Source organism: Pipistrellus hanaki, assembly GCF_964339955.1.
Source record: "Pipistrellus hanaki genome assembly, chromosome: 4".
NCBI classification, from domain to species: Eukaryota; Metazoa; Chordata; class Mammalia; order Chiroptera; family Vespertilionidae; genus Pipistrellus; species Pipistrellus hanaki.
The window spans coordinates 21,158,880-21,391,662 of NC_140506.1; the positions used below are offsets into that span (position 1 = coordinate 21,158,880).

The 232,783-nt window shown below is 39.4% G+C and overlaps 1 protein-coding gene across 2 annotated transcripts; it reads left to right on the forward strand.

The window, feature by feature from the left end:
* Positions 1–53,893: 53,893 nt before the first annotated feature.
* On the forward strand, positions 53,894–190,406 carry CDH6 (cadherin 6; the record flags this gene model as incomplete). Of its 2 annotated transcripts, none has more annotated exons than XM_084882594.1 (12): positions 53,894–54,136; positions 135,327–135,683; positions 158,066–158,360; positions 161,633–161,752; positions 163,738–163,905; positions 166,085–166,272; positions 168,106–168,359; positions 173,361–173,497; positions 176,134–176,255; positions 177,294–177,411; positions 177,544–177,795; positions 184,111–190,406. In XM_084882594.1, the coding sequence occupies 11 exons, from the start codon at positions 135,456–135,458 to the stop codon at positions 184,611–184,613; spliced, it is 2,385 nt and encodes a 794-aa protein (XP_084738720.1). In that variant the 3' UTR covers positions 184,614–190,406. The 2 variants fall into 2 exon arrangements, with proteins under 2 accessions (XP_084738720.1, XP_084738719.1); XM_084882593.1 differs by lacking the exon at positions 53,894–54,136 and adding an exon at positions 54,270–54,389.
* Positions 190,407–232,783: the final 42,377 nt, after the last annotated feature.

Consider the following 232,783-nt stretch of genomic DNA (forward strand, 5'->3'; position numbering starts at 1 on the left):
TCTCTCTGTCTCTCCCCCCCGCCCCCCACCCCTCTTCCACTCTCTTTAAAAATTAATGGGAAAAATATCCTCGGGTAAGAATTTTTTTTTAAGTTCAATAATAAAAATGTAATACTTTTGCTTAGAAATTGATACAATTTCTAAATTTTGTTAGAACTCATGTCAAAGCATCAAGTTTAATAGATGGCTATGACACAAGTGCTAATTATATTCCCATAAAACAGGGTCAGAGAGAGAACTCTCCATGAGAATATTCCCTTGATGCCTGTATCTCTTCAGTGTCCAAAAATATTATTAGAAGGTGGTTGATATTCATTTAGGTTTGTCAACTTTCTTGTCTGCATGAATTTATAGAATTATCTTTAGAAAGGAAAAGAAGATGGAAGAGAAAGAGAAGAGATCATTATGAAGAAAGCAAATTGCCCATAAACCTCTTCCACTCACATGCCCTAATCACCAATGTAAACACTAATGACTGCTTTATCCGGAGATGCTGGGACTTTTTTTTTTCTCTTTTCTGTTTCCATCATCTACATTCTATTTTTCTTTTGTTTTAAATATATTTTATTGATTTTTCACAGAGAGGAAGAGAGAGATAGAGAGTTAGAAACATCGATGAGAGAGAATCATCGATCAGCTGCCTCTTGCACACCCCCTTCTGGGGATGTGCCCGCAACCAAGGTACATGCCCTTGCCTGGAATCGAACCCGGGACCTTTCAGTCCGCAGGCCGACGCTCTATCCACTGAGCCAAACCGGTCCCCGCTCACATTCTATTTTTCTTAGCTGTGTTGTTGTTTAGTCTAAAATGTAAACTCTTGCCGAGGTCGGTTTGGCTCAGTGGTAGAGCGTCGGTCTGCGGACTGAAGGGTCCCAGGTTCGATTCCGGTCAAGGGCATGTACATCAGTTGCGGGCACATCCCCGGTAGGGGGTGTGCAAGAGGCAGCTGGTCGATGTTTCTCTCTCATCGACGTTTCTAGCTCTCTATCTCTCTCCCTTCCTCTCTGTAAGAAATCAATAAAATATATTTAAAAAAAAAAAATTTAAAAAAATAAAAAAAATAAAAAATAAAATAAAAAAAAATAAAATGTAAACTCTTAGACTCTACACCTTCCTGAGCATAGCATTTCATCCTGTTTTTTTTTTTGTTTTGTTTTGTTTTGTTTTAATTTCTGGTATTTAGAATAAAAGTAAATACCCAAAGAGGCTTAGGAAGTGATTTCTTAAATATCCTTACTGATTTGGTTAAACAAAAACTAAATGAGAGGATGTATAATTGGCATTGAGTTTTAGACTTTCAAACTCAATCACTTTTTTAAAAGTCTTTTCAATAAACGGTGCTGGGAAAATTGGACAGGTTCACGCAAAAAATAAAATAAATAAATAAAATGATCACCAACTTATACCTTACACAACAATAAACTTAAAATGAATAAAAGACTTACATATAAGTCATGAAACTATAAAAATCCTAGAAGAAAACATAGGCAGCAAAATCTCAGACATCTCTCATACCAATATGTTTGCTGATACATCTCCTAGGAGAAGGGAAACTAAGGAGAAAATAAACAAACAGAACTACATCAAAATAACAAGCTTTTGCTCAGCAAAAGAAACCATCAACACAATGGAAAAGAAGCCTACTGAATGGGAGAATGTATTTGCCAATGATACATCTGATAAGGGGTGAATTTCCGAAATATATAAGGAACTCATACAACTTAACAAAAGACAAGCAATCTGATTAAAAAATGACCAAAGGTCTATGGCCATACCACCCTGAACGCGCCCGATCTCGTCTGATTTAAAAATGACCAAAGGACCTAAATAGACACTTCTCCAAAGCAGACATCCAGAAGGCCAAGAGATGCATGGAGGAATGCTCAAAGTCACTAATCATCAGAGAGATGCAAGTTAAAATGATAAAGAGGTATCACCTCACATCTGTCAAAATGACTATCATCAACAAATCAACAAAGACAAGTGCTGGTGAGGATGTGAAGAAAAGAGAACCCTAGTACATTGCTGGTGGCAATGCAGACTGGTGCAGCCACTATGGAAAAACAGTATGGAGTTTCCTCAAAAAATTAAAAATGGAACTCCCATTTGACCCAGTGATCCTACTTCTAGGAATATACCCTAAGAAATCTGAAGCACCAATCAGAAAGAATGTATGCACCCCTATGTTCATAGCAGCATAATGTACAAAACTAAGATCTAGAAACAGCCCAAATGCCCATCAGATGAATGGGGAAAAAAAGGTTATGGCACATTTATCTGTCTCTCAGGTTTAGAATTTTACAATATTACTCCACCATGGAATACTACACAGCTGTGAAAAAGAAGGATTGCTTACCCTTTGAAACAGCATGGAAGGACCTGGAGAGTATTACGTTAAGCAATATAAGCGAATCAAAAATAAATATCACTTGATCCCATCCATATGTGGAATCTAATGAACAAAATAAACTGAAAAACAAAATAGATCCAGAAACACAGAAGCATAGAACAGACTGTCAAATCTCAGAAGGAAGGTGGGGATCGGTGGGTAGGTGGGAAGATTAAAAAGGGAACTTATATACATACTAGAGGCACAGTGCGTGAAATCCATGCACCTGTGGGGCCCCTCCCCTCTGCCCCCCAATATTCATGTATTTTTGTACATGTGTATGTATGCATATTTTGTTGTGGGTTGGTTTTTTTAAAATCTTCACTTGAGGACATTTTTCTTTGATTTTTAGAGTAGAAGGGAAAGTGAGAGACAGAGAGAGAACTATGGATGTGGGAAAGACACATCAATTGGTTGCCTCCTGCACATGTCCTGACTGGATCCAGCAGAAACAGCACCGCTGACAGGGCCAACTGCTGGCAGCCTGCTGGGGCTCAAGCGTTGAGCACATGACGATTTTCTGTTTCTGCCTCTACTTCTTCTAGAGGTCCCACTTGCAGGAGCTGCTGAAGTAGTGACCACTTTCTGTCTTGATCTTCATCTTGTCCTGCTGTCCTGACTGTCCCAGAAACCGCTTCTTCTCCTGGTCCCACTTGAGCTGCTGCTGGCCCCTGGTCAGGTTCTGGGCCTCATCCCCCATCAGGTCCAGGACAGCACCAGCCACCTATTGCTCAAAGGCACCCTTGTCCCCACCAACACTCAGGCCCCATTCACTGTGTAAGTCCTTGGGCCAATAGAGGACATAGAAACCCTGGTCCAGGGGCCGAACTTCCTCCTTCCACCTCTTGGCTCCTTGCTCAGGAGACTAGAGGCCCTGTGGTATCTGGCCAAAACCAACTCTCTGACATCCCCCAAGGGGTACCAGATTGCAAGAGGGAGCAAGCCAGGCCAAGGGACCCCACTGGTATATGATAGAGACCAGGGAGGGACCATGAGAGGGCTTCAGGGTGTGACTGGCACATCTCACTCAGTCGTGATCAGCCAGATCTCAGCAGCAAGCTCAGCTACCAGTCAGCATATTTCACTTTTATTAGATGAATGGCCAACCAGATGACTGGGCACTTAGAATATTAAGCTTTTATTATATAGATTATATAGATAGGATATTCATAACCCATGGACACAGACAATAGTGTGGTGAAGACCTGGGAGGAGCGGGTGCAGGGTGTCAATGGGGAAAATGGGGGGAGGGGGTAACATCTATAATATTTTCAACAGTAAAGATAAATTTTAAAATTAAAAAAGGAATAAAATGAACATGAAGTAGAGTAACATAAAAAGTAACATAGAATAACATGAAGATCAGCAGAAGCTATTGTTCAGATATTTTTTCTAGAAGATAAAATTTGCTTTTCTAGCTTCCCTTCCATTGTCTTAACAAAATAACAATATGATTTAAGAACACATTCTCTGCAACTCAATTGTAGAAATTTCTGTTTTCATAAATCTGATGTTAGAGCAGCCCAAGTTTACACTGAGGTCAGAGCTATCTTTAGTTTAATTTCCCAACATTTAAGTGGGAAATGCTACTTCAGTCAAATGCACTAATTTGGTTTCTGCTATACAGTCCTTTTTTTTTTCATAACTAGTAATATTTTTTAAATAAAAGAGGCAGAACCAAGGGAAATAATGAAAATCTCTCTTCCATGGTGATGCCCTCTGGTTAACTTGACTGAAAAGAAACTTGGAGCTGTCGGGAGGTACTACACTGTCCTCCAGTTTCCAGGGAATGGTAAGCAACCTTTCTCATATCTTTTTTCTGACTAAAATGCCTTCTGATTCTATTTAGGAGTTCGTCTAATTTATTTTTTCCAGATTTGCAAGACTTGCTCTAAGTCATTTCCTATTTCCTCTCTTGCTGTGAGCAGAGACACATCGTTGTAGAAACCTGTTGGTCCCAGGGATCATTTCCTTAGACAAAGAATGCACAGGTCCAGCTCTGTGCAGCCCAGCGGATAGCTGCTCCTACCAGGAACAAGCCTTAGTAGAGTGAGAATAAACAAACAGGGGAGGTAATTCACTAACAAAGGAGAACACCTCCCAAGCTTCAAAGTCGCTAAAAAACAGATGCAGCATTAATGAGACAGTCCTATTAGAAACTTTTTAAAAATACTTTTGGATGACACTTTATAAAATAGAAGCCCAGTCTAGCTCTCTATGTCTAATGTTTAAATATCTTTATTGTTGAAAAAAAAGGTCTGTAATTGATGAAGAAAATAATGTAGAATATATCCATTTCTTAACTTTACTACTCATTATATCTCCATTACATTTGGCATATTGGTCACTTTAATGCTAAAGTTTTGCTCATAAGAAAGTGTACACCCACATTCCATCTTTGTAAATAAATACTAAATAAAAATCATTTTATTTTGGCTTGTATTTCCCAAACCACTTAATGAAATCTACCTACAACCCAGGATTATGCTAGTCCCTTACCAAAAACACTCTGTTGTAGCCATAAGTGTTATGGTTTCCAATTTTCTTTTCTTTTTTAATTTTTGAAATCTCTCATTGAATTGACACCAATGGGAGGAAAAAGAATATATCAAGCAATTATTAAACACACTTAAAATGGTGTGATTTTTGTTGCATTGTTATAAAAATATTTAATGTGCACTCAGTTCAGAAATGTAAAACTATACTGAGGTGGACAACAGTAGGTTTACAGTAGTTCATATGGAAAATAATACAATAATAAATAACACAAGAATAAACTCTGTGTTTCCCGTACTCACAACTGTAAACCTACTTTTGCCCCACCCTGTATATATTTTCAAAAGAAATCAAAAGAGCACAGATGGGAGGGAAGGTGTCTCTCAGGTTTAGTATTTTATAGTATCATTCCACCACAAACAACAGAAGCAATAGACATTGATCATCTTAAACTTCATACATACAAATAAAGCAAACCATTAACCCACTGATTTTCATGCACCACAAGAATTTTTAAAACATGCAATACTTATTTATTCAGGAGCACTGACCTCTTTTCCCTTAGCTTGTCAAAAAAAAATAAATAAATAAGTAAATACAACAGCCAACATAATAGCTGTCCCGTGTGAATAAATCAAAATTATACCTAATTTTTTATCCAACCAGCAAATATTTTTTGGTGTGCCATGAATTTTAGTTTATGTGCATGAGATTTTAAAAAGATTGAAAATCACTATAATTAACCTAATATAAATATATATCTCACTATCTCGCATGAAATAAGGTATGTATTGGCCTGAAACAGCTCAGCGCTATATATACTTTCTGAAGAAACATACAAATGGGACAATGAGGTAGCTTGTAACTTCCAAAACTTCTCCCTTAATATTCCCTCATCCATCCACCCAATTAAAATAATTTTTAAAAAAAACACCACAGAAACATAAAAGTAAAAGTTGTTTATTTTGCAAACAAAGCTTCAGGATGTAGCCCCTCCCTCTCCTTTCCAATTGTGTTTCCAGTTAACACAGTGGTGACCACCGTGACTGGCTTTAGGGTCATTCACAAAGATCCCAATTCTCCTTCCAGCCCTGTGGGAGGGATGTACTTCCTGCCCACCTGGCTGAAGTCTGTCAAGTCATCTGACTTGCTTTGGCCAATGAAAGGTGAGCAGACAGAAAATATGTCATTTCTCAAGAGGAGTTTTAGGATCTGCCTTCTCTTTCCCCTGTGAAAGTCATTTCCAGATGGAGTCACTCCTGAGCACCACTGTGAAGAGTGTTCCCTCTGTCAATCCACAGCGAACATGTAGCCTGAGGGAGAAACCAACTTGTGTGGTATTAATCCATTGAGATTTTAGGATTTTTTTTTTAATTCAACCTAACTTAGTGTCCTCTAACAAACCATTTCACTGAGGAACATTGGAGGAGACAGCAAAGTGAGCCAACATAATAGCAGGTGCATTCAAAAAAAAAGTAAAACAAGTGCCCCAACAAATCTACAAAAGGCCACTAGTTCTTCCATTTTAAAATCCAAGCCCTGTGTATTTTAAAAGATGCATAGCCTTCTATTAAAAACAATAGCTATTTTTTAAATTATATGAAGTTTTCAAGTCATAGGGGTTTAAAATAGTAGTTAATAGTAATCGTAATGACAGTTATATTTACATAGTACCCTGAACAGTTTAAATTCATGTTTCATGTTAATTTCATTATGATTGAAGGAGGTCTGGTTCGAAGCTCCTCAGTTTTATTGTGCATGTTTTCTAGAAGAAATGGCAATGCCTATGTCAACACTGATCAAAATGCACTTTGAAAAGTAGCAAAGTAAAAATATTAGACTTAAATGCTTAATAGAAAATTAAGCATTTAAGTCTAATATTGTATCTAATATGTGTATCAAAGAGAAAAATGGTTTTATTCTAGGTGCTCAAATTGCATTATCTGTAAGGTAAACACACACACACACACACACACACACACACACACACACACACCAGCTATGTGTTAGACTACTTGTCAGAATCCTAGCGATGTCTCAGAGAAATCATATGGAAGTTAAGGAGCATTGGCTCAAGAGCTCATTGTACACTCACAGAAGATGACAGCATTGCAAGTCCTGCTGAATGGTGTGGCCTCCTACGAAAGTAAAATCACAAAGAAAATCACCAAAAGCTGTCTCCTAGGAACCACTAGATATGACAGTGTCATGAAGTGACACTGAGCATTCTACAAAGCTGGACAAAGGACACTTCTCAGATGGCCTGGGCAATGTAATTAAGGGAGGAATATGTGAAGTAGAGGAAATACTAGGACTCAGAGGCATCCGATACCATTTAAAAATTCAATAGAGGAAAGAATCATATATTCTTTTGGAAAATAATAGCCCTATATAAATGTGTGTGTGCATGTGCTCTACACAACACTAGATCATTATTTAACAAGTATTTATCGAGGGCTTATTATGTAAAAGTTCTCAGCATGGACAATACAGAGATGTTTGAAAACCACCTGTGTTCTCCCAAACTTTACAACCTATTGCACACCAAGAATTCTAAGTCTCAGTGGCACAGGGAATCTCCACTAGAGCAGTTTGCACCAAGCCCACGCTTTGATTATTGTAAAGACTTAGTACTTAGCTGAGCAAATAAACAATGGCTGAGAATGAATCCCCTAAGTTTATTTTTTATACACAAACTTCTATTTTGGAAAACTTGCCATTCCTCATTTGGGATATTCACAAAGCACCTGCATTATAGTTCCCTCTACCCAACAGCATGATGAATTTGTTACAGATATATTGTGACAATTTTATAATAATCATGGTACTGCAATGTCAAGCAATAATCATAGACACAACCAACAGTGTGGTAATTACCAGAGGGAAGGGGGAATGAGGAGAAGTATTGTAGAAGAGGAGAGAGGGGATAAATGGGTATGGAAGGAGACTTGACTTGAAGTGATAAACACATAATACAATATATAGATTATGTATTATGGAATTGCACACTTGAAACCTATAATATTTTATTAACCAATGTTATCCCAATAAATTCAATTTAAAAAATATATATCATGGGCACAATTGGTAAAATCTGAATACAACCTGTGCATTGGATTTGTATTAATTGTATTTATATTAATTTAGATATTTTAAAAACTAATATATATATATATATATGATAATCCCATCTATGATAAACATTAAAATTTTCTATATTAGTGTATAAAGTGCAACTATATTCCAAATTCCACACCCTTCAGTACTATTGCACATTTATATACAGATAAATTAAAAAATAATTATGATGCTTCCTTTATATTATCAGTTCTCATTTCAGTTGGAAATTTTTGGAATTTGAGGTCTTATCAAATCTCCATGAGAAAGAAAAATGTCCATGGTAGAGGACAATGAAGTTTAGAATATTGGAACATGTTAAATCCTTTTCTCTATGTAGTATCAATATTCTGTGCATTGTCATTTCTAGTTCTATGGCATGTGAACAATTTTAATTATCCTGTGATAAGACTATTATGGTATTGTGCTGTACAACATCCAAAACATTAATGCTAATATGTGGTCACAGGCAAACCTTTACATGCTGTGCATTTGCATTATATGCTATCCTGTTTCCCCGAAAATAAGACAGTGTCTTATATTAATTTTTGCTCCCAAAGATGCGCTAGGTCTTATTTTCAGGGGATGTCTTATTTTTCCATGAAGAAGAATACGGTACTCATTTATTGTTGAATGAAAATAAAGGGAATTTATTACCTGTATATGATACGGTAGTACGGTAGTTGTCAACACAAACCAGACAAACTGTGAATCCTACAGTATCAAGAATTTACTCATTTACTCAATGACAATCATGTCATCATCTTCTGGAACATCATCATAACAATCCAATTCCTGAATTTCTTGGTGAATTTCTTGTGACTCCATTTCTTTCAGAATCAGTGGACCAAATCTCTCATGTTTAGCCTAGGGGGGCCTTATTTTCGGGGGGTGGCGGGATGCCTTATATTTCACTCAGAAGGAAACCTGTGAGTAGGTGTTATTTTCGGAGGATGTCTTATTTTTGGGGAAACACGGTAGTTAACATAACTGATAGGCACACACTTGGAAAACCCAATGCTATAACCCTTTAAAGTAAACTGACCATTGAAATTCTTCACCTTTCAGCAGGTTCATGAAAACCTTTCAGATAATACTATCAGGTAGAAAGATGATCAATAAAATTAGAAATTACAAATCCTTTTAGAATATTTTCCAAGTGTTGATATTAAAAAGAGACATACTGTAAGCATGTATTCAACTTGATTGTTCCTATTGTTGACTAGTCTGCATATGGTTTCGGCTGACTGTCCCATTACTAGATACGATATGTTTCATGTCATCTTTATCAAAGTAAGTGCTAATTGCTGTGACAGATAAGTCCCAACTTTTCTGTTTATACAAAGTTTATTATGCAGCAGACTCATCCATGTGCTCTTGGTTGGGCAGCCTTCCACATGGTCAGTCAGGGCCCATGCTTCTTCCATCTTCTTTTAAAGCTCTGCCCTCTTCTAGGTCCTGGGAGTCCCTGTCATTCAGCCCACTTGTTTCTTAACCACATCGGTCTGAAAGCCATTTCTTCATATTTCATCTGTGAGAGCTAGTCACACAGCCCTGCCTCAAGGGGAAAGGAGCTGGGAAATGCAGTCGCTGGCTGGGCCACCACTCCCCAGCATCATCTCTACACTCAATGGGGCCATGGATGGTTCAGGTGTTTCTGCCAAACAGGCCATTTGCATTTCTTCTCAATGTCCTTTCCCTTTAAAGACCTAAAATTAGTTAGAGGGGAAGTCAAATCATTGCACACTTCCATATGCAAGGAATAATTTTTGTGATAGAATAGAAACATCGCTTTTACATCTTCCATAATACTACAGTAGACTTCTATTGAATTTGGATGCATATATCAAATAGTGCTAATAATAATAATTTAAAATTTGGATGAGAAAAAAATCAGCATATACAAAGAATATTCAGTCTTACATATTCCAGTCATCACTTATCCTGGAAGTTGCACGTTTAGGATGAGATATAACCCCCCATTTTCTAAATAGAAAACACAGAAATGTAAGTACTGCTGGGAGAGTCTTTAATGCATCAGGGCCTCAATTAGCATTTTGTAGGCTGAGGTCCAGTAATGATAATGACTTTGATTGCTTGCCTTTTTTTCAGACCTTACCAAATTGCTGAGATTTACACTGATACACCCAGACTTCACTGATCCAAACACTATCAGTTGCTCGAATATGACTTCAAGCGGTGAAATCTAAATCTCACCTTTTCCCCACTCCTAGAGAAATTATGAGTCGAGTAAGTGCTTATAACTTTGATTTCAAATAAATGAGTACGAAAACATAAAAAGGTTTGTGTGACTTATAAAAAATTACCTTGAAATTATCCTAAACATATTTTAAGTAAAGAAAAAAAGAGGATCCCATATAAGATGAGGCAGTAAACTCACAGAGGCATCGTAGTAAGAGTATTATAATATGCAATTGGGCTCAAAAGAAATTACTCCGAACTTCAGCAATGAGAATCAGGAGAAGAAAAAATGCAAAAACATTGATGACCAGACTTCCATGATTAATAAAAAATGTTCTTACTCCTGAAAGACAATTAACTGATACAGTACTAATTTCTTTAAAAACATGGTAACGGTGCAATGAAATAAGGGGATGTCTTTAATTAGTATTTTCAATTGACAGCTGGTATGTGACATTAGGTAGGGATTCTAGGCCAACTCTAGGAATACTGAGGGGCAGGCAACATAAAATGAAAGGAATATGAAACAAAGCATTTTTCATTCTAGCATGGAGATTTATCTACAGTTCTGATGGGACTAAGATTCACCAGAAAACAGGGGTCAATGTTAAACTATAATTGTGCCTCCTTCACAATGCCTAGAGATTATTTCTTGGCTTACTTAGAAAATCTGGAAAAAGGGTTTTCTATAGAAGAATGAAATTCTTCCTCCCTGGCCAGCTCTTTTCAGAGGGGCCACCCCAAGAACAAATCTCATGTCGTTCCTGGCTAGAGTGCGCAGAACATGCATTGAATGGGATGAATTATTTCAGCTTTAACATGGCATGAATTGAATGTCAAGATAACCTCTCTTTCACTGCACAGTTTGGCATGCATTTGTTTTTAATTTAAAATGAGTTAAAATTAATTTTGTCTTAAAATTTTCATGCCCACTTTCTGGTATGATTGCATACCAGAGGGTGATGAAACTGGAGTTGGGAATCACAGCTCTAGCCTTTAGAGAGAAAGAGGCAATCTCCATAACTTCAAAGTCATTTCACTAGTGGGTATATATGGTCTGAATTTTCAAATCTAGGGAGCTGACCATATGCTCCCTCTCCTGTGAAAGCACCAGTGGCAAATTGCCACATCTGACAGACACAGGAAGAATTGGAGATGTGTAGTAACAAGGAATTATAAATATGAATATAAGGGTACTCCATTATGCATATTACTTAATATAAATGTATGGCCTCTGTGTTAATTGCAAACCTCTCCCTCTAAAGTTAGAGTGTCCTAAAAGTTATGCTGTGTCCTATCCTAGAGTTACCAATAGGGCAGCCAGAAGCTGAGTGCAATCAGGAGGAAATAACTGAGAAAGAAAAATGCATTGCAAAATAGGTACTAGAATCTACTGGAAAGAGTTGCTCCACAATACAGTAGCATTACCTGTGATTTTCATTTTGTGGATTGTTAATAGAACATCAGGTTCCAGTGGTAGCAATATTCACTGGGGACCCAATTCATTCCCTAGGTTCAAATTAACAGCACAGTCTTACAGATTTCTAGAGAAAGATATATAACGCTGTCAAAATCACAGCATATTGTTAAATCATGTGTTAAAATAAGATCCAGAAGTCACAGTAAAATTTTTTTAAACTGTAATTGTGTTATGGAAATATTTCTAAAAAACACACATTGTTTTCCAAAACAAAATATGCTCTCTATTTACCATTTTTTATTAAGTCATTTTATAAGCATTTTTGCATGGGATTCATGGAATTCAAGCAACTTTCACACCTGACATGAAAGCTCATGGCATCCCTGGGAATTCAGGAAGATAAAATTATATTCTTTTTATTCTTTTACTGTAGTGGGTTATCCAAAGGCACAAGCAGAAAAGTGGCAGGCCTAGGTATCAAATCTCTAACAACCAATTCTGTCATAGAATAGGGCTTTCAAGCATACATGTGCTCTAATGCATACTTTCACCTTTCAACATGTCTAAAATATGCTTGGCCCAGGCAAACAGAACCCTAATTCATTCTTACATTTGCAAGATAATAAGCCTAAAATGAATTAAAAGGCGTATCATGCCATGGCCTTGGGAAATAACATCCTCTCTCGTTGCCATTACAGAGGCAAAATCATCTCAAAGTAAGCTAGACGGTTAAAAGGGAATAGGAAATAAAAAGGATGTGGCCAAGCAATGCTGGTGGCAGCCTTCTGAAAGGGAACATCAGCTGGATCAAATAACAGAGCTTTCTTAGTTGACTCTAGAAAGCACAAACTACAAAAAACAAAATTGTGTACACACCATTATGATTATGCTAAATCTAAATACACATTCACACATGTTTAGTGTTAGAAGGTGTAATGGTGAGCCTCTCACAGGTAGACCGGATTAACACCAAAACCAAGTGTCTCTGAAGTCAGTGTAGACTGTCATTCCCATGGCCTAGGTTGTGATGAGCTGTAAGCTCGCATCTCTCCATGGCTGGCATGGACCTGAAATCTCCTCCAGGAAAGCCATTTCTAAGGATTCAGACTCAAATGCAAAGACACAACAGGGAGGAATGATTTTTATTTTGATTTACCCAATAATACAATAGTTTGTCAAGATATCTGGTAAAGAATCTGGCATTGTGAAAAGCACTGAAGGGGAAAGAGCAAGGAAAGGCCCAAAGAAATGTACAGTACCCACAAGGGTGAGCCCTGCCATCAGGAATCTCAGAAAACTGTTGTATTTGGTTGAAAGATTACATTAAAAAAAGAGAAAAATATTAATTGACCATACCTTTGCTACACCCACAGCCAATCAGAGTATGCAAATTAACCCAACAAAGATGGCGGTTAATTTGATTACCAGTACACTAAGGGAGGGAGAAGTGAAGACTGAAGACAGCATAGAAGGAAGAGGGAGGAAAAGTGGAAGGCAAGGCAGCTGCCAAAGGGAAAGCACAGGCAGGGCGGGGCGGTTGGCAGAGGCAGCGCCACACACAGCCATGGCTGCTGCTTGCAGGAAATCTTCCTGCAATGGGCCCCTAGTCACTTTATAAAGCCAGGAGAGCAACCTGCTAGGTGGTGTAATAATGAATTCTAAAGATCTCAAAGGGCTACAAGGCATCATGTTCCGTAGTTGGTCTAGCCATATGCAATTGGTTACCTGTCTAAAATCTTTCAGAGTTCCTCCTTCCCCTGCACACTCCCTTGGCAAAGCCATTACATCTCTGGAGCCACCAAACTTCATCCCCTATCTTTCTCCTCTGCACCGTTCCCCTTCTCTACACACATACAGCCTTCATTCTTGCATTATAGGGCATACCATATTTTCTTATCTCTGGAAACTTTCACCCATAGTGCCTTCAGCCTGGAATTCATGTGAAAATAAAATAATTTTAAAAAGCACATGATAATGATAATTCATTCATTATAATTGATTCTGATATAGAGAACACTATAGAGAAGAAAAGTAGATATAAAATGATCTGGCTTTATTTTTGACACTGAATTTGTGCACAATCATTTAACTAGATTGCTCATTAGCCCATTTTCAAAGTATAGAACAGAGTTCATGAACTGTAACCAATCATTGAAATAAAATCATCAGGTGAAGGTGTAAGACGCATTACTGATAGTTGCAACATTTGAAAAATACATGTAAAGTACTGTGTCTCTTATTGGACCTACTTTTTAAAGTATCAATGGATTCTTCTATGAAATAAAATATTTTCCCTCTTCACAGTAAATGGAACTGCTAATATGTATGAGAATTCGAAGCTTCTTACAATTTTTGTTATGAGAGCCACTGAGGAGAGTTAGCTAGTGGATGACCTTCACCCATTGGAGATTGAATATCTCTGCTTTTCAAGTGATTTCTGTATCTACAGACACCATTCGAGTTGAAATTAATAGCCCGAACGTAGGCATGATTTAATCAAAAGTCCTTGGTGCCTAGCCCAGTATTTCAACTTAAGAATTGAAATCCAGTTTCTACATTTAAAAAATCAAATCCATTCTCTACAGAAATTTTTTTTTATATAAAACATCTTGGCACCTGCAATGCTGAAAATAAAGCCAGCCCTATTTAAGAGAAAGTAACAGCAAATCGGGGATTTGTGTGATGGCAGTAAAATGCAGTTAAGTATGGTTATGCCAGGTTTTAGTCTAGAGACTGGTTTTTTATAGCACATTATAAACTCCTGAAACAAGAGGTTATTAGAGGACCAGTTCCCTAACTGTGTGGTTCTAGCAAGCTCTGCTCTGCTGCACGCTTTATTCTCCTGCTGAGAGCTCTGTCTTCTGAGGTGCACAGCCCATCCATCAGCCCCTTTCGGCTGTTACGGCCCTCCATTTATTCCAATGTTCACCTCACCTTATTCCCTTGCCTCTGGCCCATGGACCTCAGAGATCTACGGTTCTCTTTGGCCTCTTAACAGGCATAATGGATCACCAGCTGAACCATCATCACACGGCCCTTCTTGCTAGAGAATTATTTCTCTCCTGCTTTAAATGTTCTTCCTTTCGCTCGGCAGATCCCTTTGCTGCTGTTCTTGCTGTGTAGTTGCCTATATGCAAAGTGCTCCAACTTGATAAAAAAAAAAAAAAAAAAAATGCTGACTCGCCTTTTGAAACTGTCTCTTGAGCTTTGGCCCTTTGATCTTTTCCAGCAGGGAGCAGATACATATATCCTCCAATGCGAACATACATGCTCAAGAAAATTAAGTCTCTATTATTTGTGCTCCTAAGAGATTATTATTAGATTACTAGAGGCCCAATACACAAAATTCATGCAAGGGGCTCTGCCCTCGTAGCTCCGGCTTCATCCGGAAGGACATCTGGAAGGTTGTTCGGCTGTCCAGTCTAATTAGCATATTATGCTTTTATTATTATAGATTTAGAAACTGATCCCTATTTATCTTACTACTAGGGTCCTCTCATGTTGAAAGTGCTTTCCTAAATACAGTATTTTGTTTCAGAAAACAATAAAGCTACTAAATTTTATTAATAAATAGAGAAAATAAAAGGTAGTGAAGTTCTCAAAAAGAGGTAATCCTAAACCCTTGAGATCATTAATAATGTTGCTGTATTAATGTCCATATCTGTTCACATTATTTCATTAGTTAGTGATGATCTGGCTGGTCTAATACCTCCTATAAGAACTAATATATGTGTTAGTGGAACCATCAATGGGTTGCTGGCTCTGGAATCTGAATTCTAGTCTCTGATCCATTTTGATTAACTGAAGGGCTTTGGGCAAGTGACCAAAATTCTTTAAGCCTGTTTCCATAGCTGTCTTAATTGTGGGTTGGAGTAGATCACTGTGATGCATTCTAAGTCTAGTACTCAGAGAGGATCTTGAACCCAGCTCCTCCTTTTTTCATTGCCTAACACTCTGTCCTTTCTTTCCCATAATGAGAGAAAGAGAGAGGGAGGGAGGGAGGGAGGGAGGGAGGGAGAGGGGGAGGGAGAGGGGGAGGGAGAGGGGGGGGAGGGAGGGGGGGAGGGAGGGAGGGAGAGAGAGGATATCCCTGCTCTTTCCTTTATATCTCGCACTTTTTTTATGCCTTCCTTCTGTCGATTCCCCTCCTCATTGAGTCAGTTACAGAACAGCCACCCAATTCTCAGATTTGAGGTCCTGTTGGTTCTCTGTCCCAAGTGAAGGTCTATTTGGTATTAAAATTAACCTTGCCTACAGAGTGGCCCCTGAGAATTAAGAAAGATCTCATGACAGAATAAAGATCCCAAGAATACCTTGACTATTCCTCAGTCTTGTCCCAATCCAGTATTATAAATTGGGATAATAAATAAAAGAATATTTAACCAATTCTTATTGCAAACATGGGAACAGTGTAATTAATCTCCAGGGGGAAATGGGTGTTTAAGAAAACAGCTTGGGAAATTTTTTGGATATGAAAGATTAGCTCCTCTCACCCCCATATTGAAAAGCTATTTTAAGTTTCTGCCCCTGAATGAGAAGGGGGTAATGGTCCCAGAATTTAAGGAAGAGGAAATATATAAAGCAGCTAGAATGGGGAGGGGGAGGATTTCTAAATTCCAATCAATTTTAAGAAATATTTAGACTTCATGCCGAATGCATCATATTGATTCATTTCTTCACCACCCCATCTTATCCTGCCCTTTTCTAAAGCTGCTGCCCAAAGCAGGCTTGTGTCGGTGATACTTTAGGCAGGAAAAGAGGGGTGGTGTCCAGCCGGTATGGAGTGAAATGGCAGGAAAGCACAGCCTCAGGAGATCAACAGTGACATTGGGAGTCAGGCTGCAGTGTTCGCCAGTGCAGGAGAGGTGTGAGCTCCCCCAGCTTTGGGGTACAGACACCCTGACCACATCTAAACATATTGGGGCCGAGACCGGTTTGGCTCAGTGGATAGAGCGTCAGCCTGAGGACTGAAAGGTCCCGGGTTTGATTCTGGTTAAGGGCATGTGCCTTGGTTGCGGGCACATCCCCAGTGGGGGTGTGCAAGAGGCAGCTGATCAATGTCTCTCTCTCTCCTCGATGTTTCTAACTCTCTATCCCTCTCTCTTCCTCTCTGTAAAAAAATCAATAAAATATATTTAAAAAATAAAAAATAAACATATTGGGAAGCTTCAAGGTCCCTATCAGTGTACAGCATGGAAGCTGTAATCACTTTATTTGTATTTTAAAGGCACATAGTGTGAAGAATGACAGGCCTTCATGATGAGATTTACTGATCCATCCTGATCACACTTCAGAAACCCTCTCAAGTGTCTTTCCCCAATGCCTTATTTTCTTCTATTTCGACCAAATATTATTCCCCTGACCCCCTCAAAAGTCAATATATTCCCTGAGTAAAAGAGTGCAATAGATCAAGAGAAGTTCTAGCCTCTTGCTAGCTCATGTCCCTCTGCCTCTGGGGGTCTTTGGTCATTTTCCTTGCACCGCAGCACTGCTACAGGAGAGAGGGGTGGGGAGAAGGCAAGTGAAAGCCACAGTCTTCTAGACCAGCTATGAAGAGGACTGGGGCCAGCTCTGGGTAAAAGGTAGGAGTTAGATGCAGGTAACAGTAATAAATTCTCTCCCTCAACACCCTCTGGAGACAACATATTAGATCACATCACTCTTTATCTCCTCCATTTTTCTCCCTTCCTTGCCTTTTTTTTAGCTTTATATTACTCTTGTTCACACATACACACAAAATTATATTAAAAATACAAAATAAGAACATAAAAATTAGTCTTTTATGTTGTTTAATATTATATACCTTTATACCTTTTTTCATTCTTTTCAAAATAGAAAAAAACTTTTTGTTTTTTTTATTATGTTTATCCATGCTAGAGGCCCAGTGCATGAATTTGTGCACAGGTGGGGTCCAGCCAGCCCATCTGATCAAGGCTAATCTGACGGGCTGGCTGCAGGGAGGGGGCCCAGGCAGTTGGTGGGCCGGCCCTACCCCTGGTCAAACTCCCAGTAGAGGGGACAATTTACATATTACCCTTTTATTATATAGGATTAGGAAATATAAAAGTGGATAAAGGAAAATGCAAGGTCTGCTACTAGTCAGAAAAAAAAATCATTATCTATATTTTAGAGCATAATTTTCCCAGGGTTTTTGCTTTCTTTTTAAGTACAATTCTCATTTTTTTCTTCTAAATATTGGATATACTAATTCATAGTATTTCATCCATTTTTTTCATCTAAAAATATAACATGCAACTCTTTTAATATCAATAAATAGATATCTACCTTCTCATGACTAAACAATATTCTACTTTATAAATGGACATGAACCATTTAGCTATCCTAAGTTTATGAATAATTAATAGTACTTTTCCTAATTTTTTCATTAAAAATAACACTGCAATATTCATCCCTGTGTGATTTATATGTCTGTTAAACTACTTCACATTGAAAAATTACTATAAGAGAAATTTTATGTCAAAGAGCATTTTAAAGAGTTTTGGTATATAAAACCAAGTAACTCTCCAGCAAAATTAATCTTATTTTGACCCAGACCAGAACAGTATAAAATCACACACACACACACACACACACACACACACACACACGTCTAGTTTGGACATCCTAAATTGCTTTAATTTTTGCTAATTTTGTTGCAATGTAAACTTACTTGAATACTACTTTACATGAGATTAAACATCCTTTCATATGTTAATCAGCCATTATCATGTCTTCTGTGAATTTTTTCCTTACAAAGACTGGTAACCCTTTTAATTCATTTTTTATAAGTGCCTTTCCTTGTGATTATTTGTCTATATTGCTATTGCCATGGAGAAGTTTTTACTTTTTATATACTACAATCTAGCAACATTTTTTTCTTCCTGCCTCTATTACTTAGAAATGCTTTACACAGATTAATATTATAAAAATATTCACCTACACATTTTGTGTATTTTTTCATTTTTATATTAAATAATTTAATGCCTTTGGAATTCATTAATGTTAACATGTAATTTTTTTTTTAAAAAACCAAATGGCCAGCAGGTTGTCCAAAAATACTTTTCATCTACCCTTTTTCCACTGTATTGAAATTCCACTTTTATCACATACTAGAGTATTATACTTATGTCTATCTACTTCTGGAACATCTTGTCTATTGTGCTCATCTGTATATCCTCATACCTACAGCACACTATTTCAATGACTGTAGCATTTTATTATATTTTAATACTCAGAAAGCATATCTCCTCTCACTATTCTCTTTTCTCTTTCTTTTTTTGATGTTTTTCTCACGTTTCTTTATCCAAGTTAACTTTAGAATCATTTGCACTTTCGAAAAAATATCCATGCTATCTTAAAAAGAAAAAAAATCACTAAAGTGGAAGTCAGATTGAATTGTCTAAAAGAGTGGAGAAAAAATTTGACATAGTAGAAAGAGCCAAAACTACACTTGATATATGATTCCCAACTAAAGCTGCAAATTTGGCAGGTTTTTTAGCCTCTCTGAACCTCAGCTCTTCATCTGTAAAATGGAGCAAATAAAACCTACTTGTAATAAACATCTGCCATGCTATTTGGCCATCCTTCACGGGAACTCCGTTCCTAAATCTGGAGACAACCTTCGCCTAAAAATTCTAGTGAGAGGCACTGCCCCTCTACTGAAAGCTAGGAATGTCAGGTACTTGCTCCGTCTGCCACCTCTTAGGAAGCAAAGCTCAGTTAGGAAGCCTCCATTCAGCCAGTGACAGGCAGACACCCCAGGTTTGTATTAGCAGCTGATAAAACAAACAAAAAATGGTCTACGAGGAAGAATTTCTATCTGCACAGGTAACTTCAGCAGTTTCTGGAAGAGCAGCAAAAGTACCATCTCTGATAGAAATTCAGGGTGAAGAGCAGTGGTTTTCCAGGTAGCCCAGTGACTGTAGAAGGCCCTCACTATCATTCCCTGCTTACGCCAGCCAAAGTTGGTTTCTGTTGTTTGCAAGTGAAAATCTTGCCTTGTACTCCCCACCCTGGGCTGTTTAAGCAATCAAGTGAGATGAAGCACACAGTCTCAGCATTCTCAGTACATTCCCTTTCTTTTTACCCCCTGACCTACCCCCTGATCTGTATACCAAAATGTTGACCCATAATGAACTGCATCAACAAGCACCCTTCTCCCTTGGTTCCGATTGAGTTCAGCCAGTAGAAAGCCCAGTGTGAGGTGTGACAGAGGAAGGAGAGTTGGGGGAAAAGTGCTTTTTCCCCCAACTCTTTCCCTAAGGCTTACTGTTCGCTGATGGTATCCCTCCACTGAGTTAGAACTCCCACAACCAGTCCTCTCTCTCTCTGAGTTCCATGTGCCCCTCAGGCCTAAGAGTCATGAAGACTTCCAATAATAATTTTACTAGCCCTGAGGTAACTCATAATACCGTACGGTTTTTCTACACAATACCTACTCATTTTAATTGTTCTGTTATCCTTCCGAAATTTCATAATTTTTGTATGTTTCTGATTCTTGTTTGTTGCCAATATGCAAGCTAAAATACCTAGTACAGTGCCTCCAGAAATTTTCCAGGAGTAAAAATATCAAATGGATTTCTTTATTCATGTTACATCGATGTGGCAATGCAAGAGAGGCAAGGATGGGATGAGTTGATTTTATGGACTTCTGCAGCACTCTGGTGTTTTTACACAAAGGTTAATGCCACTTAAGACTCAGAAGGGAAAATGTAGAAGTATGTCACTCAAATAGAAATTTGCTCAGTTCATTATCCTCAATAGACAAAAGTGATCAAGTTTCTCAAATATTTTATTATTCCCATTTAGGCCCATTGTATTATAGGTGTCAGAGTGCATGCACATGCATAGGAATACCAACACCACCACCTTTCTCATGGCAGCCAGTTCCATGCTCCTCAAATTTAATGGGTATCCATCCTACTGATCAAGAACCTCCCCTCCCCACTTCCACTGTGTCATGTATGATTTTTAAGTGGACCACAGCTCTTTTATCCAACTGTGTGCAAATTTTTGCAGACTCATTGGGCCAACAAAACCTTGCCTTCAACCAGTCTCTCCACACCCACATAATAAATTATAGTAGAGGCTACTCAGCTGTCCAGATTTTTGTTCGATATATGAGTGTAAAGTGCAATTAGCCATTGAAATAAAATTGGTAATGAATTCTAATTACTTTATCCTATGGGTATAGGTGTCATGTATTCCAAGGCTTTCCTCATTACTTTGAGAAATTGAGCAGTGACGCTATAGCGATCTACAAAAATTCTGCAAAGTACTTAAAACATCAGGCATTAGCTAGAGCTCTGTATAATTGGATCTGCTCTGCACCCCTTGCATGCAAGTTTTCTTGAGGCAGAGCCCTGAGTGCATAAAGAAAGGAGAATGGAGAAGGAAGAGTGGCTTCAATCTGCTTTGCTGTCATTTGGATCTTTCAAGCTCTGAATTCTTTTGGCAGCTCTGATATAACAGAAGAGCTTTTCCTTCAGTGACTATATAATCCCCGTTTGGAATGTTTTTCTCACACATATGTGTGAATGTTTCCAATGGCTACTTCTCCTAAAATTAATTCTCACCCTCAATAATGCTTTATGAAAGTTTACTGAAATGCTGATAGTAAACACTGGGAACTGTAAAATAGATGTCTTTGCCACAAAGAAACGTGCTTTCTCTGTGTTCTCAAATGTTTAAGACTAAAATAAAAAGAGTTTCATTAGATTCTGAATGTTGAAAAACTGAAAATGCCATTCCTTATCATTTATCATATTATGTGCAATTATCAATAATTCCTACATATTGCCACAACAAAAGCAAAATGAAATCACTTTTTAAGGCAGAAAAATAAAATTTTTTATCCTCACCTGAGGATATGCTTCCACTGATTTGAAAGAGAGGGGAAAGGAGAAAAAAGAGAGAGAGAGAGAAGAGAGAAGCATAGATCTGCCATCTCCTACATGTGCCACAACCAGAGATAGATCCTGCAACGCAGGTATAGACCCAGATATGTGCTCTGACCAGGTATCAAAACTGCAACCTTTGGGTGTATAAGACAATGCTCCAATCCACTGAGCCACCCAGCTGGGACAAGAGAATTTTTTATACAGGAGGATGCTGGTTGTTGTGAATACAGGAAAACAGAAAGCAGGTTCTACACCTGAAGTAAAGCTAGATTCTGGTTTCAGCTCTGCCACTACTGGACCTGGCAAACCATTGGACTTCTTTTTATCTCTGTTATCTGGAAGCTGAGATTAGCCTAAATTACCTCCAGGAGCCCGCCCAGCACCAATTTTTTATAACTTCCCATCAAACCCAATAAATTTCACCAGTGGGATATCAAACTAAATCCAATCTAACCTCTCCCATTCTTTAGTAGTACGAATATTTTTAGACTCACTTTATTTGAACAGTTACTTCATTATTTTTTTTTTTAGATAATATGATAACTCTTTAAATCTGAAAGACCGAGACAGAAATCAAAGTTGGCATCAAGTAAGATGTGTTTTGCTTTTATGCCAGAGTGTCTGTCACAGCACAGGCAGCAGACACTTCTGAGTAGGTAGCAGTGCCCCTGTGACATGTGGCCTCCAGCAAGATTGGGCTGGAAAAAGAAATGTCCACATTTTCTTAAATCTCATTCTAATGATAAGATGCGGGGTCTTGCCATCTTTCTTCAGTGCTGCAAAGTTCATGCAGATCCTCACAAAAGGGCTGAGGCAGGGGGCAGGAAGCCAGCGCCCTGGTCAGAGTCCTGTCTCCCACTATTTGACTCTGGAATGCTCCAGGCTGTTGGTAAGAGACTGTGGAGAAGATAATGTGTGCTGTGCCTGCAGCCAGGACAACTAGCCACTTGCTCAGGTCTTTAGGATCGCCGGATGATGAACAGCGCAATGTGGAGCCCTAGTCTGCTTTATTCTAGTCCATTTACTTCTGATGAGCTCAGGAGCCAGTGGGTTGAATACATGAAGGTCAGCCAGCACCATCACAGGGTGAGAGAGGAAAGAGAGCTGAACTTTGAGCTCTCAGCACTGGGTAATGGAAAGAATAAAACCAGAAAAGATTGGTAATCATTTGCAATGAGTGACCTTCCACTACAAACCAATACATACATATTTCCATTTATTTCATTTTCAACTACTAGTATTGATAGAATGCCTTGAATGAAGCTATCAATTCATTAATCTGCTTTCTTAGGAACTGAAACATGCACAGGGGAAGGTTAATCTCTCACTCGTGCTCTCTCTTGCGCGCTCTCTCTCCTTGAAAACAGAAAACAGAACTTGCAGGAGCAGCGGTGGAAAGGCAAGAAAAATCTACTCCAGAATAAATTGGTTGTGCAGAAACATTTGTAATTAAGCATGATAAGCAATTACAGAAATACCTGGGGTAGTTCAGTGACTCGCTCTCCCACATCAGAGGTCCCCTAATCAATTTGAGAGAAAAAAAAAAAAGACGCTGCTGTAGAAAATACGCAAGATCACAGCACTTGCTAATGAGTCTCAAAAATGGATTTCACCGCATGAAAATGTTCATTGTCAGGAGAAAGACTGTTTGCAGAATCGTGCAGGTCATTTTCATTTGCATTTGATTCAAGAAAAGTCCTTTGTTCTTTTCTGTCTACTCCTATCCTTTACAACCCTACTATTTTTTTTTTTCTGGTGATTTGGTATTTTTGTATCAGTGTGTTGTACCAAGCCCTAAAAATAGACCAAGATAAATCATGTTGTGTTGAAGTAGCTGGTATCCACCTCCATTATTACTTAATTTCACAGGATTGGAATGGGGTCCCTTGAATTTAAACTCGCAGATGCATGATGTAGAGGGAACTGTGTGACACAACGTCAGTTGTGGAAGCAACACGAGAGCCCCACAGTGAGCCGCCCCTTCTCTACAGCCACCCTTTCCTCAGAGATCAAACTGCAGTGGGCAGGCATTTTGAGGGTCGCCATCAAAAATATGGATAGACCTTTAAAAACATGTGATAGCTTATCACAAGCCTTCTGAGTTCCAGCCCTTTCACAGGAAATATATTTGAGAAGAGGCCCATAGTTAAAGGAGACAACATGACATTTCTGGTTTCTTAAAGGTAACATTACTTAAGATACCTGCAGGTTTCATCATTATCCAATCCTGTGTGACCCATTCATAAATCTCTTAATAAGTTGGGGTTTAAATATTCTTTCCCAGATCATACTACAAAGGCCTTGCTAAGTCTCTCATCTCTCATCTTTCTCTTTTGTCCTGTCCTATTCTACTGTCAGATTCTCCGTTACCCCAACTTTCCTCTCCCTCTATTCCCTGCCTGCTTCCTTCATTCTTTCCTCTTAGCTGTTCTAGCTCTCTGTGTGTATTTGAAAAGCCTGCACCACAGACTGTGTTTTATCTATCAAGTCTCCCTCAGGACCATAAGAAGCAGAGACACATGCTCCAGTGTATGCACAGCTTGGCCATTTCACAGTGCTCTTAACCAGGTCCTCTTCCTGTCCCTCACCTCTTTTAGAAAAACACTGCACACTTGCAAATAAATATTATACAGAGAGAGGTACAAAGTTAAATAATTGACTGTCCAACATTTGCTTTAATTCTAGAATACAATACGTTTTTATCCCAAACTATTATCACAATTCTTGCTGATCTTTTTTTAACTTGACAAAGTAATCGAAGTGTTCCAGGTTAGTAAGGAAACTATTCTTCAGATCTATTGCTACCTCAAACTACAGACAGTAAAAACTTCAAACATGCTGATCAAGTTGTTTCCCCAGTAAATGTAAGAATTTCTTGCTCCTAAAGTTGACAAGTACTTAAAACTTTAGGGAAAAGAAGCTATTGTATTCTCATAACAAAATAACCTGTAAACTACCAACATTCTTAGAAGGAATTAAAGATGAACATGATAAATGTTCAGCTAAAACTAGAAACCTAAATAGAATTACATGAGTAACTCCCTTTTCTTGCCTTTTGTGTCTTTCTTGGAATCTCTTTTTAAGGCCTTGCCTTAGGCTAATTTGTCTGGAGCAAAGTTCACATAGGACGTGCACAAAAGAACAAAGGATGTGATCACCAAACAGGAAGCTTCTGAACACATTCCCTATGTCCATTCAATCCAAAGGCTCTGGAATGTCTAAGGCAAGCTGTGACTCTTACTTCCTGCAGAGTGCATTCAGGAGAAAAACAAGAGAAGGTGAGCCTTGTTGCCAGCAGTGAAGCAGTAACTCAGACTTGAAAGCTAGCAAGTGAAGCATGCCATTGAGTTACCAGGGATTCAGACAAGCTTATTACCCGTGCCATTCCTAGCCCAGTCACTGCCATCACAGCAGCTCCTCTTGTCTCCTGTTCCCCTTATAAAACTGGTTGGCTGAACTTCTCCAAACACAAGCACACCCGCACTTAACAAGAATATCAGAGCCCCTTTCCTACTTTTGCCCAAACTCACTACAAAATATATGAACAAAGTTTGAGAAAAACTCTGCTGATTTTTTTTAAGTAGTGAACTCTTTTTCTTTAGTTTCATCAAGTTGTCATTCATCTCAGGCAGGCACTTTGAAATTTAGTCGGATGTTCTTTATTTTAATGAACTAATTTGATAAGCATCGTTAAGACCAAAAAAATTAATATAATTGAATCAAATACTTCTCTAGATAGCTATTATTGTTACATAGTTTAATGCAATGAGGAGAAAAAAAGAACATGGGAAATATATATTAATCTCCTAGACTTCTATTGAACTTTTCAGAAATAATATGCAATTATACATTTTTTAAAGAAGTACGTAATATTTGTCCTCAAGCCTATTGTTCCCTCTTCATATAACGAATCAATAATCATTGCTTTTTCATCAGATTCTGTATATTTTACATAATTCACGGTTAATTTGAGTAGTATTATCCTAGTCCATGTTTCATCACTGAGCTCTAGTTAGGAAACATTATTTGAGAGCCTTCTATAATGTCAGGTACCCTCCTAAGTCCTAGGAATACAAAAGTAATGGTCAAAATTCCTTGCTTTAAAGAACTCATGTAGGAAAGAGAGAAACTATTCAAAATGACCTATAAAAATGTATATATTAGAGTTAATACAAAACAAAAAACAATTACTTACAGATAATGATCAGGACAAAGGAATAATGGGAATTCTATAGACACTAAAGGCTTGGTGCATGAATTCATGCACATTGCAAGGAAATTAAACTAGAAGAAATATTTTAGAGGCCAGGGAAGGACTGAGGAGCTTCTCCAGGGCGTGTCCAGCCTGTCTCACCCAATCCCAATTAGCCAGACCCCAGGAGCAAGCTAACCTACAGGTCAGAGTGTCTGCCTCCTGGTGGTCAGTGCACATCATAGTAACTTGTTGAATCCTTGGGAGTTCGAACAGGAGACCAGCAGTTCAATTGCTTGCTAGGACATGTGCTGACCACCAGGGGGCAAAACAGAACATGGTGAGCTACCAGCGGCAGCAGCAGCACATGGGTGGCGAGGGAAGGAGGAGGCAGAGAGGTGGGGAACCTGATTGGCCCTGATTGCTTCCCAGGCATAGGGACCCTACCCATGCATGAATTTCGTGTACCAGGCCTCTAGTATATAAATATTTTGAAACTTCAGAACTCCTCCCTGACCATTCCTGGGAGGCATGACACATCATCCTTTCCCCAAATAGTGATCCCAGGTAATCTGGTTACATATTCTCTGGGTTATGGCCCATGGAAAATGTTAGCTAGGAATTCAATTTGATTTTAGTTCAGCTGCCTGGATTATTTTGTTAGAGAGATTTGGACTTAGAATAATAACCACTGTGGTCAAATACCTTAGAACATATGATAACGATTCTCATGAGGGCCCCTACAATGGCTCAGTTGGCCAACGTTAGGACATTTCAGGGCTCTGTAAGTTCTATAATGGTGTCCCTCTTACACCTCATATTTGTGCATAAAAGGTCTGAGAGTAAGTAGGATATTACTATGGAAAAGTGAAGTTATAACTAGTTCATGAAAACATAATTTTGTGACAGTAGAGGAAGAGCAATTCAGATACCTGGAAAGGGAACATCTTATACCCTGAAATGTTCAGAGGAAAGAGAAGAGTATCATACTTGGAACTTTCCTCATTAAAGAAATGCTAGGTGGCTATGACTACAATGTTCCCAGCATTCCCATCACTGAAAAGTTTATCAGAAACAGCAATATTCCCCCAGCTTCTGAATCTGCCATGCAAAACACCTGCTAAAATCTCCAGCTATCTTCCCTGCTCCCCTTCCCAGATTGAAGTCTTTCCATGAGCAGAAAAGCTCACCTGGTTAGTGGTGTTGATAAACAGGAAAATGAATTGTTCATCTTCTGAAATCAAGAACTAGACTCAGTTATTGAAAGTGACCTGGGAACCCTAAGGCTTAGCAGCCAGCCAGAAGACCAAACTGCAAACCCTGCCAACTTGTTCTCTGTGACAATGTAAATCTCATTTGAGAGGGGCCAACGTGTAGAAATGGCACTTTTTTTTCCAAAGGCACTATGCACGCCCCCAAAACTGTGCTGCTTGCGGGGAAGCCAGACATTCATTTGCCTCACACCCTGAAACACCCTGACTTGCATCTTAAGAGTATGTATAAGATACCTGCAAATATTAGGAAAATACCACCAGTAAATTCTGTAGCCAAACATTACTGTGAAGATCTTCCCATAATGAGAAGAACCTTAGTTAATCAGGGAGCTTTCTAAAGGAATAATTTACTTGTCATTGATGTGTGGGTAGTTACCACTATTTAATTTAATTACAAAATTTGTCCTGAGTATAGTGATCAATGACACCACCCAGGAATGCATTCAGGTTAGTCTCAACTCACTGGCCAGGGTTGATACAAATAACAAACTATCTGTAACCATCCTTCTTGGGGGCCAAGGCAGAATCTCTGCAATCCCTAATTCATCCTGCTGTGTCTGGATTAATGCTTATAGGCAAAATAAAAGCCAATGCAAGCACACAAAAAGCCACTTACCTTTTTAAAGTAGACCCATATGGTTTATGGAATGTGTTTACCCACAATAACCTTTATCTTGGGAATTGTAAGTTTCCATTTCAAACTGTAATTTTGTAAATATCCTATCTAATAAAAGAGTATTATGCAAATTGACCGTCACTCCAACACACAAGGTAGCCACACCCATGTGGTCAAAGATAGCTGTTCCCATGTGGACACAAGATGGCTACCACCAGATGGCCAGCAGGATAGGGAAGTTGTCGGCGATCAGGTAAGCAGGGAAGGGCAGTTGGGAAGAACCAGGCCTGCAAGGGAGGGTAGTTGGGGGTGATCAGACCTGCAAAGAAGGTCATTTAGGGGTGACCGGGCTGGCAGAGGAGGGCAGCTGGGGGTGACCAGACCTGCAGAGGTGGGCAGTTGGGGGTGACCAGGCCTGCAGGGGAGGGCAGTTGCGGGGGTGGGGGAGGACCAGACTGGCAGTGAAGGGCAGTTTGGGGCATTCAGACTGGCAGGGAAGGGCATTTAGGTGTCAATTAGGTTGTCAGGGGAGTGGTTAGGGCGTGATCAGGCTGGCAGGCAGAAGTAGTTAGAGGCAATCTAACTACTGGGAGCCAGCAGTCCTGTATTGTGAGAGGGATGTCTGACTGGGCCTAACCAGGCAGTCGGACATCCCTCAAGGGGTCCCAGATTGGAGAGAGTGCAGGCTGGGCTGAGGGACACAGACACACACACACACACACACACACACACACGCACACACGCACACACACACCATGCACAAATTTCATGCACTGGGCTCTAGTATGTATATATTATTGACTTTTTTATTGACAATATTTTATTGACTTTTAGATATAAAGGAAGGGAGAGGGAGAAAGAAAGAAACATCGATGTGAGTTCAAAACATCAATTGGCTGCCTCCTGTACACTCCTTACTGGGGATCAGGCATGTGCTGTGACTGGAATTGAACCAGCAACCTTTGGTGCCCAGGACAACATCCAACCAACAGAGTCACACCAGCCAGTGCCAAACTCTAATTTTGAAGAGAGATTTTTTTTAAATTAATAGACTTTATTTTTTTAAAAGCAGTTCTAGATTTACAGAAAAACTGAGTAGAAAAACAAAGAATTCCCATATACCTACCTCTTCATCCCACTCTCCCCAACACACACACACACAGTTTTTCCTATATTCCATCTGTATTGTATTCATGTGGAACATTCCTTGCAATCCATGAACCTACATTGACACGTCATTATCACCCAAAGTCCGTAGTTTACATTGGGGTTCACTCTTTATGTTGTACATGGGCTTTGCCAAATATATGATATCATGTATCCACCATTACAGAGTAGTTTCACTGCCCTGAAAATCTCCTATGTTCCATCTATTTCATACCTCCTCTCTAATTCACCCTTAACCCTGGAAACCACTGATCTTTTTCTGTCTCTATGCCTTTCATAATGTCAAATAGAATCATAGAGTGCACAGCCTTTCAGGCAGGCTTCTTTCACTTAGCAATATGCATTTAAGTATCTTAAATTCCAGGTCTTTCCATGGCTTAATAGGTTATTTTTTTTTATCCCCGAATAATATTTTATTGCATCGGTATACACTGGTTTGCTTACCCATTCACCTATTAAAGAATATCTTAGCTACTTACAAGTTTTGGCTATTATGAATAAAAGCACAGAGCAGAGAATTTTTTTAAAAAAAATCTATTTCATCTCTCCCTTTCTGAGGATCCTAATTTTTTAGAAAGCCAACCTAATGGAAAGTGCTCTGGAATTGTACTTTTCCCCTTCTATTTTAAACCACATCAGGGGAAAAATAGCAACTTATAACAGTGACCTTACTTGCACAGAATACAAAAATGTATTTTTATCTTGAACTGATTCTTACTAACTTGAGTGTCTTAAACTCAATTATTTCTAACTAAATTTTATTAGATTGCCTGAGAAATTTATATTTCCTTTTTTCTCAATAAATTTATAATGATGTCCTATAAACTGGGGGGGAAATCTGTGTCATATCACATATACTTGTGCAATGGTTCTGTTTGCAAAGGGGAAAGGTATTTTTATTTATAAATCTAACTATTTGTAAAAATAAAAAATAATAATAAAACAAAAGCCTGGGGCAGGGGGTGGATGCAGGCTAGAAGGGGCCAATGGGGAAAAAAACAGGGATATCTGTAATACTTTCGACAATAAAAAATTTAAAGGAAATTATAATAACATCATTCTATGCATTTAAATAAAAACCATTTCATCTCTGAAAAAAATTTTCTCAAACATACTTGAATTCTCACACTCAAATTGCCACTCTTCCACATATTAATGACATGTATGTCAAAAACTGGAATTCCAGCTAACAATTATACATTAATGAATTTCATTTGTAACCTATTGACAGACTCAAGTCATTATTTGTTCAAGAAAGTGCAAACTAAGGCCTCGTTATCCATTATTGAGAGCTGCCAATAAGATAACATTACTTTATCTTTTAAGTCTTATATTGATTTTTTTAACCCAATGTCAGTTCCATTGAAAATATATGTTCTAAGTTAAACAGGCAGATCATAGATCATTTCCTGCCCAATAAACATGCAACCGGACAAGAGAAGCCCAGTTCCTGAGCACGCGGGGGAATGTGGGTAGTGCATGCTTTTGCTCCTTGCCTAACCACACCAGGTACACAGCAGCTCTTGACCATGGCTATGTTCCTTCTCTGAGCACCTGAGTCATCTAAGCTTGCTCACCGCTGAACAAACCCCAGGGAGCAGGCCCTGCAGGCCCCTTGGCATTGTGGCCATCACCCTTAAGCCCTGCACAGTGAGTGATTTACCAGTAGTTAAGCTTCTATTTGTCAACAGGCTGCTCTGCACAGACATCCCCTCAACCCGGACCTAAATGCTTCCACAAACTTTATGATATCACAAGTGCTTTTCACTGAAAATAATGTCTGCATCATTTCATTACTAAAACGCATTATAAATTACTTTTATTTCGGGTCCACTCAGAAGTATCAGTTCAATGTGTTCCAACAGTTTGGTGCCTTGCTCTCCCATCCTGATATTTAGCCAGAAAAGCTGTTCTGCTTCCAAAGCTGACATCAAGGACCTTCCTGCCTCGAATTTGAATCACCACCACTGAATCTCATGAATTTATCCCCAAAGTGCTTTTACAATTGCTAACTTTTATTCCTATGGATAAAATAGTTATACAAATATCCGCTTTTAAGTCAGTGTCTTTTGAAATCTGCCTTGGTTTTGACTTAACTTTTGTTAGCTTTTTATATGCTTTTATCTCCCCTCTCCCTCTCTCTCTCTCCTTTTAATCCTCAACCAAGGATATAATTTTATTGATTTTGAGAGAGAGGGGAAGGGTGAGGGAAAGAGAAAGATGTGAGAGAGAAACGTGGAGAGATTGTCTCTTGTATGCACCCTGACCAGCGATCAAACCTACAATTTAGGATTGTGCTCTGACAGGGAATCGAACTGCAACCTTTTTGCTGTACCGGGCAATGCTCCAACCAACTAAGCCACCCTACCAGGGCTCCTTTCTCTCTTTTTTAGCAGGAAGATCAAGAATATAATGAACATGAAGATCATTTTTCCTGCCACTTCCCCTTGAGCAAGAGTGAGCTCTTTCAAGACAGGTCCTGCCACCAGGTGGGAACTCTCTTTACCAGCCTCCACCCTTTCATGTGTAAAGGGAGTTGTACAGACTGTAAAGAGGTCAGAGGTAAATGTCTTATTTTACTTTATGAAAGCCAAGAGGTGCTACAGAACTAAAATATTAGAGAATCTTTAGTAACAGATTAGCAAGTCAAAGCAGCTTTTCAGGGAAATTGATCTCCATAATTCCTTCTCACTAGCTTAGTATTGAGCAAATGCCATAATCACTCCCCATCGCTGATCCCTTAAATTAAGATTTTACCTATGAAAAAGAAAAGTCTTTCTTAGAAGAAATGAGAACAGAAAGCCATGGTATAAACAGAAGAATAGTTCTCATACAATCTGGTAATAAAATATCTCCCATATGGGAAATATCAACTTGATATCATAGCTATAAATTAGGATACTGGTCATGGTAAAAAATAATATCAAAATATAAATATCTAGTTTGATGTGTGCTGAGTAAAAACAAATACAAATATGTTGCAAAAGCCAGTAACAAACTATTATATTAAAGATAGAAAAAGGAGAATGAATGAGAAAAAGTGATTTTTCAAGCAATTCAGTACATTAGAAAGTAATTCTCACTTCAAGAAATCAGAAGGTGCATTTCCATGCTTTATTACAAAAACACTAGAGGCCTGGTGCATGAAATTCGTGCACTGGAGGTACACTCAGCCCAGCCTGCGCCCCTCTCACAGTCCAGGAACCCTTGGGCAATGCCCAAATAATAATCAGACATCCTTAGCTCTGCTGAGGAGGTGGGAGAAGTTCCCTCCATTGCCGCTGTGTTCGCAAGCCAAGAGCCCGGCTTCTGGTTGAGCAGCGCTCCCCCTGTGGGAGCGCACTGACCACCAGGGGGCAGCTCCTGCACCGCTGGTGGCCAGTGTGTCTCACAGCAATCAGTTGTTTCACAGTTCAGTCAATTGCATATTAGTCTTTTATTATATAGGATGAGTATAGAAACAAGTTTTTCATTTTAGTCTTTTGGAAATTTTGCCACACTTCTTTATTTGAGGGGATGACAGATTCCCTCCTTGATTCAAATGCCAATTTGACAACATGAACTACTGAAGCTATTTGCAGAAAAAAGTGCAAAAACAACTAAAAAGAGCAAGATGCTTCCATTTTAACAATATTCACGTTACTAAAGCACTGATTTTAAAACCCAAAGGTTTTTTAAATTAGCTTTCCAACTAATAATCATTTTGCAAAATTGACACTTACTGAGAGTTTTATATTACTAGAGGCCCAGTGCACAAAATTTGTGCATGGCAGGGGTGGGGGGTGTACCTCAGCCCAGCCTGTACCCTCTTCAATCTGGTACTCACCTGCCTGCCTGCCTGATCACACTCAACTGCCCTCCCCCTGCCAGCCTGATCGCCCCCTAACTGCTTGCTTCCCTGCCAGCCTGATCACCCATAACCATCTCTGCCTTGGCCCCTGCCACCATGGCTTAATCAGGAAGGAAGTCAGACTTCCAGAAGATGTCTGGTCAATCTGGTCTAATCAGCATATTATCCTTTTATTAATATAGATGGTTATTATGCATTCATTTAAAAATGAACCAATCAAAGGACTTGTATGCATGCATATGAGCATAACCAATGGACACAGACAGGGGGAAGGGTGGTCGGGGAGAGGTCAATGGGGGGGGGGGGGGGGAGGAGACTTACTAATACTTTAAACAATAAAGAATTTAAATTTTATTTTAAAAAAAGAAAGTAACCAACAGCAAATGACTGAAATTAAGCATCAGTGACAGGAAGGCAAACATTCTCCCAACAGGCACTGAATGGTCACTTTCCTTTTATCTATATCCAGAATGTGGCACCCTCAAACCCGGAGTGGTGCTTTGTACACCGTCAATGGCCTACTTAGCCAGGTCTAATTGCTCCTTTGGTGAACAGATTAATGATAATTCCTGCTTTGGCCTTAATATTAAAAAAGGGGGGAGGGGAAGGAGCTGACAAGTACTGTATATGCCTGGTGTGACTATGCAGGCAAAAACCTATCAAACTGAAAAGCCCAAAATTTCAAGTCCAGATGATTATTCATATTCACATCCTTTCAACCAAAAGTTTTACCAAAGTATAAGTTCTACCTTAGCTTCTCCAATCCCACTCTCCTTTGCAACTATAGCTACTTTCCAATAACTGGGGACACATACTTCTAAATATTTCTGAAGATATACAGAAATGTTCACAGGCACACACAGATTAAAGAACTGTCATTATACTACACATTATTTTCACTAAACAATATAGAAAAAACATTTTTCATGCTAGTGTGCATAAGTCTACCCCATTTTTTTCAATGGTTATACAGAATCCATTGTATAGGTGTGATATGATTTATTTTACCATTATATATATATATATATATATATATATATATATATATATATATATTAACAGAGAGAATGGGAGAAGGATAGAGAGAGAAACATCAATCAGCTGCCTCCTACACACGCCCTACTGGGGATGTGCCTCCAACCAAGGTACATGCCCTTCAGTCCGAAGGCCGATGCTCTATCCACTGAGCCAAACAGGTTAGGGCTACCATTTTCTTATTAATGGACATTTGTGTTTATGATTCGCACAAACATATGCTATTACTATACGTGAGGTTCCTTAGAGTGATATTTCTAAATTATAGGAACTGTGCATTTAAATATTTAACATTTATTACCAAACTAATCTCCAAAGGTTTTACAAATTCACTTCAATGCAGAAGAGAATGAAAGGTCAATTTCATGCCTCAGCATATCATGATACAGAATGTTTTCAATTTTCTTTATACTGTCCCACTCTAATAGCCAGAAAAGGTATGCTGTTTTAATTTTAATTTCTTAGTTAGTACTTAAGCTGAACAACTTTTTATTTATCTGTTCTTTCCAACTCTTCATCTCTGAAGTAACTGTTCATATCATTTGCCCATTTTTCTAAGTGATTAATATTTTTTCTCACTGTTTTGGAAAAACTCTTTAAATATTAGGAATATTAGTCAACTACACCGGTTACATGTGGCACAACAATTTTCACATTAGCTGTTTGTATTTCTACTTTGGGTTGTCTGCCCTTTATAGAATTTGGATCGTTATGCTCTCTGATCTGGCCGTGGCGCTTTCTCTATGGGTTCTGGTCTCTGTATTTTGGTTAAGAAATCCACTCCAACCAAGAACATTTTCTTTACAAACACTTTTGTAATTTTTATAGTTACACTTCTGATCCATCTGCAGTTTATCTTTTGTGTATGGTGTGACAGGGAACCCAATTTTGGTTTTCTTTTGAAGGCTCAAATTATCCAAACATCTCATAGATTTGAAATACCATAATTATCAAATGCTAACTTCCCATATGTGGGGATGTCTGTATGTGGCCACAGCCCAGTTGGGTTCCATTGATCTGGCTGTCTATTTAACTTCCAGTCTCACATTATTTTATTGCACTAACTCTTTTATCTCTTTAAATATTATTGTGTGTACCTCATTATTATTAACTCTCTTGGAATTTTTCCCTGTGGACTTTATACCAATTGTGTGGATGCTGATTGGGATTGACTTCTATTTTTTCAATCCCTTTAGTAGAGAATAACATCTTCACATTATTAATTCTTCCCATCCAGGGAAAATTCTTCTGGACTTCATTTTATGTAGGACAAAAAGTTTAAAAATATTCTAATGGGTCCTGAAGGACAAGCATTGATGAGAATACATTTTAAATCAACTCTAACACAGTGGGATGTAATTATAAAGAAACTATGGAGCTAATTCCACAAATCTTTTAAATCTGGGCTTTCGTCTAAATGAGCAGAAGCATTTGTCATTTTTAAAGATTACTTTCTCTCTTAACACTGCTTCTGCTTTTGTCCCTCCTCCCCTCGGGGTGAAGGTGTTGACTAGATTTGGCACGTATAAAGATTTTTGTCACAGACATAATCAAGAGAATTGAAGACGTGTCATTTAAGATAGGCTCAGTTTAACTAAGGTTGCAACAATGAATGGTTTCCTCCTCTCTGCCTAGCATATGGGATGACCTGGTGCAATGAGCTCAATAAATGAGCGATGGTGTGAAAAGACAGAGCATTCCGTCACCCTTCTTTATGACCTCTTTAACTCTGTTTCAGAAACTATCAACCAGGGAGACAATTAGTACCGGTTACATTCTAGTCTTCTGACATGGACAGCCATTCACTGGGAAAGAGACCAATTCATTTCATCCAGGTCGCTGAACAATTGCTGGATCATAAAGACTTTTAGTCACTGCCAAAGTGAACTACATTTGAACCACCAGGCCCAGTTGTGTGAGTCCATCTATCATTGCCATGCCAACTGGTCACCCATACAGACATTGCATTAAGTGCAACGGCCTCCAACATGATTTATAAGTTTTCCTCTAAATAAAAGTCTATGTCTTAGATATGAAAAAAGTTACAGGAAAGGGATGTGTAGGTATTTTTTATGTCTCCTTCCTTCTCATTCCAATTTGTCTGACTGAATGCATCATTATTTACTGTATGCAGTTATAAAAGCTGAAATTGCAAACAATCCTTACTTCTCTTCTATCTCAGTTTCTCTTGGACCTTATGCTGCTTACTTCACATAAATAGGACATTAAAAAAAATAAAAGATTCAGAGTTTAAAAGCCTATCATGACCATCTTACAAAAGACAGAGGGTTGTAATATATAAAGGTTCAAGTTAACACAAGTTTTTATTAATGGTGTTTAGTCTCTTCTTCAGAACTAGGTAAGAGTTCAGTGAGGTAGTTAGTTGTCCATCCAGTAGTTGTAATAATATAATAGAAGCCTGAAGAGTGTCAAACACTGTTTGCTGCTGACAAGAGCATGTGTTTGGCATACTGGCTGTGCTTCATCAGAGATGAATGGGGTAAATTTTCTGAGCCATTTCTGAGGACTATCTACCAGTGTTTCATCTTCCTGGGCATTGGGTCTTACTACCAAACAACACTAATAAAGATAAGCCAGTCCTCTAGGTAAAAAAAAAAATAGATTGTTTTGTGGGGCATTTTTTTGTAGCCAGAGTTAATCTTTAATATTGGACAGAGAGCAAGTTCTAAAGTGAAGAGTTAATATTATATATCTTCATCTTCATTCACACAGATTAATATTTTTAAAGTCTGAATTAATTTCACTGTCTGGTAAAATTAAAAGAGATTGTTCCATTTAATACAAGTTCTAAATGAAATTATAATTGGTAGTCTTTTGGTATCCCTAGGGGATGCTGTAATAGAAATGGCCAAATGATCTGAATATACCATCCAAAGCAGCCTAGTGGATGCACGAGAAAATCAGAACTGGTGGAGCCTGTGATGGGAAGGGGAAGGAGGACCTCAGCTTCCCCACCCGGGAGCATTCAGACCAAATCCAGAGTGCAGTCTGCCTGAGCACCAGAAACTGATGGCATTTTTCTCATTTCGGTCATAGACTTCTAACAAATCACCCACTTGAAAGTGTATGTAGAGTCCCTAGCTAGTTTGGCTCAGTTAATAGAGCATTGGCCTGTGGGCTTAAGGGTTCTGGGTTCAATTTCAGCCAAGGGCACATGCCCGGGTTTGGGCTTGATCCCAAATGCAGGAGGCAGCCAATCAATAATTCTCTCTTATCATTGGTGTTTCTATCTCTTTTTCCTTCTCTCTTCCTTTCTGAAGTCAATAAAAGAAGTATTTTTTTAAGTATATGTAGAACCATATTTATTATTTTCTTAGTTCATCTCAAAGGAGTATTCTGAGATGAATGAAACAAAGCAATTAATCTTCCAAGAGGTAAAAAATAATCTGCCAGTGACAAGAAAGCCTAAATTTGAGGAAGAATCATGAAAATCCAATTATGCCATGCCATATTTTATAGTCCAGTTCAAAGAAAAAATTGATAGTTACTTTGTACAAAAAAAATATTTGTAAAGACTACATTCTAGGGAGCAGCTATAGGGTCAAGCCTTGGACTGACCTATGGCAGGGCCACAAACAAGTCCCAGCTTAGAGGGCATAGCTCTGCTAGCACAATTAAACTTGACCTTATAGTCCTCCTTTGTTTCTAGGTAGCTAATGGGCTGTGGGAGATGCATCAAATGCTGCCAAAACAAGGCTTGAGTAACAAAGTAGATTTGAAGCTCTCAAGAACATTGTAAACATATTGACCACTCCCCTTGTTTTGCTTTGTGTGCTCTGACTATAAAATAAAGCTTTGGCTTACAGGCTGGGTCTCTCTCTGTGTCCTCATCCAAGAACAAGTGATCCACCTAGCCCCAACTATATTCTTTCATCCATCTTCTTTAATCCATCACTACCCCTCCTCAGGTTCACCCTTGGCTGTGCTGGACACAGTTCATAAACAAATAATATGACCACATATAAACCTGAGGTTTTCAAGATTTTAAAGTGATGTTCCATGTTGCTTCTATGAAAGCACTTAGCAAGTTACCCGAGAGAAAGCCTTTGGGTACAGGTCAGGAACACTGCACGGGGAGCAAAAAGTAGTCTTTAGTGACCATTGCTCAGTATAAGCAACAGCATCAACTGAAAATAGCAAAGAATTTATACACTAAAATACAAAGCTATGAATATAGGAGCATAATTTTATTTATGGGAAGCATATTCCGACATTTATTGTTTTTACTCTCGCTCCACAGGATATACTACTTGGGCTTGTGTTCCTGTTCCAGGAGAGAGAGATGATGCCGCTCCCATTTTAATTTTCATCTTCCACATGTGAGAATAAATGCATGGAGAAAGGAAATGAACTTAGATGTGTTACATGATTGAAAATTATGATTTGAAAATGTATGTGAAAGAACATACATGTACAATTAAGTTTAATTAACTGTCATTGATCACTTTTAATGGCTTAGACACCTCCCGCAGATAACCTCAAATGTGTGTTATGTGTTTTTTGTTTTGTTTTGTTTTGTTTTGTTTTTTAAAAAAAAGGAGGTTTAAAAAATTACAACTAAATCAAGGTGTTAAAAATAGCACTTAAGAATTCAGGTGCAACAATGTTTTGTAATGGCAGACAAATTACAAAAGCATGTGGAAAACAGGGTCTTTTCATTATTCAGGCAGAAACAAGCGAGGGTCATCAGTCACCCACAACACTACAAACATAGCCAGTGCCCTGCACTAGGTGTTGTGCTACCAGGACGGTGAATTAAGACTAGCCAGAAAAGAAGGGCTGCACCATCAGAACACAGATGAAGAAGGGGTTGAAAGGTGTTTTTTTTATTTGTTTGTTTTTTACACACAGTAATTGCATTGATATCCAGCAGTACAATATTCAAAAGCACACTAATGCCCCAGCCACCATGGCTCAGTGGTTGAGTATTGACCTGTGATCTAAGAGGTTGAGGTTCGATTCCCAGTCAGGGTATATGCCTGGATTGTGGGGCTCAGTCCCCAGTGTGGGGCATGCAGGAGGAAGCCAAACAATGATTCTCTCTCATCATTTATGTGTCTATCTTTCTTTCCCTCTCCCTTCCTCTATGAAATCAATAAAAGCGTATATTTTTAAAAAGCACACTATTTCACAATTAGATCGTAGTAAGTTCACTGAGGGTGGGAAAATGTCTAATAAGCCCATTATTCTCAGCACAGTTCTAGATACATTCAAGAAAGGCTAGTTTATTGAGCACTGATATGAGAAACTGGGAGAGCCAGTTTTACTTGCATAATTGATGTTCAAGATGCTTTAAGATTTAAGAAGGTAACCAACAGGACTTTGAGACACTCCAGTTATAGGGAATAGTTTATCTAGAAGGGGTAATACACTCTCTCCAGCAATGAACACCATCTCTAAGGACACAGAGTGAACAAGAAGAGAACAAGAGATGAGATACTTTTTTCTTTCAAGCACTTACCATCAAAGGGCGACAAATCCTTGCTTTAGGGCCAGTTGGTATACCCAATGGATGCCTAGATTTTGGGTCATAAATGTCCCATTCTTATCTGGTAATCATTCAGCATTCTGTCTTCCTTGGCCTAGTCGGGAACTGCAAATTCAAGCTGAGAATCCACACTGCACCACAGAGAAATACTGCTATTGTTACAGGGCTACATTGCTGCCTGTCCTGTTAGCTAAGTCCTTCCTGGCTCAGCAACATTCGGTTACACTTTACGCCTCTATAGGGAGAGGATCATGCCAGAAACCACCAGTCAGGGTGTTTTTAGACAGCTAACATTTACTGAGTGCTCATTATGTGCCTGTGACTTTTCTAAGCTCTTTTTATAGACTGAGTCATGTCAACCCTATTGGATGGATACTGCAATTATGTCCAGTTCAAGGTAAAGAAACTGAAGCAAAGAGACATTAAGAATCTGCTTAAAGTCACACATCTATTAGGGAGAGCTGCTAGGATTTAGATCCAGGGTTCTATACGGTAACAGTAATCAGAGGTCCTTGCTACCACTTCATTTTTGCTGAGGACTCACCTTCCCCTCTTATCTGATGGAATATCTGGAATGCTTGCTAATCCACTGTTCCCTTCACGCCTACATCACAGTATTGGGAGTCCCAAGGACTACACTCCTGCACTTCGCTATCTTAAGTTCTTCCTTCTCCCTTCACCCCATACTTTGTGTGGCCTCCTAATATCTGTCATATTTCTACCCTGTGGATTCCTCCTGTTTGATCCTCAAAATTTTCCTCAAGAGTGTTTTCATGGTAGGAGCAAAAAAGAAGACAGAGATAAAGAAGGCACTGAATTGATGCCAAAAATGCAGTAAGATATGATCCGATTAGGTGAGCACAATATTCAGAAATCTCTCAACTGCCTACACCAAGGGTAAGTGGCTACACGCCAATACATTTCCAAGAGCCAATGGCAAAAGAATACTAATGTCACATAAGAGAGTGAATATAAAGTTAGAAACAAGAATTTTTAAAAACAGAAACACCTTAAAAGCAATTCTGTGTGATTGCTGAGGGTTAGCTCTTCTGTTTTTCATGTTTGCAAGGATATGTCCCTGATATAATGAATATTGCCCCCAAAAATCACTTTGAAAATTTCTGAAACTGCTTTCCAGACCCATTCATAAAGAGTGTGAAAAATTTACTGTCCACTGCTGTCAGTGTCAATGACAACCAAAGGATGATAAATTCATTTTAACAACCTTGCCAGCTGCAAGTGGGCATGGGATGCCAAGGAGGAACAGTGCTCAGGCCAGATGCGGCAGGGAATGTTAACATTTCTCTGGGCTTCTTTCCCCCTCCTATTCCTGGCTGATACGCTGTCAGATATAAACATAGAAGTCCCGCATTGTTTATTTCCACATTTCTCATCCAAAATGTTCATCTTTGCCTAGTTACCATCAATTCCACAGTGAGCATAGGTGGCTCCATAAAACATAAAGGCAGTAATAGGGGAGAAGGTTGAAGTTGCTGTAGGGTTTGATGTCATTTCTTTACTCAGTAGGAAACTAGTCTTATGATTGTCAGGTGTGTTTTCATTATTTCCGTTGGTAAGGAAATAAGAGGTTGTGAGAGAGGTTATCTGTGAATGACCAGTTCCAAAATTGGCTCCATATTTTTCTCTTCTGTTTCACTCAAAAGTAAGTGGTGAGGCCACATAATAATTTATTGCTCAAGTCAGAGCACATCTGCCAGTAAAATAAGGCACTAATAATAATAAATATACAGTGCAACATGCATACCCTGGGACTATTCCAAGTAAACTAGAATGGATGATTACCCTGAAACTAAACAATCCTCCTACAGAATGTTTTTCTACATGGAACTGATGTTGGTAGAGCCTACCATAGGTGCTCTTTGTAAACAAGGCGGGCCATGTGGCCAATAGTTCACATGATTTCCACACCAGCCACAGCATCTCTTTCACCCCTTCTGCAGTATCCATTTCTTGTTTCTCTCTTGTTATTACTAACCAGAAGCCTGGTTGTGCATGTCCATATATATTAGCTGGAACTGCATATATTTCTCATTTCTCTAGCAATTGTATGCAAATTGTCAATAATTTTTAGTGCTCCTTGCATATAAGTGTCCTTTAATTGAAAGGTTTATTTTGCAATTGTAGTATCAGCAAGCTTGTCATTTAGTGCAAAAGAGTGACTGATCAATTCCTCAGCTAGAGCTAGTGCCATGGGAGGAAGTTTCCAGTGCATCAAGGTTGGAAGATTTCTATTCCAAGGGAAGGTGAAAATGAAAGTTGTGCAACTGCTCTATAGAATTGAAGGAAGCTGAGTTTGCCTCCAAAATCTTTTCCTCGGTATCCAAGATAGTTTTAGCTCAAGAAATGAATCAGTACTCATCCTGCATAAAATCCTCACAGTACTTAACTGCCAGAGTAGTCCAATAATGTAATGCCCATGTATTACCAAGGTACAGTTTCTTTCCCTATAGGCATTTTAATTTTAACAGGAGGACTGTGAAAATGAAAATGGCTTCAAGGCCTAAAGGCATGAATCTCCAGGTGAATAATTTCAGATATTTGACCCACACCAGTATTCCTTGTATAACTACCCAGGGAGAGATAGAGTGTTTGATTTAATATGACCCAACTCAAATACAAAGACACCTAATGAACTTCATCATTGGAAACCTACTATTCCACATAAATGAATTTTACAAATTATCAAAGCACACTTATTCATATGCTAAACTTCACCATTAACTCATTCATCAGCTTCTTACAGAAGTCATTACTAGCTTTCTAAGGAAAAGTGACTATAATTTAACTTTTCTTGAACTTCAGAGTCACCTTTGCAAGAATTCATCATTGTGTTTCTGCTATAATAACCCTCAATATCTTTTTTGTGGTGGTTGTTGTTCTCTTTTCACACAAGGGCAACTGTCACTTCCACTGTCATTAAACTTCCATCTAATACCATGTCACCTCCTGTCCTTCTAATTTATTGCTGAAAAACTGCTAAGTGGTCAAAAACTAGATGTCGAATATAATTAAGGATGGTTTGTGTAAGGAACAGTCACTTGGATACTGAATAAGACTTTACTTTTCTTATTTTGCATTTGGAAATAAATTATCAACAGTTCAAAATAGACCTAAGTGGAATAAGACTATTTATTGTCCCTTACTCAGTCTTCTTTCCAATGCTTTCTATGAAAAGATAGGATTTTCTACTACTCTTATTCATTAGCCATTTCCTATCTTTTGATGATTTTAGGTCTCTTTTATTAGTTTAAAAAAATTAGTTGAGGGTGTGTTTTTTTCTTTTATTTATACATTATGTTTTAAGACTTCACAGGAATAAACAAAACAAAAAAACTAAAAACCAAGCAGTTTGAAAATCCATTTCCACATCTGATCTATTAAAAAAAATCTATACACAAGGACCCCACGTCTGCCTATGCTGGGCTTTGAGACTGAGAAATGAACAGGAAGTACACACTGCTGCCAAGTGTTCCATTTCACTCTCGTGTCCCAAATTTTAAAATTCTTATGCTTGAGGCAAAGTCATGTTAAATTCCCTAGTGCCCTAATAGCAGGCATTCCTGAGTTACCTTTGTGAGTTATCCTGAAAATAGCATTACAGAGGTCTAGAACAGTGATCACAATAAAACGATGATTGGCACTCTGTGGCTGAATTACACAGATCACAGGACAGTCATTCCATCAGCATGAAGTGGACTGTCACCATCCTCTCTCCCAACGAGCACAACCAGAATGTCATCAGCAAAACAAAACAGCACAGGAGTAATTACCTGACTGGTTCCAACAGAAATAAACTTCTTTTGTTTTGGCTACATTATTCGTGGAATCCAGGCAGAAGTGCCTCTGCTACCTGGATTACCTAAACTATTACCGCCAGTATCCATTTCCTTCCGAATCCTGTCAAAGAATATCCCCTCTTGAAATTTATAAACAATAGTATCTCTAAGCAAATTACAGGATGACATTTAAATCCAGCTGTTGATCCCTCTGAGGTAAAATTCATAGCATTTTATTCTACAGTGAGCTATGCAGAGGAAGGAAATGGCTGAGCATGATGTTAAAATCCCAAGCACAAATTTGCTATAGAATTAATATCACAATTTGTCACTGATAATGAAAGCATATAAAGCAGGTCTTGACAACATGTTATTTCTGTTGCAGATCATTCTTTATAAAATCTAAGCAAGGTTTTCCTTTGCAACTGTGGAAATGACTTTTTCCCCCCTAAATGTACAAAGCAAAATAATATTAATATTGTGGTGAGTAGCCATCTGCTTCATGAGAATTCTGTGCAATCATTAGTCTAAACTGATGGCATCATGGCAAGCTGCCACGTCCCAAGAGGCCCGCCTATAACAACCAGCAACATCTTTGCATCAGTCTCAGCTCCAAGAGGGCGAACCGCAAACCAGGAAATCTGCTCTCTGGGAAGGTCCAGATCATTAAGCTCTGCTTTTGGATATTGAACCCCAAAATATTATCCCACCTCCGTCTATATTCAGAGGCATGCATCAGAAGAGCAATCAAATGGAGCCACCAGGCAGCAAGGAATAAACAGGAGGCATTTGGGTCGAATGCCAGGTCCAGCAGAGCAACCAGCAACCTGTGTTCCACTCAACAACAGTGGTTTCCACTACAAAGTCAGGGGCGGATCAAGCTGTGAGGAGTTCAACCTATCACAAAATCTCACTGAAGCTACTGTAACTTTTTAGTAAAACGCCAAAGAGACAGCAACATGCAGAGGGTTTCAAAGGAAGTGTAAACTAAGTAATGTTTCACACACGGTTTCCACCATAAAAATTTGCACCAGAAAAATATGAGTTTAAATGTTTCATCCCATAGGCTATGTACTCTCTTGCCATTTTTAATAGCCTGTTCTAATGATTTTCATTTAGAAATGCAAAAGGCTGCTGTGTTTTTTAATGTTTAATCAATCTTCAAGAACTCTGCATGTTTGTAATCAGGGGCCATATGAATGCTAGTGGAATAAGAGATGTGCCCAAAAATGATTTAGGAAGACTCGGCGTAACTAGTACTACTTTCTTCTGGGACCATAATCATTTTCTTTTGGGGGTAGCCTCAATGCTCCAAGCCAAGGGTGGAAAAAGGAAGGAAGAGACAGGAAGTAATGAGGGGGTCAAACTGGAATGCCACAGTTAAATGTAGTCTTGCAATACCTGCACAGAAAATTCAAGTTCCCCAATCGCTTTCCCTCACTCAGTGGCAAGTCCTGAGTGCAGGAGCAGGGAGTGAAGTGTTATGGGAGTGAGGTCTGCCTACACACATGCATGAGAGAAGTCACGCTTCAAGAATATATTCATTTTCGGTACAAAAATGTTGTTTCAAGTAAGTTTTGACAACATGTAGATGAAGACTGAATACATTTGTAAATAAGTACACAAATAAAAATAACAAGTGAAACTACCATCTTTAAGCACACAATATAATTTTCATGCAGTTATCCAACACCCTCATGGACAAACTGTCACCGATAAAATATACCAAATATATATCTATACAGGAGTATATAATTTTATACTACTTATTAGTCTAATTTTATGTGTATCCTCAGTTATTTAAAGTGAGAAGCTCTTTGAAGGACCATCAATTTATTTGTGAACTGCAATATAATTGTATCACATTTCCTTCCCTTTTCCAGTGGCATCTCAAGAGGATGAGGGGGCTGAGGAGAGGAGGTCTTTGTTCTTTCTTCTTTCACTCTAAACAAAGATATTAAGTATTAAATCTAAATATTTTTAGTACTTAATATCTGGGAGGGGTGGAACATTAATAGACTGAGTATTATTATCAGCAGAGAGTGCTTGCATTTCAACCCCCATGTTCACTGCTTAGGACCAAACACTGGGACAGCTGCCCCAATTTGTTATATTAATATGACCTGCCTTATTCTTCACAAAAATGATCTTACTTTTTAAAATAAACAGACCAGCCGTAGCTGGTTTAGGTCAGTGAATAGAGTGTCAGCCTGAGGACTGAAGGGTCCCAGGTTTGATTCCAGTCAAGGGCATGTACCTTGGTTGCAGGCACATCCCCAGTGAGGGGTATGCAGGATGCAGCAGGTCGATGTTCCTAACTCTCTATCCCTCTCTCTTTCTCTCAGTAAAAAATCAATAAAATATATTTAAAAATAATAAAATAAACAGACCAGCATAAACCTTACCCACATCTTCGATAGCATATACTTCCTCGTATCCACAGAAAGCCAAAAGCTTCCTGTCTCATCAGCTGCAACTTGGGTCATATCTATATCTAAGAATAGAAAGTGTCATCACAAATATTGCAAACAAATCTGATACCTTGAACCTCATTAAGTATATTGAGTTCAAGTCATACTTAAGATTTGGGTTCCTATTCAACCGTTTGCTGGCTGTGTGACTTCAGATAAATTATTCCATCTCTTTGTGGTACATGTTCCTCAACTGCAATATGAGATTAATATTGACCTTGGAAAGTTGTCGTGAGGAGTCAAACAAGGCCATTATAAAGCACTGACTGTAATGCCCACCACAATATAGGCATCTGATAAGTGGTATGATTGTTGATGTTTAAAAATGGGAAGTTTCAAGCTTTCTGAGAGTTTTACAGTCTGATTTTTAAGTTAGAAACAACTACAGTAGACTATACTATCAGCATTTAAAAACCAACAGCTCATTTTAGGAATTATAAATCTTCATTTGATCCCCAGATTCTAGTTCTAATCCTTGAAGATAACCTCTTGTTTCTAAATGCATTTTGAAGTCAAACTGTAGATTCTTGTCCAGGATTCAACCTTTCTGAGTTTTCCTGCCCAGAAAACACGAAGGCTAATAATATATACATCCTCTACTGAAGAGAATTGTAATAAGCACACAAAATAGTAACACAAAGCATTTTATAATCTAGAAGGGCCATATAACCCAGGCTATCACCCATGTGGACATGTGCCACTCTGGTGTATGTGAGTGCCTGGGTTCAAAGCTCCACTCTGCTACAGGCCAGCAGAGTGACAGGCCAGATAATGAAAGTCTCTAAATCTCCATTTACTCACGGGCATGATAGAGCAACTACTTCACAGAGTTGTTGAAAGAATCAAAAAAGTATAAACAAAATTTTTAACATATTGCCCAATACATAATAAGTGTTCAATAAATGTTAGCTTTTAAAATTGCTTTTAAAGATTAGCATGTAGTATGGACCTTTTTCAGTTACAAAACAGTGAGTTCCCTTTCAGCTTTGCAATTAAACATTTCTTATTGTGTTGCTCTAGTTTCTGGAAATATTGACTAATTATTATCAACCTTTAGACTATCATTGAAATTTTTCAAAATATCCTTTAAATGTATTTATCTGCCTTCTTAAAATATCATGGCTTGTAATACTTTTCAAAAAGTCTTGTATCTGTGATTTTTAATGAGCTTAGTGAATTCTACATGGTAATGTTCATGGAGATACATACTTACACTTATAAAGACTTTAGTGGACATAGAAATAGTAATAATCGTTTTCCTCAAATTCTCAAATTTTACGAAGAAGTACAATTTCACTTCATAGTTTAATACTAATTAATAAAAAAGAATTTTAAGATATCCAGTGTCTCAAGAAAAATGGGTTATCCCTGTGGCTGTTCTTTAAAACCATATTCCAAATTAGAAATGGAAAGAAAGGCCTTGCCTCTGTCCCCCTAGTGGCCACAAACAAAATAGCGCTGTAAAGAAGAGGCCAGAATAATTACTGGAGTGGAAAACTATTTCAACACCTTCACTTTATAGATAAACTAAGGCCAAGGAGCAAAAGACTAGTCAAGACTTCACAATTTTTCAATAAACCACCAGTGTATAAAAATATTTTTTATATTTTGAATATTAGGATGTTTGGAAAATTATCTCCAAAATGTACTTAACTAAAGTACTTTTGACAATTCCTTATCAATTAACATTCAACAGCTTCTACTTTGCAGTTTTCATTTTTCTTCTGAGAGAGATAATAAATATAGATTCCCAGGGGCAAAGGGAAGACTTCAGCTGTGACCAAGAATTCTTCTGTGTCCTCTATGAAGTATTCTCTTTGACGAATAAGACTGTCCCTGAGGGTTGTTAAGTTCACCAAGATAACTCCCCTCAAAAAGACCAGTAAGAAGTGTTTTACATATGGCCAAGGGCCACAGTGAATAAGAAATAGAGGTCAGGAAATAAGCATTTTCTCCACTTTGGGATACCTACAGAGAGGGAAAGAGTGGAAGTCGGCCTGGGTTGGGGACACAAATGGCAGGAAGTAAAACTAAATTTTCTAGATTTGAGATGTAAATTACCTTTTTTTCAGTAAGCTTTCTGCTGGCCCCAAAATTTAACAAAAGCACATAAGGTTTTGTTTGGACACAAATGCAGTACAGAGTCGGAACTGTTCTCCAGCCACCTTGAGGCAAATGATAAAGATAGTAATGTAACACCGAAAGCACATTTATTTTAAAGTCAGAAATTCTGGACAATGGCAGGTTTTGACTTTCACATCACCACATCTAGATTCCACAGTAAATTCCGCAAATCTGTAAGCCTCTATGTAGTGATTAAGAGTATAGGAACTGGCTTCCAAGTGTGTGTTTGAATCTAAGCCTAGAAATGGAGAACTTTTTTCTGCCAAGGGCCATTTGTATATTTATATTGTCATTCGTGGGCCATACAAAATTATCAATTTAAAAATTAGCCTGCTATATTTGGCCAAACAATTAATTAACTCATCCCTAATGCCTTGTCAGGGCCAGACCAAATGACTTCATGGGCCTTATATGGCCCAAGGGCCAAACAGTAGCCACCCCTGACTCAGCTCTTATTCCTAGTAATGTGTAACCTAGAAAAAATTACTTTACCCCCCATTCCTCAGTTTCCTAGCACATCAGCTGTTAGATGGATTAAATGAAATGATACATGTAAAGAACATTGTATACAGTTAATAAATATTAGTTACAGCTCTTTTCAAAATATTGTTGTCTGCCCATTTTCTGTGAGCCTCAGAGAAAACAAGGATAAATAGTAAATGAAAGGAGCTTCAGAATGGGAAATGAGAGATATGAATAGTCCATATGAATTTGGCCTCTGATGTGATGTGTGACTTTAGAAAAAGCATTCAACCTGTGTGATCCTTTTTTCCTGATCTATAAAAATAACAAGATTGGATCAAAATTCAAGAATCTCAAGTATGACAAAGATGTGAAAGATCATTCAATCCCAAACCTTATGCTTGAGTTCATTTATAATAAGTGTTTGTCAGTCTGTGATAGAATGACTTCAGGAAATCTTCTCTATCCTAAGGCTGACAGTACCTTTCATCTTGAACAGCACTAATAGCTTGAAAATTCTCCCATATGGTGAGACGAAATCTACCATCTGCATGTAATCAAATCTAAGAAGCCAATGGTAGTAAGTTCACTTACTACCATTACTTTGTGTCACCAAGAAAGAAGAGGCACTGTCCATTATAACATGACATGACATGGTGCTTTCTCATCATGTCAAATGTAAGAGGCATCAAAATTTCAGAGACGTTAAAATTTGAAAATATGGGTATCTCAGAATCAAAGAAATGTAGTATCATCCAGTTGCTTCACCAGCTGATACTAACTGGAGCTTCTATCATATTAAAAGCCAGTCTAATTTTCTTCCATAGACAGTTCCTCAAGTATTTGAAGAGTGTTTATGGCCAAATTGAACCTTCCTTTTTCCAGTCTTATTGATTTTAGTTCATAAGCAGAATCTTACATATATGAACAAGCTCTCGTTTCTATCTACTGAATCCATTTATAGGTTGTCTGAATCTCTATTTATACAAATAAGTACCAAGCACTTTTTTAAGCACCAGGAGACAAAATGATGATCAAAACAGATCAATGCTTCCCTCTGGATACAAGTGTAGGATTTCCTGTTTATTCTGATCTATTTCCATTTACTATGGTTTAAATATAGACCAGTTATTTCAAAGAATATATTCATATAATAGAGGCCTGGTGCACAAAATTTGTGCACTGAGGGGAGCCCTTCAGCCTAGCCTGCATCCTCTCCAATCTGGAACCCCTTGAGCCTAAACTAGCAGTTGGACATCCTTCTCACAATCCAGGACCATTGACTCCTGACTACTTACTTGCCTGCCTGCCTGATTGCCCCTAACTGCCCCCCTCATGCTGCCTGGTCACCCCCAATTCCCCACCCCCACTGGGCTAGTTGGTCCCAACTGCCCCCCCCGCCCCCCCCCCCCCGCCAGCCTGGTTGCCCCTAACTGCTCCCCACCCCTGCCAGTCTAGTCGCCCCCAACTGCTCCCTTGCTGGCCTGCTGCTCGGTCATTTGATCACCCCTCACAAACTCCCCTGCCAGCCTGGTGGCCCTATGGGGCCTGTTCAGTCATTCGTTCAGTTTGATGGTTGCTTAGGCTTTTATATATATATATAGATTTCATATCCTCCCAATAAGCTGTTTCTTCTAAACAAGGATATGCCTCTTCAGCAGCATAGTGCAGCCCACCATACATGAATTATACTCATCTGAGCGGGCAAATTTAGATTCCATAACAATGAATAAAATGTGAACAGAATTCAATAAAAAAAAAAAAAAATGAAGTTGCCCCACCTACCCTGAAATGTCCAGAGTACTAAAATGTCCTGTGTAGGGCAATAACATTTTGCTGCTGTGCACTTCTGTCATTTGGAAATCTCCTGGCTATTGCAATCTACCTATAGTGATGAGTCAAATAGAATAATCAGGAGAGAAATGTCTTAATGCATCCTGGGATCCAACCCATTTTTAAATACTGTATTGGAAACTCTCCCAAGATTAGAAAACCTGGATGAGTACATGAAGGTTGTGTGAATGTATTTTAGCTTGTATTGAGATGTCTATGGCTCTCACAAAAGGGGAATTCCATCGAGGTTTCCTGTCTCCTTTGTTTCAGTTCAATAATATCCAGAGTGCTTAAACCTCTTTCCCCCCCCTTAAACACTGTATGTGTGCTTAAACCTCACCCCCACCCTGCTTAAACACTGTGTGTGTTTGTGTGTGTGTGTGTGGAACAGAGGTAGGGAATAGACATGGCTTTCTCAATGAAATATGTCCACTTGTGCACATGCCTGATGATTAAATAATAAGCATTGTAATGTCTGTGCTTTCTCAGGCAGCAAAACATTTAGGGTAAATTTCAGGTAGAAGTTTTGGACTGGCTGAATCAAAACCATCTATCCCAAGATTCTTAATTAGGCATGTGGTTTTGAAAGTGAACTTTTTTTTCTTCTAATCAGGAATACTAGTTGATGATCATGAAAATGTTTTTTATCAGATAATCATTGCATGCAGATGTGTATTATGGAAAAGAAAGTCCATAAGACTTTCCAAAAGAGGACTTGCAATTATTTATTTATATGCATCCCCATTATAAGGATAAGATAGCCTCTTAATCATCTGAAGAGAGATTTAGTGGAAGTTGAGAAATTTCTCATCAAAATTAATATCCCTAATAATGGTCTTTGAAGAAGTGGGGTTTTTTTTTTAACATTGAAACTTTGCAAGCTGTAAAAGGAGGAAAATACAAGTATATTTTACTGAATCATATAAAATAATGAAGTGGCCTAAAAACTGGTGAGATGCTACCCAATTATTAAACAAAAGAGGATATGGAGAATGGCACACCCTTTGAAATGTCTTCTCAGGTCACAAGGACACTCCCTAGCTCCAGCTCCTCATTTTGGTCCTAGCGGATCCAGCCAGTAGGTAACCTTGCTGCCTCCTCCTGCCCCAGCCCCAGTTAACCAGTCTAGAGGAACATCTGACTAACCAGAGCTACTTTCCAAGAAACTGGCAATGTAGCAGAAAGAGAAACTCCCTCCCTTTGCCATGGGTAAACTCTGAACTGTGGGTAGTACTCTTCTGCCCTGTGGACTGAAGGACAGAGAAAGCAGACAAAACAGGAGCAGAAGCCCAGTCAAGAGAAGAAAGGAGCGCTACAGCCAGAGTGCTGGTGGAGTCTGGGTGTCTGCTCCAAGGCCTTTTGGGGCCCTGCAGAATTCCCTGCCGGTTTGTGAGAAGACACTGCACGATGACAGCAAGGACCCCTTATTTGCTTAACTATTTCTAATTAGCTTCTGGTACTTGCCAGCATGTTGGGGTGTGCCAAAGAATGAACTGGAGCAGTACTTATGTGATGCCAGGTAATCAGTTAACCTTAGTCAATGCTCAGTAGTTAGTTATTTCTAAAATGAGAATAATTCTGGATATTTATATCCATCGTGTAAATAAAAATTAATCATTGTTGTGTAAATGTATCTAAAAATCCTCAAAAATCACACAAAACGTGTTTAATTTAGTATGAATGTGCTATCCTTAAAAAAAGAAAAATTTATAAGAAAGACAATACTTTAAGTGCTATCCTTTATGTAATTTAATGCTGCCATTTGAACTGTCCAGAAGCAGTTTGTTTATCCACTCTTAAAGAAAAATAGTTGTTTTAATCACTTTTGATATGTGACTTAATGGGGTTTGAACAATAGTATATTGCAAACAATTAGAGATTTCCTTTTGAGGTACTAACTGGTTCGGTGGGTAGAATATCAATTTTACCATTACACCACTTTTACCCTAAAAATCAGTCCATCTTGCCTATCTTTCGGAGGTCTTACAATGTGACATTTAATTGGCACACTTATAATTATATATCTACACATACACACCTGCACACCGTTTATCAACAACACTTCTGCATCTTCTGCTTACCAGGTTTCTTGTGTTGAACATTACTTAACCTATTCCACCTCATCAATATGCATCCTCTTTTTTTAAAAAATATATTTTATTGATTTTTTTACAGAGAGGAAGAGAGAGGGATAGAGAGTTAGAAACATCGATGTGAGAGAAACATTGACCGGCTGCCTCCTGCACACCCCCTTCTGGGATGTGCCCGCAACCAAGGTACATGCCCTTGACCGGAATTGAACCCGGGACCCTTCAGTCCGCAGATCGAAGCTCTATCCACTGAGCCAAACCCGTTTTCTTTCGGGGTGTCCTCTGTCTTAATGGGGGGAAATCACACCACTTGTTGAAAGATGACTCAGATAAAAGTCTATGAAAGTCCTTTGTAAGTAGTAAAGGATTATGCAGAGTTAAGGAGCCAGTATTCCCAATTAAGTTATAAGAAATTCATAATCTGAGGAATGGGCCATGAATGAAAGGCGGCTTGCTTCTGCCCATTCTGTCTCCACGAGAGTTGAAAGAGCTGCCTGAAAAAGTGATCAGCCTCCTTTCATACGTTGGTGGCAATTCTTCATTAGGGGAAGATCTTTTCAAGAAAGAAACTCAAAGTCTTTCTGTCTTCCATGTGCGTAACATCTGTGCTAAGCCATTCCATGCACACTTCTTTGAAGCACTGACTGCCTAGAGGAAAGACTTTGATTTGGGCTTTATTTAAATGCCTGGACTTCTATTGGAGAAACAAAAGAGTTCCTAGTAAAGGCTCAGCTGGGAAAGAGACCAAACTCCAACCCATTTAACTACTCAGAGGCCAAAGGAGCCTGGGTGTTTTTTTGTTTTTTTGTTTTTTTGTCTTAGAGCACCATGCCCTGGAAAGCCCCCGTGAACTCAGAGCACACACGAACAGCTGGTTTGGGAGGCTGCTGACCCCGGGTGCAATCACTGTGGTAATTAGATTTAATTTTCCTAATCCAACAGTGCCTGGCTCCATCGTGTCTACATCTCCTGTGCAGAAAACCATTACCCTCGTTTAATAATAATACTTTGACATGATTAAGATTTTTGCAGCTGAGCTCCCCAATATTAGAAATCACTTTGGAGGGGTGAGGGGAGGCTGTAAATACAGCTATTCAAACGATGGGCCCCCAAAGAGTTTAATCTGGAGGTTATCCTATGCGGGAACTTGCCCGAAAGATCCTAAACCCATTCAGCAGACTTTGACTATCATTCCCCGCCCCTCTTCTGCAAGTCTTGTGTAGTAGCCTTGTATTAGGCGCTCCCTTAGAAAGATGGAACTGGCCCTAAGTCGTGGTGAGCCTGAAGGGTTTGGGTTTCACGTGTTTCTGCAAACCCAGGGAAGCATGGCTTCACGCTTCTGCATCCCGGCGTTTACTCGCTCTGAAAGCGGAGCAGAGATCAGAGGACTCTGCAGAAACCTGTCCTCCTTGCAGGAGAGAAGGAAAGACTCCTCCGATCTGTATCCGCTTGCGTCTTGGGAGGAGGCGGGGGGTAGAGGGGGTGCCTGTTTATGTTGTCAAGGAAAGCCATCAGTGCCCTTCTCTGGGGAGACGGGTCGGTTTTGTCATGTGTGCATGTTCCGCGTGTTGTAAGGCGAAGCTGGCCCGCTGATAGCGGAGGAGGAGGCATCGGGTCCCTTGGAACTGTAACTGCTCACTCGGTAAAATAGGAACAGCAGACCCTCGCTGCTCTGAGCACAGGGCGCCTTCTGATAGTAGGAAGGAGGGAACAGACAGAGTCACAGAAGTTCTAAGTATGCCTTAACCCCACCCCCACCCCCAACTCCCCTACCCCCACCCCCCACCCCTCAGCACCAAAAGAAAAATAAGAAAAAGACAGGAAAGCCTGGGCTGATGGAGTGTTCCAGGCAGCGAATTGCTCAGGACTTCAAACACAGGGAGTCATTCTGTCAAGGGGAGGGGGCGGGCGGGGGCAGGCGCTGGGCCTCTCTCACAAAGTCCTCCTCTCTTTGCTCCCTCCCACTTCATTCACTTGCAAATCAGTGTGTGCCCACAAGAGCCAGCTCTCCCGAGCCGAGCCGAGCAGAAACCCTAACCTTCCCATCCCGGGAGCTGGGAGCTGCAGTTTCAGCAGCGGCGGCGTTGAGCGCCGCAGAGAGCCGGGAGCACAGAGCGGGGAGCGCAGCGGTGGCGGAGGCACGAGCAGCCGGGGCGGGTCGCGGGGTCTCCGGGCGCTGCGAGGCGAGCAGAGGTGGGTTCGATCTCTGTTTGGTGATGATGGTGGTGGCCGTGCATGCCTTTTCTGTTTCTCCATCCTACAGCTTTGGTGGAAGCCAATCAGAGAGAGCCCTCTCGGTGGGAGCCGCGCGCCGGAGTTGGGAGGGATGCTCAGCCTGGCAGCCCGGGGCGGGGTGGGCACGCGGGTCCGGCGGGCGCTGCTGCCGCTGCTGCCCACGGCCAGCGCCGCTTCCCGGGGAGCCTGGGCGCTGCTCCTACGCCTCCTGGTAAGACGGATCGGCTCGCTCGGGGCTGGATGGGGGGCTAGGGAAGAACCCGCTGCCCTTCTCTCCGGGGCAGAGGCTTGCAGGGGGAGCGCCGGCATTTTGCAAAGTTGGCTGGTCCATCACCAAGGGCGCCGGTGCGTGTAGGACCCGCAGGGCCGATTGGGGCTTTGGTTTATTTCCACCTGCCCACACCACAGGGGTCCATGCAGGGGCTGCTTTTGGCGGAGTTACGTTTCCTGGCTCTGGAGGAAAGCAGGAAATCGGGTGGCTTGAAAACTCCTGGATGCTCCCCATAAGGGAAAACTTAAGCGAAAGAGATGGTCTGGCCCAGGGAAGGAGCTGAGGAAAACGGTTCGCGTGCTCGTTAGGACAGAAATGCTTAGATGGCAAGAAAAGTCCAACATTGGACTCCGAAAATGGAGCCCCCTGACTGTCCAGGGAAAAGTCATGCGTGAACGCAGCTCGCCCGGAGCTCTGGCCGGCGAGGCACACATCAGGGTGAACGCCTCCCCGGGCTGGTAGGAGAGCATTCTGGAGCGCTGCCCGGGGCCGGGTGTCCAGGCGGGAGAGGGGAGCCTCGGTGTGCTATGCTGCGCTTGCTGACCCGGGAGCGGAGTAACGGGGGAGCCGTTGCAATGTGCACTGCAGCAGTCGCAGAGCTGAGATCACTTCTGTAGTTATCCTTCTGCCAAGAGTTGCGGGAGATGTTAAGATGGGAGATGCTGGCGAGGTCAGCGCGGTGCTGAGAAGTGGTGTCACTGCTGCAATAAAATCCATATTTTATGGGGAGTCATATGCAGGTCTCCGTGAGCACAAGGGGCTGCTCACCTGAGTTAACTACCGAGAACAGTGGAGAGCCTAGAAGTTTAATGGTCTGGAAGAGCCACACGTTTTTTTTTCTCTCTCTCCCTTTTTTTTTTTTTTTTTTTTTGTAAAGACATTTTAATTAGGATATTCACACTAAAGAGGTGCATTGGTCCAATGGCTTGTCCAATCTCCACTTTCACTTACTGAAGCGCCTCATGTGGGGAAGAAGAGGTTTTTCCCTCGGGAACGCTGCTCTGGGTGGCTGGTCTGGAGGGATGCACATGCAAAATGTGCGCTTTGGGAGTGTCCCTTGTCCAGGAGGCGCAGACTCCTCCCTGTGCGGGGACCTACCCAGTCCATGCACAACTCTTCTGGGCATGGATGACAAATGTGCTTATACACACGGTGGGTGAGGGTTGCTTATTTCCTTTCTTCTCTCGCTGACGCCTTTACCTGAAAACCTTTAGGATTCTACTTCAGGAAAAATAAATCTCTTCCAGGTTAGCTTGAGATCCTCCTTTGTGTAATGGCACTTGCAGGGCTCTGAATCTGCTATTTTGGGGAGCCGGAAAACAAGTTGTGTGGAGGAAGGGGATGTGACCCGGCAGATGTCTTCATTGTGTCATAAGGAAGAGGGCAAAGTGTATGCCCGAGGCCAGATCTTCAAGGCAGAGCTCCAAAGCTTAAAAGAAGCCCCAGGATGTATTGGCGAATACAGTCACCCAGGGTTGCATCTCACCCACTTTTGCTCCTTGGTGTGTTCTAATTAAGTATGAATTTGGGGGGAAACAAAAGGCAGATCTTTTTCTACAGATTCTGCTGGTTCATGGCATACTTTTGAAGCAGAGGAAGTACAATTTCTTCAGGGGGAAAAAAAAACCATGAGAAGCAGCAGCACATTTTTGAAGGAAAATGACAATGGTTTAGTTATACTGTAGTTGCCTACAATTATCTCCACTGCCATTATAAGTAAGTGACAGACTGGTGTCTCTATAGGGACTTTTAGTCCCTTTACTCCCTGGCTTTTACATCAATTTATTGCAATTACATTTCTTAATGCCAACTCCGCAAAGATATTATATAGAAACAAAATCATTTTCTACCAAGTTGCCTATGATCAGAAAACATGTACTTTACCTCCTCCACCCACCACTTCCATCAGCTTTGCAAGTGAAAACTTGCTCTGAGGCGCTCTTCCTTCTTATGGGGGGAAAAAAAAAAACAAAAAAAAAACTATCTTGCAAAATACCGCTCTGAGATACTTGAAACTGCTAAAATTTCTAGAAAGCACAACTACAGTTCCAGGGTATCAAAAGACACTTTTTCTTTCTTTTTTTAAAGACACTTTCTTATTGCAAATGCATCATAAGTTAGAACAAGTTCTGATTATCAATTTAGAGCTAATTGAGTGGTTGCCCCCCATAAGGATTCTTTTAAAAAGAGGTCAATTATGACAGGCATTCTGAATAAAACTATGTATCTTCCTAAAGAAGTGAAACTGAGACGTGTGATCCCCTCTTCTGGCCCTTACTTGCTTTGCAGTCAGGAATGCCAACTTCCCAAGGCAACTTCCTCTTGAAGGACAGAAACTTTTTTCAGTTGGAAGGGACATCTAGTGGGTCACTCCATGCATCTAACTCTCTCTGAGGTTCAGTTGCATCATTGATTTTGTTATCTAAGATAATAATCATGTAACAGGTTTTTTCTTCATAGACAAAACAGTATTCTCCAAATGCTATTTTGACATTCAAGCCAGGTCAAAAATCATTACCATTGATATCTGTTGCATAGTTCCTTTAGTTTAAGGAATCCAAGAGTATTTGCACCAATTTTGGGGTATCCAGGTTTTTGGTAACTTTTCTATGATTCCAAATAAAAGCAAGGAATTCATCACCAGCAATATAAAATTTCCTGACCTTGTCGAAACTGTCCTTCCTCTATTCAAATTTACCCCATAATAATAATGGTGCTATAGCTATAACTCCTAAAGTTGCACCTGAAGAACCCCCCACCGCTTAAGAAATATTTTAAGAAAAACAACTCATTAACCTTTCAAAGATCCATGAACAAAAACAAGTTAGATAAAGCTAGAGGTTTCTAATTTAAAGGAGCCCCAATTCAAATAAGCATATATTGGAAGTCCAAAAGATGTTTGAGATAGACATGTCACCCTTATTTTGGAAGGTGATTTTATTTCTCTCTCTGTTGTATCACAACACATTGTAGGTAGCCTACTTCTTTAAAAACTCTAACTTGAAGTAAGATAGTTCCATGGGAGTGAATCAGCCTCTTCTGCTGACAGTCTGCAAGTTTCAACTCCCAATTTAAAAATCTGTTCTAAAGTTTGAAATGTGTTCCAAATGAGATAACATCCGCAGAAGCCAGTCGCCTTCTGCTGCTTGCTTAGTCATGGCAGCCCATTCTTTGGGGTCAATCAGAATTAGGGTCTCACGTATAAAAATAACCAGAGGCGCCTCAGTCAGAATTGCATTTTTAATAGCGTTTCAGCCTAGCTAGTGTCTACAGAGCTCATCTGATTTGCTTGACAAAAAGGTGAAAATGTAGAAAATCAAACCTTCTCTAGTTTAAATTCTTTTTTCCAAATAATGATTCTAAATAAAAAGACTCAAGAACATCATGCTAATAGGGAAATTGCTGAACAAAAGAAAAAAACACACACCGAGCATCCAGTTGCCACACTGTTCCAAGAGATGAAATATAAAAATATAAGGCTTGGGTTGATTTTTTTTTCTCTTCATTCTTTTATTTTCTTTTTTTCCCTCTGTTGGGATTTTTATTCCATTTTGAAGACAGATGAGAGGTTGAGGCACTTTCCTGGATCTGAACAGTAATATTTTTGTTCGAGCTTTCCACTTATAAAGATTAACTGGCCTACATTTTTTAAAGTTCCTATTCCTAGGAATGCTCCCTTTTTCAAAGCAGTCATATGAGAAACTTCAGGTTCTCCCTAATTAACTCTAGAGCCAAATGTATAGAGTCTTTGTAACCTCATCATTCACAAAGTAAGAAGATAAGGTAAGAGGGGACAAGTACAAATAACCCTTCGAAAAGGTGGTGCACCTTCATTTACTACAAAAGTAAAATGGAGTACAAGCCCTTTAAGCCAAAATGGTTGGGTCAGAGGGGACCCGATACAGCCAGTACTCTGAACGAGACTGAACTATCCAGGAAATTTTAACTCTTCCAACAAAGAGAACTTACTGGACAATGAACGCTCTGAGCATGCATACATGAGTGTAGAGTAGACACATATGCAGAGGATACCATGTCCTCCATCCCAACAGATGATTAGAAATTATTTTACCTTGTTTCATCTGTTTAATATCTTTACACTAACGGTGTTGAGTGCTCATTCCCTCTATTAATTAGATCAACTTGTTGAGATTTCTAAGAGGAAGCATTTAATTAAAGCTAGGATATTACTATTAAACTTGATGTGCAAATGGGCAGCATGAGTCCCAAGCTTCTCCTGCAATATGAGTGTTCTCTTGTAGACGAGAACAAGTTATGGGGGTGAGGAATATAAAGCTAGCCACCACAGAGCAGCATATGATTGATCTTCATATTTTATCACTTGAGAGAGCACTGTGATTTTCTCTTTCTACAATTTTCCAAATTGGTAGATCACCCAAAATATATACAGGAGACCTCATAAGTCATAGGAACAGAAATCAGCAAGAAAAAATTAAATTGAGGTGTCCAGGTGAGCAAAATGAAAAGAGATAAGGAGGTGAATTTTTACATATGAGGGAAACATAGGGATAGAAGTAGAATAAAAACTGCCATTTTTGTAACGGTTGAATTTTCTACTTTATAAATACTACTACCACTAAAGACAACTTTAGAAACATAGTTACATCATTAACATATACATAAACATGTTACCACATGTTTATAAACATTCTACCACAGAATGAAAATTTGAAAATTATCCTTTAAAAAAATGGCCATCTAAAGTAAATGATCCTGCATGAATCATAAAATAACTAGAGGAGTGTGTTTTTTAAAAAGTGGTCTGAACTCTCATGAGAATAAAAGAAAGAGATTTTCTTAGTGCTTCAAAGAAAATGAACTCTCTCCCTTCCATTACCTTTACTGTCTGCAAACTAAATGGATATACTATGTGTCCTCTGGACGCCTACAACCCAAAGTATACAATAGCGATACAGACCAAATATGTCACCCATTTGAATCCTATGTGTATATCATGAGAAAAGAATGAACTAGCAAGACAGCCCAACCCACCTGATAATAAAAAAGTGACCGTGGGCTCAAATTTTCTATATATCCCCAAAATAATGATCACAATTACAAAGTACACACTAATAAGTTAACCTTTACTGCGCTTTTCAATATGTCACATACTAAGTATTTTATGTACATTCTGTATGGTAACAATTATTCAATAGGTCAAAGGAAAATGTTATACTCTTATCCTTTTTTAGCTCTTTTTAGTTTGAATTTCCAATGATTTTCTGTTTAAGCCAAGCACTTAATGAATTTGCTGTTAAATACCACTTGTGGTATCTTAGAAGCAAAAGTGTGACTCTGAGAAATACAGAGCAGCTGAGGGCATGGGAATTATTCAATTATTTTGATCAGAGCAATGCAAAATGTTTGTAGGTTAGTCATTTTTTGTAAACCATTTACAAGTATGCATTAGAGTTTATAACTGTAGTAAACAGGATTGTGTGGGCCATTTGAGCATAATAATTGGACTTTTATAAGAGAATAAATTATCTTCTCTTGCCTTCAAAGAGAGCCTCACATTTGAGGGGGAACTTCACAAAGGTGGCTAAAGTGACAGCTATTCATTTCATTGACCAGGGCATCCCAACCTCACAGCACCCTCTGAGGGCATCTGTGCTTTCTCAGTGCATGGCATATTTACTATGTACACAGCATTGGGCACTGAGGGTTGAGTTTAGTAAGACTGTATCTATTTCATTCTTATCTGATGGGTAAAAATAATTTTCTTCTTTCATAACCACAATTGTGTTATTTCATTACCATTGCAGTTCAGTATTTAATCTGAATTATTTCTTTACCAAGTAAAATTTCACCAAAAATATTAAAGGAAGGAACAAAAGAGGGAGGCAGGGGTAAGTGAGGGAAGGAAGGAAGACATCTCTTAATATATGTAGTTGACACTGATGAGCCATTTTTATTGGACTATATTCTTTCTACTGCTACCATTCAACAAGTCATATAGTTAATCTATCCTTCAAGGAAGGGTTAGAACATTAGAATCATAATGAATTATGCTTAGAGATGAAAGGAGCTTAGAGATGACTTCACCCAATACCCGTCCTGTACATTTGAGACAACTGATGACCAGAGAGATGAAGTGGCTTGTCCATGGATATACTAAATACATTTTTTTTTTTATCTCTACCTCTCTTATGTAAGTTAACTTCCAGTTGTTGAGTGTTATTGCTTTTTACCATCTCCACTTAAGTCTGACATTAAAAATTAACAAGGAAATTTAAATTCACAGTATTGTTATTTATAAATATGTCATGAAGGAGTACATGTGGAAACTTATGGAGAAAATAAACATTCAGACTTCTTTAGGAATTCCATGTGTTTATACCATTTTGTAAAGCTCCTGTTGCAAAGAAGAATTAAAATTGTCCCTTGAGCCGAGACCGGTTTGGCTCAATGGATAGAGCGTCTGCTTGGGGACTGAAGGGACCCTGGTTCGATTCCGGTCAAGGGCATGTACCTTGGTTGCGGGCATATCCCCAGTAGGGGGTGTGCAAGAGGCAGCTGATTGATGACTCTCTCTCATCGATGTTTCTAGCTCTCTATCTCTCTCCCTTCCTCTCTGTACAAAATCAATAAAATATATTTTTTTAAAATGTCCCTTGAAATTTTGACCAGTATTAGGAGGACACATGATCAATTTAGATTTCTATTTTATTTATAATGGCCTGATGGCAGATTTGAGTGAGTTTTAACTGAACTAGTGATTCCTCAGACTAGCCAAACTCTTGTGTCCATCTTGAGGGGGAAAAATTTTTTTTATTAGTGAGTGGTCACACATGGAAAATGAGAACCTATTCAATGTTTCATAAATCTAAATTTATTCAATTTAAAAGACTCAAACAGTGTCCTTCCTACTTCTTTGGAGTTAAAATGTCTATTCTTTCACGAAAGGATGTGTATAGATTATTTTGGTGTTTTTCCTTAATAAAACTGAAACCTGGCAAGCAACCCAAAGTCAACCTCCCCCTTAAAAAAAAAGCTATTAAATTTCCATGAAACCCAAAAGTCTGAGGTCCATTGGGTTAGATAATGAATAACTTCAAGATGAAAAATTATTTACCTGGTTCTTTTCCTGTTTATTTGGATGAAAAGTAAAGAGGAATAATGATATTAAAATTGCCAAAATAACAAACTAAAGTCATTCAATCAAAAGGTATCTTTGGATCCCTCAATTAAACCTTATAGATATGAATACTAATACAATTTTGCCTTTACTGAAGGTCCTGTAAGAATATGCTTTGCCAATCTCATGGCCAGAATGTGTCATAAACAATGAATTTGCCCAGTTGGTTGTGAATTAGGTTATTCAAGGAAAATAAAAACTGTGTAAATTTATGCATATCTAATTTGACAGGTTAAAGTAAACTCAGCTTAACCATATCCATTGTAAAAGGGTGGGTTTGTTTGTTTTTTTTTTATATATAAAGTGAACTTTATATAACTGTGGACAAAATTTCTAAGGTGTTGATTTACATTTTAAGTTATGCATTTTTTTCAAAAACCAATTGCCTTCTAGCATATTGTATAGATTTCAGTCATGAAAATGAGCTTGTCATATTTTTAGCTACAAAGCTTAAACCTCCTTTGCAGGATTGGAAAAAAAAAAAAGTTTCATTAGTCTGCTATCATCCATTTTATAAATATAAAATGTATGAAACTGCCCAATTTCACATTCAAATAAAATATTCTAAGCTCTTCTTAGCAACAGGTTTTAATTTAACACAGATTAAAATGATGTGGTCAGACTAAGTAATCACCAATGCAAAATGATAAAACCCACCCAGTTTGTTATATCACTGCACAATTCTAAATTGAACCAAGTCAAGCTATTGTATCTCCCAGCAATTACTCTCAAATTAAAGTACTTATTTAAAACTATCTAGTTGGGATTTTGTCAGTGTTTCCTAAAGAATTAATTCTATGAAGGAGGCCTTATATAAAACATCAGTGCCACAGTTTCACTCCTTTTCTGACTCAAATCTCCCTTTTTACAAAAAAAAAAAAAAAAAAAAAAATAGATGTTGGGGGCAGATGTCAATTAGGACAGCAGAGTGAAGGGGTCACTTACTGATTAGTGTCATCAAGAGTATGTAATCCCACACCTCCAGATCCAGAAAGTACCAGCTCTGCAATAATTTTTGCATGCAATGTACATTTACCTGCAGGTAAACTGCCTTTGAAATAAGTGCAGACATGCCAAACATAGATGCTATATTTTTTTAAATGTTCTCATGATACTTCTTTTTCTTTTTTAGATTTGGTTTTAATTTCTCAGATACAATGTTATACAATATCTTTCCAAATAGTACCAGGGTTTGTTTGTTTGTTTGTTTTTTCTTTAAAATCCACCTCCCTCCCGCCCGCCACTCTTGAATTTAAATGTGTATGTGCTTTGTGTTCTAAAAAGTATTAAAGTGATGACTACAATACAGGAAGGGGCACTGCAAAATACCTAGAGATCATGTGAATAACCACTTTCTCGAAGAGAATGCTAAATAGGACAGTTAATGTATTTAAAATATGAAGTTGAAAGCAACCTAAGAGTGAAATGCTCTCAAGCGACTAAGTTTAATGTGATGTAATGAAAGATTTTATGTAGTGGACAGAGAGCAGAGAAACGGCTGAAACCTTATGCTGGATTAATTGGGCACTGTAGAATAAGAAGTTTGCTTTGCACCCTGGGCATTCTGAACATAATCCGAGCACATGGTTGCTTCCCAATTTGTCACTGAATTAAAATGAGTTATTAAATGGCTTGTTTTTTCTTTCTTTTTTTTCTCCTTATGACAATCTTTCCATCATGGCTGGTTAGAGAAACCAGTCACAGAAAATGAGAGCCAACCCTGCCCTGCTTTGTAACTAAGAAAGAATGAGCTATTCTTCACGATGCTATGAAGAAAGACTTTAAAGCAAGGAGGGAAATTTGGGCTCAATTCAAAGAAGCAACCCCCAGGCTCCAACTGCTCAATAGATGTTGTGCTAGCTGAACACTTTTCAATTTAGTTCTTACCTCATTGACAAATGTTCCTAAAAATGATGCAAAGATTACTGGAAAATTCCTTATTTTACTCCCTGCCCAGCAAAAGCCCACCTGACATAAGATGCCTTGTGATGTAGGTAAATCCAGGTTGGGGAGAAAATGGCTTGAAAACATCACTTCTCCATCTCAAGATCAGAGTTTTTAGGTAAAGGCATCACTAGCAAATGTAAGCACATAGTGAGGGCTCAATAAATGCAAATGTTCTCTTCAATATTTTTTTCAATTATTTCTTTTTCAAGTTCATTCATACCAGGGAAAAAATATAACTTTTCTATCCCATATTAATAATTTTTAATAATTCTGACTCCCTTAAAAGGAGCCAATTTCAGAGGAAACCTTATCAATGGCGTCCTGAGAGCTATAGGGATAAGCCTGTAAATAGAGCTGCCCAGTTTTCAAAATCCGGCCACCAGACCTCCTCTTCCTCTAGGCAGACTTTTTATTAAACTTGGTATTAAGCAATGTTGCCTGGGGCCTGATTAACAATTTATGCCTTCCTAAGTAGATTAACAGGTCTGTCATTTTGATTTTTTAATTCTTAATTTGTGCTTGGCAACAGGATGTGCCTCTGAGTTTACTTTCACTATATTTTTCAGAATTCATATACTGTTCTGAGATTGTTTTCTTTTACAGCTTTAGTGACCTTGTATATTACTATAAATTTTCTATAATAAATAAAGCAATTGCTGTTTTGCTAAGTGAGTTTTTCAGCCTCTCACTCAAATAATCTTATGTTGTTTTTTAAAGATATTTTGAACCTGTTACTTGAGCAAAAATAAGAAAGATTATTGGGAAAACTGAGTTGGGTAATAATAAAAGCTAACAATTAGAGAGTACTTACAATATTTCAGCATAATTTTCATTGCTTTACATGAACTTAATGTTTACAACAGTGCTCTGAAGTACTGTCTATCTTCCCACTTTTAAAAGCAAAACAAGGGTCAGTACAGTTAAGCAACTTGCCCAAGATCACATAGCTAGTACTTGTTAGTCTTGGCAGACTTGATAGCCCATGCTCTTAACTATTAAACTCCCATGTCTTTTATGCTTATTATTATTTCTGTATGTGTATGTATGTATATCTATACTCAGATAGACAGATTCAAATGTCAAATCAAAGAATATCAACAATGTAGGAACATATACAAACACAACAATCTAATTAAAATATAATTAGAAAGAAAAGAAAAAAATACATTTTTTTTTCATCCCTCAATAGATTTATCAGTATGGTCACATAATAATAGATCAATTACTGATAGCTCAAAGCAGCACATATTGCCTCACAAAAGTCTTTCAGCTTTAGGTCTGGATCTTTGCCTTAATCTGAGTCAGTCTTGCAATCACTTATTGTTGATCCCAAAAGGAACCTGGCAGGAGAAAGTCTGAAGTTCAGATTCATCATTCATTAATTTATTCATTTCTATAATATTTATTGAGGGCCTCCTGTGCCCAGTGCTGGATAGACAGTGGTTGACATGACAAACATATACTTACAATTTGGGAAAAATAGTTAGATTTTTCTTTCTGCTTCATAGAAGATAAATCCCAAGTAGACTAGAGATTTATGAATACAAAATTAGACTGTAACTTTACCAGTTGACAATTGGATATTTGCTAGTTGACAATTAGAAAAATATATGTTTACAATCTTTGCAATAGTAATGGACTTCCTAAGCACAAAGCCAGAACTAAGAAACAAAGTGAAGGAAGGCATCATTAGGCTCTATTAATAATGGACTAACAATATTAACTTTGTACATAATACTAGAGGCCCAGTGCACGAATTCATGCACCAATGGGGTCCCTCAGCCTGGCCTCCGGGATTGGGCCAAAACCGCCTCTTCAATGTCCCAGATTGCGAGAGGGTGCAGGCCAGGCCGAGGGACCCCACTGGTGCAAGATCGAGGCCAGGGAGGGACGCAGGAGGTTGGTCAGCTGGGGAGGGACTGCGGAAGGGCTCCAGGGTGTGTCCTGCCCATCTCACTCAGTCCCGATCAGCCTCACCCCAACAGCAAGCTCACCTACCAGTCAGAGCGTCTTTCCCCTGGTGGTCAGTGCATGCCATAGCCAGCAGTTGAGTGACCTTCACATATCATTAGCACATTACACTTTGATTGGTTGAACAGCTGGCCAGATGACTGGACACTTAGCATATTAGGCTTTTATTACATGGGATTAGGACATTCAGAGTTTATTAGATTTGGTCTTATCTCTATACTTACATCTTCCAGAAATATAGTAATTAGCCTTTTATTTCAAGTTACATTGTGATTTGTAGGGTCTCTATTCATTGTCAGGTTTGGATTTTGACCTCCTGCCCACCTTAAAAAGAATTACCATATCCTCTTTACTACCAAAAGCTTATTAAGAATTTTACTTTTTTATAATATTCCCCAAGATATTTCCATAGTGTTTTGTTTACTAATCACTACAATTTCCCCCAATGAGTTTGCCACACAGCTTTACATATACTGGCCAGTAGAGCTACATTTCAGTAAGAAAACTTTTTATACAAGAAGACTAGCTGAAATTTAGGATTTAGGCAACAGGATTTCAATTCAATAACAATTTAATAAATACTTTTGTACAAGGTATTGTGTTGAGTGCCATGGATGCCACCATGCTTTGACACCAGATTGGTTATGATATGTAATTAATATTAAATGTGACTGTTAGGAACTGCCAACTTAGAAATTTATTCAATGAATAAATAGATTTATGACAGGATTGAGTCTTTTAGTCATGAAATAGATTAGGACCTACCATTGCTATATTGACACTGAAGCTTGGTACTAATATTCACCCGTCCAGGTTGTTTACTGGATCCTATAGAATTTTTAGGAAAGAGGTCAAGAATCCATTTATCCATGACGCTTTCCCTCACCTCCAATTACCTTCCCTGCAAGACTACATAATAGACTTTACTTAGCCTCAATGAAGCTGTAAATACATCTTTTCAAAAGTCTCTATGTTAGTGTCTAGGCCTCACCTATCACATTGGAAGCATCTAAAGAACAAAGCCTCTGGGTCTTATTTTTACAGCTAAGACACAGCACTGTTTTAACAAATGGCAGAAATACATTAGATGTTTATTGAAAAACCAGTGGAGAATGCTCATTTTGAAATTCTGGACTGCATTTATATGCTTCTACATTATTCATGTGGGATGTTAATTATCTTGTAATTTGATTTCCTTTGGACACATTGTGGAAATACACTTTAAGAAAGTTGGTGCCAGCATCCTAGACTGTCAAGACCACAAATTTATACCCTACAGAACAGTGATATTCCCAGGATGCTCTTGGTGACTTTGACCAAATATCTGAAATAGGATTGCATACCTTGTAAGTGGTGGGTCTCCTAGGGGCTTAATCACAAGGAACAACAACAGCCTGTAATTATTGGAATCAATAGTCTAGGTCAGTGATCGGCAAACTCATTAGTCAACAGAGCGGCAAACAGCGGCTTGTAAGCCGCAGTTTGCCAACCACTGTCCTAAGGCCATAATTGAATTTTTTATTTGGGATAATTTCTAATCTGAAAGTTGACATTTGTTTGGTCACTCTACTCCATAGCATAGAATTGTTTGCAGTTTTTATTTATATGTTAATGTTGCAAAGTGAGGCTGAATATTTTGTTTTCTTTGGAGTAAACTAGTATGATAAACTTTCCGTTATCTTTTTATTTATTATCCACCCATAGTGCTGCATCAAGGTGAATCTACAAAATAATCTACAGAGCACTCTTAAGTACGTGTTTTGTGAACAAATCATTTTCCTCTTAAATTTCTACCCTGAAAATGTTTCTTGAGGTTCTACAGGAAGTCTAACACCAGATTCTAAATACCTTGTTATAACCTTGAACATGACTATAGAAAATAGATTGAATTAAATTCAACTGATTATGTAGTCCTATTTCATTCCTTAAGTGGCAGTCAATACATGTAATAGGGTCCTCATGAATTCTGTTTGGCAATGAAATATGCAGTTCAGCTCAGCCCTGAGTATGCCAAATGTTTTGTAAGGTTGGGAAATGAAGTGGTGAGATTTAGGTGATGTTCTTTATATTTCCTGAAGTCAAAGGCACATAGATAATTTTTGACTTACTAATCAATCAATATTAGTTTATTTTACATAAGCACACTTCCTAGCCTAAAATAAGTATCATGATATATTCTGGAAATTTTCTCTATTGCATCTCAACACTATGGAAAACTGTAACTCTCGTGGAAAAGGAGTAGAAACTATGAATTCTGAAATATTAGAAGTGTGATTCCCAACCTCTGCACCACTTGTTTTCCCGCCCCTGTGCCATTCCTTTGAGTTTGATTAACACTTTCAATCAGTAACATTTCACATTAACACAAGTAATCTAACTGAATAGGGGCAGTCCTCCCCCACACTTCACATCCCCAACTTCAGAATAATAAGTAGAGAATTAAAGGATTTTCAGAAGTGATTAAGCTGGTAGGGTTAAAGAGAAGCCAATAAGTAAGCCTATTACCAGAAGGAAGATGATCAGAAAAAAAGAGAGGGGAAAAAAAACAAGCTACAGTAATTCATGGTCAGCATCCTGAAGATCTAATTTCTTCTTACTCGTTCTTGCTTAGTGTTTTCAGCCTGTGTATTAGGAATACTTTGAGCTATGGGTAAGAGAAAAATCCCATTTCCAACTGGATGGAGGGATAAATAAAATATATTTTACAGAAAAGAGAGCCCATAGTGAAACAGGCTCCTGGTGACCCACAGATGAGTGGTGTGATCAAAAACTTAGGTAGGATCTTTCAGTTTCTCCATCAGGCCACCTTCAGCATCAAAGCTGTTCAACCCCTGTTCCTCCTCAGACTTTAAGATGGTTACCAGTGGCAAGTGGGACTACCGTGTTTCCCTGAAAATAAGACATCCTCCAAAAATAAGACCTAGCGCATGGAAAAATAAGACATCCCCTAAAAATAAGATCTAGCGCATCTTTGGGAGCAAAAATTAATATAAGACACTGTCTTATTTTCGGGGAAACAGGGTATGTACTTCCTTATTCTTTAAGCAGGAAGAGAGAGATAACCACTCTCACAATCAAGGATGAAGGGTAGTTAGTGCCCATCAAACCCACTGAACCCACTCAAGTCATAGGAATGTTGTTAATACATCACTAATTGCTGCAAAATTCCATGTGCTCATCAGCTTTTTTAAACTAAAGGTTCATCCTTGGGGTCAGCTTCCCTTGGTGTGTGTTGGGGGGGAGGGGGGGGGCGTGGAGAGGAGAAGGAGGCGAGGGGAGAGGAGAGGAAGTTACCTGAACAAAACCACGATTCTATTAGGAAGAAAAAAGGTGAGAAAGGGATGCTGAGTAACCAACTAACACCATTTACTAATTTAGTCTCTTAATATCAGCATTGCTCCAAGAGAAAATCTAAGTATCCTGTAAGTGAGAGATTCAAATAGGATTCAGTTTAATAATCAATCTATGGTAGGGGTGTCGAACTCAATCAGAGAAGGGACCAAAATCTAAAATCCAGCCTAAATCGCGGGCCGAATGGTTTACTGAACAGTCATAAACTGACAATGTCATAAACTGACAGCGGAGTGCAGTGATGACAGCGCGGTGCGGGCCACATTGCAAGGCCTGGCGGGCTGGATTTGGCCCGCGGGCCTTGTGTTTGACACATGTGATCTATGGCTTTAGAGATAATAGATAACAAGACAAAAGTTCAACCTATTCGGTCAAGTGAGGTTACCTGCCAAATGGCAACTGGAGCGATACCAAACCATCTGAAGGACCTGTTTGTATCTCTTCTTTTACTCTGTGCATGAAGTGGGTTTCGGGTGTATTTGTTTTGGGAATAGACTGACTAGAAATACATCACTGTCCAAAAAGGAAAACTTTGTTTTTTCATCTGGGGATGTGAAACTTAACTAGCTGGAAGGAAAGTATAATTTCATTTTGTTCTCATGGTCTCATTTCGGAAATAACCTTAAAAAGAGTCAAAGGACACCATACCGAATGAGCACTTTCCTCGATCTCCAGCCTTGGCTTGGGTTTTAACTTGCCTCGCATGTTCTGAAGTGTTTCCTTAAGCACCATTTTTGCCTTTAGCACTGTCCTAACCACTGGAGCTTTAAGAAAGCTTTAAGAAGGGTTTAAAAATAGCATCATAAACAATTTTCTTTTCTCCTTATTACTAAAAATACCTCAAGTTCTTCTTTAAGAATAGTTTTGTTTTTCTTTTCTTTTAGGTTTTATTCGAAAGGCAAATAAGCTGAAATGCAGATGCTTATCTAAATCCAAGACAAAACAGTAGGAGAAATAATTATAAAACAGGACACTGCCGCCACTGTTATCTGGGTAGTTTGGGGGCAAAGTGAGGTAATAGGGTTGCTTTTCTTACAAATGCATTTATGTGGATGTGATGTACGCCATACAAGATATTCCCGAGACGTCCTGCAATGGAGTCTAAAAGCTTACATTTTTGTCCTAATCTTATTTGTGTTCCCTTAGAGCTGACCTTGCCACAGTGTGCATTCACCTTCCTACAAATGTTTAGCTATGACCAAAAAAAAAAAGAAGTCTTTTTTTTTTTTTCTTTTCTTTTTCTTTTTTTTTGCCTATCAATTTAGGGGCAGAATTAAGGAGCCATGGCCATAAAGGCTTCACATTTAGTTAGATGAGTTATATGTGAAACTTTGAATAAAAGGGTCATCCCTTTTATCCTTGAGTTCTTACACTGTCCTACTTTTGCATGACAATGAGAGTCGCAGGTTGACTGTGTAGATACAATGACTTCCCAGTTGGACAGATGACCCGGTTGGACATTTCTCTCAGTGCCGTTCCCTCCTATGAAACGAGGCTAATGGTAGTTTCAACTTCATAAAGGTGTTCTGGGGAGTGACTAAGAGATTGCTGAAAAGAACTTGAGCAGAGTGCTGAGCACGTAGGGAGCACCCCCAAAATGTCAGGTGTTTCTGTTTGCTGCTGCTGTTGTTACTATTATTTCTTACAAATTTTAAATCAACTGGAGGGTCTTGGGTATTTTTGAACAAGCTGCAAGCTTTTTCTTTTTTTAATTTCACTAAGTGAAATGAAGCACCGCGTTGTTTTTTTATGTCACAAGTGTGATGTGGCACTGGGGGCACTATGCCCATACTACTTCTCACTCAAACATGTTTTGGCTGACACAGTGAATGTGGCAAATGTGGCTGAAACTGAGAATTTCCTCAGAGCCTCTCCAGCGCTGCTCCCCAGAAAAATCTGCAACCCGAGCTGGTCCCCTCAGTTGGGCTTGCAAAGGTGTGAACTAACTGCAGCCAAAATGAAGGCAAAATGGTGGATGCGAATTCTGTTCATCACTCTGTCAGGGCCTGTGATATTATGCTAAGCTGTTGGCCAGCCTGCCCTCCATCCCAGGGAAGTGACTGGGGAGAAGCAAGAGATCACAACTGTCGCACCTGAAACAATCCTGGCACTCCTATGAGAATACCCACCCACCCCTACCACCCCCAGCTCCACTGCCAAAAACACCTCAAATCAAAGGGAACCAGGTTCCAGTGCCAGATCACCATCAAGAGGGTCCTGAACCCATCCCTTCCAGCACACCAATCCACAGCTGCCTGTGGAACAACTTCCTCTGAAGACACACCTTTTAAGGCTCAGCAACTCCTCTAAGAGCCTGTGGGAGCGGATAGGAGAGGCTGGGGCACAGTCCTGCCAGGAACCCCACTCCCTGTGCAGTGACCCAAAGCCACGGGGGGACTCAGAACCCCAAGCTTCTCCCTGAGCAGCACAGTTTGAAAGGTTCAACCCCACGTGGGGCCCGCATCTGAGAGGGGAGCAAGCCACACCTGTAGCTCTGAGAACCAACCTGCGCTTCCCAGGAGGCCTGGCTACAGCGAACCCGAAAAGGGCTGGGGGTGCATTCAGACTCACCATCTGGGGACCAGTCAGGGCATCTCGGTGTGCTTGGCTTGGAGGTTCATCTGCTTGGCTTGGAGGTTCATCTGCTTGGCTTGGAGGTTCATCTGCTTGGTTTGGAGGTTCAGCCCGAGGGGCAAGCATTGACTTGACACCCGTGTGGGGCTCTGCAGACACAATCCAACCGGTGTGCGCATTTCTAAGGCCCTCTCCCTGCTGCTCTATGGCTGGGCGTCCCCGGGCTGCCCTCTCCAGGGCATCGCCCTTGGGAGCTCTTGCAGCCCTAGAGTCCAGTTCTCCTGGCTGTCGCTTAGAGGATCCCCTGGACCGCCCAGCTCTGGTGGTCAGGGTTCCGGTCCTGGATCTCAGGGCCCTGAGAGTTTTGGGCAGGTGCCTCCTCCCCGGCACTGCACAGCCCGCTGACACGCAGTCTTCCTGGAAAGAGCCTAGTTTGCTGAGCCTGAGAGATGGGCTTCGGGTTGCACAGAGGCCTTGGGGCCTAGGACGAGCTCTCTCGGGGGGCACAGGCCCTGCTGGGCATTTCGGTGCCCCGAGCCCGCCTGCAGTCACGTGGGATCCCCCAGCCGCGTTCTTACAATCACCTGCAGCCCAGCGTTTGGCCTCCTCATCACCTGCACCTGCTCTGGCTCACGTGGCATTGGTCCATGGAGATTGTTTTGGGCTAATCAGAGTGAAGGATTGTATATATTTGTATGAGCCTTTTTCATATAAAGATATTTTTTATGTTTGTAAGTATACTTATAGAACTTTAAAAACTTGCCAAATTAGTTGCTTCGAGTCATACTGATAATAGCTAAATCTATTCAGGGGAAAAAATGTATTTCTTAAGGACTTCTAGAAAAATGTTCATTTCAAACTCCAATTCCTTTTCATAATTTTTGCAGAGTTCATAGGATCGATATAAGACATTTAGGAATAATAATTACCATTCAGTTAATGACATCTGGGGGAAGTAGAATGAAAAGAAGTTCAATAAGAAAAGGAATGGCATACAATTTTTGACTATTAAAATGATCTTGTTCGCATATATTTATATGAGACATTTTGGCTTCTGAACGGCTATTATATTAAGATTCTATGGGGGGGGGGGGCAGAATGTGTCAACATCAAAAACATTCAAACCTGTGAAGAATTTTTGTGAGTTTATTTGAGTCAAACTGTCAACAATTGGATTGAAATAATGCTCCAGAGAATGGCAGTTTTGCACCTTCTTTTATACATTACAATCAAAGCAGGAGGCATAAGGGGGTTACATGAAACTCGCTGATGATAAATTAGGGAGGCAGGAGAAAGCAAAGCAGGGACTGGATAAAAAGTAAAATGATAGACACGTGCTTCTTTTACACAGGTGGGTCTAGGATCGGTGACAGTCAACAATTAACTCAATAACAAAGAGGGGATTTGTAGTCTGCAGAACGGTGCCTGTGCTCTGAGGGATACGGAAGAAGGAAAATTACTTTGACATTCCAAGGATATGTTATTGTGGATGCAAAAAGACAACAGACAGGCTCAATAAGGATAAAGATTGACCTTTGTTGGGGGAGATGCCTGCCTACGACATGACTACCCACCACAAACTGCTTTTAGTTAAAAGTTTTAATTTCAGACCACTCATCAGATCATTAATTTTATTTCAGGTCTTTGTAAGACCGCCACTTAGGCCTTCCCTGAGCTTGTCAGGATTGCATGTGGCCCTTTATCATCCACAATTTTAAAGTGATTGGTAATTTCTTTTAATCTTAATATTTATGTTTATACTATTGGCCAGAAATTATATTGTCAACAACTTAAATGTTGAGCAAAATATTTTAGCATTAACTTGATGTGAAGAAATGCATAGATTTTCATTGATGTGCAAACAAAAAGTTGAGGTCCACTGTGGTACACCTTGGAAGACTAATGTGCACATATTCCACCACTCATATTGGTACAAATTTATCCGGCGTGCTTTCTCTCTGATGCTCTGGTTCATCCCTAAACTCATCAGTTAGAGCACTTCTATAGCCAGCATTAGATATCCCAGAAATCCGGTCCAAATAGCTCTGAGCCAGCCCAGACTAATTCCTTTGCACAGTCATTCCCCTGACATGAGTGGAGAAAGCATCAAACCTACAGGTCCCTCCTGGCAGGCTTCCAGTCTTAAAGTCTATTGAAAACAATATATTGATCAAAACTAACACACATAAACACACAGTTAGATGAGTTTAATTCTCTCCATTTCTCTAACTCTATAATGACATTATTTTACTAATAGTACACTCAATTTACATTACTAAACACAACACTTAACACCCTAGTTTCCATTTACAAACTCAGGTGAAAGTGATTTTACATGTTTTTCCTAAAAACAACCAACGGCTACATGTTGTGTATTAGTATTAGAGGGGCTGTATCACATACTGCTCACGCACCATTTCTGATCTCCTTGGCTTCTTCACCTGTCTCTCATTCCAGCCGCTGCTATGGCAACCAGCTCTGCACAGGTCCAGACCCACTTCTTGCAGGTGCAACCTGACAGTCCTGTGCCATGTACACCTTGTCTTCTGCTCTGGCACTTTTCTGTTGATGCCACAGAGTGAGACACCACAGGAACCTGTTTCATGCTAAACCATAGACAAGCCAGAAGTGCAGGCTCTTTGCCCAGGAAGAGAACCTCTGATGAATGGTGGTGGGAGCTCATGGGTAAATGGTTCTCCCTTTCATCCCCAGGAGACATGGTCCTGAAATGCATGTCATAGGGTCTCTAGGGCCATGGAGTTGTGGCTAACTTGATAACACTTTTGTGATTTGGTTCTTCTTCTCTCTGGCTTTGTTGCCCAAAATACTGCTCTCTGGAAAAACACCCCTGAAGAAAGTAGTTGCATATTTTAAAAGTTGGGGGGAATGAGTGACAATTCTGGAAATCAAGACTGCCAGCTGATTAAAGCTGTTTTTCTAGCTCACCTCTGTGCCTCTAAACATCTCCCATTGCTATTCCCTACTCCTGTTCTTCTGATATTCATTCATTCATTCTTATTTATTTTCAACGATTATTGATTGCTTGCCTACTGTGGGCTAATTACAGCAGATATAACAATGAATAGCATTCCTGTTCCGTTCCATGAGCATTTTATATCTCCAAGCAAATTCTCAAAAAGAACTGGTGGGGGACACTTGGGATGCATTTTCTTCAACTCTAAAAACACAGATGCAAGCTGCTTTGCAGGCTGGGTAATGAGTGATGGGAAAGCACATTAGAATCCATATGATGAAAGTACATAATGAAGGCTGTAATATGCCGATTGGAAAATCTCCCCAGCAGTATATGCCACCAACATTCAGAGGTGGGGTGTGTGCATTTTAGTGCAAGGATGGAAGCGTTAAAATTAAAGCTACATCTCAGGACCTCACACAAGTAAACTAGCTGCTTGTGTCTCCATCCTGCCGGAAAACAGAGGCTGCTCAGCTCTTGGGTGAAGGGGTCTGGAGAGAAGATGGTGGGATGGTGGGTGACGGGAAACAGCAGACTGTGAAGTGAAAGAAGCCCAGCCTGGGCAGTAAACTGCTCCTTAAAAAGGTTTACATGAAACGTGATTGTGTGTCTTTTTAACTGCCTCTAAAAGTCCTTTTTTAAAGCGTTTACAGAAGCCGTTTCCTCTTTTCCTGATGCACTGTCAGTTAGCAGGTGTCTCTGGGAAAGGGGGCTTTTTCTCCAATGCTCTTAAATAATGTCGGTTTAAAATTACTTTTAAAGCTACCTGCAGAGTTGCACCTTGCCCCCTCCCGCCTGCCCTCCCCAGGAAGATTCTTTTTCCGGCCATAACTGATCTGCCAATTACTTCCTTCAGAAACCTCCCTTGTTCTCTGACACCTGTGCTGACATAACATCTCATGCTGGCAAGCAACTGCCAATTCTCATTGGAAAATGATTGCTAAACGTTTCAGCACCAGCTCAGAGGAAGAGTCCCTTGCTCTGCCCACGGGCATTAGAGAAATTGCCATTGTTCCATATACTGTGAGTGCAAGCCCTCCTCTGTACTCTCTACCTCTGTGCCTTCCTGGGTTCTGGCACAGCAGGATTGGAGACAGTCTATTTTCAAAGGACCATGGTTTACCTGACGGTGTCTTGACGATTAGAAAGGTACACAGAAGCACACACACACACACACACACACACACACCTGGACAGCAGGCAGGGAAAAAGCCAAATGCACTGGGCAATGCTGATGATTTTGAAAAGAGGTCATGGGGACATGTCAGACAACTAAACCATTCTTGTTTTTAACTTTTTTGAGGATTACATTTTCAGGCTGTTTTCATACAGCCTACAGAAAACAAAATATAATCCCCATATTTTTAAAGGGCATTAATTACGCTTAGTTCTGACACCCAAGAGTAATGGTCCCTGACCTGAGCCCTGACCTCCAACTGGGGATTTCGGAGGAGGCTAATGGTTGTGGCACAATCAGATCTGTGTCACATATTGAATGTAGGTCAAAGGATGACTGCTCTCTGCAGATCACAGAAATATCCTTTCTAAGACACCAATTCATATTAGCATAGGCCCGTCTGCCCAGGAACAGAAAGAAACTGCTGTGTCTAAAAGAAATCACATTTTAAAGCCAAAGTAAACAGTGGAATTCATTTCTGTAAGCCTTTATTTACTGATTGCAGATAAATATCTACCTGCAATTAATGGAAAATGTCCTAATAAAGTTTTGGTCACTCAGATGAACTGCCAATTTTGTGTGGGTTTTTTGTTTGTTTGTTTGTTTGTTTTAAAAGACCTGCCTACTTTTAATCATTTTATACTATCACTCTCCTCTTGCTACTTCCAAAATGCCTAACTTCAAAAAGTTTGAAATATTGATGTAAAAAGCATTACAATTCATGTTAACTCATTCATGAAATCCAATAGAAATGGATCAAGTCACACACATGAATGATTAAACTTGATTGTTTTTTATCTAGTTTCTACAATTGAAATTATAGTCCTGCTGCTGAGAACATGTCTCAGCCAATTTTGGATAAATTGGCAAAAATGAGAACTGGAAATTCTTTTCCACCATAATTCTCTCTGAATATTCTCTTGAATGATGTCTATCATTAAGTTTAATAGATTTTAACTATAATTAGAAGGAAAGTACTTTAGCAAGTTCTAATCAACTAGTCAGTGATGCTTTATATGATAGTTTATTTTTTACTGAAAATATTTAATGACTTTCTAAACCCTTTAAATACAGCATCACATAGAATTAGATACTACATTTATTAAGCTATAATAAACTGCTGTGCATGTGAATAATATTCAACCCATGCTTCATTATACTATGGCTCCTATACTGGATCCCTGAAATAATTTAAAACATTTAATTTTGTTAGTAAAAACATGCCTTTAGGAATGCAGTGAAAGTGGTGTTTGGGGGAAACTATCAACATTTAGGTAATAGAAAATATAAAACTAAACAGCCTGGGGCCAATTCCATTCTATCATGTAAAATAATGCTGATTGGAGCAAATCAATGCTTTGAAGATGCAGCCAATAGGATATAACGCTGCTAAACTTCGGTCGATTGCAAATCCTATTTATAGTGTGCAGAAGACTCATTACTCATTCCATAACAGTGATTTTTTTTGGGGGGGGGGATCGGTTACTTTATTTATTTTTTATTTGTATTTTTGTTTGTTTTGTTTAAAGTATTACCTAATATGCATGCAGACAAGTCCTTTGGTTGATCTCTAACACCCTCCTCCCCTGCCTTCTCTCAAAGGTTGGACAGTCTATTCAGTGCTACCTTGTCTCTGGATCTATTTTTATTCATCAGTTCATATTGATCATTATATCCCACATATGAGTGAGATCATGTGATATTTATCTTTCTCTGACTGACTTATTTCACTTAGCATAATGCTCTCCAGTTCTATCCCTGCTGTTGCAAATCATAAATGTTCCTTCTTTTTTATAGCAGCATAGCATTTCATTGTGTAGGTGTACCACCATTTTTTAAGCCACTCATTTGCTGATGGGCACTTAGGCTGTTTACAAATCTTAGCTATTGTAAGTTGTGCTGCATATGTCCTTTCTGATTTCTTGGGATATATTCCTAGAAGTGGGATCACTGGGTCAAATGGGAGTTCCTTTTTTAACTATTTGAGGAAACTCCATACTGTCTTCCACAGTGGCTGCACCAGCAGTACATAAGAGTTCCTTTTTCTCCACATCCTCGCCAGCACTTGTCGTTTGTTGATTTGTTGATGATAGCCACTCTGATAGGTAGGAGATGGTACCTCATTGTTGTTTTGATTTGCATCTCTCAAATGATTAGTGACTTTGAGCATGTTTTCATATGTCTCTCAGCCTTCTGTATGTCCTCTTTCGGAAAGTGTCTATTTAGGTCTTGTGCCCTTTTTTTTTATTATTATTAGATTGTTTATCTTCCTTTTGTTGTTTTCAGTTCCCTGTAAATATTGGAGATAAACCCTTATCTGAAACAGCATTGGCAAATATGTTTTCCCATTCAGTGGCCTTTTTTATTGTTTCTTTTTTTTTTTTTATGGTTTCTTTTGCTGTGCATAAGCTTTTTATTTTGATGTAGTCCCATTCGTTTATTTTCTCCTTAGTTTCCATTGCCCTAGCAAATGTGTTGGTAAAGATATTGCTATGACATATGTCTGATATATTTCTGCCTATGGAGTCTTCTAAGATTTTTATGGTTTTTATTTTATTTGGGTTTTCTGTTTGTTTGTTTGTTTGTTTATATATTTAAGTCCTTTAATCATTTTGAGATTGTTTTTGTGTATGGTGTAAATTGGTGATTTAGTTACATTTTTTTTTGCATGTATCTGACCAAATTTCCTAGCACCATTTATTGAAGAGTCTGTCTTGACTCCATTGTATGCTCTTGCCTCCTTTGTCAACTATTAATTGAGCAAAATAGCTTGGATCTATTTCTGAGTTCTCTATTCTGTTCCCTTGGTATATATGTCTATTCTTGTGCAAGTACCAAGAAGTTTTGAGATCTGTGGCTTTGTAATATAGTTTGATATATGGTATTGTGATTCCCTCCAACTTGGTTCTTCTTTCTCAGGATTGCCTTGGCTATTCAATGTCTTTTTTTTATTCTAGATGAATTTTTTGAAAGTTTGTTCTAGGTCTGTGAAATGTGCCATTGGTATTTTAATGGGGATTGCATTGAATCTATAAATTGCTTTGGGTAGTATGGACATTTTAATGATGTTGATTCTACCAATCCATGAACCTGGTATGTTCTTCCATTTGTTTATGTTTTCCTCTATCTCTTTTTTCAATGTCCTATAGTTTTCTGAGTACAGGTCTTTTACCTCCTTAGTAAAGTTTGTTTCTAGGTATCTTAATTTTTTTAGTGTAATAATAAATGGGATTTTTTTTAGTTTCTCTTTCTGTGAATTCATTATTGGTGTATAAAAAAAATCCATAGATCTCTGGGGTGTTACTTTTGCATCTTGCTACATTGCCAAATTCATTTATTAAGTCTAGTAGTTTTTTGATAGAGTCTTTGGGGTTTTCTATATACAGTATCATGTCATCTGTGAATAACGACAGTTTTACTTCTTCTTTTTCAATTTAGATACCTTTTATTTCTTCTTCTTGTCTAATTGCTATGGCTAGCACTTCCAGTACTATATCAAACAGGAGTGATGAAAGTGGGTATCCCTGTCTTGTTCCTGTTCTTAGGGGAAATGGATTTAGTTTTTGTCCATTGAGTATGATGTTGGCTGTAGGTTTGTTCCACAACAGTGCTTTTAATGTTCCCATGTCTGAACTAAAGAGCACTGCCACCTATCAGCAGATTTAGTGTGATGATTAAGCTTAGGAGTCAGAGCCTTTCCTGGATTCTCACCAGTCATGTGCCCTTGAGTAAATCACTCAGCCACAGTCACTTTCCCTCAGGGTTCTCTGTCTGTAAATTACCAGGAAGATTAAATGAGAAACAGAGCTATCACACAATTCTTGGTTCACAGTAGGTACTCAATAAATCTTGGCCATTTTAGTTAGTAATATTATTTTATTAATAATAATTTTATTAGTGATTATTGTATGCAAGTAAAATTGTGACTCCTGAATCCTCCCAGTCTCCCCACCGCCACCCACCTAACACACACACACACACACACACACAGGCACACATACACGGAAACTAGCCAGCTCCTTTCATAAAATCAAACCTGGATCATCCAATTTGACAATAGAAAAAGAAAAAGAAGCTCCACGTGGGAATCAGGAAACAGATTAGCTAAAACCTGTTTTCCTCACAATGACTGTACAACAAAACAGTTACAAAGCAAGAGGAAGGCTTTCTGACTTTTTTCAAAATCTGGGCTATCTATACCAGAAGAGTAAAGGCTTCTCCCATGTTTACAAGTTCTACCAGGTATTCTACTCTATTATTTAAATCATTCATTTATGCCAGAATTATATACACTTTTAGAAGTTACATCTGGCATGTTTTTCAAAGCCCTGGGGTTTTTTTAAAAAAATAAATAAAATTAAAGGAGCCCATTACTGGGCTTACAAAGTTTATTTGCAATCTAATGTTAATTTTGTTGATTTGGTTGCACAAAACCAGTCCAGTAAATCTCTTGGGGGGGCGGGGGGGAATAAGTTGTTACTCTAATACAGAAGTCTATGGCTCAGGCCAAATCCAGCCACTGCCTGTTTTGTTACGACCTGCAAGCTAAGAACAGTTTTCTCATTTTTAAATAGTTGAAAAAAAAAGTCAGGAAAATTGTGGTATTTTATGACAATTACATAAAATTCAAATTTAGTGCCCATAAATAAAATTTTATTGGAACAAGTCATTTGTGTATTATCTATGGCTGTTTTCACAGTGTAATAACAGAGTTATATAGTTGCAGCAGAGACCATGTATGGCCTATGAAGCCTAAAATCTTTACTATCTAGCTCTTCAGGGAAAAAGTCTGCCAACTCTTGCTCTAATATAGCGAGTCCTGCTACAAAAAAAATTCAAAACAAAATTGTACAAGCACATCCAACTTAGCAACAGGCTAGATACCAAAAATCCAGTGGTCCATGTACACCAAATATAATAAGTGACACTTTGATTCCTAGGCTAACCCACAAAAGCCAATTAACTTTTCACTTATTTTTAACTACTAGTGGCCCAGTGCATGAAATTCATGCATGGGGGTGGGGGGTGTCCCTTAGCCTGGTCCGCACTCTCTCCAATAATGGGGGGGGGGGGGGGTGTCCCTCAGCCTGGCCTGCACCCTCTCCAAAATGGGATGTCAGACTGCCTAAACTGGCAGTAGGACATCCCATTTAAAATCTGGGATCACTGGCTCCTAATTGCTCACCTGCCTGCCTGCCTGGTCACCTCTAACCACTCTGCCTGCCAGCCTGCTTGCTCCTAACTACCCCCCCTTCTGGCCTGCTCACCCCCAACTGTCCTTCCCCCTGGCCGGATTGTCCCCAACTGCCCTCCCCTCCTGGCCTAATCATCCCTAACTGCCTCTGCCATGGCTTTGTCCAGAAGGACATCCAGAAGGTCTCCTGGTCTAATTAGCATATTACCCTTTTATTAGTATAGATAGTACTATGAGCCTGAGTTACGACATGTGGAAATATATGGCCATAACTGCAGAGAAGAAGAGGAAAAGATTTCCATTACCCTTTCCTGATTAAAGACTGCAGCTAGAGGCCTATAGCCCTTCTGCTGGGTGCTCTCAGGCTCTTGAGTTCAGACAGTCCTTCTATTAGGCATTTTTATATTTCTCACACTACTCAGCCAAGGGCACTTATAAGTGCACACTATATACTTGTTAAATGAGATTAGAACAATTTATTCTATCTTGTGTATGTTAAATTGTCAAGATGGCCTAATTTTCCCATATAGTCTCTGTCTCTTACTATTTGACAATTTTCATAAATTTGTATCCTTTATTTTTGAAAAAGGAAAGGTCATTTCAACTTTAAAACCTACACCATCTTTTTTAACTTTAATTGCAAACCACAGTAAGACATATATTTTACATTGCAACCAAAAAGACACATTCATGTTTAATGAAGAAAGTTTACCAAAAATAATAATAATAATAATAATAATAATAATAATCTTTCTACATGCAAAGCTATCCACCTACTATATTGTATTCCATTTAATTATTTTTAAATTCTTGTCAGACTTACTAAATTAGTTTCATGACCAACCAATTGTCACAATCCAGTTTGAAAATCTGCATCTAAAGTATTTCAAAATAAATAGCTGGATACTCACAAGTGAACTGAGGGAATCAGTTCTTTCAGGACTATTGAGCACCTCATAAATGCCTGGCCCAGACACCATGCCAGTTACTGGGATGTGATGATCAACAAGACATTCTCCTTAACCCCAAAGAGCTGATTAGGTGGGAAGGTAACAAGTAAAGAGTAGGGGATGTGGAAGTTGGATGCTCCTCAGTTGGCCAGGGTTTGCGCAAGCATGGAGTTCCCAGCAGAAAGTAAAAAATACCTGACTCCCAGGTCCAGCATTACCGGTACCTCTATTTGGTTACTAGTTTAATTAGCTTTGTATATAAGACATGGCTTCCTTTTCTTCTACTTAGATAGATCTAATATCTAAAATAAATTTAAGCCACTTTTTGAGAGTACAAAAACCTTTAAGAGCCAAAACCGGTTTGTCTCAGTGGATAGAGAGTCAGCCTGCGGACTGAAAGGTCCCAGGTTCAATTCCGGTCAAGGGCATGTACCTTGGTTGTGGGCACATCCCCAGAAGGGGTTGTGCAGGAGGCAGCTGATCAATGTTTCTCTCTCATTGATGTTTCTAACTCTCTATCCCTCTCCCTTCCTCTCTGTAAAAAATCAATAAAATATATTAAAATAAAACCTTTAAGATATGTTTAGCTTAAATAAAGTTATAAATTGGGTATAAATATAGGTGATGCTGAAATTAGGCATTTAGAAGTTTGTTTGCATAAGTAGAGAAGGCATTTGTTTTTTCCACTGATACAGAAGTCTTAAATTTTATTTTAATTCATTTTCATAACAAAATTATTCAATAATATTATTATAATACATTTGAAATTGCAGAGCATTTATAATCCTGGAAATACTTACTTGAAATATACTTGCAATACCTTTTTGTAACCATCACTATTCTAAGCTTAATTATAATATATTATCCAATGATGCAGTTAAACATTTTATAAGCAAGCAGGTACATTCACACAACAAAAGAACACAATACCCAATTGTTGTATTTAAAATTGTAGCTGCAAGAAAACTGTGCCTGAAAGAGGTTTATCTCACGTCTTAAAGATTTATAGTTAATTAAAGTAAAACATAAGTAGGTAATTCCAAACGCACTGCAATTTCATCCATTTAACAAAGAACCTATTTTACAGGTGTACATGAGAAAGCACAGGGTTTCTAGTTTTAAAGAAATTACACCCACTTCCATTTACTCTGACAGAAAATTCCTACATAAGTGCCTCCCACTCCTCCCTATTTTGCTCCAGGTTTGGGGGAGCAGTAGACCCCTGGGTGTGAGCCCAACACTCAGTACACTGGTGCCCAGTCATTTCTGCTTCCCCGTGTATCCAGAATCCTTCTGCTTTCCTCTTTCCGTTTTCAGAACCCTACATCCAAACCACCATTTCCTTTTGTCCAAACTACCACAGAAACTGCCCTAATTTCTCTCTCCTGCTTCTATGAATTTCAGCCTTTACACAGTTTTCTGTAAAATTCAAATCAGAAGGTGTTTTTCATGCTGCTTAAAAAGTTTCATTGCTTCCCTTCGCTCTTACTGTCCTTGTTTTCTACCACCCTTTTCTGGTACACTGTGCTTCAGTCACATTTCACTTTTTTGTTTACCAAATGTGATGGTTAATTTTACATGTCAACTTGGCTGGGCCACAGTGCCCACAATGTCACTCTGGATGTTTTTATGGAGGCAATTTTTGTGTGAAATTAACTTCTAAATTGGTGGACTTTGAGTAAACAGATTACTCCATAATGTGGGTGGGCCTTATCCAATCAGTTGAAGGCCCTAAGAAAACAAAGACTAGCACTCCCTCCTCCTCTAGCTTCAAGCAAGAAGAAATTCAGGTAGCATGTGGTTTTTGTTGTTTTTTTAACTTGAACTGCAACCCTTTCATAAGTCTTCAGCCTACAAGTCTATCCCATCACATTTTGACTCACCAAGCTTTCACTATTACACAAGCCAATTCCTTTATATAAAGACAGACAGATAGATGATAGATAGATAGATGATAGATAGATAGATAGATGATAGATAAAATTAGATGTCCTCTTGTGTTTATTCCACCAGACTTACCAAACCTTTTCTCACTATTACATTTTCAACACCAAAACCCTAGAACATCCTTTCTCACTAGACCACTTTAACTCTTGATGCTCTCTATTTTTTAAAATCTCTTCCCAGATTCAATATACTATATAACTGCACTCATGTCTCAGCTCAATGTAGCTTATCACTACATGTCTTATCACTCATGTCTCAGCTCAATGTTGCTCACCCAGATACTCCAACATATCGCCTCATTTCATTTATCTCACCATCCTGAAATGATCTTGACTCGCTTGTTTGCTTGTATATTGGTGTTTCCCCTGATTGATTCCAAGTTCCATGAGGGAAAACACTTGTTGGATCTTGTTCCCTGCTAGGTCCCTAGCACCTAGAACAATGCCTGGGGACACAGTAAGCATTCAGTAAGTATTGAGTAAATTAATGAACAAATCAATAAAGAAAATATTTTTGTTAAAGTTCAAATTGCTTCCTAAGCACTGTTTATCAAGATTCAGAATATAATTGTTAGGTCTGATCAAATAATTGAATTGATATCCCTCCCCTGGGAATTGAACTTTAGACCACTTCAGACATTTCCTTTTACTTAGACCACATTCCACTTGCTAAAACCATTATCTCTCCTCTCTGGACTTGCCCAGAATCCAACCTGCACAGAGAATTCTCCATTCAGAAAAAAAGCCTACCTAGAGTCCTTTAAAATCTCTGACTCCCCATCCCTGGTGCTGAAGCCATTTTGAGCCTCAGCCCATCCAGTATCCAGATGACCTAATGAATGTATAATCCCTTACCACTTTGGCCTGGTGCATTCCACCTTCACAATTCTAACAATAATAAAATAGGCAGCCAGTTAAACATCTCATTAAAAGTTACAGTTGCCTGATGACTTTCTACACACAAATTGTAGTATATAACTCTTAAATATGAAAACTATATACATGCTAAAAATGTCCTAAATCCATCTCTCTTTTATCCCTTAGTTTTATATAGTAAAGCTGATTAAGTCGGAGCAAGAATATTATTCCTATATTAGAGGCCTGGTGCACAAATTTGTACACCAGTAGGGTCCCTCAACCTGGCCTGCAGGATTGGGCCAAAACTGGCTCTCTGACATCCCCCAAGGGGACCCAAATGGCGAAGGGTTGCAGGCCAGACTGAGGGACCCCACCAGTGCACAATCAGGACACGGGGGGTTGGCCAGCTGGGGAGGGACATCAGGAGGGCTCCAGGGCATGTCTGGCCCATCTCACTCAGCCCCTACTGGCAGGACCCCAGCAGCAAGCTCACCTACTGGACATATCATCTTCCCCCTGGTGGTCAGTGCACATCATAACGAGAAGTTGAGTGGTCTTAGCATATCATTAGCATATTATGCTTTGATTGCTTGAACGTCCAACCAGACGGCCGGACACTTAGCATATTGGGCTTCAATTTTTTAAGACTGTAACCTTCACAATCACAATTAAAAGCAATTCTTTATATTTCCTATGGCAAATCATCCCTATCAGAGAGCACCAAAAGATCTTGTCATGGAATGGACCTAGCATTAAGGTTCTACTTACTAACTAGTTTCTTTCTTTTCTTTTTTTTAATTAATGAGACAATTTGTACATATTGCCAAAATCAATGCAAAAACTGATATTTTTAATGTGAGAACTCAGGAAGCAGGACCAACTCCAACAGATATGCTAAATGCATTTAAAAGTGTTTTGAATATTTTAACTTCATAAACACATTCCATCACAAGCCATGGATCTCATATTATCTCATAATGTTAATGTAGTTGAATAAAGTGAGGGTGATCAAATTCTCCATTCATTTATTCTCTGACCTGTTCATTCATTTCATTATGAAGCATTGCTAAACACCGGGCAGTGAGCTAGATGATAAGAAAAACATTGGTGAATAAAGGAGACATAGCCTCTACCATTGAGAAAGTTACAAGAAAAGAAGGAAAACAAGTTAGGCAAATAAATAATTTCATAAACAGATATATCATTTAAAAACTATAATATGTGCTACCGAGGAGACTGACCTGATGGAATGATAAAGAATAACTAGGGGAGCTGAAACCGGTTTGGCTCAGTGGATAGAGCATTGGCCTGCGGTCTGAGAGGTCCTGGGTTCAATTCCGGTCAAGGGCATGTACCTTGGTTGCAGGCACATTCACAGTAGGGGGGGGTGCAGAAGGTGGCTGATCGGTGTTTCTCTCTCATCGATGTTTCTAACTCTCTCTCCCTCTCCCTTCCTCTCTGTGAAAAATCAATAAAATATATATTTTTTAAAATAATAACTGGGGAATCATGCACTCTGATGAGGAAGTCATGACAGGCTCTTTGAAGCAGTGATAATTTATCTCGCAACTGAAGGATGAAAAGGAAGAAGACTAAAGAAAAACTGGGAGTGTGCAATGAAGGTGAATAGAGACTGCCTGGAAGGGGGCATTATGAATTAGGACTGAGGGAGGAACATGCTTGATCCAGTTTAAGAACTAAAGGGATCTTTTTCTATGGGTATTATCCTTAAAATTTTCTGGATGTTTTCTTTCCTTTGTGGATTTTTTCTAGTCTTTGGCTAGGATCTTATGCTGTCTTGCCTGAAATCTCACCCTGTTCTGAACTCGGGTATGTGAGGGGAAGACATTTCAATGGAAACCATGTAGTTTGACATGCAAATTGAATCTCCTGAACAGGATTTAATTTAATAGATGTCCCGGTTGTTCATTATGCAAGCACAGTCTGGCAGCACATTGACAAAGTCCTTTGTCAACTGCAGCAACTCAGTTTGTCCCAGTCACTCTTCACTCACCAGTCCAGCACTCCAGCTCACTGCCAGAACCCTTTAGAAAGTTAACACTTCTGATTGGGTGGATCAAATCAATAGTTTTTCTCCTTACATACCAATAGAGTTGACTATGTAAGCCAAAATCAGAAACCTATTATTGCTCTTGCATTTAGTCCACATATATGTAGGTCATCTGAAACCAACTTTCATTCTATTCTGAAAGAATAAATCCATAAGATATAAGTAATAGAATCTTAGAATTATGTGGGACAGTCCTCTGATTTTTGGAAAATTAATCTCATTGATGAAGACTTTACCTTTTTAAATATATTTTTATTGGACTTTACTAAATATTTTATGAATCACACCTGATAGATGGCCATCACCAAAAATCTATGACTCATGGAAGGAATTGGAAGGTATCAGAAAACCCAACTTAGTGTAATGATAGAACTTGATGATGTGTGTCATCTTGCAGTTGACCTCTTTTAATTCTCATTTGTTCATTTGTAAAGTAGAATAAATGTCATTCCTCTTATGAAAAGTGTGAGTTAACAGATTTCAATAGGAATGTTGTTTGTTAGAGATATTGGGGGAAGATTGTTAAGTAAAGGCCCAGTGATGTGGCAGGAAAAGCATGGGTTGTAGACTATCATACAAGAAATTATTAAACTACCAGCTTGACCATTACTATTGATAGTTATGAGTCCTTGAGACAGATAGTTCTCAAGTTCTTTACATTTCAGTCCTTTAAGATATAAAAATAGGGATCAGAAGTGCTGTATTTGTTGTGTGGGTTATATGAGAAACCATATGCATAACCACTGGAGGTGCTCACTCTCAAAAAGTAAGCTTCAGTAAGTAAGTTTGCCTTTCTTTAATGCTTTTCTCATTGCATTTTTAAGAATAAGTAAGACTTCCCAAACCAGATTTTCTATAAAATTCCTTACAAGAGAAATAAATTGTAAAATGTCCCCAATAACACTTTGCATAGAAATATTTACTACTTCTCGGGATGTTTTAATATTTGAAATATATAGCTTTTAACATAAGATATATAATGACCAAACTCTGACATCATTCAGAACATTCTTTAAAACCAATTTTTCCTTACTCTGAGGATATAATTCTGCCATCTTGTAAAAATGATTCATATAGATGTAAAAGTTAGCCCTGCACATAAATCAGAGCAAATTAGATATAAAAATGCTAAGTCCTTTTTTATTTGTTATACATATTAAACTTCGTGCTTTTTATTTTGCCTGAGATAATGCTACAAAAAGTTTTTTAATTTAACAAATTCCAAAAGAGTACATTAAATTGGGCTTAAGATGAAAGTGTTTTCTTTCAATGACTCAGATATCAGTACAATAAGAATCATCTCTTGGGTGCCAAGTTCAATGTTAATCCTTTAGTATACTTTATTTCACTTAATCCTCTCAATACTTTTGAGATATAAACATATACATGTTTAGATTCATTGTACAATTGAGAAAATTAAGATTCAAAGAAGAAATTTATTTAAGGTGGCACAATTAGTTAATGACAGGTTTATAACCTAAATCAAAGTCTAGCTAATTCCACATATCCTCCATTCATTAATCGCACATAGCAAAAATAAAATTAAGTCAATCTAATATATATTTAGGTCATGTTCTGTTTTTAGTATTTTATGCATTATTCTGATTAATGCCGTGATCATTAGATATTTGAGATACTATATTATCTTTCAAATGATGATGAAGTCTTTTTTTCTTATACAACACCTTCATTTCTCTCTCTTTCTCTCTCTCTCTCTCTCTCTCTCTCTCTCTCTCTCTCTCTCTCTCTCTCTCTCTCTGTCTCTCTCTCACACCTATTTTTAGCAATCTCTTCACTTCTTCAATCTATACAGTGTCTTGCAGTACCTGAAAAAAATATCCCCTGTTTTCTTTCCCAATTGACTTTTCTGCAAGCTCATTGATACCACCTTTATCTTTTGAGTAGTGGAGATTTGTTTAAAAGCCCATTGGAAATGAAGCAGATTTTAGTATGCAGTGTCACAGTGGGAGGATAAAGATGGCTCTTCAGACTTCCTTGATATAGTTTTATCTTCCTTTCTTGAGCTGCTTTGCTCATATTGCTCCAACTTAGTATTTATTTCTCCTTGAAGAATTTGTTGTCCCCAAAATTAATTATTTCTCTGCTAATAAAATTAGGATTTCTGGAAAACAGGAGCCTTGTAACATTATCCCTCCTTTCCCTGAATCCTAATTGTGCTTTCTAATGTGGAACTTAGGAGTTATATAAATCTAGTATTTTGTTTAAATAGTTTAATGAGATTCTTATTTTTTTCTCTCTTTTGTAATTTTTTGTAAAATGTGCAGCTCTCAGTGTTTAATTCTTAAAAGACTAATTTGTATATTATAGAATGATTTGTCTTTTGTTAAGTTCCATTAACAATACATTTCAGTTTGGGTAGTATATGTTGCATTGGATGAAACACATATTTAACTGTGTGCAATATAACTACTAATGAATGAATGAGTCAAAAAAGAAAAGGATGGATATTTAGTTGAGTCTTTCATTTAGAAGGCTGAAGTTTGAAATACCATAAAGGAGTTAAAAAGTTTTCCAAAATGCTTATTTTTAATGCTATACTCTATTGAGAAATAGAGCAGTGCTGCATAGAGATCTATCAATGATGATGATGATGGTGGTGGTGGTTGTGACAGTAGTATTAATTGCAGTGATAAATAATAATGAAAGATGGTTACCAACTTGTATTAACTGCTCCTGTGGGCCCAAATCATGACATTATCTCACTCATTTAATCCTCACAAGGACCTGTTAGATATGTATGATTATTATCCCCATTTCATAAATGAGAGAACTTAAATTTTGCAAGGTTAAGTAAAATATTTAAAGTCCCATGAATAGCTAGAGGTAGGATGAAACACCAAGTTTCCAGAGACAAGCTTTTAACTCACTAACTAGTGTTTTTAGTTTTTACTAATATAACAAGTAATCTCACAATATGTTTCAGTCTAGTTCTCTTTATTGTTTAGCTCATAATTTTAAGGCAGTGGTTCTCAACTGGGGTGATTTTGCCCCCAGGGAATATTTGGCAATGTCTGGAGGCATAATTGTGTTTCATTCATTTCCCTTACACACCCTATGCGCAGGAGCACCATTTCTCTCCACTAATACTAGCAGAGAACATTTTAACAGCTGATTGCCATGTCACTAATCTTGGACTGACTTGTTTGGTGTGCGCAACAGGAAATATTTCACTTTCGGAGAACAAGAAAAGTAGGTTTATTTGCGTTATGCTTATTAATTTGTGCAGTTACTCAGTGTCTGGTAAGATAATGTTCAAAAAACATATTTTTATTAAAAGGTTCTATTATTTCATGTTAGTGTCTGCTCCCGATGCAAGAGACCAGGAGGTAAAGAGGTTGGGACTAGGCAGTGGGGCGAGGACGGGTCAGGCCTGAAAGGCAGGCCTAGCCGTGACCATGAATCGCTCTGAGCTTTCTGAGTGCACATGCTGAGATATCGGTTTGGAACTGATATAGTTATGTAGGCAGAGGAAGGTTTGGGACCCAAACAAAGAAATGAGATGATGTAAAAAAATAAATAAAAAATAAATAAAAAGAAAAAGAATGACTCATTTATTCCAGCCCTTTGTATTCAGCATGTCTCTATCGAAATAAACCTGCGTTTCTATGAAAATTGAAAATTTGTTTTTTTGCGGTCCACATAAACTTAAACCTTGTTTATTTGGCCCGTGTTAGCCTTTCCATTTGACTTGCTTCCTCCACAATAAAGAATTGTCTGGCCCAGAAGTCAATAGTGTTGAGGCTGTGAGACCCTGTTTTAAGGAGCTATCTGTCCGGTGAATGATTTTCTGGTAATCATGTCTTTATATGGTTTGATTTCTGTTCTAGCTGCTCTGTTTTAATGCATAAATGGCTTTGGGCCTTGCGTTTATAAAAGAGACTGCATAAAATAAACACAGAAGGCTTACATCATCCCTTAGCGTCGTGGAAGATCTAACTACTGTATCCTTTGGGCTTGATGATATTATTTCTACTAGAAACACAATGTGAGAGCCCATTCTAGACATTCACTATACCGGTTGTGCTACATGTTCAGATGTTCATGATAATACTGATTTTTATTCATATTGTGCATAAGGAACCTGAATTGTACATATGTTAACAACTTTTCTAAATTTACATAACTCATAAGTAGATAGACCAAGATTCACATCCCAAATACTGACTCTATTCACCATACTCCAGATAAAATTAGCAGGAGAGATATCAAGTCATGAGTTCTGCCCTAACTTTTTACTATACTAAGATGAGGTTTTGCCCTAACCGGTTTGGCTCAGTTGATAGAGCGTTGGCCTGCAGACTCAAAGTGTCCCAGGTTCAATTCTGGTCAAGGGCATATACCTTGGTTGTGGGCACATCCCTAGTAGGGGGTGTGCAGGAGGCAGCTGATCTATGTTTCTCTCTCATCGATGTTTCTAACTTTCTATCCCTCTCCCTTCTTCTCTGTAAAAAATCAATAAAAAATATTTAAAAAATAAAGTGGGGGTTTTTCCTCCAATAAAGTTTAATGCTGTTCAACTTCAATATAATTGATTAACCCCATTGGATATGAGAGTTTGATGGAGGAAATGTTCTAGTTTGGTGTTATGCTTATTAATTTGTGCAGTTACTCAGTGTCTGGTAAGTTAATGTTCAAAACACACACACAAAAAAAATTCTGCTATCTCATAAACAGGGTATAAAATAGAGTATTTAGGATGGATTATAAGTGGTCATTTCTTATAAACAGCCACAGAGAGGTTGTGCAACTTGACTGTGCTCACACAGCAAATTAGGGAAGTCTGTGATCAGAACCCATTTTCCAAATTCTAGTCCCTTTCTGCTCCTTCCCACATAGTTTCCATCTCCTGGACCTGCTCCTCCCTGCAGGATGGCTGATGGTAGGAAAACTGTCGCTTCATCCTCCTCTGGAACTGGTGAAACCCTTTCACAAACTAGGGACACAAACTTAGTATTGTCTTTGTTTTCAGAAATTGTGTAGGACTGCAAATATGTATTAGAAAATTAGTCCTTTGAAGAAGAAAGATGAGAATATGGAAATCCCACAATCCTCATTTTATTATGCAGTCAAATCACTTCGTGAAACTAATTAAGGGGTTTGCAGTATTTTATGCTCCTTAGAATCAAATGTGAAGAAATATGATCTCATGATTTTCATAAGAAAATGGTGAGACTGTTCCAATCACATAATCCCAAAGCCTGAAAATTACTCCTCCCTGGAAACCACACTCCTTTCTCTTAAGCACAGCATGTTACCAGCAGACATGTTTCCCTTAAAACAGGACTCCTCAAACTCCCAAGCTCACGGACTCTCCATTTAGGTCACATGCTAACTGAGAGAGCAGGGAGGTTTCTTCTCACCCTTTGAGCAAGAGATGAGAGGTAGGGGTAGCCTCCACCCGTCAAATCATATTTCCAAACCCCCTCATGCTCTAAACTCCCGAGGGAATATGAAAGATAATTGATTGGGGTTTGTGAAGAAAATATTTGAGCTTCTATAAAATTATTTTTGTCACATATACTTATAATTCATATTTGTGTTTGTTCAATACCAAATACTTTATGTTAATACAGATATAATTAACAAATAAATACACCTGTTAGGGGTTATATGCTTTGCAGTTTGGGGAGGTCACTGTTCTATATGTTCTGGAACAGAACCATTTTCTGGCTTTTTCCCAAGGACCTGGGACATCCACCTGCTCCCTCCCTGACAGTACATCAGAGCCCAGCACCCTAGTCACTTCCTCGCCTCCTACTAACCCTCACAGGCCAAGGCTTCATCCTGAACTGACATCTCCATGGCCTTCAACCCCAACTCCATTTTTCTAAAGAGGCAACTATAGATCCCATCCCAGCCACAAGATGTCAGTGTGCTTCTCAGACAGTCCCCGATGTCAACTGCCAGGCATCCAGGATCTACCCAACTCCTAAATTAAGGAATTCTCACTGAGCCACCCAACATCTGGACAAGCAAAGCTTGAGAGTCCCAGAAAAGATCCTGGGTAAGCTGCCTATTGCCTCTGAAACAAATTATCATGAAGTCGTAGCTCAAAACAATACAATTGTTTGCATTACAATTTCCTAGGTCAGAAATCTCCTAGGGCTAAAGTCATTGTGTCAGCCGGCAGTGTTCCTTTTAAAGACTCTAGGGGAGGATCCATTTCCTTTTCTTTTGCAGCTTCTAAAGGTCACCTGCATCCCTTGGTTCATGGCCTCTCTCTCTCTCTATCTTGGAAGCCAGCAGTATAGTACCTTCATATCTCTTTCTCTTGGACTTGTGCTTACATAGGACCTTCTTCTCTGATGCTCCATCCTCCCTCCTATAAGGATACTTGTGATGACATTTAAATCCACTCAGATAATCTCTCTATCTCAAGACCCTTAACTTAATCACATCTGCAAATTCCCTCTGCCATTTAAGGTAACATATTCACAGGTTCTGAAGATTGGAACATGGACATCTTTAAGGGACCATTACTTTGCTCACCACAAATCCCCCATGCCAGCCTCAGGAGCCAAATCATCTAAAGAAGCTGCATTCACCTTGATTCCAAACTGGGAGGGCTGGAAAAACATATAATCCCAGGGTTAGATACACCTACTTTTCCATCCCAGGTTTGCCAATAACAAAGCTCTGTGATCTTAGGTATGTTATTTAATTCCTTCATGTTTCCTTGCCTGTAACATGTAGAAAAATCATAGCTCATGTACGTACTTAGTATACTAACAGACCTTTAGTAGGTGTTCAATTAAGGTTAGTTTTTTGTTATTCTGATGTCATAGCTCCATCTCATGTAACTAGCAATTGTATGGCATTTCCAAGGTTATCAATTTGCCCTAACCATGACATCTTCTTAATCAACACCCATCTCCAAAAATTGTTATGAGACTTAACTCAGTGATAAAGGAAAAAGGGGCAAAGTAAGTATTTTATTTTTTATTTTTTATTTTTTTTACTCCAAGTCCTGCGGTCTTCTGTTCTATATAACAGACAACTTGTTCACCATACTAGTTAGAAATGAAATGTTTGGCCCAACTAGATTGGTGTATAGGAAATGAGGCATATTGCTCATTATAATTGAGAAGTTTGCAGAAAAGCAAAACAGATGAGGAACTAGAGTCTCAGGAAAATATTTTCTCTCGGAGCTGTTGGGCATTTGTAGCAAGTTGTTACAGCAACTCGGCTCTTCTGGCTCGCTGGCTGGTGCCAATTTGGAAGCTTTTATAGGTCTCTAGTTCCCCTGATATTATCGGCTAAACCTGTAAGTGTGGTTAATTTTTTATGTAGAAAGAATTATAACTCTGAAAATATGTGTGAGAATTAAAGAAAGCCCAGAGTCTGCCTAAAGATTTCTTAGGGGAAAGAATCAACCAAGAGAAAGAGAAATCCAATTGCCTACAATCATAGCAACTGAATAAATATTTCACTTAGTATTAGGGAAACTAAAAAGTGTCTATTTTTTTGTTGTTGTTCCCAACTGGGATTATTACAATGCAGTGAAACTGGCCTGATATTTTTTGCCCTTGGTGACATCAGAGGCTTTGCTATCCATTCTCATGGCTGGTGATTAACAGGCCCTTCGCTTAAATGCTGGTATGACAATTATGACTGAGTAGTGCTATCTGCTTCATAATTAAATTCTATCCTCCACAGCCTTTGAACGCTGTATTTGAGTTTAATTGCCAATGCTATCTCTACCACCACTGTGTCTTGTCGCCACAACAAAGTCAGGATAACAAAGATCCCACTCATTGCAGGATACCCAATTGGAAAGAATTTGCTTTCTCTTTTGCACAGAAAGCCCTGAAGTCCCAACGTAGAAGCAGCAGTTAAGAAGCTCGGGGCCTGTGTATTCCTCCCAGTGCTCATTCAGGGTATTGTTTAGGTCTACATTGCAAATTAAAAGATCAGCTCAATATACAGGGAGAGAAAGTCCTCTCTGCCCCTTAGGTAACTGCTCCGAAAAGACACAGAGAACGCACGAAGGGGTGATGGACGTTGTATAAACAGACAGTGGGCAGGCTTGTCTGCGTAGCCGTCACAGACAGAGAAAAATCTCAAAAACCCTGGCTTAGTTTCACTCCCTGCCAGAGAAGCAGTCTCCCTGCGTCTGTATTTAATTTTGTACGATAAACATCATTAAAATAAACTTCCAATTATTTTTATGAGGGAATACAGAAGCATCCGGTTTCCTCAACAGGCATATTGCCTTGTTTCATCATTAAGAAATCAACAGAAGGTGTTTCAGACCTTGAGGTAATGTACTTATGAAAAACAAGAGCAGACACTTATAGGCAAAGCAAAAGAAACAAATGCTTCACGAAAAATGGAAATGATAAAGAAAATTATTTTAAAAACCGTCTGCAGCATAATCTTGATCCTTTTCTCACACAGCACAAATCCATTCAGTTTAGTCAAAATGAAGATAACACTGAAGGGAAATTTGAGCGGCATACAAAGTAGCTTAAAAATATAGTACGCCATCCAGGTTAAAAGATTGTGTTAATTAACAAACAATTGTAGGAAATTTCATGAAATGGAAATGAAAAGATTGGCATGAATCTTTGTATAAAATGCTTAAAGCCATGTTAAGGCAATCCAACTTTAAAATTTAATATCTAAGCATATAAAGAATATGCTGGAAACATGATATGCTCTTTTTAATTGACTTCCACTCACACGATTATATTTTAATTATAGTTTTCATTTGTTAAAAGTATATTCTAAGACAACATATTCCTTTTCTTCTGGGTAGCAGTCTCCATTCCCTCATTTTCATCTTTACATGACTCCACCTATTGTGACTTAAGGGCCAATGTGCAAACTCTTTTTAACAGTTCACTCATGATGCAATGACAATTAAAATATGTACATGAAATTAGTATTTGAAGCAAATCATTGAGTCTTCATTAGGCTTTGAGAAGTTCTTACCTATTCCATATCCTTAGTGGATGGCTGTTCATTTGGGCCAGAATTTCCATGCATCATATTTAAAGCACCCCCAGTTCATTTTGAAATTGTGTGTATGCTTCCTTTGTAACGGAACTACCAACATAGAGAGACAGAGGACACTATGATGTCCAGTTGTAGACCTCTTCCCTGAGAGGGAAATATTCATGTCACAAGCGGTAGCAGTAAGCCGACCATGATTTAATTTCTTTTTAAATCACCCTGATTTGTTTCTCTTGTTCTACCGAGATCCATATGTATCTCCACATCCGTGGCCGCTATGTCAAAGGACTAGTTCGCACTCTACGACTGACTAAGACATTACCATTTAGCTTCCACTTCTGGCCTCACCCTACTTTGTTGCCAACTCTTTAATTAGAAATGGTTAATTTGACTTCTTGTCTTAAGGCAAGGAGAAAACGAGTCTTAAACAGTATTAAGCTCCCATAAATATTTCACTTTATGCTAATTCCTATGCTTCCAGCTGAGCGGTTTGAACTTCTAAAAAAAAAAAGTGTTTCTGTTCCTCTCAATTAAATACATAACTGGAAACAGTAAAATTATCATTTTTACCACCCAGCACATTTTTTCAAACTTAAACTCTGGACATTTAAAATTTTCCTTCCATGATGTATGTATCCCAAGCCCCGTGTGGTGGGCCCCCTGTCCCAGGGCCAAGAAGACTGAGATGGGGGCTCCCTCATGTGGACACATGTTTAATGTGCCCTTAACCTCTAGAAACGTTTCTGGCTGCACCTTCTACCCAGGACAGAAACACTGAATTGTCCCAATCGAGAAGCAGAAGAGGTTTCCTCTTCAAGCTTGAAATACTCCAAAAATAAATGAAAACTTAAACGAGTTTTTCAAGTCAATGAATATGAGTGGCCAGTGAAGAAATAGCAAGTCAAATTGAGAATGTCAATTGGAGTTACTAATTACAATATAGTCTACTCATTTGGGTAAAATGCTAGTTGTTAAGGAAATTATAAAGGGGACACTTACACAACAATTATACTCTGTGCTGCATACACTGTGTGCCAGGCACTGTTTGAAGGACTTTCCATTTAATCCTTCAAAGTAGGTACTTGAATAATCCTCATTGTACGGATGAGGAAATTGAGGCACCGAAGAGATTGAATAACATTTCAGAGGTCACAGAGCTGGAACATGGAAGAGCTGCTCTGTAAACTTAGGTCGTCCAAATCCACTGTTTCATACTCTTACCAAGCAATGAACAACTGAATATACACTTACATACATGTGCATACAAAGATATATATACATATTCACACATACGCACTCACATACATACATACATACATACACACACTTACCTTTTAATTTCCAAACCTTGCTTACCCTATTTTTTTCTTATTACTTGTTGTTACTCATTACAGTTTCTGGTCATCTCCATTCCTATTTTACTTCAGTTACTCTGGCCTTGCTCTGTTAAGGCCCTGGGAAGCTTCCCTCGTCCATGGCCTGGGCAATTGCTGATCCCTCTACCGGAAACTTCTACCAGTTCTTCTCATGATTTCAGTTTCTTCATGCAGAGGTCCTACTTTACCTTAAATAAAATAGCCCTCCCTCACTCTCTGTAACTCAATATCCATTTACCATGTCCATTTTGTCTGCACAGGCCTTCTCAATGATGCAAAATTATATTCCTTACCTACCTGTGCACTTCACAGCCTGTCTCCACCACACTGTAAACCCCACAGGGCAGGACTCTGTGTCTGTGGTATACGAAGAAGACAAAAATAATCTTCAGCAAGTGATTACATTATTAAGTATTCAGTTCTGATAACTTTTAAATGAATGGAAAAATCATGGTGATAGTCAATATCTCAAAATTTCTTTTTCATAATGCTATCCTGTTTAGAATGTGTTCTTAATAAATATTTTGACAAAATATATTTTAAAGTCTGGAGGTTTATAAACCTCTAGCCTAATTGTATTTAAGAGCATAATTTTATTCTTCATTAATATGTTAGTCTTTTCTGATGCTGTATCAAAAACTTATGACACACTAAATTTTTAAGTACATGCAAATATTATGCTAAAATAATACTAGAAAAGAAAATATGTAGATTTGAGCATTTCTATACACTGGGATAAAATTCAAAAAGACTCTGTATTTTTTAATGAATTGTGCCATGACATCAAAATCTTATCACATGCATGTGTGTCTACTAATTAAGTCAGTTCTTCAAATTTAGCAAAACTATCATAGATTAAAAATGGGAAAGTGTCCCCAGAGAAATGACACCAAAAGAAAGTTAGTTATATATACTTACATAGTTATATATACTTACATGAGAGCTAAGATGCTGTTTTTCTAACATCTGCCCTTCAGAATCCTATAAATCTAGAAGGGAAGGGAAGGTGGGTGGGGAACTGCATTCCAGTCCACTGCGGGTTTCCTGACAACTGCGGGATGTCACTGTAAATCACAGAGCATCAGCGTCCCTTCCTTTCTATCTCTTTGCTTTACTTCTTCTGTGTCAACACTCACCAACACCTTGTCCATGTATTCAGTCAGAATATATAGAGATAAGCTTGTCACTTTTTCTAGGCTCCAGACCCTCTTTCTTAAGCCTCCATTATTATAATGATGATTAACCTGAATTTCATACATATAGCTGTATAATACATACATGTGTGTATGTGTGTACACACACACACACACACACACATATATATAATAAAAGGCTAATATGCAAATTGACTGAACAGCTGAATGACCGGTTGCTATGATGTGCACTGACCACCAGGGGGCAGATGCTCAATGCAGGAGTTGCCCCTGATGATCAGTGCACTCCCACAGGGGGAGCACCAATCAGCCAGAAGCTGGGCGCACAGATGTGAGCACAGTGACAGTGGTGGGAGCCTCTCCCACCTCCATTGCACTGCTAAGGACTCCTTGGGGGATGTCTGATTACCAACTTAGGCCCCTTTTCTGAGGTGTTCTGGATCGCAAGAGGGTGCAGGCTGGGCTGAGGGCCCCCCCTCCCCCACATCCACCACCAGTGCAAGAATGTTGAAGAATGTTGTGCACCAGGCTTCTAGTATACATATATGTGTGTGTGTGTGTGTGTGTGTGTGTGTGTGTGTGTGTGTGTGTTTTATGTATGTATTTTATGTATGTATATATACACATACACACACATGAATAATGCATGTACAGAAACGCATAGTTATATATAGAACTCTACACACTCATATATACTCTTTATGTATATTTATAACTATATGTTAGTTATATATACTTACATAGTTATATATAGTTATAACTATATATACTTTTTATGATTTTGAAGCTACATAAGACTTATTTTCTTGCTCTATTAGAAAGTTAGAAAAATTCCACTTTTTCAGCCAATACATTATATCTGAGCCAACAACAACAAAAGAATAATTTTGTGATTTGAGTGGCTCCTTTGTGCCCATATATTTGAAGGAATTATTGTCCTATGATTTCATTTCGAAGTCGACAGTTTTATTGCTGTCTGCCCTCATGGTACATTTAGAGTTTTCTTCTATTTGATTTCTACTATTCTCCCTTATTCTTCTGTCTCCAGTTTGCCATAATGACAGTGAAAACTAACTACTCATACAATTTCTCTGCAAGCAGCCACTGGACTAAGTGGGGAAAAATAACTTTTATGCATGACTGATTGCCTAAACCCTTCATTTTAGAGAAACAAGTCTCAAATAAGTAATTTATTTATAGCAATAAAACCAAATAAATAATTTTTTCATTTTCAAGAAACAAATGAAAGACAATTTCATTTCCAAACATATTTTTAACCCAAAATAAATGCCAAGAACTGAATATACTATAAAACATGCAAGAAGCTGTACTTTAGTCACATTCTAGGATATTAATTAAGACAATGATATAATTTAAATTCATTATAAAATACCTGTTTTGTATTCTTTTATTAGAAGAAGGAAATTGTGGACATTCTGAGGAATTAGTCATCTTATTTGTATTAATTTATGACTATTGTTTGTACTAATAGAATTGATACTTGCAGTTTTATTTGCTTTTAATTGTAAAGAATTTATTCTTTTTTTGCCATTCATGTTTTGGACTGTAGAAAACATTTATCAGGCATTTCAATAGGAAATAGATGTTCTAAAATACCTAACAATTTATTATAAAGTATAAACATTACTAATGGTTTAAGTATAAATAGCAATTTTACACTCTGGCAAACAACTTTTCTTTCCTATATTCAACTAGCTAACTATAAGTAATTTTCTATAATTACAGGAGAATTAATGGGAAAATTTTGAAAACATCACTAAATAATGATAGTGCTCACACCAATTATCCTCATTGTACTTTGCAGTTTACTAATAACCATCTCAATCAAGATGTCTTTCAGTGAAACAAACCCCTCAACTTTATTTTGGATTAGTTTGTAATGACACCCTGAAGTATCGTAACATATTCCCCTAATTAAGAAATGATGAGAACACAGTGTGAATAAAGGTGATGTGAAACAGGGAGAAAAGAAGCAAATTTCCATCCGATCTATTTCGTTTTCAGGGGTACACAATCCTTCTCAGGCTCAGCCATGTGTCGGGATTCATTGCCACATGCTCCGCCCTACCACAAACATCATTAAGTCCCCTCCAACTTCTTTGGCCAGCCTTTGTTGCTTTTAATCTGTTGGGACACTGTGGGAGATAAAGAAGGCTCTGCTTAGAAGGGATCCCTTCCCTTCTCCCCCAGTCTCCTAGTGTCCTCTGTCTGAACTTGAGTGTGCTAGCTATGAGCCTCTTTTGATCAGAAGAATTGGAAAATCTGGCCTCTCTTGCTGGGATTTCACATCAATATTTGTGCCCAACTTCTGAATGGAGCGCAGAGTCCCGATGCACATTCTCTCCCCCAGATGTCTTTCATCACAGCGAGTGCCTGATTCCGTGTGATTTCTGATGCTTGGGAGTATTGTGGAATCATGCTGATAAGTTGGCAAAGAGCAAAATTTATCTCATTTCGGAGGGAAATCCACATAGATTTGTATGTCGGAAACCATGTATCTATTTAGCCATTTTATACTTTTAAACTTGCAGGAAAATAGCTGTTTGGCGAGATAGCATGTTTAAGAATGAATGAATCCAGTTCGTTTATTTAAATCTTGCCTTGTTCCAGAGGGGATTTAAGGCAGATGAACAAGGTAAGGTAAGCATCTATAATAATAAAAGCATAATATGCTCATTAGACTGGACAGCTGGACAACCTTTTAGACAACCTTCCGGGCGACCTTCTGGATGAGGCTGGGGCTGCAAGGAAAGAACCCCTTGCACAAATTTTGTGCATCGGGCTACTAGTAAGGAATAAAGGTTAATAAGTGGTTAGCAATCGGAGATGCTATTTAGAAAAGAATGAATCGGGCATAATACCAGAAGGCAAAAAGGAGCCCTCAGTAGATTCTTAAGGATATTCTATGTCCTGAGCAAAAGGATGGAGGTGTCATTACGTGATGACAGCCACCTGATTTCATACCCAACCAGCACCCCAGGATGTATGGCATAAACTTGGGACCATGCTATCTCACTGGCTATTCATTTATGGTCCTGAGAGATCATACATCACACCTCAGGGTCAAGGGTGGGCTGGAGGCAGAAAGGTTGCAGTCTTTTCTTCCACAGGAAGTTTATTCCTCCAAGTAGTAATAAATTGTGCCTCTCTCCTTATTTAATCTCCAACCCTGAACTCAGCATTTTTTTATATATTAGCCCCTGGTCAATCTTTCCCAAATAATTAAAAATTGACTTTCTATTCCTGATACAGAGGTAAAAAAAAAAATAGATTTGGTTTTTTTTTATTTTTATTTTTTGCTGATATTTCTGTGTGTGTGAAATATGTTTGACACTCAACTCTCTTCCACGCAATGTTCTTCCTCATATTTTTTCGAGGAGACAAAGCAGAACAAGCAGCAGGGCTAACTAGACGTTTAAGTCACTTTTAAGACACTGATCCATTTCTGATCTCATTGCTCACTGTGAGCGCTTCCACAACTTCTCGGAAATCCCTGAGTCCCAGTTCCCTCCAAGCCATAGGATGCAGATAACATCCATCCTCCAGGGTGGTTGCAATGGTTAAGAAGCCCAAAGATTTTAATCACCTCTCACAATGCAATGGTGCAAAGAAGATGCTCGATCGGTGTTAAATCCTTTCTTTTGGGGGGGTTCTTCCCACCAATGAAAGCTTAAAGAGGGAAAGTATTAGTTAGGACCAGTTAAATCTTCAGGTATTCCCATATTTGATTTTTTTAATAAGTGGCGAATTTATTATTTTATGGAGGTTTCATTACGTAGACATGGTTGTTTAATTCATCAGCTATTGGTGATTTTTTAAATTATCTTAAAGTTTATATTTAAGGATTTTTCTGTCTGGGATATAACTGTCAGATGGTGGTAGCTTGCTTTATAGTAGTCAAGTTGTACTGTGGATTTTAAGTGTTCTAAAAAGCACCAAATGGAGAAATGACATTGCTATTATAGAACCCTCTGGCTGAGAACTGAAATGTACCCATTGCAAAGCTCTAGTTCAGAGAAAAGTCTGCTCTCTCTCTGTGTCCCCACCCTCTCTCACCATAGAGCTGTTCTACTTTCTCCCAACCTCAAAGCAAGTGCTCTTGGTTCTGTTATTCCCTGGAAAGTAGCCAAGAAGAAATCTTCCTAAATTCTTCCTCCCTTTCCCTTTTGTTTTCCTTGCTGTAGATCAAAGCAATTACAGTGATTATTTATTTACTGACAATAAGTAAGAAGGTGTATCTACTTCCTCATATGTAAATTAATGTCTTCATCTGCAAGCTGAAAATAATATCAGTACCTACTTCATTGGGTTATTGCAAGGAACAAATATGTTCATTTAAGTAAAGGGTTTGCAATATTGTGTGGATGCAATAAACACTATACAAGTTAAAAAAAATGAAGAAGATAATTAAGACTGTAAGTCTTGAGGTGGTAACAGACATAAAAGATTTAAATCTTTGAAAATGTCCATGAGTCCTCTTTAGGGCCGCAATGAAGGTTTCCATCTCCTCGTATTTGGCTTGGACAGAATTAACTCAAGCATAAATAATTCAAGCAAAAGAATTTCTTACTTCGTTTTACTTTTTAAAATTACTATCAATTTCACAGTACTGTTCCCCAGTATTTTCATTGCTTATGTGCAATGTTGTAGTTGCAATAAACGGTAAAATAAACTCTAGAGCTGAGCTGGCAAACTAATCAGTCTTTCATAATATTGTTTCAATGTTAAAAAGTTCTAATTAAGAGAATTATGACATGAAATTTTGGAACAGAAGCTAAAAGTTAAGTTTGAACCCACTTATATTGATTAACGTTTCCATGGGGAGAAAGTGGAATTCAGTATTGACATCTAGAGCACCTTTACGTTCGTTAACATAACATCCTTTAGCTCGGTGCTAGCCACTGACATATACTAAGAGCCATATATATCATTTTAATTTTTCATTTTTAAAGTAAAAATAACAAATCAATTTTAATAATATATTTTATTCAACCTAATATATCCAAAGTGTTATGATTTTAACATGTAATCAATATTTTAAAAATTACAATGACATGTAGCTGTTTGTTTGTTTGTTTGTTTGTTTTTGCACCAAGTCTTCAAAATCTAATTTGCATTTTACCCACATCTCATTTTAGACTAGAAACACATTAAGTGTGCAATAGATAGAAGTAATTAGTGGCTACTGCAGTGGACAGCACAGCTCTAGAAATGTTTGCCTCTTCCCTGGACTGTATACCTATCAGTCCTTTCTTAATCTTGTCCCTAACTGCATTGGACAATATTCAGAAGGTAAAAGTTAGCCTGAATATTGGGTCATACATTTTTTCCCCTCTATGTATACTTAGGGGGAAAATGACAGATGCCCATACACAATTTTTTACCGATGGCTAGAAGAACGAGGCCAGTTCATATTTTAGAAAATAATGGGGTATGTTTCCATTTAGGTCATCTATTTCAACATCCCATGGATATGCGGTTCCAGAAATCATAACCATTCCTCTGCAGGCATCACAGTGACAGATGCATATTGAAATCTGCTAAAAGTGGAAATTCAAAAAAAAATTGTATGAGAATCAGAGAATTTTATAGCAGGATATCATCGCCAGCCCCTTTATTTTACAGTTGAATAAACTAAGGCCTAAAGAAATGAGGAAACTCACTAACGGCCACAGAACTTACTAGGAACACAGGGAAATGAAAACTAGTTTCCTGACTGCAGGTCAGACTTGTTTTATTTTATGAATAATGAGAATTGGTTTAGTTATTGGTCACACACTTTATATGATTACTAAATCCATATTGCTAATCCATATTATTTCAGGGGAAGATTATTTCTCCATTTATATTCAGAAATTTTTTAAATAAAATCTAGCTCATCAGAAATCATTGACATAAAGATGTGAAATGGTATAATGGAGCGTTTCCAGATGAATATGAAACAAATACGTACTTATAAATGAATGGCTAATAAACCCATCTTTAAAAGCAAGGTGAACTTAGGGTCTGTCCTGATTAGAATGAAACATGTACCTTGTAAATGCTGCTTCCCTTGTCCACACGGGCAGTTTAAAGGAAGTGCATGTGATGAGAAGTGAAAAATCTGACTAGGAAAAGGCATAGCATTCACTTTAAAACTCACTTGCACAAAAGTCATATATTAGAAGCGCCACTGAGAAACCCATAGCTCTTTGGTGTTGGGATGAAACATGTATTCCTGTTTCTCCAGCCTCCACTTTATCAAGGGATGATCTGCCCTCTCTCTAGTCCAGGGAAAAAGCACATAATTTTAACACAGACAATTCTTCAAATAGTCTTTTAGATCAATGAAAAGAATTTCACTCTCCTCTTTTTATTCACATCATTCATTCCTTGTGAATTTTTCTGCAAAGGGGAAAATGAACCAGCAAGTCTCAAAGCATGGACCCATGAGCACTCAGTTCTCTAAGACAATGGGGGGGAGGGGCAGTGGGGGAGGAGGAGAGGGTCTTTCTGTCCAGAGCTCCACCATGCACGTTAGCATAACAAAGGCTGTGAGAAGTTCTGTGGTAAAGAATAAACCTCTTCCCCTTTGTTCAATTCAGATTTACCCAAGTTACTTGATCACAGAGTTGTTTTTTCTTCTGTAACACTAATAGCATCCCATGGAACTAGATTCCAGTGGAACATACTTTAGGAAATGCTAATGCTGTGGTTTTTTTTTTTCTTTCCGATTTGCGGGAAAGAGGTAAAAGCAACTGCGGTGTGCCAGACCAGAAGCACTGGTTCATGGAAGGCAGTGAGGGAATAGTTCCAGCATCCGTGCCGGGGGCACCTTGACCTTCACTTAGAGACAATGTGGGGTAGATTGTTCTTGGAGCAGAAAAAGTGCTGCTGAAGAAATGACACCATCACCTTATAATCCTGTAAGCAGCAGCTCCATCAACAGTTCCTCCCTCCCTCTCTTGTGGCAACCTCATTCTTCTCAGACAGCCCACCAACTACCACAAAGCAGAACAGCAATTTTTATTCATTAATATGAATTAGTCTCTCCCACAATTAGTAAACATAATGCTCAGACTCATTTTGATCATGCTCCACAGTCATGCTGCAACAGAGTGGAAATAGGAGTGTGTGACTATCTTGTCACTCCAAGACGTGTGTCACAGAGTCCAACAGTTTTCTGTTTCACAAAATGGTTTTCTTTCTTCTTCGGCTGCTACATTCTTTCAGCCCTCTTGAATCTCTCCCACCCTATTTATCTTGGGCAAACTCCAGAACGTTTGGTTGTCTTGTTATTGTTCCAGTCCCATCTAGTCCTGTCCAATTGGAAGCTCCAGTGTCACATCTGACCAACACTTCTCTGACTTCCCTAGCCTCAATCAGGCTGCAGTGCTAGGAAGTTCATTTAGAGACACTGATCAGTCTCCCAGTGCTGGATCCTCCTCGCCAGGTACAGAGAAGAGAAAGATAGACAAAGCAAGCGTATCTTTGTCTTTCTGGTCATGGTATCCCTTGGCCATCAACACTTTTGATTCCTTCAAATAAGGCTCTAACATGTAAACCAAGTGTGAGTTTTTCAGGCATCCAACAAAGGTCCATCAATTGCAATTTTCTGGTGAGAGATCCACTTCAGCTCAATCTCTTCCAACCTTTGTGTTTGGATCACCTCATCCAAGTATATTGCTGTTTGGATCCTTCATCCAGAAAACATCCACCTTGGATAGAATCTATATATATATAAAAGCACAGCAACCAAACGCAGAATGACCCAAATGACTGGTTGACCAGGCACTGCAATGCACACTGACCACCTGGGGGCAGACGCTCAATGCAGAAGCTGCCCCCTGGTGGTCAGTGCATTCCCACAATGGGAGGGCCACTCAGCAGACCAGCATGAGCAGCTGCTTCCACAGTGGGAGCAACCACTAACAGGCCCAGAGTGAAGCCAAGTCTCTGCACCTATCAAATACCTGACCCCACCAGCTGAAGCAGGCCCTCTAAGGTGTGTTCTAGAAAGAGCATGGGGAGATGGCATAGGTGGATGGCAAAAGAGGACGGGACTGTGGACCCTCCAGAAAGGTTATCCTGATGGCTGAGGATCCCAGAGTATGGCTGCCCTGAACATCCCCGATGGTGTCACCAACCTGGCATCACAGATTAAGGACATTTACTGAGTAGCTTTGAGGTGCAAAGCTATCAGGTTCCTCCAGGACACAGATCATGTCTTTACCCAAGACATTACCCTGAAATATCAGCTCAGACTAATTTCCTCATTCAGCATCCGCTCAGAGGGCAGGTCCACAGCCACTCGGCTGACCAGGATGAGCAGCTGCTCCCGCAGCAGGCCAATCCCCACAGGCCACACACACCCCCACCACCACCACCATACATGAATCCATGCACCGGACCTCTAATATAGACATAAATGCCTATGGCCAGGCTTTCTTTGAAAGTGTGCCATTGTCCTGTGAGAAAATCACACTTTTTTAAGGGGTTTGTAATTCATTGGGGAAATGCCAGCTGCTATAGCATACAAACGTGAAATTTTCAGTGGTTCATCCCAGTAAACATTTATTCCTCTTTTAAGTCCAAAGAGGGTGTCTTTTTCCCAGATGATGACAGCCTCCTGACATCCCAGTTCCTTCTATTGCTCCGCCCTCCACCATAGCCCTAGGATTCTCCGCATTTGGCCTCTATTAAAAGAGAGTGCAGACGATCGCTTGGGAGGTGTTTAAAAGCCAGTCCTGCAGGCAGCATATAATGCTTCCCTCACAGTCCATTGACAGACCTAAGTCACATGCTCATATCTAGCTGCAAGGCAGGCTAGAAATTATAGTGTAGCTATGTGCCTGGGAGGAAAAAGGAAATGTGTTTTTTGGTGAATGTATTACGGTTTCTGTCATAGAGTTATTCCATTCTTCCATGAACTTTCATCGCCTTTCATGGCAGTTCCAGGCTTCTTGTCCCTGGGCTCCTCTTAGCTCCTGTTATAAAGCACCAACCTTATTATAATTCCCTTGATAATCAGGATGAATCCCATAGCAGAGGGACATCTTTTCCCTGTTGATCCAGTGGCATGACGAGCCCAATAACCAGGTGACAGTCGCAACATGTAATTAAATGAACCCACTGTTATGACCCTTAATGGAGGCAGTGTTCATTTGTGTCATGAGATGTTTAAATCAACCAACTTTAAATCAGTGGGGCTGGGAAATAAAATATTTACAAGTGAAATTTAGATGAAATAATGAGAGCCACCATCCTCCCCTAGGAATTGTGTTTCTGGAGAACCCGCACCATCTTATTCACTAGATCAGCACATCCTGTAAGACAGTAACCAGATTCCACAATGTGGTCTCCCAACTGTTGTTACAACTGAGATTTAGTAGACCAATCCACTCTTCTTTAAAACCAGCTGCTTCAAGGTAATAGAGTACCTAGTGAAAATCAGAAAATCTTTCACCCAGTGCTTTCCTCTTTTTTCCACTGTAAATAAGTTGTTTTTTGTTTTGTTTTGTTTTGTTTTTTTATTCAGAGCAATGTTGAGTGGCTTGCTCTGACAGCAAATATCACAATGTAAACCCATGGCAGAATCATGGCTGCAGGGAAAGCAAATCTCTACCCAGGAGGGGAGAGATCAGATAGAATTGACCTAAAATCTAGTGGCTGTCTGGTCTTCTCTACAGAAGGGTGAGAATTTCTTTGGAATCTGTAGACAGTGTAGCAATCTGTGCATGATGTCCCAATTCATTCTCTGCTTAGGCTGCAAGGTTTTAAAGAAGTCCCAGGCAAGCAAGGCCTCTCTAATCCTAATTAGTTTATAGAAAAACTCAATTTTACCACCTTCATCGAGAAAAAAAATCACAGTTTGTGTTGTTCTAAGACCTATGGACCCACTGACCCCACTGAAAGGTAGACTTGACCCCAAATTCCATATTCCCTTGCACTTCCCCATGCTCCCATTGTGACCAGTGGATCACAGTAGTGTCTGGACCCCAGGATTTTCCTCAGCTCAAACCCCGTGTCCATAGGCCCACCCCAGCTCTGTTACTGAGTACACAATTGAGATAGGCCCACCCCAGCTCTGTTACTGAGTACACAATTGAGATAGGTAAACCCTGGAATCAAATCCTGACATTAGCTCCCGGCTTCCTGGAATTCGGGCATTGTAATGGGAAGTGTCAAGTGGAAGTAAATGATGATCCCTCTCTCTAACAAAGTAAACCAAAAGCAATACCAATGCAGCAGAGTTTCAGAAATTTGTCACCATTGCCGATGTGAAGAATGGGGAGCCACTCTCTCTCCCTGAACACAGTAGCTCAGTTAAATGGCTACAAGTCCCTCAGGGAAGACTGGGGCCCATAAGGATCAGTTCTCAAAGATTCCAAACATATTCTTCATTCACAGTTTCTAGATCTAGGAATTGCCTCAAGTCTTTGAATTTAAGTAGCTTGATGGCTATATGGAGTGACCCTGCTTGCCAAATCTGGAGTTTTTCAGCTCTGCAGATCAAGGGAGATTTTAATAGATTATTTCAGTCCTGAGACTGCTGTGATCCATTAGCCAACCCCAAAGATTTCTTCAGGTCACCCTTCTTTAATCACCACTCTGGCTGGGGTTTCTGTGATGACGCCATATCTACCTTGCCTCTTAAGGTCTCATGCTGCACAGTACCTGGAAGTCTCTAGTCACTTCAGCATCTAGGAAGTGACTATTTCAAGGTAGTGCTGCCATATTCATCACCAGCCTATAAAGAACAACTCTTTGGCACATACACACATGCCCAATCTATAACTGTGTTCCTCCCTTAGAATACACTCCACAACAGACTCGTCAAAATCTTGCAGTTCTTTTCATGTGAGAAACTTCTTCTCCATGCAGCCTGCTGAGGTCTGCACTGGGTACAGGTCCAGAGGCAAAGAGGTTGGAGAAGGTGGAGACATGAGAGTTAGCCTCCCAATACAAGGTAATTATCCCAATTTGGGGTTACTAGGCAGTCTCAAGCAAGACTGCATCTATCTCAACACAGAGAAGGGGCTGCATTTGCCAGCCAAGGAGGCACAGGGAGAGATTGAAGTTTGGGGCTATCAGGTCAACTGAATCCTCGGGTCTCAGAAGATTTTAGTGAAAATAACTCTTTCAGTTTCTATTTGCAGCCCTATCCTCCCTAGGACTCAGGTCTGAATCCCTAAGCGGACAAAAACCAAATGGCAGCATCACACTGAGCTCAGAACTGTCCTTCCCATGTGATGACTGGGGCTTCATCACGGGTTCAAACTTGTCTGCTTGACGCTTCCCTCCCTGAGGACGAGTCCTCCCCTGGGAGGCAGCGCGCTGTCTCACACTCACAGACGCTGGGCCGGCTGATCCCAAGAGTCTGCCAGGCACATCTAGACCCCCTGAAATCCCAGAGGTAAACGCCATCAGGCTCAAACCTGGGACCCTGCCCCATATCTTTAAAACAAACCAGTATGTTACCCACTCTCCGTTCAATACAATCAAAGGCACCACATGGAAATGTGCAAAGGAGATGTTTGCTTCACATTTCACTTACAGGGTTGGCATCAGGCCTATAAATATCACTTTTAAAGGAAAAGTTCATGGTGTGAATTGGATACAGTTTTAAAGTTCATTTCTTTTTATGACAGTTTCAGACTGATTTTGTGCAGACTTGTTTTTATGGTCAAATCTAACTAAGTGCTGCATTACCTGCCAGAGAAGTTAAATGTGTCGCAGTGACTTAATGTTGGTGACATGCTCATATTTTTTTAATTTTAGTTATCATAGAGGTTCTGCTTATTTTTCCTAACTGAATTAAGCCACATTGTGTATGATAAGGTTGAAGACGCTTCCTAACTCAGTTGAAACTGAGTTACCAAGATAATGTGGGCTACAGGTGGTGCCTTCAACTCCCATCTCTTGCACGATATATAAAAGGTGTGAAGGTAAACCTCACCAAGACAGAGATGAAAAGGGTCAGAGTGAGGATTTTCAGATGAGATACCTGAAGGGTTCTGTCCTTACTAGGTCTCCACCCTTCTTTGTAAGAAAAACTGCTAGCCTCCAATCCTAATCAAGGGAGACTTCAATATGAAGGCAGGTCAATGGGACCACGTTGGGCTTGTGAGATCTGTTGGGAGACACAGATGGGGACTAGTTCCTGACTCACACTGAGGCAGAGAAAGTAGGCTGTGGAATGGAGTCAGAGAGAGGGGCTGACTACTATGTAGGTGGCAGAGCCAGGGACATTCTATTTCCCTGGGATGAGTTTGTCAGGATATGGATGTGTTACTGCTTGCTAAGGACACCTGTGGGCCAAATGGGAAAGAAATGCCAGGGGGTTATCTTGGACTTTATATATTAGGGCTGTCCGGAGGCATAGGCTGACCTCAGAGGCAACAATCTCAGTATCCAGGTGCTGGGGAAGGATTCCCCTCAGGCCATCCGGAACGGAATCAGAGATGCCTGGAGGGTGGGAACTGAAGAACAGGGGTTAGAAGTAGGAAACCTTTGAGGAGCTCATCAAAGAGCCCCAGAAGAGGAAAGTCCACATGAATTGTATACCTGAGCCACCAAGAAACATCAACATGAACAATCTGGCCATGAAGTAATAAAGAACTGTCCCATTACCTTATCCCTACCCCTCCTAAAAGCTTCACGTTGACAGGGGACAGTAAAGCTAATGAACTGGGTGCTGGGCTGTGAGAGAGGGAGCAGAAGAGCCATATCCCTTCCCAGCAGGAAGCAAGCTCTAGCTGAGCCAGATTTGATTTGACCGTGGCATGTGTCCAACATGTCTAACCACTGCATTGGGATGGCAGCCCATCTATGAGCTAAGGAAGGCCAAACATGTCATGGGCCCTAGGAACAAGTAAACATTACTTCCATTGCATGAAATGTCACCAGTGAGTGAAAGATTAAATTTACATTTTAATTTTGACCCTTTCCCCAATTATAATGATCAATGGACCATCACATCCTTATTCTTCCTCTCTTTCCCTCTCTCTCTCCCACCTACCTTCGGTTCTTTGTCCAGGATGAAATAGTAACAGGCACCATCCTCCCAATGGGATTTCCTTAGCCTGTGTGTCTCCACTCACAGAATTAGAAGGGCTAATGGTGAGCAGGGAACCCTATTGGGCTTTGTTTTTAAGTTGAATAGTTGTTTAACCTATCAGAGTGACAGAAGATTGAGAACTGATACAAACAGTGATTTTATTATTTATATCATGGATTGATTATTTCTTTATTTATAATAATAATTTACTATAATGGATTTTCACTTACAAGAAATGTTTTCAAGTCTAAACTAAGCACCCAGTTGTCTGCTCAGTCAGCCATCTGAAGCATGTTTTTTAAGTATATTTTTATTGATTTCAGAGAGGGAAGGAAAAGGAGAGAGAGAAAAGAACATCAATGATGAGAGGGAATCATTGATCAGCTGCCTCCTGCATGCCCCCTACTGGGGATTGAGCCTACAACCCCGGGCATGTGCTCTTGACTGGAATCAACCTGGGACCTTTCAGTCTGCAGGCCAACACTCTATCCACTGAGCAAAACAGGCTAGGGCCAAAGCATGTTTTTAATCTTTTTCCTCAATCTACAAAGTCACTAACAATTTTCTCATGACTCATAGGATGACATTCAAATTTTACTGAGCATATGCCATAATTTCTACAGCAGCCTTCCTGAATCTAAGGTTATCTTAATATATTTTATGTTAAATATATTTTTATTGATTTCAAAGAGGAAGGGAGAGGGAAAGAGAGAGAACAGTTGATCAAATGCCTCCTGCATATTCCGCACTGGGAATCAAGCTCACAATCTGGGCATGTGACCTAAACAGGAATCAAACAGTGACCTCTTGGTTATTTTTTTTTTTTAATGTACTACAAAATAGGGATGTGTAGGGGGCAACATAAACTGGTATATGCTTTATCATTTAACATCTTTTTTATTCACTAAAGAATGGAAATTTGTTTTCTCCATTCTCTACCTATTGTACCCCATTTCTTAGCCAAATCAACTAAAAATGTAAATAAAAATGGGGAATATAATCCATAAGGACAATCTATAATCCACCCTGATTATATTTCATTTTGGAAAGAGACAGGATGGTCAGCCACCATGTGTACAAAGGCAGTAAAAAGCAGAGTTAATGGAAATCTAAGTTATCTGGTCTTTCTCCAGTGAGCCCCAGGCTGGCTATTCTTATGCCTGACCCAGTGCTAGAGGTCACAACATGGGGGTAACACTGGAGCATCTGATTTACAAGAAGACTTAAGGGACAAAGATTATTTTAACATTAAGACAATTTAGATTTGTTACTGAGTAGAATGCAAAGTATGTAGACATGTTGACAATAAAATGGTAGACTTCAGAACATTTCACAGGTTGGGTCCTGCCTTCATTGCTTAGAGGGATTTTTATTCAGGACGTCTCTGCAGACAAGTTTGAAGATCAGAGAGCTACCATATCTGGAAAGCTATTATAGTAAAGAAAAGTATCTCAAAAGTCACCAATTCTTCAAATCTTTATCAATGTATATCTATCTAATAATAGCATAATATGCAAATTAGTCAGGACACTGTCACATAATGACTGAATGGCAGGGACCTGAGGCTGCATGATGCCTGGTCTGGGCAGGGAAACTCAGGCTGCACCTCCCACCCAGCGGGGTTTGGTGGGGAACCTCAGGCTGCACCCCCAGCCTCAGTGCCAGCAGGGAGATATCAGGCCACACCTCTCGCCCCAGTGCCAGGCCAGGGGACCTCAGGCTGTGCCCCCCAAACAGTGAGGCTTGACAGGGACCTCTGGCTGCGCCCCCTGCCAGGTGGGGCTTCATGGGGGACCTGAGCTTGCACCCCCCACCTGGTGCTGGGCTGGGGGACCTTAGGCTGTGCCCCCCGCCCAGAGGGGCTTGACGGGAGTGGGGTCAGCTGGGTCTGGGTCTCCTGCGATTTCGAAGTGCATGCAGGTGTACAGGGACTTGACTCTGGGTCCAGCGGTGTACCACAGACTCTAACAGGAGGGAGATTTTCACATACATTTTACTAATTTCCTTTCATCTCTGACACTTCTATCATAGAGAAAGGGCAAATAGCAATATTAAAATATTTTCTCTAATTAATTCCTTTTTAATGTGCATGAATTTCATGCACCAGGCCACTAGTCTATAATAATCTATAATTATAAAAGCATAATATGCTAATTAGACCAGACATCCTTCCGGACGACCTTCTGGACAAAGCCAGGGCTGCAAGGGAAGCCCGGGTCCCAGGTGCCAAAGGGAAGCCAGTGTCAGCAGCCAGAGAAGGAAGGCCTATTCTTGCACAAATTTCATGCAGCAGGCTTCTAGTATATATACAAAATAACAATAGCATCTATCCATCTACTCCTCATGTACACCCTGTCATTCATTCTTTATAATAATATACGCTGAGACCCGAATATGACCATCCTCAATTTAAGGTAATAAGGCTAAAACTTAAAAGGATTATGTCAAAAATCAAACAAGAAAATAAAATTTTCAACTTATATCTGGCCAATTCCAAAGCCCATTCTCTTAGCCAGAATCTTTCAGCTACTTCTGTCTAGTGGCACATTGGTGTCCTATCTCCACACTGACTGGAAGAGATTGTCTTGGACAAAAAAAACATCCAGTGATGCTGTGGCAGGTGGCTTGATGTCTCACAGGGCAAATGCAATAACAATCTCTCATCAAACAGATAAAATGCCAAAGTCGTTTCTCTTTGGTTATAAGCATTAGGCATGGCAGTGCACACAGACAGCAATCTGTTGAGCTATGAAAAGTGGCGTTCTATTTTTAAAAACTTTTCATGAAAACAAGTATTTTCAGGGTAGGAGCATTTCAAAATAAGAATTTCAAAACACTTAGAGAATAAATGACCCATGTTTTATGATGCCCCCCATCTTGTTCTTAGGAGTTTTTCAGATTTAGAGAGCATGGCTTACGCTAACTGTATTAGCAAATTAAGGACCCTGTAAAAGTGGCCCGCACTTGAGCAGATATGACCAGAGAAGACAGATATAACCAGAGAAAGAGTTGAGAGCGGGGCGGGAGGGGGGGATTATTTGCTAAAATATTATTCTAGAGATTTTTACATATGGTTCCCTGTAGTTTTTTTTTTTTTTCAATTAAAAGTCTATCATATATAAACAAAGGTGCTTAGCCCACATAGGGAAATTATTTTCAAAGTTTCTATTAATTATGTATGTTATATATTTCTTCTTTTAAGCAATTACACGATTCATTTTGGTCTAGGAGGCTTTCTTCCTAATGATATTAAAACAAGAAAAAAAAGATTTATTGGCATGAATACCATACTATTCAACTGTTCAAATTAAAAGCAGACCTCAAAGCAGTCTTTCAAAGCAAGTGTTTGAAACAACTTTTCTGTGAACTAAAGCTGGTTAATGACTTGAGAGAGAGAAAAAAAACACACCTCTATGTCCTTTTTTGGCTCATATCCAACTACTCTGTTCCAAAGTATTCCCTGCTAATCATACATATTTTATTTTCATCCAACTTACTAGACATCTTAATTTTTTTTTTAAAAATCCCATACTAAAGTACTTACTCAACACGATGAAAGCTCCCTGCTTGTGCAATTTCTATTTCATGACAGCCTTCCTTTTATATAGTTCTTTTCATCTCTTTGCATTAAGGGCTTGTTTTAGACTATAATTATTCTTGAGACTCTGAGTTAACACAACCATTAAATCTTATACAGGTGGGTGATAAATTGGAGGCTAACAAGTTGTACTGATCTTTTTTCCAGAGTCCTTCTCGTTTGAACGTATTCACCATAAAGCAACATGAATATCTACATTCCTGACAGTAACACAAACACACACGCACACACACCACACACAATACAATTATACTGCCCCCAAAAATCTAGATAGTATGAAAGATTGTGAACTGTCTCTTGAAAATAATTCATTTCCATTAGCCTCAGCAAGTTGAGGGAAATGTCTAAATAAGGTATATCATAGTCACAAATTTCACATGTAGAAGCTTTAGTTATTTCAAACAGATATTAGTCTTCTCTATCACTCTAGTGGAAAAGCATTAAATTGGTATTCTCTTAAAATAAAAGTATCATGGGATGTAAATGGTTTTTTTTTTCTATAAATAAAAATCCTGAAGTAAGATTCTTTTTTTTATTTTCAAAAATGACAATTCAGAACTTTATCAAAAATTCCAGAGCAAGCAAAATAAAGACTGTACCCAATTCCCTCTTTTCCCATATAGCTGAGTCTGCATTTTATAGATATTTCAGTCCATACCCATCAAAAAAAAATTCTGGGGGAAAAAAAAATCTGTACTTGGTCCTTTAATGCTGATCCTTTGCATCTTAATTAATGGTTGTCCATGACCTAGAGCACCAAGTATTGCACTTCTGGCATTATTTGCAGTTGGCTGATGTTCAATTAATTGAAATTTTTTGCTGTTGCTAAAGAAAATGTGAAATGGGGTATTTATAACCATAGAACCTGATTTTTCTTTACAGTCACCTGAAAGAAATCGGCATCAATGACAAAGCCGCAGCATCTTCTAAAGTCAGGATGTCAGAAACATTTGACTCTCAAAGGTGCTCTTAAGGTGTTTAGAAGTAGATGATAGAGACAGGTATATAGATATAGATATAGACATAGACATAGACATAGATATACTTGGGACTTGTTTTAGACTATGTATATACATATATGTATGTACAGATATTTTTCCTTCATATAAAAAAAAATGCTAATTTTACAAAATTGTTCTACTGTATAGTTTAAAAAAAAAAAGCAGTTACTTTAAAATTCATTAATCAATCATTAATAATAGACAAACATGTAAATTGACCATAACTCTGCTATGCCCACAGCCAATCAGGAGTGAGTATGCAAATTAACCTAACAAAGATCATGAGTTAATTTGCATATGCAGGCGCAGAGCTGCCAGGAGGGGTGGGACACCTGCTATGAGGGGGAGGGAGAACGGTGGAGGGAGCTACAGGCATGATGCTCTGGCCAGGAGCTAGGACTTGCAGGCTCCTGGGCAGTCAGGAGCGAAGCCAGGGGAAGGAAGGCCTATTCCTGAGTGAATATCATGCAATGAGCCTCTAGTCAAATAATAATTTCTAATTCTCCAAATAGAACTATAGCTGAGTTCATAGGACTAAATTATATTTTAGCTTAATTTTAATATCCAGAGAAACTCATTTCATAATTGGTAGGTGTGCAAATATACCAATATTTTAGGTTCTTATTTTACTAGGAAAAACACATTAGGAATTTCTATTTCCCCCACCAGCTGAAATTACAGAGTAGTAAGTGGCATGCTTAAGTTATCAAGCCTGCCTTTTACTCAGTATAAAGTTTTCCTCTTTAAAGAAAAATAACATGGAGAAGAAAAGGGTTTTCTGTTTTTTGTTTTGTAAGTAGGCTGCCTTCTGTGATATTTTGACTTAAATGTTTTATACGAAAATATTACTTGGCCCAAGGACTGCAGATTGTTGTAGGAGCTATTGGTGCACAGCATAAAATCAGCTCTTGGGAAGAAATTATAACAAAAGCAACACTGGCTAATATGTATTGCCTGCTTACATGATAATGCAGTTAGTGTTTTACATAAGGCATCATATTCACTTTCTATAACAAACCAGTGGAGACTTAACTCAACTGTCTCAACTGATGCCAGGCCCATCAGTGGAATTTCAAATAGAACACCCAAAGGAGGCCTACTCCTAAGTCATTGTCATTTCCCAGATTTGCACAGATTATAGCTCATAGAGGATTTAAGAAATTTGGCAACCAATTTCGGCAATGCAGGAATGAACTATAAGAGGAATGCTAAAGAGAATAATTTTCTCAATAATGGAAGTGAGGTCCTAATATAAGATGACAGAAGATTTGACTTTGGGTGGTGGGCACATGGTACAATATCCAGATCATGTAACATAAAAACCCGCACCTAAACCTATATGTTCGTGTTGACCAATGACACCCAAATAAATGTAATAAATAAATAAAAAGTGGGGGGAAATGATAATGGTAGTGATCTTTGATGGCATATATGCAATTTTATGTCTCCAACAGATTTCAAAATTACTTTGAATACCTGTTTTCCTGATCTTTTCATAAAGCTACTGAGATAGCAGGGCACATGCAGAAAGATTTATTTCATTTTGTTTTTCAGTAGACTATCCATTGCTTTCCGATGTTAATATTTACTAATACAGGCAATTATAGTTTACATTAATAAATGGGGAAATGGGGATTCTAAAACAGATAAAGTCAAAAAAATTGGTAGCATATTAAAATTAGAACTAAAAACTGAGCATCATGAGCATTCTATGCTTTTTTCCTATTGAAAAGTATTTTTCTGTACCTTTAAATAATCAAAAGGCCATATCCTGATCCATTTAAAAAGTAGCATCTGAACTTTCTGATTTTCTACCATGGAGTAAATGAATAGATGAAAAGTGCTTGATTCAATGACTATAGAACATGAAGCATCAATGTGATTATGTTAAACAACAATGGGCAAGGGGATTTGCTCTCCTTGTGTTCTGGTGCCCATGGTTCATAATTACACATGTCCACTGTGACAGCACCATCATGAAATTAGAAACGGAGCTTCTCTGACAACCACAGTAAAACTCGACAAAAGATGAATGTGATTATTTTTTCTGTTTCCCTTCTTCTTGCACTTATTTAAACATGTATTAATTAACTTGTTCTGGCTAGTGTGTAGTAAACATTGAACAAGGGCATTTCTTTAGTGGTATAATTAGAACTCCCTTTTAAAATGTTTTGCATGATATTTTATGCACAATTTGACTCAAGTAAACAGAGGTTCTAATTAAAGTTTTTAAATGAAGGCAATCAAAGTTGATGAAACATCCAGCAGCCCTTTCAAGCACATTGTCTTTCTGTCTAGTGCAAGTTTAATTTGATGGTCAGTTAACATTAGCCTGAATTAGTTAAGATGTCCCCACCTTCTACTTTAGTCAGTCTCTGGGAATAAACCTTTAGATGTTGCAGTACCAGCCCTGGCCAGGTTATTCCAGTTGGTTAAAGCATCATCGGGATAGGCCAAGGTTGCAGGTTCAATCTCGGGCCAGGCACATATAAGAATTAACCAATGAATGCATGAATAGTGGAACAACGAACTCTCTCTCTCTCTCTCTCTCTTTCTCTCTCTCTCTCTCTCAGTGTGTGTGTGTATGTGTGTGCACGCGTGAGTGTCTGTTTCTCTCTTCCCCTCTCCCTCAAATCAACCAATCCATAAAAGTTGCTGTACCCCTTCAAATTGTTATATAACATTTCTTCAACTACATTTCACCAGGATATTATGAGAAGCTTCTAATTTAGGTTATGAAGCCTCTTCAAATAAAGTGTTAGATAAGACACACGGAATGAATGAAACTATCCAAATACAATAGCAAGTAGGCTTTGATTATTGTTTCCCATCATAACTTGGTGAAAAGGGTTACACCTCTATAAATAGTTCTAGCCTTATGGGTGAGAATGGTCACTGTAGCTTTTCAATGTTAACAGAAAAATGTCCACAACACATTAAATATCTGGATAATTACCGCTTTTTCCATATTTCTGTCTTTGCATGGGTGGTTGTGGGGGTGGATGTGGGTGTGCATGTGTGTGTAGTGGGAAAGGTGAAGAGAGATGAAAAGGAATTCATTTTGTCTGTAATTCATTGATTGACCTGAAGTGAAAAATATTTTAAGGGAAGCTTCAAACTCCCCATCCTTAAATTATTCATACTTTTTTCCTTTTAGTGAGACTGTAATCAACTCCAAAGAGCAAAGCTTTCAATACAAGAATTGTTGGTAATTCACAAGTGATTCACTGGCCCTCAGGATCCCTGATCTCTCTAATGATTGTTTTTAATTAATGGGAATTAAAACCGATTCCTCCCAATGGCTTTCTTCAACCTCCATGCTCTGTACCGGAGCTGGCCAGAGGTGGGAGCAGAAAGTCCGTCCCTCCGGCTCTGAACTGTAGAATTGAAGCCTGCTATCCTGAGGTAGCAACCTCTTCTGCTTTTGTAAAAGTAAAAGCAACATAAAGTGTAACCCTGACTCCAGCAAGAGTCTGCCTGATGCTGGGGCTTACTTAGCAAGCCCGCTGGGCTCTCAAAACAAGCTACCTTTCCAACCTGGTGGATTTTAATTGTAGTAATAAAGGTGATACTTTGGTCTCCATCTCAAGCTCCTTTGCTTTATTTCTTAATGTCTTTGGAGTTTGGAAGAAATAGAGGAATGCTGTTTATTAGGTGCTCTACTAGGACCCAAAACTTGAAGGAAATTGAAGCCCATAGTATCAAACCGCCTGTCAACTTCTCAAGACTAATGAGTATTTACGTGCTGGGATACAAATGGGCAAACTGGCTTTATGCATGTAACCACGGTGCTGTCCTATCCCCAGGCATTAGCACACCAGTACTAATCTCACATGTGAGAAACAAAAGCTCAGAGAAGTGGATAACATAGGAAGAGAGAGAGAGAGAGACAGTCAGGCCTCAAACCCAGCTCTTCTCAGCACCACTATAGCAACATCGGCAGTCATTTTGCTTGTATTTATTCTCCATTTCCATGCCTTCCCAAACCAAACATTCAAAAGAACCGGACCTTTTCTTAATGGTGCAGGGTCATCATTATAAATATTCATGTGCTGGATTTCCTGCAGCGCTGTGCAGTATTGATATGTCCACTCTTACGAGCATTAGTCATTATCCTCATCAATTCATGTGTTTAATCATTCTTGCATTCGGTCTCTCATGCATTCATCCACACGCTCACTTATTTCACAAATGTTTATCTGGCGTCACTATGTGCAGGCACGGTTCTTGGCATAGGCACATACCACGTGGTCACTCCCCAAGGCCGGCCCCAACTCCCTCTATTCTATCTGCTGCCTGTCAGCCACCCCCTCCCACTAATGTTGGTTCTCCCGTCTCCAGCACCCCTTACCTCATCCCTCTAATTGGCTGAGGATTTAGAAACCTGATGATAGATCTGTTCAAATTTTGTCTGAAACAAAAGTAAATAGAACCTAGGTGCTATTTCCATGAGCAAAATACAAATGAGGTAGTGAATGTGTTGGTTAAAAAGGAGCCTCTCGATTAGCTGGATTTTATCCAAGTTCTGCCAGCCACTCTCCGTGCATCCTTGGGCCAAGTATCCAGTCCTTCTAAGCCTGTGCTTCTCATCTCCAAAGTGGAGCATAAGAATGATGTTCTGCCTCTCCAAGGATTGCTGTTTAAGGTTTACATGTTTATTTATAGAGCATTTATTCCATTACCTGGCACAGAGCAAACGTCTGTTTGCAGTTCTTATTTTGCTCATATGCTTTGTGATGACTATTTTTACCTCTCGGAGACCTGTATTGCTGCTATATTTTTAGGGAGTTGTGAGGACTCAATTCTAAGGTCACAGCTATATTGAGCACTTATCGTGAGCAGCAGCCTGGCCTGTGACTCCTCAGGGTGGGTGGGGAGTGAGAACTCCACAGTCTGATGTCAGGGCTAGGATCTGGCTTCATTACACACTCATTACGTGTGTTGACCTTGGACAAGTTTCTCTCTCCTAGCTTTAGTTTCTCATCTGCAGATATTTTAAGAATATTGCCCTCCTCCCGGGACTGCCATGAGAATTCAGTGAAAACATGTTTGTGATGTGATTAGCACAGAGCTAGCACCTAATGAGTGCAGGGCTGGAATACAGCAAAATTAACTCATTATTATTTATGAGTTGGACTCCACGTCATTGGTAAGAGGCTTAGACATCACATCAGCAAAAGTAACTACTCCTCATAACACTGTACTGGACACAAGTATGAGCCTTTAGAAATCACCTGCGACATGCCAAGTTTCACAATGACTTAATGGTAAGCCCGGCCATGGGACTCATTTTGCAAGTTAATGAAGGTAAATCTATTTGAACTCCTCACACCCAGTGAGGCGTCCTTGTCCCCTGCTGACCCAGGCAGAGGCCCACCCACCCACTAACCTCACCCCTACTCCTCCCCCTACCCCTACCCCCTGCCAGTACTCTCAGGCTACCCTTTCCTCCATCTATTTAAGGAAAAACAAACTCATAGAAACCATTCACACTGGTGTGGCAAGTGGGTTTGAACAACTTACAGGCTTGCTCAGGCTTCTTTGTCTTCAATGGCAATATGTCCAAGAGGATCACCGTAGCTGCCTGCCGGAGATCCCAGCTTACAAACAGGGTGTAATAGGAAGCCAAGTCTTTCATACATTTTTGCAACTTAGATCTACAGTTTGCTACCAAAATATTTGAAATGCATGCATTTCATATGCATGAAATGCATGAAATTAAAGGTATAAAATGCTTTCTCTTCTCCTGGGGTCTCATAAGTAAATTTTTTAGGAAAAGACAGCATCCACAAAACCAGAGGTCCCCAGGAGCCAGGCAGTGCAGACAAAGGAATGAAGCAGTGAAAGTGAGGTGACAAATAGCAAATAAACGGGGGTGGGGGGGATCAATAAGGTCTGTGGGGAAGGGCCTGCACTGCTTCTAATGGCAGCTCCCTCCGCTCCTCAAATAAAAATGTCACCAGACCTTCTGAGGTTGCAAGTTAATCCAGAAATGGGCATCTTTAGCTTTCAGAATTAGTGACTGGCTGAATTTCTTAGCTATAAGAGGCCAAACAAGAAATGCACAAGAGGCAAACTAGTCTTAGGACAGCCAATGCATGTCCTCTCCATTCTGTGACAGTTTAGGTAGTTGTGGCCATCTTAACAGCTAACATCGCACATGAGTTTATTCATTTTATCCTTCTAATCAACCTGTAAGATGGATAGTGTTAGAATCATCCCATCCTATACAATAAAGAGGTAATATGCAAATTGACCCTCATGCCCTTGCACAAGATAGCCGCCCCCCATGTGGTCAAATATGGCCACTACAAGCTGGCCAGCAGGGGAGGGTAGTTGGGGGTGATCAGGCCAGCAGGGGAGGGCAACTAGGGATGACCAGACTGGCAGGGAAGGGCAGTTGGGGGTGACTGGGTCAGCAGGGTAGTTAGGGGCAACCAGGCCTGTAGGGGAAGGCAGTTAGAGGCAATTGGGCCAGCAGGGGAGGGCAGTTGGGGACGATTGGGCCAGCAGGGGAGCAGTTAGGTATTGATCAGACTGCAAGGGAGTCATTAGGGGGTGATCAGGCTGGTAGGCAGGCAAGCTGCTGGGAGTCAGGAGTACCAGTTTGTGAGAGGGATGTCCGACTGCCAGTTTAGGCTCAATCCCACAGGCAGATACCTCCTGAGGGGTCCCATACTGGAGAGAGTGAAGGCTAGGCTGAGAGATACCCCCTCCCCAGTGCACAAATTTCGTGCACCAAGCTTCTAGTTTACAGAAAAGAAATTGACACATACATTGGTCCCCTGCTTGTCCAGCCAGGGTTGGACAGGATTGAGCTTCTAATCCAGGATTGACTTTCATAAGCCAGAGTCTGTTCTTAACCATATTCTAATCCCTCCTCTCATGATAAAGAGTTTGGGCATTTCCCCTCATGTGGAAAAAGAACCTTGTTTTATCCTCTGATTCAAGTTTTTGTCCCAAGTGAATATTTCAAATCAACCAATATGCCTTGAGCTTCAGCTACATATGAAATACCATTTTATGTGCTGCATCACATTTGACTTTATCTTCATTAATGCAATGTGTGGAAGATGATTTTAGAATGAGGGTAATACCATTGAATAGCATCATTTGGAAGCACATCAGTTTGCAAACAGATTCACAAATTATCCACAAATATAAACATTTACAAAAAATATATATCAGGCATCACTTGATGGTTGTTGCCATAATGATTCACTGGCACCAGAGAAATGCTACGTGATGAGCGATGCCAAATTGACACATTTCAGTGGAGTTCATTACACACACGAAACGGAACCAATTTTCCTCAACAGTGACTTTGACGTTTACAGATGAATGAAATGGAGACTTCATGTGAAATCTCTACCAAAAATTGTAAATTGGTTCTATCCTTATGTCACTACTTCTAGATGATCAGCACGTTCTGCAGACTTATTTTTATTTATACCAGGTGGCAACCTATTCAAGACAAAGTTTCTTAGGTGGTCAGAAAATTTATCTTGAACTCACTTAATTGGCTGTAAAATTTTTCTTTCAGAATAAAGAACATACATTTTTTTAAAATTTATTTTAGGTAGACATGTCCCTTTGGTTTCACTCTGTTTAATTTGTTCTGATATCACAGTCCTGTTTCTCTCATTTGCTAGGTCTCAGTGGAATAAATACCATCCTCACCCCATTGCACCCAAAGACAGTGTGGGAATGGAGGGATTTCATGCTGAGTTGGAATACAATAGGGTCAGGAGAAATGCTACATAGATGGAAATAGCAAGCTGTTTTCTACTTCATTAATGAGGCAATATGGTAAAATATACCAGAACTTAATATGGGATTTACGATACATATGCTAAAAGCATTGCTAATGGGTTGTGCCATTGAGTTAGAATGACTTATGTGTAGACAATATTTTCAGAATGTTTTCTGTGAGCATATTATGCTATAATATTTACATACAACATTACTTATTTGAAGAAATAATTTCATAACAGATTTTAAAACATTCTCTATGGTAAGTGGTTAAAGTACATCAATAATGTTGCTTTATTGAATATTTACTCTTCTTTCAATACCAAAGTTAAGGCTCTGCACACCAAAGAACGAATGTGTTTGGTTTAATTTGTACGCCCAGATAGCATTATAATAATATCGCACTGATTAGAATTAATCAAGAACATCAGAACAAATGCAAGTGAAGTCTGAATTCAACAACTTTAAAGTAATTATAGCTTTGAAATCTGTTTAATATTTACTTATTTGTTTGCCTATAAATATAGAATCGCTATCTCAAAACTAGATAATACAGTGAGTCATTCAGACTGTTATCAAACATAAGTCGCTAGGGAAGCAATTCAATCAATAGAGAAGTTTTCTAATTAACGTAATAATTATTTGCAAATAAAAGATGATTCCACAGTACTTTAGGGAACTTGAAGACATTGTAGTGTATCTTCTCATTTTATTTATCTCTATGAAATATTTTTGCATTATTAATTTCCAAAAATCTAGGGGAAAAGCTTTTGCTAATCAAAGAAAAACTTCAGCCCAGCTTCTGCATTAACTAGCACATATTCTAAATTAGTAGAACCTGAATTAATGAGGCCCAGTCTCCTCTTAAGTGGAATGCATTAAATAAAAGTTGTATTTGACTATATACTCCTATGAAGATTGAAGTACAATATATATGCATATTGACTGTCAGGCAAATAAATTTTCAAAGTGTGAGCCTTGCCTGCTACCCATAAATATCCTAATTACCTTCTACGTGTCACTAAAAAAAAGGCTTTTGCAAAGATTTTAACTAGTTTTCTGGATTAACCACTTTGCACATCAAATTTGAGAAAATACAAATAATAGCCTAGAAGAAATAGAAAGTAAAAAAAAAAAAATAAACAGATCCAAGTGGCCTATTAAGTAGTCTTTTAGCCCATTGCTAAACTGTCATCAGGTTGTCTCTGGGCAGTTTGAACCCTATTTTTATAGTTTTTGTTATTTCTAACTGCTTTGCTCTTAATACCATGAGGGGGTGGAGACAAAAAGTACAATACCTACTTTGTTTGGCATTCTTTCCTCTTCCACTATCTAACCTTTCCCGACGGAGTAACCCGGTCTGCTATTTTTAAGTTGGGTGTCTATATGTGCCCTCATGTCTTTGTCCTCTTGGTTTACTCCTTGGCATCTTTAAAAGAGTGAGCCCATCTGATTGCTATTTACCACGTGGTTCCACTGTCTTTTGACTGCTCAACAGTTAGCAGCTTTCCTGTATTTCTAGAAGTCGGCTTCTTCTGTTGAAACTTACAGTCACTCAGCACCTTAAGCATTCTGTTTGGGGTTTTTGTTTTGTTTTTTCCCCATTCTAAGGTCATCCCTTACAGTACACTTTTTTTGTTTTACATTCCATGCTTTTAGATTAAGTAAAATCTAACATTTACATATCAATCATTTTAACGATATCAGATTTTTATCCGATTCAACATTAGAATAATGTCAACCTGTTAATTTTAGGAAGTGTTTGCCCAGTACCATTTCACCAGGACATAATGACAAAGTGAAGCTAGCTCTGAATAAAGATGGTTGTGAAAACCATAACATGGCAAAACAGAAAGGGAAAAGAACACAGAGATTCTATAAATGAGTCCGTCCTCCAGCAAACTTTCCTTTTTGCTTGCATTCTTCTGCATGCGGGCACAGAGCTTCTGCCTTCTCTGTTTTCACACCATCCCTGTAAAGTCCTCAATTGAAGTCCACACAAGGAAAACTGTCAGCAAGTGGACTAATTCTAATTTTAAAAGTGCTTCCATTCTTTAGTTGTAAAATAATTTGACTTGCTTGAAAAGTAAAAATAAAAAACTAAGCCTCCAGGGAAATTATTCCATCTTTTGCAGACATCTGCATTGTGCTGTAGGTGGAATCCATATATGCTATGCAAATAACAGTAATGATGACAATAGGAATAATAATAGCAACAGCTAATGCTTATTAATACCTTACTATGTGCTTTGCCTATAATCACTTATTTAATCTTCACAAATCCGATGAGGTAGTTACTGTAATTATCCCCACTTACAGCAGAAGAAACTAAGGTACATGAGATTAAGCAATTTTTCCAAGTTCAGAGAAACAAATAGGCAGAGTGTGGATTTAAACCCAGGCAGTCTGGCCCCAGCATTGATAATCTCAACCACTGTGCAATCCTGCCGATTAAGGAGTATTAAGTGAGAATTGTGAAGTTATATACTCAACCGTTTAAAATTTGTTGGGTATTTTTTTAACCATAGACTTTCCCAGGGAAACATATCCTTCTAAAAAGCTAACACCAAATATGAGTGGACCGTGCTAATTTTAGTAATTTTGCATATGCAGTTTTTAACACAGACACACCCTGCCAAAGCTGATCCAAAAAGAGGTGGGATATAGCCAAACTAGATGTCCTAGCTCTAGCACACTTAGCAACACTGCTTAAATCTGCACCACTTTAAAAGCTCATTACCAACTAAGCAAAAAAAAAAAAAAATATATATATATATATATATATATATATATATATATATATATATATATATATATATGAAATACTTGACATTTTGGAATCTGTGATATTAAAAAGAACTAATATTTAATATTCAAGTGGCAACAGCTTGTAGAGTTTGCACACAACACCCACGGGGATAGATTTTGCTTTAAAATGGCCTTTAGGAGTCTGCCCTTTCAACAGCTGACACCTCCATTCTCTGTACCCCTCTTTCCTGCCAGCACCAAGAGGCACTGGGAGTGCCGCTGCAACCGGGATTTGTCTATGCAAATAATGAGGAATGTGGGAAATTAAGAAACCACTGACACAACCTCAGCTCCATCTCTACTGTTAATGAATCAATAGATGTCTCTCCAGATCAAAGGCGTTTCTCCAGATGCTCTCTCAGTCTCCCTTATTCACCATCCACACGAGGAGAGAAGAGTCCTTGTTGCCTAATTGAGTACCAGTCATTCCACACCTGTACCAAGGCCTCCTACCGACAAGTATTCCGTTGCCTGGCGTTTTTCCAGGGTGACTAATTGTCACAGTACTAATTTACTCACCTGTGGAATCTTCAACTTCCCCAGCCTGCTGTCAGGAAGATGTAGAATAATGGAATAAAGGTTTTAAAATGCTGAACCCTATGAAATATTATACTTATATTCTAACAGAAAGCTTTCATTAGGCATTAAGTGGCTATGATTACTTGTTGTTGAGTGGGGGAAAAACTGGTCACATATACATTTACCTGGTCAAATAATAGGAGAAAAGTGAACAAATTTTTTCTGACAAAGAGAGAAAAAAAATACTGACCAGGTTACCTAAAACGTTTATTTACCTGCATTTTATTTAGAGTGAGTGTACTCTAAAGTTAGACAGAGATAAGCCGAGAAAGGATGATGGCCAGGTACAGAAGGTCACCAGGCGAGAAATCCCCAGCTGCCTAGCAATGAGTAATTGTAGGGTAGAACCTCATACCCAAGGTGGCCTTTCCTCCCCTATCCTATCACTGGTCAGGTAGTTTGGATGCCCTGACCTTTCCTCCCTAAAGAGAGAACATCTAGGACTCATTTGTATTTCAGCTCCAGGCTCAGAGAATCAGCAAAAACAGACACATGATGCCAAGGTTGATCTCAGGACCAGCTGCAATCGATAGTGACCCCTACCCTGGCCCCGACCAATCAGTCAGTGGAGACTCAGATCCTCAAAGGACACACCTGGAAAGCTGCTGAATATTCTATTGAGATATTCACCTGGGACCTCCCCTAAAATCTCTGCTCTTAAAACCCTTAGGAGGGAGGACCCAGAGCTCTCCTCCCCGGGAGCACACACCTCTTCTCCCCGTATCTTCCCCTTCCCCTCTGCCTCCCCCTGAGCATGTCAACTTTACCTTCCTCACATCTAAGCTCTAAGGACCCTTCCTTTGCCTCTATAACTTGTTTCCTAAGCCTATTTCATCTACAGATTACTCTTCTACCTCTGTGATTGTCCAAACAAATGTGCTCTTACAGTTTGGGTCTTGGCTCTGAATTCCTTCATAGCCAGAACTCGAGAACCGAGGTTGCTGAACACAGCTCTGGTCTGACCCCACCAATCTAACACCTGGTATGGTTCCTGCCACCACCAACAGTCCCTGGTTCATTGCTATTAGGTTCCACTTTATAAAGCACTTTATTTTTTGTTAATATTATTTATGAAAATATTTTCCTATATCAAATAGTAAGGTGAAGGAGTAATTTGTTATATTTTTTTTTTCAAGAAATGTGGGAAAGTTTAGGAAGGAGATATAGGCAGGTGTTACTTTAATTTAAAAAATTGTAAACCAATTTGTGACAGTTTTGCCAAACAATCTGGCCCAATAATTTTTTTTTAATTTTAAATACATTTTTATTGATTTAAGAGAGGAAGGGAGAGGGACAGAGAGATAAAAACATCAATGATGAGAGAGAATCACCGATCAGCTACCTCCTGCACACCCCACACTGGGGATCAAGCCTGTAACCCGAGCTTGTATCCTGAATGGGGATGGAATTGCTTGGCCTAGAAAAGCAGCAAGACCACACAAGTGATGCAGTGACTGCCTCAGGACCAGCTACATTGACTAATGACACCCAGTCCTGGCACCAACCAATCAGTGGAGACCAGGCCTCTAAAAAAGCACACCTGGAAAACTCATGCATATTCCATTGAGTCCCTCCCCTGAGACCTCCCCTAAGATTTCTACTTACAAGGGAGAGATGAATGTGCTCAGGATGAAGGACCCAGCACACTCTCTCCCCCAGGGGAACATGCCCGCACCATTCCCTTCCCCACTTCTTTCCCTGAAGCCTTAGGGACCCCACAAGGCTTGAAACTAGGGGAGCAATGGACAGCAGCAGCCCATCCAGGCTAATCCCCTAACCTTCTCCAAGGCCCCCTTTGCTCTGACTTCTCAGTGAGCCAAAGCAGTTCAGGCTAGGCTCTCCAGTTACTTCTTCTATGCACCTTTGTTACTTCACTGTCTTAAGTATATTTTTTCTGTGGCAAATAAATACTTACTTTGCTGCACTTTGTCTCTTGATTGAAATCTTTCCTTCAAGAAGATAATAACTGAGATCTCAATGCTTTGTTGGTAACATATTTGGTGCCACTATCCAGATTGTTCTTACTGTGACTCAGACTGTTTCATCACTTGTAAACCAGTCATTCTCGCCAGCTTGTCTTGAAAGACATGACTCAACTGTGTCCTCTTTCCTCCCTGCATCGTCTCCTCTGGCCATGGGATCTCTCTCTCTCTCTCTCTCTCTCTCTGGTTTACCACACTGTGTGGGCACAGGATGAGCATTTAAAAGCCATTAGAACATTCACTGCTAGAAAATTCCTGTGACAGGATGAGTTGGTCATGGACCAGGAATAGGCACCCCGCTGACTACCAGACAATGTCCATGCACCCAGGGACACTGTAAAATCACACAAAGCCCTTCCCCATGGCTTCTCCCTGTCAGGTTACAGGCTACTAGCTCTAACGAGAGAGAGAGAGAGAGAGAGAGAGAGAGAGAGAGAGAGAGAGAGAGAGAGAGAGAGAGAGATCTTGCCCTTTGGCTAAAAAGATGTTCTTTTCTTCCCTTTCTCTTTCTTCCTTTGTGTCTGGAGTTAAATTCAAGCTGACCCTCTTTGAGTTTTTTTTTTAAATCCTCAAGATACATCTAAAGATTAAGGATTGAGAAGAACCTAGGCTATAGATAAGGGTCAAGATAACTAAGGACAGGAAAAAAATGGATGGCTGGCTTTTAACTTTGGCTTCTCAATCGGAACTTTTGAGGGCCTGAATAAAACCTTTTACCACATAAATGAGGGCTGAACTTGTTCTCTCTGAAGATGAGGGACACATCCTCTCTCCAGCACAAATTGCAGGCATCCTTAGGTGACTAAGAATCTCTGTGGAGGTGTCAGAGGTTATACCTCATGACATGCAAGAGCCCCATAGGGAATCCCAACTCAACTGTAATTAATTATTTGACTCAACCAGTGAGTGCCCATAAACGTTGGTTACCTAGCACTCCAAGTCTTCAAAGCTCTTACAAAGCCGGGGAGAGAAACTGAGGCACATAAGAGGGTTTGAGATGACTGTGGGGATAAAAGTCCCAATGGGTTTGCAAAGGAATTTAATTTACTGTAATTGTTAAGAGAACATGATCCTCGCTTTTCTAACTTATTCTAATTAACCTACCTACTGGTTTCGGGGAGCAAAACCACAAAATTACTAAATGGAGTATGCTGGGGAAACTCCTGCAGGAGGTCTGTTTTGTTGTAGAGAGCTATGTCACCTATTGTAGAGAAGGGTCATAGAAAACTGAAATGGGACCAAAGAGGGCCCCAGAGCAGAAGGTGGCAACTTTTTCTGTATACTGAGTGTCTCCAGTGGGTCCCCCACCTTTTCTTTTTCTTTTTTTTAATATATTTTATTGATTTTTTACAGAGAAAAGGAAAGCGGGATAGAGAGCTAGAAATGTCGATGAGAGAGAAACATCGACCAGCTGCCTCTTGCACACCCCCTACCGGGGATGTGCCCGCAACCAATGTACATGCCCTTGACCGGAATCGAACCTGGGACCTTTCAGTCCGCAGACCGACGCTCTACCACTGAGCCAAACCGGTTTCGGCACCCCCACGTTTTCTGAGAATTTCAGAAATCAATGAAAAGACAACGAGGAGTCAGCTCCTTGTCCCTGATGTCAGGCACTGCCCTGCTAGGCTTCCTTATGCATGTTGAGGAATGGGAAAGATAAGAGATGCACTGGCAAGCTCATATGCTCAAGACTAGGGTGTATCCAAACCACAGCAGCAAGGAGTCTGAGAAGAAAAAGATCCCATCGTGAGTCTAGGGACTCAGTCTCTCGCACAGGACTGGGGACAGGTTGGCTGAGTCTGGAAACCTGGGCACGAAGCAGGGGGCACTGTCCTTCGAGCCCACTATTGGCAGGGGATGTATAATGGGGATGCCTGTTTCTCCCATACTCTTCTCCACTCTCTGCCACGTGGGAAACCAACCCTCCATTCCTCAGGACTCCCCTAGAATGCATCCTCAAGCACTGGTCAACAATGTGACTCCCAGCCCTTAAAGAAAAGGAGATTAGTCTTATTTTGCAATACAGCATGGCCCCAATACAAACTGGGGAACCAGGAGGCCTGGCCGGAGAATGGAAACCTTAATAAAACACCATTCTCCAGATAGATCTTTTCTGCCATCATCAGGGAAAATGGGCTAAATCCACATCTTTATGGCCTTAAAGAACAATCCAGCCCTTTGTAAGATTTGCGGCTAGACCACTTTTGCTAGTCCCAGGGAAATAGACAGAGGTCCCATATACCCAAGTCTCTCTTGTTCTAAGGGATTACCCTAAGCAATGTACTACCTGTAAACTACATCTCTGTAATTGCTGCAGAACCTGGAAGAAAAGTATATCCAGATGGTGAAAAAAATAAAGAAGTATTCAAAAAAAATAGGTGAATAAAATTGTCAGTTCTTTGCCTGGGTGGCAACCCAGTTCTTGAGATATTAGAAAACCCACTCTCCTGGTTTTACAAATGAAATCTTCACAGGGCCCAAGGTGTGGCTCCAATAACAATTCAAAGGCCACCAAATCTTATCGGCACCATTTTTTTTTAAATGCAAGTTTCTAAGAGGTAATTCTTATTTAAAGAAAAAAAAAACTTATTTGAGCAACAAATTAACTTTTTTAACTGGTAAACACTGATTGCTGGACAAGCCTTAAGTTCATCTACTTTTGGCCATTTATTACTAAAAAAGATAGAAAATAGCTTTAGAGCTGTCAATAAGTGTCTTATACTTTGTTAGACACATCTCTTAAAGATATGAGTGTTGGCCAATAAAAGAGCTCCTATTTCTAGAAGCCATAAAATATCTTTGCTAATCTAAACCATGCTAATTGCTTACTTTCAGTTGTCACTAAAAAAAAATAACTTTTCTAAAAGTTAAGAATTCAAATTAAATTGAAAAGAAACTGTATGGTTTAAAAATAGAAGTTATAAAATATGGCAATGGGTTTTGAAGGCCAAGTATTGAAAATGAGTTGTTCTCCAGGGGTCTTCAAACTACGGCCCGGGGGCCACATGCAGCCCCCAGGGGAGTCTGATCCTGCCCGCCAGGTTTTTTGGGCAGTGAGCGCAGCCAAGGTGTTACAGTAGGGATTAGTAGTTCATATAGTCCGGCCCTCCAGCTCTCTGAGGGACCGTGATCTGGCCCCCACTATAAAAAGTTTGAGGACCCCTGTCTAGACTATCAAACCGCAGAGAGAAGGTGGGATGGGGGATGCAGGGGGTGAGAGTGGGTAAGAAATCAACCAAAGGACTTGTATGCATACATATGAACATAACCAATGGACACGGTCACTAGGCGGGTGAGGGCATGTGCTGGGGATGGGGTTAGCTGGAGAGAGGTCAATGGGGGAAAGAGGAGACATATGTACAATAATACTTTAAACAATAATTTTAAAAAAAAGAAAAAGTTGTTCTAAAGCTGGTTATTTCTAAATGGGTAAAAAGATTTATGATCACACCTCCTTCTTTAAAGTTGTCAAAAGTAAATGAAAAATATTTTGTTGCTTTTCTACAGAAATTAGTAATTTGGATGATTTTGAGTATGTGTATGGTCTTTATGTGATATGTGCTCATCTATATTATATGTGGTGTATTTTCTGTCTCCAGATGGCATAACGAAGGTATAATATTTATTGGTCTAAACAAATGAAATATTTATATAGATTAATTAGGATCCTGTGTTCTGGAAAAAATGTTTAATGTTAAAACCAGTTTAAGTTGTATTACCATCTTTTAAAATCATTATTATAAAATATGTATTTGTTTTTCCTGAGTTTATTTTTAAAATGTATTTTATAATCTTTTGATTGGTTGTTTGACAGCCTTCCCAAAGTTTAAATTTTAAGAAACATTTTTTTACCTGAGAAATGACTTTGAGTTATTCCAATGGGCCCCTAGAATGCTTCAAAAATCAGTTCTCTCTCCTTATAAAATAAGAGAAGTTTTTGAGCTAATTAGGGCTATTTAGTAAGCTTAAAATTACATGGGAAGCTTTGCTATATTCAATAACAATAATAACAGTAATAATAACTATGTTCTACTTATTTACTTATATTCTTATTAAAGTGAATGTCCTAAAATTTTCAGCCTGCCTTAAGAAGGAACTTGCAAAATTCAAAGCCAAGTTCAAACAAAAAAAACTCTCAGGTGTCCTGTCAGTGACACCGAGCAAGCTCAGAGGGATGGCTCCTTGTGGAGGCATCCAGGAGTAGTATTCCATGTGTTTGCGGTCCATACATTGGAAACCTATGAATTGTTTTCAGTGCTCAGTGCACACGTGTAGTATTTTTAAATCTTACATATTATTTGTTCTTTATATATTGAAATGTATATAAAACCTAAAAATGTGTGTTTTGAGTCATTTCGCAGTAATTATTATTTACCAAGAAATTGCTATCTTGACGAGTTATATCTTACAAAGAAAAAACAAAGTTCTTTATCAGTTGCATAATATTCAGGTCTATAACCATATCCTTTTAATTTTGTTATTTACAGACAGTTGTTGTTTTGCTCTGATGTATTTGCAAATATGTTATTTATATCCTTGGAAAGGTTCATGAAAGGGACTCTGATTTACTCTAAATTCCAGGTTTCTAAACATGTAATATCTTTAAACTAGATGAAGATTTATAGAACGCTAAGAAATAACTGGATTCATAAAAACACTGGCAAATAATCAGGATAAACAAAAATTGGTTATGTGGGTCTGAATAAACTGAGAATAATTATAACTCTATTATTTTGTTCGAAATACTGCTGATTTTAAAATCTCTTGTTTTCCATATATAACAAAACTTGTTTTTACATATATATTTTTATTAATATATAAACACATTGTTTGGTTGCCTCCTGCATGCACCCTGACTAGGGCCTGGCTGGGGAGGAGCCTGTGACCAAGGTATGTGCCCTTGGCCAGAATGGAACCTGGGACCCTTTGGTGTGCAGGTTTATGCTCTATCTACTGAGCCAAACTGGCTAGGACTGAAGATTGATTTTAAAGCCAAAAAGTTAACTAGTCCTCAGTAGTATTTCAGTTCCAGACCCAGAAGAGTGGCAAGATCAGAAAAGTGTCTCTGTGGCTGCCTCAGGACCAACTGCAATGACTAATGCCCCCTGCTCTGGCACCAGCCAATCAATCAGTGGAGACCACAACCCTGAAAAAGCACACTTAGAAAGCTGATAAAATTTTTATTGAGCCCCTTCCTTTAGAGTGCCCCTAAGATTCCACCTGCAAGAGAGAGATGAGTATGCTCAGGATGAAGGACCCAGCACACTCTCCCCGAGAGGAACATGCCTGCACCATTCCCTTCCCCACTTCTTTCTTCGAAGGGACCCCACAAGACTTGTAACTAGAGGAGCAATGGGCAGCGGTAGCTCAGACCGGGCTAACCCTTTAAACCTGTCTCCCAGGCCCTCTTTGCTCTGACTTCTCAGTGAGCCAAAGCTGCCCAGCCTAGGCTCTCCAGTTACTTCGTCTTTGTACCTTCCTTGCTTTATTTTTGCTAAGTATATTTTTGCTATGGCCAGTAAAATCTTACTTTGCTGCACTTTGTCTCTTGATTGAAATCTTTCCTTCAAGAAGACAAGAACCGAGATTTTTTCATCTCACTGGTAACAATAGGAGAAAATTAAGTTTCCTGGTTAAATGTGGGAAATATTTATTAAATATAGGCATATCATCGTCATTACAAAATTCCATTTCAGAAACTTCAATATGCTAATATGCATTCTGAAGAGAAGGTGTATGGCCTTTTCAAACTTATTTGGCCCAGACTGTTCTATCAGCTCATCTCCAAATGCAAGAGTCTGCAAAACAGGCTCCAACTGGACAGGTCCACACATCACAGGTACTCACTACAGTCTAGCAAAATTTCAACACTCCACTCTCGATTGCATTGAAACTGTCTGTAATATTCTTTGCTTTAGACTTGTTCATGAGGATAAATATGCAAATATAGGGTGTCCCAAAAAATGTATATACACATTTTGAATAACTATAAAGGCGGTGTTTATTAAAATACATTTCATTTTCAAAATTGAGCCATTAGCAGTTAAAGTGTGTATACATTTTGGGGGGACACCCTGTAAAATCAGAAACACAAACTCATTTCTTCTCACTAGATCTCAGCCAGGTACCCTGAATCGTGAAATCAGCCACTTGCTGACCTACAACAACGCAATCACTTAAAATAGGATTTTTAAGTGATAGAAGAGGAGAAAGGAAAACAAGCAGCTTCCTACTGGCCCTATGCCTTCCATTTAGCGCATCTAAAGGACCATTTTTCCTCATTTCAAAACTGATAGCCAACTTATTTTTGTTGTCTTGCTATTTAAATGCATGTCTTCTTTTGCCAGAGCTTATTTACTCTAACACTGAATTTTAAGCATCTCTAAAAACACTTGATATGTTCTTATCCTTCCCAGATAGCCTCTGCGAGGCACACAAAGAACGTTGAGGAAGAAAGGAGGAATGACGCTGAATACAGTGCAGTGAACCAAAGCAGCTTCAAGGAGAGGCGTCCCGCTGCCCAGAGCCTGGACCGTGTCGTCAGAATGAGAACTTACCGGTACTTCTTGCTACTCTTGTGGGTTGGTCAGCCCTACCCAACTTTCTCAACTCCGCTATCTAAGAGGACTAGTGGTTTCCCAGCAAAGAAAAGGGCCCCGGAGCTCTCTGGAAACAGCAGGCATGAGCTGAACCGTTCAAAACGGAGCTGGATGTGGAATCAGTTTTTTCTCCTGGAGGAATACACGGGATCCGGGAATCAGTATGTGGGCAAGGTAGGATTCCATGAGGTGCTCTGACATTGTGGTTTTAAAAGCCTGAAGAAGTGTCTGCTAGTGGACCGACAGGGAGGGTGTGCACTAGTCCCCAACACAGTAAGAACTGTTGCTTATCTGGTAAAGAGTTTTTTTTTTTCCTCCCACTTGAGTCATTTCAGGTAGAGGACTGTAGAGGATTAGCTGAGAAATGCTAGCGCTCTTACAAAAGAGAGAGAAATGCCCCGGTGGGAAACGAAACGCCCACAACCAATCCGCACAGGATTACCATAAATCCTTTAATTTTTACTTTAGCTGGAAAAATATGGCCCGGCTTATTCTATGAGGCAGGATGTATTAAAAATAGGAACAGAGCGATTAAGCCGTAAGGAAAGGCAGGTCCCTTTTTTCTCCGTCTGAAAGCGAACATTCTGAGCTTTTGTTCTTTGGCCAGGTTCAAGTTAACTATTTCTTAACTCCGGTACCAACAGTGCCAGCCATTCTCGGACCTAACGGAGCCCTCTGCCCTCAAAATCCACCACCGCCTGAGGTTGGCTGTTGGGACTGCTGCGGCCGGTTTGTCTTGTGTCAGCGAATGGGCGAGAGCCAGGCATTTCCAAGACTTGTGAGTTAGCCGGGGCGAGGTTCGCAGGAGAGACAAATGGTTATGGAGAGGTGCTATTTCCAAATATCATCTGGCCATTTTATGGCCTCCAGGAAGTGGGGGGGGGGGAGGCATCGCTTATGCTCGCCCTGAGCCGGGGCTGGCGCTGAGTCAGGGAAACAGCTTGGTTCCGCTGTCAGCCTGAGTTTGCCTGACATTTTATCATCGGCTCCGTGCGTGTGGCAGAATATCTGCATACTGTAAAGATGTGAGAAATAAAAAGCCGGGGAGAGGGGTTTTGAACTTTGTGAGTGCTGTGTTTCATCATATGGTGTTGGTAAGAAAAATCATTGTCACACGTCCTGTGTGTAAACAAACCAGGGATGAACGTGTAACTAGAGATGATAAACGTCTTCGTTTATGATTGCGGCTACGGTTTCAGACATCAATAGTGGCATCTGCAAATTGCATAAATTCTGCAGATTCCAAGGGCTGCGTGGTCACACTTCAATCTGTTGTCAAATAGTTCTTCGGGGCTGGCAGAGAAGTCTCTTTAAGTATTTACCACTATCGGTGAGGGAGAGCCAGCCATGGCTTGGGCTGAGGTAACCAGGCTGTGTTCCAATGAGGTGAATTATTAATATGGAATAAAGTAGGAGAGGAAGTATTGGGTGAAGGGGTGAACATCAACACAGACCCCCAAGGGCCTAGCCTTGTATTTGCTGTGAAATTCACACGCTGTGCGACTGCTGAAGACAGTCCGAGATCCTGTCCTTCTCTCTGTTTCCTTTGTGAAATTTGAATAGCGCTGCATTAATAGGGTAATGGTTGTAGAAACACTAATAATCCTATCATCTTGAAAGCACTTTCTAGAATACAAATAACTACTGTCATAGACATTTTCTCAAGTGCTTTGTCTAATTGATCCTCCTCTTTCTCTTTTGTGCTTTTTCTTCTCACACGGTGATGCCCTGGTACAACAAAAATACCACACGTTTTTAAAGAAAGGCAGGCTATTTCAGGACACGAGGAGCAGCAATGAATAGAGCCGCCTAGGAATCCGCTCTAGGATTATAACTGTGGGAAGTAGTATTGCCGCAGGGAAAAGTCGTGAGCTGTGGCCCAGAGCCGGTGATTAGCCTCCCAGGCTTCAGCTTCTCATCTAGAAAATGCAGGCAACAATGCCAGCCTCCTGGAGTTGCTGTGTAGTTAAGTGAGATGAGATGAGAACTAATGGCTGGCACATAGTAGGGGCATACAGAAGTTGTTATTATTGCTGAAAAATCCACTCTATTACGTTTATTGATAATGCCTTGACGTGGAATATTGATTTGTATATCTTTGAAAAAGTAAAATGAGGTAACTGATGGATCTCTCAGTGGGTGGGAAGTGTAAAGGAGAGAGGCACAGCTTCAATCTGATTAGTTGGATTGGAATATTTTATTAGCAGCAAGATCACTTTCGCTCCCTCACCTTCGCCTGCCCCTCCTCCACCTCCCTGAAGCTATGACACAGAAGAGAATGCTAGCTGGAGAAGAAAGTCAAGGGCAGAGATTGAAGTTGTCCAGTAGTGGCCAGCTTGCTGCATCTGGTGTGTGAGAGAGGTACTAGTGCACTATTCAGAGGGCATTTTCCCGAGTCTGCCTTTGGAGTTATGTATCATCAATGGACAAAAGGAAGACTATAATGTGCTTTGTACCACAATAAAAATAAAAAAAATAGACAAAAATAAATAAATAAAATTTTAAAAAGAAACCTGTTTGAGTTCCTCATGTTGGTCCACTTTTAATAGATATGGAGTCCACAAGTTGGTCCACTTTTAATAGATATGGAATAAAACAGAAACCGATGAGATTATCCAGATCTATAGGGTCAAGAAGGTTTTGAAAACACATTTTCTTTTTCAAGATCAGGCAATAGCAGGGGTTCCACATTTTCTCAATTCATAATATCCTTAATGTCTCAATCATTTTTTTTTTTCACAGTGTCCTCAGGTCACTAAAGAAATAATTAGGTCCAAACAGTTTGCTAAATATTTATGGTCTAAACTCAAATCACTGTTTGACAAAAATACACATCAGTTAACAGATTACTAATGGAAGGTGTGCACCTTCTGGGCACTGCACAACTTCTCAGACTGGACACCACCCCTCATTCCATTTTCCACATTGATTTTTGCATAAATCTTCCCTTCTGCCATAGTGCTGGGGTCAAGCCAGCTTCATAAATATGTAACATCATCAAAAGGAATGTAGCACCACCTATTGTTGAAACTGTGAACTACTCTGAGCTAGTACTTCACAAGATGTCTGACAGAGCTCAGGGTTTGTTGCATTATTTCCCTGGAAATTTTAAAATATTTCCTGGTGCCCCAGTAAGTTCATTGCTACACCCCAGGGTACCTCAGTGAACACTCTGGGAACCATTAGACAATAGTTAGATTCCCGTGTAAAGGTGTACAAAGACTAACTGATCCTTAGCCCTAGTAATAGGTACCTAGAGCCTCTTCTTGAAGCCTAAAACTGAAAAGATTAATCAGTACAGGTAACGGATAGAAGCATTAACTGAGGAAAAGTAATGCAGTTGAGCAAATAACACTTAAAGTAGAAGAAAAATGTTTTTACATTATAAGCATTTGTTTATATTTGTATTTGTGTTCATTAGTTCCAGTTATCCTGGGTTTAAGGCAATAGAGATGATAGTGACAATTGTGGAGCAAGGAAAATTTGAGAATTGGTGTGGGAACAAAGAGCTGTCCAAAGGGAAAAAAGATAGGGTCACATAAGCATCCAAGAAGCAAGAGAAGACAGAGTTAGGGATTGGATGACAATAAAGTGAATAGACAAGTTCATACTTAAAGCTTGACGTGCACGCGAGAGCAGTTAGACCCTCCTCCTTTTCTTGTTTTAATACTCCTCAGCATTTCACTCATGGCCATAAGATGAACAGAGAAACATGGACTCTGCCGGTTAGCTAGGGAGGCACTTACTGCTAACAGCTGAAATATTGACACCCAAACTCTGACGTATGGGAAAATTTCAACACCTGACTCCCCTAGAATGGTGGTTGCAGGTAGGGGTAACAAGGTAGGAAGAAGTGGCCCTGTATTGAGTAAAAGTTTGTGAGCTTAAGATATATAGATACAGATGCAGATAAGGAATGTGATTTTTTTCTTCTAACATACATGAATGAACTTGGGGGCAACTTTGAGCTGATTTAACATAAGTAGCATCTGTGTCACTGGGGCTCTCATTGGAGATGCAGAATCTTGGGCCCCACCTGAGAAGCTGCATTTCAACAAGGTGAACTGTGTGCACACTCAGATTTCACAGGTGCTGCTTTTACCTTGCCTGGGTCTCCCCTCCCCAGAGATCCTGATTGAGTTGGTTTTTAATTATTTATGATTCCAATGTGTGACAAAATTTGAGACTCATTGCCCTGGGAGAATATTATTGGCAATAATTATAACACAACATGGCAAGTTCAGCTGTAAACGTATGATGGAAATATCAGGGAGAGGGCCAGCTGGGAGCGGGTACAGCAGAGCTTCCTGACGGAGGTGATGATGGTGAAGAACCGCTTCAAGGTGTCAGCTCACACAGTGGAGGGAGAATTACCAGGACTTTCCAATTAATTGGATGCCAAAGGAGAGAAAGTCAAAGGTTCAGAGATCTCTATTCAGAATCAGACAGTGGAAGTGTCACTTAGCCAGCACAGGAAACAGAAAGAGGTGCATATTTTCTCACCCAGGTTTTCAGGGAAGAGTATGCAATTTTATACAAAATCTACTTAGGTTATCTTTGGCTTATAGAAAAATAAGAAGAAAGCATTGTAATTTCACACTTTCAAAAAAACACCAGGCCTTCCTGCCAGCTTTACGTAATGTAGCAATTCCTTGGTGTTGGTCAGTCTATAGTGTGAGATTAAGCTTAATAAGAAAGAACAGAGGCAGCCGAAACCGGTTTGGCTCAGTGGATATAGCGTCAGCCTGTGGACTGAAAGGTCCCAGGTTTGATTCCGGTCAAGGGCATGTACCTTGGTTGCGGGCACATCCCCAGTAGGGGGTGTGCAAGAGGCAGCTGATCGATGATGATTCTCTCTCATCGATGTTTCTAACTCTCTATCCCTCTCTCTTCCTCTCTGGGGAAAAAAAAAAAAAAGAAAGAAAAAGAAAGAACAGAGGCAGATATGGATTAGATGTTCAAGGCACAAGCATTAAGACATAGATATATTTGAAACCTCAGAACTGTGCACAATATGAGGCAAAAGATTCTAATATCGTCATTAAACAGACCCCAGCAAAGCTTAATTTCCTTGTCTCCTCCACTTGATCCTTCACAATGTTCTTTGTCCTCTTCTTCCACACAATGTGTACCTAAAACTAATCTCCATTAGAAGCATTCGAGATGCTTCTATTTTTTGGTAACGTACCAGGAGATTTTTTTATGGACTTTGGTAAACTGTATATTTTCACAGATGTTTTCTGATGCTAGATTTTTGGAAGTTGGTGATGGTTTTCTTTGGCAGAGTTTTCCCAAAAACTGATAACTGTGCTTTTTAAAATATCAGGAAGATGTGGCTTTTATTTAAAACTCTGATGTACATGTTTTCCTAATAAGCCTTTCCCTTGAGTCTTTAAAATTAGTATTTACCCAGTTCACCAAAGCCAATATTCTTAGGATGATTGGACAGTAATGTTTTAATGGCCCATAAAAATAAAAGTTGCCAGCCAAATACACCTTTAAAATTAGGAATGAATAATTATTTGTTCCTATAATTACACAATCCAAAATCAGTCAACATAAAGCAACATATTATATATATATATATATATATATATATATATATATATATATATATATATCCTGAAAGACTATTTAAAAATGCTGTCATTGAAATAATGCTTTATTATATTTTTCTGAAAAGAGCATAAATATAAGAATAGAAACCTCCTGGTGCTAATTTGATGGGTGATTCAGAGACTCATTTAACCCGCTGTCACTTCAAACAGCAGTGTCGGGTGAAAGCATCATCACAGTAACATTTACTGCACATTGCTTTGTTCCAGACACTCTGCCAAGAGCTTCAGGTGTATTACCTCGTTGGACCCTCGCAGCAACCTTAATGCCCACATGTTAGTTATATCCCTGTTTTATAGATGAGTAAACTAAGGCTCAGAGCAGTCAGGTATTTTAGCCCAAAGTCTCACACTGCCAGAACGTGGCAGTTGGCCTCTGTCTATTCAGTTATCTCCACCCTCACACACACCACTGCTCCACAGAGCCAGGGCAAGGCACAAATGAAAAAAACAGACACACAACATACTTTGGCGTTCAGTGGTAGAATTCAATTCAATATCACAAATACCTATTGAGAACCTGCTGTGTGACAGCCATGAGGAGAGAATTTTTTTTAAAGACTGCTTTTAAAGAGCTACACAAATATGTTTGCATGAATATTTTGTGCCTTCCTTTTATTTTTGCTTGATTTTAATTTCCAGAACACATCAGTGATATGCAAAATAGCTACATGTGAGGATTTTAAAATTAGGTATGTACTTATTGGTCATTTAGGTCATTGTGATGAAAAGTGTCTTTTTTTTTTTTAATTTCTCTTGATAACCTTCTCTAACCTTCAATGACCTGCAATAATCGTTTCTCCCTCAGTCAGGACAAGTGCCTTGAGCACATCTTTCTTCTTCATCATTTAAATTTAATGCTCAGCCATTTAACACTTTTATATTTCAACTAATGGTATATTTTAGAGAACATGCATTCACTTGCTTGTTGGATGTCCTTTTTTAAAATGTCTCAAGAAGTAACTTCCCAACTGCTAATATTGGTAGTAACCCTTGTTTTATTTCTGCTACCAACTAACTAATTTCAATTCCTTGATGACGAAAGCTTCAGTTTGTTATTTGATGCTAAGAAAATGTACCATTGAATAGCAATTCCCCAAGTCTCGAACTCCCCTCTCTGCACAGTTGCTCATGTAGAGAGCAAAACAGTTAGAATGTCTGACCTTGGTCACAAACCCAAAGGCAACTTTCAGCTTCCTAGGTCACACAGAGTGAAGTACAGAAAGCCAACAATGACTCAGTCCAGAATCCTCCAACTTCCAAGTCATTATGCCTGTGGAACCCTATATCCTTCTGCTTATAATTCAATTTGTTCAACAAAATAAAGTGATGAAGGTGAATAAAAGAGAGTTAATGATTTAGATTCCTTTTGTCCCCACTGAGCTATTTTATTTCCATGCTCTACAAGTCAGACAGAGCCAGAGGTTGTTGGAAGGTTATGGAGACTCTACATGCTCATTATAACAAATCCCCCAGAATCTAGCCCATGGACATTGTTAAGTAGTTCTTCACTGATTGCCTTAACTTGTTTGTACTATTATTGAACCATGTAATTCTTGATTTGCACCAGAGTTCTTCCTTTTTTTATCTTATTATGGATCCGCCATAGCAAATATTCAGAGTACTCACATCTAGTTTATATTTCTTTTAAAATCAAAATCCCTAATTATAATTTTGACTGAATATTATTTCAAAAAATATAGATTAAAAATTCCTAACATATGTGTGTAACAGTCAATAGGTTCTTAAATCACAATCTTTTTCATTTCCATTGATATGAATGACAGCATTAGAACATTATTTTAAATATAACAAGCATATATTGTAACCAGAATTATAAATGTAACTATTAGAGGGCAGTACTTAGCTAGTCAAAATTAAATATATCTTCCTAATGTTCTTTTTTTTTTTTTTACCAAAAATAAACAGGTTTTTGATAGGGGTTCTGCCTTTTATAACCTTCATCAAATTTAGGGAATATGTTTAGATCTTAATGTGTCATTGGAAACTTAAGAAGGCATCTCTTTTTGTGTAGATGTAGGCTGCTGGTAGCAACTCCACCTTCCTATAAGCCTTCACGCAGTCAGTTATTAAGATGGCAATGCACTATAATCCTAATGAGCATGCTAAGTATAGTCTGTATTCTTTCCAAACCTAGCTTTCCCTCAGGAATTGAAGAAGGGGCTGAAGGAAAGTACAGAAATCCCCAGAAGAGAATAAGAGATTTTCTTTCTCTTATTGCCACTATTGATAAATAAGTAAAAGTAACACGTATTCTCAAAGGTAATGTGAGGCATCAAATTTGAAATTATGCAACCTGCAAGAAGAAGAAAAGCAATATGCCAAAATATTTCACTGGAAAAATATTTAAAGTTTCTTCCAGTTTTCTATTCACAGAGATTGCATGTACACAAGAAAAGAGAGGCACTTTAAAAGATTAAAATGTATACATGTGTGAAATATATGAATAAATATTTTAGGTGCATTGGTGTATTTCAGCAGACCTGCGGGCAGTAATAAAAGCATAACAAAAAGCTTGAAATATCACTCTGGATGTGGGATTTAATGCTGACTAGAGGGAACAGAGATTGGAGTTAAGAAGGCAATTGAAGAAGTTATCTCAGCTATGGCATTTTCAAATAGATTTGGAAAGAAAATGCTTTTCATTCATTCAACAATTACTCACCAGAGTGCAAAGTTAATAGCAGAGGCAGCCTGCCCATGTTTGAGCCACAGCTACACTGACTATCTAGGTATGTTGAGCAAGTTATTTAACCCCTCACTGCCCTCGATTTCTTTAACTGTTAAATGAGGGGGTAATAAAGTCATTGAGGTGAGGCTTAAATAAGTTAATACACAGAAAGGGCTTAGAATGGGTCTGGTGTACCACAGGAAACTAAGGGAAGACCAATACCAGGCAGGAAGGCTCCCTGCTGCCAAATGTCCCTTCAAAGAAAGAAAAGGTGAAGGGAAGGAAGAACCAAAGGTTCCCAGAACATCCCACTAACGTTCTGCCTCCTTCAGGGAAGCCAAGCATCATGGGTCAGAAAATGGTGTCAAAGCAGCTAAGGCATCTGAAAATATGGTTGATTAATCAACCACAATTCTGAAGGTTAAGCATACATAAAAAATACAAAGTTTTCTTTATTATCCCCACCAAACAAAAAATAATTCTCACACTATAATCAGGTTAGTGTGCATTTGTGTTCAATCTTAGTAACTTTTGTTCATCTTCCTATTAAGGCTATTTATCATTTATTTCATTTTAAAGCATCAGTTTGCACCACAATTTGGAGTTTATATTTTTTTAAATTACTGTGAAATGCTAAGTGTCCCAGTAATTCAAAAAATGACTATAGTACTTCAGGCATACTAATATTTCAAGTTGGAGTTATCATAATTAAGTTGGAATAATATTATAATCTCCTTATATTAATGAATCAAAGTTTTATTGGGGGGGAAACTACTCTTGATTTACTTGTTTAATTACCCTGAATGCTTCATGTTTTAGAGCAAAATAATGAATTCCTTGTTTAAGACTGAATTTTGACCTTCAGTAATTGAGTGGTGTCTTATATTGAATCCCAGCACTGCTCTTTTGATTAGCACTTTAGATTTGAATTCATACCTTAAATAGTTATATCTGTGTAAACTCTGCAAAGACCTATACAACACATCTTGCTCATCTCTGTATCCTCCAAGGTGTCTGGCACAGATTTTGCACGCTGGAAACAGTCAAGTATTCCTTGATTAAGCTGCAATGACCACAAAAGATGAAAATCTGCTGTACTGTCTGAAAACTGCCTCCCACTTTATTGGCGTGAATGGTTTGATATGGGTATCATTGATGGTGCTTTGTGTCATTGAATTGACAACTGAAAATCTAGTCTTTAAAGTCCAAGAAAATATAAACTGTAAACATATAAAACCAAATTTATTATGAAAGTCTTTCCATGGAAACTACCTCTGAAATTTCCCCATCAAAGTGACACAAAAATTTATGATGCAATTGGAGAAAACTCAAGCTTCCTTAGTGCAAACCAGAGAAACTAAAGACAACACAGCTGTATGTGCATGAACTAACAAGGAAGATAAAAAGGAAATACATAGCAAATAGTATCATATCATAAAAGTTGGCTCCTTTAAGACTTTTACAAATGAAAACCAAACATTATTTAGGGTTTCAGTAGAAGAAAGTTTGAAACAAAATGAGAAAAAAGCCAGAGTTAACCAATAGAAAGCAAGTTTCTTTCTCTTAAAATTCCTAAGAAAGTACAGAGTGCTCAGTAAAAGAGAAACCATTTAAGACCTGAGAACGTTGATTGCAATGATTCATAATAAATTCAACGATCAAGACAAGTGTGATAATACAGGGAGAGAAAAATTCTATATAATGACTATTCTTTTTTTACCAACTATATATTCTTCTAATCAACATATTTTTAGTTCTCACAGGAAAAATCATCATCTCTGGAGAATAATCTCATCTTAATTCTTTCTACTATTTATGTTAAGTACAATTCAGAAGAGAAACATAAAAGAGGAGATGCAAAGAAAATTTGCTTTAAAATACAGACATGTAAAACTGTATGTGCTTTTAGTGTTTTCCTTTCATTAATTGGAAAGCAAAGAATCTGGCTCATTGCCTTCCTTAATCTATAGCCTGGGGCTACACCCACCCCATCCCCAAATACCCTCCAGAAAGAGAGCTTCCCTTTGAGAAATCAAGTAAAGCTTTTTTTTTTTTTTTTTTTTTTTTTGCTTTTTTTCTTTCTTTCTTTCTTTCTTTTTTTTTTTTTTTTTTTGTATCTTCTTTAAAGTTTGAGATTATTTCCAAATAAAATGTTTTTTAAAAATTAAAAAAACATAAAGCAAGACAGAATGAATTATAAGAAATTATTTTCTGATCCTATTTGTATCTTGAATGTTCTAGCCATCCTCCCACCTATGTGTATTATGTAAAAAGAATAAAAGGGGGAGGTTATTTACCCTGTGTTCAAGCTATGACCTTGGTGATTACCAATCCACTGGCCTCTTAAAGAGAAATGCAGTTTTAAAATTAAAGCAAGGAAATTAGGTGACTTGGGCAAAGTTGAGTGGCAGTACTTTTTTCCGTTTTATCTCCTTTTCACCAATCTACACATCACTGACTTAAGTTTTACACAGATAACGAGGCAGTAGGAATCTTAGTGTGAAGCAAACCATCAAGCGACTTCTAAGCAGGGACAGAACAGGAAACAGGACACAAGGGAAGTCACCCCCTAGCAGGTCGAGGCAGCACGGATCCTTTTCAGCAGTTTCACAGCAGACAACTGGTCATGAGATAAGGAGCGGTGATGATGTTATCCCACATTTTGTCAGGCCCTACAGTTTAGGGTGTCTCTCTCACTTGTAAGAGGGAGCATGCCTCCACTTGAGGAAGCAAGAATCCAGCTTTTCTGATATGGTTACATTGGCTACTCTTCCCTAAAACCACATTATTAAGATATTAATATAGCAGAGAGCATTTCAGACGTGGTGGGCACATAAAATAATAGCACACATGCTTAGGAGTTGAGCGCTCAAGTTCGTGACTCTAACATCACTGTGAGAACACTTACCCAGAGTAGCTGTTGGGCCCATACACATTTCTCTACACTGATTATTTCACAGGGAGCTCCCTTAAAGAAAGAAAAAGAGAGAGAGAAAGAGTTGTTCAAATCATTTAAGAATTTATATGCTAGTTCCCAAGCAAGAAAATCTAATAAATGAATTCATAATCTTCTCTCCTAGAAATGCTCACCATTATTTCCTTGACTGTACTAGTGCGAGTAGGTTACAGAATTCAATTTAATCATCATTTCCTGAGCACATACAGGATGCTTGAGAGCTTTGAATTAGAATAAAAAAATAGTCTCTCCCTCAAGTAAACTACGTGTTTTATGAAGATATGGCTTTCACTTTTTAAATCCCAAGTAAGAGTCAGCATACGATTATTATATCTAATATGATTTTTACCTTTGAAGAAAAACATATTTGAGGAAAAGTCCATTAGCTAGTGAGAAACATAATTTTCTTTTCATTTCTGCTGCTTGATTTCCTGTGTCTTAAATGTCTGCATTTATCTATAAATATGTTCTTCCAAGTGTAGTGTCAGAGATAGAGAGAGATGAACTGCAAAAATTGAACTGGATTGCCCAGAATTCCCGGGTTCTTGCCTCGATGGTTTTGGAGAATGAAGCCACGGATGAAAGGTGATAGGTGAAAAGTACAGAAACTTTATTGCAAGCAGACACTACCTCTAAAACCTAATTCTGAATCCTAAGCTTGAGACTCTGTCCCTCCTGGATGGACAGAGGGGCCGCTGAGAAGGGTGACCACTGTTCTCTTTGTCTTGAGGCACGACATAGACTGCAGTTCTTTGTCTGAACCTGGCACCTTCTTTTAGGTCATTGTGCTACATAGAGTTAGTTTTCAAAGCTCAAAGCCCATGTGGGGTTCCCCACCATCTCTCCCCCTTATTGTGTCAGTTGAAGTCACTGTTGATTGATCTTATAGCTCTCCCAGCTGTGTTGACAGAGATAGCCTTATCTTATGGCCCTCCCAGCTACTCAGGTCAGGGCTACTTTGGCCTAACTTATGGTCACTTTAATGGCTCAGGCCCGAGATGCTTTTTGGTTTATGGCTTTAATTGCACAGGCCAAATATATATTTGCCTATTCCATTTCTCTACTCTCTGTACAAATAAGATAAACATAAACACCCTGGCATCTTCAAGTCTCCATTATGTATTCCTTCCCCCATAGGTCCCTTTTAATTCCTCACCTAAACCTGCTTAATTAAGCTAGCTAGCTAACCCTTTCAGAGAGAGGGAGAGAAAGAGAGAGGGGAAGTGTGTGTGTGTGTGTGTGTGTGTGTGTGTGTGTGTATCCTTAGCTTTGTCAATTGCTGAAAAGATTACAGTATGAGGCAAAAAAGCAGGATTAAAACTGTGAGTTACAATGCGTTGGTAAATCAATTTTTGACTGGGTATCTGGCTCTCAACTTGATTTACCACTGGCATTTTGAAAATGAAAATGTTAGACTAAGCAAGAGTTGAGACTAATGTCTTAATCTGCCGAAAACCTTGGACAATCCAGAGCCAAGCACAAGACAGGAGTAAACAATGCCTTTTGGGGGAAATAAACTCATGCAGTGAATAAATCAAAAGGCATTTGTTTAATTGATAAACCCAAAATGAACAATAACCTCTATTACAGTCTGTATCATTTGTGCCAATAGAATTTACAAATAACTTAGCCTGGGGCCTGATATAATAAATACAATGTATAGGGAAACTTTTGTAATCATCCTAGGAAGTGTTGTTTGGCAATATGTGCTCAAATATAGACTTTGGAGTCAAGCAGATCTTGGTATCCTTCCTGGCTCTGCCCTTAACTTTCGGCCAATTACTTAACCTCCCTGACCTCAGGTTCTCTGAAGAAAAAAAAAAAAGAAAAAAAGAAAGGAGAAAGTAATAAGTAATGCTTATCTCCTGGAGTTGTTATGAGACTTCATTGATATATCACACAAGGCGCTTAAGCAGTACCAGACACATAGTAAGTTTCATCAAAGGCTACTAGGTGTACCGGTTAATAATAGCAGATTTTGTAATAAAAGAAAACATGATCATTTCAAGAGAAAAATCAAAAGTGCTTTATTCAGCCGAAACCGGTTTGGCTCAGTGGATAGAGTATCAGCCTGCGGACTGAAGGGTCCCAGGTTCGATTCCGGTCAAGGGCACGTACCTTGGTTTGGGGCACATCCCCAGTGGGGGAGTGCAAGAGGCAGCTGATCGATGATTCTCTCTCATCGAGGTTTCTAACTCTCTATCCCTCTCTCTTCCTCTCTGTAAAAAATCAATAAAATATATTTTTAAATAAATAAATAAATAATAGTGCTTTATTCAAAGTAATGTCCATCCCTAGCTACACATTTTCCCACCTCTCAGGTAATTTTTGGATACCGTCCCAATAGAACTTTTCTTGTTTTGAGGCAAACCATTCAGAGACTCAATTTTCCTCTTCTTCGTATATTTTCAAATGCTGCTCAGAAAGTGTGTGTGCCATCGATAGGAACAAGTAGTAATCTGAAGGAGCAAGGTCTGGTGAATATGGCGGATGGGTTAATACTTCTCAGGCAAGATCTTTTAACGTGTTTTTAACTGGTTTTGAAGTGTGTGATGATGCGTCATCATGAAGCAAAATTACTTTGCCCTGTCTTCTGGAGCATTCTGGTCGTTTCATGATCAAAGTGTAGTTCAAATTGATTATTTGTTGTCGGTAGTGATCAGTATTAACAATTTCACCTGGTTTTAGAAGCTCATAATACACCACACCTTCCTGTTCCCACCAAACACAGAGCATTGTCTTCTTTCCAAAGTAATTTGGCCTTGCAGTCAAAGTTGATGGTTGACCTGGATCAACCCATGATTTTGTGTGTTTGGGATTCTCAAAATCCACTTTTCATCACATCACAATTTGATGTAAAAAAATACTTTTGTGCCATTGAAGCAACATTTTGCTGATGACTCTTTGATTTTTTATTTGTCTTTTGTTCAGTTGATGTGGCACCCATTTTCCTTCCTTTAAAATCTTTCCCATTGCTTGTAAATGATCAGAAATTATTTGCTGAGCAACATTTAATCTTTCTGCAAGTTGTTTTTGAGTTTTACATGCATCTTCACCCAATAATGCTTGTAATTGTTGGTCTTCAAATTTGTTTGGTTGACCTGGGTGTTTTTGTCTTTCACATCAAAATCATCACTTTTTAAGTGTTTAAAACAGTATTCACAAGGATCTTGAGATGGAGCATGTTCACCATAAGCTTCCCAAAGTATTCAGCAGCATTTTTCTTCAAAATAAAGTAATGAATTATAACTTCCAGCAAGTGCTTTTTTTTTTTGCAGGAAATTTGACATTTTTAAGTGTAAAAGTATCTATGGTGTTAATACCTTCAGAAAATTTTACAGCCGGGACCGGTTTGGCTCAATGGATAGAGCGTCGGCTTAGGGACTGAAGGGTCCCGGGTTCGATTCTGGTCAAGGGCATGTACCTTGGTTGCGGGCATATCCCCAGTAGGGGGTGTGCAAGAGGCAGCTGATCGATGACTCTCTCATCGATGTTTCTAACTCTCTATCTCTCTCCCTTCCTCTCTGTATAAAATCAATAAAATATATTTAAAAAAAAAAAGAAAAAGAAAATTTTACATATTACATTTTGAAGCTTGTTGTCAATACAACAAGTAGCATAAATATCAAATTGCATATACTGTATATCAATATATGTGTAACTCCATCAATTGAAAAAAAAATCCACATTATTAACCAGTACACCTAGTAGTTTTCTCCCTCTTCACTGGGATTCTTGAACTGAAACAACACAGTTTCAGTTCACCTTGAATCCCAGAGATAAGAAACAACTGTATAGTTTTCTATTTCTGCTGTTAACAAGTTACAAAAATGTAGTGAATTAGAACAGTACAAATCTATGATCTTGCAATTCTAGAAGTCAAAAGTCTAAAATGGGTTTCACTGGGCTAAAACCAAGATGTCTGCAAAGTGTCCTTCTAGAGACACTAGGAGAAGTCCTCTCCTTGCCTTTTTGAGCCTGCATTCCTTGGTTCGTGGGCTCCTCCTCCATGTTCAAAGTTGGCACTGTAGCATCTTCAAATCAATCTCTCTGCTTCATTGCACATTTCCTTCTCTGACTCCCTATCTTCCCTCATTAGGACGCTGGCGATTATGCCGGGTCCAGTCAGGATTATCCAGGATAATCTCCTTCTGAAAATCTTTATCCTAATCACACCTATAAATCCTTTTTGCCTTTAAGGAAACATAGTCCCTGTTTCTGGGAATTAGTACAGGAACCTCTTTGGAAGAGCCATTATTCTGACTACTACATCCACCACAACCTAAAGTTTTGTTCACTTACTAGTTATTTTGGTACTTTGGACATTAAATTCAAAGTATTGAGTGTAAAAGATAAATGTCAAGGATATGAATAAATTTTTCTTGAGTTTAGATTGAAATTTTTTTCACTTTTATAACTCTTTCAAAAATTCTCCTCCACATAACACAAGGTCTTTTTTAGTGTCTATTAAATATAACAAAAGATAAAAGATGGAATTGAGTGGGGTCATGAGTTATCTCTATAAATGTAGAACCCTTTGTGATATAATTTGAATGAATTTTTTAAGTTATAATGAGAAAAAATATGGGAGGAGAGAAAACTGATGATAGATAGATAGATGATAGATAGATAGATAGATAGATAGATAGATAGATGATAGTAGATAGAGAATTCCACCAATGGATCTCAGTGGAAGCAATTTTGTTCCCTTGAAGGACATTTGGCAATATATGGAAATGTTTTGGATTGACACAACTTGAAAGCTGCTATAGGTATCTAGTGGGTAAGGATCAAGGATGCTGATATATAGGTCAGGTACCTCTACAAAGAGGTGAGCAGTTAGGAGTCGTTTGGTTAGTGAAGGGTGACCAAACAACTGAGCAGCAGGTTGCATGGGCCTAAACCCGCAGTCAGATATTCCCCGACGGGCCCCCCAAGGAGTCCCAGATTGGAGAGGGTGCAGGCTGGGCTGAGAGAACCTGCCCCCATGCATGAATTTTGTGCACCAGGTCTCTAGTATAATCTATATAACAAATTCAGCACATTTTCTATAGTATGGACTTAATAAATGCCTGCTATTACTATTTTCCCAAATCCCAGCCAAACCAATTCCCAAATGATCTGTAATATAAAAGCCTAAGTGACCATCTGACCATCTGACCAGTAAGCTATGAGAGCAATGATCAGCAGGGGGAAGACAATCCAACTGGTAGCTATGACACACACTGACCACAAGGGTTGTTTCTCTTTGTCTTTCCCTCTCTCTTCCACACTCTCTAAAAATCAATGAAGAAAGAAAGAAAGAAAGAAAGAAAGAAAGAAAGAAAGAAAGAAAGAAAGAAAGAAAGAAATGTTATATCCTATAAAAAGACATCTTAAAATGCCTACGTAAAGAAAGTTGTCATTTTTTCATGGTGAAGAGACTGGAGTTTGTGTTGATGAAAACACCTTGGTGGCTGCAGCGGCCAGCAGTGGCAGCAGTGGCAGCTGTGGCAGCTGGCAGTGGCAGCAGCAGTAGGGTGATGGGGGTGGCACCTTCCCCTGATCAGCCCAGTTGCTTCCTGCAAAGGGAGGCCAGACTGCGGCTTAGGCCCACAGGGAGCAGGTCTCAGCCATCAGTAGGACATCCTCTGAGGGCTCCCGGATTAGAGAGAGTGCAGGTCAGGCTGAGGGACCTCTCTTCCTGCATACTAATTTCGTGCACCGGCCTCTAGTCATGTATAAGTGTCATCACCAAAAATTATTGGTGCCAGATCAAGGCTGCAGGCCACGCTTCCATCCCAGCTTTCCTCTCAGACTTTATAGTGAGAATCAGCTCTTCTCGTCACCAAAACTCATGTGGTGGGGTACTCCTGCAGCCAAGGGAGGCATTTCACATGTTTGGCTGCTAAATACGTGCACACACGCAGCCCTGTGTGTATTTGAAGTCATTTTACTGCCCTGAGACAATATCTCTGACGTCCGTGAAGGGGGCCAGGGAGCAGGGGCAAGTTTATGGGTACAGGTCGTTTTTTCCTTTTCCCTTTGGGGAAATCATGTAGTGAGGAAGAAGCTCATTTTAGCTCCTAAGAGCCGTCCAAAGCTTCTCCAGGGCAAGAAAAAGGTGGATGATCCTATAGATGGTCCCTACCAAGGACAAAGCAACTCCTTAGCTACAACCAAGGACAATGATGGAGTCACAGCCAGACATCAGGGCCTATGGAGAAGAGAATAGAGCAGGTCACCTGGGACCTTAAGGAGCTGAGGTGACAATTCCACCTGCCAGAACCACAGACACCACTCTGGAAAGTAATGAATGAGAGACTAGCATGCCAGAGGACAGTGCAAAAGCCCCAAATTTCCCTCCGGTTCAGGCCATGTGGCTCTCCCTTTTTCAAACACCCAGATGTCATCTTGAACTAGATCAAGGACAGGGGAAGAAAGCTGAAGCCAGAAAGACAAATTTATTTTTAAAAGTTATTGAAAGAGACTACTATTGAATCAGGCAGACTTTATTGAATTGCACTAAATTATTGACTCAATATTCAACCTAATATGTATAGAGTTCCTAATATTCAATAGGATTAGAGCTTGAGGGATAAGCTATTAAAAAAATAAGGCCCTAGCGGGTTTGGCTCAGTGGAGAGAGCATTGGCTCATGGACTGAAGGGTTATAGGTTCATTTCTGGTCAAGGACACATACTTCAGTTGCAGGTTCAACCCCCAACCCCCACCCCACCCTCGTGCCAACAATTGATGTGTCTCTCTCACATCTGTGTTTTTCTCTCTAGGTCTCTCCCCCTCCCTTCCACTCTCTCCAAAAATGAATGGGAAAATATCCTCAGGTGAGGATTAACAATAATAATAATAATAATAATAATAATAAGGAAGTTTTATCTTGCCTTTCATATCTGAATGCAGTGTGAGAAAATATGGGATCCTGCAACTCTAAGGAAAGAGTGTTTCTATTTTAGCTGACATTATTGCTTTTATTAGCCCAGGCTCCTACTCAAGGCATCCTCTGGCTTTCTCCCACACTGAACCTTGAAACCATGCCATGCACTCATCTGGTTGCTAAATCATTTTTTCCCATTGGTAAATCTAAACTCCTCCAAGAATTCTTCCTGAACCATCAAAGACCCAACACGATCCCTGACTCCACCTTGTCCAACGTATAACTTCTTTCTATGCTGTTCTCCATCTTTCCATTTATATTTTTATTCATAATACTTAATCAAAGTACTCAACTGTCTAATTTCTGCTTTTATTGTGTATCTTTTACATATGAGTATTTACAAGCCTAAATTTCAAGTTTGTAGAAGACAGGTATTGTTTATTTGTTGCCTATTCAAGACAATAAGTGTTTTTAAATGGTCTTGGTTGACAGTTAAATCATGTTTATTATAGAACAACATTCCCATAAAATGGATCATTTTCCATACATTATTCATTACTTTCTGCATCAGGTTGATACTTGAAATATGGTTCAGTAAAATCGTGTAGCTTCTTCACCCTTAACAGGTGACTTCTGTCCCAGTCCCTAGTGTAATTACAATGGTCAGTGTACTGAATGTGCTTACAACTTCCTTGCTCTTTTCATCATATACAAGTGACATAGTTGTATTGAGGGTTCATTGGTTAGTAAAGACATTTTTTCAGAACTGAGGTAAACTTGTATTCCTCCTTCATATTGCTCAGATTGAACCATGTGCCTAATGTTTGGTAATAATTGCTGAGTTATCTGACAACATTAGGAACAAATATTCTTAATACATAGAGTTATCCTAAAATCAAGTGAGAAAGGGGATGGAGGACACTAAGATTTGCTTTGGTGACACTCTCCAGGGGGCCACATCCACAACCCAAATTTGTCAAGGTGGTGCACTTAAAAAATAATAATAATAAATCAACCACAAAACGAATAAGACCAAGAGCACCAAATGCCACTAAAACCAAATGCCACAGATATGTAGTAAAGTCCCGCCAGCGTCAGATGAGATGTGCCTTTCTGAGGGGAGCGGGTAATTTTTACTTGATGGTGAATCGTTAAAAGTGAACCAGATGATTTAGCTTAATGAAACAGCCACATTCAACTGAAATTAGTAAGAACATGCCTCTGGCAGCCTACAACCTTTTATTTGTTGTTGTTTAACTTCTGCCTTTACAGTGGCTGTGATGAATGACATCACAAAGGAAAAAATCCAATTAAAATCTAAGTGCTCAATAAACCCCTAATGTCTGCTTGTCACCACCCCTTTCACTAGCACCAATGTCTTATGTTTCCTTTTTTCCTCAAAAAGAGAGAAAAGAGCTGGGCCCCCGGGGAGTTCAAGGTGGGGAGGAGGGAGTGGGAAAAGAATTACACAAAAGCTTCTGAGGTTCCTGTTGCCTTGCACCCCATCAGACACACACCCTGCAGGTGGAGGAGATGAGGTTAAATTGTTTTATCATTATGCGCCTGAGTGAAGAGGTGCATTCTCCCACTGGGTTTCAAATATTGGTAAATCAGAATTGGGATCGGCAGAGCAATCCCTGTTCACCCTCTTACTTAGTGTCTCTGCTGCTCTTCCAAACCGTCTCGGGTGTTTGTTCTATAAGTCATCGGAATGGTCTCTCCTGACAGCTAAAAATAAGCTTCTGATTACTTTTACCTGAATAAATCTTGTGACCAGATGTGGTATTCACCTACTAAGTGTGCAACAATTACCATTGAGAGGGATGAGAGAACAGGCCAAGGGGAGTCTATAATCTAGTGGAATGCAGAATATAATAAATCACATGGGAAACTGGCAATTGCCACCTGGTAGGAGAATACTGGGTGTTGATAACAGATTTCACCTTAGAGACACTGTGTATTTGCAAAATTGGGTTTTCAAAGTCCTCACAACAAAGTTCTCAAAGTCAAAACCAGAGGGGGGAAAAAACATGCTTATGATGAACTGAGAGTTAAAAATAGTAAAAATTTCTTAAATTTGGAAGGAGCTTTGTCATTTATAAAACACATATGTGCTTTTATCACATTTACATAGTGTTTAATGTGGTATTTATATACAGGCTTTAATTAGATGCTCATGACAGCCTTGTCCTGTAGCTCTTATCATCCTCATGTTACTAATAAGGAACCTGGCACAGGGAGGTTAATTGACTGCTGGGATGCTATATTTGGGGAAGAAATAGAATGAGCAAGACCTATACTTAGGGCTGTGCCAGGACGCTAACCATGGCTGCCCTGGAGTCAGGACCCAATGGGCAGTGATGTTGGTTGCGTTCCTCATGAGCTAATGAAATAGCTTTTTAAGAGCTCACTTCAGTCATTAGAGTTTGATGGTGGAGACTTAAATGTTCCCCAGTGGCTCTTTCTGTGTAATCACGGTTTCAACGTTTTCTTAGCATATCACATTACACAAATCATGGAGTGCTCTTGTTTTACATTTCTTATTGCGTTTGTCTCACTTCTAAGCAATTTCCTCCCCGTGTGCATTTATCTTCCATTATTTCTGTCAAACTGCTTTCAAGGCCACTAATTGTATGAATAACATTCTCTTCCTCAAACCCTGCTATTAACCAGCATTAGCTGTGTGGCATTGGACACAATTTCCCATCTCTAAAAACTGGAAGGTTGCACCCAATACTCTATAAGGTCTCTTCTTGCACTTTAATTCTATACTTCTGGTGCTTTCATGGGAGCTGTGTGATTTGGGAAACACTATAAAAGGGAACTTCAGTTTTCTTAACTCTGCGATGATGGATTCATTTAGCTCATGTTTCCCTAACTGTGCTTCTTGGAAAACTGTTTTTGGGGAATATCACTATGGATCACACCCAAAAAGTCTTCTTTACATAAGAGAACTCGGGAAAGCTAGATTAAATAAAGTCAAATACAATTTTAAACTGTGGACATTCACAGTCTTTCATATGTTAATAGACAATGTACTACTCCAAGAAAGAGGCAGACTCTAAAATATTTGCCAAACTTATTGGACCACAGAACCTTTTTGAGTCAGCATTTTATATAAATTACATTCCATGTGATACACTTTTAGAAAGGTGGGATTACCTTATTCTTAGAATCCCTTTATTACCCTGAAATTCTATTTTTAGATTTGTCTATCTTTAGACACTACTGTGAGCATTCCATACAAAATGAATCAGGAGGGCAAAGAGCTGGTTTACCTGTTGCTATTGTTGCCATAATTGTTGTAACAGGACCCATACCCTGGTTAGATGACAATGAAATAAGGTAGAGATTAGCAGCCTTCCCACTGAAACTAACTTATCTGTATGCAGCTGATATTTATAACAGGCTTTGAAAATAGTTCTTAATAAAGAGCACTTTTGGGAATTCTGTAAATAAGGGTTAGATTAGAAGACCTATGAGATACTCTTGCTGAAGTGGGAAAAAGGGAAATAACAGGAAGTCAACTCTGGAAATAATCTTTGGAATTAGGTAACAAGGGCTACTTTCCAGTTACCACCATCCTCTTCCAATTCAGAGGTCTCCTCACATTCATTTAATTCAACCCTTTACCCTAACCCATTGCATTGACTTAACTATATCAGAGTCACTGCTTTATTACCTTCATGAGCAGGAACCCACTATTTCCTAAGGCAGATTATGCAATTTTAGGCGGCTCTGCTTTATAAGTGGTCCTTTCCCAGGTTAAACTAAAATCTAAGTGTTAAATATTCTTATTCCCAGTGATCTTGTAAATGATGTAGTCGGCAGTTTTCAAGGCAATGTCCATAGTGGTACTTAAGATGTTTTTCAAATGCTTCGAGTTGAATTTCATTCATTGATTTATAAATAAATACATAAATTTCGTGTAGAAAATTGATTATAGTCTCCATTATATTGGACTCAAAGAGATTTACTAGCTCCCCTAAATTCAATATAGAAGTAGAATGTATCTGGTCTCTCTGATTCAAAAACCAAAATCCTTTTCTTAATAATATATTGCTTCTTTAGCATGTCTGCATACATAAAAGTGAGGAGAGTATATTAATAGAATCTAAAAGCTGTAGTAAAAATAGTTTCATTCCAGCCAGTCTTGTGATTACTCTGGCTTTTGGTTTTCCCTTCTTCAAAATAAGGATTACTAAGTGTTCTCCAAGCTCTGTTTCAGTTCTGGAAATTTCTATGATTATAAGGAAACATGTTCATTAATGAATGGTATTTACTATGGGGGACTGAAGTAATAGTAGAAGAAAAGAACTGCATCCTTTAGAAAGGATTGAATGAAAGCATGAATCATAAAGACCAACAGTTCAGAATCACGTTTGATTTTTACTTTCTTTAATTTTTTTTCTACACTAGTTACATTCAGACCAGGATAAAGGAGATGGATCACTTAAATATATCCTTTCAGGAGATGGAGCAGGAGATCTCTTCATTATCAATGAAAACACAGGGGATATACAAGCCACCAGAAGGTTAGACAGGGAAGAAAAACCTACTTACATCCTTCGAGCTCAAGCTGTAAATAAAAAGACTGGGATTCCTGTGGAGCCTGAATCTGAATTTGTCATCAAGATCCATGATATCAACGACAATGAACCAATATTCACCGAGGAGGTCTACACAGCCACAGTTCCCGAAATGTCTGATGTGGGTGAGTGGGATGTGATTTCAACCAGGCAATGCTTCTCCTCCAGTTCATCAACTGAACAAAGAATCCTATGAGTGAAATTTACTGATTGAATAAATATAGCTGTTAAGTTCTAAAGTACCATATTTCAAACAGTCTACTTATGTTCCTTTTGTAAGTACCCCATGTTTCCTAATACTACTCTAGTCTCACTTTATTATCCTTTTTAAGAAAACTGCATTTCCTCTAAAGAAGAGGGTAGAGTGAGAGTAGGAAAAAGAAAGAGCTATCTCATCTACTTCTCCCACCCTAAATCCCTGCTCTATTTCCTGGGCTGGAAAACAACAGCCTTCTCTATTTCTAATGCACGTTCTGGCATTAAGGCTCCGAGTAAGAATCTCCCCAGTGGAAAACAAAAGCCTGGATTTACAGTCCAGACTAAAGAGTAATTACTGTTGCTTTAAGTGACTGTATATTTGGAGAAGAGATTCAAAGAATCCATAGAAATATGCAGAGGATATCTAAGGGAGATATACTTTACTAATTGGTGGAAATTAGTAAATGACATTAATATGGTAAATTAATATTTTGTGCACAATTCTACCAATTTTAAAGTTAATATGTGTGCATTTAATTTGCTTAGACTGGGAGAAGGTAGACAGAATTTCAACTAAGAAAAAAAATCCTACTGACATCATTCTTAGCCACATTAATATACTTCATGGGAGACAATGACAAATATTAAACTACTCATGTAAGAGTTATTTTAATTTTCACTCAGTATCAAATTCAAAAGAGCTAAATTACATAATAAAAATGTTTCTACAATTCTGAGTCATATATCACAGCTGTTTCAATCCAAAGTTCCAAGACTTTGAAAATATTTAAACCAAGGAAATGCTTGTAAAACATCTAAATTTTCTCATGAAGAAGTTGCTCGTCTCATTTACTAAAGCCACTTTGTTTTGTTTGAAAAAAAATCACAGATTATCACCAAGCAAATAGGAGGATTAGAATTCTTTTAAAAGATAGATTTGTTAGGAAGAATATTTTTCCATTTGGTGGTAAAAGACAGAAAGAATGAATAAAGAATAGTCTTGTCATCAATGCCACCCAGGACAACCATAACCAGATGTGCAAGTTGTCACTGAACAACTCTCAGGGGTACCATTGACTTTTTTGTACATAGAGATTAATTTTTAATTGATTTTATTGGGGTGACATTGGGTAATAAGATTATATAGGTTTCAGGAGTATAATTCTGTAATACATCTTCTGTATATTATATTATGTGCTCATGACCCAAGTCAAATCTTTTTCCATCACCATTTATCCCCCTTTTATCTTCCTCTGCCTCCCTCTGGTAATCACCATACTGTTATCTGTCTATAAAGTTTGTGAGATAATCCTTTCACCTTTTTCATTTAGACCCCTTCCCTTCTCTCTTCTGACAGCTGTCAGTCTGTTCTCTGTATCTATGAGTCTGTTTCTGTTTCATTTGAAGCCACTATAGAATTAAATATGCAATACAAATATTTGTGAATGGCTAAACAGAAACATATTTTGAGAAAGGGAGGTCTTTTTCTAATTTGCATACAGGCATGGGTATCTTTATAGTCATCGTTATCATAAATTAACATGTCATTATTCTGATATATAAAAGCATTTTAAAGAAATTACATAAAGAAACAACAACAGAATAGTAAAAATGAACTCTGGTATTAAACACACCTGAGTTTGAAGTTACCTCTACTAATTAACATAAGTGTGGTTTAGGTAAATAACTTGATTTCTTTCACCCTCCAGTTCCATATCTCTAACAAATAAATAATGGATGTCAACTTCTAAGGTGAAGACAGAGGAGAAAACAAGTGCACAGCCCCCAGTACAATAAATATCTGGCTACTCACAAGTGCTCAAAACGTCCAGACAGTCGTATTCTAAAAGCTATTAGATTTGTATTGATGTCAAATAAGAACATGTTTGTTGACTTCTGCTATTAGCTCTCACTCTAAAATCATGATGTTCTCATTCTCCCCAAGTCCCTCATTGAATTAAAAGGGCGTGTGTTCTATCTCATGCACCAACATGCTGCATCCAGAGCAGCCAACCTTAGCAGTGCAGCGTATTTGTTCTATACATGCATTGGTTAGATAGTACCCAAGCGATGTAAAAATTCTAGTATTCCCTAAATGTAGCTTCCCTGCCCTGTTCATAGACAGGAGAACCCTGGTGGCGTGCTTACTATTTATCTACCAGGAATTTCAAAAGTCAGCCACAAAATGATCTTAATCAGAGGATCTTTTTGTAAGTCACAGACCCCTTTGTTATCAGATAAAAAAAATTCATGGAACTTCAGTGAAATATACATGCAAGCATATACACAAACATTTGCATGGAATTTTATGGAAGTTAAGGATACCTCAAAGGTTATTAGGCGACTCTCATTCCCTAAAATAAGAGTGCTGATTTAAAACACCACAGTTTTCTTTGTACATTTAATTACAATCATTTTAGGCATTACAGATACCAGATGTGTATCCTCTGTTGTTTTAATTAATTCTTTATTTAACCCAAAACTACCTCACTTAAAGTTAAAGGCATTTCAGTCTCTTAGAATTACCAGGTAGATTTTCACTTAGGATGCTTTTATTTGCAGATAACAGAAAACTCAATTCAAACTACTTTAAACAACAGATGTATTTACTGGTCACATTACTTAAGCCCAGAAATGAAGTAGGCTTTAGACACGGTTTGACTGGAGTTCTATTTTCCCTAAATTCTCTGTTCTGTTCAGCTTTGTTCTCAGCCTGCCATCTCTAATGTCACTAAATAGCGACTGCATTTTCAGGCTTCTCTTCAGCACATCCTAGTCCAGTAGAAAGAGTACCAATGACAGAATTTCCAGCAAAATCATGACTGGACAAAGTAATCCCTATGGACAAAGTAATGCAAGATTCAGATTGACTAGGGCCTGGATAACTTAAAAGAAGTACCATAGCAAGAATCCAATCAAATCCCACCTTTGGAAATGGATTGAGATGAGGTCCAACCAAAGTCATGATCATTCCCATGTTTCCCTTTATCTGATCCTTACGGTATTTATAAATGGCAATCACTTTCCTTCAGAGTGAGGGATCCAAGCATTTTTAACGTAGCATATTATTGAAGTTCCCCGCTGTGTTGCCATGATAGATTCTGACAAAAGTAAGAGCATGCTTTCTCTTTATGTGTGCCTATCTGGGATCTGAAATGGGCCCTTTACTATCTTTTCAATTCATGTTCTGTCATTACAGGCACAGTTGTTGTCCAAGTCACTGCCACCGATGCTGATGATCCAACATATGGGAACAGTGCTAAAGTTGTCTATAGCATCCTGCAGGGGCAGCCCTATTTCTCAGTTGAATCGGAAACAGGTTAGAATTCCATTCTTATCTTCTTCTTTACAATCTGTAATTTTCCTTGTCATGCTCGGCTAAGCTAGCACATTTTTTAATAAAAACAATCCACGTGATTGAATTTTTTTAGATTTGTCTGCCAAATACCAGTGATACATTTATAAACATAACACCCAGATCATTTTAACCAAGAAATACGACAATGGATCTTTCACCCACTATATGGCATATTCTGAAGCAATTATACATTGCTTTATTTTTTTTTTTTTCTTCCGGTTTGGGAGGAAGCTAAAAGATCAAGCCCTTCTGATAGTTATGTGGTGGTTTACAAATATTCCAATTCTTCTTTTTCTAGGTATTTGGTAGGTCTGCATTTCTCTACTGAAGCTAGATGTAACCATATGATTTTGGGGGGCCAATAAAACGTGGCAGTGATGTGAGTTATTTCCAAGTGGAACTTTTGACCTGGTGTACCCTTCCACTTGCCACAGTCACCCCAGATGGGAGCCAATGCTAAGATGCTTCTCTAGCCCAGAAATCTGAGTATTATGATGAATAGAGTTACCTGCTGGCCTGCTCAAGGCATGAGAAAACAAACTTGGGTTGCATTAAGCCACTGAGATTTTGCTTTCTGTGTTGTTACCTCATTGTCTCCCCAATCCAGACTGAGATAGCCCTAATAAAAGTGTATTGCCTTAATGGAATACTTTTTTTCAACATTTCCTTTTTCTGCAATTTCTATAGAAAAATAACATTCTATCTTATAATGAATCTTTTTAGTGAACATCATTTATACTGTCTAGTAAATTCTACACTTATTTTTGTTGTCATAATAGGAGTGGAGTTTCTTTGAAACATTTTTCAAGCTTCCGTTATTCTTAGTAGAAATCAAAACCCTCCTAGGTTATTACATCCAGTTGGAAATCGGTGGGTTAAGAGGGGCAATAAACTTGGAAAGAAGCCCAAAGAGTAAGAAAATGTTGAGTTTAAAAACAACGAGGATGAAAAAATTAGAATTATTCAACTTAAAGAACACAAGGCTAAGCTATTTAGATAAAAATACTGTTGTTTGGAGAACAGAAATAACAGTTCCACTTTCAATGAAGCCAGGACTGTGGGAATGAAACTGACCTGTTTTCTGAGGTATTATTCTTGTTAAAAACAAGGAAGATCTTTTTTTTTTTTTTTTTTTTTTTTTTCAGTTTCATGGCTGTTTAGCACTGGAATGTGCTACCAGAGAGAGTTAAAAGCCTTCTCCAGTGATCTTTGAAAGAATGTTGTTAATTTAAGCATGAAACCTACCTAAAAAATTAGGCAAACTTTCACAAGTTCTTCCAACTTATTTTATAACTACTTAACAACAGAGATAAACTTCACCTAACGAGAATCTTGGTCACTGCTGGGGCCAGCAGAACTAATGTTCACATCAGCTTTAGGAAATCTTAAAATCTCTTGGATCACACAACATGATGATTATGAAAGAACTGATGCTGTGGGGTTTTTTAAACCATAGTTTCATGATTTAGAGAATCCTGAGAACATTCATTATGGTGGGTATATTTGCTGAGCAATTAGCCAATTCAGTAAAGTGAAACTCAAGAGACAGTTCATGTATATGGCTTTCTCTTACCAATTGCCTCCTAATGTACCTAAATATGATATATCAAGCAACTTCGGTGGTATACTCTGGGCCACACGCCAAGTTCACTTTGCTGTGTCATCTTCTTACAATTAATATTTATACCACTTACATTCTCCACGGTTGCACGATTCGACTTATTCTTCTCGTACTGTAGGTGTTTCTTTTAAATGCACCTCTCTCCCCTATGTGGTTTTCACTTCCTTTCGTATAAAGGCTAACTATAATCATTTTTATGTCAACAATGACATCTGCAAAGTGCTATGCATATTGTGGCTGAAAAATCTGTGTGTTTGCATAAATAAATGACTCCATAAAGTATTTTTAATATATTCCTTTCCACTTCTGAATTTCATATCCCTAGGTATCATCAAGACAGCTTTGTTCAACATGGATCGAGAGAACAAGGAGCAGTACCAAGTGGTGATTCAAGCCAAGGACATGGCCGGCCAGATGGGGGGATTATCTGGGACCACCACGGTGAACATCACACTGACAGACGTCAATGACAACCCTCCCCGGTTTCCTCAGAGTAGGAACATTTGAATGATGACTTTCTTCAGTGCACTTTTGTAAAACTCTAAATTGAAGAATGATAGTTATTTTTGATTGTCGCTATTAATTGTCAGAATTAACGAACTTAGTAAGAACTAACACTTTTATTAAGAATGAGTTGACAACGTTTACACTCAGGAGATGTGAACATTTAGGTTCCTGAATTGGAAACTATCCAAGCGATTTCTGATATAGCTGTCATTGCAAATGCAACATCATCGTTTTATTTTTCCTTATTAAAAAGACAACCACGGATATAAATTTGCTTGCTCAGAACATACGCATACAAGCATGCTGCTATTTGTTAGGAAAAAAATTTGACTTTATATTTTGTGAATTTAATCAGCCATGTAATCTCTTTTAAATCCTCACGAAGCCTCGTAAGGGGAAGATTTATCATTTTACTGTTTCTAAAAATACATCTGTGGAAATAACTGTGCACTTAATCCATTTGTGCTCAAAAATACTTTTCTACATAATGGTTAATTGAGATCCCGAAAGTCATCTCCAAAACCATTAACTCTCATGATTATATAGGGAGAAACGAGAAGAAAAAACAGCCTTCACAAATGCCCACTTTGTATCTAGCAGAGCATTATCCCCTTCCACCAAGAGCACCTCAGGGAGTACTAGTTATAATATAATTTTTCTCCCAGGAACAAAATTCCTTTCTGACTATGGTCTCCTCGGAAAATTACCTGAATCCTGTCTTCCAGGAAAAAAAAAAAAAAAAAAAAAAAAAAAACAGCTGCCCATTATTAAACAGAAAACCCACTTACTCGATCGTGGCATTTTAAAAAGCCCGTCAGCTAATATAGGCTTCTTATATAATGGAGATCCACATGGATCAATAGGAAATAATTCTATTTTCTTTGCTTTTGTCCACTAATTAATCATAATTAGCTAAATGCAAAAATAGTGTAGCTAAATGATTTCTGATTTAATGGGTAGGAGAAGCGTTTTAGGAACCCTATACTATCCTCCAGGGGCCTGAAGTAAAAATATCAGGATTACCAACAACTTACCCCCAACTACCCCTTTTCCATGAGGAAATGCCCTGGAGAAGGATAAAAGGACTGATGGGCACTTTGATGCCACAGTAACTTATGTCATCCTCCTCTCTCCTTGGATAGCCTGTGATCATTCGTGAATAATGTACAGAGGCAAGAGAGGGGAGAATAGAGAAAGGGGGAGGAGGCACCCCAAATGGAAGTTGAATACACCAGAGAAAACTGTTATCCTCTTACAAACAATGAGCCCATTATTTAGTGGATTAATATTATTCAAGGACAATATTCTAGTGGTGTCATAGTCCAATTTTTTCCCCCAAAACAATCTGCATGAATGGTTGGCAAAACGTATTGGATGAGAGAATACATTTGTTTTACTTTTTTGGCCCTTGGTTCATGCTGGCCTAGCAGATCTAGACTGAAATTCACATATTGTCTCCTTAAACCAATTTTGCAACATGAGAACATAAGCAAAGTGTCTTTCTATGAAATATGGGTTTTGAATTAGGGATATGAATTCAAGAATGGGGGAAATCTATGCATAGAAAAAAATAATATAAACAAAACTTAAACAAAAATTTAGTCAAAAGAAAAAAGAAGAGCTTTATTTCTCAGTGTATTTATCTGTATGCCTAACTGCGACTGGACCAGTTCTATGTTTAGTAAATGTCTGCTTAGGGTAAATTCTCCAAATTGCTATAATTTACTTTAACCTTCAGTTGTTATTAGCAATGACAGCAAGAACTCTTAAAAACAAAACAAACAAAAAACCCCTAGTAATTGGCTTAAAGCCACAGTTCAGGTTAAATTCTTTTCTACTCTTTGTGCTTGGTTACATTCACAGGAGGCTTGGCAAACTGCAGCCGCCCCTACCAGCTCAGTCTTCCTCACAATCACACCTACTTACAGAACGAGAAAAGTGTTCTCCGTTTGCAAAGAGACAGGGATGAAACAAAAGAAATATTCTTAACAATCATGAAAGTAAAGATGGAGAGGTATAGGGCACCATTCATTATTTTAAGAAAAGCACAAATCAGCCTGCATCCACGGTGATGTCTGAAAGAACTGTTGGAAAATGGGTTCATTTCTGTTCTGACAGAGTACCCTTAGCTTGTGTCTGACTTACATTTTTCTGGTGATTAATAGGTACATACCAGTTTACCACCCCTGAGTCTTCTCCACCGGGTACATCAATAGGCAGGATCAGAGCCACGGACGCCGATGTGGGAGAAAATGCTGCGATTCAGTACAGCATCACAGAGGGAGAGGGGCTGGACATGTTTGATGTCATCACTGACCAGGAGACCCAGGAAGGGATTATAACTGTCAAAAAGGTAATGCCATTGGGTAAATCCCCTGCCAATGAGTGAGTGCGTTTACATTTCTCTGCTGCCCAAGGAACTGGGGGCAATCACATCTCATATGAACATTCCTCTGGATTCTGCATCTACTGATTAGTTTTTCAAAACACCAAGTCTAACTACATTGAGATCTCTTTGGTTGGCTTTTAGGGGTCCTCAATAATCTTATGGATTCATTCATTCTTACTTTCAATAAAATGTATTAAGGGCCTTCTAAATAACTAGATGATATAAATGAATGATATACAAAAAAGTATCTAAAATAAATAATAGACACGAACCAATATATGAAAAAACAGTGGCAGACACTGTTCTAGATACTGAATGTTTAATGGTCCATTTAGCAGGATGGTCTCGCTCTCATGGAACTTCTAGTATAGGGAGAAAAGAGACAAGGAAGCAAATAAGTAAATAAAGCATGCATAACTATGATTCCTGATACATGCTTTGAAGAAAAGGAATACAAGCAATGGCAACAATGAATGTAATTAGATTGAGAAGAATTATAAAGACCACCAAAAAAATTAAGTAATACAAATTTCCTATGCACTCTTTAGCTATTCTCTGGAACACAATAATACATTTTTAATACTCTGAATTCCTGTGTGTCCCCTCTGTATTTATTCACCGTTTATCCCTGCATCATTTGCCTAGTACTACAGAGTACTATACGGAAGTGTGGCAAAAATTAAAGCCAATAACCTATTTGCTTTGAAGCTAAAAATAATATTAATTTTGGTTACTCATTTTACTGACTTCTCCTCCATCAGTGTCTTCCCTCTCCTTAAGCACACTGTTATACTTGCAGGCATAATGAACTATAGGGAAAGGTAAATAACAAGAAAATGTTTTCTTCTTAGGCTTCGGATTACAGGTCTTAATAACTGGAAACACAATAACGCATGTTTAAGTGACACTCAGACCAATGTTTTACACTCTAATATAATTAGGAAGCCCATTAGTGTCCATTAACCTTTTTAATTTTTCTGGTGCCTTATCAGATTCAAACTGAAATTTTGCCTAGCCGACTAAATCACATTCTCGAACGTCTTGATTAATTGTGTTTCTAGTGAGCCTTGTCATATTATTATCCAAAACCAAAAGTCAGCAATAAGCGTGCAGGTTCACTGTGTCTCCAGAAGCAGAGATGCTTTTCCTAAAGACCTCTGACAACACTGATCATTACTTTCTTTGGCAAGTAATTAGCCCTATGCCCTTATCGAGATAACACTTGGAATATGTTATCACCTCCTGCAACAAGAAAAAAAAAGAAAAGAAAAAAAAAAAAAAACGCCACCATTTTTAATCTATTTTATCTGAATGAGGAACAGGGAATCATGATACAAGCCTGTGGTTCTCAATTCTGGCTGCACATTACAATCACCAGGGCAGGTGTTTAATAGTATAAATTCCCATTCCACACACACCCCACCCCTCAGACATTGTGGTTAAATGTGTTTGGTTAAAGCCAGATGTGACAACCCCTGACCTAGAATACTCTACCACATATTCACTAACTTGCCCCTGGTATGGCTCCTTCTCGTCACATAGGGTTTATTTTAAAGGGTGACTCACATACTCCTGTTTCCAGGTTCCCTTTCCTGACCATTACACCACACACCCTGCTCCCACCTTCATTCGGGTTCTGAGCCCTGTGAGCTCCCATGGCTTTGTGTGGTGATGTCTCTAAGCAATAGGACCCTCTTCATTCATCAGTGATTTACACACAAAAAAATAGTTCATATCTTGGCTTTCTGTGTCTTGGCTGCTTTAAATATGCCCCTTTCCCTCTCCCTCCCACCCAAGCTGCTGGACTTTGAAAAGAAGAAAGTGTACACCCTCAAAGTGGAAGCCTCCAACCCTCATGTCGAACCCCGCTTTCTCTACCTGGGTCCATTCAAGGACTCGGCCACGGTGAGGATTGTGGTGGAAGATGTAGACGAGCCCCCCGTCTTCAGCAAACTAGCCTACATCTTGCAAATAAGAGAAGACGCTCAGATAAACACGGCAATAGGCTCGGTCACAGCCCAGGACCCAGATGCTGCCCGGAACCCTGTCAAGTAAGCACACTTCTGAGACACATCTCTTTCGTGAGGTTCAGTGGCTTTATATTAAAATATGTCTGCAAGCTGGAAAAGATGAATCCTTTTTATCCAAGCTGACAGTAGCATCTTCTTGAAAAACTATTCTAAACAGCACCTTTCATCTTCTTGCTCAACGTAAATATTATTTTATCAGCAGCATAACTTTAAAAACAAAATTGGGGGGGGGGGAGGTAGATATAAAACGAGCCATAAGGAGCTCCTCCATTAAAGTGGTATAAGGTAACACCCCCGAATGGTGTGGGGAGTTTTTTTAAGATCTTACATTCGTTACAGAGTAGTGTGGAGAAAGCATTGTGAAAGTGTTTTTCAAGTGTGGAAGGCCTATTGTGTAACACTCTGAGGCAGAATTCCGCTCCATTTGGATGCATAATTTTTTTCTTCTGCAGAAGTTGGTAAGAATGAGAACCATTTCATGATCTATGTCTGTGAAATCCTGGGGAAATGAATAGAGCTGAATCCAATTTATACTGTGTAAGCTCTATTTTTCCCTGTCCTTCCTTTACACCTTAGTTGTAAACCATGTTTTAGGAAAAGCCTCATTGTTCTTTGAGACATGGATGCTTCAGGATTCTAGACTCTTAGCACAAAAGTGTGGAAGTAAACCCACCTCCAGCTTTTACCCAGTAGCTTAGTTGACCACATCAGAAAAGTGCTAAACCAGAATATCACTGTGTGAATGATTCCCCATAAAGAAAGCAAGCAGACTGAGAAGCTAGAGGAAGTCTTGCCAGGGAGTCCATAATCGATCCTAATCAGGGCACCTGCCAGGCATGGTGGATGCATCAGGGAAACAACAGAGAGTGATACCAAGCCCCGGCTTCATGGAGCTTACATTCTAATTGGGGCAGACAGAAATAAGCAACCATTAAATACTGTCATATGTCAGGTAAAAATAAATTGTGAGCAATAAAATAAGATGGTATGGAGACAACAGGTATATGGGAAACTATCTTAGAGAGTGTGATCAGGCTTGGCCTTGGTAGGAAATAATTTGAGTAAATATTTGAATGAAATGAAGGGATGAACCATGCTGATATCTGGGGGAAGAACATTCCAAGAAGAGAGAAAAGCAAGGGTAAGGTCTGAATGCTGGGCCCGCAGAAGGAATAGCAAGGAGGCCTATGAAGAGTGAAGAGTGTGAGTGAGGCCAGAGTGATAGGAATGAGGCCACAGGAGGTTTGATGGGTGGTGAAGGCCTACGGGGCTTGTAGGCCTAGTAAAGGCTGTATTATATTCTAATTGAGGTAAAAGGCCATTGGAGAGCTTTGAGTAGAAGTGTTACCTAACCCAAAAGTACTTTTCTAAAGGATCACACTGGCTGTGCAGGAAAAATATTATTGCAGATAAGAGTTTGAGACTCTAAGGCAGTCATTTTCTAACTTTATTGCCTTTGAGACTTTTGTTCACATGAAACCTGTGGCAAGTCCCATATCTAAAACACAAAAATGCCTGGATTACTTTCAGAGAACAATTTTAAATCATGTTGTTTCATCATTCTACTGGAATATCTAGACTCCTTGAATTAGACTATAGTCAATTCAAAGGAGCCGCATGAGAGCTCCATGGACCAAGCGCTCCTCCACTTACATTAGTGTTATTAATAAGGAAAATGAGTGATGCTTTAACTTTATAACACAAATAATTTTAAGTACTTTCACAACTATTCTCTCACTTGGAGTTTGTTCTAACTGTGTGAGGTAAAAAAAAACTTTAGAAGTCAATGTCAAGACCAACTTAAAAATGCTAATACTGAGGTTGACAAATACGAGCATCGTTTACCTCCTTGATTGGTCAAGTTGTTTTTAATTGGAAGAAATAATGTCTTTTGGAAATTTAGGCTGAATTTTTATGTCTATTTTTCTTTTTATATTATTTTACCCACTGCATTATATTATGTTTTGTGAAATAAGGAGTTTGTCAAACTAGGTTGGCTGACAGCTAATTTTGAAGTTTCCTTCTGCCAGCCCTCCCTTGCTAGATATGGATTTGATGTATAAATATAGATTTAAGGATAGAAATACACATAAACATATTGGTATATAAGTACATATGCCATTGATTTCTTTTGTAGCATAAACTTATTCTTATATTAGGAAAGTACATCCATATATATTGAACTGCTAGGTGCTAGACAATATGTTAAGTCTACAACTAATGCTAAAGAATCCTCCCCCAAACATTGATATATCATTATGCAGGCACAAATCTTTAACTCTTCAATAACATAAAATAATTTTCATCCAATAACCATCAAAAATGACCTTTGATTTCCATGAAAGAGCCTTATAAAATGTCACTATGAATCCATACTGTGAAAAAGTCACATGCATGCACACTTCCTTCCTAACCCTCAAATCTTCCTGACTTGAGGATGCATTAGAAGATGAATTATTAAATCACAGAATACAATAAAGTTTTAGAAAGAAGAAAAAAAAGAGCTATCTAGCAGAATGATCTGCTACCACCATGGTGGGATTGATTACCTTGTTCCTTACCAATTATGATTAGAATTAATGGGACTAGACAGTAAATAGCCTGGATATAAACTGGAAGTACTTTGGAAAGAAAAACAACAAATAAATAAGGCTTTGTGTGCAATCATCTTTCCTAAACATTCTAAATATTTTAGGTTTTCTATTAATCTTTAAATCTCCCAATTAAAGAAAAAATATATACATTTTGGTATTTACTTTTAAAGAAATAAGTTATTTTTTCTTTAAAACATAAAGCTGTCTTTGACTAGAAGTTCCTTGTAACCTCTATGTCAAGGCTTGATGGGAAAATATGATTGCTTATAAAATTTAAAACTATAGCAAGATAAAAAGAGGCAAAAAACAAGAAAAGATTACTGCTGTAACAGCTTATAAAGGCAATAGGCAACACATCTTAAGCTTGATATATTTCACGAGGAAAAACATATATTTGTAGATAATTATTAAATTTCTTACAAAGTCTATGAATATTGATATTTTCTTTTTATTGGTTTATTATTAATTACTTTTAATTAAATATGTAAATATTTATTCTCAGATTAAAAATTAAGGTGATCAAGCAAGTTCAATGTTATTGCCTAAATTCTTAATAAATATTGATTCATGACAAAATCAAAAAATAAGACCTAATACATCTGTTTTAATCCTTTTGATAATAAAACATTAGGTTTCTATTAATTGAAAATTCTAACTCAACTTGGTCAATAGAGATCCATTGTGATCTTTATTAATTTTTTTTAAGTATATTTTTATTAATTTCAGAAGGAAAAAAAGAGAGAAACATCAATGATAAGAGAGAATCATTGGATTGGCTGCTTCCTGCATGCCACACACTGGGATCTAACCTGAAAGGAAATTGAACCTGTGATTTCCTGATTCATAGGTCAGATGCTCAACCACAGAGCCACACTGGCTGAGCCATTCATTCTCTTTAAAACCAGGCTTGCATAGCCTGCAATAATTGGATGTATGTTTTATTTTGACTCACGCTAAATGAAAAAAATAGATTTTATTAAGCTAAAATATCTTGTTTATTATAATTCACTAGTTATATTTTAAATCAAAATAATTTACTGAAAGAGAATATGGACATTGTTCACATTAGTAACAAGGGTTTATTTTTCTTAGAGCATTTATAATGAATTCATATGTGTATAACTAATTAGTTCATTTACTTAAATTGTATTTCTTCTGAGCCAATATTTTTAAATCACCCAACATGATATAAATGTTGAGAATCCAGCTAAAACAGGCAGTTTTTTGTTCCTAATGACCTTAACATATCAACTTTCTTCTGAGTTTTCTCTTTAACATTACCCCCCATAAAACAGAATGTACTATCTTTCCTCCTTACACAACTATTCCAAAGACTAGTGATTAATTTATAAAGACAATAACAGTTCTCAAAATCTACTAGTCTTCCATGAGCTTCCATGTTGAAGACTCGTCCTTTTTTGGTTTCTAAGACACACTCTTGATTTCTTTGAATTCTCCAAACTCTCCTTAAATGTCTATCAAGTTCCTACACTGCTCAGGCACCATTCTAGTCCTGGCACATCTCTGTTTTAGAGTTGTCCTCTGAGCGATTCTGTCCCCATTGTTATTCTCCTTCCCAGGACATTCTCTTCCTGAAGAATTGAATAGGGAATCTAGATTGTCAGTCCAGATTTTCTTCTTGACCATCAGACTAGAAAACTCAACCCAGACTTTTCTGAAGGTTTATTCCTCAACATGTCAAAACTGGGACTTATGATCTTACCCAAATCCTGTTCTTCACAAATTCCTGTACATTTGTGTCACCTACCGTCCAATCAGTTTCCTCAATTCTCTTTGATTCAACTAGAAATCTTGGCAAAGTGTGTTTTAGATTATAACACTTTCCTGCTCAAGATCCATTGGTAGAGCTACATCACTCTTAGAATAAATCACAGCTTCTTAACATGGCCAGCCCATCCTTCCACAATCCAACTGTGGATCTTTTCCCAAGCTCAACTCCTACCCCATTGCCTGCCTTACTAACTTCAGCCACACTACCCATTTTTTAACATAATTTTCAAAATAAAATAAAATAAATATTAAATAGCCAATAATCCCAATTATTCATACACACACACACACACACACACACACACACACACACACACATTAAAGTTCTGAGGTCCTAAAAACTTGAGTTATTATAACAATTACTATACAAAGTTGGCCAAATTATATTTTTTAAAAGAAACTTCAGTGGTGATATTCAAAATCATGCAGCTTATCTAGTGGGTTTACTATTTAAGACCTCAGTTGACAACAACTAATTTCTCAGAATATTTTGCTTAATGTTAAGCTACAGATATTCAAATATATGTTACTATTAGAAAAAATATTTCATGTAACAGATTTCTGGGAATAGTTTTAGGATGTGAGAATAGTGAATACAAAGAAAAAAACCTTTATAAATTCTATTCTGCATTTCCAGGTATTCTGTCGATCGACACACAGATCTGGACAGAATATTCAACATTCATTCTGGAAATGGTTCTGTTTTTACATCGAAACTTCTTGACCGAGAAACATTGCTGTGGCACAACATTACAGTGATAGCAACGGAGATCAGTAAGTCCAACCCCATACCATGCTGTCCTCGATTGACTGAGCATCCCAGCAAGGGCTGGTGAAGCAGGCCCTGCTCAATACATATTGAAGGAAAGAGCCCTGTAATGATTTGCAATAATGTTTCCTCTAGACATATGTTGGTTCATTCACAAATGCAACTGTGGAAATTCAGCAGTTTAGAAACAATAAGATGGGAAAGCATCTGTGTCAGCTGGGGTTGAACTGGTACATGTTGGATTCGACTTCAAAAAGCTTATAAACCAGAAGATTGCAGAAGCAGCTGGGGGAAAAAGCTACTTAAGATGGTTAGACATTGGAGAAGTGGGCAGAGAGGAAGGGATCAAATATATTCTAAAAAGTAGGCATTGTTTGGAAATTTCTTGGATATTCATCCTCTGATTTTTTTTATTTTTCAATTGTTACAGAATTAAGAGATATAAATTTTAACTTTCCCATGGTACACCAAAAGAGCAGCACAATAAAGTGTTTAGAATGAATTTTATGGCAGTCGCTATGAAATGTAAGGCAAAGAAAATCAGTGCCAAAGGAAGGCTTCAAATAAAATGATTATACACAGTGAACATTGCGCAATGTAAACACAATGTGTAGGACTAAGTGCATGAAAAAAATGATCTTGAAGAATATTACTTAAATGTTTAAAAATAGGCTTCTACTAAATTATGGCACATTTCTTAGATTTTGGCTTTTTACTTAGTATAAACATTTTATTTAAAAAAATTTAACTCAGTTGGGTGTCTGGTATAAAACATTCCATATCAAATGGTATATTACAGTAGCATCCTTTGTCAGAATAAGTTATGAGATTTGAATGGCTGAAGGATATTGAGTAGAAAAATAAATAACTAATATGGGTAAAAGGAAACATTATTTTTTTTTATAGTGATGAAAACTCATTACAAATTTGTTACGGTAGTATTTGTTCTTCAGAATTTATGTGGAGGGACTAATGTGGATATCAATGATAGGATACATTTAAAGCTTTGAAATTATGAAATCATTTTCCTCCAAAAAGTACCATTTTTCTATATCATCAGCAATTTTTAAGCTTTGTGCCTAAAATGTTCTGTTTTTAAGATTTACAGTTTCTACAATATATTTGAAATCACTAGTAATAAAGACCTTTCAACACTTCACCTTCAGCAGCTTTAACCTTGGAAGAATAGTGAGCGTAAAATGTTAGACACAAAGGAGCTTAAAAATTGCCCTTCTTAACTACCTTTGTTGTATGCAAATCCAAGAGCTTAAATCCAGGTTACTTACTCCTACTCCAAGGCCTTTGCACCTGCTATGTCCTCTCTCTGGAGAGCCATAAATAGCCACATGGTTTAATCCTTTTATTCATTCATATCTGTACAAATGGCATCTCATCAGAGAAGCCATCCCTGGTCATTCCATTCAAAGTAACACATCCGTCTCTCTCCAACCTCTTTTTCCTGTTTAATTTCTCCATAGCATTTACCATCTGACACATTATATTTTTATATGTTCACAGTTTGCTACTCACACTAGAATAGAGCTTCAGGAAGCAAGATCTTTATTGGGTTCTCCATGTGTTCCAGCACTCCAAATAGTGGCTGGCACAGATTAGGTATTAGATGCTCACTAAATATTTATCAAGTGAATGAGCAAATAGACAAATGAGCAAAGTGAAAGAAGAAATCTGAGGTGAGACTCCAACTTCTGATTCTTAGACCAGGAACCAGTCTACTACACTACCCAGGAGATTGTCATGAAAGACAATCAGAGAACTTTGTTAATGTCAGGTCTTCGAATATTGATGCTGCTTTATCATCCACTATGAACAGCCTGGGCATTGGGAGTCAGACAGATCCAAATATGAGTCTAAGCTCTACTCCTTACTGTCTCTGGGCAAATTTCCTAACCCTGTGATCGGCAAACTGCGATTTGTGAGCCACATGCGGCTCTTTGGCCCCTTGAATGTGGCTCTTCCACAAAATACCACAGCCTGGGCGAGACTATTTTGAAGAAGTGGCATTAGAAGAATAAAAGATTTGGCTCTCAAAAGAAATTTCAATTATTGTACTGTTGATATTTGGCTCTGTTGACAAATGAGTTTGCCGACCACTGACCTAACCTCCCTGTGCCTGCGTTTCCTCATCTATAGAAGGGGGGCAGTAGTCTCAGAAATTTACACAAATTAAGTAAGTTAATGTAGCCAAGTGCTTAGCACAATGTCTAGCTCTTATTCACACTCAAACTAAAAAACTAAGAAAATAGCAATCACTCATCCCCCTACCCCATGATTCCTTGTCCACATTTCCCCACCTATCTGCTTCCTTTAAAATCTGGCTCTAGAGGGCCTCTGTAGGGTAGCTTTTCTTTATACTCTGATGTTTATTACCCAATTATATTCTATCAACACATGTAGCTGTGTCTCCCAGGTATCTCTATCAAGTGTACCTAATGTACCAGAAGTACCAAATGACCTAATTCTACTTTTTTGTGACTACATTGGTACTGAATGCTCTCTGGTACTCACAGCAGCCTGGGGGAGTCTGTGTATGAATGAGAAAGTAGGGGTGAGTGACTGTTGTCTAAAAGGGACTGGTGACCAACATATAAATGTCTCTTCCTTTTGTTTTGGCATGTTGCAGATAATCCAAAGCAGAGCAGCCGAGTACCTCTCTATATTAAAGTTCTAGATGTCAATGACAACGCCCCAGAATTTGCTGAATTCTATGAAACCTTTGTCTGTGAAAAGGCAAAAGCAGATCAGGTGAGTTTCATACGCAAGTAAATTAATTTAGTCAGATTAATTTAGAATCCTCTAATAATTCATATGATAAACAGAACCAAGGCCAGTTTTGAATTATCGATGAAGAGAATGCTAACAAAATTAATACTATAAGTAAGAACCAGGATGAATGTTTAGCTTGCATAAGAGAACAAACACTTTTTAAGAACTGGAAGTTCATCAGTCTCAAAATCGGATGCTGATTCCAAATCAGCCTTAAGGTTTCATTAAAGTAGATTAGTCACAGCTTTATTGGAAAAAATCTTTATTGGTAAGCATATAGTTTTAATTACCATACATATTGGAAAGTAATCACTACAACATATTTTACAAACTCCTATGGTGCATAGTTCCACTCACTTACATTGCCCATCTGTACAAGTAATACACATTCATGAGTGCTATACACATGTCCCCAACTGAAATAGGTTTTTTCTGCCAGTGATATAGAAATTATGTTTCAGTTTGTCAAAATAGAAGTGCCCTTTTTAAATGCGTGCTAATGTGGGCAGTTGAAGTTATGTGTTTTATGTACCAATTTTCTTTTTAACTTTTTTACAAGTTGATGGCTTTTGTATATGCCTAGATTGCATTTCTAAGCAGGCTGGCCACCGGTTGCCTCCATGTCCTTAACTTACAATGTTGTGACAGATCACTGTGATAATGTATAGTTTTGTATCACCCTAGAGCTGATGTTTCTCCACCCAGGTGACTTTTGTCTCTCAGGGGGCATTTAGCAATGTCTGAGGCATTTTTGATCATCACAGGGAAGAGGGTGCTATTAGTATTGAGTGGGAAGAGGCCAGGTTTGCTGCTAACTTCCTACAGAACAGACTCACCTCCGGGATTTGCCCTGCTATAGCTATTTCCAACCCATCTGTTCTTTCATAGAGTAGACTCATTGTAAACTTTATAGAGGATATCATTTTTTAAATTAAAACTAGAGCAATTTACTGCAAACACTGTAGGAATCGCGTTAAGTTACAAAACTTGCTGACAGCTTTGTGGTTTGGGTTTCAGTTGATTCAGACCCTCCGAGCTGTTGACAAGGATGACCCTCAGAGCGGGCACCAATTCTCTTTCTATTTGGCCCCGGAAGCAGCCAGTGGCTCCAACTTCACCATCCATGACAACAAAGGTACATGAGCCCAAGGGACTTTCTCCATCTCTGTACTGACGCCTGTACCTATATCCATCTATTCCCCTCCCAACTGACCCACTACATGGGGCAGCATCCACAGGCACTCACCAATTTGCTTTCCTGTTCCAGACAACACAGCGGGAATCTTAACGCGGAAAAATGGCTACAGCAGACACGAGATGAGCACCTATCTCCTGCCTGTGGTCATTTCAGACAACGACCACCCAGTGCAGAGCAGCACGGGGACAGTGACTGTCCGGGTCTGTGCATGTGACCACCACGGGAACATGCAGTCCTGCCACGCGGAGGCCCTCGTCCACCCCACGGGCCTGAGCACGGGGGCTCTGGTGGCCATCCTGCTGTGCATCGTGATCCTACTAGGTAAACTGCTCCTCCCTGCATCCTCTCTCCCCACGCTGAGGGGCACACTCTCTTACTGTGACACTCTACCCATCTCCCCCCTTCAGGCATACAGCCTGATCTAGGTGAGTAGAGTTATATGCTGAGAATCTGTGTTGTTCAACCATGAACTAGCTTTTGCTTGAATATGGTTTTGGGGAATGAGCAGATGTGGAACTTTCCTGTGTTTTTACCTACCAAGGGAGCCACTGAACCAAGAACAGACAGTGCAAAGGCCCTGGGGTGGGAGGGTATTTACCCGCTGGTTTGTGTGGGGCCTCAAGGTCATGATGAGGACGTTGTCCTTCCTCCTGAGTGGGATGGAACCACTGAGCAGGGGAGGGACATGAGTTAAAAGAATCTCTTAACCATCAGACTGGGACTGAATTTCAGGGGCGATGTGAGGGTAGCATAAACAGGCCCTCTTTGGTTTCATTTGTTGGTTAATACTTAACCTGACAGACATTGTTAAATTCTAAAGAATGGAAGTCATCTGACATGGAGTGTCTGACGAGGGCCCCTTCTATGAAGGTCAAGTTTAAAAACCAATGGGACACTGGAAAGAGGAATGTGATGACTTTTTCTCTCTCATACAGGAAAATAAAAGGCAAGTAAATTTTCTCTAACCCAGCAAACTTAGACCCATTTAAAGAACAACCTTCTTAGCATTGCTCTACAATTGCCATGCATAATACCTATTATTTCTCAGACTTTCAATAATAAAGAACTTCTGTGACCAAGGAAATAAACCTGGGACCTGAAAGATATAAACGTAAGAAAGGCAAAAATCAAGGTGTGACAATAATTCAAATTAAATTTTTTTACCCCCAACCAGCAGATTAAGCACATAAGCTGAGCTCAAAGTGATCTGGCAGCACCTTGACTGTTGTGAACTAAGAAATCAAATATTATCTAATGCAACACTTCCAAAAATAAAACTTAGATTTGTATAGCTTGCTACACAATGGGAAAAGAAAAGGAAGAATTTAGTGTTGACCTGATTACACTGGGGGGGCGAGGCGGGTGACAGTACAGTGACTTTGAGAAGAGCAAAGTAAGACCTACATTTCTCCAAGAAGAGAATGAGAATGCCTAGGGATCTCTGCTCAAGAGCTTCAAATTCCAGATCAGCTTTGCTAATTATAACAGAAGCCTCGAAACTCAGCTACAGAACTGTGATTCTCTTTGTCATCTAATCTTTGGGGAAAGTATTTTAAGATATGAGGATAAATAAAAACGACAGTAGGCAAAGACAAATCAGTGCTTCTAATAGTGAGCCTGTAAAAACTGGTTTGGAAGAGAAGAATATGAATAGTTGGGGTTTTTATATTATTTCTTAAAAGAGGTTATTTTTAGAAGGGCTGGATGAGCAGGTAGAATTCCATGGACTCTTTTATGGTCTATGGAAGGAGAATGATTCTTATCTCTATAGGTGCTCCTTTCTTCCTTCATCACCTACCCTTTTTCTCCTTCCCCTTTTCTTCCTCCTGACCAGCCCCCTTTACCCTCCCTTTTCATCCCTTCTCTCCACTAAATTCACTATCTCCTCATTACTTCTAATTTGCCTCAGTGCCTCCCACATCTTGTCTAATCTCTTCAGCATTCTATACTCATTAAAAAGGAAGAGAAATGGGGTTTAACCTTTAACTAGGCTCACTTCATGAACTAGACACTGAGCAAGATACTTTCCAAATGTTTTTCTCACTTAATCCTCAGCACCATCTGGCAATATATTCATCTGCATATTAAATATGAAAACTGAGGCTCCAAGATGTGCAGTCACACAGCTAACAGGTGATAGAACTAAGTTCCAAACTCAGGTCTTGTCCCCGTGAGCCTTGTGCTTCCACATGGCACTCTACTTTCTTTGTGAACTTACGGAATGCAAAGTAACTTCTAGGCTGAAAGAGTACCAGAAGTGAAGAGACGGATGAAGAAAGTGGAAGTAAACCTGAGAGTTTATAAGAGACAGAAAGCCAAATATCAGGTGGCATCTATTGTTTTATTTACAAAAACAACCACTCATTTCATGTCTTATGGTCCTTTAGAATCTGCAAAACATTCACTTATATTAACTCATTCCTGATAACAACATTGGGCATTATGACATTGCTTCTCTTTTCAGAGAAGGAAACAGAGTTAGACAAGTCAAATTCTTTAAGTAAGCCTGATCCCAATGCCTTGCTACTTTCTACATTATATGATGGGATTTGAGCACAAATTTGTCCACGGGTCTCCTCCTCCAAAATAATTTTATTACTGTCTTCTGCTCAAGGGAGTGGGGGAAGGGGGAGGCTCAGTGACTGGGAAGGGCACCTCCTTGTTCAATAACTCTCTCAGAACTTTTTGTTCTGTGTGCTTAGATCACACACTTTCCATTTATAAAAGTTAGCTTTGGAAAGCTCTCCCTTCTTGACAGTTATACTATCAAGAAATTCTGTTCAGATGTGCCTCAGGCTACTAAGAAAAGATCTAGGCAGTAGTAGCTGTAGGAGAATTAGGCAGTGAATAAATGCCTTTGAATGACTGAATATGTCCTCTCCCTCCTAGACAGCTGCACTTTTAGGTACACATCGGACTAAAATAAAAGATGTAGGTAGCTCAAGCTGGGGAAGAATTAGGAAGTGATAAATGCCTGCCTTCAATGATGGAACAAACTCATGGACATCAGAGTTTAATTCTCTGAGAGTGAGTTTGCTTGATGCTATTCTCTAATCCCAAAGACTGCTTTTACTCACAACCTTCTGTTTTGCAAATCCATGTCACGGGCCACTCTGCAAGTCAGTATAGAAAGGTAGATTGTGAGCATCCTTTTGCCTGAAGCCCTGCAATTTCTACCCATCCAGACCCCAGATAAAGTGAAGGCATACAGAAGCACCCACCATCCCACATGAGGTGGCCCTTCCCTACTGCTCTCCTCTCCCGGCTCCCCCTGGTCCAGCCACAGGGTCTCCTAGTTGTTTCCCAAACACTCCAGGCACACTCCCTCTCCAGGGCTTTCTAGCTCTGACTTCTTCACCAAGGAGAGCTCCTTGGATGATTCCTCATGTCTTTGCTCAAATGTTGCTTTCTCGATAATGCAATCTACCCCCAAAATAAATAGACAGCCCCTCATACATGCATGGAAGCACTCCCATCCTCCTGACTCTGCTCTACTTATCAGCTTTTCAGTAATTTCTTTCTTTATAATGTACATTGTTCATTTTCTGTCTCCCTCTGTCACCACCACCTGACCACCTTATTAGGAAGGAGGTCTTTTTTTTTTTTTTTAATATATTTTATTGATTTTGTACAGAGAGGAAGGGAGAGAGATAGCGAGCCAGAAACATCGACGAGAGAGAGTCATCGATCAGCTGCCTCTTGCACACCCCCTACTGGAGATGTGCCCGCAACCAAGGTACATGCCCTTGACCGGAATCGAACCCGGGACCCTTCAGTCCCCAAGCCGACGCTCTATCCATTGAGCCAAACCGGTTTCGGCAGGACGGAGGTCTTGATCAATTTTTTTATTGATAGTGCCAAGAACTGAACCTGACACAGAGTAGGCATGACATAAATATTTATTGAATGAATGAATGAATAAATAAATACCCTGAGTGGGTATGACAAATGAAGCATCAGAATACTCTCTTGACAGCAAAAGAGAATGTATACAACAACACATCCGAGAAAGGCAAAACTGAATAGCCTTGAGAAATGGTCTATAATCCAAACATGTGTCAAAGCATGGTACAGTACGGGTTTTTTAGTCTGGCTGACCTGGATTTCAACTGTTTGTACGTGTGACATCTCTACATCTTAACTTCCTCTATGTAAAATGGAGTTAATAATGGAAATACCTTGGGCTCCCTTAGCTCCACTAAATTCGCTATCTCCTCATTACATAGAGCTACTTTTGTAGGGCTATTATGATAATTAAATGAGATCAGTATGTAAAGCACTTAGCCCAGTGCTGGACACATAGAACTCTCTCAATAGGTGACCAATCATCAGTACTATTAACATCTAAAATGTTTATGTATAGACACAATGTGGGCATGTATCCAGTATTATATAGGTAGATACAAATATCCATCAATTGTTCTTTAATTTTATTTTATTTTATTGGGGTGACATTAGTCACCCCATGAACATATAGGTTTCATATGTGGATTGGTAATTTACAAAATCTGCATAAGGACCATGTGCTCACCTCCCAAAGTCAAATCTTCTCCTGTCACCTCATATTAGGACCCCTTTCTTCCCACACCCCTCTCCCTCTGACAACCACCGCACTGCTGTTTGTGTTCTTAATGCAATAATTCAATTTTCACGCCTTATTAAAAAAATGGATCCGTGTTATGGATGACAGAATAAAGAGATGTTACTGGTACTTCCTGTAACAAAGTCCCCTGCACAAACCCAGTTTAACAAGGCATGTTCTGCCCTGGGTAGCTGTTTTCTCTCTGAGCTGTTGCTGTGTTTTTATTTTCCCACCCATCTGTCCATTTGCAGATGTATGTCTCTACAGGTAGCCAGCTGTGTTCTAGCCAGCCAGCTGGGAAGACACATCAGGAGCTATCTAAACACAACACTCCCTGCGTCTCTAATTTGACTTAGGGGGAAAAATCCAAAGACTGAATATCCAGGCAATGAGCTGGCAGAACGTGAATCTTTGAAAGATTTTTTTGTTTTCCATCCCCACTTAAATGTGTGCATTTTGTTTAACTGGAACAGAAATAATCCCCTTCGGATGGGCTGATGGTGAAACCCCAAGTGGCTTTCTGAAGTGTATCTGGGTCTTTCCAGGTATTATCTGTAATATTCCCTCAGATGTGGGAGAAGGTATGCAAATATTCACATCTCCACTTCGGGCTTTAAACTAATTTTACCCTCTTCTCGGGGAAAACAAAAAAGAAGTGCAAAAGTTATTTTAGACACGGAGTTATGCAAACCCTTCCACACGCTGGGAAGGTGCCAGCCTTGTGCTTCTAAGCCAGCTCGGAGCGCTTTCCGTGTTCCGCATAATTTGCACCCTTACTGCTGTCCTCTCACTCCTCTGAGCTTTCTTCTTTCTTAGCATTTCCTCTTTTTCCTTACCTCAAAACTAGTTGTTCATTTCAAAGCAAAAAGGGCCTACTGACAAAATCTGGCAATATCTTTTTTTTTTTTTTAGAACACATTTGTCATATTTTATTTTTTTATTTTTATTTTTTAAATTTCTTTATTGATGAAGGTATCACATATTTGTCCTCAACCCCCCATTCCAATCCCCCACCCCCACCCCCCTATTGTCCTTGACCACGGGTTAGGCTCCTATGTGTGCACATAAGTCCTTTGGTTGATTTCTCCCTTTTATCCCCACCCTCCCTTTGAGGTCCAACAGTCTGACCCATGGCTCCTTATCTCTGGGTCTGTTCTTGTTCTTATCCTCTGCTTAAATGGTACCCTTCCTTCAAATATTCCCTCCGTTTCCTTGGGGTCCTGCCTTGATCCTGCACAAAGGTAATAAATGCGTGCAGGATCAAGGAAGTAAGGAAGTAAAAGCTGAGTCTGCCCTTCCCTGGAGGACTTTTCCCCCTTGCCCCTTGGAGCCCAGGGTTCCTTTGGGCTGGCACTGGCCGGCGCATTCACCTCCCCTTCCCTTCGCTGTCACCTTTACAATTAGAGAAATGTAGTGTTTTGGATTACTACCCATTTAGACTGAAAACATTTTACAATCCTATTTTTCCTGAATGTTTTCCTATTTTGTCAAGTACTTCCCTGTATATTAACAACCATTTCATGTTTAGGTTGGTTCCTGTTTTTATGGTTTTCCTTTTCCTAGTTTCACACACACACATAGGAATGCAAACAAAATACTACAGGAAGGTTTCCTTGTAATGAAACAACACATATTGTAGTCATCGGAAGCACTGGGAAAAGGTAGCTTAGTAAAGTTAATTAATAAGAATTAGTTATCTGCCGAAACTGGTTTGGCTCAGTGGATAGAGCATCAGCCTGAGGATTAAAGGGTCCCGGGCTCTATTCCGGTCAAGGGCATGTACCTTGGTTGCGGGCACATCCCCAGTGGGGGGTGTGCAAGAGGCAGCTGATGGATGATTCTCTCTCATCGATGTTTCTAACTCTCTATCCCTCTCTCTTCCTCTCTGTAAAAAAAAAAAAAAATCAATAAAATATATATATATATTTTTAAAAGAATTAGCTATCTAGAGCAATAGACCAGCATCTTAATCCACAAGACTTCCTGTAACATGAAAGAGTCCCTTATCACTATGTTTTGTGTGGTGTCACACACGGTCTCCTTTCTGCCTGCAGTGACCGTGGCGCTGTTCGCAGCCCTGCGGCGGCAGCGGAAGAAGGAGCCGCTGATCATCTCCAAGGAGGACATCCGCGACAACGTGGTCAGCTACAACGACGAGGGCGGCGGCGAGGAGGACACCCAGGCCTTCGACATCGGCACCCTGCGGAACCCCGAAGCCATCGAGGACGGCAAGCTGCGCAGGGACATCGCGCCCGAGGCCCTCTTCCTGCCCCGACGGACTCCGGCAGCCGCCGCCCCGGCCCGGGACAACGCCGACGTCCGCGACTTCATCACCCAGAGGCTCCAGGACCACGACTCGGACCCCACGGCGCCGCCCTACGACTCGCTGGCCACCTACGCCTACGAGGGCGCGGGCTCCGTGGCCGCCTCGCTCAGCTCGCTGGAGTCGGCCACCACCGATGGCGACCAGGACTACGACTACCTGAGCGACTGGGGCCCCCGCTTCAAGAAGCTGGCGGACCTGTACGGAGGGGCCGACAGCGACAAGGACTCCTAACCGGCGGCCGCTTCCCTGCGCGGGAGATGCTGAGCCCCGAGCAGAGCAGCGGCTCCTTCTCTCCAGGGACCGCACCTGCTCCGGGAAGGGGTTCCCAGTCCCCGCCCGTGTCAGACAGTCCGTGGCCGCGGTCCGTGTGGGTCCAATGGTAGAGACCTTTTTTCTAGTACACTTTTATGAGCTTCCAAGAGGCAAATGTTTATTTTTTAGTGCATCTAGCGGAACCATGAAGGCCCAGCAGCGGGCACAGTGCTGGGGGAGAGGATGGAGAGCAGGGCGTGCCTCTGCAGGGAAGTTTGGACCAAGTTCATCCCCCCAGGCTGGCCTTTCGTCCGCCACCCACGGATTCAGGTCAGCTGACTGCTCTGACTCCACCTTTCGATGCTAAGGGGGATGAAGGACTGTTCTTGTAAGGATAAAATATAGTTTTAGTAAAAAGAAATAAGGGAGGAATGACAACCGTGACGTTGTTCCTGGGTATCTCAGCTCACAAGGAGACAAGGAACTATACAGATGTGGGTGTGTATTTCTGTCACAGTGAATTTAAAATGGCATCTGCCCATCCTGTTTGTTCTTCAGGAGCTTTTTCTGACACCAGTGGCTACGCTAAGCATGATAACCCACCCATGTTTTGAGATTCTCGTCCCCCATAAGGAGTAGGAGCAAATTAAATAGTGACATTCAAAAGCAACCAAAATAAATAAGTAAGACCTCATTCCTTACCACTAACTCATAATTTGTTACATATTAGCCATGTGAAAGTTTGCCCTTGTGCCATAGAAGGGAAAGTTGAAACTAGCTAATAATATTAATAAAGGAAATATTTAGCGTATTTTAAAATCTGGGCCACCAAATGTACAAGAGACCACTTGAATTTTTTCCAGCCGTCCATAGGTTGATTACAAATAAGTCTAATTGTGTAAAAGTTCTTGAAGGAACTTTTCTGAGATGAATTTTAACTTCCTGTCTGTAGTTGTCGTCAGTATTATTCTAATATATACTTGAAAGTAGCAGTGTGAGGTACATAACTCATGTTCTTCAGATACTTCTTACTAAATTAAGTTGCATTAGTAAAGGTAGATTAAATACAACTTAAATCCCACTCAGAGTTTAATGGGGTGGTAAGAGCCAACCACACTTGAACCTGACACCCTGTCCTTCACATCCAGAAACACCTATATATTTATATAACGTGATAGATATAGATGAACGTTGAAATCATGGTGAAAACCTATATATGACATGGTTGGAAGATGCTTACAAAGGGAAAAGTTGGATTCCCTACAACAAGAGTGTTTAAGATTAAAATTAAAATGATAGTTGGCTTTCAAAAGCATTAATATTTTTTCATTGTTTTTAACTTTATTCCCATGGCAACTCTGCTCTCTTTGTCTTTGAACAATGATAAAGTGATGATCTCAAATGAAGACAGAAGATAATGTACAATCCATCCAAATCTATTCTTTCTCTAATTATGCAATTAACATCATAGTTATTATCCAGAAGACCTAACCGAACTGAACTATTCCTTTTGGCAGGTTCAAATCATTTATTTCATGGCTGTTCTAATGACTTTTATCATTAGAATCTTCATGGGCAGTCATCAGAAATTTCCAAAATACTGTAATACTGTAATGAAAACATCCTTATTTTGAAAACTTAAAAACAAACAGGCCATATATACATATATATATATGAATATGCTGCCTTCAAGACTTCAATTATTAATCTTAAAGATTTATTTTCAATTAATGTTAATTTTGTACAGATAATCTTTGTGTCATATCCATTTGGAGATAATGTCGTATCAGCACATAATTTCTATTTGAAAATACACTGTCATTTAGTCAAGTTTTAAATAGACATATTATCCAGGAAGTAAAGATGGCACCTTTAAAATTAAAGAAATGTAGTGTTTCGGATTACCCATTTAGAGTGAAAAATTTTTACAACCCTATTTTTCCTTCTGTTTCCTGAATGTTTTCCTATTTTGTAAAGTATTTCCCTGTGTATTAACCACCATTTCATGTTTAGGTTAGTCCCTTTTTTTATGGTTTTTCTTTCCCTAGTTTCACACACACATAGGAATGCAAACAAAATACCACAGGAGGGTTTCCTTGTAATGAATTGACACATATCATAGTCATAGGTAAGCACTGGGAAAAGGTAGCTTAGTAAAGTTAATTAATAAGAAGTAGTTATCTATAGCAATAGACCAGCACCTTAATCACATGACTTACTGAAAATTAAAGAGTTCCTATCATTATGTTTTATGTCATGTAACAAACTGAATCAAGAAAGTTCTATTTAAAAAAAAAAAAAAACTATCAGCAGAAGTCTTCCTTTTGAACTTTTGACATTAATTGGAAAGTCTGAGGGCTGACACTAGCAACTTCCAATATTTAAGGGTAAGATTTACTCTTTCCTCATAAGTGGTAGTAAGTATAATAGTTCTGTAGTGGAATATTTGAGATGTAAGTGGCCAGATATTTTATCCCATCCTAGAGATGATACAGTCAGTATACCAAGAACAGGTGAATATGACAAAATATTGAAATAACTAATCTCTACCACAGAAGCTGATAATGAAGTGAATGTCTAAGAAATTGGATAATTTGAGACTGGAGCTGAATATTTAGCAGTAGGGTCCTGTTAGTATCCAGTACTATCTTCCTACCATTAAGACTCTTTGACATCATGGAAACAGTAAGAATCACAATTCCATTATTCAACCCAGGTCTAACTTCCTTCCCACCAAAACATCAGGTCAAGGACCAGTAGCAAAACAACTGATCATTGGAGAAAAAAAATTAAAATCTTACAGCTCACTTTTCACATTGTCTCTGTCCTGATATTAGATGTTTAGGATGAGAAGTATGAAAAAATAGAAAGTGGTAAAATTTTAATATTTTCTTTAATTACTGAGAAACTAAAACTCAGTCAATATAAACAAATTGCTTTTATGGGTTGTTTCAGGAACTTTGAGGTATTTTTGAGCGCCCACCCCACCCTACCCCACCCCGCACCCCATTCAAAGGGGAGAATTTCTTTAAACCACAAAGATATTCATTGGAGTAAGCTGACATTTTAAAAACATTCAGCCATTGTGCATACATTTAAAGCCCCTTAACTTCATGGCCACTTTCTCCTGAAAGGCCTGGAATATATTTGTCCTCAAATAAAAAAAATAATCTAATGGGGGAGAAGAAAAGATGGCTCCATAGAACCATAAGAGAGGGGATCTAGGCACAGTAAATATTTTTTTACAGAGCTTTTTTTTTTAACTTTATGGTTTAAGTGCTTAAAGGGAGGTTTAGATTTAAATTGACTATTTTATTTTTTGTTTGCTTGTTATTTATATACTTTTTAAAGTTTATTTCAGAGAGGAAGGAAGAGAGAGATAGAAACATCGATGATGAGAAAGAATCATTGATTGGCTGCCTCCTGCACGCCCCACACTGGGGATGGAGCCCACAATCCAGGTATGTGCCCTTGGTCAGAATCAAACCCAGGACCCTTCATTCAGTCCTTAAGCTGATGCTCTATCCACTGAGTCAAACCAGCTAGAGCAAGTCTATTTTTTATTCAATTTTAACTCAATATAAAAACTTGTGGTTGAGTTTTTATTTTCAGCTCCCAAAAAGTTGTGCAAAAAAGTTCTTAAAATTAAATCTTTATCCTAGAAGCATCTCAACTTTATGTATTCAAATTAACTTTAGAATGTTTCATTAGTTTCATTGTCAAGTACATAAATTTTAGATATCCTGATTTGCTGAACAAGGCCTTATATCAAATGTTTTGTCTTGAAATGCATATTTTATTGGAGATAATAATGTATATACTATGATTGGGCTTTCCTTATTTCTATATACTTAAGGGCCAAAAAGACTATGCAGTGAAAGGAAAGAACAGAGTTGAATCCTGAGAGCAAACTCAATATTTAAATCAGGTATAGCTAAATATATTTCCCCCAGGAAATTCACCACCAAATAAATTATTGTATCTTTGTCACTAATTTTGAAGTAGTGTAATTACTTTTTGGAAGAATTCTAGAAAGTCATGACCCCACTATTTTTGCAAGGCATCCTCTGAAAAGGATCATTTTAGTGTAATTTTATCTTTTGTGTTTTTATCTAGATGAAATCTTTTTTGAATTGTGACAGGAGATGAAAAATCTACTGCGTTTACATTAACACTAGAAGTCAGCCTTCCTTATCAGATTGTAAGAGAGGAAAGATCGAGACTTTGTGTGTGGATCTTCCGGAGGATGAAGTATTTCGTTAAGGTCTGACAGGCAGCTTTCTTTTCCAGAAAATACGGGATCCTCGTATGGTCTCCTGAAAAGTTCAGTGCTATTACAGTTGCAGCATTTTGAATCTCCCTCTGGCATCTTTATGGAATCATTTTCTGAAGGGATAATTCTCTACTAAAATATATCAGACCCTGACCATATTTAATACCCTCTTAGAAAAGAAATACAATGACTTGCATGCTTGTTAAAAGTTAATAAAGAAATAGCTCATTTTTAAAGCCACACGTTTACGGTCTCTGCATCGTCAATTTAATTTAAGCATTGCTGAGACACTCTTTAATCTACTCCCCATTTTGTAATACCTTATTTATGATGCATTTTCATTTTTTAATTTGGGGGGAACATTAGCCCGACAGAGCCAGCAGATGAAAGTGCCGAAAGGAGGTCAGATGGAAATAGGCCTTTTACCCACTGTCAGAGTCAGGACCCGGGCACTTAGCTGAAGAGCCACTGGGTTATTAGATTAATTTCAAAAGAGCTTTTATGAATTACTTAATTCTTTTTCTTCCTTTCTTTCTTTCTTGCCTTTTTTTTTTTTTAACCCATGGACCACAAACTCAAATTTCTCTTCAAATGAGTTTAATTTGACAAATGAGGCATGGACCCAGCGTTGTGGAAAAAGCTTTCCACTAGAATGAGATCTTGGTCTTTCCTGCGAGACTGTGCTATTCTTGTAAATATGTCTAGAGGCACCTTCTATAAGCTTTTAGTTTTCTATGATCTGTTAGTTTAGTGTTTATTAAGGAATCAAATGTATAGAATTACGAGGCATCCAGGGGGAATGCCATGTAGCAAACGCAAAACTGATCTCGGAAGAAACATAGGAACGCTTCCAAAGCACTGTACTCTTTTGTTTGTGATTATTTTCATTGCTTTGAAAGTACCCTGCCTAAGAATAGGCCTTCTAATAAATGCTACATGCGTCTTCGGTAGTATCGAGCTAAGGCAATTTGGCGTTCTCCTACTGTGACTTGTGATTTTTCAACCCAGAAAAATCAAAGCTTTCGGGTATTGATTGTTTTTAATTAAAAACACTCCCAAGTACAAATTGAAGCCGATGCCACCCTTGAAGATTTACTGGCTGGAGTGCTTGGTTCATATCATTTTTCTCCGTATCGCTCGTGTCTTCGGCAGTGAGAACCCCAGATGGAAACAGTCACTGCTCAGCTCTCATCAACATTCCTAGTCAGGGAGATGTTCAGGCGTCACAGGTTCCTTGAGCAAGTTTTCTGTATTGGAAGAACGGGGTGAGACCGCTACCTGTCCGCTCACTGTGCCGGGCCTTTCGTTGTAATCCAGTGGCAAGTACACGCTCCTTGAAACGGCTTCTCTGATTTCCCTTTGTTTCCTTAGACGTATACATTTGAAAAGAATGCAATTTAAAAAGTGATTTCTCACAAAGAGTAAATATGCCTTTTGCAGATCAATTTTTGTAACAAGTTATTTATATGATATTACTTAATAAACTGGTTTTTTTCTAACTTGTTTTTTTTTTTTTTTCAATTCTCTCAAACTGTTGTTTGTAATCAGAGTTTTTAAAATGTACACATGGGTGCACACTTTATCTTTCTGAACCTGCTGTTTTAACTCCCCAGGTAGCGAACAAAAGCCAACTTGTTATATAATAATTAGCTTGTAAAACCATAGCTTCTCCCAGCCAGAAATATATATATCGTGGGCACTGCCCTGCAAACTTCTCACTAGTGGGACAAAAACTCCTCTATTATTTATGGAATTGCTGCATTGAGAAGAAACCTGTTTATCCTCATGGTAACTGCTTTAGATTTTTTTTTTAAGGGGTACAGTTCTATATTTTTGCCAATCTCAAATCTCCATCCTTTATTTCACTCCCATAAAAGCAATTGTCTAAGAGTTTCAGATTTAAAAAAGAAAAAGAAAAAGCAAGAACCAGGCCAGTGGAAAATAATAAAATCCACCCAGCATTCTGATACTATGAGTAAATAAAATGTTTTTTGTATATTCAGAGCTATAATATTTTACATGCTTGTCCTTTTTTTTTAAGCTGCCTTCTATTTCTACAGAAGCTATTTCATAATTTTTAAACTGGGAGAATTCATAGCTTTGCAAAGGAGATTTTCGTTTATTCATTCATGTGTTCAATACAACGTAGGGACACTGTTATGTGCTGTAGAATATTCGACAGGAGCCAGAAAGCTGTATTTCCCCTCCTCACCAGAAGCTCATGGTCTAGGAGGAAGGGCCGCCATGAGTGTATTGTAAATATTGTAAGTACGTAACTATAGTACCCACCAGGAGGTGGCCTGGAGGTGTCTTCAGAGAGATACAGATGACAGTGTTCACAGATTAGAGAGACTGTGTCTGTCCCAGTGGAGGGCTATATGAAAGGTTTAGGAATTAGCAAAATTGAGATAAAGGAATATAAGAAATCAAAGAGAAAAGCTGGGGAAAGACAGAAAAAAAGAGTAATGTTTAGGCAATGCCATTGATCTCAGCTGAGGTCCCTGAAGGGGTCTCAGCTGAGAGAATCAAGTAGCACCAGAAACAGAGGCCCACCAATGCCAGAGCAGCTAGGTTCTGATGTGTGTTTTTTACTTTTGTTTTCTGCTGTTTGGTTTAAAGTTAGCTTGGTCAGGTACAGAAATCCATGAAAAGGAATGGTGCTATTAGAAATACACTTTCGGAAGGATAAGTACGTTGTCCCACCACACCCCCTGATCAGCATCAGCCTCGGGCAAGCAGAGTCCACAGGATCTAGGAAGCCTCCGTGACCTGATGGTGACACAGGCAGGTAGTGCAATGCACTGTCTCAAAGGCGCAGTTCAGGAAGCAGATTCCTGCAAACGTTTCCCATCATGATAACAAACCACTACCCATAATGATCATCAGTATGTATTACGGTCATTCACTCTACTGTTGCAACGGTACAAAATCTAGCATCTCTGTGACGTTTATGCCTCAATCCTTTGTGGGCCTTTCTCCCCTTGCAGCTTTGCATTCGGAGCTCACTGCCCCAAGGTTTACCGTGGCAGGGGAGAGCTGCTGGGTGATCATATGGGATGTTTCTAAGGGGCAGGCCCATACATAGTTTATACCATTTCTGCCCACATCTCATTGGCCAGAACTCAGTCATGTGGCCCAAACCAACTGGACCAAGGCTGGGAGACATACACACACAAACACACTGTGTCTGGTGAGCATAGTTTCAGTCTCTGTCAATCTTGCAATACCTTTCCCAATTCCTCCCAATTTTAGTCACCATAGTAAGCCATGCCGCCTAATAATCATGAGGTTGTCCTCAGAAGAGCAGGTAGGAGGTCATTTACAAATTCAACCTTCAAATTGGAAACCCTTTGAGAAAGTGTTTGTGTGCCATCCCTGACTCCAGCACCCACGGTTGATATCGCTAATCAATTGACTTACAGCTCCCCTAGGGCCTAACCTTAGAATCCCAGCAGCCATCACAACAGAATAATGCTGACCTATTTGTCATCCCAAACCAAAGAGATTCAGTTCTCCTGTGAAACCTGTTTTCTTTCATTCTAAGTGTCATTGGCTACTCACCACTGATATTTGGGGAGAGCATTCTGATTCCAAAATTGTAAAAAATAAATTGGAATAATTAAGGAAGCTACAAGGCTCGGTCTGCCATTGTAATTAGCTCACACTTTTATTTCATAATTCAGAACCAATAAGCACGTATCTCTTTTTGAACCATTCAGATATAATATCAGCTTGGTTGATGTATCGCTTCTCAGGTATACTCCTGAGCCTTTACATTCATTCTGCAAAAATCATTTGAGAAACTACTGTGGGCAAGGCATGTATCAAGGTGATAGGAATACACAGACGTGCACCCTTCTCCATGCATATCCTTCCCACAAGGACGGCCATGATTTAATCTTCTGTTATTAATCTTAGTTTGCCTGACTAAACCTTTTATACTGAATGACACCCTGACTCTTTAGATCACTTTTCTAGGTCTCATATTCCTGAATTCAATACTTTTCCAAATATGCTATGAATAGATATGGCTCTTTAAAGGAAGTAGATTGTCTTCTACTTCTGCTATAATATACTTATCCCTTTTTTTAAAATGTCTCCCTTGACATATTTGATCATCTTTATTGCTTCCTGAGCCATCTAGTCTCAAAAACTTAACTTTCAATGGCAAATACATCTTGTTTGCACATGAGTAAGAAAATGTCTCCTTGCAGTGAGTAAAGGATGGGTTTTATTAAAGCTTTTAATTTTGCTTGGCTGTCTGATGATAATGCCTTACTTTTATACAGCACTTTTGAAATAACCATCATATATAGAACTTCATATAATGCTCACAAAAGCCCCATGCAATAGACTGTATCACTCCCATTTCACAAAGTGAGGTCATTTGTCCTTAGATCCCATCACAGGAATTAGAATTAAACTCACTTCTTCTAACTCAGTCCTGCCACTGAACCCCACATTGCCCCCTGGGTGTGCACAATCCTATCTCATCCACTTGAGAGAAATATTGGAAGGGGATAAAAGATTATTTTTTCCTTTATATAAATTCCTGCTGATGGATGCAGGCTGTAAGATATTCCTCTCTATAAGATCAGGCCAAATCTCCATGAATTAAAAAAAAAAAAAAAAGGAATCTGAAAATCAAAATTCTGCCTACTAACCCTAATTACCTGACTGATTCTTATTACAAAATTGGCACAGTGTTCCCAAGGAAGATTATTCCCAAAAAATATGAAACTCCACCCAAAACCACAAAAGCTCTAATCAATTATATAATAATATTGACACTATTGGTATTTCAAATATCAAACTGTGGTAAGCCCTTTGTAGGGTGGAGAGAGAAAGGAAGAAAATTAGAACTTCCTGTTGCTCTTCAGGCAATTCAGACTTCGTGATTAAAGGAGGAGGAAGAAGGGGGACCTGCTCTGGCCATGAGCTCCCACTGAATCCAGGTCCTCACCCCAATGACGTGGTGTCTGTGTTATCCCTGGAAAACCCTACTGTCCAGTTAGGTGGTATGGCAGAGCAGTAGCTGCAAATCTTTGTTAATAAACTAAAGTAATGTATTTTCTGTATTTTTCTATAACTTCACATAATTTCAGTTTTAAACCCTGATTCCCATGAGCAACAGAAACTCAACATTAGTCATTTAGGGTTTCCTTCAACAACCCTTCACTGATATTCCAGTTCGGTTCTCAGGGGCTAGGTAACATCAGAGTTCGGGTTTGAAGGAAGATGAGGCAAGTTGGAGCTTACAGCTGAGCTGCTGAGGGAGCCAAAAGAGCAGATAGATTCCAGAAGAAAACACAATAATTCTTTTCACCTTCCCTGTCCGTCCTTTCAGCCATTACAAAATGTGAGGCTAAAGGTTATTGATCTGAAATATTTTATGCTATGGTCATTATGTCTCATTCTCAGAGCGTCAGGATCAAAAGCTTAGGAAAGACACCTGCTTCATTCCTGACTTACGGCTTTCGCAGATTCAGAAAGAGCTGAAAGTTACCTCAGAATGTCACTATTTCCAATTTAATGCTAATTTATAACAGTCTTCTTAGGCTTTACTATGTCAAGCATTATACGAGTACTCATTTATAGTATGAAAATATATAAAATAAATATACTAAGGTTCGACCTTTGAACCTCTCTTATGCGTTGAGAACTTTCCTATTTTATGCATAAAATACATTTTTCTTTATCATAAATCAAGAGGATTGTGATAAAGTGCTTTCTGATTTGTGAATACATTTATATAAAAAATCTTGCAAAGTTACAAAAATTAAATCAAATTAATATATATTTAACAATTAAGTTGTAGTGAAAACAATAAACATATTAAATCTAGACTGTTTAGGTCCCTTTGGATCCAAAGAAATATATCTATCTACCGCACTAGAATTTGGCAAAAATGACATCAAGATTCAAATGATAGGTCCCAGGTCAGAAAAGGTGAGGGGTAGGTTAATTTGGGCATTGAGACTTGAGCTGGGCCTCAGAAGGGTGTTAGAACCCACAGCAAAGTCCCTGGATGTTTCTCTAAAATGAAAATTCCCAGATCCCAGAAATAATCAGGGCTGTTGCATTCCGAAGTTGGAGGCTCCATCTTCAGTATATTAAACTATAAAAAATATACCCACACTTCACCTTATAGACGTGAGTCAAGTTGTAGTTTGCCGGTTTACATTACATTGTGATACGAGCCCTTAGACTCTTGTTAATTTTATTTCTGAAATTTCCCTTCTGTATTTTGAAGCCCCCCTTTTCTGGTGCTCTGGGCTGGGGAGTCCAGCTAGGGGTTTAGACCCCAGGGTCCTCAATGGGAACCCCCACATCGGAGCTATCTCTCTGGAGCTTCAGCTGCTATGTGAGGGAGCCTGGCCCGCCCTCTCACGTCTCCACACTTCCTGCCGGTCTCTATGCGGTCTCCACTTTCTGTCCTTGGTTTTCAAGGTTCTCTCCAGCTAGTTTTCAGTTGCTTATTCAGGGTAGTTTTTCTGTATTTTAGCTATAATTCCAGTTCTGTCCTGAGTAAGCTTCCACTTACTCTGCCACCATTTGGGGGCAGGGGGGAGGGACATAATCTGAAGCCCTCCTTTTTTATTTTGGATTTTTTTCGCCTGTAGATCATCTGAGAGCAAATAGGTACTGATGTGTGTTGTGCATAATGAATTCAAAGACATTACAGAGAAAATAAGGGCAGGGCTTAGGAATCTGCATTTATAGATTTCCTGTGACTTGTTTGCACACCAGAATTTGAGATAGAAGTTATTGAGGCAACAAGGCAAAGGCATGCTCATGGAGCTGTGGATGGGTCAGTCAGGTTAGCAAGGAAGGTTCTGGAAGAGACCAGAAGAGATGAAAGTTCTAATATTTTTACACGTTTTCCAACCTATTGTATTCAAAGCATGGACTTGTCTATCCAATGATAAGGAGATTAAAACGGTGCTCTCCCTAGAAAGGAATAGAAGCTTCCAATTAAGGTACCAGGAGCGGTTCATACACATTAATTTAAAACCTCAGGTGACGCTCTCCACTCTCCCACCTGTTTTCCAGAACTTTTCTGGCTACTTGCCCTGCATGTGTCAGTCAATAAGTAAATCGTTAAAATCTCTCTAGAGTTGGTCCACCAGGCTTCCTAAGCATTTGCTTCTATTTTTCTCTTTTTAAAGTCAGCTGTTATTCTACGAGTCTCAGCGAGGGAACTCCTCCTCTCCCAGGACCCAATCAGAGTTCCACTTTAATTAGCTTAATTGGAAGAAGACACAACCGAATTTCCAATTAGAGTTCCAAATGAACTATTAGAACAGACTATTTTTGTCTTTTCAGAGAAACTTCCCCTAAAAGTCATTTTTTAAAAGGTAGAAACCTTTAAAGGAGAAAAGGTGAGCACAATCAGATCAATTACTGCTATTAATCATCCCTAAAGTAAAGTTGGCTCTTTTCACATAGGTAATCTGGAAATAAGGCACTTATTCTTTTATTAAATTTAATTTTTATTCAACTAATATATGCATATTATCTAAAACTAGAGGCCCGATGCACGAAATTCATGCAAGAGTAGGCCTTCCTTCCCCCAGCTGCCAGCACTGGCTTCCCTCTGGCCCAGGACCTGGGCTACCCTCACAGCTCCAGCTTTGTCTGGAAGGTTGTCTGGAAGGATGACCAGAAGGATGTCTGGTGTAATTAGCATATTATACTTTTATTATTATAGATACCAAATAGTTCTATAAAGCTTATAGCAAAAACTTACCACTCCACCCTCATTCACTAACCCTTTAACTCTTCCAGATAGTTCTTCTAGTGTTTACTTTCATATTTGTAAATAATATTTATATTAGGTTGAATTATAAGAAACTGCCATTTTTGTGGGTAAAAAGTGGTTAATATCAAGAATTTCAGGTCGTTCAACTTAATACTACTATTCCTTGGGTTACAGTTTTGAACATTATCTATTGACATCCCAATATGGAGAGTAAGAATTTACTGCAACACCAACACACACACACACACACACACACACACACACACACAATCATTTCTCCCCTGTTCTTCCAATATAGTTATAGCACAATTATTACTTGAGTTTACATTATTACCTTATGTAAATATTGTTCATAATTGAGCCTTATAATGTATATAATTTTGTTTCCTTTCTTGTTCAACTCTGTTTTTTCCTGAAATGAATAATTGCCTGGTGTGTGTGTGGGTTTTTTTTTTTTTATCTTGCTTAGTTTCCTATAAACCTGTCATAATCCAGCCACAGATTTCCCGACATGATTCTTAAATTCCTCTCTACCATGTAAAGTAATTTCTATAAGTTTTCTCTCTCTTTTTTGCGATATCACAATAGAAACTCTATCTCTCTGATGTCATAGATAACTTTTAAAAACATTTTCTCCTGCTCCCCAGTGCTTACTTCTATTTTTTCTGAATTTTTTCTCTGTTTGCTTTGGTCTTTGTCGCCACATTAGAAGTCTTCCTCAAATGTCTAGTGATCATGAGCTGTCTGTTCATAGTTAATGGTGAGGTCCTGAAAAGCTAATTAGAAGCTCTTAGGTCAGTTAATGGGCCTCAGCATAGAATGAAGGAAACTAATAGTTTCCTGGGAGAACCCAAATGTCATCATTTGTATATCTTTTGTCTTAGGTCAATAAGTTTCCACTTAAGAGGATTTCTCCAATCTCCTGCAGGTAGCATTTTTTTTTAAATATATTTTTATTGAGAGAGAGAGAGAGAGAGAGAGAGAGAGAGAGAGAGAGAGAGAGAGAGAGGGAGAGAGAGAGAGAGAGAGGAAGGGAGAGAGAGAGAGGAAGGGAGAGGGATAGAGAGATAGAAACACATCATCCATCGGCTGCCTCTTGCATGTCACCTACTGGGGCTCAAGCCCAAAACCCAGGCATGTGCCCTGACCAGTGACTTCTTGGTTCCTGGATCAATGGTCAACCATTAAGCCACACCAGCCAGGCATCCTCCAGGTAACATTAAGGTCCAGGCTAATGTTCAAGACCATGAACTGGTAGTAGCTCCAGTCTTTAGCCTGTGATTACAGTTTGACTCAACTTTTTATTCAAATACTAAAAGATATAATGTGATATAAAGCCATGCACCTTTCCATCAAACTTGTAAGCTACATAGAAAATTTAGGGAAAATCGTACGTAATACTGTACTTTACAGAACAATTCCGTGACATAATTCAGCAGTGTTAAAATGTCAGTCTCTTGACAATCTAGCTCACAACTTGAAAGATCATGTCTTCATAGAAAAAAAGCTTCTAAATGGTTCTCTTTTGTAACCAATTGGATTATTCTAGCTCTCTTAGCCTCATGTCCTTAGAGAATGAGTAGCTCCATATATACAAAATCCCCCCTCTAATCATGGGATCCTAATGTTGCATTGTACTGACACCTTTTGCTTTAAATCTGTGTAATTATCTGAGAAAATATGCCCTTTATAATCAAGTCAGGCTGATCTCATTTCACTTGAAATTTTTTTAAACCATTGGTGTTCAGATTATCGGTCCTTAATCAAATACAGTCTAGGCCCACTTTCTCCACAGAAAGTGGCTATTGGTGAGTAATATATAATGTATCTTTGGGAGGTAAGGTTGTTAAGGGTTTTCCTGGTCATGTTACTGTACGTAAAGATTAACTTTCAACACCATTTACAATAATAAGTCCTCTTTTTTTCTACTTTGTTGGTCAAGCCCTCTAGGAAATGATACACGCATGGACAACATGATATGATGTACATCTTTGCTATCCATCAATGTACCAGCTGCATTATGTACCCCGTAGGTTCCCAATGAATATTTATTGAATACCTGAATGAGTGAATTTTCATATCTTTGAAGAAGAGTTACTCTTTAATATTTATTCTTCAGGAATGTCAAGCTGTGTCTAAGAGTAATCAATTGTAATATTTTCCTAAGCTTTTTGTATCTTAAATTTTACATGCTTTCACATTCACTTTCCAATAGCAAGTACATAAAAGCATCCTTTTCATATTTGCAATGATCCCACATAGTTAAGATGCTCAGTGTTGAGCTATCACACACACACTGACCTTGAAATCCCCAGGTACAATATTAGATGGTGACTCAGGAAAAGACATTAATATTTTTTTAAGTGTTGAATATTGCAGCTGAGCTTCTTAATCAGGAGAAACGAGCCTGAATACCTGGGGGACAAGTGTTATACACACACTGAAAGGCAATGCTCATCTCTCCTGCATACATGATAATGGAGAGGAGAATGGTGCTGAACAAGCACAACGTCCAGGATAATAGTGTGGACCATGGGAAATGCTGCACCATCAAAACCGATGAGGAAAAGTTTCATCCAGCAGCTTTGAAAATATGTATTTTAATTTCAAAAGTTAGGTTATTTAAAAAAAAAAAAGATTTTGGATTAAGATTGCTTTCTGAATTTGTGGCTCTTTGCAAAAAAAAAAAAGAAGAAGAAAAAAGAAAAGAAAAGAAAAGAAAAAGAAAAAAGAAACATTGTTTTCTCGATTTGGCTACTTATATCTGTTGGCCCATTGTTGGGGGGAGGCAGTATGACAAGGAGAGATAATTGAGGCATAGCATCAGAAACTTCAGGCCAAGACAAAACTTTTAAATCACTGGTTTAAATTTAAAAAAATATTTTCTAAATAAGGGTTAATGTGATGGATAACTTTTTACATATAAAAACTAAGTTTTTAAGTTTACTCTCGATATCCCAACCATTCAAAATATTTAATGTGGGTTTTTGCTTTCAGCACAGTCTTATGGCTCAGCAGTGTTCATTAAAAAAGGTTGCATAGCCCTGGCCCGAGTGGCTCAGTTGGTTGGGCTTCATCCCATGCACCAGGAGGTTAGATGCCCAGTGAAGTCCATATGCCTGGGTGGCAGGACCAATCCCCAGTCAGGATGTTCAGGAGGCAGCGGATCAATGTTGCTCTCTCACATCAATGTTTCTCTCTCTCTCTCTCCAAAATTAGGAAAATATTTTTTTAAATTGTCAAGGAAAAAATAATGACTGAGATATTTATTATCTTTTTCTATCTACTTGGGAACTTTTGAAAAAATAAAGGTATTCTTCCCATTTGTAGTTAAAATTTAAAACCAGAATAATAGTTCAAATTACTAGTGTCCTTCCTTTATCATATAAGTTACTATTTCATAAAACTAGTAAAAAGTAAAAATTATAAAAAATAAATATTCAAGCCCTAACCAATTTGGCTTAGTAAATAGAGCGTTGGCCTACAGATTGAAGGGTCCCAGATTTGAATCTGGTCAAGGGCATGTACCTTGGTTGTGGGCACATCCCCAAAAGGGAGTGTACAGGAAGCAGCTTAATCAATGTTTCTCTTTCATTGATGTTTCTAACTCTCTATGCCACTCTCTCTCCCTTTCTCTCTGTAGAAAAAAAAATCAATAAAATATATTTTAAAAATATATAAAGAAATAAATATTTAAGCATTTTATTGGTGTAAAAGAGCATTTGATGTAGCTAAATATGCATAATTATTTGATATGTCCTTTTTGTTTGTTTGGGGGGATTATTTGTGTTTTTTAAATTCTCACCCAAGGACATGCTTAGAGATAGGAAGGGAGGAGAGAGACTGAGAAATAGGGAGAGAGAGAGAGAGAGAGAGAGAGAGAGAGAGAGAGAGAGAGAGAGAGAGATTATTTGCCTTCTGTACAAACCCTGACCAGGGACCAAATCCTCAACCTAGGTATGTGCTCTGGCCAGAACCAGCAACCTTTTAGTGCACAGGATGATGCTCAATTAACTGAGCCACTCCAGCCGGCCTGATGATGTGCTTTTTTATTATTTACTTCCTATTTATATATTTCCTATAGAGAAAGACTTTTTTTAAAGATAATTTTCAAATTTGGAGGGAAACAATATACCTTAAATGTGTTGATAAAGCAGTGTTTTATTATAACTTTCAGAATATTCATTTGATTAGACAAAATTATGTTATCAACAGATCTGCATCAAATATTTTTCTCAAGTATCAAAATAACTTGTAATTAAGGAGCATATTTAATTATCAGAGTTCATCATCCTTTGATGAACATTATATCTGTAAAACTAAGTATGATAAAACATAGAAACAGAAATACAGTATATAAGACCCTGAATTTTCTTTAATTAAATGTTATTGGGGTGACATTGGTCAACATGAACATGTAAGTTTCATATGTGGATTTCTAAGTTACAAAGTTTGTATATAGAACCATGTGTCCACCACCCAAAGTCAAGGCTTCTCCTGTCACCTCATATTAGGACCCCCTTCTCCGCTCACCTCCCGGCAACCAACACACTGCTGTTTGTGTTCATAAGGTTCCGTTTTAAATCCCACATATGAGTGAAATCGTATGGTTCTTAGCTTTTCCTGTCTGACTTATTGCACTTGGCATCATGTTCTCAAGGTTCATCCATAAAACTCTGATTTTTAAAAAATTGTTTTAATGTTACTGAATTATCTATTTTGAGTCAGATACTCACTAGAAATAGAAAAAAATGAATGACTGTAAATTGCTTATTAGCTGTTTGGAGAAACAATCAAGTCCTACATCAGGGCAAGCCATGCTGCTCTAGGCCTGAGTTACCAGCCCTTTCCATTCCCAAACTGCCACATCTCAGGGCAAGAGCAGAGCCTGGATTAACCAGTTCATGGCCATTCCAGCAGCACCGAATAGACTTTCATATCTCTCTCTGATTCAAACCAGCGTTATACCAAAGTCTGTTGTTCTTCCCTCCCATTAGACATTCATTGGGTCAAGCCTGTAAATCCTAAGTCCTCCAAAAAACTCAAATTTCAGTGAGAAGAGATAGAGGAGTGGTTAACCATCTTTCCCAGACAACTCTGAATTTCCTATGCAAATTGCCCCATCTCTACTCCATCGCTGGTAAAACAACTAATACAGTGATAAATATTGAGTTATGTATATGAACCTGAACATCTGCATCAAGTTGAACATGTGCATCAACAACACTAAATCTAAAGTCTGTGTTGTTGGGAAAGTGGTCTATCAGTGATGAAGGGGAGAAAGCCCCTATTAAGGCACCCAACTACCTCAGTATGAAGAGGACAGTGTGGGAGGAGTGTCTGTATCTAACTCATAAAACACTTTCTAGAAGGCAAGATGTTTGAATTCAGTTTTTAGGATGATTAGCAATTTTCCAGACAGAATTGGCAGTAGTCTTCCAAGCACAGAGTGATGAAAAAATATGCTTCATTGTAGCAAAGACAAGTAATTTAGTATGACAAGCCAATGATAAGTGTGGGAGAACTTCAAGCTGGAAATACCATGCCAAGGAGTTCTAATTTTCTGCTGAGGTCTAGAGGATGTACTTGAAAGAGTTGAAATAAAAGAGTGGCATAATCAAATTAGAGAGTCAGAAACTTCAAAACAAGAGCAATATAGAGAATTGAGTAAAGCCCTGAGTTAGGAGCCTATTACACTAATTTAATCAAGAAGTAACAGAGTTTTGTAAATCAGACATTTCAAGGAGAATCCTATCTAATTAAGAGGGAATATGATAATTGACCCTCACACCATGGCAAAGATGGTGGCACCCACAGCCAATAAGGAGGGTATATGCTAATTTACTTACCCACCATCAAAGATTGCTGAGCCCACATCCAATTAGGAGGGAATATGCTAATTGACTGCCCCCTCCTCAAAGATGGTGGCACCCACAGCCACAAGATGACGGCACCCAGTCCCCTTAGCCCCACAGGGGTGACAGGTCGAGCCTGCCCCCAGGCAGGCCGGAATGCTCCGTGTGCCTACCTCTGGAGTCCCCCAGTCCCCTCAGCCCCCCAGTTGCCCAGGGCAAATCCCAAGGCACAGACAAGCCTCGAATGGTGGCTTCCCAGACACCCAGGGCCATCCAAGGCTCAGGCCAGTCTCAGATGGAGTCTGCCCAGCTGCCTAGGGTTGCCTGAGGCTCAGGTAACCAGGGCCAGGTGAGGCTTGTGCTGCAGCAGCAGAAGTGGGATGGGGTGTCACCTTCCCCTGATCACTGGGTTGCCTCATGCCCCTAAAGCAGGGGTCTTCAAACTATGGCCCGCAGGCCACATGCAGCCCCCAGGGGAGTCTGATCCTGCCCGCCAGGTTTTTTGGGCAGTGAGCGCAGCCAAGGTGTTACAGTAGGAATTAGTAGTTCATATAGTCCGGCCCTCCAGCTCTCTAAGGGACCGTGATCTGGCCCCCACTTTAAAAAGTTTGAGGACCCCTGCCCTAAAGGCTCCCCAACTATGAGAGGGGGCAGGCTGGGCTGAGGAACCCCCCTCCAGTGCATGAATTTTCATGTACCAGGCCTCTAGTAAAAAATAAAAGAGAGAGTTTGGATGGCCAGGTAACAGAATGTGAGGAGAAGGAGAAGGGGAAAGTGGAGGCTACAGTGGATACTAGCAGGTGTGGAGTAAAGAGTTAATGTTATATTTTGGTTTAGCCACTTTTTACAAAAGTCCTGTAGCATTCCTTAGTCTCTTCCCAGCCAGAATTTATATCAGATATTTCTCTGGAACATTAAGCTATTGAGTAATGTTTATGTATTAGTTTTCCGTTGTGATGTAAAAATTACTACAGCCTGGGTAAATTAAAACAACACCACTCATTAGCTCAGAGTTTTGTAGGTCAGAGTCTGGCATGGCATGTCTACATTCTCTCGGCTCAGGGTCTCTCCAGACTGAAATCAGGTGTAGCTGGGTTGAGCTCTTATGTGGAGGCTCTGCTTCCACATACACTCGGGTTGTTGGCAGAATCCAGTTCCTTGCGGCTGTAGGACTGACGTCCCAATTACTTGCTGGCTGTCAGCCAAAGGCTACTGTCAGCTTCAGAGGCCACCTGCATTCCTTGGCATGTGGCCCCTACCATCTTCAAAGCTAGCCAGTGAACCCTCATGCCATGAATCTCTCTTCCGCCACCAGCCAGAGAAAAACTCTGTTTTTACAGGGCTCATGTGATTAGGCACATTCAGATATTCTCCCATGTGCCATCTGAAGTAGCATAATTGTGAGAGCAGTATAAGAGGACAAAGGTCATGGGAGCTATTTTAAAAACTTACCTATACATCTTGCAAGAATAGGACTAAAAAAGTGATTCTCCTATAAGATCATGTCAAGAATTTTAAGATCAGTGAGTTGAATAAAAACCCAGAATCAGAGAGTCAAATGGAGAAGTCTAAGGGTCTCCAAAGAGAATCCAAAAAGAGACTCCAAGGCTTGCGCCTACAGTAGAGTTCTGACTTCACAAAAAACTATATATACTAGTACAAACTTCCACTGAGGAAGATGAGGAAATTATCATGTAAATCTCTCCTCCCAAATTAACATACCCCTCCTCATGCAGATTTGGTTGGTTAAATTGCTACTTCAAATTACTCTGCTATTATCTTTAGGCTTTAAAATAATATACTTAAACCTTCATAATTTGAATTATCAGCATGTGTTAGAATCTCTTAAGCTCTGTAATGAAATAAGAGGAAATGAGATGAATACACCCTCCCATTTCTACTTCCTTCTGACCTCCTGATTATTGTGCTAAGTTCATGTTTCTATGTTGTTACAATTTATAACCTTTGCATTCTTTTCTAATGCCTGCCTTCCCTGGAGTTTAGTCTCACTGTTATATTTAAATGGTCTCAGTCCTCACATCAGTAATCTCAGCTTTTTACACCTGAACTCTTTATTTTTATTTATCTCCTACCTCTTGGCTAGATTTCATAATCAAGTATATATTTTTTGCCAGCAAAAGCTGGAGAATACTATATTTCCTGAGTTCTTTCGTGTGTCAAAATAATGTTTGTTTTCTATATACTTGAATGACATAACTGAATATAAAAATCTCAGAACACATTTTCTTTCCCTGAAGATTTTGGAATAATTGCCTCAACATTTTTTAGTACAGTTGCTGTGAAATTTAATGCCAACTTGGTTTTCCCTTGATATAGCTGAATTGCTTTATTTTCTGGCTTGGCTTATTCATATTACTAGTTGAATGTCTACTGTGTAAGAGGTACCATTGTAACTGCTGGGTCCATATCAGGTTCTGGATTCTTTATGTCCAGCAGCTTTACCACTGTAACTATCCTATGACATAAGTTCCTGGTATGTGCTTTCAACCCACCGAATCAAGTCTTCTTTGATGGCTGTGAGTTTTTCTTCTTAACCTTTAAAATATTATGGAGCTCCCATAAATTCTGTTCTTATCTGTGTGGAAAAGTGTTTGAAATTTATTCACTTTGCAATTTCATTCATCTTCTGACATATATTATCCATTTGCCTTTTTTACTGCCTTTTTTTCCTCCACTCACACCACCTATTTTTTTCTATCTTTTAAATATTTAGACATTAATCTCTGCTAGTTTCTTTCTAATTGTGGCTCATTTTCCAATGAGGGCAACTCCATCTTGTTCAGCTTTCTGCTCAAGAGTCACAGGAGGAAGGGAAGGGGAGAGAGCCAAGGTCGCAGGAGCCACAATTCCAGCAGGTTGTTCCAGACAACTCCCTCACCAGCTCGGCTGGTCCTTTGCAGTGACCCACATTCCTCCTGGACATGAGCAAAAGTTTCTGTGGCTCGCGGTGAAGCCCCACAGGCTCAGTGGGGTGACTGGCCATGTATCTTCACTCTCCTCCACTGACATTGAGCTCCTCATCAAAGCTGACTCCAGGCACACCACAGAGGCACAGGAGAGCATGGAGGTTAATAGTACTGGGTTACTGGGTTTACAACTGGGCAGTAAGATTGGGATAATAGTCCTAGCTGGCTTGGCTCAGTAGGTGGAGCATAAACCTGCAGACTGAAGAGTCCCAGGTTTGATTCGGGCCAAGGGCACATGCCTGGGTTTTGGACTCAATCCCCAGTAGGGGGCAAGCAGGAAGCAGCCAATCAATGATTCTCTCTCATCGTTGATGTTTCTATATCTCTCTCCTCCCTTCCTCTCTGAAATCAATAGAGAATTTCTTCTTAATTGGGACAATAATAAGATTACTTGGAGGATTAGCTGGGTGGGTTCATGTAGACCACATGTGTCAAACACAAGGCCCGCGGGCCAAATCCAGCCCACCAGGCCTTGCAATGTGGCCCGCACCGCGCTGTCATCACTGCACTCCGCTCTCAGTTTATGACATTGTCAGTTTATGACTGTTCAGTAAACCATTCGGCCCGCGATTTTGGCTGGATTTTAGATTTTGGCCCCTTCTCTGATTGAGTTCGACACCCCTAATGTAGACCATTGAAAGCAGTGTTGAGCACAGAGTAAGCATTCAATAAATATCGGCCAGTGTTATTGCCGATATTATTGTTAGTGGTATTATTATTATTCTCATTACATGCCTCCAGGATATTTCCTGCAAAGTCACTGGGTTTTTCTCCTTCCGATACCATCTGGTCTGCAGTTCCTCAGTGTGGGATGCGGAATGAATGGTTTCCAGGAAGGATGGCCGGTGAAGCCCTCCCGAGCTGTTCACCCAGGCTGGAAGACGCTGCGGTGTGTGTGTAGATTGTGGAGTCTGAATCTCCTTCAGGCATCCTCCTGGAATTGGGGCCAAATGTCTCTATATTTAGAAGCAATTCTTCATAGTTTGGGGCTGTGTCTGCCTCTGGGCTTCATTAAAAATGGTCTCTTTTGTTAGAATCTGTGTTGCTTTCGGTCAATATTAGAAAGTGGAGCTTAATACAATTATCTTTATCTGCAAGCAGAGGCTCTTAATATTTTTAAATCCAGAAATACTTTTAAATAAATGCGAGGATGGTGAGCCTCTCTGAAGCCTAAACATGAAGACATTATAGGAAGGATTTAAGAGTTAATGCAGTCATGAAAGGGCAGTTTAAAATAAGTTGCCAAGGGAGGTTATTAAATCTTATTCCAATTTTGTACTTGTGACTAAATAAATTTTTATTTAGAAAATAGTTTTGCATTAGAAATGGAAGCATAGTTATAAAATCTTGGTAAATACATTTCAAGATGTTACTTAAAACTTCCATGAAATTTCAACCGAGTATAAATAGATATATTTTATATTTCTATATAAGTATCTATATATGTATCTGTGTGTATATATGTATGTGTAGATATGAATATAAATATTCAAAAGATATATTTCAAATTATATGAGTCTGGTTTCAACCCATTTGACCAGGATAGAGTTTGAATCTTCTGGATTTCACTTTCCTGTCTTTTGTCTGAGTCTTAGTTAGTATATTAAAGGAAGTAAAATAATTAAATAGTTCATGGTTATTTGTTATTTTCATCATGATGAGACTGTCATCGTGATCTCACATTTATGGTATGCTAGGCACTATGTTGTAAATTATTTCATTTCCTTTTCAAACAATTTCTTGAGAAAGGAGTATTATGTCTTATGTCCCCATCACAGAAAAGGAAACTGAGGATTAGGGGATTAAGACTCACATCCAGCATCACCCAACCAGCAAGTAACAGATTTAGCAAGCAACTGGCTCCAAACCCACGCTCCCAAATAAACAATGTGCTAAACCACCTCCCCTCTCCCTCCAACACTGCCTACTTAGTAACATGAACATCACATATTCTTTTCACAGAAGAAAACATTTAAGCTTCAATTCAACAATTTGCTCAAGGTCAAAATTCAAAAGAGAGAAAAGATTCTCTTTTCATTTCAGCTCTTAAAAATTAGAAAACCGGGATTATGTGTTCCAAAATACGGAGCGAGGATGAAACTTTTCACCAATATTGTAAAATTCATCTATAATTTTAAGACCTAATTTCCATGAACTGAGGCAGTGCGGGGGGGGGGGGGGGGGGGGGCGCGGAATACTCTCCAGAATGTTCTTTCCTTTGATGGCCAACTCTCCCAAAGCATGACCGCATCTCCAAAACAAATGTGGTCATTTGGCTATTAGACGTAGGGGGGAAGAAATTGCTTGGAACAATGGTGCATGTAAACTGAATTTTTGAGGTAGAATAAATATGATTCTCCTTGAAGGTGATTTTTTAAAAATTCAGGTAGCTGAACTATGTCAAAAGAGACAAAATATCTTTGCTTCTATCTGCCGAGGTTAATCATAAAGTGCATCTTTGTTTAAAAATCCCATGAATGTCAGAAAAGAAAACCATGCAGTGTCAGTTCATAAATGGACCATTCTGTTGGAAACTTTGACAAATGACTCCCTGGCTTTGCTTCTCTTTGCTGAAGAGGGAAGTAGTGGCCTTCTGGGGCAGCTCCTTACAGATATTTCTCTGAGATTTATGTGGCACAAAGCACTCTCAAAGACAAATCAATATATCCAACTTAAGCATCCTAATATCATCACACTGATCAAGAAAAGTAGTTCATTGCCTCAGATCTGTCAGTTCTTCCTTTCACTGTTGGAGACCCTAAAGGTTTTATGTCCCAGAAACAAAGCTCTGAATGACAGTCTTCAGTTGGGTTGGATATTAACAGAATTCCATAAAATCAGCCATCGTTCCATAAAATCAGCATCATTTCCCTTGGGAAAACTATTCAAGCTCAAACTTGGTGGGAGAAATATCAGACAACAAAATTAGGGAAGAAACATAAGCCTGGATTATGGCCTTATAATTAGCTGTGAACCTAAATATACACACAGTGTTGACCTTGGGTATTTTGGCAAGTCGTACATTCCGTAGGGTTGGAGAAATGATCACCTCATTGCTCCCCGCTGTTTCTCAGGGAAGACTTACAGACATCTTGACTGTCGGGGGGGTCAGGTTCTCACCAGGCCTGTCTAAAACTTCTCCAGATCCAGGTGATGCATAGCCTAGCAGCCCTGCCCCTACTGAGATCCAGCCTTTGAGCGTCACTGCCCTGCTTTTTCTTCTATGAAACTAAACAGTGCCCTGATTAAAATTTTCTTGGTTCTTGGCATTGAAATAAATAGAGTGAGGGGGGAAAATCTGTCTCAAAATTGTGTATAAGAATGGATTTAAGAAGGAAGACAGGACAGGCAGTGTTGATGGAGTTTTAGAGGATCAATAAATACCATTCTCTCTGCTACAGGCTGAATTGTGATGCCTCCCCCACCACCTCCACCCAAAAAAAATCTTATGTTGAAGCCATAACCCACAATACCTCATAATGTATTTAAAGAGAGAGCTATTGATGAGTTGATAAATTAAAATTAAGCATTGGTACCTAATCCAATGTCACTGGTATCCTTATAAGAAGAGGAAATTTGGACACAGGCCGCTACACAGGGAAGACCATGTAAAGGCAGAGGGAGAAGATGGCCCTCTACAAGCCAAGGAGAGAGGCCTCTAAAGAAACCAGTCCTGATGACACCTTGATCTGGATTTCTAGCCTCCAGACCTTAAGAAAATAAATTGTGTTGTGTGAGCCACCCAGGCTATGATGCTTTGTTACAACAGCCCTAGCAAACTAATACACTCTCCTCCAGAGTTCTGAACCAACGGATAAATAAGACACACACATGTCAGCCGTATTTCCAACTGGCTCTGGACACTCTTTCTTCCAGATGTCTGCTCACCCAGAGAGCACTTCCTCAGCTCCCCCACCTGATATGTTTCCAGGGAAGGCCTGCTGGTTTGATTTTTCATGAAAGCTCTAATGATTGTTGACCTAAAGCCACAGTCTCAAATCTGTTTTATCAAAAATAGGTCTGACACTTAACCACATGCCACTCTCCACAATGTCATATAAGTGAACCTTCTAAAACCCCAATCTGACCACACCATGTCATAAATTAAAATAGTTCAAGCTCCTTATGTGAGCTACCAAGGAATCTGCCTGGTCTGGCTTCCTCTACTGCTCTGTCTTGCCAGTGTGAGAGTGAGCGCCAGAGTTCAGGGTCATCATGGATCAGGGACACCAGGCTTTGAAGAAAGGGGAGACAAGTTCTGCATGAGGAACAAAACCTCAAGTCCATCTCTGCCCTCCCTGGGGAAAGAGGAAGACCTATTGGTAAATGAAAGAAATGGGCCACTATGGCCCTCTTCTATCTGGGACCTGGCTGCCCATAGAGAAAGTACCATTCTTTTAGGGCACAGTGTCAGTTTTTTCATGTAAAGGCTCTATCCCTGCAAGAGAAAATCTGTATCCCGAGCACTGACTGTAAATCGTGAGTTGTTTTAATTCTCAGGGGCAATCTAAGTAAGTCCATCTGACCCTCACAGCAAGCCTCATTCTCCTATGGTTGTGTCAGCACTAAAGATAATATTTGGATCTCCATCTACTTGTCTTTAGAGTTTCAATTATGAACTTAGGGGAAAATTCTAACCCACTCAGACCCCAACACTTTGGAAGGCTCATGCTTCTGCCCCTGGGTTATGACTCTGAGATGTTAAGAACTAATAACTGACACTGTAGAAAAAAGGTCATAGCTAACTACTTTTGCTCATAAAAGAGGTGAATTATAGATGAGGGGCCCCTTTGCTTCTCATGCAACTAGAGATCAGCTGCTATGGAGACAGGCAGTCTTTACTGCCCCCTACCTGTAGAGCTTGTCCCTCTATAAAACATCTCATTTTTGAGTTCTCCATTTTCCTGAATAATACCATTTTCCTACTCATGGTGATGATATCAGAACTCTATATCACCAGTGATCCTCCTCCTTTAACCCTTTACAACTAATTTATTAGCAAGCCAGGAAGATTCTACCATCCTGAGTTTCTCACGCCCATCATCTTCTTTCACTTGTGAGCTGCCACCTGCTAGTATAATACTTCATAGTTTTTCATTGGAATTCTACAACAGTTCCTGAACTGGTCTCCCTGACTTGTGTCTCATTCTGCTGCAGCTCATCCGATGCACTTCTGACAGATTAACATTTCCAATGGGCATATTTTATTATATCTTTCCCCTATTCAAAACTTGTCAATGGCTCCCCACTGGCTCCTAAATTAAATATGACTCCTGCTGGAATTCAAGGAAAGTCCTTCGCCATAAGGTTCTAACTTCCCTTTTCAGCTGTGTCCTCCAACATGTTGTATTGTAGTCATGCTACATTAATTAGTGTCACCATAATACCACTCCACGGTCTTCTGCCTCCTTGCTCTTGCTGTTCTGTTGCTACTTTGAAGGATGTCTTTTCCCCTCTCTAAGGTGGGTCTTTTAAGGATAAATAGAAAACAGGCAAGCCACAACTAGTTAACGCAACCTTTTCTTATCTCCTGACAAAAGGTTGAATCTTTCTCCTTTTTGATACTATAGCACCATAGTATTTGGTGCTTATCTTGATGTATTTATTGTACTCTATTATTGAGGACATGTATTGATTCACCTCAACTCTCCAACAGCACCCAAATCATTCACTAGACAATTTCCCCTTTCCTATTCTCAGCCAGTGATTCCTGTGGAATTTATTCATTTTCTGTTTTCATGTGGAACATAAACCAATCCACTACCTCACCTTCTCCCCTCCTCCCCATCCCTGAGCTTTGATATTTTGTTTAGAGAAGAAGACATGATCTAATTAAGGCTCTTGAGGCATAGAGATATTTGCTGAGGCTTTGAGGAAAGAAATCTTCCTTATCTTCCATAGGAACTCCAAGAAGTCAAATTTTCTTCTTCTCAGGTGAGAGCGATGCTGTCAGGTCTGGAATTGCAGGGGTTATTTTGTTCACATGAGGGGAGCCACCCTGAAGATAAATCTAGCATAAAGAGGAGGGACAACTGAAACAATCATGTGGGAATGTAGCATTTTGAACTTCTGGGTAAGACGGTACTTGGAGCCAAGACTAATTTTAAACTTTTCAGTGATGTCAACAAATTTCTATAGTTAACAATACTGTATTATGCATTTGAAAGCTGTTGTAAGAGTCTATCTTAAAATTTCTCATCACAAGAAAAAAATTTTTTAGATGTTAACTAAACTTGTGACAATCATGTTGCAATACCAGTATATGCATAGATCAAATCATTATGTTGTGCACCTAAAACTAATACATTATATATCAATTATATCACAATTGAAAATAAAATACTAAATTCAGTGAATCACAAAACCAAGTGGTAGGTAGTGATGTCAGCCAATGATGAAGAGAGTGCGTAGAACAAAGGTTAGGCACAGACTTACACTTAAAGAGACTGTCAAATCAACAAGTTTGCCCTACTGGCTCTTGAAAATTACACTACTTTGCAATGATTCTTTTCAAAACTAATGACTTATATTAGTTTCCTGTTGCTCTTGAAATGAATTACCACAAACTCAGTGGCTTAACACAACACAAATTTATCTAACAAATTTTTTAATGCTTATATTGATTTCAGAGAAAGAGAGAGGAAGAGAGAAATAGAAACATCAGTGATGATAATCTTTGATCAGTTGCCTCCTGATCAGTTGCCTCAATTTCCTAATGGAAATTGAGCCAGAAACCCAGGCATATGCCCTGACCAGGAATCGAACCAGTGACTTCTTTGTGCATGGGTCGACGTTTAACCACTGAGCCACACCGGCCAGGCTATGTAACAATTTTCGAGGTGAGAAATCTAAAATGGAACAGCAGGACCATGTTCCTTCAGGGCCTCTGGAGAGAATCCATTTTGCTGCCTGTCCCAGCTTCTGGAAACCATCTGTCTGCTTCCTTGACCAGTGAGTTCTCCCTTGCATCACCCTGACCTCTGCTTCCATCATCACTGGCTCTCTCCAACCCTCCTGCCTCTCTCTCATGTGGACCATTGTGATTGATTACCTTGCTCCTCCACCCCCACCTCCTCACCCTGACCATTATCCCAAAGAACCCTCTTATCTGAAGATCCTTAACTCAATCACATCTGCAAAGTTTATTTTGCCATGTAAAGTGACATAGTCACAGGTGTGGGGATTAGGACATGAGCATCTTTGGGATGCCTATCACTCCTTTTTTGTCAGTATGATGACTTTTGTGTCACAAAACATACTAAAAAAAAATGAGCTACAGAAATGATATTCTGAAATTATACTTTCAGGCAAAGACACACCAATTTTCAGGCCAATAACTTCTAGTTAGAGAATATCATCTGGAACAAAGTGAAACGTGCGCAAGTATGGGTGTTTTGCTTGGTGTACCTATACCAAGAGAAATGCACCAGTGGCCTCTTCCACTAATCCCAGTGCTGATGTTCCTTGCCCCATTTCCATGTCTCACAAAGCGCTCTCCTTCATTTTTCCTGAAAGATTGTTTTCCTGTGCTTCAGTTTATTTTTAAATACAGTTTGCGTGCAAGATAACCACAAAGCCTAAAATCATTGAAAAACTGGTAAAGAAAATGGCGTAGAGAAAAAAAAGGGATAATAAACCTTCATTACATTACATTTTATGTGCAAGCTCTATGTATTTTACAATTATTGTTTACTAACTATTTAAACAGATTTTCATTATCCAATTGATATATTTCTCTCTGAGATAATTGAGAGTCTTGGATGAGGACAAAATTCATTACCACTAATGGAAATATTTTTCATGAAACAGCTTTTCATTAAATGGCAGGAGATTCAGGGGGGAAAAAATCAAATTGATAAAAGAGGGCTAGGTGTACTTGTGTTCAGTCGACTAAGCAGCCCATTTGGGCAGTTCACCCAGAACAAAAGAGCCTTCTTGTTCAGAAAGGAGGTTAACACTGAACTAGACAGCTGCTGGCGGTTTTTAAATGACAGGTTTTCCAACTCCTAACTATCAACACATCCTAATGTTGAATTACAACAAAATGACCCTGTTGTGGGTATAAAATGTTTATGGAGCTTAATTTTTTTTTAATCCTCACCTAGGATATTTTTCCCATTGATAGTTAGAGAGAACAGAAGGGAGAAGAAGGGACCGAGAGAAACACAGATGTGAGAGAGACACATCAATTGGTTGCCTCCCACATGCCCTTGACCTTGACCTGAATCAAACCTGGGACCCTTCTGTCCACAGGCCGACATTCTACCCACTGAGCCAAACAGACTAGAGCTAAATGGAGCTTGATTTTGATTAGACCTCTATCTGTATTGTCCTCAGCTGTAAGCCCTCTCCAGGATGGCCAGATGAGTGGCCAGAAAGCAAATGCCAGTTTTCAGGTGTTGCAATCTCACAAAAGCAACCTACCTACCTCCAGTGCTTCCCAAATGCTGCTGCTGGGAAAGTGAAATAGCCCTGTCGGAGGTCGGGAGCTCCCCTTCACTTACCTGTGGCCACATGAATAGACTTTTCTTTGGTGGAACCATGATGTAGTTGTGGAAGAGTGTGATTATACCCTCGGTGTCATGGGTTGGAATCACTTTAAAAAAATAAATCTCAGCTCATTCTCTGGCTTTCAAGAGTTTATGAAATAACTTCAGGAAATTTGTCAGGTTGGAAGTTTTAACTAATCCCACTGATTGTTGTTACCAGTCATAAATGAACTTGAATTTATTTTTGGATCATGAATATATAAAACCCGCCCAGTCAATGCTCAGTGCTTGAGTGTCAACCTATGAACCAGAAGGTCACAGTTCAATTTCAGGTAGGGGCATATGGCCAGGTTGCTGGGTCTATCCCCAATCCTGCAGGAGGCAGCCAATCAATGATTCTCTCTCATCATTGATCTCTCTCTCTGAAATCAATAAATATTTTTAAATGGAATATATAAAACCCTAATTGCCTCTTCAGACTCTATGAGAATGAACTTGGTAGCATCCTGAAAATGCAATTTTGCATGTGGAAGCAATTAAGGGATTCAGATCCATATCACTAATTCACCTGCCCCCGAATGTATCTCCTCTTACAGCTCCATCGGCCCTGTTGGCCAGAGTCAGTACAAAAGTCATTTAGACTAAAAACAAACAAAACAAAACAACTGAGTTCAGTGTTGTTGTACAGGGGTGTGCTTGACAATATTACAAAGATTTGATGGGCTGTTTCCCACACCCACTGGAAGTCACAGTCAAATGACCATCTATTTCAGTCATAAGCCCTCTACCTGCTGCAGTCAGCCTCTGCCTATGAGAGAACATGGGCAAGGCAGGGAGATCTCACTGGGCTCTGGAGACTCAAGGGCTAAGTGCGGGGGGGGGGGGGGGGGGCGGGGGGGGGGGCGGTGAATGATGATTAATGGGTTAATGGGCTAGAATGCAAGCTAAACCCAGTGTGTGTGTGTGTGTGTGTGTGTGTGTGTGTGTGTGTGTGTGTGTGTAAAAACTGTAAACTCCAGGTACATTCACAAAAGAAAATCCAAATGCTACAGTTATCATCCCATAGCTCCAACTACTATGAACACAGCCTTCCATTCGATCTCTCCCACAGTAACTATAATGACAAGTCTCTCTATCTAAGCTTCATGGGTTATTTGTCCTCTGTCTGTCTCTTATCCCATTGTTTCCACTTCCTATTGGTCTGGTGGTTCCCATAAAGCCCAGGAATTCTTGCAGAGCTCTGCAAAACTACTCTCTGGTGCAAAGTATTCCATATTCTTAGAACACTCCTGGGTACTTTTATCTTAGTATACATATTCTATTAGTGTACACGGCTACAGCATGTAGCACAAATACACACAGGTTCATGGTGACCCTCTTTCTAGCTTAATTTATATCAAAGTAACACCACTATGTTGTAAGAAAAAAAATAAATAGTAAAGAACAATTCATGGTAAAAAGAAAGTCTCCTACCTATACCCAACCCCTCTCTCAGGCAACAACCTCTTAAATGTTTTTTAAGTCTTATACTTGTTACCTTCAAAATACTAAGTAGCATGAATATGAGATTTCTGAATGTATCAAATTTTATATTTAGCCTATTGTCTTCCAGAAATGGAAAATGAGGATTTAATTAACTTTTTTTGGAACTATCTTCTCCTCTCCCATCTCTTCTTCTTTATACTGTTTGATGTATTGCCATTTTTTTCTTTGCTTTATTTTTAATTACTTTAAATAATATATGTATGCTCAATTTCTTATGCAGCAGGTTCCATTTTCTCAAGCCATCTTGTTGGGCAGAGAAAGGATTAATTTTATTTTCTGTAACTAAAAGACACCATTTATAAGCCAGCAGAATCTTTACTATTGTCAATTAGGCAAACTCGGTCATTTCATATTTAAACTCTAAAAAGTCAGATTTAATCCCTCCATCCCCACCCATTTTCCTGGGAGGGCAGGTCATTTCTGGGGGAGTTGTGTGGTGCTGGAGAACTGGGGATAGGTAGGCATCTATCTATGGTTAACCTCTGTCCCCCTTGCATCTCCGGATCTCTGGTTATCAACATCTCCAGTGACTCCCAACAAGCTGATTGAGATACCACCATGATCTCCTGATTCCTGCTCCACCTGGTTTGTATCATCCATGCTCTGGTAAGAGCTCTCTTCAGATCCACTAACCATTTCAACCATTCCGAGACTCTCTAAGCATGTGAACAATTTTCTGATTCTCTTCTATGACTATGGGTTACAGGAAACTCAGCAGAGCTGTCTTGGGCCCTCTCTACCTTGGTCTGTCCCACTACCATTCCCACTTTATGACTATGACACCATCTGTTAGGCGTTGAGGGCCCTTCTGTGAGGCTTGCTGTTTAAAGAGAGGAGTGCATGCTCCTTTCTACTCTTACATTTTCCAACCTGCCCCCTCCCAACCCAGGACTGCTGTGGAGAGCAGTGGACAGAGCACAGGTGTTACCAGACAAGAGACCTGGCCCTGAGTGAGTCACCATAGGGCCAGCAGGTAGTGTGTGGGTTCTTGACTTCATGCAGGAAGGATTTCACAATACAAGTCTAAGTGGTTATGAGGATAGATTTATTAAAGCTGGGACAGTGAATCAAGGAAGGGCTTAGCCTAGAAGCTAGGAGAGAGACCTAGGCTGGGCTGCTTTGTTTCTCTAAAAATGTTACAGGAAAGAAATGAGCCAAGGCAGGGCTGTTTTAGCTCATTGTGAAGTCAGAGAAAAAAGGGTCTTGGGAATGGGTTCAGGGGAGGGGAGTTTAGCCCAGAAGGAGCTGCCGCTGCCCATTGTTCCCCTAGTTCAAGTCCCTTAGAGGTTAGGAGATGCCTGCCTATGGGGGAAGAAAAGGGGAGAGGGAAAGGTGCAGGTGTGCTCATGGGAGGGAGAATGGCCACTGGGTCTTTGTCTTGAGGGTTTTATCTCTCTCTTGCAGGCAGAATTAAGGGGATATCTTGGGAGATTATTTCAGCAAAATATTCATCAGTTTTCCAGGTGCACCCTTTCGGGGTTGTGGTCTCTACTGACTGGTCATCACCAGGGCAGATCATTAGTCATTGCAGCTGGTACTGGCATCGCCCACCTGGTTTTGCTGCTTTTCTGGGCCTGGAGCTGAAATATAATGGAGGCCCAGATGCCATCCCTAGGGAGGTGACCTTCTGTATCTGGCTGTAAATTGCTTGGCAGGGTGTTCAGCTGTCTCTCTCAGTTTTCCCATTCTATTTGCCACGGAATTTTCCTGGCTTTTTACTATCCTGCCACACAGGCACATTGCCGAGTACTGGATTTCCGGCTAAACCTCCAATTCTCTTTCCTCACTTCAGGGGAACCTACTTTTATGCCTTGATTCCTTCAGAGATTTTTCTTTGAATACTCAAAACCAAGCTTTTGGAATTCAATGACATATTCTTTCTCAAAAAGCTGGTCCTTGCAAATTAAGTCTTTGAATTTCAAGACAATGAATTTCAAAAGCATACTTAGAATCTCAAAAGCTGTGCACTTGATTGATGCTTGTGGCTCTGTCAGCCCTCCTCTAGGCAAAAACCCACAATTTATCAGCCTAATATAGTATACTTAGTCAGGGAATGATTTTGGGATTAAAAAAAAAAAAGTGAGGGTAGGTGGGAAATTATCAGATACTATTGAAGACCATATGGCAAAGGCTGAAGTCATGATCTCAATCCCACTGAATGTAAGGCTAATAGCATCCCTATCCTTCACTTCACTCTTTCTCCTTCATCCTACCTTCATTATGTTATAAATCAGTTGGTGCTCAGTTTCGAATGAAAGAATACCTGTCTTATAATGACTTATAAATTACTCAGTTATTGATAAGTCCCGAGACAGGCAATCCAGAAGTGATCGAGTGAATAATGAGGTTATGGCAGAGCTACCATCATCTATTTCCCCACTATGTCATGCTTAGCATGTCGGCTTGTTGTCTCATGGCTGCAGGATGACTGTAGTTCCAAGAATTGCATGTGTGGTCCAGGCAGGAGGAAGTGGAAAAGGGAATAAAGGGCTGGGGCCAGCTACCTCTGTGTCCTTTAGGAATAAAGCAAATGCTTTCCTAGAGCAGTGTCCTCCTTAACGTCTGTTCATGCCTTACTGGCCAGACTGTGTCATGTAGCTACCTCTGGCTGAGTGGGTGAGTGTGTGCATTGACAACCACTATAGTGAAGACAGGGAACAGAGAAGGGAGTTGGAAATAGATATTTAGTCATTCAATTTATTGTGTCTGCCAAAGGCCTCCCTCTGGCCCCTCAATATCCATAAATACTAATAGAATGCACTCATCCTTCCCAAAGGAGGCCACCCACGGTCTCATTCAAATGCTACATCAAGATTGAAGTCTACCATCTCCAAAAGATTATCCCCTGACTGGTGTGCTACTTCTCCTTGGGGCTAGATGAGCAACAATAAGAAACACTCTATCTGATGTACAGTGGAGGAAAAGAAACAGAATCACTGAAAAACCAAAAATAAAACCAGCAAACCAAAGCAGGACCAATACCAGCCATTTGGGGAATAGCAGGATGGGAAGTGTACAGAGGTCAGAGCTGCACTGCACCTACCAAGTCCCACCGGAGCCAAGCCTGCCTCCCTGCATGCAGCTCCCAGAATCCTCTGCCCCCGCTCTGCTCTCTGGAAGACAGTGCTGACCATTGTCTTTCACGTTCCTCTTGAGACTAGTTGAGAGGATGCCCTCCAGACTGATGTATGACTTTCTAGTCCCTTTCCTACTGGTGCAAAACCAGCGGACTCGGAGTTACTCTAGGATAGCAGTTCTCACGTGGGAGTGATTTCACACCGCGGGGACATTTGGCAACGTCTGGAAGCATTTTGGGTTGTCACAACAGGGTATTGGTGCTACTAGAATCTAGTGGGTGGAGGCCAGGGATGCTGCTATACATTTTACAATGCACAGACAGTCCCCCCACCAGCAAAGCATTATCTGGTCCAAAAGCCAATAGTGCCAAGGCTGGGAACCCCTGGTCTCAGCAGACCACAATATCTCATCCCCATTTCTAGTGATTTTATAGGCACATCCTTGAGGCCCAATTTATGAGCTCCAACATGACCCCAGGGAAAATCCCCTGGGACACATATCTGAAAAGTACTTGCACTAATAATAAATGACACACAGTAAAAAATAAAAAATTTTTAAAAAATATATTTTATTGATTTTACACAGAGAGGAATTGAGAGGGACAGAGAGTCAGAAACGTCGATGAGAGAGAAACATCGACCAGCTGCCTCCTGCACACCCCCCACTGGGGATGTGCCCGCAACCAAGGTACATGCCCTTGACCGGAATCGAACCCGGGACCTTTCAGTCCGCAGGCCGACGCTCTATCCACTGAGCCAAACCGGTCCAGGCAAAAAATAAAAATTTTTAAAGCAGTCTTATTCATGTAATACCCACTGCCATCTGTAGGAAAAGACATTACTCATGTGCTGGGGACAGCGAAACAGAAAGATGAACACCCCAAGCTCTTCATGACATTGCCGAGCTACTCCATGTAAAAGTCTCCCATCAGCTTGCCTCGTTCCTCATGCTAAATACTACCCAGGGAGCCACAGAGTCATTGCCCCCGGTTCTAGAGTGCCAGGTCCCCATGAGACTTCCAGTTCCTTCTCCCTGCAATGAACGCCCAGGAAGTGGCTGTGGCCTCTGGTGGCAGAAGCACCAGGTGTTCTAGCTGTGAGTGCCATGGCTGGCTTCCCTACAGAAACCTAGCATTTCTTTCTGGTCACTTCTGTGCTTCATACCCTCATGAGACATGCCCAAGGGGAAAACATTTCATGTTCACTTTCTTGCTTCTATAAACACCCATGTATATTCATGCAAGTGGAGTTTTAGCCAAACTCCTGTGGGAACGGTACAGATGCAACACCAAGTATCGATAGTTTGTTTTAACTGGCCCTTTAAAAAGTTTCCAGTGTGGACAATATTTCAAAGCTCCCCAGGTGGGAAAACAACTACGTATTTGCAAGGTTGTGCTGGGCACTTACTCCCCTGTAGTCACTTGATGGCACCTATTTATCTCATCACTCTTTAGTGGATAATAGGACGAATCTAAAAGAGAAAAGGCCACATGGGAGGAAATTCTGCATGAGATTGTCACAAAGCAACCTAGGCGGAAAATAACAGACTATTAGTGGAATGCTAAACTAGAAAATAAGCACCTGAATACCACACTTGCAATGTAACATACATAGAGAACAACGCTGAACTGTGGAAGCTCTAATCAGTCTTAAAAAAAACACCAAAAATATCCAAAAACAAGGCTGGAGACCCATTCGAGCTTTACAAAGTGTTTGCTTTTAGTTAAGTGGAGTATTTCCCACAGGCTGAGATTTCTTTCTACTCTCTCTCTCTCTCTCTCTCTTTGCTTTTTTGCAGATTCTCATTGTAAGGCAGTTTTCACAGCGACCAATTATTCTTAAACATATTTTGTGTGCGTGCGTGTGTGTGTGTGTGTGTGTGTGTGTGTGTGTGTGTTCTGCAAAGTGAAGAGCTGATGTAGTTCATGACCCTGCTAACACATGGTCAGGATGACACAATCGCACATTCCTGGAAGGTCTCTGCGAACTATTACTTCAGTTGCCTTTTCACACCCGTGATTCAAACCGTTCAGTCAGCACAAATGGGTAACAAGTGACCTGGTGCAAATTACAGGAATTTGCAGGACAAGCTCCAGAAAGCACTGGGCCAAATGCCCGTGCAGAACTATTAGACAACCCACAAGCGCTTCTGGGACCGATCCAGAGGCCCTCTGACGATGCGCATCTCTGATGCAGGGCGTCTCTGAGCCGATCTGGAGGGAAGGGAGAGCATCACTTGAGAAGTGAGTCACTTCCAGGGCTGAAGACTGGCTGTTTCTCATTTATCTATTGAACTTCAGTCATGATGAGTAATAATCCTAGAGACAATATCAGCTCCTCAGAGGAATGTCAATACCTGAAGCAGAGTGAATGGTTTGTGGGCTTCCTCACGGGACTCAGGAACCCCAGATCGAAAATGCCAAACGTAAACTGCCCAGGGACCTCTTATAGGCATGATAGTACAGCAGACCCATGAGGTTTTTGTCCCTGATTTTTGTGCTTGTTGTTCTTGTTTACGCCAGTAAGCACTCCAAAATAGAGCTCATAAATCTGGTCTTGATTTATAAAAGCAAGGAAATTGAGTGCTTCTTGATGCCTTTCTTCTTCCATAATTGAATTTCTGTTTGTGATGTTGTTCACAGGAAAGGGAGGGATCTGAATTCCCCTGAACACTTAGCTCTGTCATATCATATGTGCAGGACTTCACATCTTTTTTCTCATTTAACTCATAACATACCCTCCAAGGTACCAGGCATTGTTCCTTCAGTTTTATAGACAACAGAACTGAGATTCAAAACTATTTAGCTTTCCAAGGTCACAACATTAGTACCTTTTATATAATCTGACTTCAAAGACCATGTTCCTCCAATGACCTCATTTCCCTGAATTAAAAATGGTGAAATGGTGATTTTTCTTCTTGCTCTACCGTAGAGATGAAACCCACATTGATTGTGCTCTTGTAGATTCCATTATTACATTAGGCCATGAAAAATCAAAGAAACTCATTGTCCCTATTCTTTTATGTTTCAGTGAGTACGGTGTGCTTCTTTGTTTTATAGATTGAATTCAAGATTAATTCTCAGTCTACTTCTGAGATAACCCAAAGTAATTTATAAGTTGAAGCACAATGTAAAATATGTCATTTATATCAGAAATAGAACTGAGTTGGTCCAAAGGAACTAATCCATTCATTCAGGGATTCAGCAAGTACATATTCAAACCAGGTTCTTCTCTAGAAATCATCTTACCAGGGCTGAGATTACCCCATTATTATAATTAAGTTTTGAGTGATGCTCTGGTAATAAGGGGGCAAGGAAAATACATTATATTATAAAGTTTGGATTTTCTAGTAAGTTAAAACTATAAATTTCACACAAGAAATAAAGTATTCCCCAAACAAAAATCAGGTGGATGAGTCATGTGGATCCTAATAGAAAGGCATTGAGGAACCTAGTGATAAAATAATCACACCGACCATTTTGCAACAGATAAGACATGCTCTTCTGATGGACAACTCTTGGATCGATCCTCTGTATACTTATGCTTTATAGGCAGTAAAGTCTCGGTCATCAAACAACAGAGATCAATAATTGGCACTGAGAAGCATTTCTGAACGATCGGATAATAGCACAGGTTTCAATCCCCCCGTTAGACAGGAAAAAATATCTGTACCTTAGAAAATTTGTTTTCAAAAGTGAACTTAATAAAGCATGATACCAATCATCTATTTTTTTTAAAAAAATGCTATGGTAAGCTTTTGAAAGCAAATATGCTTTAGGCCTATAATATTTAACACACCATGTGTAGTTTTTATGTTGTGGGGTGAGGGTGACAACTTCTCAAGCTAAAGAAAGAGGGCCCAGCTGGTAGAGCTCAGTGGTTGAGCATCAACCTATAAACCAGGAGGTCATGGTTTGATTCCCAGTCAGGGCACTATTTTTTTTGCCAGTTCTTGATTTGAATTTACCATGAATACACAATATTTAATTCCTAAATAAAATATGGTTTCATGTCCACAATTTTTTTTTTATGACTCTGCACTTAACATTTCCCTGGCTCTGAGTCATTCTCTTGCTCTTTCTGTCTCAGCCCACTGCGTCCCATTGGAAACCAGACCCAGACAGGAAGTCTGGACCTAAGAGAGTAAACACCTGGCTTTACACGGGGCAGTTACTTATATGAGGCTTACTACTTCCTTCTGGGTCAGAGCTACACTATGGAGAGCTGAAGATGTAAGGCAAGGAAGAGGGTAACCCGAAAGTATCCCAAAGCACAAAGATGGCCTTTTGTGTGTTGACAACAGGCTGGAACTCCGGAAGGCCATCATCTACCTGAGGCCTTTCCTTAGAAAAGACTCACTCTCCCATCCTGGGCTATCTTATAGATATCTTTTTTTTTTTTTTTAATCATTCCCTCTTTTTTTTTTTCCTTAATATATTTTATTGATTTTTTTTACAGAGAGGAAGGGAAAAGGATAGAGAGCTAGAAACATCGATGAGAGAGAACATTGATCAGCTGCCTCATGCACACCCCCGACTGTAGATGTGCCTGCAACCAAGGTACATGCCCTTGACCGGAATTGAATCTGGGACCTTTCAGTCCGCAGGCTGACGCTCTATCCACTGAGCCAAACCGGTTTCAGCTATTATAGATATCTTGACTGAGCAAAACTGTACAAACAAGATGAATGCAAATATAACATGTAGCCCTTAGTATCTGATTCCCCAAACTAGATTCTGCTCTAGTTTGGATTTATTTGTGACTCTGGGATGCTTCTAGACTTACTAACGTGGCATTCCACTTCCCCCAGGTAGTGTTGGGCCTCAGAAATGTTCCCTCACATATATATATATTTTTTGTCTTGGTCATCTCTTACATTTTGTCTGTCTTCACTGGTCCTGTCCATGAGTGCTTGTTACTCAAGCTAGAGGCAAGGATTCCATTTTGAGCCTTCTCTATAGTACCATGACTCGAGTTGAACAATCCCCACTGACAAGGATTTATGGCCCAAATTCCTCCAAATTACATCTGATAGCAAGCAAACCTTCCTGATTCAGAGGCCCTCCAGTTAATTAACTATAGGACCCGACTAAAACCATTTTTGGCAAACGTCTCCCAAAATGTAATTGGTTCCTGTCCAATTATCTCATAAAATACGATCATTTATTTAGAAACTGAAACAAGTACATCTTTCAATTAATGCATCTTGGCAGTTGCATCAGAACATTGCTTCGATCAAAGCTGTGTTATCTGTGGGCATGTCCTCCAGGCTTTATATGGTCACGGAGGGGAACCAGTAACAACTGCTCTGACAGTGACACACCCGGAGCCTCTCCTCCTGTTCCGCAGAGGAACATTTCCAGGACTTCATTAGTCATTTGCCTCAAGTCCCTGAACAGCCCCAGAACCATTTCCTAAGAACAACTCCAGTTTTCTGCTTCTGGCCTCCAGGCCGTGGTCAAATGGCTATCAATTCAAGTACAGAGCGTCTCTTGCCTACTCACATTTTGTAAAATAGTACCACAGTTCCCTCTGTTTACTTACTGGACCGAAGGACATTGTTCTAGCCTCAACTGAAACACTGTCTAAAAATAGAGTACCAGTGGAAACCGGTGTGGCTCAATGGATGAATCGTCGGCTTGGGAACTGAAAGGTCATGTACCTTGGTTGCGGGCACATCCCCAGTAGGGGGTGTGCAAGAGGCAGCTGATCAATGACTCTCTCTCATTGATGTTTCTAACTCTCTATCTCTCTCCCTTCCTCTCTGTAAAAATCAATAAAATATATTTAAAATAAATAAATAAATAAATAAATAAATAAATAAATAAATAAATAAAAATAGAGCACCAGACTGTCAGCTGTCCAACTTTTATCAAAACCTCAGGTTTAAAAAAGTCATCTGGATGGATAACTATTCGAATGATATATTCAATCCAATGCCTTCCTTTGATCACAGTCCACAGCAGAAGGCACAGAGCTGAACCGAGCATCTCAGCTTCTGCAGAATCGCCTGCCCCGAGCTGCACTGTAGGGGTCAAGCCCTTGGCTTTGATCAAGAGACAGAGGAAAAAGCTTTATGAGACGAGATGCCACACTGGTGGCGGGAAGACATGGCACTCTCAGTCGCTTGGTGTCCCTTTTATGAACCCACTGTGAAATGCATTTTGGAATCCAGGCTAACGTGATCTACAGCCGCCCGAAGAGGCATAACCTTGCTGAAATCATAGGTGTCCCTGGCTGTGGACTGCAATCACGGGGAGGCTCCTCCAGATCAGATATTACGATGATGGTGCCTGGAGGAGCTCCTTAACTAGGACTTTATGGATCCATTAAAAAGGCCAGTGGGAACTATATGCTACACATGCAGTAAACTTGATCCCTTCTTAGTTACGATGCCTGGGAATTGTGGGCAGTGGAGCTGTGGTATTGGTTACTGGACCTGAAGGAAAGGCCTGGCTGGTTGGGGCGATGAGGATCATTTTGTTTTCCTCCTCTTCTCGCCTGTTCCACTCCAGCCGATAAACATGCTCCCCACCCAGGACAGAGCTAAGATTTTTCTTTCTCTCTCTTTTTTTAATATATTTTATTGACTTTTTACAGAGAGGAAGGGAGAGGGATAGAGAGTTAGAAATATTGATCAGCTGCCTCCTGCACACCCACTGGGGATGTACCCACAACCAAGGTACATGACCTTGACCAGAACTGAACCTGGGACCCTTCAGTCCACAGGCCAACACTCTATCCACTGAGCCAAACTGGTTTTGGCTTTTTCTCTCTTGTTTAGGGCACTCTCTGCGGGATTCTGTTGTGCCTGCAGCCATTGTTAGCTGAGCAGGACACCTCTGCAAAGGCCCTCTGCTAAATTCACTTGCCAGCCCCAGGGCAGCCAGTCACGTTTCTTTTCCTGTGTCCCCAGATGCCCTCCCTGGAGGCTGATTCTACTTGCTAGTCATTGAGCCAATGAGAGGGTTTCCTTCTTCTTCTTTATTTTAAGTAATTTTCTACTGACTCACACATTGGGCAGAGATTGGGGCACCAAGACCATCCCTGACTAACTCTTTAGGAAACAGCCTTCCTAGCTCCCGTAGCTCAGGAGGCTCCTGCTGAACAGTTTTACTCAAGAGAAGGGCTTTAGTGCCTTGGACATAAATTTGAATCCCAGCCTTGCTTTCTATTAGCTGTGTGATCTTGGGCAAGCAAAGCAACCTCTCTGGTCCAGGGTTTTTCCTAATTACTTAACTTGGCAAGGGTATCTGAGGGCAGAATTCAAAGGACTCCGGGCTTGTGTGATGTCCCCATGTGGCCGGGATAGACGCAGACGGCAGCAGCGGGCTGTCCCTGCTTCCCTGACCTCTCCCCAGAAGGAAGCCAGTGATAACCTAAAGAATGAAGGAGACAAAGAGGGAAGGAATGGAAAAAGAGGAGAGGAAAAGAGGAGAGGGCAAAATAGAAGTACTTTTTTTTTTTTCAATAAGAATGAAAAATCACATCTCCCTGTTTTTCCTTTGACTCTCAAGATAACTAAGAGGTAAATTAGTTATCAGTTTAAACAGAAAAAAAAAAAAGAAAAAATTTCTGACCCACAATTTTGAATGTTTATTTCTCCTGGATCTTTTGTTCCAACTTTTACCTATTCCAGAGTCCTCCTTGTCAAATCATATTTATAGCCCATTATTTTGTGCGCATTCTTTTTATTTAGATGGGTGGATCTTTTCATTTATTGAGCTTTGCTTGGGGTTTGAAGGATGCCTCAGACCTTTTCTAGAATGAGATGTGGTGTGCATGTAAACATGTACATATTGCTGCGTTTAGAGATGTGGCTGTGAGCAGGTTGTGGCACAATATAATCATACAACATATCAAGCAATCTTGAACCATCTTACTTAATCCTCCCGACGACCTTGAACATAGACATCGTTATCACTGTTTTTGAGATGAGACAGCTCAGTGGCTTTCTTCAGATTATGTAACCTCTCTCCAAGAGTCAGAGTTTGACCTGCAACCCGTCTTTTGAGTCCCAGCCCAACGTGTTTTCTCTGGCCACCGGGCTGCCTCTCCAGAGTCATTAGCCGTTTCGGGTTTGCTAACGGGCTTAATAAATAACACACAGAACAACAATGCACACTTACTGTGCAGCTGCTACGTGCCAAGCATTTTATATTCAGTGCCTCATTTGTGCTCCCCACAAGCGGTGCTGCAGCCACAGCATTATCCTCCCTTAGACTCCATGAACTAGGTGAAGGCAGGCTCCCCAAGGTCAAGGCCAGGGAGGAGAGGACTTGGGGTGTGAGCCCGGGTCAGTGTGACTCCGGAGCTCCCTCGCTCTTCACCACTACCCTTCAGTGCATCAGCTCTGTCACCAAGTGGCACTTCCTGAGGGCAGTGTTCAAAGGACTCCGGGCTCGTGTGATGTCCCCGTGTGGCCAGGATAGAAGCAGACGGCAGCCGCGGGCCGTCCCTGCCTCCCTGACCTCTCCCCAGAAGGACGCCAGTGATAAGCAGGTAGTCGGATGGCCCAGCCACTAACCTGCTGTGGCTCATGAAAGTCGCAGCCTCTGTGATCTCACTGGGATCCGTGGGAAAGGGTTTCCATCGCTGCCTTTGTGCCCCATTCATGCTTTCCTTTGGGGTCAACCTGTGCTCTGTGATCTTCTTAATATTCTCTGCTGCCCGCTTTAAGACCTTAACATAGGTGGTACCAACAAAGCTTGCACCCTCGGGACGGGCCTTAGGAGCATCCAGGGGCTGTTTTCGGAAGTATAATTATTACCTTGAAGTCCATTCTTTTTATCTTTTGGATTGACTCAACATTGGAGCCTTTTACCTTAAGATATGCTTCTAGGATACAATAAAAAAGCTAAATATTTTTTTGAGATGTTCAAAGGGGGAGTGCTTTTACATCTTCATTCGTGCACTAATTCTTTTAATGGTAGGGGACTATTTTATTTTCCGTCGGCTGTCACTCCTCTCCAATGAAGCTCCAGTTCTGCCTTTGTCTCTACAGCCCCACCTTCTAGCAACATCTCTGTCCACTCCCAGATGCCTGATCTTAGCACCACAACCCCTGGAAGCCTTGCTTTTGTTTGGGTTCTTTTTCAGCATAAACTGAGGATAATAATTACCCTTTCAACCTCTCCTGTTGTTAAGCATATCTAATGAAATACCATATGTTTAAATGTTCTGAAAACTTTTTGTTGCCATAAAAATTTAAGGTCACCACTGGGTCCCAGGTGCAGAATTCAGCTAAAGGGCGTGTGCTTAAGGAATATCCTGGCAGAAATTACAAAGGCATTTGGGCCCGCCGCCTAGTTCCCTGGAAGAAGAGTAAAAAAACTCTGCAACTTCATCTTGCCTGCCATCACGAGCCACAGGCACTGATCTCAGAAGCTGGGGCTTGGATGACTAGCATTTCTGTCCGGATACCATGAACAAGTCTGCAGAGCCAGGGGAAGAACAGAGTTGTGAGTGCAACTTTGTTTATAGACATTTCTCATTCTTAACACTGGGGCAGGGGAGAGGCAAACTCTAGCCAGCCTAGTCATTCTACATTCCACAAGCTAAAAGAAGTTTCCACCCTTTTAAATAATTGAAAAAAGATCGAAAGATGAACATTTTGTGGCATGTGGAAATTATACAAAATCCAAATTTCGATGTCTACAGAGCTTTGGATTTTACCAATAAAAATTTTGCAAAAATTTGCTTTCCCTCTTGTTCTAGAAGTACCTACATAATAGTCTCAGTTTTATTTGTAGACCCACAAAGCCCACACAATTCATGCCCTTTACATAGATGTCAGCTGAGCCCGGTCTGAAAGCACTCACACTGCACTCGAACCCCAGGCATAAGAGGTCCTCATTGACTGGATGCTGCCCTGCCACCCGGGGACTTAATCTGAGGGAATTCTGAAGAAAGACATTCTACAGAGGGAGAGGGCCAAAGCTGGGAGCTGAAGGGCAGAGGGGTCCATGGAGGACTCGAGATGAGAATGACCCAAAAAAGGAAACATGGCAGAGAGGAAGAGAGAGATGGAACAGCTGGCGGTGCCAAAACCTTGGCTAGATGACGCGATGAAGCCCTGTGCCATCTCAGTCTCCTCCTCGTGGGCAGCCTGGGCACTGGGCTCAGCACTGTCTATTCTGCTGCTCTCCTCCATGACTGAGCAATAGTGGTGTACATATGCTCTCTCTCAGAGACAGAAGAAGGGAGTTTGGGATGCCAACCACGCAGTGCTTGGTGCCCCTGAAGCTGTGCTGCACCTTTCTGCACTTCCCCATCCCAAACCCTCCCTGTTCCTCCTCTGCTCAGTTGCCCACCTTCCTCTCTCACCACCCTAGTGGTGCCCAGCTGCTGGAAGCCAATTCCAGCATGTCATAATTGCAAGAGTTTCATTGAAAGGTTGATGAACTTAGGGACTCAACAAGGGCTGATTCACATATGTTATCACCTGTTGGGAATGGCTAAAGGCATTTCCCCAAACCTGAAAAGGATGCATTAATTGATTGTTTGCTGCCAGACAGCTCAGGACATCTTAATCTACATGTTATTGCCTCCTGTTGGCCAAACACCTGAACAGCCAAAGGCAATTCCCCAATCTGACAATGGATTCTGTACCTAACCCTACTCTTTGATGTGTATATCTCCACCTTGCCTTAGGATAAATTGTGTTAATAAAAAGCAAAGGGTCCTGAGACAAGGAGAATTTGGTTTCTTCAGCCAAGCTCCTCTGCCCCCACCTCCCCAATATGCCTTTCAAAATTACGTTTCGTCTCTGGACTCTTAATTTATACACAGCCACTTCTCCAGGTTTCCTGAACCCTTCTAGATGCCAGATCAGGACACACCAGCATTACCCAGCCTCTGAGAACAGGCAGGCCACTTCATTCTTGCTTTCTTGTCTTCCCTCCAGGCCTTTGGTTTCTCTCCCTTCCTGGGTGTGTAGCTTTGTCCAGGCCAATTTCACATCCTCACATTCACCACTTAACTCTGCCTTGAGTTCTACCAGCAAGCTCCCTCCTAGAGGAGAAGACCACAAATGATCTAGAAGCTTTCCTGGGCCACGGGGACCTGGAGGAGTGAGTGCCTCTGCTGCAATTTGTAAGTATTGGCAAGGGCTGTTGTCTCCATGGCTTTCTCACACCTGGGAAATGGTTCCAAATGAGGAGCACGGAGTCAGGCCCAAGACAGAGGAGAGAGATCAAAGAGCTGAGATTAAATAGAGGGAGATTTTTCCTGACACCTGTCAATACCTAGGGCATGGAAACAAATCCTGGAAAACCTGAAGGGCATCAGACATAGCTGTGACTGCATCAGGCTAGACAAAACTCACTTGCTATGGTTCTGGGGGATGTTTGCACACCAAGGTTGTATAGTCATTGTCAGGGAGTTCTCTAGCCTGCAGTTTACATTTGATAAGTAGGTGGTGCAATGTGGCAACATCAATTAAGCTACTTAACGTGACTTTGCTAAGAGCAATGGACCCAGGAGAATGGAAGAAGTGGAGGGAGGTATGCAGAGGACCAGAGTTCCGCTCAGTTAGTGACCAGGTAAACACACAGAACAACTCTTTGTTTAAAGAAGAACGCATTCCTGGGGGACCTGGGAGGACAACAGAGCCCCCTGTGAAGCCAAGGACAGAATGTCACCTAAGACTTTCCAGCAAGCGCCCTTTCCTGGAACATACAATGGTAAGGCAATGAAAGCTTATTTTGTCACCGGCTCCTTTAAGCAGAAATGAAATCTTCGTGAGTAAAATAACCCTGATTAGCACAGCACTACAGAGAAGCCTCAAGGGTCTGATTCCACAGCGCGCCCCCCCCCCCCCCCCCCCGACTTCCTCCTCAGGCGGTTACGCATTCACAAGAAAATCCCTTCTCTTTATGGGGCTTCTTCAGCTGCATCCTTTTCTGAAACAATTTTTAAGAGGCGAGACACAATAAACACCCACACTTTTATTTCCCTTATCTGAGATAGCTCATGAAATTCCCAACTAATCTTTAATGTGGTTAATTTCTCCCCACTTCCAGCCATTACATTTGTTTTTAAAAGGAGGGGGGCACGGACCTCCCTTGTGTTCTTCAGCACGAGTGTGTGATTTGCAAGTTTCTCAAAATCCGTCCAGCCCTGCTTATTTTGACAAAGCTACTTAACACTTCAAGCAATGAACTACAGGGCATAAAAGTATAATCTGCCGAGAAAACCTTAATCCTCCATAGTAACCTATTTGAATCTCCTCAAACACATTGCCGTGTGCAGGCCTGGAGAATTAAGTCAATTGTTTGATCTGAGAAGAAAGGCAATTAGGGCTCTCTCTTGATCTTTCTGGTTGAATTCTAGTCAGGGGCAGACACTGTTCTCAACAGCTCCATTTGAGACCCCTATTATTATAATAATAGAGGTGAGCTTTAGAATCACTACAGCGAAGGGCCTGGCTGCATTTTCATTAGGAGTTGTTTTATCTGAGAGTTTCCAATCGTGATGGGCTAATAGTCAGCATACAAACGATTAGCTGGCTATGCTTTTTTTCTTCTTTTTTTTTTTTTCTTCTCTTCTTAAGCTTCGTTTAAAACTTCTTTCTTAATCTGACCAATATTCCAGCAGACATGAAAGAAAACATCAGAAGTAACTCTATGGGAGATGGGACAGCTGTGCTGTCATCACTGGGGTATTAGCAGAGATCCATGGGGGTGTCTCTGGGGCCACTGGCCGTGCAAGGCAATGATGGGGTATCTAGTTAAGGCAGCCTTGTGAGAAGGCTGAGTGTTCTGTCCTCATTTGCTAACAGCAACTCCCAGATATCTAAATAGAAACACAATCTAGTTGGAGGTGGCAGCTCAGCACCGTGTTTATGTAACACAATGATATGAACTTGAACAAAGAATATTTGTCCATAGCAAAGAATGCTGGAGAGGAAGTTGCTGCTGAAGAATATGAGGACACATGATGAAAGCCTGTCCCAAGCTGACCATTGGTGATGTCACTGATGACCAAACCTCCCCTCGGGCTACTGAGGCTCTGTCCCATCATCTAGAATGAAGCTCCTGGAGCTATTGTCTGCTCATGCATCTGTGTGAGCTCCCAACTCCACCTCAGAAAGACTTAAGAGCCACAGCTTCCGGGAGGACATGAGAGGATGAGCTTCTCTGCTTCCTGCTGGCTCATGCTGTCCTGTTCTAGCACCTTGTTCTTGGCCAAGTCCAAGTGCAGACCAGAGAGGGTGTGGATGCTCTGGCCTCCAGGGGGTCATTCTCTGCACTGTTGCCTCAGAATTCCTGCAGGAAGGTAGCTTAGAGCAAGTCGTTCTGCTTTAAGGTCGTTGAGGCTTGTGGAAGGATGGCAAAGAGCAGTCTGTTTGTTTTTAATTCAGCCAGCCATGAAGGAGAGCCCATGGTGCGGAAGTGGATCAGGATGGTCCTGCCTGCCGGGGCTGTGGTCTAGTTGGGGAAGATGGGTGAGTGGAGAGGTAATAACAATACAGTGAGACAAATGTGATTAGGGAAAGAGCCCAAGAACGTACATCTAACCCAAATTTAAGTCCAAGGAAAGGCTTGCAGGAGCTCATTCCTGAGCTGAGGCCCAACATGAGAAAGAGACCATTAGCAAGGAGGTGGCCTATTTCAGGAAATGCAAAGTCCTCTGCTGAGAAAAAGTAGAATGTGTTTAAATATCTGCAACCTATTCTGTACGGTGGAGTGTGGTGGGAGCGGGTGGTGCCAGCAGAAGAGAAAGAATTTCACTTTCACGCTGTGATAAGGAATTTGGGCTTTATACTACAGGCAATGGGGAGCTCGTGGAATATTTTAAACAGGATAGTAACATGAAGCAATTGTTTACAAAGAATGTGAATGTATGTTTTCTATTGATGCATAATGACTGACCACAAACCTAGCTACTTAAAACAGCATTGCTTGCCTAGCCAAGATGGCACGCACAATTAGCCATCACAGCCATCGGATTGAACCTGAGTACTGGCACTGTTGAAATTGCTGGGGAGGAGAAACCCTGAAATATACATTTGCCACAAATTGTAAGCCTAAACCTAAAATCAAGTCTTCAGATCTAATACAGGAAAAAGTGAAGGATGCCACAAAAAGGCAATGCATCACATCTAGAATGTGGGAAATCTAGGGCACAGCTGACTGGGTTTCTTTAACTAATTAGGAAA